This window comes from Phalacrocorax carbo (assembly GCF_963921805.1).
Source record: "Phalacrocorax carbo chromosome W unlocalized genomic scaffold, bPhaCar2.1 SUPER_W_unloc_6, whole genome shotgun sequence".
Classification (NCBI taxonomy): domain Eukaryota; kingdom Metazoa; phylum Chordata; class Aves; order Suliformes; family Phalacrocoracidae; genus Phalacrocorax; species Phalacrocorax carbo.
The window spans coordinates 30,711-295,033 of NW_026990257.1; the positions used below are offsets into that span (position 1 = coordinate 30,711).

Here is a 264,323-nt window from a genome sequence, read left to right on the forward strand (position 1 = left end):
ATATCCTGCTGGGAGTCTGTTATAGACCACCCAACCAGGATGAAGAGGTAGATGAAGCGTTCTGCAAGCAGCTGGCAGAACTATCACAATTGGTTGCCCTTGTTCTCGTGGGGGACTTCAATTTACCAGACATCTGCTGGAAATACAACACAGCAGAGAAGAAACATTCTAGGAGGTTCCTGGAGTGTGTGGAAGATAACTTCCTGACACAGCTGGTAAGTGAACCCACCAGGGGAGGTGCCTCGCTTGACTTCCTGTTCACAAACAGAGAAGGACTGGTGGGAGATGTGGCAGTCGGAGGCCGTCTTGGGCTTAGCGACCATGATATGACTGAGTTCTCAATTCTTGGTGAAGTAAGAAGGGGGGTCGGCAGAACCACTACCGTGGACTTCCAGAGAGCAGACTTTGGCCTGTTCAGGGCACTGGTTGGGACAGTCCCTTGGGAAGAAGTTCCAAAGGGCAAAGGAGTCCAGGAACACTGGGCATTCTTCAAGAAGGAAGTCTTGCAGGCGCAGGAGCAGGTTGTCCCCAAGTGCCGCAAGACGAACCGGCAGGGAAGACGATGGGACTGACTGAACAGAGAGCTTTTGCTGGCACTCAGGAAAAAAAGGAGAGTCTACCACTTTTGGAAGAAGGGGCAGGTGACTCGGGAAGAGTACAGAGATCTTGTTAGGTCTTGCAGAGAGAAAATTAGGCAAGCAAAAGCCCAGCTAGAACTCAACCTGGCCACTGTTGTAAGGGATAACAAAAAATGTTTTTACAAATACATTAACAGCAAAAAGAGAACCAAAGACAAACTCCATCCTCTATTGGATGCCATGGGGAACATTGCCACCGAGGATGAGGAGAAGGCTGAGATACTAAATGCCTTTGCCTCAGTCTTTAACCGTCAGACCAGTTATCCCCAGGGTATTCAGCCCCCTGAGCTGGAAGGCAGGGATAGATCATGGAATAAACCCCCCATAATCCAGGAGGAAGCAGTTTACAACCTCCTGCTGCTCCACCTGGATACTCACAAGTCTATGGGGCTGGATGGGATCCACCCGAGAGTACTGAGGGAGCTGGCAGAGGAGCTTGCCAAGCAACTCTCATCATTTATCAGCAGTCCTGGTTAACAGGGGAGGTCCCAGATGACTGGAGGCTTGCCATATACAAGAAGGGCCAGAAGAGGATCCAGGGAACTACAGGCCTGCCAGGATGACCTCAGTACCGGGGAAGATTATAGAGCAAAACATCTTGAGTGAGCTCACTAGGCAAGTGCAGGACAATCAGGGGATCAGGCCCAGCCAGCATGGGTTCATGAAAGGCAGGTCCTGCCTGACCAACTCGATCTCCTTCTATGACCACGTGACCCACCTAGTAGATGAGGGAAAGGCTGTGGATGTTACTTACCTGGACTTTAGCAAAGCCTTTGACACTGTCTCCCACGTCTTCCTCCTAGAGAAGCTGGCGGCTCATGGCTTGGATGGGTGTACTCTTCTCTGGGTAAAAAACTGGATGGATGGCTGAGTCCAGAGAGTTGCGGTAAAAGGAGCTAAATCCAGTTGGTGGCTGGCCATGAGCAGTGTTCCCCCAGGCTCAGTTTTGGGTCCAGTCTCGTTTAATATCTTTATCAGTCATCTGGGTGAGGGGATCGAGTGCACCCTCAGCAAGTTTGCAGATGACACCAAGTTGGGTGGGAGTGTCCATCTGCTTGAGGGTAGGAAGGCTCTACAGAGTGACCTGGACAAGCTGGATCGATGGGCTGAGGCCAATTGCATGAGGTTTAACAAGGCCAAGTATAGGGTCCTGCACTTTGGTCACAACAACCCCATGTAACACTACAAGCTTGGGGAAGAGTGGCTGGAAAGCTGCCCGGCGGAAAAGGACCTGGGGGTGTTGGTTGACAGCCAGTTGAATATAAGCCAGCAATGTGCCCAGGTGGCCAAGAAAGCCAACAGCATCCTGGCTTGTATAAGGAATAGTGTGGCCAGCAGGAGCAGGGAAGCGATGGTGCCTTTGTACTCAGCACTGGTGAGGCCACACCTTGAATATTGTGTTCAGTTTTGGGCCCTTCACTACGAGAGGGACTTTGATTTGTTGGTGCGTGTCCAGAGAAGGGCAATGAAGCTGGTGAAGGGTCTGGAGAACAAGTCTTATGAGGAGAGGTTGAGGGAACTGGGGTTGTTTAGTCTGGAGAAGAGGAGGCTGAGGGGAGACCTTATTGCTCTCTCCAACTACCTGAAAGGAGGTTGTAGTGAGGTGGGTGTTGGTCTCTTCTCCCTAGTAACAAGCAATAGGACGAGAGGAAATGGCCTCAAGCTGTGCCGGGGAAGTTTAGGTTGGATATTAGGAAAAACTTCTTCACCGAAAGGGTGGTCAGGCATTGGAAGAGGCTGCCCAGGGAGGTGGTAGAGTCACTATCCCTGGAGTTGTTCAAAAAACATATAAACATGGCACTTCAGGGCATGGTTTAGGAGGCATGGTGGTGTTGGACTTAATGATCCTAGAGGTCTTTTCCAACCTTAATGATTCTATGAGTCTATGACTGGTTTTCTCATGCATGGTACAGAACAGGGTGGTCTGGCCTCAACAGCTAGAAGGGTTGGATCTGTGCTCAGAACACTTTCCCTTCCCTGGTGTATATACATAGCCAGCCTTCTCTTCTCACCTTGCAGCAGCAGCTGCTAAAAGTATATTCCTGCACCTGCCATAACCTAACAGGCATTTGACTGCTTGGATTGTGTTTGCTGTAAACTGGATCGAAAAATATTCTACACAAGTTCTGCACCACAGGATATTGATTGGGCCACACCAAATAGGAAGCTGTGCTTGGAATATTTGAATTGTTGTCCTTCTCTCTCATACAGTGTCTGTAAGAAGAAATGGCCTAGAACTAAACCAAGAACATTAAGCAATCTTGGATCAGTTGAAAAACATTTCCATGTAAAAGAAGGAAACTATTTATTCCTAATTGTTCATTGACCTACTAGGTCCATAGGCAAAATAGTATCAACCCAAATCCTGAGACTGTTTTACACATTAAGAGCTCCCTATTGAGAAGGCATAGATGATGACATTCATAGAGGACACAGCTGTCCCATACATCTTATTCTCCTTCATCATGACAGAATTACCTAAATTAACCTTTGATTCAGCATTAGTTCCAGTGTGTCTGATAAGATACCTGCAGTTTCAACAAAATGCTGTATTGTGGAGGACAGCTCTAAGAGAGAAGCTCAGGTGGGGGGCTCAAGAACTGGCAGCAGGCTCTGTGTTCCCCAACTCCTAAAAATTACCATTCAAAGGTGGAAATGAGAAAACAGGGCCCCTTTGGAGTAAGTTGTGATAAAATTAAGCAGTGATATTTCTGTCTGTGAAATATGGGCTGAGAAACACTGGTGAATGCTGTCTATGTAAACAGGCTGCAGTTCTCAAAAGCTGCTTTTTTCTGCTACCGTGACTTGTCAGATAAATGGTAATACATACATAAATATATATATGTTTGAGCCCATAAGGGCCATCAACAGATCTTTCCTCTCCAAACAACTCATAGTCAGCTATTACCTGGTGTCATGGTTCTGGCTGGGATGGATAGAGTTAATTTTCTTCACTGTAGCTGGCATAGTGCTGTGCTTTGGACTTAGTATGAAAACGATGTTGATAACACACCGATATTTTAGTTGTTGCTAGGTAATGCTTATACTAGTCAAGGACTTTTCCAGATTCCCATGCTTTGCTGGGTGCACAAGAAGCCGGGAGGGGAGGGGGCACAGCTAAGAGAGCAGATCCAAACTGGCCAAAGGGATATTCCATATCATATGATGTCATGCCCAGTACATTAGCTGCGGGGAGATGGCCAGGGGCAGGCAGCAATCGCGGCTCGGGGACTGGCAGTGTTGGTTGGCGGGTGGTGAGCTGTTGCATTGCTTGTGTTTTCTTTTTCCTTTTATTTTTGGGCTTAATTTCGCTCTCTCATTATTTTCCTTTTTATTATATTATTATTATCATAATCATTATTATTATCATTGCCATTTTATTTTAATTATTAAACTGCTCTTATCTCAACCCACGAGTTTTCTTGCTTTTGCCCTTCTGATTCTCTCCCCCATCCCACAGGGGTGGGGGGAGTGAGCGAGTGGCTGCATGGTGTTTAGTTGCCAACTGGGGCTAAACCATGACACCTGCGAAGCCACAAATGAGGATAAAAAGAACTTTTATTCAGAAGCATTAAAGTAGCTATTAACAAGGGATGGTCAAAGGAAAATCTGGAAATCTCAGAGACTATAAACAGTTGCAAATCATAGGTAAAGTGTATCTTAGAATATCCAAGGAATTTAAATAATCCATTACTTCTGACAATTCTTTCTAGATGATTAAAGAGGTACAAACTGCAGTGCTGATTTTCAACGCACTTACAGTTATCTTCCCAGAAACCTAACATTCATTAATGAAAGTTAATACTGGCATTTACTGTAAAACCTAGTTAATCTGATTTCAGTCAGCATCTGGTATAAGAGCACTCAGTATGGACAAATAGTTCACTATGAACCAGAGCTATAAAAATAGCTATAAAAAAGACCAAGAGAAAGATAAATTTAAGGTGACAAGAAAGAGAATAGTTAAGAATAATAAAAGAAAATTAAGAAAAGAATAAAAATGCCCTAGACAAAGCACTAGAGAATTCAGATTCAAATCCTGATCCTTCTCCTTTATGATCTATGCATATGATGGTGCTGATGTATCAGGACAAGAATATGAAAATTGTGCATTAAACTGTAGATTAATTATTTATTTCAAATAAATAAGATCAATTCAGAACAAAGTTTGTTACTGCATCTTTACAAGAAAAAAATGCTAGATTTTTAATAATTCGATTGCGTACAATTTATTTTCTGAGAAAGTTGTAATTCTTTGTATTGTGTGCTTGTTTTTCTCAACAGTTCAGGACGGCAGCTAAGTGAAGTCTTCATTCAGCTCCCGTCTAGAAAAGAATTACCAGAGTATTATGAATTAATTAGGAAACCAGTGGACTTCAAAAAAATAAAGGTGAGAACTGTTTTTGGGTGTGGACATTTCTTTATTCCTTTTCACTATATAGAAATATGAACATTAAGTCATCATTAAAATTATGATCATGTGGATATTAAATTTGCTTATTGTTTTTGGTTATATTTTAAATTTTAATATACCCCTTGTTATGAATTTTTCTTAACGTATATTGCAGTACTTCACTACTAACCTAAGTCAAAGCAAAACACAGGATGATGTAAATCATACCTTCAGAGATGATACATTAATATTATTTTTTTTTTGTAAAGGAGAAAATTCTGAATCTGTAAGCAAAGCTTAAATAAGTGTAGTGCTTGCAAAAATTTTATGTTGTTGGGAGGGATATAATCATCTTTCAACTAGCATCACATCTTGGAACAGCCACAGTTGGATAGGTGAGGATTAGGCAACTTCTTGCACCTTAGAGGCCATGAGGAGTTCATGGCTATCTCTTTTACCTTCACTCACACTGTACCTCTTTTTGTCTCTGTACTAAGAAACTTGGAATTGAACTCCTTTCTTATGCACAACAATACAATTTCTGTTGCTTTTGGCCCTTCTAATTCACACAACAATTGCAAAATTTTTAGTCTGCCTTTGGCCATGATGCCTTTAGTCAGCATATTCCTCTCACACGGGCTTTAAATTTTGTTTGTTTGTTTTAATCGGATACTTGTCATTCTACTTAGGTAAAACGCTTAAAGAGAAGGTTTTAATGTATTGAAAAGCAATATTAATTGATTGTCATGTCTGTTATTTTTCTTTTTCTCTCCTCACTGCTGCCATCCATCCTTCTCCCCATCTTCTTAACAAATGCAACAGGAAAGAATTCGTAACCATAAATATCGGAACCTCAGTGATCTGGAGAAAGACGTCATGTTGTTGTGTCACAATGCTCAGACATTCAATTTGGAGGGATCACAGGTCTGACTGAACCAGTTTGTGTTAAATGTGTCTTCCCTACTCAGTGTTTTCAGTGCTTGTTTAATTATGACAATTCTGTATATAAAACTTCTTTTAAAATCTAATTTAATGAATAAAAAATCCCAGATTCTTTGAAGGATCCAGAATCCTTTGGTCACAACTAGAATTCAGACATTCAGTGAATTTAGTTTTGATTCCATAATCCTGAGATCAGTTTGTTCTGGTATACTTTAGGACAGTTTTCAGACTTTGAATCTATGCTAAATGGCTGTGCCCTGAAGAGCCATATGTTGGTTTGAGCTCACCAAAGTGCAGAATCACAGAATCGCAGAATGGTAGGGGTTGGAAGGGACCTCCAGAGATCATCTTGTCCAACCCTCCTGCTTGAGCAGGTACACCTAGAGCAGGGAGCACAGGAAAGCATCCAGGTGGGTTTTGAATGTCTCCAGGGAAGGAGACTCCACAACCTCTCTGGGCAGCCTGTTCCACTGCTTTGTCACCCTCACAGTAAAGAAGCTTTTTCTCATATTGAGGTGGAACTTCCTGTGTTCCAACTTGTGCCCATTGCCCCTTGTCCTGACATTGGGCACTACTGAAAAGAGCCTAGTCCCATCGTCCTGAAACCCACCCTTTAGATATTCATAGGTATTGATGAAATCCCCCCTCAGTCTTCTCTTCTCCAGGCTGAGCAAATCCAAGTCTCTCAGCCTTTCCTCATATGGGAGATGCTCCAGCCCCCTGATCATCTTGGTAGCTCTCCGCTGGACTTGCTCAAGCAGTTCCACATCCTTCTTAAACTGGGGGGGGGTCCCAAAACTGGAGACAGTACTCCAAATGTGGTCTCACCAAGGCAGAGTAGAGGGGGAGGATAACCTCTCTCGACCTGCTGGCCACACTCTTTTTAATGCAGCCCAGAATATTGTTGGCCTTCTTGGCCACAAGGGCACATTGCTGTCCACCAGCACTCCCAGGTCCTTCTCAACAGAGCTGCTTTCCAGCAGGTCAGCCCCCAGCCTGTACTGGTGCATGGGGTTGTTCCTCCTCAGGTGCAGGACCTTGCACTTGCTCTTGCTGAATTTCATCAGGTTCCCCTCGGCCCAGCTCTCCAGCCTGTCCAGGTCTCACTGGATGGCAGCACAGCCTTCTGGTGTATCAGCCACTCCTCCCAGCTTGGTATTGTCAGCGAACTTGCTGAGGTTACACTGCATCCCTTTGTCGAGGTCATTGATGAATATATTAAACAGGACTGGACCCAGCACAGACCCCTGGGGATCACCACTACTTACAGGCCTCCATCCAGACTCTGCCCCATTGATCACAACCCTCTGAGTTCTGTTGCTGAGCCAGTTCTCTGTCCACTCATCCAACCCACACTTCCTTAGCTTGCCTATGAGGATGCTATGGGCAATTACTAATACAAGTAATTGAGGGAATGGTCCAGCTTAGGGACAGTTGTTAAGTGTTTAGTGGTGAAATTTTCAGCTCTACTGATGGAAGATAATGTTTAAAGTTTGTCTGACACTAGAACTTTGTGTATGTAGTTCATATTCTCTGGATATTGTTGACTTTTTTTTCTTGTTGAAAGAACAGTATCCATTTTGAGAGACTGGAATAATGTACCCTCATTAATAAATAATGTACCCAAATCTCTCATCTTGGAGAGATACAGAGTTCAGGATTTTGCCTGGTTTACACACAAGGACGCACTCAGTCCTATGAATTCACAATAGATGAGGTAAACAGCAATACAAAAAAACCCACAAAAACCTGGAAGACAGATGAGAAAGTTGAAATATATGCTCTGGATTAGATATGAAAGGATAGGATCTAAATCTTGAATGGGACAGACACACTAGGCTAGTGAAGAAGGCATTAAACAAAGAAAGAGTTATGTGAAAAGGGGGAAAACACACATTCATCAAAATTAAGATCATTGGAACAAAATACATCTAAGCACTGCAGGATATGAAGAGAATAAACTCTGCTTTCCTATACACCAGTCTCAGGAACCTGGGCAAACAAGCATAATTAGAATTGTACATTATGAAAACAAATTCAGCCTACATGGTCCTGAAAGCTGGTGGGAAGATTGGAATGTTTAAATTTTTATCAGAAGATTGAGTTGGCAGTAGGAAAGAAGATAGGGAATAGCAACATATGTGGAAATTTATATTTATGTGGCAACATATGTAAAATAAAGTACTACCTGTATCAGAGTCTCTGACACAGTTTTAAATACACATTCTAGCAGATGAGGCCCAAATAGCATGATGCAACACACTATTAAACTGCAGTAGATAACATGATGACTGTTTCCGTAATGTTCAAGAAAAAAAAATGTCATGGGGGACTTCAGTAAAAATGTTATAAACTGGATGTCACATGCTGCCAATATTAATGCATTCTGCAAGTGTCTAAACACTATAGATGACCCTTTACTATACAGAGGAATTTTATATCATGCTATATTGACAAATAACAAAGATATTAAACATTCAATTAAAAATGAGGGGTTGTTTAGTACAAATGATCGTTACTTGATTATTTTTGTTGTGTACAAGCAGAATAAAATGTCTGTTGTACAGACATTTTTGATATCTTAACAACATTCAGTTAAATGAAAAAGTCAAAATCAGCTCAATTATTCAAGCAAAAAATATTAATGATTGGAAGTGTGGGAGAAAATTTTACTAACTGTTCAGAATATTTTGCTTAGTTATATAGATGTTTATAGCTATTTTACTGCTAATGAAAGTAAATTGAAAAAAATAAGGGAAGCTGATATCAAAAAACATGACTGATCAGTTTGCAATTGTTTGGAAGTTGATCAGGGAGGTAAAAATATGCAAGGAAAAAACAATAGTCACATGAGAAATCAATATAGATAATTATTCTTGTCAGAAAACTGGTTGCTATTCTCTTGGTAGGATTATCAATAATGATACTGAAATAGTAGAAGTGTTCAGTAGATATTTCTGTTCTTTGGAAATAATCAGATTCATATCACAGAATGATGCAGAAATATTTTCCATTCCAACATACTGATGTTATCTACCAAATTTAGTATTACTTTTTATAGCATGAAGTCCAAATAACTTGTACCTACAATTTTTTAAATTTCTGTCTGAGACACTCCCTGTACCATTAATTTTGATTTTCATTAAACCGTGGAACATTCCTGTAGTAGTTCTCAAATTTTTTAGGTTTTCTTTTATTCTGTGTAATAGTTTGGATCCACTTTTGCTCTGACAAATACTTATATAATTAAAATATAATATTTATGTGTGCACTACTTACATTAAAAGATACAAACCCATAAGTTTAGTTCAGACAGAGATATTTAAGTATACAATAAAGTAAAATTTAAGTTAAATACTTCACATTTGTTTTATTAGCATGATGCATGCTCCTCTTTTTTTTTTTTTTTTGAGCAAAGCATTTCCGTCTGTGCTGCATGCTTAAAAGGTGTTTTCAGGAAGAGACAGATCTTATATGGTGTCTTCAATTTAACCAATGCATTGCTTCCAAAGTTTTACAGAACAGCATGTGCAAGCTCATTTTGTTAAGATGATTATAGTGTCTCATTATTATTTCTAATTTTTTTTTCTGTTAAATTAATCTGGCAAATACATTACAAGCCAGATGTAGTCCTCTCATTCATAGATGTTCTTCCAATGAGGTTAATATAAAAGCTAATAGTACCAAAAAAAACTTAGCAGGCTCTAAAATATTAATAGAGTTTTGGATAAGCATTGATTTTCAGTCCTTTTGGATCTTAAAGGAAGGAGTCTTAAAGGCATCCCAAAGCTGCTTGAGATAAATTATTTTCTTTTTTACCCACTTTGGATTTTGGAATAACAATTTTAAAGGCTTTTATGATCTAATTGAAATATATCATAGTTCTAGTAGTAATAAAATAATAATAAAAGAAAAACAATTGCATTCCAGGATGGACTCTTTCTCTAATTGGATGTTTTAAATGTGATACATTTTAAGAGTTGTATTTTTGTGGCTCACTGTTGGCTGGATTCTTCATTTACAGCATGAAAATTCAATATTGGCATTTTTTTGTAAAATTCATGAAACAAGTGTTGTTACTTGTAATAAAAAGGCCATGTTCCATGAGTTTGTATAGGAAGAAAAATGAATTGTTGATGATGCTTCACTTGCAGTTCTGAAATCGGTTTGATTTCATACTGTAGATCTATGAGGATTCCATTGTTCTTCAGTCTGTATTCAAAAGTGCACGACAGAAGATTGCCAAAGTAGAGAGTGAAAATGAAAGCAAGAATAATGATGATGATGATGATGAGGAGGAGGAGGAGGAGGAGGAGTCCGAGTCAGAATGTAAGTTCCCTGCTGAATGCTGAGAAGGAAACACATTTAGGGAAGAGGGGGGAACTGATTTTTCCATTTGTTTACTGAGACTGGTTATTGACTTTAATTTTCCACTGGTGGAAGTAGTTTCTTATAAAGTTTACTGGTTTTGGCTGCTTCCATTCAGCTTAAGTCTCTTGGCTACTTTATTCTGGCTATATTTCTTAGAATTGTGCTGAAGACTTCAAGTGCTTTTAAGTACTGCTCAGATAGAAACAGATGACTTTTCCCTATCTGACTGACCATGAGTATATATGGACCCTTCTTTTCCTGATCATGTCGCTTGCAAATATAAGTGCCTAGAACTAGTGACTTCCTTAATCGATAGGTGAGCAACCTTTCTGATATTATGCAACATATGTAATTAAGAACCAGAAAAATGGTACTTCAGTGAGACAAACGGAAAACAGAACTCAGATTGTTTGGCAAGCAGGAGATGGCATTCATAATTTAAGAGGCCCAGCTAATCTGCTGTGAGATGGGTCCAGGCTGGGCCAAAAATTCATCTGGGATCTAGGGCATGCTGCAGGTTAAGTTGGAGCATCTCTTTTAAGAAGTGATACTTCATCTCTTATTAAATTATTCTGATATAATTTAACTCTGTTGGTAAAAATGTCTGTCTTTTATTTCCAATTTGAATTTTAATTTGCTGCATCTCTGCTATTCCACAGAATTGCCAGTAGGTTCACAACACACTGATGGCAAAAAAACGACTATAGAAAGAGCCAGATCTACATATTACCTTTCAGCTCCCCTGACCAATTAAAGTTTCCTCAATAGGTACCTTCTCACATAACCTCTGAACTAGAAGTCCCTGCAAATTTGGAAACATGATACTGTGGAAAAGGAAGGATCCCTTCATTCTGCTTTCTGCCACCCAAGTGCTTCTACCCCATACTTCCTAACTACCTAGAATTGTACTTTGAAAGTGTGTCTGGATAGAGAAAGTAGAGTACTTTTGCCTTGAACTACGCTGCAAGTATTACAAGCAGCTGTGCAGAGCATGTAACTTCAGCAGTTCAGCTAGAAATGAGTAGATACCCTGGGACTGGGTACTTGTGTTCTCTTTGGTAAGCTGCCAACTAAAAAATTTCCAGTCACCTCCACATGGAGTTTGTGTAGTTAAAAAACCCCCAAAATTGTCTGTTCCTACTGAAGATAGACATTTTTCTATGTGCAGGCAACAAAAACTACTTTATTTCCTAACATGCATCTTCTTGTACAAGGTTCCCTGAGTGTAGTTGCAACACTAAATTGTATCTGTAAGTGCCACGCATTCTAAAAGTGAAAGAAGGATGCACCTGATCAACTCGGATTTTCTTGATAGTTTAATGCAAATTAGCACTGCAACTATCAAGAACACAAGTAAAAGAAAATATCTATACTTAATTCCACAATCTAAAGAACAGAAAGAGGATTTTTTTTTCAGGCTACAAGGTGAGAATTTACATGAAGACAGACTGTTTCAAAGTTAATTGTTATTTAGTAGGAAAATGGTATACAATAAAGGCAGATGTTACATTCACATTCCACTTTTTACAGCAAAATCAGTGAAAGTCAAAATCAAGCTGAACAAGAAAGATGAAAAAAGCCAGGACAAAGACAAAGGCAAGAAGAGGCAAAGCCGAGTAAAAGCCAAGCCTGCTGTGAGTGACAATGACAGTGATGAGGGTCAAGATGAAAACGTAAGTTTTGTTCACTGATATTTTGGAAATGGTTGCAGTGATTTCATCTATACCCTGTCCTGTTTGCACTCAGAATTTTCACCTCTTCATGCTTAGAAACATTAACCATTGTTTTAAATCTGTGTCATCATCTTGGGAGGGTCAGGGAGCAAGTTCAAACTGTATTAGGGTTTGCTTGTGGGATCTGGTCTTGGTGCTGGAAGACAAGAAGTCTGACACTTTTGGCACTTATTTTTTGAAGATGTTCTTTCATTCTTCAAAACTTTAAAACTCATAGTTTGTTTGCTTTCATTCCCACCCTAGAAACACTTGGTTTTAATTTCTCATAGGTGTTTCTATTAATGCAACAAATGAAGACAGATCTTTCCAGGCATTTTTAAAATACCTAGGTAGACAGAAAGGAGCTAGTGTTTCCTGACTCCATGCTTTTTCTTCTCTAAAGAGGCCCACAGCAATTTAATTGGAATGAAATGTCATGAAAGGAGAATAGTAAATAACATATTACTTTTCTTACGGCTATCTTGATTTGTCAATTTAATTGCAATTTTTCTTTTTTTCTTTAACAAAATCCATAAAATACTTAGCAAAGAATTTCTGACTTTTCTTGTGTCTCTTACCTCTAGGACCAGTCAGAAGCAAACAGAAGTGATGATGAGTAATTCACAAAGTTTATTTCCTTGGCAGAACTGACCCCATCCCCTTCCCTTCTCTCATTTTACAATCACTGAATTCATTTTGTCAAACAGACACTGGGTTGTATTCTCATCCTCTATAAACTAGCTCTAGGATACTGCCCAACAAATATATTATATCATAGTGTAAAAAAGGAAAAAAGTAACATACTGTGACTGAATGGACCTCAAAGATTTTTTTTTAAATTCTCCAAAATAACAAAAAAAGCTTTTGATGAAAAAATGTGTATTGATAGTATATTTCTCTGGGTTGGGTTTCCTTGGTAATGGTTTCATCATGCCTGGTTTTATCATTTGATGTTTTCAGTGTCATCAGAAAGACAAAAAAAAAAAAGTCTTTTGTAGCATTGATAACCAGGAGAAGCCATCAAAAGCCATTGTGTATTTTATGTTTCATCAGGCAGTTTTTTGCTCTAATGTTTTTTTTTTCACTGTGGTGCATATATGCAACTTTGTTTAATAGCTTATACATATACAGTAGTTAGCCTTACCTCACCTTGTCCTGTATACATTTTTTCACTTTATGCTTGATGATCTTCAGAAAAATGCTTTTTTGAATTGTAGCAAATTTATGTGTACTGTAAACTCTGCTAAACTTTTCTCCTCCTGATTAAAAAAATGGGTTGAAAAACATTTTAGAATATTGCAATCTATATAGTGTAATGAATAGCTTCTTTCATCAAACTGATCTTCTATGATACCAGTGTGAATTCTCACCTTTTCACTAAAGTGTACTTAATCTTTGCTTTCTTTGCACAATGTCTTTGGTTGCAAGTCATAAGCCTGAGGCAAATAAAATTCCAATAATTTTGAAGAGCATTGTATTGGTGCTTGTCTGAATTCTATAGGAGCACTATACACCATGCAGCCGTGATTGCTGCCTCCCTCCCCCAGCCAGCTCCTCCCAGTTAGCATACTGGGCATGACGTTACATGATATGGAATATAATAAATTATATATAATATAAATAATATAAGTATAAACAATATAAATAATACATAAATTAGTTTATTTTCTCATTATGAAGAATCAGATCATGCTTTCCATGACAGAGATGTACCAAGACGTGATAAACAGACTATAAGTATGTAATATCTACACTTAATATTGCTGTTGCTTCCTGTAGAAACCCAAACTTCTCATATTCTAAATATAAAATCAATATAAAATTTTTACACATAGAACATTTCTTAAACTGAAGATTTCTAAGTTACATAAACCATTTGTTTCTCAGTATGTATCCTCACTGTGAAGGATGTTATGGGAGCTGTCAAACCTAGAGGACTCTGGGACCTGTGAATTCCCCCTTCCTGGCCACTGAAGTCCAGCTGGGTACACTCAGACCCAGTCTAAGATGCAGCTGCTGCTGTCCATATTTGCAGGTTTGGCCAGTAGTGAGGCTGAGCGTGTATTCCAGAGAGGCACATACACACACAGGATAGTAACACAGGTGGCCACACAAAGTATAATAGACAGAATCATAGACGATCTAAAGTTGAAAGGGACACATAAGGATCATCAAGTCCAACTCCCTGCTCCTCACAGGACTACCTAAAAGTAAACCATATGACTAAGAGCGTTGCCCAGATGCTCCTTGAACTTGGACAGGCTTGGTGCTGTGACCACTTCCCTGGGGAGCCTGTTCCAGTGACAAACCACCCTCTCAGTGAAGAACCTTTTCCTAAGGTCCAAACTGAACTTTCCCTGATGCATTTTCATTCCATTTCCTCATGCCCTATCGCTGGTCACCAGAGAGAGATCAGCACCTCCCCCTCTGCTGCACTCCTTGAGGAAAGTTGTAGACTGCGATGAGGTCAACTGTCTTGGTTTCAGCCAAGATAGAATTAATTTTCTTCGTAGTAGCCAGCATGGGGCTATGTTTTGGTTTTGTGCTGGAAACAATGGTGATAATGTGGTCAAGGACTTTTTCAGCTCCCCATGCTCTGCCAGGTGCACAAGAAACTGGGAGAGGACACAGACAGGACAGCTGACCCAAAATGACCAAAGGGTTATTCCATACCATATGACATCATGCTCAGTATATAAAGCTGGGGGAAGAAGAAGGAAGGCGGGGACATTCAGAGTTATGGCATTTGTCTTCCCGAGTAACCGTTACACATGATGGAGCCTTGCTTTCCTGGAGATGGCTGGACACCTGCCTGCCGATGTGAAGCAGTGAATGAATTCCTTGTTTTGCTTTACTTGTGCATGTGGCTTTTGCTTTACCTATTAACTGTCTTTATCTCAACCCAGGCATTTCCTCACTTTTACTCTTCTGATTCTCTCCCTCATCCTGCTGTGGGGGGCGGCTGTGTGGTGCTTGGTTGCTGACTGGGGCTAAACCACAGCATCACCCCTCTGCCTTCTCTTCTCCAAGCTGAACAAACCAAGTGATCTCAGCCGCTCCTCATAAGTCTCATGCTCAAGAGTTTTCACCATCTTGGTTGCCCTCCTCTGGACACTCTAATAGTGTTATAACACTCTTATATTGAGGCGCCCAAAAGTACACACAGTAGTCGAGATGAGGCCGCACCAGAGCAAAGTAGAGCACGACAATCACCTCCCTCGACCAGCTATCAATACAGTGCTTGATGCACCCCAGGACACGGTTGGCCCTCTTGGCTGCCAGGGCACACTGTTGACTCATGTTCAACTTGCCATCAACCCAAACCCCCAGATCTCTTTCCATGGGGCTGCTTTCCAGTCTCTCATCCCCCGGTTTGTATGTATAACCAGGATTACCCCGTCCCAGTAAGCAAGACTTTCCCCTCATGAACCCATGTTGGCTATGACCAATGACTGCATTGTCTCTCAAGTGTTTTTCAATAACTCCCAGAATAACCTTCTCCATAATTTTACAAGGCACTGAAGTGAGACTGACAGGCCTGTAATTACTAGGGTCTTCCTTCTTACCCTTCCTGAAAATTGGGAGAATAAGTTGAACACAAGTCAGTATCTGTACTGCTGAGAAAATAGAAAAACACTATACCATGATGTATAAACAACTTAGCAGTTATGTGAAAGAATTCTTCCCCTTTATTCAGGCTTTGACAAAAACATAAACAAGGTTGTTAATCACTTGGAGAGAGTTTAAGGCAGTTGAATGAAAATGATCAGAGGTCTAGAAAACAGGGCCTATGGGAAAAGATCAAATGAGCAGGGGTTGTTAACGCAAAGGCTTTTATGTCTTTTAAGACATAAAAAGATGTTGGGGGGAAAAAAGAAGTAAACAACCTGTTCTTCATGATCACAGCAGACAGAACAAGAAGTAATGTGCATAAAAATCAGCAAAGAAATTCAGATAAGGTATTAAGGAAAACTATATCAGAGCAATAGCTTCCCTCAGGGACTTCTAAATTTTCATGGTATCATAGAATCATAGAATGTCCTGAATTGGAAGGCACCTGCAAGGATCATCGAGTCCAACTCCTATCCCCGAATAGGAGAACCCTGAAATTCTCACCCTGTGTCTGAGGGCGTTCTCCAAGCGCTTCTTGATTATTGTCATAGAATCGTAAAATCATAGAATGGCTTAGGTTGGAAGGGACCTTTAGAGGTCATCTAGTCCAACACCCCTGCAGTGAGCAGGGACATCTTTAGCTAGATCAGGTTGCTCAGAGCGCCATTCCAACCTGACCTTGAATGTTTCTAGGGATGGGGCCTCCACTACCTCTCCCTGCAACCTGTTCCAGTATTTCACCACCCTCGCTGCAAAAAATTTTTTCCTTATATCCAGTCTAAATCTACACTCCTTTAGTTTAAAACCATTACCCCTTGTCCTGTCACAACAGGCCTTGCTAAAGAGATTGCCCCAATCTTTCCTTTAGTCCCCCTTTAAGTACTGGAAGGCGGCAATAAGGTCTCCCCACAGCCTTCTATTCTCCAGGCTCAACAACCCCAACTCTCTCAGCCTGTCCTCGTAGGAGAGGTGCTCCAGCCCTCAGATAATTTTTGTGGCCCTCCTCTGGACCCAGTCCAACAGCCCCATATGCTTCCTGTGCTGAGGACTCCAGAGCTGGATGCAGTACTCCAGGTGGGGTCTCACCAGAGTGGAGTAGAGGGGCAGAATCACCTCCCTCAGCCTGCTGGCCATTCTTCTTTTGATGCAGCCCAGGACACGGTTGGCTTTCTGGGCTGCAAGACCACATTGTTGGCTCATGTCCAGCTTTCCATCCACCAGTACCCCCAAGTCCTTCTCCACAGGGCTGCTCTCAATCCCTTTCATCCCCCAGCCTGTATTGATATTGGGGGTTGCCCCGACCCAGGTGCAGGACCTTGCACTTGGCCTTGTTGAACCTCATGAGGTTCTCACAGGCCCACCTCTCCAGCTTGTCCAGGTCTCTTTGGATGACATCCCGCTCTTTTGGTGTGTCAACTGCACCACTCAACTTGGTGTCATCTGCAAACTTGCTGAGGGTAGACACGATCCTGCTGTCTAAGTCACTGATGAAAATGTTAAACAGCACTGGTCCCAGTACGGACACCTGAGGGACACCACTCATCACCGGTCTCCATCTGGACATTGATCCATTGACCACTACCCTCTGGCTGTGACCATCCAGCCAGTTCCTTATCCACCGAACAGTCCACCCATCAAATCTGCATCTCTCCAGCTTAGAGAGAAGGATGCTGTGGGGGGACCATGTCAAAGGCCTTACAGAAGTCCAGATAGATGACAACCCTAGCTCTTCCCTTGTCCACTGATGTAGTCACTCCATCATAGAAGGCCACGAGGTTGGTCAGGCAGGACTTGCCCTTGGTGAAGCCATGCTGGCTGCCTCAGATCACCTCCCTGTCCTCCATGTGCCTTAGCATAGCTTCTCGGAGGATCTGTTCCATGATCTTCCCCGGCACAGAGGTGAGGCTGACAGGTCGGTAGTTCCCACGGTCCTCCTTTCTACCCTTTTTAAAGATGGCCACAATGTTTCCCTTTTTCCAGTCCCCAGGGACTTCACCTGACTGCCATGACTTTTCAAATATCATGGAGAGTGGCTTAGCGACTACATCAGCCAGTTCCCTCAGGCCTCTGGGATGTACCTCATCAGGTCCCATAGACTTGTGTATATCCAGGTTCCTCAGGCAGTCATGAACCTGATCTTCCCTTACAGTGGGAGGGTCTGCTCCCCCAGTCCCTGTCTTGCGGTCCATCCACTTGAGAGGTGTGGGAAGAGAGGTTACCAGTGAACACTGAGGCAAAACAGTTGTTGAGTACCTCAGCCTTCTCCTCCCTCGTCTGTTGATACTAGGCCACCATTCTTGTTCATCGGGGGGGGGGGGGGGGGGTACGCTTTCTTTAACCTTCCTTTCCTGGTTGATGTACCTGTAGAAGCCCTTCTTGTTATTCTTTGCATCCCTTGCCACATTCAGCTCCAGCTGTGCTTTGGCCCTCCTGACCCCATCCCCACACAACCAGGCAGCGTTCCTATACTCTTCCCAGGATACCTGTCCCTGCTTCCACTGCCTGTGCAGTTCCCTCTTGCTCTTTAGTTTGACCAGCATGTCTCGATTCAGCCATGCTGGTCTCTTCCCTTCCTTGCCTGATTTCTTACACCTGGGAACAGAGAGCTCTTGCACTCTATGGAACACGCCCTTAAAGATCTGCCAGCTCTCTTCTGTTCCCTTGCCCCTGAGGACCGTTTCCCAGGGGGTCCTTCTGACTAACTCCTTGAAGAGCTGGAAGTTTGCTTTCCTAAAATGTAGGGTCCTGACTATACTTCTCGCTTTTCCCGTATCCCTCAGGAGTGTGAACTCCACCAGTGCGTGATCACTGCAGCCCAGGCTGCCTCCAATCTTGACGTCACCGGTGAGCTCACTTGCATTGGTGACCATCAGGTCCAGTATTGCATCCCCTCGGGTAGGGCTGTCTACTACCTGTCTCAAGAAGTTATCCTCAAGGCATTCTAGGAATCTCCTGGATTGCCTACAGCTTGCCCTGCTACTTTTCCAGCAGATGTCAGGGTGGTTGAAGTCCCCCAGTAGGATGAGAGCCTGCGAGCGCGAAGCCTCCTGGAGTTGGAGGAAGAAGGCTTCGTCAGTAGGCACCCCTTGATCAGGCAGCCTGTAGTAGTCACCAACCACAAGGTTCCCTCTGTTGCCTCAGTCTCTGGTTCTTCCCATAAGCTTTCAACCTGCTTGTGGTTATTCTTCAGTCAGGAGCTCACTCCTTCCCGCTCTGAGTGGTGGAGGGGGGTGGGGACTGGGCTACTTTCTGTCTCCCTGCGCTTTTTCCTTCATGCGTTTGCTGCGGTTTTGCTGTGGTTTTGCCACTTTAGGAAGGATCCTCTGGCAGACCGTCTGCTCTGGAAAACTTTGCCTCGGTGGCTTCGCCACTTGCCACTTCGTCACTTTGCCGTTTGCCAGCTTCCAGTCGACTGGGACCTCTCCAGACTCCCAAGACCATCGAAAAATAATGGAGAGAGGTCCCACGATAACATCAGCCAGCTCTTTCAGTACCCTGGGATGAACCCCATCGGGCCCCATAGACCTATGTGCATCCAGCTGGAGCAGCAAGTCTCAAACAACTGCAGAGTCGATTGGGAGTTTATCACTCCCCCAGTCACGGTCTTCCAACACAGGGCTCTGGGGGCCCCAGGGACCATCATCAGCGTTGAAGACAGAGGCGAAGAAAGCATTAAATGTCTCCGCTTTCTCTACGTCCCTATTTGTGAGGTGACTGACCCCATCGAGCAATGGACCAATGTTATCTCTGATTCTCCTTTTGCTGTTAACATATTTTTAAAAAGCCCTTTTTGTTGTCCTTCACAGTACTGGCCAGCTTCAACTGCAGTTGAGCTTTGGCCGCACGAATTTTCTCCCTACAGTGGCAAACAGCATCTCTGTAGTCCTCCCGTGTCGCCTGTCCTTGCTTCCAATGTCCGTATGCTTTCCTTTTCCGCCTAAGTTCTAGAAGATGATCCCTGCTCAGCCAAGCCAGCCTTCTGCCCCGCTTGCTGGACTTCCGACTCTTTGGACTTGCCTGCTCCTGGCTCTTAAAAAGTGACCAGCATTCATGGACCCCAATACCTTCAAAAGCAGATTCCCTGGGGACCTTCCTAACTAGCTCCTCCAGCATCCCGAAGTCTGATCTCCCCATGTTCAGGGTCGAAGTTTTGCTGGCAGTTTTTCTCCTATTGCCAGCAATTTGAAACGCAACTTCTTCGTGGTCACTGTGACCAAGACAGCTACCAATCGTCACTTTGCCCATGAGTCTGTTTACAAACAACAAATCTAGGAGGGCACCTTTCCTAGTCAGCTCCCTTAGTACCTGCACCAAGAAGTTATCTTCAGCGTGCTTCAGGAATTTCCTGGACCTGTTTGTGTCTGCTGTATGGTATTCCCAGTTGACGTCTGGGAAGTTAAAATCACCCATAAGGACAAGGGCAGCTGATTGTCATGGTTCAGCCCCAGTCGGCAACTAAACACCATGCAGCCGCGATTGCTGCCTCCCTCCCCCGGCCAGCTCCTCCCAGTTAACATACTGTTAACATCCCTTTGGCCGGTTTGAAACCGCTCTCTTAGCTGTGCCCCCTCCCCTCCCGGCTTCTTGTGCAGCTGGCAGAGCATGGGAAGCTAGAAAAGTCCTTGACTAGTATAAACACTACCCAGCAACAACTAAAACATCAGTGTGTTATCAACATTATTTTCATACTAAGTCCAAAGCACAGCACTATGCCAGCTAGAGTGAAGAAAATTAACTCTATCCCAGCTAAAACCATGACATGATCTATAGATATCCCTTAATTCCTTAAAGAATAACTCATCGTCCTGGCTGGGTGGTCGATAGTAGACTCCCACAACAACATTGGCTTGATTTGTTTTCCCCTTAATCCTTACCTAGAGGCTCTCAACCGTGTCCTCGCCAACTGCGAGCACCATACAGTCCAACCCCTCCCTTACATACAGCACCGACTCCCTGCCTCGCCTGCCCTGCCTATCCCTCATGAAGAGCCTATAGCCGTCCATCACAGCACACCAGTCACAGGACTCATACCATCAGGTTTCACTTATGCCAATGATACTGTAGCTCTGGGACTGGGCCAAAGCTTCTAGCTCCTCTTGTTTATTCCTCATGCTGCGCACATTAGTATAGAGACATTTCAAATGTGCTCCAGTGTAATCAGCACATCGTGGAGCGGACCAAAGGACCTCGCTAGCACACTGTCCCGCAAACATTGGCATGCCATCCCATGGCTTATCACTAGCGAGCCTGGTTTTATCCCTTTCCCCTTCAAATCTAGTTTAAAGCTCTTTCAATGAGCCCTGCTAACTCCTGCGCAAAGATCCTTTTCCCCCTTTGAGAAAGGTGTACCCCGTCTGCTGCCAGCAGGCCTGGTGTCATGTAGACCGACCCATGATCAAAAAACCCAAAATTCTGCCAGTGACACCAGTCACAGAGCCAGGTATTGATCAGCTGGGTCTTCCTGTTTCTTCCAACAACATTCTCTGCAACTGGAAGGATAGAGGAAAACACTGCTTGTGCTCCTGATCCCTTAACCGGTCATCTGATAGTCACTTTTGATCGCTCTTGGACTTCTTATTGCAACTTCATCGCTGTCTACATGAAAAAGCAATAATGGATAATAATCCAAGGGCCGTACCAGGGTAGGAAGTTTTCTCATAACATCTTTAACCCGGGCCCCAGGGAGGCAGCAGACTTCCCAAAGAGTGTGTCTGGTGAAGATCCATCTTTTTGACAAAAAGCTATTTCATAAAATCAAAAACATTCATTGGCAAAATCAACCAAAACTCTAGGATTCAACTGAAAACGTAAATGTTGAAGAGCTATGGTGCCCATTTTTAACATGATCAGGCTCCATAATGCTCAGTTCCTCTCTCCAAATACAGCAACTATTTTGAAAGTACATGCCATTTTAAATTTCATAACAGGGCACTCAATCAAAGCTACAAACATTAGTTTGGTTCCCACATAAAAACCTTAAAACATTTACTGAATCTGTGTTACAGGATACTGTAAACCTACGGTTAAGGGTTTTACGTGACAATAAATGTTTCGTACTCGCTAAAATGGAGGTGGAGTAGAATGCAGTATATACTACCTCAAAATTGACTTTCTACAGTCTCTTATTTTCAAAATAATCCAAAGAAGCCCGCACCTATAACTATATATCCCGTTTTCCCTCCATTGGTAAGATTTCTACACTTCAGGAAAAAAGTATGATTACTGCTTCAGCTCTCACTAAATACTCATGTAATCTGTAATTCAAACATGAAATAAGTAAAGCAGTTGGAACAGTGATAGTGTTCTGACACAGTATTCTGGTGGCATAAGCTCTGGAACTGTTCGCTCCACACCCCACCAATATTTCATACATTCAATATTTGGAAAAAGCTAGCTGTTCTTTTTTTTAAAAAAAAAAACAAACAAACAACCACCTCATTACATATTTTGTGGGTGTGCATATACCTGAACGCATGTGTGTATGGGAAGACATGAAAATAAGAAGTGGAAGGGTATAGAAGAAATTTGAGAGTTTAAAAAAAACCCACCAACCCTAACAACAATGAAAAAAAATCACATTAATAAAAAGCCTTCTGCGCTGGTTTTGGCTGAGAAGGGGTTAATTCTCCTCACCGTGGAGGGTCGGCTACCTTTCCAGCTTCCCGCGCTCTGCCGGGTGGCGGGGGGGTGGGGTGGGGTGGGGCTGGGAGGGGCAGGGCCATGGCGGGGGCGGCTGACCCCGACTGGCCAATGGCATGTTCATTCCATACCATGTGACACCATGACTAGTATATTTCGGGGGGGGGGGGGGGCAGTTTTCAGCTCGGGGGAAGCGTGGTGTCGGGTGGTGACCAATTGTGTTGCGTGCGGTTTGTTTCGGCGGTTAATTCCTCACCTCCCCGGCTCCCCGGGGTTTTGCGCCTCTCGTTGTTCTCCTTTCCATTGCATTTCTGTTGTTGTTTCTTTTAATATGAGTTATTAAACTGTTCTTATCTCAACCCACGAGCATTACCCTTCTGATTCTCTCCCCCATCTACCGGTGGGGGAGTGAGCGAGCGGCTGTGTGGGGCTGAGCTGACGGCTAAACCACAGCACCTTCATTAAGCAAGCTATTAAAAATTGCCTCCAAAATCCTGCAAAAGAATACAAGAAGTCCAAAATATTTGGATTCTGAACTAGTGAAACGCTCTCTCTTCCTCTCAATGTGTGGGCATTTACTACCTTCTTGAATTACTCAATAATATTTTTTCCTTCAGTTTTATCATATTTTTCTCTAAACCCAGAAATGCGCAGAGCTAGAAGAGAAAGTATGTGTAATTTTTAATGTAGTCTAGTAAAAAACACAAGTGAATATTGTGAGACGTATACAACAAATAACACTGATGCAACATATCACATATTAAGCTAAGTTTTGACCGATGACATCTTCAGTGCCCTCTTTGGGAGCATTCCTAGAATGCATTTTCAGAGAAGTCCCAATCCTACAAAAAGGCATGTTTGTAACTGAATGACAGGGAGCAGCAACATTGCTTTTAATATATATCACACTGGAAAAAATTGTATGAACATGTGAAGTAATAGTATAAATCAAACCTGTATCACAGTGAATATAAAAAAATGTATTAGCTTTGTTATTTCACAGTTTTAACTGCTTTCAATACAAAAGGTTTAATGGCTACTGAAGGAATTTCTTTTAATATGGAAAGATTCTGGCAGATATTCACAAAGATTTTGCTTAAATTTTATTAAAAATAGTTAAGTATTTTGAAAGCCTAAAATAAAGAATTACAGATGACAAAACCTTTCAATAACCTAAGCCAGCTCATTAAGCCACAGAAATTATATCAGGATCTGACAGTTACTCTGTTTAAGCTGAGAGATACGTTAGGCATGCAGAAATACTGTTATTTTAATTAAGATAGTTAATTGTTTTGTTGAATTGTTTGGAGACAATATGAAAATTAGGCTCCTTTAAGGAATCACAGACTCACAGAATAGTTGAGGTTAGAAGGGACCTCTAGAGACTGTCTAGTCCAACACACACACCACACACACCACACACACACACCCCCCCCCGATACTTGGTATAGGCTCAGTTGACTCTGATGCCTCCCTTGACGGAGCTTGTTCCGCCTCAATTGTTCCCAGGGCACTATACCTGTTCTGTAATTGCAGATCTGCAGGCAGAGGAGTCGTCTTCATTCTGTTGCCAGAAGTCACAAGCTTCAGGTCCTCCCTGACATGGGAGTCTCCATCTACTGGTTATAGGGTCACATGATAATTTGGGTTGGAAGGGTCCTCAGTAGGTCATCTAGTCCAACCTCCTCAAAGCAGGGTCAGCTACAAGATTGGACCAGGTTGCTCAGGGCTTTATGCTCCTCTGAGCACAGCCTCTAAATGTACCTCCTTTGCATCATTTGCAAGCTTTTGCCTCTGCAGGGTCTCTGAAGACCATCTCCTGCCCATGCTACGCAGCTGTATTGGGAGCCTTATGGAAGACATTGTATTCGAGGAGTTAGGGATCTTGAACAGGCTGTCTACTCTATTGGGGCTTGTACTTAGGGCTTGAGAAGCCCATATGTTATTAATATAACCTGTAGCTTGCAATATCTCTTTGGTAAAGGTAAATTGTATGTGGATCAAGGGGTGGAATGTGGAGATCCTGACCGAGAAACCGTTGCACATTGAGGAGCTAGTGATCCACATAACAGTTAATGGGAGTAGGCCCAGGCCTGTGCTGCGCTGCACAAATTCCTTGGCCACAGGATAAACTCAGACAGCTCATTGTAACTGAGGAGCCTGCAGGCAGCTCCCACTTGGTACCGGTGACTACGCCACCTACATGGCCTCGCCTTTATCTAACAGTGCAGCAACAAGTTCTCATGAGAATATCCTTTAGGAATAGAGTTGTTTTCCTGTAAGGAAATTATATAATAGCTTGCAGTTTCAAGCAGTCCCAAGCTGCACGCAAACTGCACTCTCGCCTACCAGTTATATAGCTGCTTCCCAAGCACCAACTGAATCATCTTTGAATTTTTTTTTAACTGCCTTACCTCATTTTCTTCCTCATGTTCTAATATAGCCTGTAGAAAAGCCCTCCGCTCATGGCTTGAAGATTTCTGATCAAACATTCCAGCCTGAATAACTTTTTGATCTACATTCAGTTTATACTTTGCAGCAGCGAGTATCTTCTCCTCCACACTGTTCACAGTGCACAGTCGCAGGACTCGAACCTCATTCTGCTGACCAATTCGATGAGCTCGGTCTTGAGCCTGCAAGTCCTATTAGGCAACTGTAAAATGTGTTCGTCTGATTCGTGTCAATATGGAACAATGCTAGAGTCACACGGTGCAGTGTGACCCTCTAGCATTTGACCGTTCTGTTTGTGCTTGTGTAACGGAGAGGCCGTTCAGTGTTCAATTGAATTGTTAACTGTCTTAATGGTTGGGATGTTGATTGACAATTTGTGTAGTTAATTGTTAAGAAAGAATTTTAGTTAGGAGTAGAAACTAACATCTGAGAATTTTAACAAGATAATAAATAATGCTTAGGCCAGACAAGACGGCATTAGCAATGAATGCTTCACTGTCAAGAGGCCGCCTAAAAGGATACAACTCAGTAACTTCAAGGACTAACAGTGGAAACATCTTGCTACAAAGGAGAGAAAGAAGATAAGGGAAGGCCACAAATCAGCCAGCAGTGATAACAGGGAACTTCTTGGCTCAGGAGGCGCTGAAGCATGAAAACTGGGGGAAAGGTAATTCCGGCAGGGGGAGATTGCGACCACCGACCCAATTCAGGACCAAAAAGACTTGCCCCCCCACACCTGTAAAGAGCATGCGTGCTCATCTACATGGCAAGCGTGGCTAATTTAACTACGGCTGACCAACGGCAAGTGGAATGCTTATCACTGACCAAAGAGTGTAAACTTAGGCGTGTTTTTACTAATTGTTATTAATTAAGTAACTGAATATAAACCCTGTAGTATCGTATGACGGTATGCACGTTAGGCGGAAGGATCCCCCGTGCATCCAGCGCTGCTTGCTTGTCTCTATTCAATAAATTGTATACTTTGATTAAAATTCCTTTGAAGGCTAAATTAATCATAACAATTGGGGGCTCGTCCGGGATGGTCTTGGTTCCTGAATTCTGACTTGATCTAGGAGGGGCGCCCCACCATTCGGTGGCTCCTGGTCAGGTTGGGTCAGGGCTAACGCCATCCTGAACCCGAACAGGGACAAGCAAGGAATTTAATTTTTATAAGCTCCCTTGCCGGCTGCAGCAGTTTGTTTTGCCCGTAATTCTGCGCGCGAAGATCCAAACGAAGACGACGGAGTCGTAAGTATTTAGGCTGTATACCGTTTGGTTGGGTGGGATTCGGTTGCCTGTGTGTGTAAGAGTGTGACTGAGACAGAACCTAGTTCTGAAGTGATTGTGGAGGTCTTCTAACCGCGGTTCCAATCTCCCGCGAGGGACTTGGCCGGTGAAGGACCGAAGCGATTCCTATAGGATTCGTGGGTGGGTGATAGGTCCTAAACCCCCTGCAAGACACTCTTACCGGTAACCAAGGGCTGTAGGAATTGCCACAGTAAAATTCCTAGATGGGTCAGACAAATTCGAGGACCCAGGACCAGAAGAAAGGGAGCAAATTACCAGACATACCATCAGAAAGTCCATTGGGAATAATGATTAGAAATTGGAATGAAAGGGGCCCCAGAAAAGGAAAAAGTAAATTAAAATTGGCTCAATATTGTATGGTTGAATGGCCGAAGAAACCTTTAAGACCACTTGTCTTTTGGCCTGTTTTTGGATCTTTTGAAGACTGGATTTGCCAGGCCTTGAATATATATGTTAATTCAAAGGAACCTTTTAGTCAGGAGGAAAGTGAATACGCAGAATTATGGATCAGGACTTCACGTCCTTTTCCAGCCTCAATACTTACATTAAAGAAAAGAGATGAAAACTTTGAGGAAGAAGAAGGAGATAAAAATGAAAAAGGAAGGGAAAAAGATGATAAATGGGAACCACTGGATAACCTGCCGCCCCCATATCCTAATAATTCACCTCTGGCAGCGGCTTCCCCTCCAGTGGCCGTAGTATCTCCACCAGTCCCACTGTTATCCCTGCCTCCCCCACCAACAGCACCGGAATTAGATAAACCACCGGCTGCATGTACGAGAAGTAGGACTGCCGTATCTGAGGGGGCTTGTCTATATCCCTTACGAGAGGTCCCCCTCGGAGGCAATCAGGGAGGCATCGGGTTTGTGGCAGTCCCATTAAATACCACAGATGTAAGAAACTTTAAGAAAGAAATGGGGACCCTATTAGATGATCCCCTCGGAGTATCTGAAAAACTAGATCAATTCCTAGGCCCCAAATACTTATACCTGAGAAGAAATACAGTCCATTTTAGGAATCCTATTTACTGCTGAAGAAAGGGGAATGATTAGACAAGTTGGAATAAGGATTTGGGAAAGACAGAATCAGGCAGGGCTCCCGGGAGATCAGAAATGGCCAAATGTGGATCCCCACTGGGATCATCAACAACCTCAAGGAAGACAGAATATGAGGGATTTGAGAACGTTAATCATACAGGGAATAAGGGAAGCAGCCCTGAGGACTAGGGCCGCTAAAATTAATGTAGTACAAACACAGGAGGACATCAGCAAAAAAACACAGGAGGAGAAAGAGAAGAAGTTTGCCCCTGAAGAAAAGATAAAAATGGAAAAAATAGGGGCTAAGTTAGAACAAGGAAAATGGATATTGCCTGACCGGAGAGAAATTCTGCCGAAAGCCTATGCCAGACAAATATTGGAACGTTTGCATGCGCAAACACATTGGGGTACAAAGGCGTTAAGTGATCATTTCCTTAAACAATTTGGCTGTATTGGGATTTTTGAAATAGCAAAGCAGATTACACAAGGATGCTTAACTTGTCAAAAGGTAAATAAGAAAGTGTTTCGACAAGTAGCAATAGGAGGGAGAAAAACAGCTTACAGACCTTTCGAGAAAGTACAAATAGATTTTACTGAACTACCTAAAGTAGGGAGAATAAAATATTTATTGGTAATAGTAGATCATTTGACACAATGGGTAGAGGCTTACCCTGTAGCACGGGCTACAGCACAGATGGTGGTAAAAATTTTATTGGAACATTTGATACCTAGATATGGGATAATCCAGTACATTGATTCTGACCAGGGCACACACTTTACTTCCAGAATAATAAAACTATTATGTCAATCTTTAGGCATTCAGTGGGAATACCACACTCCATGGCACCCACAAAGTTCGGGGAAGGTAGAAAGAATGAATCAAACAATAAAACAACAATTGGCTAAATTAATGATTGAGACACAAATGCCTTGGACAAAATGCTTACCATTGGCACTGTTAAATATAAGAACTAAACCATACAGTGAGACTGGATTATCACCATATGAGATGTTATATGGCATGCCCTACTTTCAAGGGATGCCTTTGGGGAATAATATAATTGAAGACCATAGTATCCAAAAATATATAATTACCATTGGAAAAAGATTAAAAGAGTTAAGGGAGATTGGGATGGTGGCCCAGACACCACCTTTAGGATTTGCAATTCATCAGTTAGAACCAGGAGATAAGGTTCTAATAAAAACATGGAAAGAAAGAAACTTATCTCCCCTTTGGGAAGGACCTTTCCTTGTTTTATTAACTACAGAAACGGCTGTGAGAACTGCTGAAAAAGGGTGGACACGTGTCGCGAGTGAAAGGTCCAGTGAAGGAGTGGACAGTCACATCTGAACCCGGAGAAACTAAGCTAACCATCAGAAGAACCTGACGAGGACATCGTCAAGGAACATAAGCCAAGTTGCTGTGGGAATTTTATTGTGACTACTCCTGTAGAATTGGTAAACGGAGAAGCTCCTAAATGAATACCCATTAGGGGAGACAATATGTCAATAACAAGGATCAGTTAAATATTGGTTCCTGGGAATAGCAATAGGCTATCCATGGTATACCCTGGATTTCTTTCAGACATAGCATACGAATCCTTAAATACATTGAGGTAACTCAGGAAAGGACACCCCTTAAGATTATGGAAGAGGGCAAGACCGGATAGGGAACTGGTGCTGTGGTTTGAAAAAGTCTGCCAAGGGCTGCAATCCCTTTGGGCCGTGACTGCCAATCACTATGGCCCTTACCGGACCTCTTCTAGCCCTGCTTGGGGTGAGTTCCTTAACCCTGGCTGTGACAAACAACTGCAGTCAATGTGTGATAACCACTAGAAGGAGACGGATAAGTTCCCAAACTTTGGTATATCATACTGTCTACGACTGTAAAGGCCAGGAAATAGGAAGCTGCATTCATAATCTGACCCAGTATGCTTTATGCAGAGAAGGTAACAGGACCGTATGCTATGATCCAAAAGAACTCCCTTACCAATATTGGGTAGAAATGAAAACAAATTCGGAAGTAGAAAGACTAATTGGAACAAGTAAGGTTATAGCATTTTATCATGAAATAGAAACAGGGGTAAAATATGAAATTCCCACAGTTGCTAAAAATCTATTTGTAAATCTTGCTGAAAACATTGCGAAGTCACTGAATGTAACCAATTGTTATGTTTGTGGTGGGACAAACCAAGGTGAACGATGGCCATGGGAGGCTATGGAGAGCAACATAAGTAACCCCTATGTCTGGAAAACAATGGGAAAGAGTAATAGGAAACAACAATGGGTGCTTCAGACAAGTATAATTGGAAGGAGTTGCTGGCAGAATCTAAAAGACAATGGAAGACCAGTAGGTAATCTAGAGTGTGAGGGAGGTTACCTATGGAATGAAATTCAGAACAATTGGGATACGTGGGGAAACCCACTGGAGATGATCGATCCAAGAATTGGACCAATGGAACAAATATACCAAATGGTTGGCCAACTCCTGAAGGACAGTATTGGATTTGCGGCAAACTGGCTTATGCAAATTTACCGAAAAATTGGACAGGATCTTGTGTATTGGGAACTATAAGACCCAGTTTTTTCCTGTTACCCATAAGTCAGAAAGAGCGACTGGGAGTCCAAGGGTATGTTGAGGCTGATGAGTTAAAAAAAAAAAAAAAAACACAAACAAAAAAAACGTCATAAGCGGAGCTTACAAATTGGAAATTGGAAAGATAATGAATGGCCTCCGGAGAGGATTATTGCTTATTATGATCCAGCTACATGGGTAGAAGATGGATCTTGGGGCTACAAGACCCCAATATATATGTTAAATAGAATAATTAGATTACAGGCTGTGGTAGAAATAGTTGTAAATAAGACTGGAGATGCACTTGGATTAATTGCAAAACAGAACACCAAAATGAGAACTGCTTTGTATCAAAACCGCTTAGCTTTGGATTATTTGCTAGCACAAGAAGGAGGAGTGTGTGGAAAATTTAACCTTAGTAACTGTTGTCTAGAAATAGATGATGAAGGAAAAGCTGTAAATGAACTTGTAAAAGAAATTAAGAAAATCGCACACGTCCCAGTTCAAACTTGGAATGGAATCAATCTAGGAGAATTAGGGTGGAACTTTATGGATGGTAATTGGCTTACTAAAATTGGAATAGCTGTACTGGGGATATGTGGAGGACTGTTAGTAATTCCATGTTTAATACCCTGTTTTACTAGACTAATACACTCGGTTATACAAGGAATGCAGATAACTGCAATACCTGTTGATCCAGAAACAAGGAAAAAGAAAACTCATTCCTTGATGATAATAAAGACAAAAGAAGACCCAAAATTGATACCAATTCAGCAAGTATTGACTAGATTGGAAACAAAAACACGAATCAATGCCATAAAAAGAAAAGATGAGGGATTGTAAAATGTGTTCGTCTGATTCGTGTCAATATGGAACAATGCTAGAGTCACACGGTGCAGTGTGACCCTCTAGCATTTGACCGTTCTGTTTGTGCTTGTGTAACGGAGAGGCCGTTCAGTGTTCAATTGAATTGTTAACTGTCTTAATGGTTGGGATGTTGATTGACAATTTGTGTAGTTAATTGTTAAGAAAGAATTTTAGTTAGGAGTAGAAACTAACATCTGAGAATTTTAACAAGATAATAAATAATGCTTAGGCCAGACAAGACGGCATTAGCAATGAATGCTTCACTGTCAAGAGGCCGCCTAAAAGGATACAACTCAGTAACTTCAAGGACTAACAGTGGAAACATCTTGCTACAAAGGAGAGAAAGAAGATAAGGGAAGGCCACAAATCAGCCAGCAGTGATAACAGGGAACTTCTTGGCTCAGGAGGCGCTGAAGCATGAAAACTGGGGGAAAGGTAATTCCGGCAGGGGGAGATTGCAACCACCGACCCAATTCAGGACCAAAAAGACTTGCCCCCCCACACCTGTAAAGAGCATGCGTGCTCATCTACATGGCAAGCGTGGCTAATTTAACTACGGCTGACCAACGGCAAGTGGAATGCTTATCACTGACCAAAGAGTGTAAACTTAGGCGTGTTTTTACTAATTGTTATTAATTAAGTAACTGAATATAAACCCTGTAGTATCGTATGACGGTATGCACGTTAGGCGGAAGGATCCCCCGTGCATCCAGCGCTGCTTGCTTGTCTCTATTCAATAAATTGTATACTTTGATTAAAATTCCTTTGAAGGCTAAATTAATCATAACAGCAACGAATATGGAATGATGCATAACGTAACTGCTACACAAATCACTCCCTGCTTAAAGGACACTGTAACGTTGGGTTTTATTAGCATAACAAAAAGAAGTGCTCAAGCTACAGCCCACCACAATTCATCTAGCTCATTCCTGACTATCCTCCTTCTTGGGAGTTCATCAGACCCAGGCAGGCAAACTGGAGGGAAAAAAATATGTGCATGCTCTGTACAAGGTGAATGCAGTAAGTCTAACACTTCTTGAAAGCATGTGCAGTAAGTGACCATGATAGGCCACAGTGTGCAATTCTTCTCTGCCACTCAGAGTTCATGGCCTTTCAGGCCAGAAAGGAACCCTGACATAAAGCAACTCTCCAGCCCAGGTACAAGAACAGAGGCAACAATATAAATAGGTATACATTATAAAGTACAGATATAAACCTGTGTAGCTAAAGCAAACCACTATTTCTGAATATCTTAAATGCATTAGTAATTTTATGTATTGGGTCTGGCTAGAATGGAGTTAACTTTCTTCATACCAGCCTGTCAGGGGCTTTTGCTGGTTTTGTCTGGGATAGAGTTAATTTTCTTCATAGTAGCTAGTATGGGGCTATGTTTTGGATTTGTGCTGAAAACAGTGTTGATAATACAGAGATGAGTTTGTCATTGCTGAGCAGTGCTTACACAGAGTGTAAAATGTGTTCATCCGATTCGTGTCAATATGGAACAATGCTAGGGTCTCACGGTGAAGTGTGACCCTCTAACATTTGACCGTTCTGTTTGTGCTTGTGTAACCGAGGGCCGTTCAATTGACTTGTTAACTGTCTTAATGGTTGGAATGTTGACTGGCGATTTGTTAAGTTAATTGTTAAGAAATAATTTTAGTTAGGAGTAGAAACTAACACCTGAGAATTTTAACAAGATAATAAATAACGCTTAGGCCAGACAAGAGGGCATTAGCAGTGAATGCTTCATTGACAAGAAGCCTCCTAAAAGGATACAATTCAGTAGAACTTCAAGGACTAACAGTGGAAACATCTTGCTACAAAGGAGAGTGCCAAGATAAGGGAAGACCACAAATCAGCCAGTAGTGATAACAGGGAACTTCTTGGCTCAGGAGGCGCTGAAGCATGGAAACTGGGGAAAAGGTAATTCCGGCAGGGGGAGATTGCAACCACCGACCCAATTCAGGACCAAAAAGACTTGCCCCCCCCACCCGTAAAGAGCATGCGTGCTAATCTACATGGCAAGCGTGGCTAATTTAACTACGGCTGACCAACGGCAAGTGGAATGCTTATCACTGACCAATGAGTGTAAACTTAGGCGTGTTTTTACTAATTGTTATTAATTAAGTAACTGAATATAAACCCTGTAATTTTGTATGATGGGATGCACGTTAGGCGGAAGAATCCCCCGTGCATCCAGCGCTGCTTACTTGTCTCTATTCAATAAATTGTAAACTTTAATTGGAATGCCGTTTAAGGCTAAATTAATTATCACACAGAGTCAAGGCCTTTTCTGCTTCTCACACCACCCCACTAGTGAGTAGGCTGGGGGTGCACAAGAAGGTGGGGGGGGACACAGCTGGGACAGCTGACCCCAACCACCCAAAGGGATATTCCATACCGTATGATGTCATGCTCAGCATATAAAGTTGGGGGAAGAAGAAGAAGGAAGTGGAGGACGTTCAGAGTGATGGCGTTTGTCTTCCCAAGCAACTGTTACGCATGATGGAGCCCTGCTTTCCTGGAGATGGCTGAACACCTGCCTGCCGATGGGAAGGAGTGAATGAATTCCTCGTTTTGCTTGGCTTGCATGTGGGGCTTTTGCTTTACCTATTAAACTGTCTTTCTTTCAACCCACAAGTTTTCTCACTTTTACCCTTCCGATTCTCTCCCTCATCCTACCAGGGGGGAGTGAACGAGCAGCTGTGTGGTGCTTCATTGCCAGCTGAGATTAAACTGTGACAGGGCTTGTCCAGAATGGTGCTGTGTCATGGATTTGTCACCAAAAGAGTGTTGATAATGCAGCAGTGTTTTGGCTATTGTTGAACACTGCTTGCACAGCGTCAAGGCCTTCTCTGTTTCTCACTCTGCCCGCCCCCCGCCAGGGAGTAGACTGTGGGTGGGCAAGGAGTTGGGAGGGGACGCAGTCAAGACAGCTGACCTGAACTGGCAAAAGGGATATTCCATGCCATATAATGTCATGTTCAGCAATAAAAACTGGACAGAGTGTGTGCGGGGGGTGGGGTGGGGGTGTATATGTGCGTTCGCTTCCAAGGTAGAATAGAACAGAACGGAACGGAACAGAGTAGAACAGAATAGTTTAGTTCAGTTGAAAGGGGCCTACAATGATCATCCAGTCCAACTGCCTGACCACTTCAGGGCTGACCAAAAATTAAAGCGTCTTATTAAGGGCATTGTCCAAATGCCTCTTAAACACTGACAGGCATGGGGCATTGACCACCTCTCTAGGAAGCCTCTTCCAGTGTTTGACCACCCTCTCGGTAAAGAAATGTTTCCTAATGTCCAGTCTGAACCTCCCCTGCACAGTGCAGTTTTGAACCATCCCCACACATCCTGTCACTGTATCCCTCTTCACCAGGGAGAAGAAATCAGCACCTCCTTCTCCACTTCCCCTCCTCAGGAAGCTGTAGAGAGCAATGAGGTCACCCCTCAGCCTCCTTCTTTCCAAACTAGGCAAGCCCAAAGTCTTTAGCCACTCCTCATAGGACGGCCCTTTCACCAGCTTTGTTGCCTTCCTCTGGGCACATTCAAGGACCGTAACATCCTTCTTAAATTTTGGGGCCCAGAACTGCACACAATACTCAAGGTGAGGCTGCACCAACGCTGAGTACAGCGGGACAATCACCTCTTTTGACTGGCTGGTTATGCTGTGTTTAATGCACCCCAGGATGCGGTTTGCTCTCTTGGCTACCAGGACACGCTGCTGACTCATGTTGAGCCTACTATCAACCAGCACCCCCAGATCCCTTTCTGCAGGGCTGCTCTCCAGCCACTCCTCTCCTAGTCTATACTTGCGTCCAGCATTACTCCATCCCAGGTGCAGAATCCTGCATTTGTTCTTGCTAAATTTCATGGCATTAATCATTGCCCAATGCTCCAATTTATCCAGATCCCTCTGTAAGGCCTCTTTGTCTCTCAAGAGAGTCAACAGCACCTCCCAGCTTAGTATTGTCAGCAAGCTTGCTAAGGGTGCATTCAACGCCTGCATCCAGATCATTGGTAAAAATATTGATTGGAACCAGCCCTAGAATTAAGCCCTGAGGAACACTGCTGGTGACTGGTTGCCTGCCAGATGTAGCCCCATTCACTACAACCCCTTCAGCCAGTTCTTCACCCAGCGCCCTGTGTACCTGCTCATCTCACAGTTGGGCAACTTGCCCAGAAGGATGCTGTGAGGGACAGCATCAAAAGCCTTACTAAAACCCAGAAAGACTACCTCCACCGCCTTCCCTTCATCCACTAGGCGGGTGACCTTATCACAAAAGGATATCAAATTGGTTAAAGAGGCCTTTCCCTTTGTGAGCCCATGTTGGCCGTGCCTGATGATTGCACTGTCCTTTAAATGCCTTTCAGTAGCACCCAGTATGATCTTCTCCATAATTTTTCCAGGTACTGAGGTTAGACTTAACAGGTCTGTAGTTTCCTGGGTCTTCCGTCACACCCTTCTTATAAATTGGAGTAATGTTGGCTAGCTTCCAGTCATCGGGGACCTCCCCAAACGCCCAAGACCTTTGGTAGATGATCGAGAGGTAGCAAACGCTGTAACGTTTGCGAGCTCCTTCAGTACTCTGGGATGAATCCCTTCAGGCCCCATGGACTTATGAGCATTCAGCTGATACAACTGCTCCCTTACAATTTCAGTGTCCACAAATGGAAAGTCACTGTTCCTGCAGTCATGGTCCTCCAACTCATAGGACCGGGCAGCCCAAGGTCTATCACTGATATTAAAAACTGGGGCAAAAAAAGCATTGAATGCCTCTGCTTTTTCTTCATCCCTATTTGTCAGGTGACCACCTTCATCAAGTATCAGTCCAATGTTTTCCTTGGGCCTCCTCTTGCTATTAACGTACTTAAAAAAGCCTTTCTTGTTGTCCGACACGACGCTGGCCACTTTCAATTCTAGTTGAGCTTTAGCCTTTCATGTCTTCTCCCTGCATATGAGAACCATGGCTTTGTAATCTTCCTGCAAAGCCTGACCTCACTTCCAGAGATCATACAATTTCTTTTTCCACCCGAGTTCCAAGAGGAGTTCCCTGTTCAGCCAAGCTGTTCTTCTGCCCTGCTTGCTTGACTTGCGACACCATGGGATTGCCTGCGCCTGTGCTTTTAAAAGGCGATTCTTAAAAGCTGACCAGCACTCATGCACCCCTAAGCCCTCAAAAGCAGATTCCCAGGGGACACCGGTAACTAGCTCCCTGAGTAGCTTAAAGTTTGCTCTCTTGAAATCCAGGGTAGCAACTCTGCTGACCTTTTTTCTCATTACACTGAAAATTTTACACTCAACGGTTTCATGATGACTGTGGCCAAGGCAGCCACCTACCATCGCATCCCCCACGAGTCCGTCTCTAGTCACAAACAACAAGTCTAGGAGGGCATATTTCCTAGTTGGCTCACTGAGTACTTGTGACAAGAAATTATCGTCCACAAACTTCAGGAATTTCCTAGGCTTGTTTGTCACAGCGGTACGATATTCCCAGCTGATGCCTGGGAAGTTGAAATCTCCCATAAGGACAAGGGCTACCAATCTAGAGATTTCTCCTGATTGCCTATAGAATAAGTCATCAGTGCTATCATCCTGGCTGGACGATTGATAGTAGACACCCACGACGACATCTGCTTTGTTTTCCATCCCCCTAATCCTCACGCAGGGACTCTCAACCACATCATCCCTAACTGTGAGGGCTGTACAATCAAACCTCTCTCTCACATACAGTGCAACTACCTCCACTTCACCTGCCCTGACTATCCCTCCTGAACAGCCTCCATCCCTCCATCCCAGCACTCCAGTCTTGGGACTCATTCCACCAAGTCTCACTAATACCAGTGACAGCATGGCTCTGGGAACAGACCAACACTTCCAGTTCATCCTGTTTGTGTCTCATACTGCATGCATTGGTGTACAGGCATTTCAGATGTGCTCCTAGGCCCTGAGTGCTCTCTGGAGCAGAGTAAATGCTCCCATTAGTATTGCCAGCCTCAGGCGATGCCATGCCAACCCTTGGTTTACCTTCGGCAATCCTCTTGGTATCCCCTTCCCCCACTGATTCTAGTTTAAAGCCCTCTCAATCAGTCCTGCCAGCTTACGAGCAAAGATGCTTTTCCCCCATCGGGTCAGGTGGATCCCGTCAGGGCCCAGCATACCTTGTGTTTCAAAGACACTTCCATGGTTATAAAAACCAAAGTTCTGGCAGAGGCACCAGTCCCAGAGCCAGGTATTGGTGTCTTGGGCATGCCTGTTTCTTCCAGTGTCTCTTTTATATCTTTCCTTCACTTATTAAACTGTCTTTATCTCAACCCAGGACTTTTCATCCTTTTGGCCTTCTGATTCTCTCCCCCATTCCACTAAGGGGCTAGTAAGCAAGCGACTGTGTGGGTGCTTAGCTGATGACCAAGGTCAACCCACCACAATGTGGGGCACCAAAAAGGACTGTGGTGGGTTGACCCCGGACAACGGCCAAGCACCCACACAGCCACTCGCTCACTCTCCTCTCCCGTGGGATGGGGAGAAAATAGAAGGAAAGCGAGAAGAATGGTTGATCGAAATAAAGACAGTTTAATAGGTGAAGCAAAATCTGTGCGTGCAAGTAAAGCAAAAGAAGGAATTTATTTATTATTTCCTTTTGGCAGGCAGATGTCCGGCCACTTCCTGAAAAGCAGGACCTCAGCACACATAATGGTTGCTTGGGAAGAGAAATGCTGTGACCACAAATGTTCCCGCTTCCTCCTCCTTTCCTTGAGCTTTTATTGCTGAGCATGATGACATATGGTATGGAATATTCCTTTGGACAGTCTGGGCTGTGTCCCCTCCCAGCTGTCCCGGCTGTGTCCCCTCCCAGCTTCTTGCTCACCCCCAGTCTACTCGGTGGTGGGGCAGAGTAGGAAAAAGCAAAAGCTTTGCGGCTGTGCAAGCACTGTTCGGCAACAGCCAAAACACTGGTGCATGCACTATCAACACCGTTTTGGTCACAAATCCAAAATACAGCACCATATGGGCTGCTATGAAGAAAATTAACTCCATCCCAGCCAGACCCAGTATAGACTCTAGTCCAGCTACAAGAACAGAGGCAAAAATATAGCTGGAGAGAGATATATATATAATATAATCTAGCTATAGACCTGTGTATCTAAAGCAAATCACTATTCCTGAGAATCTTAAATGCATTAGTAATCTTAGAAATTATTTCATCTGCTGCATGAGCTTTTAACTTTGCATGGAGAGCCATTTATTAGTGCCTTATGATTAAAGGGTGAACAAAGTTATACCAATGAAACAGAAAATGTAGACTGTAAGACTCTAACTTTGAGGATTCCCTGACACTCAGAAAAACTGTATACACAGACACAGTATCACTTTACCAATTTAAAACAAAACACCACTTGACTGTAGAAGTTTGCCTTACCAATTCTTCTCAAAGCAGCATTTTATGATATACTTTCATTTCACTGTCAGTCTTCCCAAATTAAAACACAAAGCCTAAAAAAGCACAATTATTTCCATATTACAATAAAGATAATTAAATAAAAATAACCTGGTGAGGATTCCAATCACTATCAAAGATTATAACAGTGTCAGCAGCCTGGAGGTTCAAGCCCAGCCCTCCTGCCCTTGTACTCAGCAAGAAGATGAAGTACTGTGAGCCAGGTTCATTAAACTTCTTCAGCAGGGCAGCTCGATCCTCTGATTTTGTTGTACCTGAGAAGAAATTAAAAAAGAAATTAAAAGTAACCCCATGACAAAGAGCTGCTTCTGAAATAATTTAAAAGCAATCTTAGTTGTTTAAGGCACACGTGGAAGGGAAATTTTAGCTCACTTGTTCTTTGCCATCTCAGCTATATTTTCTATAATATAGACGCAAACACTAACCATGGATGTTTCAGCCAACTGTCTATAGCACTTGGGAGGAGGGTTCCCAAACTTTTATTTTAAGTAGGCTTGACATTTCAAAAGGGGACTTTGAAAAGATGCAACTATTTGACAACATTTTATGACCGACAGGTTTCAATAGATGATATACACACGCAATGTGGAGCTTCAGTTTTGATTAAGGCTTTATGAGCACTCGCAGAATCTAAATATTTTAAAAACTATATGTGTACACAAACACAGATTTATTAACGTTTCACTATTGGCATTAAACATCAAGATTAATATCAAGGGAACAAAAATTCTTAAAAGATCACATTCAAAACACAATGGTGACGATAGGGGAGGGAGAGAAAACAGAGGATTCGTCCATGGTAAAAGGCCTACACAAAGCTCTAAGTAACAACTAAGCACTGTACACATTGGCAACAAAGTGAATTTCCTGTACTTTGACAATCAGTTTTTACCGATCAACTTGGACTGACCCTCTGCTTGTTTTACCTTTTTACATCTCTGCCTGCAGCTGAAGACAGACAGAAGTTTGATATTTTTATTCGGATGTCCATATGCATATAGTACAACGGAGGAAGTTTTTCTACTACATAGTCAAATTGCTGAACCAGAAAAACACTGCCAAATTTATTTTCATTCAGCTTACCGTCAAGACGTAAGTAAAGGAAATTTCGAAATGCAAAATAGTCCTCCATAATGGTCATGAGTGATGTCATTTGACAGAAAAGAAGCACACGATGGTTAGTGGCTTGCAACTTAGGTAAAATACGATCAAGTAGTTCAAACTTCCCCGAAGCCCGATAAAGCTCAGCTCTGTTTAAGAGGAAAAAAAAACAATAAACGCCATGACAAACTTGCTTTTAGAAGAGTTTTTAATAATGCAGTCTAATTACAATTGTGTCATATGATGATTATAGATAGATTCCTTTACTCAGAGGAAAACAAAACTGATAGCACTTTTCTCTCTTTAAATCTGTTTATGATGTTGATTGAAATAAGAAAAAAAACCCACGTGAATTGCATCTATGTATTTATTTGTTAGGAAAGGGTTCCTTCCCCCAAATATAAGAATTCTGTGAACTCTCAAGCACATCAAATATCTTCCTTTATGAGCCCAGTATTTTTTTTTCCCCACGATTTCTCAAAATAAGCATTATTTCTGAAGTACATAAGCATTTTATTGGGTTAGATGCTCTCCCACAGGGTCTGCTTTCAATCAGCATCTACTGGAGCCACAAGTTACGTTCATTAAGTAAGTTAATGTTAGAATTGATTACTTTTCCACTCACTACTGTGCATGTGAAAGCAAAGGAGTCCAGACCAGACTGGTTTATATACAGAAACAATGTGAAAAGCTTGATAGTGGACATATTCTTTTATTGTATACAATTATAACTGTCCTGAACTATATTTGCTCTGATTACTAATCTTCTGTGCAAACAGACTGAGCACTAGGTTTGTATGCAAAGATGCTTAAGCCAAAAATCAGAAAGAGAATAACAAAGGTGGCTAAATGAGTAGGACAACCATATAGTTTAGAAAATCAAATTACACATAACTCTCCTCTAAGTCTAAATCTGTAGCCTTAAAATATAATCCATCATTAGGAACTGTATACTCAGTCCACAAGATACAAGGCCTTCTCAGATGTATAGATATATAATTGCTATGCAAAAGGCCAAACTATTTGAGAGACAGATGGTCTCGTATACTAATAAAGAAGAAAAGACACTGCTGACACTTAAACAGAAAGGGAGCCACGTGGAGGATACACACAACCTTGCTCAGAGCAAGACAGAAACCATTTCTAGCCAGTTGGACAGAAGTATTGAGAACAAATTTAAATCTATTTAATTTTTTAATCTAAGCAATGGAAAAAGTGCTAACATAACTTTAATTTGGAATAAATTAAAAAGGAAGAGTAGAAAAGAGAGAGAGTGAGAGAAATGAAACCCCCTGCTGAAATCCCTAAAGAATCTCCACAATAAATTTCAGACAGTAGAATCATAGAATCATTAAGACCGCTCCTTTGCCCTTCAGGACTTCCTCCCAAGGGACTCTCCCTGAACAGGCCAAAGTCTGCCCTCCGGAAGTCCACGGTAGTGGTAGTGCATAGTGTTTTTGTTGTTTGTAAATAAAAGGTTTATAAAGTTTTACCATATAAAGGTTTACCACGGCAGTGGTAGTGGATAGTGTCTTTGTTGTTTATAAAAAACTGAAGGGAGGGAGGGAGGCAGGGAGGGAGGCAGGAAGGATAGGCAGGAGGGAAGGCAGGCAAGTAGGCATTGATTTGTCTGCATGAAGACAGGATTTATTATTCAGTATATTGACATGCAGTGTGATAATCATCTTTCCCTATTTTCCTGAGACAGACAGAAGGGCAGAAAAGCTTCACATAACACTTAATACCAGCATATTTTGGTTTGGGTATGGATCCTGTGCCTCTCTGTCCTCCTATAAAAGGGCATGGAGGACAAAGGAACCAGGATTTTCCTTCAGGTCCCTCCCAAACTGAAGTCCATGCTAATGAAAAACTGATGAGAAGATGAGATATATCACAGGGTTGCTGTGGTTGCCTGCTGGGATATGCCCCTGATCGCCAAGTCATCTGGACATGAATAGTCTTCCGTGCTCTTAAATACCCTTCCATTACATCATGGCACTCTGAGAACTTTCTGATAGTGGGGAAGGTCCCTGGGCAAAGCGTCCTTGTTACCACCTAGGTTTCATTGAGAATCTGAAATATCTTTTTCAATGAGGGAAGGAGAGAGTCCTAATGTGAAAGTATGAATCCAACAGGTGGAAATCTGTAAACAGTCTTGAGCTTGAAGACATGGAATGATGGAGTCAAGTGTTATAAATAATTTAGGATGATATATGCACTTGGATTTTAGGATAGGGAAAAAACACACTGCCTTCTTGTACAGAATGAGAAAAAATATCAAAACTTTCTGTTAAGCCTGAAATATCTTCTGTAACTTCTAAATGAGATCATTGCCATGTGCAGACCCTAATGACTGATCCTTGAAATGGACATAGTAGATGTGGAATGAGGCAGTATCTCTCGTCCTTCCACTGGGTGTCACTAAGAACAGTCTGGCTCCATCTTCTTTATTCCTCCTACGAGGTATTTAGACATTTTGCTAAGGTTTCCCCCTAGCCATCTCTTCTCCAAGCTAAACAGTCCCAGCTCTAAGCTTCTCCTCATATGACAGATGCTCTTGTGGAATCAAAATAGTTAATGCCTCACAAGGCCTTTGCAGGCCTCACTACTTAAGAAACATTTGCAGCTAATGGTTTCAACAGTCAGCAAGATTCCATTAACATAAGAGTGAATTATTTGTAAAAGAATATACTGTCTAGACCCTCCTTATCTAAAGAATTCCCATCGCTGTTGATATTTACCATATCCTGCTTATCTGACAGTTTTGGTGAAGAACCTGGTTGTATAACCTATAAGGTATATAAACTCTGTAACTGCTCCATTTGCACAGGGTTCATATCAGCAGAGTCTCTCACTGCTGCTCTGTGTTCTCTCCTATAGCTATAGTAATAACCTGCTTCTGTTCTGACCTGATCTAAATAGTAATTCCAGTTATTCCATGATGCTCCAAACCCTTAGTTGTCTTTGTGGCCCTTTGCTGGACTCAATCCAGTATCCCTGTGTCTGTCTTGTACCAGGGAGCCCAGAACTGGATACAGTACTTGAGATGCAGCCTCAGCAGCGCTGAGTAGAGGAGAAGGATCTCCCACCTCGACCTGCTGGCAATGCTCTTCCTAGTGCAGCCCAGGATCCCTTTTTGCCATGAGAGTGCATTGGTGGCTCATGGTCAGATTCTTGTCTACCAGGACCCTCAGGTCCTTTTCTGCAGAGCTGCTTTCCAGCTGGTCAGCCCCCAACCTGTACTGGTGCATGGGTTTATTCCATACCAGGTGCAGGACATGGCATTTCCCTTTGTTGAACTGCCTATTTCTCCATCCTGTTGAGGTCCCTCTGAATGTCAGCACAACCACCTGGTGTATCAGCCACTCCTCCCAGTTCTCTATCATCTGCAGACTTGCTGAGAGTGCACTTTGTCCCAAGATCCAGGTCAGAAAATAAGAGGTTAAACAGTATGGGCCCCAGTATTGACCCCTGGGGGATACCACTAATGACTGGCCTCCAGCTGGACTTCATGCTTTTTGCTGTTGATGTACCTGCATGTCGTGGGTCAGCCTCAGCTGGTAACTAAACACCACGCAGCCGCTCGCTCACTCCCCCCCCACCCCTGTGGGATGGGGAAGAGAATCGGAAGAGCAAACGAACTTGTGGGTTGAGATAAGCACAGTTTATTGATTACAATAAAATAATTATTATAATAATGATTATGATAATAATGACAATGTTAATATAATACAATGGAAAAGGAAGGAAAAAAAGAAAAAAAAAAACACAGAAACACGAACGGTACAGCCGCTTACCACCCGCCGACTGACGCTGCTGGTCCCTGAGCCGCAATTGCTGCCTGCCTCTCCCAGCCACCTCCTCCCAGTTAACATACTGGGCATGACGTTACATGATATGGAATATCCCTTTGGCCGGTTTGAATCCGCTCTCTTAGCTGTGCCCCCTCCCCTCCCGGCTTCTTGTGCACCCAGCAGAGCATGGGAAGCTAGAAATGCCCTTGACTAGTACAAGTGCTACCCAGCAACAGCCCAAACATCTGTGTGTTATCTCAACATTGTTTTCATGCTAAGTCCAAAGCAGAGCACTATGCCAGCTAGAGTGAAGAAAATTAACTCTATCCCAGCTAAAACCATGACACTGCAGAAGCCTTTCTTGTTGCCCCTCCCATCCCTCTCCAGATTCAAATCTAGATGGGCTTTCCTAACTGCATCCCTGTATGCTCGGACAGCGTCTCTATATTCCTCCTGGGTCACCTGTTCCTGCTTCCACCTCCTGTATGTTTCCTTTTTATGTTTGAATTTACTCAGGAGCTCCTTGTGCACCCATACTTCCTGCCACCTGTGCTCGACTTGCTGCATGTTGGGATGGTCCATTCTTGAGCTGGGAGAAGGTAATCCCTGAATATCAACTGGCTCTTCTGGACCCCCTCTGCTTTCTAGGACTGTCTCCCATGGGATTCTTCCAAGCAGATCCCTGAAAAATCCAACGTCTGCTTTCCTGAAGCCTAGGGTTATGATCCTGCTACTTCCCTTGTTCCCTCCTTTCAGGATCCAAAACTCCACCATCTCATGGTCACTACAGTCAAGACTGCACCAACCAGTCCTTCCTTATTTGGAGGTATTCAAGTCCAGCAGAGTGCCTCCCCCCATTGGCTCCTTGATCACTTGTGTCAGGAAGTGATCACCAAAACACTCCATAAACCTCCTGGGTTGCTTATGCCCTACTGTCTTGTGCTTCCAGCAGATATCAGGGAGCTAAGATCCGAGACATCACTGAGAGGGTGCCACAACTTGTCAAGAGGACAGATTACTATCCGCTGTTACTCTTCCATGTTGGCACAAACGATGCTGAAAGCCAGAGCCTGGGCAGAAGACTATAAAGCCCTTGGGGAGCAAGTGAAAAATATTGGTGCCCAAGTTATCTTCTCCTCCATCTTACCCATTGGAGAAAAAAGGACAACTAGAACTAGGCGAATAATGCAAAACAACTCTTGACTACGTGACTGGTGCTGACTTAAGGGTTTTGGCTTTTATGACAATGGGACATTCTTCAGAAACCATAGCCTGCTAGGGAGGGATGGACTCCACCTGTCTAGAAGGGGCAAGGGAATCTTTGGCAGCAGGCTGGCAAACTTGGTGAGGAGGGCTTTAAACTGAGGGTCTCGGGGGGGTGGGGCAAAAATGGCAATGCTAATGCCATCACATCCAATGGGGGAATAAGCCAAGCCAAGCAGAGCAGTGACAAAGGTGCCTTAGCTACCTTACAAGATGACAACCAGGAGACCAACCACCTCAAGGGTGTGCATGGCTATAGTGGGTCCTCGTGCACCCCTCCGGGGAAACCTGCATGCTCAAGTACCTTTCTGAAATGCCTATACACCAACACACGCAGCATGGGGAATAAACAGGAGGAACTAGAGGTCTGTGTGCGATTGGAGAGCCATAATCTGACTGCAATTACAGAGACATGGTGGGATAGCTCACATGACTGGAATGTGGTCATGGATGGCTACAGGCTTTTCAGAAAAGACAGACCAGCAAGGCGAGGTGGGGGAGTTGCTCTTTATGCGAGGGAGCAGCTGGAATGCATTGAGCTCTGCCTAGGAGTAGAGGAAGAACAAGTCGAGAGCTTGTGGGTAAAAATTAAGGGACAGCCAAATATGGGCAACACTGTTGTGGGAGTTTCCTACAGGCCACCTGATCAGGAAGAGGAAGTTGATGAAGCCTTCTACAGACAGCTGGAAGTAGCCTCACAATCGCAGGCCCTGGTTCTTGTGGGGGACTTCAACCACCCTGATATTTGCTGGAAAAGCAACATGGTGAGCCATGCACGATCCAGAAGGTTCCTGCAGAGCATTGAGGATAACTTTTTGATGGAGGTGGTGGAGGGGCCAATGAGGCGAGATGTGCTGCTGGACCTTATACTAACGAAAAAGGAAGGGCTGGTTGAGGATGTGAGAGTTGGGGGTAGCCTTGGCTGTAGTGACCATGAGATGGTGGAGTTCAGCTTCCTGCATGGTAGAAGCAGGGCGACAAGTAGGATTATGACCCTGGACTTCAAGAGGGCCAACTTTGGCCTCTTCAAAGACCTGCTAGGAGGAATCCCATGGGCTAGGGCTCTGGAAGGCAGGGGGGTCCAAGAGAGATGGTCAGTATTCAAGGGCCACTTAATCCGAGCTCAAGATCGGTGCATCCCTAGGAGGAAGAGGTCAGGCAGAGGAGCCAGGAGACCCACATGGATGAGCAAAGAGCTTCTAGAGAAACTCAAATGGAAGAGGGAGATTCACAGTATGTGGAAAAAGGGACTGGCCACTTGGGAGGAATATAGGAATGTTGTCAGGGTGTGCAGAGATGTGATGAGGAAGGCCAAGGCCCACTTGGAACGAAATCTGGTAAGGGATGGCAAGGATAACAAGAAGGGCTTCTTTAAATACATCAGCAGTAAAAGGAAGACTGGGGATACAGCGGGCCCACTGCTGAACAAGGTAGGGGCCCTGGTGATGCAGGATGCAGAGAAGGCGGAGTTACTTAATGCCTTCTTTGCTACAGTCTTCACTGCTAAGGCTGGCCCTCAGGCATCTCAGCCCCTAGAGAAGAGAGAGAAAATCTGGAAAAAGGAGGACTTCCCCTTGGTTGAGGAGGACTGGGTCAGAGATCACCTAGGCAAACTGGATCCTCGCAAATCCATGGGCCCCGATGGGATGCACCCGCGAGTGCTGAGGGAGCTGGCGGATGTTCTTACTGAGCCACTCTCAATCATCTTTGAAAGGTCATGGAGGACAGGAGAGGTGCCCGAGGACTGGGGGACAGCAAATGTCACCCCAATCTTCAAAAAGGGCAAGAAGGAGGACCGGGGAAACTATAGGCCAGTCAGCCTCACCTCCATCCCCGGAAAGGTGATCACAGAATCACACAGAATCACAGGTTGGAAGGGACCTCAGGGATCATCTTGTCCAACCTTTCTAGGAAGAGCACAGTCTAGACAAGATGGCCCAGCACCCTGTCCAGATGACTCTTAAAGGTGTCCACTGTAGCGGAGTCAACCACTTCCCTGGGGAGATTATTCCAATGGTTGACTGTCCTCACTGTGAAAAATTTCCCTCTCGTGTCCAATCGGAATCTCCCCAAGAGCAATTTGTGCCCATTCCCCCTTGTCCTCTCCATGTGACTCCGTGTAAAAAGGGAGTCTCCATCTTCTTTGTAGCTACCCCTTAAGTACTGGTACATGGTGATGAGAGCCCCTTTAAGCCTCATTTTCTCAAGGCTGAACAAACCTAGTTCTCCCAGCCTATCCTCATATGACAGACTTCCCACAGTCCTTTGATCATCTTAGTGGCCCTTCTCTGGACCCCTTCCAGCCTGTCCACATCTTTTTTTGTATAGTAGGGACCAGAACTGTACACAGTACTCCAGGTGTGGCCTGACAAGCGCTGAGTAGAGTGGGATAATGACTTCTTTCTCTCTGCTGGTGATACCCTTTTTGATGCAAACCAGCATCCTATTGGCCTTCTTGGCCGCAGCAGCACACTGTTCGCTCATGTTGAGCTTCCTGTCCACCAGGACCCCCAGGTCCCTTTCCACAGAGCTGCTCCCCAGCCAGGTGGATCCCACTCTGTGCTGCACTCCCAGATTATGTTTTCCCAGGTGCAAGACCTTACACTTCTCCTTGTTGAACTTCATAAGGTTCTTGCTGGCCCACCCTTCCAGCCTATCCAGATCTCCCTGCAGAGCGGCTCTCCCTCCTGGAGTGTCTACTTCCCCACTTAACTTGGTGTCATCTGCAAACTTCATCAGGCTACACTTGATGCCATTATCCAGATCACTTATAAAGATATTGAATAACATTGGGCCCAATATCGATCCCTGGGGGACTCCACTAGTGACAGGTTGCCAGTTTGAGAAAGAGCTATTTACCACCACCCTTTGGGTGCGGCCTGTCAGCCAGTTCCCCACCCACTGCACAGACCATTTGTCTAGGCCATATCGCATTAATTTCTCCAGGAAGAAGCCGCGGGGGACCGTATCAAAGGCCTTGGAGAAGTCTAGGTAGACAATGTCCTCCGCCCGCCCCATGTCAACCAGGCAAGTCACTTTGTCATAGAAGGCCACCAGGTTTGTCAAGCACAATCTGCCTTTAGTGAAGCCATGTTGGCTTTTCCCAGTCATGTGCTTCATTTGACTTGTGATGGCCCCCAGGAGGATTCGTTCCATAACTTTCCCAGGGATTGAAGTAAGGCTGATGGGCCTATAGTTACCCGGATCCTCCCTCGAGCCCTTCTTGTAGATAGGGGTAAGATTTGCCTTTCCTCAAGTCCTCTGGGACATCCCCCATTCTCCATGACTTCTCAAAGATTATGGAGAGTGGACTCACAATGACATCAGCCATCTCTCTCAACACCCTCGGGTGGATGGCGTCAGGGCCCACCGATTTGTAGGGGTCAAGCTCCTGTAATAATTCACTGATGCTGGGTCTATGTTTGGATCAACCAGGAACTTCGTTCCTAAAGCCTGGGACCCAACAGTGTTGGCAAAGACAGAGGTGAAGAAGGTGTTGAGGACCTCTGCCTTTTCCGCATCGTTGGTGACTGACTCTCCTTTTCTGTTTAACAGTGGGCCTATGTTTCCCTTTTTCTGCTTGTGGTTGACATGTCTGAAGAACCCTTTCTTGTTATTTTTGACATCTACAGACAGTTTCAACTCAAGCTGGGCTTTTGCTTTTCTAATTGCATCTCTGCACTCTCTGGCAATGCCCTTGTATCTCTCAACAGATAATCCTCCACTTCTCCATCTCTGGTATGCTTCTCTTTTGGATATGAGTAGACCCAGGAGCTCACGGTTGAGCCAAGGGGGCCTCTTGCTCCACTTACTTCCCTTTACTTTATAGGGTGTAGGGGAATAGACAGGGATCGGCGACTGGAAAATCACGGGCTGTGACGGAAAGATAGACTCCTCCCCATAGGAGTGGCAGGAACAGGAAGTGCAAGAGCTATATAAGCGTGTGACGCAGTTAAATAAACGGACATTTTGTATCCATCATATTGATGTCTGTGCATCACTGTCCCCAGGGTGGGTAGAGCCCTGTGTCCCGGAGATATGCGGCCCAAGATAAGTTCTCCCATAGAAGTGTACAGCAACAAGTGGTGACCCCGACGTGATCGGCGGGGCGACATGGCAAGTTCGCCGGGGGAAATGATAGCTTGAGGCACGCAGGGGTGGGACGGGGAGCCGGAGGACGGCGGGCGCGCCATGGAATCAGTCATAAAGGTACTGAAGGGATTGGGGAAGGAATATGGAACTTCGATTTCGAAGGCGCCTACCTCAAAGGCCATCCAATGGATGATTACGCAGGGGCTCATACGGAGTCCCGCAGACATATTTAATAAAGATAATTGGGTGAGAATGAAGAAGGAGTTAGCCGAAAGGGCTATGATGGGAAAACCCCAGTACATACAGCTCTGGGGAAAGATACACCGATTACTATTGAAAGCTCGGGATGATCAGGACGCGTGGCGGCAGGCGCGGCTGTGCCTGCACGGTGCTACAGGTGACAGTAGCCCAGAAATAGACCCAGGATGGGCAGTGGGGACGCAGACAGGGGCAAGCATCGCGGGGGATGGGGAAGAAGCGGGGAGTTCGGACGGAGTAGCCTGGCCAGCTACTCAGTCTGAGGCTCCCAAAGAGGTGGATTGGGAAGCGGCGGTGTTGCCTGTTGAGCCAGCAGGACCTTTGGAATGCCCCCCTGCATACCCCTGGGACGATTTGGCACAGGCGCAGGTACTTGCGCACGGGGAGGGGGACATGGCGGCGGATGCAGCGGGAGTGATGGAGCGGAAGGAGGAGGATGATCAGCACCGGTGGCGGCACCGCCCTCTGCCTGACCCTCGAGACTGGCTCCCGGGGCAACCCTTGAGATGGGAGTCGGACGAGGAGGGGGATTGGGGTGCCTGGAGGAGAGGACAGGGTGGGTATAGATCAAGCTCGAGTAGCAGCGAATCAGAAGTTGGGGGAGAAACCGATGTCCACATGTGGGAAGATGGGGCCGATTGCCTGCAGTGCGCAAAAAAGAGGCATAAGGCAGCAGGGACTCGGAGGACCAGTCAGAGTGAGGGAAGAGAGAGACTGCCAAAAGGGGAGGTCCGGAGCGCTGCAGCTCCGGAGGGGTCCGCGGAGGACGTGCTGTGGCAGCTGCAGCAGGCTATGCGCACACTAGGGGAAGTAACTCGGGGGCAGACAGGACTCTTAACGAAGGGTGTGCCCCAGCGACAGTCAGTCGAGTTACCTAACTGGCGGCTGATAGCCAGAGATTGTAGCCTCGATGGAGTAAGGATAGAGATGCCCGGGATATTCCCTGTCCGGATAGCTCCTGGAGGAGGGGCAGGGAGCTGCAAGTGGTGATGGAGAGTTCCCGTAGAGCGTATAGCAAAGTGGGCAGGTATAAAAAAAAAAATAAAAAAATATAAAAAGCGCGGAACCTTGGCAAAAGATACAGCAAGGACTAGCAGAGCCATTTACAACGTTTTGTGACAGGTTGCAGAAGGCTATCATAGAATCAGAATTGCCACCAGCAGCCAAGGAGGCAGTCCTTATGGATTGCCTCCCAAGTCAAGCAAATCCGCAGACACAAGATGTCCTCCGCACCCTGGCAGCAGGGGCATCATTGGGTCAAACCATCAGGCATGTCTTGCGCCAGGAGGCGTTGAATCAGCATGATGGTGTGGGAGCGCACATCTGCCAGAACCCTGACTGTGGAAGCGAAGAAAGGGTGATGGTGCAAGCGGCCGGGACGGGGCCAAGATGTCATTTGTGTGGACAGCTAGGGCACTTTAAAGCTGGGTGCCCGCTAGGGGAAAGGGGAGGACGTAATGGAGGAGGAGCGCGCCCAGTAGGGAGGTGCTGGGCGTGTGGGAAGCCAGGACACCTGGCAAGAGATTGTCCAGCCACAAAGCCGGGAAACGGCCAAAGGAGGGCGAAGCGAGGGGGATTCGTGCCTCCTGTGAGTCAAATGGCCCCCATCATGGTGCCAGTGCCAGGAGCTTGGCCCACCGTAGCGGGCCAAGGGGGAGTGAACCTTCAGGCAGGGGAGCAGAACCAGCAAGATTTGCAGGTTACGGCCCCTGCGTGGCCTTGGTCATAGGCTGTAACAAGAGACCCATGGCGGCGGTGATGATTACCCCACAAGAGCCGAGTTGCCCGGCACGGATATGCCTGGGAATGCTAGTGGATACCGGGGCGGATGTCACAGTGATGCCACTCGAACGGTGGCCACCAACTTGGCCCCTCGCCATGGGAGAACGTATAATGGGGTAGGAGGAGAACAACAGACGAGGACTAGTACTTGCCCTGTAAAACTCGAAGTCCTGGACGAGGAGGCAGGGAAGCTCCTCACGGCCGTAGTGACCATACTAGTAGCAGATGGGGTAGCAAGCCCCTTGCTGGGATGGGACACCCTTGCCCAGATGGGGATCGGGTTGAAAAATTTAACATAAGGGCCACTGCCTCAGAGGGGCTTCGTCAGCGCAAGTTAGTGTGGAAAACCGAACAGCCCGTCTGGGTGGAGCAGTGGCCCCTGACAACAGAGGAAACAGAGGCTGTAAGAGCTAGAGTAAGACAAGAGCACGAAGCGGGGCACCTAGAGCCCTCAATGAGCCCCTGGAACACCCCTATATTTGCTGTAAAAAAGAAAGATAAAAACCAATGGAGGATGCTGCATGACCTTAGAGCAGTAAATCAGCAAATGGAGGACATGGGGCCTCTCCAACCCGGCCTACCAGATCTGAGTGCTGTCCCAAAAGGATGGCGAGTCATTGTTTTCGATATCAAAGACTGCTTCTTCAGCATTCCGCTACATCCAGATGATAGAAAGAGATTTGCCTTTGCTCTGCCCGCGGTGAACCGCGCAGAACCAGGTAGTAGATGGCAGTGGACAGTACTTCCGCAGGGGATGAAAAATTCTCCAGTGATCTGCTAGAGGTATGTGGCTTCTGCATTGCAGCAAGTAAGGCAGCAGTATCAGGAGAGAATCTACATGATCCACTACATGGATGACGGCCTCATAGCTGCGCCCACCGAGGTGTTATGTGAACAAGTCTTTTCAGACACCCAAAGGGGCCTTGAGGGACAGGGCCTCAAGGTAGCTGAGGCAAAGGTACAGCGAGGACCAGTGTGTGGATTTCTGGGTGCTAGAATAGAAGGGGATTGCATACAAGCTCAGCCTATTAAACTTACACCTAAGGTTAAAAATTTACACAATGTACAGAAGCTGGTAGGAGCACTGCAGTGGTTGCGGACATTCGTGCGCGTCACCAGTGAGGAGATGCAACCTTTCTATGTGTTGCTGAAAGGGACCGACCCATGGGAGCCCAGGAGTTTAGACGCTGAAGCAGTCGAGCAGTTGCAGATGATAGAACGTCGAATGCAAAAGGAAGGAGTATGGCGGTGGGACCCTCAGGAGGAATTAATTGCAGGTTGGATTCTGACCGCCGGTGGAGGATTAGGATTGCTATATCAAATATGAGCGGGGGAAGAAAAACCACTGCGATGGGTATATCAGAAGGTTCCCAAGGATGCATTCTCCACAAAAGTCAAGGTAGCCGGGGGAATGATTTGGCGTCTGTGACGGGAAAGCAAGGGAATCTTTGGGAAGGAGCCAGATAAGCTGACGGTGCCGTGGAATGGGGAGAAATGGCGGAAGGTGGTAGAGAGTGAAGAGGATATACAAGTGGCGGTATACTCGTACCCAGGAAAAATCGTCACAGGCACGGTACAGAGGTGGGCCAAGACAGCCCAAGTGGTGGATTTAAGTGTGGATAGTAGAGTTTTGGATACCCCTCACCCAGGACCAACATATTTCACAGACGCTTCCTCGAAGACGAACAGAGTGGCGGTAGTGTGGAAAGAAGAGAATAGTTGGATGCGCCAGATGTATGAGGAGCGGGGTAAAAGTGTGCAGTGGCTAGAAGTGAAAGCGCTAGAGATGGACCTGCGAAAGGATAGAGATCGATGTATAAATGTGTGCACGGACACTTTATACGTGTATAAATTAGTCACGTCCACGAAATGAGAGGGTGTACCACACATGGAAATTGCCTTGATGCTAGAGGTTGCTTTATCGCAGCGAGGAGCAACTGTGACAGTAATTCACATTCGCAGTCATCAGACGGGGCCTGGACCACTGATTGAGGGGAATCGCATGGCTGATGAGGCAGCCGCAGGAGTCTGGACGTTGACGGAGGCGAAGAAATTGCATGAACAACTGCACCTGGGTGCTAAAGCCTTGGCAAAGGAGTGTGGCATCTCAATAAGAGCAGCAAGAGAAGTAGTAGCCACCTGTCCTTACTGTGAGCACTCGCCATTGTGGGAGGCAGGAGTCAACCCTCGAGGACTGGAAGCAAATGCTATCTGGCAGACTGACTTTACTGAATGTCCACAGTTGGCCCCCGGACGGCACCTGGCAATTACAATTGATACATATAGTGGAGTCATCATGGCTACTCAACATCGGAAGCAGACCGCAACGCAGTTGGCTGCGCATTGGACCACGGTGATGGTGTGGCTTGGAAAGCCCACCGAGATAAAAACAGAAAATGGACCATGCTTTCGGGTTCGAAGTACCGAAGAATGGTGCAAAGCTTGGAATATTGTGTTAAAACACAGCATTGCTTACAATAGCACGGGGCAGGCAATTGTTGAACGCGCTCATTGCACCTTGAAAGCAAAGATAATGCAGCTTGGGGAGGGGGAGGGGTATAAGGGAGCTATACCCGTAGCAGCTCAGCAAACTATTTTAATGCGTGCACTATATTTGCTTAATCATTTTATACGCGGGCAGGAGCAAGTTACAGCAGTGGAGAAGCACTTTGGCAAAGCTCAAGCAGGCGAGTGCTATCCGCAGGTACGAGTAAGGTTCCCAGGCAGTGAGCGATGGGAGAGAGGATGGAAACTGAGATGCCTGGGGAGGGGCTACGCCACGGTTGAGAATGAAGGGCGCATAGAATGGGTGCCTGCAAAGTGTGTGAAAGCAGAACTGTGCAAGGATGTGCAGTGAATAATCCCTCTCTGAGTTGTCTCTTTGCAGGGTCTGCTGACATGGATCCTCATGCTAGCCGTACCATTGGGAAAAGAAATGAGCTCCTTGACAAGATTGCAAGCAATATTGCAACGAGAGCGACACTGGGAAAGGGCGGCAAAAGAGAGATATGAACTGGAATTGGATAGTAATAATTGGGGGGATCTTGTTGTGTGTAGTAACCATGGTTACTTGTGAGCTGCCATTGTTATGCTGTGTTATAAGACAAATCAGGGAGCGCCTTCAAGGGTCACATGAATATAGACCTGACCGCAATATGTATCTGCTTACGCAAGTAGCTTTGTAGAACTTTTAGCAGTATGGGGAGGGGGAGATGTAGGGGAATAGACAGGGATCGGCGACCGGAAGATCATGGGATGTGACGGAAAGATAGACTCCTCCCCATAGGAGTGGCAGGAACAGGAAGTGCAAGAGCTATATAAGCGTGTGACGCAGTTACATAAATGGACATTTTGTATCCATCATATTGATGTCTGTGCATCACTGTCCCCAGGGTGGGTAGAGCCCTGTGTCCCGGAGATAAGCGGCCCAAGATAAGTTCTCCCATAGAAGCGTACAGCAACAATAGGGGATAAACTGGTTTTGTGCTTCCAAGAGAGAGTTCTTGAAGAACTCCCAGCACTCACTAGCTCCTTTATCTTCCATGGAAATGTCCCACGGGATCCCTCCCAACTGAGCCTTGAGTGAACTGAAGTTTGCTCTTCTAAAATCCAGAACCCTTGTCTTAGTACTGACTTTTGGCATGCTCAGTAGGATCCTGAACTCCACAATATTGTGATCACTGCAGCCAAGGCTATCACTAACCGAGATATTACAAAGCAGGTTTTCTTGGTTTGTGAATAGCAAGTCCAGCAGTGCCTCCTTCCTGGTCGGCACATCTAACATTTGTATGAGGAAGCAGTTCTCTACACATTCCAGGAATTTGGTTGATGACATGCGAACTGCCGTATTGTTCTTCCGGGAGATGTCTGGGTAGTTAAAGTCACCCATCAGGACCAGGTTCTGTTGGCCAGAAGCTTGCTTTAGTGCCCCAAGTATCACTTCATTGGCATTGTCATCGTGGTTAGGAGGTTGGTAGCAGGTGCCCACTGTGAGGTCCTGCTTGGAAACGACCCCTCTGACTTTAACCCAGAGGCATTTGATAGAGCAGTTGCAATCACCATAGTTGACTTTGATACATTCAAGGTGTTCCTTGATGTAGTGTGTGACGACTCCCCCTCTTCTACCCTGCCTGTCTATAGAAAAGAGCCTATAACCGTGCATCGCGATCCCCCAGTTGTTTGAGCTGTCCCACCATGTTTCAGTTACTCCTGAGATGTCATAACCACCTGTGTGGACACAGAGCTCCAGTTCCTCCTGTCTGTTTCCTAGACTGCGTGCATTTCTATACATACACTTGAGGCAATTGCTCTTCTGTTTCACATCATCCTGGAGGTCATCTCCAGGCATGTAGAGGACAAGAAGGTTATCAGAAGTAGTCAGCATGGATTCACCAAGGGGAGATCATGCTTGGCCAACCTGGTAGCCTTCTATGATGGTGTGACTGGCTGGGTTGACGAAGGGAGAGCGGTGGATGTTCTTTACCTTGACTTCAGCAAGGCATTCAATACTGTCTCCCATAGCATCCTCACAGGCAAGCTAAGGAAGTGTGGGTTAGATGAGTAGACAGTGAGATGGATAGAGAACTGGCTCAACAACAGAACTCAGAGGGTCATGAACAATGGGGCAGAGTCTGGTTGGAAGCCTGTAACTAGTGGTGTTCCCCGGGGGTCTGTGCTGGGTCCAGTCCTGTTTAATATATTCATCAATGACCTCGACAAAGGGATGCAGTGTAACCTCAGCAAGTTTGCTGACAATACCAAGCTGGGAGGAGTGGCTGATACACCAGAAGGCTGTGCTGCCATCCAGTGAGACCTGGACAGGCTGGAGAGCTGGGCCGAGGGGAACCTGATGAAATTCAGCAAGAGCAAGTGCAAGGTCCTGCACCTGAGGAGGAACAACCCCATGCACCAGTTCAGGTTGGGGGCTGACCTGCTGGAAAGCAGCTCTGCTGAGAAGGACCTGGGAGTGCTGGTGGACAGCAAGCTGACCCTGAGTAAGCAATGTGCCCTTGTGGCCAAGGCCAACAGTATGCTGGGATGCATTAAAAGGAGTGTGACCAGCAGGGTGCTCCATCATGGACCTCCATGGGCTTCAGGGAGACAACTTGTGTCACCATGGCCTTCACCATGGTCTTCACCAGCCCCTGGAGCACCTCCTCCCCTTCCTTCTTCACTGACCTTGGTGTCTGTATAGTTATTTCTCTCACATATTCTCACTCCTCTCTCCCAGCTACTATTGCACAGCTTATTTACCCCTTCCTAAATATTTTATCACAGAGGCACTACCAATGTCGCTGATTGGCTCAGCTTTGGCCAGCAACGGGTCTGTCTTGGAGCCAGCTGGAACTGACTCTGTTAGACATGGGGGCAGCATCTTGTGTCTTCTCAAAGAAGCCACCCCTGCATCCCCCCGCTACCAAAACCTTACCACGGAAACACAATACACCAAGCTAATACACAAAGACTGTGAAAGGGAGGGCTTTTCCCTTCTGAGTAGATCAAGAAATGCAATTACAGGGCCCAGAAAGGATTTTCCTTCCTCCATTTCAGTAAAATAAAAATAATTGGCCAAGAGTCAATAAGGACACAAAAAACAAAACAATACCCTCTAACTAGGACATAGTATTAATAAGGTTAAAGTCCCTTAGAACAACACTTACCAAGTGTGAAAGTACTTGTTATTGTTCAAAAAATAGCAGGCACTTTAACATGTTTGCATTTTCTTCTTTGCTTCACAGAGAATTGTGAGCTGCTTTTTAGATGCTGTTTGGTTTTCATCATTTCAAGGTAGAATTTCATCCTTTCATACTACCAGACTGCATTGTCTGTTATGCATAAAATGATTTCCAAGTGACTAACCTTGGGTGCCTTATCACAGGTAAATGAATAGGGTTGTGCTCTGGACCACAGAAGGTAGCGCTAGCTGGGGACTCAGTGCTGCATCTGTCTTGCCTTATAATGGTGAGATTTTATCCCAAAAGAAGGCAGGAGGATCTATACCAAGTGTGACAGCTAATGGAAGGGACTGATATTATAGCAGTCCCTAAAATCCATTCAGACTGTCTTGGATAGACTATTTGTTGAGGTGCAAGGTCACAGGAAAAGTGGGAATGGAGAGCGATAAATAGCATTTTCTCATCCTTTGTTGAAGGGTCATGTACTTTTTTCCAGTAAAGAAGTATACATAATATTAATAGACTGAATACACAATACATGCAGACTATGAGTGACTTTTAAAAACATTGCTTTAAAATGCTTGCCTATAGGCATGTGCCATGGTTTTAGCTGGGATAGAGTTAATTTTCTTCAATGTAGTTGGTGTTCGTGGTTTAGCCGGCAGCTCAGCCCCACACAGTCGCTCGCTCACTCCCCCACCGGTAGATGGGGGAGAGAATCAGAAGGGTAACGCTCGTGGGTTGAGATAAGAACAGTTTAATAATTAAAATTAAAAGAAACAACAACAGAAATGCAATGTAAAGGAGAACAACAAGAGGCGCAAAGCCCCGGGGGAGGGGGGAAGGGAGGGGAGAGGGGGAACGAACCGCCAAAACAAACCGCACGCGCCGCAGCCACTCGCCGCCCGCCAACCCGACGCCGCGCCGCCTCCGCGCTGCCACTGTCCCCCCTCAATATATTGGTCATGGTGTCACATAGTATGGAATGAACCTGCCATTGGCCAGTCGGGGTCAGCCGCCCCCACCATGGCCCTGCCCCTCCCAGCCCCCCCCCCCCGCCACGCGGCAGAGCTCGGGAAGCTGGAAAGGTACCCAACCCCCACGGTGAGGAGAATTAACCCCTTCTCAGCCAAAACCAGCACATTGGTATACTGCTGTGTTTTGAATTTAGTATGAGAATAATGTTCATAACACACTAATGTTGCAGTTGTTGCTATGTAGTGCTTACACTAGTCAAGGACTTTTCCAACTTCCCATGCTCTGCCATGTGCACAAGAAGGTGGGAGGGGAGGGGGCACAGCCAACACAGCTGATCCAAACTGGCCGAAGGGATATTCCATATCATATGATGTCATGCCCAGTATATTAACTGGGGCGAGCTGGTCAGGGGAAGCAGTGATTGCGGTCGGTGGGTGGTGAGTGGTTGCATTACTTGTTGGTGTCGTCCACCCCGCCCCCCCCCCCCCCCCCCGGGTTTTGCCTCTCTCTCTCTTGTTATTTTCCTTTTAATTATATTATTATTGTTATTGTTGGTTTTGTTCTTATTATTATTATTACAATTTTATTTTTATTATTAAACTGTTCTTATCTCAACCCATGAGTTTTCTTGCTTTTGCTCTTCCAATTCTCTCCCCCATCCCCCTGGGGTAGGAGGAGTGAGCAAGTGGCTGTGTGGTGCTTAGTTGCTGACTGGGGCTAAACCATGACAGCATGTCATGCAACAAATCACAGAAGGTGGAAACTCCAGGCCTGCCCTAATATTGAAGATGGATGTATGTGGTGGCTTGACCCCAATCAGCAGCCAAGCACCCACACAGCCACTTGATCACTCCCCTCTCATGCAGGATGGGAAGAAAATATACGGAAGGCAAAAAGACTTCTTGATCAAGATGATGACAGTTTAATTAGGAAAGCAAAAGCTGCACATGCAAGCAAAGCAAAAAGAGGAATTCATTCACTATTTCCCATCAGCAGGCAGATGTCCAGACACTTTCTGAAAAGCAGGCATGCATCATAGTTGCTTGGGAAAACAAACATCATAACCACAATGTCCCCCCATCCTCCCCCTTTCCCCATAGCTTTTATTGCTGAACACAATGTCATACGGTATGGAATATCCTTTTGATTAGTTTGGGTCAGCTGTCTTGCCTATGTCCCCTCCCAACCTCTTTCCCACCCCCAGCCTACTCACTGGGGGTGGGGACAGGGGGAAAGAGAAAAAATCTTGACCCTGTGAAAGCACTGCTCAGCAATAGCCAGAATATTGGTGTGTTATCAACACTGTTTTGGCCACAAATGCAAAGCACAGAACCATACAGGCTACTATGAAGGAAGTTAACTCCATCCCAGCCAGACCAAATACAATCACCACCCCTTATTCCATACCATTTGTGTCATGCTCAGGTCCCACTTTCTCTGATGCATCTAAGTATCCTCTGGCTATCTCATTCTATCTATTTCTCATTCCTGAAGTCCCCTCTTACCAACACTTACAACTTATACTACATAGTTAAAATATCTTTACATTCAAAAGTGGCGTTTATACATCCTCATTAACTACCATTCCCCGGCCCTTAACATATACACAAATAATATTCCCCCATTCCATGATCTCTCTGCCAAATGTCCATAAGAACAGTTGATGACTTGGGCTCCATCTGTCAGTATGGTCACTCAGCATGTTCGATTATTGGGCGCCAACACCAACTTGGGTTGGGTCACTGCTGCACTTTCCTGGTTCCTTGTGAAGCTCATTCTCCATCAGTTCAGGTGGTTGCTGCTGCATTACCTCCTACAACATACAACTCACATAATGGATTATTTTCCTCCAAGGTTAAATCTCCTTGGGGCACACACTGGCTCTCCCCATCCTTCCACATTACCCACCAAGTACACCCAGGTCCTTGAGTGAAGACAATCCCACAAATGGGCCTGCCTTTCCCCATGGAAGGAGCAACCAGCACCACATTCCTCAGCCACTTCCTTGTGTGCACTATGGAGACTTTATCTCCTCCCACAGTATGGAGGCACTTTGTTTCAGCAGGACCAGGGTGGTTAGCTGATCCTCTGGTGTTAATCAGCCAAGTGGCTTCTGCCAAATTAATATTCCAGTACTTCCATTCCCAAGCGCCCAATTCTTTCAGCATAATCTTTAACAGTCTATTATATTTCTCAGTCAGAGGCTGATGGGTGATAGGGGATGCAATACCCCCAGTCCTGGCCCAGGAGTTTATGAGGATAATTTGGAAATGAGTCCCATTGTCCAACTCAATTCTTTCTGGGGTACTGTGTCACCATAAAAATTGCCTTTCAAGGCCCAAGATGATTTTTCAAGCAGTGGTATGGCTTACAGGATATGTTTCTAGCTACCTGATAGTTGCTTCCACCATGGCAAGTATATAGCACCTGCCTTGGTGGGTTCGTGGCAGTGGTCCAACATAGTTGTAAAGGGAATAAAAATTTGGAAGACTGGTGAGGAGACAGGAGTGTGTTGCTCAATTCACTCTGTTGCTTAGCATCTACTGAATTTTAGCTGAATTTTGGAATATCTTCAAAGATTCCTCAGTGTTTTCGGACCATGGCCAAATAAGTTGCAGGCTTGTGCTTATCAGGCCAGGACACCTGCTAAAGCAGATACACATCTTGTTGACTCCACATAGCTATATCATGTATCGGAGTTAATAGTGCGCACGTATGACCTACACCCCACCCCCCTGAAAAACCCTTTGAGACTGACCCCTTGCTGAAGCCTCAACCATGGACAGACAGTCTTCTGTGCCTGGCAATCCCCCTCTGCTTCCCTGCAAGGTTCCAGGGTTCCCCTTGCCAGAGGGATCCTGAATATAATCAATAAATGTGATTGAATACTCATGTATCTGTTTCTTCTTGAAAGTGGATCTGCAAACCTGGTTCCTATTTCATGTAACAATAGTAAATTTGCCAGGCCTCACCATATCAAAAACCCAGCCACCACCCTCTATTCCAGGGGCACTCATGTGGCTCACTTGATTGTGGTATGTGTTTCACATTCATGGGTGACCTGCGTGATGGCCTCCATGGTCAGGTCCACCCCTCTCTCATCTGTATGTTGCATCTCTCCCTAGATGTCCTGATGTTTCATGGGCCCATTGAGCAACAAATAGCTCACCCTTACACTCCCAGTCCAGGTCTGCCTGAGCCACTTCAATTTTGACAGCCTTGTCTACCTGTTTGTTGTTTCAGTGTTCTTCGGTGACATGGTTCTTGGGCATGTAAGCATCTATGTGCTGTACCTTCAGAGCGATGCCACAATGCAGCAGCCCAGATGGGTTTACCTCTGTGCTGCTGCCAATTGGTCTGCTTCCATTGCTGTAGCCACCCCTACAGGTCATTAGCCATCATCCATGAGTCAGTATAGAGTATTGGCCACTTTTCCCATTCAGCACTCTCTAGGGCCAGTTGGATGGCTTTCACTTCTGCAAACAGACTTGACTCACCTTGTCCTTCAGCAGCTTCAGTGACTTGTTGACGGAAAACCAGCGGGAGACAGGCACCATCCGATGATGATCATCAAGTCTCGTTTATTGGCAATTAGCAAATATCTTTTATACCGTTCGTAAATTAGCTCATACATATTGCAAAAGCATAGCTCATCCTTGGCTGGGAGGTAGATGCCAACTCCTCCCATGCTTATCTCCTGTGTTCAGCCTTGCAATTAGCAGTTACTTGTTTCTCACACTCCTTTACCGGTCAACAACAGCTGGGCCCAAGGTCGCTCCGACCCTGAGCCTGTCCTTCTACTTCAATGCCCGCTTTCTGCTAGCCGTTCCCGGGCTAGAGTTTCCCACAACTTGTCATGTGGGACTCCATACAGTAGCCTTTCACTTTCAATAGTTTCTTACAACATGATCAGATCCATCAGTAAACAGAGCATATTGCTTCTCATTTTCTGGTAATTTATTATACAGTGGGGCCTCTTGGGCACAAATCACCTCCTTCGGTGATGCTCCAAAATTTCTGCCTTGTGGCCAGTCCATGATCTAATCCAGGATTCCTGGGCATCCAAGGTTCACTATTCAAGTTTGTTGTATGATAAATGCTCCCCACTTACTCCACTTAGCATTGGTTGCATGATGGGTAAAGGAGACCTATCCATCATATGGGCTTCTATGAAGAAAGTTAACTCCATCTCAGCCAGACCCAGTACAGTATAATCATCAGAAATGACAAGCTCTGAAAGCAACTTCAGAAAGATAAAATTGTGGGAGTGAACTTTATTGCTCCAAATTACAGACTATTTCTTACCTTTCTTTTTATATCAGTGCAAAAATGTATTTTACATGTGAGCAACATATAAATAACAGACCCAACTGAGTCATTGTATTTTATATTTTTCTCTGATCCTTTTTCTCTACTTTTTTTTCTTGCCTAATTCTTAGAAGAGATGCATTGTTTCTACTAGACTTTTCTTACCCTACCTATTTTCATTCCAAAAGCCAAGACAAACAACAGTGACTATCTGCAGGGATGAATGTCACGGACTCCTGACAGATGTTCCGCAGAAGATCTTTATTGCCAGCTTTTCATTGCTTATATATCTTTTCGACACATTCTCCACGCGATCACGCGCACAAACAGTTTCTGTTAATCGTCAACTAGCTCTAAGCACGTGCCTTATGCTACATTCTAATAGGCTGTTCTGTTTGCGTTATCTCATTTTGTCGTGGTTTAGCCGGCAGCTCAGCCCCACACAGTCACTCGCTCACTCCCCCACCGGTAGATGGGGGAGAGAATCAGAAGGGTAATGCTCGTGGGTTGAGATAAGAACAGTTTAATAATTAAAATTAAAAGAAACAACGCTGTCTGCGCTGCCACTGCCCCCCCTCAATATACTGGTCATGGTGTCACATGGTATGGAACGAACATGCCATTGGCCAGTTGGGGTCAGCCACCCCCACCATGGCCCTGCCCCTCCCAGCCCCCACCACCACACGGCAGAGCGTGGGAAGCTGGAAAGGTAGCCGACCCCCACAGTGAGGAGAATTAACCCCTTCTCAGCCAAAACCAGCACATTCTCCACCCCTTAGTCCATACCATTTACACCATGCCCAGGTCCCATACGATGCAATACAACCGTACCAACCACCACCCCTCCCCTTCCCATCCTTTAACATAATACACAGGCATCATTCCCTTAGTTCATGGACCTTCCCTGTAAAACGTCCATTAAAATGTCCACTGAGTTCACCAAGTCCATGACTCTGGGCTACATCTGTTGTATCAGTCTTTCAGGGTGGGAGAGATGGTGTGTGGCATTGCATTGCTGCATACTGAGTCAGTCATTGTTCCATCACTGCTGTACTTTGCTTGTTTCACAGTTTCTCTTCCATGTGTTGGGAGGCTCGTACTCTGATATCATTGGTACAACACAGAGGTGACACACAGTATTATATAGCAGTTCACATTGTGCCATTCAGTTCATTGACTGTTTTCACCCAAAATCAAATCCCCTTGAGGCACACATTGGATTTCTCCATCCTCCCGCATCACCCACCAAGTGCACCCAGGTCCTCGAGCAAAAGCAATCCCACGAATGGGTTTGCCTTTGCCGGAGGCAGGAAGAACCCAGACTGTTTTCCCCAGCATACTTTTTGCATGCACTACAGGGACTCTATCCCCTTCCACAGTATGTAGGATTTCTGACTGGGCAGGGCCAGCTCGGTTGGCAGATCCCCTCGTGTTGACTAACCACGTGGCTTTTGCTAAATGTGTATCCCAGTGCTTGAATGTTCCACCCCCCATTGCTCTCAGTGTAGTTTTTAACAGTCCATTGTACCGTTCAATTTTCCCAGAGGCTGGTGCGTGATAGTTGATGTGATACACCCACTCAATGTCATGCTCTGTGGCCCAGGTGTCTATGAGGCTATTTCGGAAATGAGTCCCATTGTCTGACTCAATCCTCTCTGGGCTGCCATGTCGCCACAGGACTTGTTTCTCAAGACCCAGGATAGTGTTCCGGGCAGTGGTGTGGGGGACAGGATATGTTTCCAGCCAGCCAGTCGTTGTTTCTACCATTGTAAGCACATGGCGCTTGCCTTGGTGGGTTTGTGAGAGCGTGATATAGTCAATTTGCCAGGCCTCCCCATATTTATATTTCAGCCATCGTCCCCCATACCTCAGAGGCTTTACCTGCTTCGCTTGCTTGATTGCAGTGCATGTGTCACATTTGTGGATAACCTGTGCAATATCATCCATGGTCAAGTCCACCTGTATGTTGCATCTCTCCTTTGATGGCCTGAGGTGTCATGGGCCCACCGAGCTAGAAATAGTTCACCCTTATGTTGCCAGTCCAGATCCACCTCAGCCACTTCAATCTTGGCAGCCTGATCTACCTGCTGGTTGTTTCGATGTTCTTCAGTGGCCCGACTCTTGGGGACGTGAGCATCCACATGCCGTACCTTTACAACCAGGTTCTCTACCCGGGCAGCAATATCTTGCCACAATGTGGCAGCCCAGATGGGTTTGCCTCTACGCTGCCAGTTGCTTTGCTTCCACTGCTGCAGCCAGCCCCACAGGGCATTTGCCACCATCCAGGAGTCAGTATAGAGATAGAGCACTGGCCACTTTTCCTGTTCAGCAATGTCTAAGGCCAGCTGGATGGCCTTTACCTCTGCAAACTGGCTCGATTCACCTTCTCCTTCAGCAGTTTCTGCTACTTGTCGTGTAGGACTCCATACAGCAGCCTTCCATCTCTGGTGCTTTCTCACAAGGCGACAGGACCCATCAGTGAACAGGGCATATTGCTTCTCATCTTCTGGCAGTTTGTTATACAGTGGGGCTTCTTCAGCACGTGTCACCTCCTCCTCTGGTGATAATCCAAAATCTTTGCCTTCTGGCCAGTCCATGATCACTTCCAAGATCCCTGGGCGACTGGGGTTTCCTACTCGAGCCCGCTGGGTGATCAGTGCAACCCATTTACTCCACGTAGCATCAGTTGCATGGTGTGTAGAGGGGATGTTTCCTTTGAACATCCAGCCCAGCACTGGCAGTTGGGGTGCCAGGAGCAACTGTGCCTCAGTACCAACCACTTCTGAAGCAGCTCGAACCCCTTCATATGCTGCCAATATCTCTTTTTCAGTTGGAGTATAGCAGGCTTCGGACCCTCTGTACCCCCAACTCCAAAACCCTAGGGGTCGACCCCGGGTCTCCCCATGTGTTTTCTGCCAGAGGCTCCAGGTAGGGCCATTCTCCCCGACTGCAGTGTAGAGCACATTCTTTACATCTTGTCCTGCCCAGACTGGCCCAAGGCCTACTGCATGGACTATTTCTCGTTTAATCTGTTCAAAGGCTTGTCGTTGCTCAGGGCCCCATTTGAAATCATTCTTCTTACGGGTCACTCGATAGAGAGGGCTTACGATCAGACTGTAATTTGGAATATGCATTCTCCAAAAACCCACAACGCCCAAGAAAGCTTGTGTTTCCTTTTTGCTAGTTGGTGGAGACATGGCTGCTATTTTGTTGATCACATCCATTGGAATGTGACGACAACCATCTTGCCATTTGATTCCTAAGAACTGGATCTCTTGTGTGGGTCCCTTGACCTTACTTTGTTTTATGGCAAAACCAGCTTTCAGAAGAATTTGGACTATTTTCTCTCCTTTCTCAAAAACTTCTTCCGCTGTGTTGCCCCACACAATGATGTCATCAATGTATTGAAGGTGTTCTGGAGCTTCTCCCTGTTCCAGTACAGTCTGAATCAGTCCATGGCAAATGGTAGGACTGTGTTTCCACCCCTGGGGCAGTCGATTCCAGGTGTACTGGACGTCCCTCCAAGGGAAAGCAAACTGTGGCCTGCATTCTGCTGCCAGAGGGATTGAGAAGAATGCATCAGCAATATCAATTGTGGCATACCACTTGGCTGCCTTTGACTCCAGCTCGTACTGAAGTTCTAGCATGTCTGGCACAGCAGCACTCAACGGTGGAGTGACTTCATTCAGGCCACGATAGTCTACTGTTAGTCTCCACTCTCCATTAGACTTCCGGACTGGCCATATGGGACTGTTAAAGGGTGAGTGGGTCTTACTGATGACTCCTTGGCTCCTCAGTTGGTGAATGAGTTTATGGATGGCGATCAGAGAGTCTCTGTTGGTGCGATATTGCCGCCGGTGCACTGTTGTGGTGGCGATTGGCACCTGTTGTTCTTCGACCTTCAGCAACCCCACCACAGAAGGGTCCTCTGAGAGACGAGGCAAGGTAGACAGCTGTTTAATTTCCTCCGTCTCCAAGGCAGCTACACCAAAAGCCCACTTGTAACCTTTTGGGTCCTTGAAATACCCTCTCCTGAGGTAGTCTATGCCAAGGATGCACGGAGCCTCTGGGCCAGTCACAATGGGGTGCTTCTGCCACTCATTCCCAGTGAGGCTCACTTCGGCCTCCAATACAGTTAGCTCTTGGGATCCCCCTGTCACTCCAGCAATGCTGATGGGTTCTGCCCCTATATACTTTGATGGCATTAAGGTGCACTGTGCGCCGGTGTCCACTAAAGCTTTATACTCCTGTGGGTTGGACGTGCCAGGCCATCGGATCCACACAGTCCAGTAAGCCCGGTTATCCCTTTCCTCCACCCGGCTGGAGGCAGGGCCCCTCTCGTCCTGATCATGGCAGTCACAACTCACTTCCTGTAAACGTGAATCAGGAGTCCCTCTATTACACTTAGAAATAAAATCTGCGCTTCTACTCCTCTGTCTGGGGACTTGCTCGCTGGAAACTGGAGCAGCAGCTTTCCTGGAAGAGCCTCCCTGAGTGACTCTTCTTCCTTGCAGTTCATGCACTCGTGCCCGTAGGGTCGAAGTAGGCTTGCCATCCCACCTCATCATGTCCTCTCTGTGGTCACGCAGGTAGAACCATAGGGTGGCCCGTGGTGTGTATCCCCTTCTTTGAGCCAAAGGACGCTTATTCCTAACAGCTGAGACACTACTCTGTCGAGGTGGGGAGTAGGACAGATCTTCTTTGAGTTGCTGGACCTCTTGGGATAGTTTCTCCACAGCAGAGAAGAGCGAGGAAGAGATATTTGTGTCGTAATCCCGGAGTCTATCAATCACCTCTGCCACCGTTGGTGTCTCGTCGTCTTTCCAGGACATCACTGCCAATGAGTTTGCATGCGAAGATGGTGCGCTCCGTACAAACTTCCGCCACATGGGTTGTGTGCACTCGGCTTCATCTGGATCTTTGGATGACCGTTGATCGTCCAGGTCACCATAAATCACCTCAAACACAGCTAATTCCCTTAGATACTGGATGCCTTTCTCCATAGTTGTCCATTTTCCTAGGCGATATGTAACATCTTCTTTAAAGGGATACCTTTCCTTCACTCCAGACAGGAGTCAGCTCCAGAGGTTGAGGGCTTTTGTTTTTTTCCAATTGCTTTGTCAATGCCCCCTTCCCCAGAAAGGGATCCCAATTGTTTGGCTTCTTTTCCCTCTAGTTCCAGGCTACTGGCCCCATTATCCCAGCATGGGAGCAGCCAGGTGGCAATGTGCTCACCTGAAGGACTGCTATAATCTTTTTGCATATCTCACAACTCACTCAAGGACAGGGATCGGGTGGTCTCTATTTCATTTATGACTTCTCCCTCCTCTCCCTGCGATGGCCCTGGTTCTTCATCATCCTGTTCTAAACGAGTTGATGTCTGCTTCCAATATTTCGTCTTGTGTATGGGGGCAACTGATACTGGTACGGGTTTATTTTCTGAGCTAACTCTGGTATTTGTTGTGGGGGCTTGAGTGGCTGCAGTGCCTGTTGTCAGGGCTGGATTGTCTACAGTGCCAGTCACTTTGCATTTCAATCCAGAGACATTCTCTTCCCCCTGGGGGCACTGAATACTGTTGAGCAGGGATCGGTATGCATGGGCCAGACCCCAGCATGTTGCAGTGATCTGTGTCTCTCTGGAGTTCCCAGCATAACAACATACTTTCTCCAAATATTCTACTAGTTTTTTAGGATTCTGCACTTGTTCGGGGGTGAAACTCCAAAACACTGGGGGTGCCCACTGCCCTAGGTATTTGCCCATGCTATCCCACATGCCCTGCCACTCCTAACTATCAAGCCTCGGGGCAGATTTCTGGGTGATATTCTTAAGTTGCTTAGTCAAAACCAAAACAACCTGCCCAAAAACTAACAATAAGTGCACCTTAACCACCCAAGGATGTTCAAGATACAAAATCGTTGTTGTAACAAAGGCACAGACATCATAGAACAAAGTTGCACAGGTACTATTCTGTATTTCCTCCATATAAAGTCTCTCAGAGGAGGAGGTATAATTGCTAATTGCCTCAACAAGGTGGTATCCGAAGTACAGTAACGGTTTCAGCAAAAACCCCAAATACCAGATAAAGCTGAAAACGAGTGTTTGTATAACAAATCTTGTAGGCAAAACATTACTAATCACAGCAGAACACAGCAGACTCAACAAACCAACACCGATTTTTAACACCAACTGCAAAAAGGACAACATGGTGCTGTGACCAGCAGCTGTTGTTATCTCCAACCTTTGAGCCCCACGTTGGGCACCAAAAAGACTGTCGTGGTTTAGCCGGCAGCTCAGCCCCACACAGTCGCTCGCTCACTCCCCACCGGTAGATGGGGGAGAGAATCAGAAGGGTAACGCTCGTGGGTTGGGATAAGAACAGTTTAATAATTAAAATTAAAAGAAACAACAGTAGAAATGCAATGTAAAGGAGAACAATGAGAGGCGCAAAGCCCCGGGGGAGGGGGGAAGGGAGGGGAGAGGGGGAACGAACCGCCAAAACAAACCGCACGCGCCACAGCCGCTCGCCGCCCACCGACCCGACGCCGCGCCGCCTCCGCGCTGCCACTGCCCCCCCTCAATATATTGGTCATGGTGTCACATGGTATGGAATGAACCTGCCATTGGTCAGTCGGGGTCAGCTGTCCCCACCATGGCCCTGCCCCTCCCAGCCCCCTCCCCTGCCGCGGCAGAGCGTGGGAAGCTGGAAAGGTAGCCGACCCCCACAGTGAGGAGAATTAACCCCTTCTCGAGCCAAAACCAGCACACATTTGTTTTATTTTAATTCTTTCTTGACATTCCCATGCTCCTGTCTCTGTTTTTTACTGCTGCGCTGCTTCAGCTCAAGGATGTGACAAACAGCGCTAAGTTACTTGCAAAGTCATCTCCTACTTCTCCCCCATTTTTATTTTGTATTAGCCAGACATTTTTTACTGTTCTCTTTATTAATTGCTGCAAGCACTGACAAAAGAATGGCAAAATTAAAAGCAAAACAAGGAATTCATTCACTACTTCCCATCAGCAGGCAGGTGTTCAGCCATCTCCAGGAAAGCAGGGCCCCATCACACGTAACAGTTACTTGGGAAGACAAACGCCATCACTCCAAACGTCCCCCCCTTCCTCTTTCTTCCCCTAGCTTTATATACTGAGCATGATGTCATATGGTATGGAATATCCCGTTGGTCAGTTTGGGTTAGCTGTCCCGGCTGTGTCCCCTCCCAGCTTCTTGTGCACCCGGCAGAGCACGGGGAGCTGAAAAAGTCCTTGGCCAGTGTAAGTGCTACTTAGCAACAACTAAAACATCTCCACATTATCACCACTGTTTCCAGCAAAACTCCAAAACATAGCCCCATACTAGCTACTATGAAGAAATTTAACTCTATCCCAGCTGAAACCAGGACAATGGTTAAGAACTGCTGATGGACAGAGTAAAATTTTATCATTTTGATTTCATGGTAATATTTCACAAGTTCTAATGAATATCTTGCGTGCCCCTTTGAAGTGTACCTTGAGTTTTACTTCTGAAATAGAATTGTTACTGAATAAACTTCTGAAAGTCTTCAAAATATTTACATGGCCATAACTGGTAAGTTTAGGGAAGAATGTGAAGCAGTTTATAAAGCTGCACAAACTGTTGCAGGAGGATCACTTCAGACTGAAAGAGCATGGTTGCTACAGAAGCATTCCTTGTTTAGGTATAAATGATGAAGGAAAGACACAGCCAGGACAGCTGACCCAAACTGACCAATGGGATATCCCATACCATATGATGTCATGCTCAGTATATAAAGCTAGGGCAAGAAGGAGGAAAGGGAGGACGTTTGGAGTGATGGCGCTTGTCTTCACAAGTAGCCATTACGCTTGATGGAGCCCTGCTTTCCTGGAGATTTGCATGGTTGTTAGAGCCCCCGGTGCTGAGGAGGTGGCGCTGGGATTATCGCCGCTCTCAGGACAGGGCTCGGGACCATCTCTCGGCCATTTGCCCCGCTCCTTCCCATGTTTTAACATCGAACACTGCTGAGGCTGTTGATGGACCCCCATGCTTTTGCAGGAATTTCAGTAATAACTTTACTTTAAAAGCATCATATTTAATGCCTCGTTTGTTCAATAACTGAATCAGAAACTTAACAATCACCTCTTCTTCGGCAGAGAGATTAGCTCCCATGCTTACTGCCCCAGCCGCTCACCTGTAATATCAAGGTGATGTCCCAGGATTAAAGCTGCAGTCCCGCTGTCAGATTCGTCTGGCTGGGGTCCCTGCGGACGCTGCTCCTCAGTGTTGCACTCCCACGTCGGGTCATCATTTGCAGGGAGGAATGTCACGGACTCCTGACAGATGTTCCGCAGACGACCTTTATTGCCAGGTTTTCACTGCTTGTATATCTTTTCAACACATTCTCCATGCGATCACATGCAGAGTTTCTGTTATTCGTCAGCTACCTCTAAGCACGTGCCTTATGCTACATTCTAATAGGCTGTACTATTATCTCTAGCTCTAACTGCGCGCCTTATGCTACATTCTAATAGGCTGTTCTGTTTGCGTTACCTCATTTGTTTTAGCTTGCTTAATTCTTTCTTGGCATTCCCACGCTCCTGTCTCTGTTTTTTACTGCCACACTGCTTCAGCTCAAGGATGTGTCAAACAGCGCTAAGTTACTTGCAGATTCATCTCCTACAACTATCAGCTGATATTGTCCTTAATAATTTTTTTGTTGACATTTTCCTTAGCCTTTTCCTTATCTCTGTTACCCTAACAAATAAAAATAAGTAAATATTAGCCTATGAGGAGCGGCTAAGGACACTGGGTTTGTCTAGTTTGGAGAAAAGCTGGAAAAGTAAATGGCTCAATGTCCAGCTGGAGAAGAGTGGTGTCCCTCAGGGGTCCATACTGGGACCAGTGCTGTTTAACATTTTCATCAGTGACTTAGACAGCAGGATCGAGTGTACCCTCAGCAAGTTTGCAGATGACACCAAGTTGAGTGGTACAATTGACATGCCAGAAGAGCGGGATGTCATCCAAAGAGACCTGGACAAGCTGGAGAGGTGGGCCTGTGAGAACCTCATGAGGTTCAACAAGGCCAAGTGCAAGGTCCTGCACCTGGGTCGGGGCAACCCCCAATATCAATACAGGCTGGGGGATGAAAGGGATTGAGAGCAGCCCTGTGGAGAAGGACTTGGGGGTACTGGTGGATGGAAAGCTGGACATGAGCCAACAATGTGGTCTTGCAGCCCAGAAAGCCAACCGTGTCCTGGGCTGCATCAAAGGAAGAATGGCCAGCAGGCCGAGGGAGGTGATTCTGCCCATCTACTCCACTCTGGTGAGACCCCACCTGGAGTACTGCATCCAGCTCTGGAGTCCTCAGCACAGGAAGCATATGGGGCTGTTGGACTGGGTCCAGAGGAGGGCCACAAAAATTATCTGAGGGCTGGAGCACCTCTCCTACGAGGATAGGCTGAGAGAGTTGGGGTTGTTGAGCCTGGAGAATAGAAGGCTGTGGGAAGACCTTATTGCCGCCTTCCAGTACTTAAAGGGGGACTAAAGGAAAGATTGGGGCAATCTCTTTAGCAAGGCCTGTTGTGACAGGACAAGGGGTAATGGTTTTAAACTAAAGGAGTGTAGATTTAGACTGGATATAAGGAAAAAATTTTTTGCAGCGAGGGTGGTGAAATACTGGAACAGGTTGCAGGGAGAGGTAGTGGAGGCCCCATCCCTAGAAACATTCAAGGTCAGGTTGGAATGGCGCTCTGAGCAACCTGATCTAGCTAAAGCTGTCCCTGCTCACTGCAGGAGTGTTAGACTAGATGACCTCTACAGGTCCCTTCCAACCTAAGCCATTATATGGTTCTATGATTCTATGAAAAGGAGGGTGAGGGGCGACTCATTGCTCTCTACAGTTTCCTGAGGAATGGAAGTGGAGAGGGAGGTGCTGATCTCTTCTCCTTGGTATCCAGTGACAGGATACGTGGGAATGGTTCAAAGGTGCATCAGGGGAGGTTCAGACTTGACATTAGGAAACATTTCTTTACCAAGAGTTTGATCAAACACTGGAACGTGCTTCCTGGAGAGGTCATCAATGCTCCATGCCTGTCACTGTTTAAGAGACATTTGGACAATGGCCTTAATAACATGCTTTAACTTTTGACCAGCCGTGAATTGGTCAGACAGTTGGACTACATGATCATTGTAGATCCCTTCCAACTGAACTATTCTCTTCTCTTGTTCCTCTTCCCCCTTCTTCTGGGTTAGCCCTGAGTTAGACACAGCTGTAGCTAAGAACACCTGATTACGAGTCAGGGCACCTCAACAGTGACATTTAAGGCAGTGGTTCCACTTGTGTCCAGAAAATGTGCCAAAAGGTGCAGTAAAGCTCTCCCATGACTGTTTCTTCCTGTATCCTCCTTTATGCCAGTAAGAATGCTACAGCCGCTGTGCAGCACACTAATTAATGGGACTAATCCATGTGAAAACTACCCCATGTTTTTTTTAGTCAAGGAACTGATATGGCTTGATGAACAATCTCCCAAATTATAGTGTTGGTACGTGTGAGGTGATGGAAACAAGCCGCAGAGCGAGGAGAGAACCAAGCATCTTGGTAACAGACATACTAATGTCATATTAAATGGAGAATGTTGAACTACAATCAGAACTAACAAATTTTGCCTAATGATTATGACAGCCTATTGTGCTTTAACCCCAGCCAGCAACTAAGCACCACACAGCCACTCACTCACTCCCACCACAGCGGGATGGGAGAGAGAATAGGAAGAGTAAAAGTGAGAAAACTCATGGGTTGAGATAAGAACAGTTTAATAGGTACAGCAAAAGCCTCGCACAGAAGCAAAGCAAAACAAGGAATTCATTCACTACTTCCATTCGGCAGGTAGGTGTTCAGACATCTGAATAGTTAGAGATGATCAATGTAGTCAATATATTTCATTCAAAATGGTAATACTGATGGGTTCTGCCCCTATATAGTTTGATGGCATTAGGGTGCACTGTGCACTGGTGTCCACTAAAGCTTTATACTCCTGTGGGTCGAATGTGCCAGGCCATTGGATCCACACAGTCCAGTAAGCCCGGTTATCCCTTTCCTCCACCTGGCTGGAGGCAGGGCCACTCTATTCCTGATCATAGTATTTGTCACTCACTTCCTGTAAATATGAATCACAAGTGTCTCTATTAAGATCAGAAAGAAAATCAGCACTTCTACTCCTCTGTCTGGGGAATTGCTTACTGGAAACTGGAGCAGCAGCTTTCCTGGAGGAACACCCCTGAGTGACTGTTTTTCCTTGCAGCTCACGTACCCATGCTTCTAGGGTCAAGGCAGGTTTTCCATCCCACTTTTTCATGTCCTCTCTGTGGTCACGCAGGTAAAACCATAGGGTGCCCCGTCGTGTGTATCCTCTCTGCTGAGCAAAGGGACGCTTACTCCTAATGGCTGAGATACTGGTCCATGCTGGTGGGGAGTAGGACAGATCTTCTTTGAGTTGCTAGACCTCCCAGGACAGTTTCTCCACAGCGGAGATGAGGGAGGAAGAGATAGGTGCTTCGTAATCCCGGAGTCTATCAATCACCTCTGCCGCTGTTGGTGCCTCGTCATCTTTCCAGGACATTGCTGCCAATGAGTTCCCATGCGTTGATGGTGCGCTCCGTACAAACTTCTGCCACATGGGTCATGTGCACTCAGCATCATCTGGATCTTTGGGTGACTGTTGATCGTCTAGGTCACTGTAAATCACCTCAAGCACGGCTAGTTCCCTCAGGTACTGGATACCTTTCTCCATGGTTTTCCATTTTCCTAGGCGAAATACAATATATTCCTTGAAGGGGTACCTGTCTCTCACACCTGACAGGAGTCGCCTCCAGAGGCTGAGGGCTTGTTTCCCTTTTCCAATTGCTTTGTCAATGCCCCCTTCCCTAGAGAGGGATCCCAGTTGTTTGACTTCCTTCCCCTCTAATTCCAGACTGCTGGCCCCATTATCCCAGCATCAGAGCAGCCAGGTGACAATGTGCTCACCTGAATGACGGCTGAAATCTTTTTGCATATCTCACACCTCACTCAAGGATAGGGATCGGGTAGTTTCCGTTTCTTGTATGAGTTCTTCCTCTTCCTCCTTCTCTCCTTCTGATGGCCCTGCTTTTAACATCATCTCTTTCTGTCACGATCCACTGTTGGGTTGCACAATTTGGCAGAAGTTGAGCCCCCTTGCTTTCTAACCAACTTCAGATAATTCTGGGTGGCTGGGGTGGCTGGGCTTAACTTCTGAGCGATGTTCGATTGGATGTGTTATCGTGACCAGGTTTGTTGTATTCTCGGGAACAGAATTAAGACTCAGAACGGAGTCAAGTGCCAAGTCACTTTATTTGGCTGCCAACAAGTATGCAAGACAAAAGGAGAGAAAGAGGAAAAAAGGAAAAAGAGAGAGAGAGTTACAATAGCTACCACCACACATCTGTGGCATCCCATCAGTCCGATGTATCTTCAGTCCAGTGGGGGAACGTTCCAACTGGTCTCCGTTGGTTCCGCCTTTTATAGCATTGTCCTGTTGCATAGTCAATGCGCTGGTTTGCATAGCCACACCTCCCACTTGGCAGTGGGGTGCATGCGCAGTATCGTCACTAGAGGATGCTCGACGGTTCCAGAGGGTTCCAGGGGGTCCAAGCCCCTCTCCCATATGTTGTAAGATGACCCTGGGGCCAGGTGCATGTGCAGAGGCCTATGTGCTCTGAGACAACAAGATATATATATATATATGTTCCTGTTGGATAGAACCTCCTCAGTTGCCATCATGGTGAAGCCTTGGTAGTCAAGCCATTCTGCCAACAATGTTGAGACAAGTTTCTAGTCCCTTACACTTTCTAAATGTGTTGACTTTCCCTTCCAGGATTTCTTCTTGTGTATAGGGGCGACTGATACTGGCACGGATTGATCCTCTGATTCAGCTGCAACACTTGTCACCGGGGTTGGAGTAGCCGCAGTGTCTGTTGTGGGGGTTTGAGTGGCCGCAGTGCTTCTCGCTTTCCTTTTCCTTTTAGATCCAGAGGCCTTCTCTTCCCCTTGCGGGTACTGAATAGCGTTAAATAGGGCTCATTAGGCATGGGCCAGGCCCCAGCACGTCGCAGTGATTTGTATCTCTCTGGAATTGCCAGGGTGAAAACTTACTTCCTCCAAATATTCTACTAATTTTTCAGGATTCTGCTCTTGTTCAGGGGTGAGGTCCCACAACACTGGGGGTGCCTACCCTCTTAGGCATTTTCACATACTATCCCACATACCCTGCCACGCATAGCTATCGAGCCTTGGGGCAAATCTCTGGATGATATACTTAAATTGCTTTTTAACCTTAGACAGAGCTGAAATGGTCTGCCAAAGCAATACCAGCAGATATACCTTAACTACCCAAGGATGTTCAAGATACTGAAAAGTTGTTGCAATGAAAGAGGAGGCATTATAGAAGATGGTAGCTACGGTGCCATTCTGTATTTCCTCCATAAAAAACTCTCAGAGGAGGAGGAATACTTGCTAATTGTATCCATGAGATGGTAGCCAAAGTACAGTAACGACTTCAATGTAAACTTCAAATACCAAATAAAACTCAAGGCAAATGTTTTAAAAACAACCCTCCCAGGCAAAACATCACCAGTCACTGCAGAGCACAGCAGACCACAAGAACCAACACCAGTCTTGAACAGACACAACAAATACAAGAGCATGGTGCAGATCGGATAAACTAATACTGAGAACAGAGTCTATGCTGTGACCAGCAACTATTATTATCTCAAACCCTTCGTGCCCCAGGTTGGGCACCAAAAAGGACTGTCGTGGTTCAGCCACGCAAATAAACACCACGCAGCTGCTCACTCACTACCCCCACCCCTGTGGGATGGGAGAGAGAATCAGAAGGGCAAGAGCAAAAAAAGAAAACTTGTGGATTGAGATAAGAACAGTTTAATAATTAGAATAAAATAATAATGATAAAAATATTGATTATGATAATAATAATAACAATGATAATATAATAAAAAGGAAAAGGGAAAAAGGGAAAAAGGGGGAAAAACAGAAACACAAACTATACAACTGCTCACCACCTGCCGACTGACACTGCCGGTCCCAGAGCTGCAATTGCTGCTTCTCTCCCCCGGCAAGCTCCTCCCAGTTAACATACTGGGCATGACATTACATGATATGGAATATGCCTTTTGCCAGTTTGAAACCTCTCTCTTAGCTGTGCCTCCTCCTGTCCTGGCTTCTTGTGCACCTGGCAGACCATAGGAAGCTAGATAAGTTCTTGACTAGTATAAACACTACCTAGCAACAACTAAAACATTGGTATGTTATCAACATTATTTTCATACCAAGTCCAAAGCACATCACTATGCCAGCTGCAGTGAAGAAAATTAACTCTGTCCCAGCTAAAACCATGACAATATTCACCTCTTATTCCATTTCATTTACATCATGCTCAGGTCCCATACTATCCAATACAGCTTCAATAACCCCTACCTGCCTTCTCATCCTTTAATAGAATATACAGGTTTCATTTATTATTCCCCTAGTCTATGGACCACCCCTGTAAAACGTCTGTGAAACATCTGTTGAGTTCATTCAGTCCATGACTTTGGGTTCCATCTATTGTATGAGTCTTTCAGAGAGGTGGTGTGTGTGGTGTTCGATTGTTGCATGCTTAAGTCAGTCCTCATTCCATCACTGCTGCACTTTGCTTGGTTCAATGAAATTTCATTTTTTATTAATTTGGGAGATTCCCACCTTGATACTATTGATATGGCATATAGCAACCACAGTAGTGAACGACATACAATATTACATAGCAATTAACAGCATACTATGCAGTTCATTGGCTGTTTTCACCCAAAATCAAATCCCCTTCAGGCACACATCGGATTTCTCCATCCTCCCTGTCGTGGTTTAGCCGGCAGCTCAGCCCCACACAGTCTCTCGCTCACTCCCCCACCAGAAGATGGGGGAGAGAATCAGAAGGGTAACGCTCGTGGGCTGGGATAAGAACAGTTTAATAATTAAAATTAAAAGAAACAACAACAGAAATGCAATGTAAAGGAGAACAACGAGAGGCGCAAAGCCCCGGGGGAGGGGGGAAGGGAAGGGAGGGGGGAACAAACCGCCGAAACAAACCGCACGCAACGCAGCTGCTCACCGCCCGCCGACCCGACGCCGCGCCGCTCCCCAGCCGCAAACTGCCCCCCCTCAATATACTGGTCATGGTGTCACATGGTATGGAATGAACATGCCATTGGCCAGTCGGGGTCAGCCGCCCCCACTACGGCCCTGCCCCTCCCAGCCCCCCCGCCACGCAGCAGAGCGTGGGAAGCTGGAAAGGTAGCCGACCCCCACAGTGAGGAGAATTAATCCCTTCTCAGCCAAAACCAGCACATTCTCCACCCCTTATTCCATACCATTTACACTATGCCCAGGTCCCATACCATCCAATACAACCTCACCACCCACCACCCCTCCCCTTCCCATCCTTTAACATAATACACAGACATCAGTCCCTTAGTTCACGGACCTTTCCTGTAAAATGGCCATTAAAATGTCCATTGAGTTCACCCAGTCCATGACTCTGGGCTCCATCTGTTGTATCAGTCTTTCAGGGTGGGAGAGATGGCGCATGTGGCATTGCATTGCTGCATACTGAGTCAGTCATTGTTCCATCACTGCTGTACTTTGCTTGTTTCACAGTTTCTCTTCCATGTGTTGGGAGGCTTGTACTCTGATATCATTGATACAACAAAGAAGTGACACACAATATTATATAGCAGTTCGCATAGTGCCAATCAGTTCATAGGCTGTTTTTGCCCAAAATCAAATCCCCTTGAGGCACACATTGGATTTCTCCATCCTCCCGCATCACCCACCAAGTGCACCCAGGTCCTCGAGCAAAAGCAATCCCACGAATGGGTTTGATTTTGTCTGAGGCAGGAAGAACCCAGACTGTTTTCCCCAGCATACTTTTTGCGTGCACTACAGGGACTCTATCCCCTTCCACAGTATGTAGGATTTCTGACTGGGCAGGGCCAGCTCGATTGGCAGATCCCCTCATGTTGACTAACGAGCAGTCCCACAAATGGATTTTGCTAAATGTGTAGCCCAGTGCTATAAATAGTTCACCCTTGTGTTGCCAGTCCAGATCCACCTCAGCCACTTCAATATTGGCAGCCTGATCTACCTGCTGGTTGTTCCGATGTTCTTCAGTGGCCCAACCCTTGGGGATGTGAGCATTCACATGACGTACTTTCACAACCAGGTTCTCTACCCGGGCAGTGATATCTTGCCTCAGTGCAACACCCCAGATGGGTTTGCCTCTACGCTGCCAGTTGCTTTGCCTCCACTGCTGTAACCAGCCCCACAGGGCATTTGCCACCATCCAGGAGTCAGTATAAAGATAGAGCACTGGCCACTTTTCCCGTTCAGCAATGTCTAAGGCCAGCTGGATGGCCTTTACCTCTGCAAACTGGCTCAATTCACCTTCTCCTTCAGCAGTTTCTGCTACTTGTTGTGTAGGACTCCATACAGCAGCCTTCCATCTCTGGTGCTTTCCCACAAGGCGACAGGACCCATCAGTGAACAGGGCATACTGCTTCTCATCTTCTGGCAGTTTGTTATACAGTGGGGCTTCTTCAGCACGTGTCACCTCCTCCTCTGGTGATAATCCAAAATCTTTGCCTTCTGGCCAGTCCATGATCACTTCCAAGATTCCTGGGCGACTGGGGTTTCCTACTCAAGCCCGCTGGGTGATCAGTGCAACCCATTTACTCCACGTAGCATCAGTTGCATGGTGTGTAGAGGGGATGTTTCCTTTGAACATCCAGCCCAGCACTGGCAGTCGGGGTGCCAGGAGCAGCTGTGCCTCAGTACCAACCACTTCTGAAGCAGCTCAAACCCCTTCATATGCTGCCAATACCTCTTTTTCAGTTGGAGTAGAGCGGGCTTTGGACCCTCTGTACCCCCAACTCCAAAACCCTAGGGGTCAACCTCAGGTCTCCCCTGGTGCTTTCTGCCAGAGGCTCCAGGTAGGGCTATGTTCCCTGGCTGCCGTGTAGAGCACATTCTTTACATCTTGTCCTGCCCAGACTGGCCCAAGGCCTACTGCATGAACTATTTCCTCTTTAATCTGTTCAAAGGCTTGTCATTGCTCAGGGCCCCATTTGAAGTCATTCTTTTTCCAGGTCACTTGATAGAGAGGGCTTACAATCAGACTATAATCTGGAATATGCATTCTCCAAAAACCCACAATACCTACAAAAGCTTGTGTTTCCTTTTTGCTAGTTGGTGGAGACATGGCTGCTATTTTGTTGATCACATCCATTGGAAGCTGATGACAGCCATCTTGCCATTCTATTCCTAAGAACTGGATCTCTTGTGTGGGTCCCTTGACCTTACTTTGTTTTATCGCAAAACCAGCTTTCAGAAAGATTTGGACTATTTTCTTCCCTTTCTCAAAAACTTCTTCTGCTGTATTGCCCCACATGATGATGTCATCAATGTATTGTAGGTGTTCGGGAGCTCCACCTTGTTCCAAAGCATTATGGATCAGTCAATGGCAAATGGTAGGTCTGTGTTTCCACCCCTGGGGCAGTCGATTCCAGGTGTACTGGACCAACTAATATTGAGAACAGATGAATCAATGCTGTGACCAGCAACTGTTATTATCTCAAACCCTTTGTGCCCCACGTTTGGCACCAAAAAGGAGTGTCGTTGTTCAGCCCCAGTCGGCAAATTAACACCATCCAGCCGCTCGCTCACTCTCCCTACCCCTCTGGGATGTGGGAGAGAATCGGAAGAGCAAAAGGCAAAAAAAACCTTGTGGGTTGGGATAAGAACAGTTTAATGAAATCATTTTAATTAAAATAAAACAATAATAATAATAATTATTATAGTAATAACAATATTGATAACATAATAAAAAGGAAAGGGGAAAAAGGGAAAAAAAACATAAACAGAAATGATAGAACCACTCTACTTAACGACCGATGCTGCTGGTCCCCGAGCTGCGATTGCTGCCTCCCTCCCTGTGGAATAATCGCTGGGGGTGACTTTAGAAATTGAACTTTTGGTTTTAGAAAAGGTACAGCATGGAAGAAGCTTGCAGGGTAGTGTGTGGCTGACGGCTGAGAAATGCATTCCATGGAAGTTCCCTAGGCTTGTAACCTTAGATGACAGCAATGCCAGGGGAACTTGGTGTACTGACTCTAAGAGGATTTGTCTGGATGGTGGAATGGTGTGGAGACACCGTAGCCGGGCTCTGTGACCATGGAGCTGGTACACTGCACACTTGCTACCCTGAGCCAACAGTCTGTCATGTTTTTTACAAAATGCTGTCCTTTTTATCATTATATATTAAAACACACCTCCATCCTAGAAGCTACCTGCCTCTAAGGTGCAACCACCCCTCACTGGGCAAAGCAAGGAAATTTTACACCAATCATAATGAAGGTATGTATGACTAGAGTCACTCAAGCTCCACCTGAAAGGTAAGAAATATTATAAAATAGGTTAAGAGAAAAGGGGTGTTGAGGAAGATACCATCACGTACCACTCTGACTCCGGGGACCAGTCGATGGTTTGAGCCTCTCTTTTCCCCACATTGGGACGCCTTTGGGTAAGATTTGAGCATTTGGCTATACCAAGTGTTTCCCCAAGAAAACTTAGAAACGTCTCTATAGTTTCACTTTAAAACTCCAGTGCATTAGAGTCGCTTCATATTTGCTTAACGCACTTGTAGTCTAGCAGTGTTACTAATTTTTCTAGTATTTGTGTGTCTTGTAACCAGCAATTCTATCACTGTTAATCCAAAGGACCTGTGTATATGTTGCTTTAATAAATCGTACTATACATTAATCTAGCCGTGATCTTTCTTATTGAATGTGACCAGCCTGGGCAGCTGCCAAATTAGTTACTAACAACAAATACTCTGATGGGTGGTTACTTCTACAATCCTTAGAAAATAAACTGTTGACCAAGTCTAAGACTAAGACTGGACTTAGCAGTACCTAGACTCCTCTCTGAGGAGTTTAGAAAGCAAGGGGGTCCTGTCTGAACCTCGTGACTCAACAGTAGGGTCTCCCCCTAGCCACTCCACAGACTCCTACTATTAACGCAACAGAAAATTGCCATAGTCGGCAGGATTACCATGGATAATTTGCTGCAAAAACAGAAATGTGCCCCTTCCCAGGCTGGGAAGAAGTGGGCTCAAAAATTTTGGAGGGATGAAGAGAAAGTCACAGAACGCATTGAGCAGTGTCAGGCTGCGCAAAGGCTGGGAGCAAACAGTAAAGGTGTAATTCGTGCCATGTTAGGACCCTGTTTGTCTTGTGCTCAGCAAGAAGCAAAGGAATCCCCTGCCCCCCAACAAATTTCAAATGTGGAATATACAGCTTTAAAATCAGAAATTGAAGTATTAACATCATCATTGACCTTTGAGAGGGAGAAAGGCAAAAACCTAGGAACCCAAACTGATATACTTGTGAATGAAAATAATCAACTTGTGAGTGAGAATCATCATCTTAATTGCTGGAAAGGGTTAATCAGCTCAAACTTCTGCTCCAGTTAAACAGATTCATAGATTAATGCATAGTGCAGACCCTGGAATTTGGAATGGTGATGTTTGCTTTGACAATAATAATGATGATGTTGAGGGGATTGCTGATCCCGAGCCTCAATCTATTTCCTTAAGGCCTTTGATTAAAACTGAGACTGCTGTTGATGATGATGACAAAATCCGCACTACTGTGCGAATAATTCCGTGGTCACCCGCGGACTTATTGAAAATATAGGAGAAATTCTCAAGGTGACCAGGAGAATCAGAAGGTATGTGTGGCGAGTTTCTCTCCAAGGAGGAGATTGAATTATGTTAAGTGAGGAAGAAGCAGGAGGCTTTTGGGGACCAGGAGTATTTTTAACTACCACCCCAGGAGCCCATAATTACTCCTTAACTGCACGAGCTGCATACTGGGCAGGTGGTATAGATCCTCAGGAGAGAGGGGAACCACTGGAGATTAGAGCCACAGGCTATTCTGATCTAGCTGCAGCAGTACAGAAAGCAGCCTGCATACAAGCAATATATGAAAGACATGAGTTAACAAAATCTCCGATGCTAGCCCCTATCGATCTGGCACGATTGACTCCTCTTATTCTTGGCCGCCCTGATTGTCTTAAGATGTATGTGGCAAGTGCCCAAGATCATATACAAAATTATTGCAGAGATACTGATCGCAGTCATAGACAATGTCAACATGCCCCCATATCTACCTGGAATGAATTTTTACAAGACATAGATAGGTATGGATGCCGAATGGGTTGGGTTAGTTTGCCTAGTGTAAAGCCCCCAGATCACACGCAGCGGGTCTGCCAAGTCCACACTCAAACCCCTAAATTCCATGGGAGATTTTAGCCCAATGAGGAGCAGACCAAGCTGTGGCACAAGGCTCTAGTCTTGGGGGCACCCCGACCACTCTTGCGTGGCATGCCTATTGAGGATCTCCATGCATTGGTCCAAGTATTGAGTAAAAAGAGTAACCTATCTGGAGAGAGCTGCCTAGCTGCAAACCCCCCAACTCATAAGGAAAGTACTCCTCCTGCACCAAGCCAAACAGATGAGGTGGGATGTCAGCAAAAAAACTTCCACCCCAGGGGAGGGCAGTGAGCCACCCTGCTCGGCGGGTATTAGCAATTCAATGGCTCTCTAATGAATACTCTGACCCTATCATTGCCATTCCTGCTGCCCCTCGAAAAATATTGGTAAATTTTCTCATTGATACCGGGGCTCAAATGTCAGTAATTACACAAGAAACAGCACAAACCCTGGGCATAAGACCTGGCCGACGCAGAGTTAAATTCACTGGAATAGATGGTGTGGAAAAGGAATGCGCTATCGTGAAAGTTTCACTCTGGCTGCCAGGAGAACAAAGGCTAACTAGAGTAGAGGCTTTAGTCGGTGCTGCATATACCAACATCCCAGGATTTGATATACTGCATGGGCAGATGTGGAAACTCCCAGATGGAACTGTGTGGAGTTTTGCAAGAAATGAAAAGAAATCAGGTGTAGTGAAATTGAGTCTGTTACAAACATCTATACCCTTGCCCCCCTCTAAAATCACTAATGTTCGACAATACCCTTTGCCAGCAGCTGCGCAATTGGGTATTGACGGGGTGGTAACAGACCTGGAAAAAAGAGATATCATCACTCGCACACACTCTCCCTATGCTTCTCCTGTATGGCCTGTAAAAAAGTCGAATGGACAGTGGAGACTCACAATCGATTATAGACAATTGAACGCCAATACTACACCTTTAGTGGCAGCTGTACCAAACATCACAGAGTTCTGTTCCTCAGGATACCCTGGAAAAAATAGAACATGGACAGAGACCATCTAGTGTGAAGGAACTACAGGAAGTTTTGGGAGCTTTAGGTTATTGGCACAAACACATTCCTGCTTTTGCTATTATTGTGCATCCCTTATATGATTTGCTCAAAAAGGGAAAATAATGGTAATGGACTGAACAGCATACAAGTGCATTAGAGCTGCTAATAAAAGAATTGAGATTATTCCAGAAACTTGGTCCTATACACCCCACTGACCCTATCCATGTTGAATGGGGGTTCAGTGATGATGGTTCTCACTGCAACCTATGGCAAAGGGGGCTAGAAGGACCAGAAAGACCACTGGAATCTAGCTCTCACTCCTTCAGTGATACCAAAATGAGATACTCGCATCTTGAAAAGGGTTTGCTGTCCCTGGTGTGAGCAGTGAAACAAACAGAACAAATAAGGAGAAAACAGAATGTGATTATACGGGGACCTTTTCGTCTTTTGGATGTAGTCCATAAAGGAACGATAACACCTGCTGGTATCGCCCAGAAGCCCATGGTTCGTAAGTGGTATGCCTATCTAGAAGGCATTAATGAAATTATGCCAATTACCAAGGGCAATATAAAAGTATCTAAATTAAAAAAGGTCATAGATGGTCCAAAGCACAGCACTATGCCAGCTACAGCTAAAGCCATGACACCAATGATCAGCAGTGGGGGCATGAATATTAGCTGTTATTGACACATTTAAATGTATAAATATCTTGTAGTTTCTTGGTGTGGTGTGCTAGCTTTGTGGAGCTACCACCTAGCACCCATCTTTGTGTAAATATGAAATTAATAAAATACCTCAGCTCTGTATGTATTTTGGCATTTTGCACACAAATCAGCTTTTTGGGAAAACAGTGGGACCCTCAGAAGGAAATAACAGACCCTGTATTACCCTAACAATACATTGGAGCTATCATAACCAGCATCGGGTGATGACTCTAATTGGACACATGAGCTGAGGTCACTTTTAATCACAGGGACTGTTGTGTGTTAATCTCAACAGGCAGCTAAAACCCACACAGCTGCTTGCTCACTCACTCCCCCCCACAATCAAGCAGATTAAATTTTTACACAAGAAGTGCATGTTCCAGACCTTTACTTTATCATAGAAAATTTTCTCTTGTGCAAGGTTGCATTGTATGCTACATGGATACAATGACCTTCGACATAGGCTCCCATAATTCCTTTATTGTCAGATTGGTGAGATATGGATTGAATGAGTCGACAGTAAGGTGGGTGGAAAACTGGCTGTATCATCATGCTCAAAGGGTAGTGACCAGTGGTACCAAGGTCAAGTGACAGCTAGTTAGTAGCTGCATCCTCAAGGATTACTACTAGGGCAAATACTGCTTAACATCTTTATTAACAATGTGGATGATGAGACACTGAGTGCTTTCTCCAAGTTCATGGACAATACTAAATTGGGAGGGAACAGTTGAATCACTGGAGGGCAGGGTTGCTACTCAGAGGGATGGAGAACTGGGCAGCCAAACACTTCATGGAGTTAAGCAATGGGAAATGCCAAGTCCTGCTACTGAAGATGAATAACCCCATGCACCAGTACAGGCTGGGGACCGACCAGTTGGAAAGCAACTTTATAGAAAAAGACTTAAGGGTTCTTGTGGGCAAGCTGGACATAAGCCAACAGCATGCCTTTGCAATAAAGGCAACCAACCACATAGTGGGCTGTATTAGCAAGAACATCACCAGCAGATTGAGGGAACTCGGTCTCTGCAAGGTCACAGTTGGAATTCTGTGTCTAGTTTGGACTCCCCAGTACAAGAAAACAGAGGACCAAGTCCATCAAGATGACTGGGAGGTGTATTGATTGCAAAGCCAGAGACCATTATACAAACCAATATAGAATGAGTCAATGAGTTATAGTCAGAGCCTGTAAATGAAACATGGGGAGGGAAACTCAGTGTGCTCTGAACATATAAACCAAATCAACCAGTCAGGGATGGACACCATGGTTCAAATAAAATAATTGGGGGTAGAGTTGGTTCACACAGCCCTGATCAAACATATTTTAGGGAGAACACGCAAACATACAGTGGAACACTATTGGAAAAACTCTACACAGGGCTGACACCACACAGGGCCAGATAAGGAACAGCAGAAGCTATAACACTTTGTCTATGGCTGGATCCATTACACTCAGGGCAGCGAAAAACTTAAATGCTTGGACCAGCAAGAAACCATAAAGCCTGAAACAGCAAAACAACAGTAAGGCAGAGTACAGCTGGAACCAATGTGCTTACCACATCATCTGTCTCCTTATCAGAGGAGGATGGCCTGAGAATGTGCACCCAACAGCAGATGTGATTTTTATGCAAATAGTTGGGGGAAGGAGTAGTTAGTGATTCTATTAGTTATTTTTTGTCTTCCTTAAAGACAAAAGGACAATTCTATGGAAGGACAATGCTATGGAGGAAGCTCTCATAACTTTTCAGGAAAATCAGCATGTGCTGGTTTTGGCTGAGAAGGGGTTAATTCTCCTCCCTGTGGTGGGGGTCGGCTACCTTTCCAGCTTCCCGAGCTCTGCCACGTGGTGGGGGGCTGGGAGGGGCAGGGCTATGGTGGGGGCGGCTGACCCTGACTGGCCAATGGCATGTTCATTCCATACCATGTGACACCATGACCAGTATATTGAGGGGGGGCAGTTTGCGGCTGGGGAGTGGCCTGGTGTCAGGTCGGTGGGTGGTGAGTGGCTGTGGCACGTGTGGTTTTCGGCGGTTCGTTCCCCTTCCCCCGCCCCCTTCGGTCTTTGTGCCTCTCATTGTTCTTCTTTCCATTGCATTTCTGTTGTTGTTTCTTTTAATTTTCATTATTAAACATAGCCCTATACTAGCTACTATGAAGAAATTTAATTCTATCCCAGCTGAAACCAGGACAGCATGATCATTAATACCAGCTGCTGTGCATATATCAGTAAAGATAAGCAGATAAAAGCAGATCTGAATGCACTTTGGGAAAAAAAACAAATATTCCATAACATCTCTCTAGATGACACTTCTTTAGGGTTTCGAGATTTGTGGGGTAAATTGACTTCTTGGCTTCCTCATCTTAGATGGTTAAAGCAAGTATTCATTGTATTGGTTACTCTAATGGTTTTAGAAATGTCTGAGTGTCTCTTAGATGTTTTCTTTGGTGTTGTTGAAATCCAGATGAAACATACTGTAATTGGAAAAGAAATAAGATTAGACACCAAGTGGAAACAGGGAAATATTTTACCCAGGCCCTTGAAAAGGATGAATTATTATGAAATTTGTAAACAAACATAAAACACTTCTATAATAGTCTCTGTCTGAGACTTAGTAAATTCTTATATTGAGGACTGCAGCAGGTAAGCTACAAGTCCTCAAAAGAAAAGGAGGGCTTGATAGAGTTAGAGCTGTTGTGACTGAAACTTGTTGCTTTGGGGGAGTCAGAAAGGCTTCAAGACAAGAAGCTCCTAAACAAATTTACGATTACAACATTTGACCTTAGAAAAGCAGATGTACAGAACCCTAAAGATAAGGAACCACAGAGCAAAACACTAAACCAGAACAGACTGTCCCTCAAGGACAGTATATACGTGATCTCAGAACTGAGTTTGTGCAAAAGCAAAAGTTAACTAGTGGGCACAGTGAGGAAGAGTATATCCTTCATCCAGAGACCCCTGATGACCACCCGGAGACACCAACAGGCATGTGCAAAGTACATTTGCATATGATAATGACTTCTTGGAAAATTAATGAATATGTATATCTTTTATCGGGAAATGAATGAATATGTATGTAGAGCTTGTATAAATTATGCAACTAAACCTGTGTGGGCATGCACATTAGGAGGAGTGATCCCCTGTGCATCCAGCGCTGCAATAAATACCTGCCTAATAGTCGTTCAGACTATTGAGTCCTGAATCCGGCTTTTCACAGCATCACTGTCTTGCATAAAGGGCAACTTCCTCCCCTCACCTTCCTGTCTTGTTCCTCCTAAAGAATCTTTATCTGTTCATGGTAGCACTCCTGCTGTCCCACTACTGTTTTAAATGAGCTGATGCTATTAAGAATTATACAACCTAATACTGTGATCGGTCTCAAAAATATTAATAAATCTGAAATTGCTAACTAAAGCTGTGTAACAAATATTACCGATAATTTGGTGTAGTTGGCAGGATACACAAGGTTTTATTTGTGACAATTCGGTGTAGTCAGCCATATCCACAAACCTGTGTTTGCGACACCCACAAACCTATCCTTGAAGAAGAGCTGAGAGACTCATAAAAGGGAACATCCCAGCTGAGAAGACACTGAAAGCTGGGTGAAAATGTATATAGCTGTCATGGTTTTAGCTGGCATAGAGTTAATTTTCTTCACTGTAGCTGGCATAGTGCTGTGCTTTGGACTTAGTATGAAAATAATGTTGATAACACAACGATGTTTTAGTTGTTGCTAGGTAGTGCTTGTACTAGTCAAGGACTTTTCTAGCTTCCCATGCTCTGCCAGGTGCACAAGAAGCCGGGAGGGGAGGGGGGGCACAGCTAAGAGAGCGGTTTCAAACCGGCCAAAGGGATATTCCATATCATGTAACGTCATGCCCAGTATGTTAACTGGGAGGAGCTGGCCAGGGGAGGGAAGCAGCAATTGCGGCTCTGGGACCGGCAGCGTCAGTTGGCGGGTGGTGAGCAGTTGTATAGTTTGTGTTTCTGTTTTTTCCCTTTTTCCCTTTCCCTTTTTATTATATTATCATTATTATTATTATCATAATCAATATTATCATTACTATTTTATTCTAATTATTAAACTGTTCTTATCTCAACCCACAAGTTTTTTTTGTGCTTTTGCTCTTCCAGTTCTCTCCCCCATCCCAGAGGGGTGGGGGGAGTGAGCGAGTGGCTGCATGATGTTTATAGAATCATAGAATTGTTAAGGTTGGAAAAGACCCTTAAGATCATCGAGTCCAACCGCTAACCTATCACTGCCAAGTCCACCACTAAACCATATCCTCAAGCACCACATCTACCCTTTTAAATATCTCCAGGGATGGAGACTCCACCACCTCCCTGGGCAGCCTCTTCCAATCCCTAACACCCTTTCGGTGAAGAAGTTTTTCCTAATATCCAACCTAAACTTCCCCTGGCGCAGCTTGAGGCCATTTCCTCTCGTCCTATTGCTTGTTACTAGGGAGAAGAGACCAACCCCTGCCTCACTACAGCCTCCTTTCAGGTAGTTGTAGAGAGCGATGTCTCCCCTCAGCCTCCTCTTCTCCACACTAAACAACCCCAGCTCCCTCAGCCTCTCCTCATAAGACTTGTTCTCTAGACCCTTCACCAGCTTCGTTGCCCTTCTCTGGACACACTCCAGCACCTCGATGACCTTCTTGTAGTGAGGGGCCCAAAACTGAACACAGTACTCGAGGTGCGGCCTCACCAGTGCCGAGTACAGGGGCACGATCACTTCCCTGCTCCTGCTGGCCACGCTATTCCTGATACAAGCCAATATGCCATTGGCCTTCTTGGCCAATGTATTAGTTGCCAACTGGGGCTGAACCATGACAATAGTCAAGGAGGACAGCTAATTGGGATGTTGATAAGAACTAAAACTAAATGTCCTTTAGCTGAACTATCCTTATAGTACTTAAAATCACATCCATAGGCCAGGATTTGCCCTCCCCCCCATTCAAATAAGCCCCTTACTCTCTGAGAATGCGCGGTAAATTTAAAGGGAACTATGCCTTTAGGTTGAAGTGAGAAAGAAATTAACTAATTATTAGCTGAGGTGTGTGAATATTAGCTGTGACTGACATATTTAACTGTATAAATGCCTTGTGGTTTCTTTGTGTGGTGTGCTAGCTTTGTGGTGTTACCACCTAGCACCCATCTTTGTGCAAATATGAAACGAATAAAATACCTCCACTCTGCATGTATTTTGGTGTTTTGCACACCAGGCAAATTAACCTTTTTGGGACAATAGGACTGATAAATGAGTATTATGATTTAATAAGCACAGCCAATTATGCATTTCTTCCATTTGGATCTGCATATATTTGTGAGTTTTCTTTTCCATATATATTATATATATTTATATATTTATAAAATATTCCATATAACAAATCTAGTGAGAGCAAAAATTTGTTGCATAATTAGTAAAATAAATCTTAAAATTATTTTTAAAATATTGTTTATATCATCTTTACCTCTTTTTAATTTTTTTGTATTTTTATAACATATATACTGTATTAGCACAGTAGTATATATAAATAATTTATAAATAAATTGTCCTGGTTTCAGCTGGGATAGAGTTAAATTTCTTCATAGTAGCTAGTATGGGGCTGTGTTTTGGATTTTTGCTGGAAACAGTGGTGATAATGTGGAGATGTTTTAGTTGTTGCTAAGTAGCACTTACACTGGCCAAGGACATTTTCAGCTCCCCATGCTCTGCCGGTTGCACAAGAAACTGGGAGGGGACACAGCCAGGACAGCTGACCCAAACTGACCAATGGGATAGTCCATACCATATGACATCATGCTCAGTATATAAAGCTGGGGAAGAAGGAGGAAGGGGGGGATGTTTGGAGTGATGGTGTTTGTTTTCCCAAGTAACTGTTACGTGTGATGAAGCCCTGCTTTCCTGGAGATGGCTGAACACCTGCCTGCCCATGGGAAGTAGTGAATGAATTCCTTGTTTTGCTTTGCTTCCGCATGCAGCTTTTGCCTTACCTATTAAACTGTCTTTATCTCAAGCCATGAGTTGCCTCACTTTTACTCTTCCGATTCTCTCCCCTGTCCCACCAGGGGGGAGTGAGCGAGCGGCTGCGTGGTGCTTGGTTACTGATGGGCTAAACCACGACACATACACCCCCTTCTTTGGCAGTCAATAAATTTAATGCCATTTGATTTTGCAACACAGCTTTACCTAAGGGATGACACCTCTGTCTGCAAATACTTTGTAGTCTTGAATTTTGATTGCAGTGAAGGTGGTCAGCTACACCTTGTGAGGTCCATTCCACTTCTCTCCCAGCAGATTACCTGAAAAATTCTTAATATAAACCCAGTCTTCAGGGCTAAATGGGTGGATCAGGTGATCTAACGCTTTGGCCTTGGTTCCCAAAACACTTCTATTAATCTTTTCCAATTGTTTTCCTAAGGATATAACATAATTTCATAAGTAATGATCTCCTAACTGGTTCAAATCCTCCCCTTGGTACTTAGCCTGATATGGTCTACCATTTAGTATCTCAAAAGGGCTCAATTTTTCTTTAGCCCTCGGTTTTACATGTATTCGGAGTAGCACAATAGGTAGCACTTAGTACCAATAGAGGCTTGCTTCCTGGCATATCTTTGCTATTTCTTGTTTTATCATGTGATTCATTTTTTTCTATTCGTCCACTGGCTTGTGGTCTGTAAGATGTATGTAATTACCAATTGATTCCCAATAGCTTGCTGACTTGCTGCACTACTTGTGCACAAAAATGTGTACCCCTGTCTGATGAAATTATCATATGTACCCCAAATCGGGGTATTATTTAATTGAATAGTACCTTAGTAACCTCCCTCGCTTTATTTATTCTACAAGAAAATGCTTCTGGCCATCCGGAAAAGGTGTCTGTGAGTACCAATAGGTATCTATACCCTCCTTTTCTTGGAAGTTCCGAGAAATCAATTTGTCAGTGTTCTCCTGGTGTATTTCCTTTCCCAATATTCCCCAGTTGTACCCGGTTACCTGTATTAGGATTATTTTTCAAACATATTTCACATTGCTGAGTCACTTGCCGGAGTTTAGTATATAAATTTCTCCCTATTAATTTCTTATTTCAAAAGTTATACAGGGAGTCTGCACCTGATGTGTTCTACTGTGTTCCTCTTTAACAATTCCCCATATCTGTTTGGCAGGAATTATAATTCGGCCATCACTCAAATGGGCCCATCATCTGGAGGGAACCCGCCCTCCCATTCCTTCTATTAATTCTCTGTCGGCCTTAGAATATTCAATATTTTCTTGATCACCTACGCTCTTACTTCTATGTGGCGATTCACAACACGGACTCCACATTCATGCACAAGCAAAGCCAAAGCCGTTTATTCACAAAAGTGCAGCCTTAATATAGTCTGCCTCCTGAGCTAGTATTTTCCCCTTCTCTCTGCCTCTGAATGTGTTCTATCACACTAGCTCCACATATGGTATAAACATAGATAAGTGCGCTCTCCTGCTTTGGTGCTCCAGCTGTGCCCCTGACCTTCTGTCCCGCATATCAAGGCCTCAGTTCTGTGTTTTTCTGTGGGTTGTTTTTCTATCCCACAGCTTGCGTCCAATAAGGGCGATGAGATCACAGGAGGCAACATTCACTTATTCCACACTTCTATTATCTGGAATTATGGCTAAAATATCTTGCATTCTCTCCTCTGCCTGTTCAGCCAATCTATTACCTTTTTCCTGTTCAGTGTTACCCATCAGATGTCCTCGACAGTGCATGATGGTGACTTTTGTTTGTGTGCTGGTTTTGGCTGAGAAGGGGTTAATTCTCCTCCCTCTGGGGGGTCGGCTACCTTTCCAGCTTCCCACGCTCTGCCATGTGGCAGGGGCTGGGAGGGGCAGGGCCATGGTGGGGGTGGCTGACCCCAACTGGCCAATGGCATGTTCATTCCATACCATGTGACACCATGACCAGTATATTAAGGGGGGGGCAGTTTGCAGCTTGGGAGTGGCCGTGTCCGGTGCGGTTTGTTTCGGCGGTTCGTTCCCCCCTCCCCTCCCCTCCCTTCCCCCCCCCCCCCCGGGGTTTTGCGCCTCTCGTTGTTCTCCTTTCCATTGCATTTCTGTTGTTGTTTCTTTTAATTTTCATTATTAAACTGTTCTTATCCCAGCCCACGAGCATTACCCTTCTGATTCTATCCCCCATCTACCGGTGGGGGAGTGAGTGAGCGACTGTGTGTGGCTGAGCTGCCGGCTAAACCTTGACAGTGGGATATATCCCCAAAATCATATGGCAATGGTTTTGAAAGGAGGAAAATGTGGTGAGAATTTGAAAAAGTGTTGTTCTACTTGTGATATTGGATACCTTGCCTGATGAAACTGACAAGAAAATCATATGGAATACAGCCAGGAGGCAGGTGGTGGGAGCACATGCTAATGGGAATTTACAGGGGACAGTGGATCAGAATTTTCCATCTACAAATCCCGAGTGGAACCCTAATCAACTGGGACCCAGGGGAATGTTGACTAGATATCAGAGGCAGATTTTATTTGATGTAAGACATGCAATACCAAAAGCAATAAATTGGTCAAAAATTTATGAAGTGAGATAAGAATTAAATGAATCCCCTTCAGCCTTTATGGAAAGACTGAAGGTGACTGCCAGAAAATATACTAATTTGGACCCAGAAAAAAAACAGAAGCAGCAATACAATTGGCCTCTATATTCATGGGATAATCGGCCCCAGATACTAGAAAGAAACTTCAGAAATTGGAAGGACCTGAACCTAGAGATTTGGGTAAAATGCGTGAAGTAGCTTGGCATGAAGGAGACCGGGGGAATCAACCCTAGCTGAACCCCTAGTTACATTGAAGCTAGGGAATGAAGAAATAGAATTTTTGGTAGATGCGGGAGCCACTTATTCGGTATTGAATAAATGTAAAGGGAAATTTAGTCATAAATCAGTAGTGTTGTTGGTGCAACAGGGCAAAAAGAAAATTGGTCTTTCTTAGAGCTGTTAAAGTTTAAATTGGGAAAACAGTGGGTAACTCACCAGTTTCTGTATATGCCTGAATGTCCGCTACCTCTGTTAGGATGAGATCTATTAAGTAAATTAGATGCACAAATAACTTTTAAAGATGGAGAGATTAAATTACTAATACCAGAATCAAAAGCCATAGAGGCAAGCGTGTTTATGTTACAGGATTCCTCCAGGGAGGAGCAGATTCCTGAAGAAGTGGAAAATGCAGTAATTCCTTTGGTTTGGGTGAGTGGAGTTCCGGGACAATCTAAATTGGCAGATCTGGTAAAAGTAACGTTAAAACCTGGAGCTAAGCCGATAAGACAAAAACAATATCCTATTAAGTGGGAGGCTTGAAAAGGATTAGAGGGGTTAATTACAAAATTTTTAGAATATGGGCTTGTGGTGGAATGTGAATCAGAATATAATACTCCTATATTGCCAGTAAGGAAATCTGGAGGCAAGGAATATTGACTAGTTCAGGATTTAAGGGCTATAAATCAGATAGTCCAAGATATACACCCAGTAGCGGCTAATCCATACACTTTACTGACCTCTTTAAAAGAGGAACATAAATGGTTTACTGTACTAGATTTGAAGGATGCCTTCTTTTCCATACCTCTGGACATAAAAAGTCAAAGCATACTTTCTTTTGAATGGGAAAGCTCCGCCACAGGACAAAAGATGCAGCTAACATGGACTGTACTTCCACAAGGATTTAAAAATAGCCCTATGATATTTGGGAATCAGCTGGCAAAAGAATTAGAGATATGAAAAAACAGAACCAAGGGAGAGGCATATTGTTACAGTATGTGGATGACATTCTGATAGTGGCAGAAAGTAAAGAAAAATATTTTGAAATTACTATCAGCTTATTAAATTTTCTGGGCCAAGGAGGATACAGAGTTTCCAGAAAGAAAGTCCAAACAGGAAAAGAAGCAGTGATTTATTTGGGATTTGAAATATCTCAAGGACAAAGACAATTAGAAAATGAAAGGAAAGAAGCTATTTGTCAAATTCCCGAATCTAGTAGCCCAAAGGAACTGAGAGCTTTTCTGGGGATGATTGGATGGTGTCGACACTGGATTCTGAACTATGGACTGTATGTGAAGCCACTATATGAAGCTTTAAGAGAATTTGAAGATTGGTATTTGACTTGGACACCTGAATGTCAGAAATCTTTCAAAGAACTTAAAAAGGCACTAATGAGGGCCCCTGCATTGGGTTTACCTGATCTGACCAAACCTTTTGAGTTGTTTGTACATGAAAGGCAACATATGGCCCTTGGAGTGCTGGCACAATGGCTGGGATCCTGGAGCAGGCCGGTGGGATACTTTTCCAAACTACTTGATAATGTGAGTAAAGGATGGCCGGGATGTTTGCGTGCTGTGGCAGCAAAAGTACTGCTGATCCAAGAAGCTCAAAAACTGACCATGGGTCAAAAAATGGTGGTATATGTACCACACATGTGTCATGGTTTTAGCTGGGACAGAGTTAATTTTCTTCACTCTAGCTGGCATAGTGCTGTGCTTTGAACTTAGCATGAAAACAATGTTGAGATAACACACAGATGTTTGGGCTGTTGCTGGGTAGTGCTTGTACTAGTCAAGGGCATTTCTAGCTTCCCATGCTCTGCTGGGTGCACAAGAAGCCAGGAGGGGAGGGGGCACAGCTAAGAGAGCGAATTCAAACTGATCAAAGGGATATTCCATATCATGTAACGTCATGCCCAGTATGTTAACTGGGAGGAGCTGGCCAGAGGAGGGAGGCAGCAATTGTGGCTTGGGGATGGGCAGTTGGTTGGTTGTTGGCGGGTGGTGAGCAGCTGTATCGTTTGTGTTTCTGGGTTTTTCCCTTTTTTGCTTTTCCATTTTACTATATTATCATTATTGTTATTACTATTATTATCATTATCATTACTATTATAATTATTATATTTTTGTAATTATTAAACTGTTCTTATCTCAACCCAAGTTATTTTTTTGTGTTTTTGCTCTTCCGATTCTCTCCCCCGTCCCACAGGGGTGGGGGGAGTGAGAAAGCGGCTGTGTTGTGCTTGGTTGCCAACTGAGGCTGAACCACGACAGATTTCTTTGGCACCCAATGTGGGGCACGAAGGGTTTGAGATAATAACAGTTGCTGGTCACAGCATTGATTCATCTGTTCTTAATATTAGTTTGTCCAGTCTATACCATGCTGATTGTAAAGTACACGTTAAAAATTGCTGTTGGTTTTTGTAGTTCACTGTGCTCTGCAGTGATTAGAGATGTTTTGCCTAGGAGATTTGTTATTAAAACACTGGCCTTGAGCTTTATTGGTTATTTGGAACTTGCATGGAAGCCATTACCGTAATTCAGCTACCACCTCATGGAGAAAATAAGCAATTATACCTCCTCCGAGAGGTTTTTTATGGAGGAAATTCAGAATAGCACCTTATCTACCATCTTCTATAATGTCTCTTCCTTCATTACAACAACTTTTCAGTATCTTGAACATCCTTGGGTAGTTAACATACATCTGCTGGTATTGCTTTGGCAAACTGTTCCAGCTCTGTCTAAGGTTAAAAAGCAATTTAAGAATATCATCCAGAGATCTGCCCCAAGGCTTGATAGCTATGCGTGACAGGGCATGTGGGATAGCATGGGCAAATACCTAAGACAGTGGGCACCCCGAGTGTCATGGGACTTCACCCCTGAACAAGTGCAGAATCCTGAAAAATTAGTAGAATAGTTGGAGGAAGTATGTTGTCATCCTGGCAATTCCAGGGAGCTACAAATCACTGCAATGTGCTGGGGCCTGGCCCATGCCTATCGAGCCCTATTTAACACTATTCAGTACCCGCAAGGGGAAGAGAAGGCCTCTGGATCTAAAAAGACAAAGACAAGGAAAGCGACAAGCACTGCGGCCACTCAAACTCCCACAACAGACACTGCAGCTACTCCAACCCCGGTGACAAGCGTTGCAGCTAAATCAGAGGACCAACCTGTGCCAGTATCAGTCGCCCCTATATGCAAGAAGAAATCCTGGAAGAGAAAGTCAACTCGTTTAGAAAGAGATGATGAAGAAGAGGGCCATCACAAGAAGAGGAGGAGGAAGAGGAAGAATGTGTACAAGAAACGGAAACTACCCGATCCCTGTCTGTAGGGAATAGACAGGGATCGGCGACCAGAAGATCACGGGCTGTGACGGAAAGATAGACTCCTCCCCATAGGAGTGGCAGGAACAGGAAGCGCAAGAGCTATATAAGCGTGTGACGCAGTTACATAAATGGACATTTTGTATCCATCATATTGATGTCTGTGCATCACTGTCCCCAGGGTGGGTAGAGCCCTGTGTCCCGGAGATATGCGGCCCAAGATAAGTTCTCCCATAGAAGCGTATAGCAGCACCTGTCCTTGAGTGAGTTGTGAGATATGCGAAAAGATTTTGGGCATCATTCAGGTGAGCACATTGTCACCTGGCTGCTCTGATGCTGGGATAATGGGGCCAGCAGTCTGGAATTAGAGGGGAAGGAAGCCAAACAACTGGGATCCCTCTCTAGGGAAGGGGGCAGTGACAAAGCAATTGGAAAAGGAACACAAGCCCTCAGCCTCTGGAGGCGACCCCTGTCAGGTGTGAGAGGAAGGTACCCCTTCAAGGAAGATATTGTATTTTGCCTAGGAAAATGGAAAACCATGGAGAAAGGTATCCAGTACCTGAGGGAACTAGCCGTGCTTGAGGTGATTTACAGTGACCTAGACGATCAACAGTCACCCAAAGATCCAGATGATGCTGAGTGCACATGACCCATGTGGCAGAAGTTTGTACGGAGTGCACCAACAATGCGTGGGAACTGATTGGCAGTAATGTCCTGGAAAGATGACAAGACATCAACGGTGGCGGAGTTGATTGATAAACTCCGGGAGTACAAAGCAATTCTCTGTTCCTCACATGTCTCTGCTGTGGAGAAACTATCCCGAGAGGTCCAGCAACTCAAAGAAGACATGACCTACTCCCCACCAGTATGGACCAGTATCTCAGCCATTAGGAGTAAGTGTTCCTTTGCTCAAGAGAGAAAGGGTACACACGATGGGGCGTCCCATGGTTTTACCTGCATGACTACAGAGAGGACACAAAGTGGAATGGAAAACCTACCTTGATGTTAGAGGCACGGGTGCATGAACTGCAAGGAAAAATAGTCACTCAGGGAGGCTCTTCCAGGAAAGCTGCTGCTCCAGTTTCCAGTAAGCAATTCCCCAGACAGAGGAGTAGAAGTGCTGATTTTATTTCTGATCTTAATAGAGACGCTTGTGATTCGTATTTACAAGATGTGAGTAATGAATACTATGATCAGAAATAGAGGGGCCCTGCCTCCAGCCAGGTGGAGGAAAGGGATAACTGGGCTTACTGGACTGTGTGGATCCGATGGCCTGGCACGTCCGACCCACAGGAGTATAAAGCTTTAGTGGACACCGGCGCACAGTGCACCTTAATGCCATCAAACTATATAGGGGCAGAACCCATCAGTATTACTGGAGTGACAGGGGGATCCCAAGAGCTAACTGTATTGGAGGCCAAAGTGAGCCTAACCGGGAATGAGTGGCAGAAGCACCCCATTGTGACTGGCCCAGAGGCTCCGTGCATCCTTGGCATAGACTACCTCAGGAGAGGGTATTTCAAGGACCCAAAAGGGTACAGGTGGGCTTTTGGAGTAGCTGCCTTGGAGACGGAGGAAATTAAACAGCTGTCTACCTTGCCTGGCCTCTCGAAGGACCCTTCTGTTGTGGGGTTGCTGAAGGTCAAAGAACAACAGGTGCCGATCGCAACCACAACAGTGCACCGGCGGCAATATTGCACCAACAGAGACTCTCTGATCCCCATCCATGAGATCATTCGTTGACTGGAGAACCAAGGAGTCATCAGTAAGACCCACTCACCCTTTAACAGTCCCATATGGCCAGTGCAGAAGTCTAATGGAGAGTGGAGGCTAACAGTAGACTATCGTGGCCTGAATGAAGTCACTCCACCGTTGAGTGCTGCTGTGCCAGACATGCTAGAACTTCAGTACGAACTGGAGTCCAAGGCAGCCAAGTGCTATGCCACAATTGATATTGCTAATGCATTCTTCTCAATCCCTCTGGCAGCAGAGTGCAGGCCACAGTTTGCTTTCCCTTGGAGGGGCATCCAGTACACCTGGAATTGACTGCCCCAGGGGTGGAAACACAGTCCTACCATTTGCCATGGACTGATTCAGACTGTACTGGAACAGGGAGAAGCTCCAGAACGCCTTCAATACATTGATGACATCATCCTGTGGGGCAATACTTTTTTGAGAAAGGGAAGAAAATAGTCCAAATTCTTCTGAAAGCTGGTTTTGCTATAAAACAGAGTAAAGTTAAGGGTCCTGCAGAAGAGATCCAGTTCTTAGGAATCAAATGGCAAGATGGTCATCATCAGATTCCAATGGATGTGATCAACAAAATACCAGCCATGTCTCCACCAACTAGTAAAAAGGAAGTACAAGCTTTCTTGGGCGTTGTGGGTTTTTGCAGAATGCATATTCCAAATTACAGTCTGATCATAAGCCCTCTCTATCAAGTGACCTGGAAGAAGAATGATTTCAAATGGGGCCAAGAGCAACAACAAGCCTTTCAACGAATTAAATAGGCGATAGTTCATGCAGTAGCTCTTGGGCCAATCTCCCACCCTGAAAGATAGCCCAGAGTCATGGACTGGGTGAACTCAATGGATGTTTTAATGGACATTTTACAGGGAAGGTCCATAAACTAAGGGAATGATGCCTGTGTGTTATGTTAAAGGATGGGAAGGGGAGGGGTGGTGGGTGGTGAGGTTGTATTGGATGGTATGGGACCTGGGCATGGTGAAAATGGTATAGAATAATGGGTGGAGAATGTGCTGGTTTTGGCTGAGAAGGGGTTAATTCTCGTCCCTGTGGTGGGGGGTCGGCTGCATTTTCAGCTTCCCACACTCTGCCGCGTGGCGAGGGGGCTGGGAGGGGCAGGGCTATGGTGGGGGCGGCTGACCCCAACTGGCCAATGGCATGTTCATTCCATACCATGTGACACCATGACCAGTATATTAAGGGGGGGCAGTTTGCAGCTTGGGGGAGGCATGGCGTCAGGTCTGTGGATGCATGTCATGTGTGGTTTGTTTTGGCAGTTTGTTCCCCTCCCCCCTCCTTCCCCCCCCCCCCCCCGTGTTTAGTGGCTCTCATTGTTCTCCTTTACATTGCATTTCTGTTGTTGTTTCTTTTAATTTTAATTATTAAACTGTTCTTATCCCAACCCACGAGCATTACCCTTCTGATTCTCTCCTCCATGTATCTGTGGGGGAGTGAGTGAGCGACTGTGTGGGGCTGAGCTGATGGCTAAACCGTGAGAGTCTTTTTGGCTCTATAGGAAGATTGTCCCCCTTGCTTGTAAGTAAAAAGGACTTACAACATGAACCAATAAAGAAAAATGTATCCATCAGTTACCTAGCGACCGTGATTCACGAATAATTTTATAGAGTCCCAGTGAAATCACAGCAACTGTCACTCTTATCCCTGGAGCTGGACTAGCTATGAATTACCATGTTCTAAAAAGAGGTGTTTATGCACTGGTAAAAGATATAAATTTTACTTCACAGGCCTTAGCAGCCATTGGTATTGAAATGACCCAAATCCGAGAAGCCATCTTAGAAAACTGGGCAGCTATTGTCTATTGTTAAGGCACAACCATGGTTATGAGGAATTTAAAGGAATGTGTTGTTTCAATCTCTTAGATAATTCACAGCTGCTAGAAAAGAAAATACAACAATTGAGAAAATTAGCCTCTGGAGCTTATGGAAGGGAAGCATTGGATCTTTCTTGGTTAACCTCATGGCTTCCCAATGGCTAAAGCAACTGTTGGTAATTATCTTACTAATTGTATTAATAATCATAACCACTTGTTGTCTTATTCAGTGTACCCTGAGGAGGTATAAATGAATGGTTTGAGACTTAGAGGTGTTAAGACACCTCAAGCCTCAGAAAGGGTGGAGATGATGTAAGAGAACAACTCCTCCTTGGAAAGAACAGGTATTGTATATGTTTAATTAGCATGGATTTAGACTCCTTTAATATTTAACCTAAGCTTAGGGACAGGATATCTTGACCATCAGCAATTATCCATTTAATCAAGGACAAGCATTCCTTTTAGAAGAAAATTATGGAAAGTTGGCAAGAGAAAATAGCCATAAATTGTCCTTGCATAACACATGATCATATATGGATAAAAATGGTTAGGGTACTTCATCTGTAAAGACAACCAAGACCCCCAAAGAGAGGAAGGCATGTGCAGAAGATTCTGAAGCGGAGCCAAGAGGAGAGACTTAACGCCATTATGCAACCTATGTAGATTAGAATGAATATGTATTAGATCAGTAGAATATGTATGGACTTATTGTATAAATATAACGAGGTAGCCGGCTTCGGTGTGCTTGATTAGTGGCAAACCACCGAGCACCCAGGCTTGTGCAACCCTGAAATAAATTAGCAATGTGTCTCCCGAGTGTGTGATTATTGACTCATTGCACACCGGGCGACAAATCCGCTTTTTGGACAAAAGTTCTTGCCATACTAATTGGTCCTTCAGTACTCCAAGCTTTTTATCTGCCTTTATATCCCTATTCTTTTGCATTTTTTGCCTCCTTTCCTTCAGCAGGAAGAGTTTTGTCCAGACCCTCAAACTAGACAAGTAAAATTTAATTTGCTTATGTTTCTAAGAAGCCTTGGGTCCACTCTGTTGGCATTAGATACTTAAATTCTTACATTGCCATTTCAAGCTGTTATGGGTGAAAGGTCCATCACCTTACAGAGCTTAAAAATTATTTCATTCCTGTCTGGAAAGAGCAGGTTGATAAGCAGGCTTGGGTTTTTTTTATCTGAATAGGAGGAAGGAAAGAAAGAATAAGCATCTTTGCTTTTCAAACCAAGATCAGAATTCAGTAATCCAGAAACTTCATCATGAGATAATAGAAAAGTCCAAGGGATGGGGGAGAGAAAAAGAGAATTACATTTCACCAGCTTAACAAGTAAAATCTATGTAACAGATTGGGGCATAGTACCACTGGAAACAACTCAGAAATGTTTAAAAAGAGCAGATTGCAGAAAGTAATACAACACAGTACAGTACTGGATCAAAAATCATCGTGTTTGGCAGACACTGGCTGTTTTTCAAAAAGCACTTTGTTGACACCCCACTTTTGTGCTTGTATTCTCATAAACTGTTGTTGAAATGGTCTGTATACAATGATACAATATTCCAGCTCTTTACATTTGCCTACCAGCTTCATTTCAGAGCATCTGAATTACCATTTCAAGCACTGTCTGTAAAACTCCTGAGGAATTTACAGATAAAAGTAAGCAAAAGATCATCTGTCAAGTATAATAGAACTGAAGTACAACAAATTCAGTTGTATGGAAATTGCATTTCAGAAAGGACTTCAGATTTGGCTTTGAGTATTCAGAAAAATTCCATAAAGGAAAAAGAACCATTTAAAGATAATCAAAATATTGTGCTTGGTTTTGACTATAATAATGTAGAATTTCAACATCAGATAAAGGCAAAAACCTGAAAATGCCTGGAGTCTCTGTCCCATCCTGATGAACAGTGATCTGGCTTCAGGTATTTCATGTCACTTCTCAGTCAGTCTACAGCAATGTGATATTCCTGGGCATGATGCCTTCACTGTTTAGGAAAAGCCAATTAGTACAGAACACTGGAGAAAAATAACTGTCTCCATTGCATATGCTACTTTCCCCCTGGATAATAGGATTAAAGAGAAACAATATGTGACAGTACAGTCATGTTGCTTAATGCACTACTGGAAGAAACTCAGCTATTGTTGTGAACAGACTAGTCTAAAGCCTCTGAGGATGTTTTGCTCCAAAAGATGAGGGAAAGGGGCATGTGAAATCAGGATTTGTGTTTGGGTTTCTTGTTGTTGTTTGGTGAATTTATTTATTTTAGTGAAATTAAAATAATGTCATTAAATACTTTGCATGGAGGAGATTGCTAAATATCAATTCACATCACCAAGCAGATATAATGAGTAGGGTTTTTTTGTGAAATAAATTGAATCATCCAGTATAAAATTAGCCCTGGTTTTCTTCTTGACAGAAGTTGGTTCCAATTAGGATTTTTTGTGATAATTAGCGGTCTACAGTGGTTGTAGCTAGGGGGGTTGTGAGGGAAGCGAAAGTGAATTCTAAACCAAAAAAATGTAACTTAGTGCCATAAGCAAAAGCCCAAAAATTGAGTCCACTTTCCTGTGAAAAAGGAGTTATTCATGCATTTTATTCACTGGTCCTCACATGACACCTATCTTTAGCAGTGACCATTCACATTTTGAAGTAAAGTGTGTTCAGCCTGTTTCACAAGTATAATACTGGGAGTTAGTGTTTTTATAGCATATTATCTGGGGGGGATGGAAATAAAATAGAAGCTGTAGCCATGTGGTACAAAACTTTGAGCTGAGGAAACATCCACCCTCGCCCAGAATGGTTTTACTTCCTTTTCCATCTACAATATTCTATCTCCATCTTTAGTCCCACCCTAGCACTCCTCTCACTGTGAACACTGACATGGTTTAGTGGTGGACTTGGCATTGTTTGGTTTACAGTTGGACTCGATGATCTTAAAGGTCTTTTCCAACCTAAATGATTCTATGATTTCTATGATTCTATGTTTTGTACACAGAGTACACATACCTTGCGGTTTCAAGAGCCAGATTTGCGAATCAGGAGGTAAAAGAATCTGTGCAGTTCTGCCTTGCTGTAACATCTTTTCCTTTTCCACAGTCTCAGCAATGATTATACCTGTCCATATTCAATGGCAAAACTCCCATTCCCTTCATTTGATCAGGATCAGCAGCACTCCTTTATCCCTTAGGGGACTTAAAAGGAAAAAATCCTGCTGGACCAGTCTCAATCTTACAAAGTCTCTGCAAAACAGAAACTCCCTAACTAGGGAGCATGACTTCAAAGCTGTGTCATTTCGACATCATTACTTAGCCAGGGACAGGCTTGCAGTGACTGCTATTGATGAAAAGAGCAAAAGAGTTTCCTTTGCAGGCGATGGAAAGTAAGTGTAATTGAAAATTTCATCATGTTGAGATTTGGAAAGGAATATAGATTCAGTGCATCTTCTGGGCATCTCTCTGGGCAGCCTGTTCCAATGCATGATAACCCTTTCAGTGAAGAAATTTTTCCTAATATCCAATCTAAACCTCTCCTGGTGCAACTTGAGGCCATTTCCTCTCATCCTATCACTTGTTACTTGGGAAAAGAGACCAACACCCACCTCACCATAACCTCCTTTAAGGTAGTTGTAGAGAGGTGTTGCACCCAGGCAATCAATTAGCAAATAAATATTATTCTGAGCAGCATGATAATGCAGATGTGTTATTTCTGGGCCTGCTCAGCTCAATCAAGTACTGAGCTCTGCAGATCAGCTCCAGAGGCAATGACAAGCCTGGAGTATGCTTTGTCACCATCCACACTGCTCATTGTGGCCGTACTGTTAGCTACGAGCCTGGGCATGGGGGAAACGTAGTGAATTGGTTTGGCATTCAATTAGGAATGGTGAATTTGTGGCGTTTATTGCTAGGTGTAAAAATGGAGCTGTGCTAATACAAAGCCCCCGGAGGGAGGGAGAGTGAGTCAGCCCTTGCAGAGCGATGCAGCAGATGCTCAGTGCCATCTAGTGGGAAGAAGCATAGTGAGCATCAAGGAACCGGGGAGAGCTTTGCAAAAAGTGCCTAATCTCAGGTTGTTTCATGGATTTTCGCACCTGACCATTTATATTCTTCTGCAGGGAACAGAGCCATGTTCCTGTATGCATAAATGCATACTCATAACACACACGAGCTCTGGAAACTTTAGCACTGCAGCAGAGCTGTTTTTCTCACAGAGAGCATCTTATCCTCTTATCTTGCACCTCCAGCTCTAATGTATATGGTTATGCAACAGTGGGCATTGGTGAGCAGCAAGGATTTCTACCTATTATGCCTTTCCTGTTTTCTGGGAACTAAGATTAAAAAAGAAAAGAAAGAATAAAAGAGAATGAAATTGATCTTGTGGCTAAAGTAGTTGCAATGGCCTGAAATTTCTGGGAGACAATAATGTTAGTTGGTGTCTGACTAATAATTAACAAATCAAGGCCTCTTCTTGCTCTAAGTCTCTCTCTAATGAGCCCAGGCACTGTAGTTTACTCACATATAAAACACTGAGGAATCAGAGGCTCTTATTGTTGTATTGTTTTAAATGACAACAGATTAAAGCTGGAGGAAACCAGGAACACTGGTTGTTAAAGATCTGTGGAAGACTCAACATGTCTACTCATTATTTGGCTGGCCATCACATCACACTGAAGTTAGGTATGGCCCTTCCTGATTAGTTGCTGAAATTATTATAGAAGGTCACAGGTTTACTTAAGCAAAAGTAAAGAGGCAGAGTTAACAGGCCTTATTTCTAAAACTAAAGTGATTTTTTTACCATCGTTATCTTAACTTCACCTGGAAGAAACAGAACAAGTGTCATCTCCAGAAACGTCACCTGAGGGAAAAATATGACAAAATACCTCTTAAAACATTACACTTAGACCATGTTTTATGAATTTCATGTCCTGCTTTCCAGGTGTCTCATTATAATATTGTTCAGTAAGTTTTAGTATGATGTTTTTTCAGCAAAATTACATCAGACATTCTTATATAGGATTACAACTTCACTTTGTATTTCCTTAACAGCTAAAAACAACTCTAGGACCAAGCTAAAATAGTTGCACTTTATAAAATATTTTGCCATTCTTTTCCTTCTTAAATCAATAATAGGGTTACTATAAATTTTCCAATAAGAGAAAAGTTTGTCTACATTTCTAAACACAGAATCACAGAATGGTAGGGGTTGGAAGGGACCTCCAGAGATCATCTTGACCAGCCCCCCGCTTGAGCAGGTACACCTAGAGCAGGGAGCACAGGAACACATCCAGGCGGGTTTTGAATGTCTCCAGGGAAGGAGACTCCACAACCTCTATGGGCAGCCTGTTCCACTGCTTTGTCACCCTCACAGTAAAGAAGCTTTTTCTCATATTGAGGTGGAACTTCCTGTGTTCCAACTTGTGCCCATTGCCCCTTGTCCTGTCATTGGGCACTATTGAAAAGAGCCTAGTCCCATCGTCCTGACACCCACCCTTTAGATATTTATAGGTATTAATAAAATCCCCCCTCAGTCTTCTCTTCTCCGAGCTAAACAAACCCAAGTCTCTCAGCCTTTCCTCATATGGGAGATGCTCCAGCCCCCCGATCATCTTGGTAGCTCTCCACTGGACTTGCTCAAGGAGTTCCACATCCTTCTTAAACTGGAGGGGGGCCCAAACCTAGGCACAGTACTCCAAATGTGGTCTCCCTAGGGCAGAGTAGAGGGGGAGGATAATGTCTCTCGATCTGCTGGCCACACTCCTTTTAATGCATCCCAGGATACCATTGGCTGCCTTCACCACAAGGGCTCATGGTCAGCTTGTTGTCCACCAGCACTCCCAGGTCCTTCTCAACAGAGCCGCTTTTCAGTAGTTCAGCCCCCAGCCTTTACTGAACACAGTTCATTTCTATTCATATGGCTTGTTCCCAGTAGCATGACTGATCTAAAAGGAATAGTTCTGCTTCCTGCCATTGTACCTCTCTTACTCACTGCCTGCCTCTGCTGGAACCCCATTTCTGAGCGAATTCAGCTCAATCTAGCAGAAAACAATTTCAGCAAAAAGTACCAGCTAGACTTTTATTTAGGGGAAACATGCAAGTTTGACCAAGATGCTCAAAAAGCCACACAGAAGTGTGTTGTTTGGTTTTTTTTTCCCCCATTACCATTTCAAAAAAGCTGAACCACTTTGACCAGCTTGGCATAAAATTTCTGACACTTGCTGATCTTCTGCAAATAACCTATAGAATGTCTTTTCTGTACCTTAGAAATCTAAAGAGTTTGCTCATTCCTCAGAAGGAATTGCTCTCAAAAAAACCCACCTGTAGGACAAGGAACTGGAAGTCAGCCAAAAGCAATTTTAAAAATGCAGTCAGCTGCCAAAGTAAATGGAACTATGCTGGGGCTCAGAGTCTAGCAAGGTATTTAAAACCAGTAGCTATTCCTATTGAAAAAAAAAATTAAAAATTGCTCCAGTTGCCTGTGGTCAAATAGCTTAAAAGCCCAAATGTGGGTGTTGTTTCTCAAGCTGTGACCTCTGACTGAGGTGCTTATGCCTGAGCTGGCTGCCAGGTCTATGACTGATATAAAACTCTCTTTGTTCAGCAGCCTCTGCTCTGGGAATTTTGTTGCTGTGCATCTCACCTTTGCGTTCAGGGACTTAATTAAAGGGTCTAGTTCTATCTTAGCAAGAGTGATGAGGAGTGAGTGCATGTATCTTATCCAGAATAGCAGTGGGAGCACCAAGGTAGGAAGAGAGCGAGCTGGGTTCCAGTTTTTCACCCTGTCATCTTAATGAATTTTCTTTGACGACAGTTTAATCACTAAGTAAATACATAACCCAGGGACTCCTTTTATTGAATAAGTCAGTGAAATTTGAAGTCCCTTTATAGGTGTTGTGGTTTAGCCAGCAACTGAGCCCCACACAGTCGCTCGCTCACTCCCCCACCGGTAGATGGGGGAGAGAATCAGAAGGGTAATGCTCGTGGGCTGGGATAAGAACAGTTTAATAATTAAAATTGAAAGAAACAACAACAGAAATGCAATGTAAAAGAGAACAACGAGAGGCGCAAAACTCCGGGGGAGGGGAAGGAATGACCGCTGAAACAAACCGCATGCGACACAGCCGCTCACCACCCGCCGACCTGACACCGCGCCTCCCCTGAGCCGCAAACTGCCCCCCCTTAATATACTGGTCATGGTGTCACATGGTATGGAATGAACATGCCATTGGCCAGTCGGGGTCAGCCGCCCCAACCATAGCCCTGCCCCTCCCAGCCCCCCTCCACATGGCAGAGCCTGGGAAGCTGAAAATGCAGCCGACTCCCGCCACAGGCAGCACAGCAAAAAGAATTAACCCCTTCTCAGCCAAAACCAGCACATTCTCCACCCCTTATTCCATACCATTTACACCATGCCCAGGTGTCCCATAACATCCAATACAACCTCACCAACCACCACCCCTCCCCTTCCCATCCTTTAACATAATACACAGGCATCATTCCCTTAGTCTATGGACCTTCCCTGTAAAATGTCCATAAAAATGTCCATTGCATTCACCCAGTCCATGACTCTGGGCTACATCTGTCGTATCAGTCTTTCAGGGTGGGAGAGATGGTGTGTGTGTGGCGTTGGGTTGCTGCATATTGAGTCAGTCATTGTTCCATCACTGCTGTACTTTGCTTGTTTCACAGTTTCTCTTCCATGTGTTGGGAGGCTTGTAATCTGATATCATTGATACAACACAGAGGTAACACACAATATTATATAGCAGTTTGCATTGGGCCATTCAGTTCATTGACTGTTTTTGCCCAAAATCAAATCCCCTTGAGGCACACATTGGATTTCTCCATCCTCCCGCATCACCCACCAAGTGCACCCAGGTCCTCGAGCAAAAGCAATCCCACGAATGGGTTTGCCTTTGCCGGAGGCAGGAAGAACCCAGACTGTTTTGCTCAGCATAATTTTTGCATGCACTACAGGGACTCTATCCCCTTCCACAGTACGTAGGATTTCTGACTGGGCAGGGCCAGCTCGATTGGCAGATCCCCTCGTGTTGACTAACCACATGGCTTTTGCTAAATGTGTATCCCACTGCTGGAATGCTCGACCCCGCCATTGCCCTCAGTGTAGTTTTTAACAGTCCATTGTACTGTTCAATTTTCCCAGAGGCTGGTGCGTGATAGGGGATGTGATACACCCACTCAATGCCATGCTCTTTGGCCCAGGTGTCTATGAGGCTATTTCGGAAATGAGTCCCGTTGTCTGACTCAATTCTCTCTGGGGTGCCATGTCGCCACAGGACTTGTTTTTTGAGACTCGGGATAGTGTTCTGGGCAGTGGCGTGGGGTACGGGATATATTTCCAGCCAGCCGGTGGTTACTTCTACCATTGTAAGCACATGGTGCTTGCCTTGGTGGGTTTGTGGGAGTGTGATATAGTCAATTTGCCAGGCCTCCCCATATCTGTATTTCAGCCATTCTCCCCATACCACAGAGGCTTTACCTGCTTCGCTTGCTTGATTGCAGTGCATGTTTCACATTCATGGATAGCCTGTGCAATAACATCCACGGTCAAGTCCACCCCTCAATCACGAGCCCACCTGTATGTTGCATCTCTCCCTTGATGGCCTGAGGTGTCATGGGCCCACCGAGCTAGAAATAATTCACCCTTATGTTGCCAGTCCAGATCCACCTCAGCCACTTCAATCTTGGCAGCCTGATCCACCTGCTGGTTGTTCCGATGTTCTTCAGTGGCCCAACTCTTGGGGACGTGAGCATTCACATGACGTACTTTCACAACCAGGTTCTCTACCCGGGCAGTGATATCTTGCCTCAGTGCAACACCCCAGATGGGTTTGCCTCTACGCTGCCAGTTGCTTTGCCTCCACTGCTGTAACCAGCCCCACAGGGCTTTTGACACCATCCAGGAGTCAGTATAAAGATAGAGCACTGGCCTCTTTTCCCGTTCAGCAATGTCTAAGGCCAGCTGGATGGCCTTTACTTCTGCAAAATGGCTCGATTCACCTTCTCCTTCAGCAGTTTCTGCAACTTGTCGTGTAGGACTCCATACAGCAGCCTTCCATCTCCGGTGCTTCCCCACAAGGCGACAGGACCCATCAGTAAACAGGGCATACTGCTTCTCCTTTTCTGGCAGTTTGTTATAGAGTGGGGCTTCTTCAGTACGTGTCACCATCTCCTCTGGTGATAATCCAAAATCTTTGCCTTCTGGCCAGTCCATAATCACTTCCAAGATTCCTGGGCGACTGGGGTTTCCTACTCAAGCCCGCTGGGTGATCAGTGCAACCCATTTACTCCATGTAGCATCAGTTGCATGGTGTGTAGAGGGGATGTTTCCTTTGAACATCCAGCCCAGCACTGGCAGTCGGGGTGCCAGGAGCAACTGTGCTTCAGTACCAACCAATTCTGAAGGAGCTCGAACCCCTTCATATGCTGCCAATATCTCTTTTTCAGTTGGAGTAGAGCGGGCTTTGGACCCTCTGTACCCCCAACTCCAAAATCCTAGGGGTGAACCTCAGGTCTCCCCTGGTGCTTTCTGCCAGAGGCTCCAGGTAGGGCTATGTTCCCTGGCTGCCGTGTAGAGCACATTTTTTACATCTTGTCCTGCCCAGACTGGCCCAAGGCCTACTCCATGAACTATTTCCTGTTTAATCTATTCAAAGACTTGTCGTTGCTCAGGGCCCCATTTGAAATCATTCTTTTTCCGGGTCAATTGATAGAGAGGGCTTACGTTCAGACTGTCGTGTGGAATATGCATTCTGCAAAAACCCACAACGCCCAAGAAAGCTTGTGTTTCCTTTTTGCTGGTTGGTGGAGACATGGCTGTTATTTTGTTGATCACATCCATGGGGATCTGACGACGTCCATCTTGCCATTTCATTCCTAAGAACTGAATCTCTTGTGCGGGTCCCTTCACCTTAATTTTGTTTTATGGCAAAACCAGCTTTCAGAAGGATTTGGACTATTTTCTCTCATTCTGAAAAACTTCTTCCGCTGTGTTGCCCTACACGATGATGTCATCAATGTATTGAAGGTGTTCTGGAGCTTCTCCCTGTTCCAGTACAGTCTGAATCAGTCCATGGCAAATGGTAGGACTGTGTTTCCACCCCTGGGGCAGTCGATTCCAGGTGTATTGGACGCCCCTCCAAGGGAAAGCAAACTGTGGCCTGCACTCTGCTGCCAGAGGGATTGAGAAGAATGCATTAGCAACATCAATTGTGGCATACCACTTGGCTGCCTTGGACTCCAGTTCGTATTGAAGTTCTAGCATGTCTGGCACAGCAGCACTCAACGGTGGAGTGACTTCATTCAGGCCACGATAGTCTACTGTTAGCCTCCACTCTCCATTAGACTTCTGCACTGGCCATATGGGACTGTTAAAGGGTGAGTGGGTCTTACTGATGACTCCTTGGCTCCTCAGTTGGTGAATGAGTTCATGGATGGGGATCAGAGAGTCTCTGTTGGTGCGATATTGCCACTGGTGTACTGTTGTGGTGGCGATCGGCACCTGTTGTTCTTCGACCCTCAGCAACCCCACCACAGAAGGGTCCTTCGAGAGGCCAGGCAAGGTAGACAGCTGTTTAATTTCCTCCGTCTCCAAGGCAGCTACACCAAAAGCCTACCTGTACCCTTTTGGGTCCTTGAAATACCCTCTCCTGTGGTAGTCTATGCCAAGGATGCACGGAGCCTCTGGGCCAGTCACAATGGGGTGCTTCTGCCACTCATTCCCGGTTAGGCTCACTTTGGCCTCCAATACAGTTAGCTCTTGGGATCCCCCTGTCACTCCAGTAATACTGATGGGTTCTGCCCCTATATAGTTTGATGGCATTAAGGTGCACTGTGCGCCGGTGTCCACACAGCTTTATACTCCTGTGGGTCGGACGTGCCAGGCCATCGGATCCACACAGTCTAGTAAGCCCGGTTATCCCTTTCCTCCACCTTCTAGTCTTGATCATGGCAGTCACAACTCACTTCCTGTAAACGTGAATCAGGAGTCCCTCTATTACACTTAGAAATAAAATCTGCGCTTCTACTCCTCTGTCTGGGGAATTGCTTACTGGAAACTGGAGCAGCAGCTTTCCTGGAAGAGCCTCCCTTAGTGATTGTTCTTCCTTGCAGTTCACGTACTTGTGCCTCTAGGGTCGAGGTAGGCTTGCCATCCCACCTCATCATGTCCTCTCTGTGGTCACTCAGGTAGAACCATAGGGTGGCCCGTGGTGTGTATCCTCTCCTTTGAGCCAAAGGACGCTTGTTCCTAACAGCTGAGACACTACTCTGTACAGCTGGGGAGCAGGACATATCTTCTTTGAGTTGCTGGACCTCTTGGGATAGTTTCTCCACAGCAGAGACGAGCGAGGAAGAGATATTTGCTTCGTAATCCCGGAGTCTATCAATCATCTCCACCACCGTTGGTGTCTCGTCATCTTTCCAGGACATCACTGCCAATGAGTTTGCATGCAAAGATGGTGCGCTCCGTACAAACTTCCGCCACATGGGTCGTGTGCGCTTGGCCTCATCTGGATATTTGGGTGACCGTTGATCGTCCAGGTCACCATAAATCACCTCAAGCACGGCTAATTCCCTTAGATACTGGATGCCTTTCTCCATGGTCGTCCATTTTCCTAGGCGATATGGAACATCATCTTTAAAGGGATACCTTTCCTTCACTCCGGACAGGAGTCGCCTCCAGAGGTTGAGGGCTTTTGTTTTTTTCCAATTGCTTTGTCAACACCCCCTTCCCCAGAAAGGGATCCCAGTTGTTTGGCTTCTTTTCCCTCTAATTCCAGGCTACTGGCCCCATTATCCCAGCATTGGAGCAGCCAGGTGACAATGTGCTCACCTGAAGGACTGCTATAATCTTTTCGCATATCTCACAACTCACTCAAGGACAGGGATCGGGTGGTCTCTATTTCATTTATGACTTCTTCCTCCTCTCCCCATGACAGCCCTGCTTTTTCATCATCCCGTTCTAAACGAGTTGATGTCTGTTTCCAATATTTCGTCTTGTGTATGGGGGCAACTGATACTGGTACAGGTTGATTCTCTGAGTCAGCTCCAGTACTTGTCATGGGGGTTTGAATGGCTGCAGTGCCTGTCACTTTGCCTTTCAATCCAGAGACATTCTCTTCCCCTTGGGGGCACTGAATACTGTTGAGCAGGGCTCAGGATGCTTGGGCCAGGCCCCAGCATGTTGCAGTTATCTGTGTCTCTCTGGAGTTCCCAGCGTAACAACATACTTTTTCCAAATATTCTATTAGTTTTTCAGGATTCTGCACTTGTTCGGGGGTGAAACTCCAAAACATTGGGGGTGCCCACTGCCCTAGGTATTTGCCCATGCTATCCCACATGGCCTGCCACTCCTAACTATCAAGCCTTGGGGCAGATTTTTGGGTAATATTCTTAAGTTGCTTAGTCAAAACCAAAACAACATGCCCAAAAACTAACAATAAGGGCGCCTTAACCACCCAAGGGTGTTCAAGATACAAAAAGGTTGTTGTAATAGAGGCAGAGACATCATAGAACAAAGTTGCAAAGATACCATTCTGTATTTCCTCCATATAAAGTCTCTTAGAGGAGGAGGTATAACTGCTAGTTGCCTTAACATGGTAGTATCCAACGTACAGTAACAGTTTCAGCAAAAACCCCAAATACCAGATAAAGCTGAAAATGAGTGTTTGTATAACAGATCTCATAGGCAAAATGTTACTAATCACAGCAGAATACAGCAGACTAAACAAACCAACACCAATGTGTAACACCAACTGCAAAAAGGACAACATGGTGCTGTGACCAGCAGCTGTTATTATCTCCAACCCTTGAGCCCCACGTTGGGCGCCAAAAAGATTGTCGTGTTTTAGCCGGCAGCTCAGCCCCACACAGTCGCTTGCTCACTCCCCCACCGGTAGATGGGGGAGAGAATCAGAAGGGTAACGCTCGTGGGTTGGGATAAGAACAGTTTAATAATTAAAATTAAAACAAACAACAACAGAAATGCAATGTAAAGGAGAACAACGAGAGGCGCAAAACGCCAGGGGGGGGCGGAGGGAGGGGTGGAGGGGAATTACCTTCGAAACAAACCGCACACGACAGAGCCACTCACCGACCCGATGCCACACCACCCCCAAGCCACAAACTGCCCCCCCTTAATATACTGGTCATGGTGTCACATGGTATGGAATGAACCTGCCTTTGGCCAGTCAGAGTCAGCCACCCCCACCACGGCCCTGCCACTCCCAGCTCCCCCTCCACGCAGTAGAGCCCGGGAAGCTGGAAAGGTAGCCGACCCCCACAGTGAGGAGAATTAACCCCTTCTCGAGCCAAAACCAGCACACTTGGATCCTATTAACATCTTCAGGATGGAAGATTACTAGTCTATGCAATGAATTGAAGGGCAAGGAGGAATATTTACTTCTGTTCACATTGTTGAAGACAATGGCACGGACTACCACTAAGGCACATGCTTTCATCTCTGTACTTATAAATAAAGGAAAGTGCACATGAAAGATGAGGACAGCCAACATGGCAAAAGACACTGCAAAATATGCTGTGATTAAAAAAGGAAGTAAAAATCCTTCTTTGCATGTATCAGCTCTGTCTGCAGGTGGCTGCATGCCTCATCCAAGTCTGCAGGTGTTTCCCTCTAGAACTCTGACACCCACAGTCTTTCCTAAGGGCCTCTGCCTTAATCAGAGCAGGAGGAAAAAATCTAAGATGACTATTGCTACTTATTAAATGCTGCAAGAGAAGAAAATGAAAGCCAAGTCATTTAAAAGAGAGGTATAGAGCGCACATGAAATCCGCCATCTGTCCACAAAATGACAAAAGTTTTATGGCTGAAAGCAGGCACTTTTTGGTTTTGTCCAAAACATTATTACCAAAAAATAAAAACATAGAAATGCATATTTTAGTTGATCAAAATGTTTAGGAAATAAACATCTGTTCTTCTGAATTTTTAAGCAAAATTTTAAAAAGAACCTTAATTTTGCTTTGACATGTGTATTTAAGTAAAATATGCTAATTAACAGTTTAAATTATGTTGCCTTAGAAACTGCATTTCTATTTTTAATTTATTTCCATTAAGTTTGAAAATGGAATAAGATACACTGTTTGTAGATGAAATTAAACATTTTATTCAGACTAAAGCATAAAAAAAATAAATTTAGGTCACCTAGTAATTTAAAACTTTGTAACAACAAAAAAAAGAATTATTCAAAATTCCACTCTTACCTTCGTATCATTTCTGATTAAGTAATTTGCTATGCCTCATTATAATACACCTGCTTCCTCTTGCAGAAAAAAGGGAAATCACAATTCATTTTCAGAATTAACTGTGAGATGCATAATAAACTCCGAACATTTAAGTTCAGAGGCCACATGTATAAAGCACTTGACTTCTCACGTAATTCAAGCCATACATTTTCTCCTAGTGATTCCTATAATAAAGAGAATAAATTTCTTACCCACAGACATATTGAACAGTGCTCATTAGCATTACAGTTCATGGCACTCAGACATCCTTACTGACATAGCAGGAGAGCCAGTGAACCTCTAGATCACAGTAAACCTTTGCTTACAGCAGACTAAGATGGTGGATTGAATATTGGGGGGAAAAAAGTATGAACCTCTGCTAAACCCTGCTCTAAAAATTCAAATTAAAAACCTTGCTTATGGCTTCTAACAATGTACTGCTTGGAAAAAGACAGATGAAAGTTTGATTCTAGTGGTGGTAGATAGGGCCTTTCATATGTCCAAGATGTACACTATGACGAAAAACCTTAAAGATGTTAACAGCTAACTAGCAAAATGAAGAGGATACATTTCTAACATCTTGTACGCTGTTATGTATGGATGTCAGTGGAATACAGAATAATCGTTCCAGGATGATCATGGAGGAGGAGGTTTAGGAGACAGAACAAACTCTCAAAAAGTGTCTTTGAAAGACAGGGAAGGAATAAATCCCCACATATAAAAATATCTTTTTTTTTTCATCACTGGGTAGTAATGTTTACAAGAGTGAGCTCCAAGAGTAAACAACTGTTAAACTGTTTTCTTATAAAGCATCAGAGCTCCTGCGAGAAGCCATTGGCTCTAATTAATTAAAGCTTTCCATAGCTTCACAATATAGTACGTCAGACAAGTGTTGCTCGACCTATCCATAAAACCATTGAAGCTCCACATTCAAACTTTCAGACTGTGTGCTGTTTCAGCTCCTTTTAAAATAAAAATATAGAGAAAAAAACATCAGTGAGGGTTTGGAAAACATCTGGTTCTGTCCTGCCACCCACACAACTTCCCAGGCACAGAACATCTTTTCATCCTGCAAGTTCAAAAAAAAATGCAGGCATTTGCTAGGAACATTCAATCCTGCTCTAGCTGTTCCATATTTATCAGGGCTTCTGATACAGTGGGTTTTCATAACAATAAATTCATCCCATATGCTTCAAAAATCTCCATAACAGCGCAAAGTATAGACAGCTTCTGTAGCAGCTGCTGCCTTCAATTATGTTTCTACTTTTGGGGATTGAAGTCAAAGGAGGACTTTTTCACTTCTGCAAATTCCAGAGCATGCTCCTGGAAAAGCACTTTTATAAATATCTATCTCCTGTATGTGAAGAAGATATAACTGAAATATGTTGGTGGCAGCTTTAAACTTTCAGAAAATAGCCAATGCTAGATGTGTGTTTGCCATTTCCTTATGGTGGTCTAAGCTACAGGCTAAATGGAGAAAGGCTTTGTGTGGCACAAGAGAGTGGTACTGACATGAGCAAAAATGAGTCTTGAACAGTCTATTTAACTTTGCAGTTTCAACATAATGTTCCACACAGATTCCACACTGTCTTCATAACCAGTAAAAACTGAACTCTCACTTTCCAGAGCTGCAATACATTGTGTCTACTGGAGTTGCAGGTGAAATCCTCCAAGGAGGCCCTGAGAGAGAGAACACTGTGCTGGGTGGAAACTCTGTAGTCAATTGGCTATGACTACTTCAGAATAGCCAGGTTTGGCAGACTTTTTTCTCTTTTCCTGAGAACTTATTAATATATTTCTTTACTCACATATTTTATGAACTGCTTGAACTTTCTGCCAAGAGCAAGGACTAACACAGACAATCCTCTCTTCTCCCCCCTGCCCTTCCTTCTTCTGTGTGGCATTTGTCGTGGTTTAGCCCCAGTCAGCAACCAAGCACCACACAGCTGCTCACTCACTACCCCCTGGTGGGACAGGGGAGAGAATCGGAAGAGTAAAAGTGAGGAAACTCATGGCTTGAGATAAAGACAGTTTAATAGGTAAGGCAAAAGCTGCACGCGGAAGCAAAGCAAAGCAAGGAATTCATTCACTACTTCCCATCGGCAGGCAGGTGTTCAGCCATCTCCAGGAAAGCAGGGCTCCATCACACGTAACGGTTACTTGGGAAGACAAACGCCATTACTCCAAAAGTCCCCCCCTTCCTCTTTCTTCCCCAGCTTTATATACTGAGCATGATGTCATATGGTATGGAATATCCTTTTGGTCATTTTGTGTCAGCTGTCCTGGCTGTGTCCCCTCCCAGTTTCTTGTGCACCTGGCAGAGCATGGCGAGCTGAAAAAGTCCTTGACTTAGCAACAACTAAAACATCTCTAAGTTATCACCACTGTTTTCAGCACAAATCCAAAAGAGCCCCATACTAGCTACTACAAAGAAAATTAACTTTTTCCCAGCTGAAACCAGGACAAGCAGAAGGGAATCAGCTTTACAGAGCCCTTCTGAATTTGAGGAGTGACATGAAGTGGGGTGTGGGTTTGACCCCAGGAAAGTAATGGTTATGTGGGTTAAAGCGGTGGGAATGAAAAGGCTACTCCCATTTGAAATGAAAGTATCTGGTAATTTCCTTGTTTACTGTGTGCATCCCTGTTTCTGCTTTCATAGCAGAAGTGTGATCTTAACTCTTTAACACACTTAAAATAATTTTTAACAGACCACCAATAAAATTCTTTAGGAGCTGAGAAAGAGAGATAGGTGAGCTCAGTGTCCTCTGAGTTAAGTTGCTGAAGGGGAAAATGAAATGATTTGTCTGTGATAAAAGCTGTGATGCATCATTAACATCCAAGGATAAATAAGCTGAGATAATCTCCATGTGTCTTGGCTCTGTTTTTACTGAGGGTTTGTCACACAGATAAGCAAGGAGGTTGGGATCTTCAGGGAAATTCATAGTACAGGGAAACGTGAGACACTTAGAAATGTGCCATATTGCTATCTAAGTGTTCAGGGAATAGGTTATCCTAGGCCTTAGTTCAGAAATTGGTGCAGGTGAAAGAATCAAATCAAGATTCAGCTCAGGGATAAATAAAAGTTCCTTTTCCATTCTGACAACCTCAGAGAAAGTGGGAAGGACTGCTGTGATCCACAAACCAGAGGCTGACCGTGAAGCTAGAATCTGCATCCATCACTATGAAGAAACTGTCCTAATATTCACTCTGCTAAAATGTTGATATGATGATGGGTTAAGAAGACCACCTTATCAAAATGGCAATAACTCTTACCCTGGCAGAAGGTACACAAAGAAAAGACTATCTGCAAGCTGCTGTTTTGTTGAGAAGGAAAAAACCAAAGAAAAAATAAGAGATAACAAGTTTTTGGGTATGAAGGGTGGCTTTGATTTAGAGATTGGACAAAGGGTTGAGCCAGAGTTTGGGGATTTTTTTTCACAAACCGGAATCATGTGTTCACTCTTTCCATTTATGGTACACCAGTAGCACCAACCTCTCTTTGTAATTCATGGCCTCTCATTTTCCCTCATAATGTGCCTTCAATAGTAAATGCACAGACATCAGCCTGAACTCTTTATCCCTCTTATCTTTTGATTGCCTACATTACCCTGCCTTCTTTAAACCATTGCTCAGATATGATAAATAACAGTTCTCCATACCTATAAACTTCTGACTCTAAGGAGACTCCATCTGGGTCTGTTTAGCAACATTGCTTCTCTGGTTGTAATGTTTGCTAAGAATTTGGACCAGGAATGTAAGCAGATAGACAAGGGAGGTTATATTTTGTCTGTAAAGCTTACATACATAGGGTAAAACATTGAGAACATAGAACTTTGGGGAATAAAAAGAGTCTGAGGTATAAAACAAATGTTTTAGAGCTGTTGCTTCCTATGTGCTAGCTATCAGCTGTATTCACTAACTGTGGATTCAAAAGATGGATTAATGTTCGGACCACTTTGCAACTGGGCATTTACAGACCATTTAATCTGAAGTGTCTAAGAGTTCCAGTTGAAGAGATTTAAAACTTTGGAAATAAAAGTGTTATCACAGTCCATACAGCTTCAGTCTTCTCCCACTGCGTTTTATCCTGGGATTGAACCCTGGCCTCCCAAAATCTTCTCAAAGGTCAGAATATAGCAATCATTTTGTGGTGAGTTCTCTGAGATTATGAATACTGGCAATGCCAGTTAATTTCAGCTGTATTCATTCATACAGTGTCAATATAAGTCCCAAAACATCCATCAACAGAAAAGTCAGTTTTGTCAAGATCAAAAGTTATTTTTGTAACAAAATTCCTCAGAGCATTCTTATGGAGGAAAAAGATTGAGATTTAAGTCACTGCTTCTGATCAGAGGGAACCAAACTAGTTCAGGTAAGCATGAAATTTTTCTGTTCTCTTTGGTGAAGAGCAAAAGCAAATTCTGTAAACTTGAATCTCAGTTTCACAGAACAGAACTTTCCTTTCTTCTGGCAGACCTGCTAATAGTTTTCTGTCACATTGGACAGCTGGCAGTCATCAGTGGCAATCAAAACACAATTAGAACAGATACAATCACAGAATCCTACAAAATCTTTTAATTTTTTTTAAGATTCTCCTTAATCTCAGGAAAACAAAAAATAGAAGCAACAGCTCTCAGCTTTTAATATATTCTCTTCTCCAAAAGAGTAAAATAATTAGCACTGCCAGACAACAACCAATCACCTCTGAAAAATAATCACATAATAATTCAGTAAGGAAAAGAATTTGAAATGTGACCCAGAGATCACTGGTCTCTGATCTTTCCAAGACAATTTGGAAATAAACCAAAGCTTTTCTGTTTGTTTGTTTGTTTTCTAAATCAGTCTATTTGCAAGTCTGATGACACAAAATGTTGTGTGCTATGTTTCAGAATGATCGTATTTTGTTTTTTAAATTTGACAGCAAATAATTTTGATTTTTTTCATAGGAAACACAAAATGTCTTAGGACTTGATGAAATTTGAAGAAAAGTTCATGGCATTAGTCAAAGGCATATATCCAGCTCCAAGGCTATCTTTTTCCTTGTGTTCAAAGGAAAATAGCTTTAAAAGCAGAATGGAATATTGTTCTTCCATGGTATCAGTCCATAGACTGGGATAAACATCTAAACTGCATGCAACCATTAGCTCCCCTGTGAAAAAGTCTTCCTGGATTGTTCCACCTAGCCATGACATGAAGGTTGCTCTCTTCAAGCCGCAAATATCAAGCAGATCTTGAAATGTTTGAAACTCAGTATGGCAGAGCAGGAATTAAAAATTAACATGATTATTAAAATAATTAATAAGTAGTGTGTTTTTCTCTCTGTTGGTGATCTTGTTAAAGTTACCTTACCTGTTTTTCTTTTTGCCTCCTTTTTCCCACTTAAATTATGATCTCTATAAGGCACAGATGATCTTACTATCCATTTGTATAGGGCCAATTTCCGTGAGGAAACTACCAAAAACTACATAAATACTTAAACTATCAGGCAAGGAAGATATTTGCAAAGAGAACAAGAGAGCTTTAGCAATATTGAGAATGAGAAGAAAATATCTAGCCCTGAAATACTGTGGACAAGGGAACAACAGTATTTTGAAGATGGTTTTCTTATATCTACAAGACTGAAGGACCAAAACCAGATCATGTGTCACTGTAGAAGTGTTTAAGGCTGAATAGGAAATAAGTGTGACCATAAGAAGTAAAGGACCCTGCTAAACTAAAACATACCTGTACCTGTAGCCTCGTGATAGGTGAAGAGAACCTTTGACATTTGCCCAAGGCCCCACAAGTCTTGTGTGCGCTGGGTGACATCCCTTGGTGTTAATGGTTACTGAGGATGAAGATAAGTTAGGAGAAGATCAAAGAAGGTCATTGTGTACAATGTATTCTATTTAGGCTGAAATCAAAGAGAAGAGTCGATGTCCTAGATGTAAACAGACTCAGAATGGGAAAAATAACAAAAGTTATTGTCATAAAGATCACAAAAATCATGGTAGGATATAATATCACCTACAGGAAGATGCAAAAGTAAAAAAGAAGAGATATTTCCATACAGACTTAGGGGATATTTATGGAGAATGAGAGGAGGAATATCAAGGGAAAAAGATATTTTAGAGACTAAACAGACAAGGAAGGCATCACAATAAAGCAAGGGATGGCAAAACTCAGAGAGACTATAACTGCCAACATCAAAAGCAGCACTGAAACAGATAAAGGTGGAATGAAGAGTCTGAGGTCTGACCTGGGCTCCTGGAGAGTGTGCAAGTGTCATCTCTATAAGTATAAATAGCATCACAGTGAAAAGTCTGGAGTTTTGTTCAAGCCTCAAACACTACTGTTGCTCTGCAGTACATAACAACTGTGCATGACAAGATATCTTCCTAAAGACAAACTGATACTGAACCAAACAGAAGTTTCTGATGCCAATAGCTGGATTATCAATTAATATTTAGTTTGCTTCATCAGACCATGTTAATAATTATAAGCTGTTTAATGTGAAGTAAAATTTGTTTTTTGACAGACTGGCACCAAAATATGAAAAATATACAGTATACTTTGATATAGTAATACCCAGAAACCTATACATAAGGTATGTTTGTTTCGAGAAATAAAAGCTTGGCTAAAACCCTGAGCCAGCAGACAGGAATGTTGTATAAGAGCTGTTCAACAGCTTACAGCAGGATTGCTGTACAGCTGTGGTGTTTTTAAGAAATAAGGGGTATGAGGCTTTTGGAATGGGATAATAGCTTTTTATTAAACCAGCAGATGTACTTAGGGTAAAAAAAGGGGCAACTTTTAATTGTGCAAGATCTTCTTTATGCATAGGGAGTCTGTATGATAGTTTGCGTGTTTTAATAGTTAAATAAATAATTTTAAAAGGTTTAAACGTTTACCATAAAGACATTTAACAGGTTATGAGAAAAATATGAAATGTGCCAGGTGTTCAGGATTTCTACTCTTTGCCTATTTTCTCAGGAAAACCAAACCAAATATTTGTATTATGAGTTTTGTTTTCCCAAGTGCAATCTACACTTTTGCCAACAGATGGAAGTAGATTCAAAGAAATAGTGGACTGCTGGTGTTAGCATAGTTTTCAGGGCACTAAGACATATTTCACAGAACTACAAAAAGATTATAAAATAGTATCTTCAGGATGTGAGGGAGACATTTCCTTACCAAACTCATAACATCCTGTGTATATATAATTCAAAGTATGTGACTTCTTTATTTTTTTAATATTATTATAATTTTAAAATATGTTATTGCTTTGTGTGTCTAAGGACCCTACTGATTTTTGGGCCACATAGTAAAAAGCAGACCTTTTTCCTAAAAGTAATCAAATACAAACAATCAAGACAGGGGAAAAGGGAGAGCATTTCAGCCTTTTGATAACTGTGGGGAAGATAGGTCTCAGAGGAAACATGCAAAACAATACTTCATACATATCTTTAACATAGTCAGTTTGACCTAAGTTTCCTGACTTGTGTCCCATAAGCCATGATGTCACCCATTCCCCAATCATCAGATAGACCAGTGTTAAGGAGGAAGAAAGCTCAGAGGTCTACATCTCCAAATGAAAAGATCATTCACAGGCACATCAAGGTCATCCAGTCTGACTTCCTCTCACAATGACCAGAAAGGAAGTGACCTTGAGTTAAAAGCTTTTAATGATAGCAAAATAAACCATTTATCTTATTTTCAAGTCAATATACTTGCTGGTACATATCTTTGACTGTAATGATTACTGTTTAGTCCAAATGAAAGTTTGGGGAAATATATGTTTATAAATAGTTTCTATTATGAGAAGACTGGTCGTAAGCTCGGATGCATCTTTAAAGATAAATACATGTTTTGGCTAGGCGCAGAGCAGAGCGCTATAGCCTTCAATATAGTCACATAGCTTAATCTGTCCTACTTTTAAACTCTTGGGTCAATGTCTAGTCCCATTTCCAACACAGCTGTCCTAAAATTTGAAACACTCTCCTATGTTGCTTGTATTTATCCATTGACTACTGAGACAGAGCAGTAAGATGCACACCTAATTTAGGCATCTCAGATAAATGGTAGGATGTGCTTGGGCCACAAGGATGTAGTCTTGATTAGTGAATTGATAAAGAATATATCAGAAGTTACCTTAGGAATGATTTGAAATATTTTCTTTTCAGAAGCTGGAAAGCTTGAAGGTCACTTATATAGTTAATATAGTCTAAAACCTGGAATTTCTAAACATGAACAAAAGTAGAAATTTCAGGCCTGTGTGACGTGATACATTTTTAACTATTAAATTACTTTGTGAATTGATATACTTAAATAAATTCCTATCAAAATTATTGACAAATCCAACATATTCCCTCAAAACATTTTGATTTAAGTGAATCAACAATTTCTGGTGAAAATATTCCCCTGTCAGAAATTATTCAAGTGCCTTTTATATCTACATGAAAGGACTTATGCCAGTATCAGATTATGGTAATGCTTCAGAAACATATACCAACATTGACCAGTTTCCAATGCTAAACAATGAAATGTCATCTAACTGACACAACATGAAGCTGCGTAGTAGGTCAGTTGCCTCTTTAAAGAAGAGGCCAGCACATCAGTATGATCTCATTCATTCCTTCAGGAAAGCACTTGTGAAGCTAATGGCCACAAGCAGTGAGCTTTGTCTCCTTGCATGAGGTGATATTGATCGAACAAAGGGTAAAATGGAGGAAAATGGATGAACTGTCTAAAGGTAAGGTCACCATCCATCATGGACCACTACCCTTTTTTACTCTTGTCTTCGAGCAGGAATACCAGTGATTTGTGCTTTCTTCTCAGTATGGATACTCTGACTCTTAACTTTTGTTCCCAGAATAAAGCTCTGGAATCATTAATATGAAAATCAATTTGTATTAGCAACTACTGAAATAATATTTCTACTTTATTAGCATGTAATTTTATGAATACGTCAGAAAAAAACCCCTTCTTCTAGTTAATGATTTCTGTTCTGTGTGCCCTTAATATAAAACTTCCAAATCTCATTAGCAGAGCCAGCCATTAAAATAGACAATGTTAATAAAGCGCAGTGGAAAACTGCTGATATGGTTAGTTTGGGGTACAAATGTGGTAACATATAATCACAGTGGAAAACTGAATACTGACTGTGTATACTATTACCTTGAATAACATGGAAAATACCTTGGCAGATTAAATAGTATAGGAATACACTTTTTGTTCTGTGAGTTGAGGCAATCAAACAGCTTGGTGGATCCCACTTAGGTGCTGAGATTTTGATTAGACTTTTGCACAAACTCACAGCTCAGGTGTGGCCTTTGGGTTCACAGAGATGAACCTGTCAATCCTTTAAGTACGTTTTGTTTTTCCCAAGTATTTTACATAGGATCTTATGTATAAAATACTTTGTTCCACAGCCTGATTTATAAACCAAGATTTAACTGGTGATCAGGGGGATTTAACCTCTTTTCAAAAGCTGAAGGCCATGAGCAAAGCTAGTTAATCTGTTTATACAAACATATATTAGGTTCAACTAGATGATCCCTGAGGTCCCTTCCAACCTGTGATTCTGTGATATTAGGCATATGCATAGCTCTTTGGATTGCTTCCCATACTATTCCCTGGGTTCCCAGAATACAAAAGTAGGACACAAAAGTAGATCTTAACACCTAGATGTCTACATGTGAGTTTGATACCAAAGCTCATGCTCTAGTCAATGCAGACAGCCATACTTTCTCGACACTTAGAGTCTCAAGAGCTATTTAGCTGACCAGATACATTTGCCTGCCCTCAGTGGGGCTGAGTGGCTCTCAGAGTACCACTGAGTGTATTGACCCAGTTCGCTGACTGTAAAGGGGGTCTAGACACTGACATTCTGGTGTGCAAGTTTGCAGCTGAAGTCCACCATTGGTGCCCGGGCTCTCAGCCGAATTATCCCTGGCACTTCGCTAGCACAAAGCATTCACACCTTATCAGCTTTCTCCAAGCTAGACTCATTTAGGTTGGAAAAGACCCTTAAGATCATCAAACCCAACCATGAAACAAGCAGGCAGAGCCCATCATGGAGACAAAGATGGCTGAAATAAGGAAGAACACCAGACTCTTCCAGGTCTGAAAACAGATTTGGTTGAAGACAATCCTGTTTTCCTATCTGCTTATATTTTACCAAAGACATACTTGTCTTTTTGAATAATGAGTGCAAGAGAAGTTTTCTATGGCACTTTGTCAGCTGCAAAACAATAGGAAGCCATTCCACATAAGTGGTGACTCGTTGTAACATGTATGATGTTGATGGCTATTTGGAAATAACAATTATCATTGCTATACAACAGTTTACACTAAGCCTTCTGCAAACTGCAGTACAGCCAGCTGAGTGATGAGCCCATTTCCCTTTGAGATATTGCTGACGCAAGGCTAATAAATAGAGCCCAAAGAGAATCTTACACCTGATCCTTTTTTATTCCAGGGAGACTATATTTTATAATGCTGTGTGCGACAGTAGTTCAGTTGTAATTAAACAGGAGCTGATATATTATTTCCTTCAGTACAAAAGTACAAAACCACTTCTTACTAGGCCTGCTAATTAGGCAATAAGGAAGGTATCACGAAAAAATAATGACCACTTCACTAATCCCTAGAGTTTTCTGGGGTGGGGAGGCGGGGCAGGAGATTGCAAACACAGTTAAGATGTTTCACTCATTCCATATGGGCATTTTGAAACCAGGGTAAGAGAAATGCTGTTTGGGTGTAATGGCCCACCTTTTCAAAGGTATGGCATATCACTCACATGGATTTCACCTGAAATAGAGGGCTTCTGAATTTCAAAATAACTTTAGAAATCTACCTGATAATGTTTGCTTTTAAATCTGGCAAAGCAACTGATGCTGAGTTTCCTAAAAGGAAGGTGCCATAGTATCTAGACAAAACCTGTGAAAAACCTTTTTATACTGATTAAACTGCTATTACCTTCATAATCCTTATAGAAGGTTCATGCCGTGTAGCAGAGTCTTGGCTCAGAATATGAACACACCCCATCAGCTTTCCTGTCCTGCACCATACTTTGAACAGGCTTTTTCTGAATAATGGATTAAGAGAGTGTTGCCAGGTGAAATGACTGCATGCTTGCCCTGCTGACTCTGCTGGGGTAGGATTATCCCTGTGGGATGGCACAAGGGACAGCTGGAGGCAATGACATTTTAAACTGGCACCACAAAATTTTCTGAAGTTACCTGTCAGGGCCCTATATTTCAGCACATCTTCACCAGGACATGCCTGTGGATCTCCACCAGGTTTGGGAGCAAGTTCTGGAACCAGAAGGCTGATCATGGCAGCTAAACACACCAGGGTTACTAAGCCCACTGAGGTGGAAATGGTCTCAACTAAGAAATTAGGGTGTGGGCTATGTGTTTTGAAACCTTGGTCTACACAGCTACTGCAAACTCTCTTGCTTGGCCCAAGATTTCCCACATCTCTCTGTAAAATACTTCATGCACCCACCCAGCAAAGGGAAGCCCCAGTGGAACAAAGCATGGCAGCTATTTTAACATTGCAGCTGTACTGATAAGGAGTGAAGGGGGCAGGAATCAAATGAGTGTCATTTTCTCCCCTGGAAAATTCTGGGGCAATTCAGCTTTGCAAATATACTTCTTTACCCTACCCACTCCTGCAAAAACCACCTAGAGAATAAATGCATTCCTGTGAAAAAGGACAGGTCTTCCATGGTGACAAGTAGTTGAGACCCCAGTTTTGTGCTCCAGCTGCAAAAACATTTCTAACTATTATTAAATGCTTTTCCTTTTCTTCTTATTCTGCTTGCTTGCTTGCAGTTTTCCTTCCTCTGTGCCCTTGTATTCCCTTGAGGTTCCCGCATGCTATGAATCACTGTCCCTGATCAAATGAATGTTTTATTACCTTACTCCTTAGTCTTTTCCTTTGAAAACTTATTTGTCTTTTTTTTCCTTGTTTTGTTTTATTTGTTTCTATAAATGAATCTATACTAACTGGGCTCCTTCCAACAGAAGTCAACAACTGGTGTGGCAAGCACTAAGAGCTATTAAAGCTTTTCATCTGTTGGGAATTTTCCCTTTCATGCTTTCTGTTTTTAAATATACAATGATGAGGAAATTTATTATTTACAGTATGATTTGCTTTATCATCCTTCATTACTCCCAACAATGGTAGATAAAGGCTGCAATGCTGGGAAGCCCCAGCATCTGCCTTGAGTTCCTATCCTTTTACCATGCATTATAAATCAGATAATGAATTACTAAAGGAAGGACCAATTTGTATTTTTCTGAACAAGTTAGACACTGGATACTCTGCTAATGCTCCTAATGTTTTCTTTAAAGACTAAAATGCCGATAAGGCCAGAAAAGCTTTTCAATAATTCTGCAGTGTGAAAACTATACAAAGAGTGACCTCCAGGTCTTAGATAAGCGCAGCGTGGCTCCTGCAGAGTCAGACAGAAGACAAAACCTTTTTAGCTCATCTGTCTTCAAAATCCGCAAGATTCCCATTTTAATATTTACGTTTTATTTATAGAGCAGCTGCCTACAGGGTTAGCCCTGGGTATACTGGACACTTGGTATGAGAACCTCTTAATCTTTTTTTCTTTCACTTCAGCAGGCTTTTGATCTTCCTTTGCTTGCCCCCTCATTTTTTTTCCCTTAGGTCCCTGCCTCTCCATCATGTGTTTTACAGTCCAGCATCCCCACAGCCCTTTTCCTAATTTTAGGAAGGAACTCTTTTTTCAAAACAGGCTGTGCTGACTTTTAATACAACAGTGGTTATGATAAATGCTAAAACAGAGGAGGATGGATCTCTGTTCTCAAAGCATCTGCCTTTGAAGGAACAAACTCAGAACTCCAGCTCTCAGTGCCTGAAGTGCTCTTTGGCATGCACTGTGTCTTTTGGGGAAGTGTAATCTGTGGTATATATACAAGCCCTGGGCTCATCTCACTTCACTTTCCACACCTAACTGAAGCATGTGGATGCCCTAGGCTGCTTCTTTTATCAGCAGTGAAAAAGACAGATATCTGCACAGGACACTTTATTCAATCCTAAAGTCTGATTCACTTCCTGGAAATAACGTTTCAGTTTGTTAGTGGTAGAAATTGGCCAGAATACCCAAATTTCTTCCTGAGATTTCTTCTCTAGGAAGGATGAATTTGTTTCCCAGGGATCCTTTCTTAACACTCAGAACTGACTGAAATACACACCTCAGCCAGCTGGGGAGAACTTTCCTGCACTGCCCAGGAAACAAATAACACTACAGCTTTTCTTTTGCATCGAGTAGCTAGCAGCAACAGAAACCAGCAAGAAAAAAATATCTCCTGCTATATTTAGCTATTTTGGTTCCACAGTATTATTATTCATAAGACTTTCTTAAATGGGAAGTTAATAAGAAGATAATACATTGCACTCCTCCTGCAACAGAGATGTGTGAAGGGCTTGGTGGAACTCCTCCAGCATTCGCCTGAAAACCTCACTATTAAGTGCACTTCATTTTAGCACCAATTCTCTCAAGAAATTCTTGCTGCAATTAATTCAAGCCATCTAAATTTAAAGCATACTAATTAGGCAGCCATCAAAAGAGAAAATCTATGCTTCCAGGAAATTGGAGCCTTAAATATAACTTTCATAATTTAACTGCTTGGATTTTTAAAGAGAAGAAAGGTATTTGGGGGCAGAAGCTTCCTGAGCTAGATAGATATATGAGCTCAGACACTCACCTACAAACAGGATAAAGCTCTGTAGTGCTCTGGGTGAACAATGTGACTTCTGCTACATCTTTACCTTGTTTTTGCAGTTAAATGTTTAGGTAGTGTTGCAGAAGGTGCAGAACCAACAGAATGAACTGCCTTTCCTTGTACAGAGCTCATGAACTGTAAAGCAATGAGGTAGACTGGATGTCTTGAATTAAAAAAAAATAAGAGTTAAAGGATACATGCAGTATCTGTCAAGGACTCACAGGAGTCATGATGTGCTCCCAAACTAGCTAATAGTTGTTTGCATCACTTCATGTGTCCCACAAGCTCCAAGTGAATTTCAGAAAGCTGTGTGAGATCTCCTGTTTTTGTTCTTTCACCAAAAGAAGCTCGTTAAACTCAATTTAATTGCAAGTTTCCGCAAAAACTTTCTAGTTGCTGTTCTGATTATTTATTTTTATCCACTGATGGCCCCTGCACTTACAGTCCCTGAGTTTCCAGAGTAAATCTCTCACTACTTCCCCCATGACCACATAACATAAGCGTACATGAACAAGGTATTGCTTTGTCCCTAATTCATACTATTGTTTATACATACCGAAGTTCATCCTTCTTGCCCATCATAGGTTGATTCATGGTTGCAAGGCACATTAAGAAGTTAGCAAAGACTTGTTTCCATTGTAAAGTAGACAATCAGGAGGTTCTCCAAGACTACAGAAAGAAAAATATCAGAAATGTACTTAGGAAAACTTATCAAAGTCAATTATGAACTATTTATGTTTGTCTCACCTGCATAATTACACATATGATAGCCTGGAGAGGCCAGATTTGCTTTTCAGAGCTATGATAGTTTGTCTCTAATCAAATTATGTTCAGAAATATCCTTTCTAATTTGACTTTTAATGAACAACCCAAGGATGGACACAGAAATTCCTCTTTTGTAAACCTAGCTAGAGTAGCTTATGAAGATTTTGTCTAGTTTGTTCATTATTGCTGTAAAGCTGTTTGTTACCATTCCCAGAACTGCTGTGGTAACATAATGTATAAATACTCTCAGTTTGCTTCAGTGGAATGTCAGATAGATTGTTTTAAATCACCAGCCTCCCTGATTTAAAGGCCTGTTAAGCTCACTGACCACACTGAAATCGATTAGAAGCGATCATTTGATGTGTTACTGTGACTCAGCTAGGAAGATGGCGGTCAACAGCAGTCTTAAATCTCAACAGTTGTTTTTGCAAAGATCATGTATTTATGTCCTAATTTCCTGGGATTTAATACAGTATTAAAGTATCTCATGGTATGTTTATCTCTGTCTTTACAATCTATTTGTCATTATAAAGATCGCATCGATTAATATTTATGTGTGTCTTCATACACAGTGTTTTATAAAGACTCATAGTTTGACCAAAAGGAAAACCTCCCACACCTAGATTATTGGGATATGTTCCCTGTCTGCATAGTTTATAGAAAATAAACAACTTAAAATATATTAGTAAGCACTCATTAATTCTTCTATCAAAGGGCAGAACACTTCATTTTAAATTTCCTCACTATAAGCCAAAATTCAACTTTATCACTATAAAACTCGCAATATATCACAGAATCACAGAATGGTAGGGGTTGCAAGGGACCACTGGAGATCATCTTGTCCAACCCCACTGGTTGAGCAGGTACACCTAGAGCAAGGGGCACAGGAACACATCCAGGCGGGTTTTGAATGTCTCCAGGGAAGGAGACTCCACAACCTCCCTGGGCAGCCTGTTCCACTGCTTTGTCACCCTCACAGTAAAGAAGCTTTTTCTCATATTGAGGTGGCACTTCCTGTGTTCCAACTTGAGCCCATTTCCCCTTGTCCTATCATTGGGCACTAATGAAAAGAGCCTAGTCCCATCGTCCTGACACTGACCCTTTAGATATTTATAGGTATTGATGAAAACCCCCCTCAGTCTTCTCTTCTCCAGGCTAAACAAACCCAAGTCTCTCAGCCTTTCCTCATATGGGAGATGCTCCAGCCCCCTGATCATCTTGGTAGCTCTCCACTGAAATTGCTCAAGGAGTTCCACATCCTTAAACTGGGGGGGGGGCCAAACCTAGACACAGTACTCCAAATGTGGTCTCCCTAGGGCAGAGTAGAGGGGGAGGATAACCTCTCTCGATCTACTGGCCACACTCCTTTTAATGCATCCCAGGATACTGTTGGCCTTCTTGGCTGCAAGGGCAAATTGCTGGCTCATGGTCAACTTGCTGTCCACCAGCACTCCCAGGTCCTTCTCAACAGAGCTGCTTTCCAGTAGGTCAGCCCCCAGCCTATACTGGTGCATGGGGTTGTTCCTCCCCAGGTGCAGGACCTTGCACTTGCTCTTGCTGAATTTCATCAGGTTCCCCTTGGCCCAGCTCTCCAGCCTGTCCAGGTCTCGCTGTATGGCAGCACAGCTTCTGGTGTATCAGACACTCCTCCCAGCTTGGTATCATCAGCAAACTTGCTGAGGTTACACTCTATCCCATCATCCAGGTCATTGATGAATATGTTGAACAGGACTGAACCCAGCCCACACCTCTGGGGAACACCACTAGCGAAAGGCTTCCAACCAGACTCTGCTCTATTGATCATGACCCTCTGAGCTCTGTTGTTGAGCTAGTTCTCTGTCCACCCATCCAACCCACACTTCCTTAGCTTGCCTGTGAGGATGCTGTGGGAGACAGTGTCAAATGCCTTACTGAAGTCAAGATAGACAACATCCACTGCTAACCTTTCGTCGACCCAGCTAGTCATGCCATCATAGAAGGCTATCAGGTTGGTCAAGCATGATCTTCCCTTGGTGAATCCATGTTGACTACTTCTGATAACCTTCTTGTCCTCTACATGCCTGGAGATGACCTCCAGGATGAACTGCTCCATCACCTTTCTGGGAATGGAGGTGAGGCTGACTGGCCTATAGTCCGCCAGGTCCTCCTTCTTGCCCTTTTTGAAGATTGGAGTGACATTTGCTTTCCTCCAGTCCTCGTGCACCTGTCCTCCACGATGTTTCAAAGATGATGGAGAGCGGCTCAGGAAGAACACCCACCAGCTAACCGCTTAGCTTTACAATTTCTAACACCAGGGGATGTAAATGACATAATTGTCATTCTTATATTTTCAGGAACAGCTGTGCTGGGAGCTATTCCTACACTTGTGTTCAGCAGTATGAAGATCGAGGTTCATGCTAAGAAGGGATGGAAACCGGGATTGCTCTTACAGAGTCTTTTTGGGCAAGAGCCATATTTGTTCTGTATCTATACTGCCTACAGAAGTGTAGGATCATGGTCTACAAAATCCTAAATAAGAATCTGGGAGATATATTCTCAATGCAAACTGCAAGAGGGCAGTCAAGCAAGCATTTTAAAAACTGCAGATAGATTTGTCTGGTCAGAAGGAATGTTATAGATTAACTATAAAAATGATACAGCCAATATCAGCTTTTTGTTGAATAAATTAAGCTTCCTTTCTTAATGCTATATTCAGACAACTATCAAGAAAGCTGGGGTAAACTTTCTTCCTTTTTCTCACTGTGAAAGTGCTATGTTGTGTGAGGGCTTTTAGATGATGGTCTGTGTATGGCTACAACAGAAAAATTACAAGCTGAACACAGCTGTGAGAATGCGACCTTGAAGAAGGGAACTGGGAGGATTGCTATTGAACAATATGTTTTTGCAATCCGGAAGCTGCTGTTAGCTGGCAGAGAACGCACCTAGCAGGCCTTGCTGCATGTGCTGGCCACACGTGCAGCAATGTCTAGTCAGTACTTTTCCACTGAATCTGTTGAGGGTATAAAAAAGCACAGCTGAAAGCAGAGGGAGGAGAGAAGACACAGAGCATGCTCTGCGAACCACAGGGGATGCCCTGAAGGTGCCGCGTCTACCTCCCTTCTCTGTGACGACCCCGCTAATGGTCACCCTCCTGCTCAGCGGTGTCCCCGGCATAGTAGGGTTGGGAAGACTCGCATAAAGGGAAAACAATATGCTAGTAATTGATTATGCCAGGCTATAATAGAGCAATAAATACTGTTGTGCTTTTTAAATATCGTGTGTCGGGTGAAATTTGTGCATAGGAATCCTGCAAACCTGTTACATATGGACACTTCAGACTGGATTTTTATATTTACTCCCATCAGCTTCATATAGCAAATGAGTAATAGAGAGGAAACAACCGAGTTGTGTGTGTCGTGGTTTAGCCCCAGTCAGCAACTAAGCACCACACAGCCACTTGCTCACTCCCCCCACCCCAGTGGGATGGGGGAGAGTATTGGAAGACCAAAAGCAAGAAAACTCATGGGTTGAGAGAAGAACAGTTTAATAATTAAAATAAAATAGTAATAGCAATAATGGTAATAATAATAATAATAATGATAATATAATTAAAAGGAAAATAACGAGAGAGAGAAACGAAACCTGGAAAAAAAAGGACCTACCAAGCAAACAAACAAAAAATCCACAAGTGATGCAACCACTGACTTACGCTGCCGGTCCCCGAGCCATGATCGCTGCGTGCCCCGGACAACTCCCCCCTGTTAATATACTGGGCATGACATTACGTGATATGGAATATCCCTTTGGCCAGTTTGGATCAGCTGTCTTGGCTGTGCCCCCTCCCCTCCTGTTTTCTTGTGCACCTGGCAGAGCATGGGAAGCTAGAAAAGTCCTTGACTAGTATAAGCACTACCTAGCACCAACTAAACCATCAGTGTGTTATCAACATTATTTTCATACTAAGTCCAAAGCAGAGCACTATGCCAGCTACAGTGGAAAAAAAAAAATAACTCTATCCCAGCTAAAACCATGACATGTGAAAACATCCAAGGCATAGGCTTTGGGAATGGAGGGAAACAGCTGTTCTTCCACAGGAAAGGATGAAGGAATGTATCTCTGCACCTCCTTGGGTGATTTAGAGATGAATGAAGAGCAGGAGACCATAGGCAAAATTTTGTCTTCTGAAGATAAAACAGAGACCTTCCACTTCTGCACTTCTGTACATTTTTCTCCAGTCAAAGCAACAGAGGCTGTATCGGTGCTCTGTTAGATACGCTGTTGCATCTGTGCTGTTTTCAGAATATTTCCTCAGGAGAAAAAAAAAAGAAGAAAATTAAGGACAAATAATATCACTATAAAATTTTAAGTATCAACCTTGTTATTTACTGTGCTTCTGCATTTAACCTTCTCAGCCTTGATTACAATTTTAAATATTTTTTTCTCTGATACTTGTATCTTCACCGACCTCTAAAAATATGATATGCTAATCCACATTTAAAATAAGCTTCCAAGTATCTGGGGAGTACCGGGACATTATACCCCAGCACTTCTGCTGGGCTAGATTATGACTTTGATGGCATCAAGGTAATTAATAGTTTCAATATCTAGATACAAAATGCTCTTGCTTGCATATCAGTCCAGAAGATAATCACTGTAGGGACCCATAAAACCTTATTTTTGTAGAAGCTACATTAATGATGCAAAAGCTACTGGCACATGTGACTGCATCACTATTAGTACATTTCAGTAGAGTTGGACTAAGATCAAATCAAAGGCACCTCATATCTGCCTATTCTCACAAGACTGGATTTTTTATTAACATCTGTGTTTGTTTATATGAGGATTAAATATTTAAATGGCAGGGGCAGGATCTCAAAATTTTCTTCTTTTTCCCCCACTGTTTGAAACAAATGCACATCTTTCCTTTTTGCATAGATTATAATTTTGTGCAAGTTCCATGGGCTGGGTAGTAAGTAGATACTTATGGTCTACAAATGTAATCTACAAAATTACTTTGCCAGTTATAATCTGTTTTATGTATCTTTTTGATGCATAAAACTAGGCAGAAAACATTAAGAATTTTATCATTTGCTTATAAAATACAATGAAAAAGATATTTTTTTTATTGTTGCTATTTGCACTATTGTTATACCACTATAGAGGGTAGTGGTTAAAACTAGCTTCAGGATGGAGGTGTGTATCAGGTATGGCACAAGTCTAGAATGAGGCATAGTCCTTGTCTCAAAGGGATTTATGTCTAAAAAAAGAAGACAGGTGATGGAAACAGGAAGGTGCTTTTAATATTATTTTGCAGGTGTAGGGAGGAGGAACAAACTGCAATAAAAATGCGAGGTTACTATAGTAATGCATCCCTGATTTTATAATGACCTAAAAATTAATAATATTAATTTAAAATTAATTTTAAATGCCATGAGATTTTGATGATTTGATTATGCTCTTTTTTGTTTATTGTGTCTGTGTGCATGGGAATACTGGAAAAATCTGACAGACATTTTCAGTTCCTTAGGTATATCTGAATTAATCAGTGTTAAATCCCCACTGAATATAAACACTCACAAAAATATCAATTGTCTATTAGAAATTGTGGTCAAAGTTTGGTTTTAAATGGTTAGATCTTAATATTTTCATTTCTTCAGGAAACAAGGCTACTACTATTTTTGGTACCACAATTTTTGGTACATTTGGGCTTTTGCCATTTGCATTTTCAACCTACTACAGCCCTTCTTATCAGTTCTTCCTAATTGCATTTGCAATATTAACATGCCACAAAAGTTTGAAAATGTCATTTTGATACCTGCCAGGACTTCAGCACAGCACAATTAATTAATAGCAACCTAAGCAAATTTAAGAGTCCAGTCACTGAGCAATCTTAAGACATACATGCTCCCTACAGTGAAGAAAATTATACCAGCAGAGACTCTTGTTCTTATGACCATGAATTATGTAAAAGTCAAGAGTGCATTTGAGGCTAAGCTGGATGGTGCTTTGAATGCACCTAAATCAAAACAATAATGATTCACATGTTTGTAAAGGGAATAATAAAAGTAATTCACTTGCCTGCAATAACAGAAAGCAAGACTTGGTGATCCATGTCTCTTTCAGTCTGATACTGATATGATTTGGAAACAAGATTGAATTGAACCTGGGTCTCCTATGCTCCTGTGCTAGCCCTTGAGATGCCAGGTAAAAGATGAGACAAAACTTCCACCTCATCTTCTGTTTCACTAGCTCAGTCTTCACTTCAGGACAAACTCAAAAGACTATGTTTTTAGTCTGTGTGGGTGACAGCCAGGCCATACCTCCCACAGGAAGCATGCTTGTGGTTCTTGTTATGCCCATTCTTTCAGTCCCCAAACATAAACGGATGCTGTAGAATGGCCAATGGGCAGATAAATTTTCCTTAAGAGGGAACATATTCAAGTTGTTCTGATCAGTCAGGGTGGGGTGGTTAAAGGATCAAGAGGAATAAACGAGAGGCACATAAGCAAAACTTTGGGTAGCTGTCACATCAGTCAAACCCACATGAAAAGATGCTGAACTACGGTAGGCAGTAACTAGGACGTGGAGCTAATAAGGAGTATGTGTCTAAACCTAAAATTGATCTCCTAAAAGAGACAGATGCCAATGCAGGGTTGAAAACAATACTTCAAAACCAGGTAGGACAATCTGGGCTAATGTAGAAGCCATGGGAAGTGGAAGGATCCCACACAGCAGGAAAAGCTGTTTTCTTGTACTCTTCTATTATATACGTCATGCAATTTTATTTAGGGGTCTCTGTTTTCATGTGAACCTGTTATTGCCAGAGGTCCCACTCCCAGATGGGATAAGGCATTACTACCATGGAAAGAGTGATATTCACCTTCTCCACTATTATATTTCTACCCTGTTTATACCTGTATAGGGTGAGACTAAAAGCTCAGTCATGAAACTTTATATAACTTTAAAATTATGGAAATGAGAACACAACTTTTAGAGTAACAGAAAATCAAGACTTGAACATTTCTAACCTGATTTTATGATGCTTTTCAAATCAGAAAACAGCCATATACACATGGTGACTATTTCCTTGGCTACAAATCTGCTGTTGAATGAAGTTCAAAGTCTCTGTAAATTTCCTTTCCTCACTACATGTCTTAATTTCCAAATGAGAAAATAATAGGACTACTCCTCACCTCTCCTCTCTCTTCCAGTAAAGATGTATCTTTTAACAATTAAAGGAAAATAATAGGAAAGCTTGTATTCCAACTTTTTATCTACATGGCAGACTTTATCAGAGGATAGGAGGAAAGTGCTATCTGTAATATAATAACTGTGACCAACATGATGTAGCCTCAGAAGCTTGGCAACATATTCCTTCAAACTGATTTTTTCCCCTTTTTTTAAAAAGAAATGGCACTTACTGGTATTTACAGTCAGTGAATTTAGGCTGGTATAGGAAACAATTTAAATTTATGGAAAAAGAAATTAAAAATTAAAACTTTTGAAAAAATCAGGGAGAACTATACTTCAATTTACTATATTTGAAAAAAACCCTTTTGTTTTGAAATTGAAATGGAAGGGAAAACCTTTTTCAGGCAAAATGAAATATTCTGGTTAGTTGAGCACATTCTCATGCTTTTGCTTCCCTAAAATCAAGAGGCTTTAATTTAATTCATTTTTTAAATTCAGATAAATCACTATAACTAAGAATCTACATCTGTATGCTTTGAATAGAAGGTATTTACATATGTAATCACATCACATGACTATAAAAAATTATAGGCAATTTTGTGCCAAACTAGTCATTTTTAGGAACTGCACTGTTAGTTTTATAGTGTTTTCCTACAACTTAAAAGCATACTGGTTTATATTGCTATGTTGTCTGTAGAAGATCCCTGAAAATTAAGGTCTTATTTATGTCTAAGGTAGAGGATAAGAGATGTAAAAATGTCTTTATAGTTTTTCTGTGCTTAAACATTTTGAAGACACAATGTAATTTAAAACTTCAACCATGAAAACCTGAAAGTTCCTAAGAGATTCATTGTGATTCAGTCCAAATCTTGAGATACAGAATGGGGAATAACCATCTATTGAAAGCATAACTATCCATAAAGAAGAGATTGGTTCATTTTGAATACTATTGACTTTTAAAGCAAATTTCTAGAATATTGATTCCTTCTCTGGATAGGTTTTCTTTTTAAAATAAGAAGAGAGTGGCAGGCAGAAACAGACTCACAGAGGAAAATACTCTTAGAATAAATGCCGATTTCTATTATTTCAATAATTTCATTGATGCTCTGGATGAGGGGATTGAGTGCACCCTCAGTAAGTCTGCAGATGACACCAAGCTGGGTGGAAGTGTTGATCTGCTGAGGGGCAGGAAGGCCCTACAGAGGGACCTGGACAGGCTGGATCGTTGGGCCAGAGCCAACGGTATGAGATTCAACAAGGCTAAGTGCCAGGTCCCGCACTTGGGTCACAACAACCCCATGCAACGCTACAGGCTTGGGGAGGAGTGGCTGGAGAGCTGCCTGGAGGAAAAGGACCTGGGGGTGTTGGTGGACAGCCGGCTGAACATGAGCCAGCAGTGTGCTCAGGCAGCCAAGAAGGCCAATGGCATCCTGGCTTCTATCAGGAATAGTGTGGCCAGCAGGAGCAGGGAGGTGATCGTGCCCCTGTACTCGGCACTGGTGAGGCCCCACCTCGAATACTGTGTTCAGTTTTGGGCCCCTCACTACAAGAGGGACATCGAGTTGCCGGAGCGTGTCCAGAGAAGGGCAACGAAGCTGGTGAAGGGTCTGGAGAGCAGGTTTTATGAGGAGAGGTTGAGGGAACTGGGGTTGTTTAGTCTGGAGAAGAGGAGGCTGAGGGGAGACCTTATCGCTCTCTACAACTACCTAAAAGGAGGCTGTAGTGAGGTGGGTGTTGGTTTCTTCTCCCTAGTTACTAGCAATAGGACGAGAGGAAATGGCCTCAAGTTGCGTCAAGGCAGGTTTAGATTGGATATTAGGAAAGATTTCTTTACTGAAAGATTGGTCAGGCATTGGAACAGGCTGCCCAGAGAAGTGGTGGAGTCTCCATCCCTGGAGGTAGATGTGGTGCTTGAGGATATGGTTTAGTGGTGGACTTGGCAGTGATAGGTTAGCAGTTGGACTCGATGATCTTAAGGGTCTTTTCCAACCTTAATGATTCTATGATTCTATGATTCTATGGCTGGTTCCTCAGCAACTACTAGCTGATGTTACAGAATCTAAATAAATGGACCTATGCCAGTTTCCACCACCAAAAGAGCTGCTCCAACATGCCTTCACGTATTCACTCTTGTTGTGGTTTAGCCCCAGCCAGCAACTAGAGTCCCACAGAGCCACTTGCTCACTCCCCCACCAGCAGGATGGGGGAGAGAATCAGAAGGGTAAAAGTGAGGCAACTCATGGTTTGAGATAAAGACAGTTTAATAATTAAAATAAACAATAATGATAATAATAATAAAACCAAGAATAATATAATGAAAAGGAAGATAACAAAAGAGAGACGAAACCCAGGGGGCAGAGGGAGGGGAATAAACAACCAAAACAAACAGCATGTGATGCAGACACCACCCACTGACTCTACACTGGCAGTCCCTGAGCCGCAACCAAGCCCACCCACTCCCCATGCCGACTCCCCCAGTTAATATACTGGTCATGATGCCATATGATATGGAATATCCCATTGGCCAGTTGGGGTCAGTTGTCTTGGCTGTGGGCCCTCCCCTCCCAGGTTCTTGTGCATGTGGCAGAGCACGGGAAGCTGGAAAAGTCCCTAACTAGTATAGGTGCTACTTAGTGACACTTAGCCGCTACTTAAAAACTAAAACATCAATGTGCCATTGGCACTATACCGGCTACTGTGAAGAAAATTAACTCTATCCCAGCCACAACCAGCACAACTCTGTTCTCCTAAATTGTGAAACAATCTTTTAATAGCTGTAAAGCCACAGTGCTTTAACTGCTACAGGGTGCTGTTGTGTTAGAAGTTATCAGAGTTGCAGATTTCCACAGAAATACGGTCCCTGATGAGAAATACAGACGCGCTTACAAGAGAGTAATATTCTGTCTTGGTTTTGACTGGGATAGAGTTAATTTTCTTCACTGTAGCTGGTATAGTGCTGTGCTTTGGACTTGGTATGAAAATAATGTTGATTACACACCAATATTTTAGTTGTTGTTAAGTAGTGCTTAAAGTAGTCATGGACTTTTCCGGACTCACCTGCTCAGCCAGATGCACAAGAAGCCGGGAGGGGAGGGGGCACAGCCAAGACAGCTGATCCAAACTGGCCAAAGAGATATTCCATACCATATGATGTCATGCCCAGTATATTAACTGGGGGGAGTTGGCCACGGGAAGCAGTGATTGCAGCTCAGGGACTGGCAGCATTGTCCAGCAGGTGGTGAGCAGTTGCATCACCAGTTTTTCCTGTTTCGCTTCTCTCTCTCATTGCTTTCCTTTTCATTACATTATTAATATTATTGCTATTATTATTATTACTACTATTACTATTATACTTTAATTATTAAACTGTTCTTATCTCAACCCACGAGTTTTCTTACTTTGGCCCTTCCAATTCTCTCCCCCATCCCACTGGGGTGGGGGGAGTGAGCAAGAGGCTGTGTGGTGCTTGGTTGCTGACTGTGGCTAAACCATGACAGTCCTTTTTGGTGCCCAACACAGGGCACAAGGGGTTTGAGATAGTAACAGTTGCTGGTTGCAGCATTGACTCGTCTATTGTCAGTATTAGTTTATCCAATCGGCACTGTGCTCTTGTTTTTGCTGTAAATGTTAAAGAATGGTGTTGGGTTTTGTAGTTTGCTGTGCTCTGTGATGATTAGAGATGTTTTACCTAGGAGATTTGTTATTCAAACACTGGCCTTGAGCTTTATTGGGTGTTTGGGTCTTGCATGGAAGCCATTACTGTACTTCAGGTACCACCTCATGGAGACAATTAGCAATTATACCTCCTCCTCTGAGAGGTTTTTTATGGAATAAATACAGAATGGCACTTTCGCTACCTTCTTCTATGATGTCTTCTCCTTCATTACAATAACTTTTCAGTATCTTGAACATCCCTGGGTAGTTAAGATATACTTACTGGTATTTCTTGGGAATATTGTTTTGGTTTTGTCTAAACTTAGAAAGCAATTTAAGAATATCATGCAGAGATCTGCCCCAAGGCTCGATAGCTATGAGTGGCAGGGTATGTGGGATAGTATGGGCAAATACCTAGGGCAGTGGGCACCCCCAGTGTTTTGGAGCTTTACCCCTGAACAGGTGCAGAATCCTGAAAAACTAGTAGAATATTTGGAGAAAGTATGTTGTCACCCTGGCAGTTCCAGAGAGATACAAATTACTGCAGTGTGCTGGGGCTTCGCCCATTCCTACCGAGCCCTGTTCATAACTATTCAGTCCTTCCAAGGGGAAAAGGTCTCTGGATCTGAAGACAAAGTGACAGGCACTGCAGCTACTCCAACCCTGATGGCAGGCACTTCGGCTATTCCAACCCCAGCAACAAGCACTGTTGTTACTCCAACCCCGGTGACAAGCACTGTGGCCACTCAAACCCTCATGGCAGGTGCTGCAGCTGAATCAGAGAACCAACCCATACTGGTATCAGTCACCCCTATACACAAGAAGAAATCTTGGAAGCAAAAGTCAGCTCATTTAGAAAGAGATGATCGAAGAGCAGGGAGAGGAGGAAGAGAAAGAACTAGGGAAGGAGGCATTGACAAAGTAATTGGAAAAGGGACACGAGCCCTCAGCCTCTGGAGGTGAGTCATGTCACCTGTTATATATGTTGTAATATATCACCCAGGAAAATGGACCACTATAGAGAGAGGTATCCAGTACCTGAGGGTATTAGCCATGCTTGAGGTGATTTATAGTGACCTGGACAATGAACAGTCATCCAAAGATCCAGATGAATCCCAGTGCACACAATCCATGTAGCAGTTTGTACAGAGCTCACCATGGTCACATGTAAACTCATTGGTGGTATTGGCCTGGAAGAAGCACCAATGGTAGGGGATGTGTCTAAGACTGGGTATGTAGAATCATAGAATCGTAGAATTGTAGAATGTCCTGAAATGGAAGGGACCTGCAAGTATCATCAAGCCAACTTCTGTCTCTGCAGTGGACAACCCCAAAACTCACAGCGTGTGTCTGAGGGTGTTGTCCAAATGCTTCTTGAATATTGTCAGGCTTGGCACTGTGACTACCTCCCTGGGGAACCTGTTCCAGTGCTCCAACACCCTCTGGGGAAGAGTGGCTGGAAAGCTGCCTAGCGGAGAAGGACCTGGGGGAGTTGGTTGAGAGCCAGCTGAACATGAGCCGACAGTGTGCCCAGGTGGCCAAGAGAGCCAACAGCATCCTGGCCTGTATCAGGAATAGTGTGGCCAGCAGGAGTGGGGAAGTGATTGTCCCCCTGTACTCAGCACTGGTGAGGCCACACCTCGAGTACTGTGTTCAGTTTTGGGCCCCTCACTACAAGAGGGACATTGAGTTGCTGGAGTGTGTCCAGAGAAGGGCAACGAAGCTGGTGAAGGGTCTAGAGAACAAGTCGTATGAGGAGCGGCTGAGGGAACTGGGGTTGTTTAGTCTGGAGAAGAGGAGGCTGAGGGGAGACCTTATTGCTCTCTACAACTACCTGAAAGGAGGCTGTAGTGAGGTGGGTGTTGGTTTCTTCTCCCTAGTTACTAGCGATAGGACGAGAGGAAATGGCCTCAAGTTGCGTCAAGGCAGGTTTAGATTGGCTATTAGGAAATATTTCTTTACTGAAAGAGTGGTCAGGCATTGGAACAGGCTGCCCAGAGAAGTGGGGAGTCACTATCCCTGGAGGTGTTCAAAGAACGTGTAGATGCGACAATTTCAGTATATGGTTTAGGAGGCATGGTGGTTTTGGGCTGATGGTTGGACTTGATCCTAGAGGTCTTTTCCAACCTTAATGATTCTATGATTCTATAATTCTATGATCTTCCCGCCATTCCCTTGGTTTCTGTCATTGGTCATCAGAGAGAAGAGATCAGCACCTGCCCCTCCAATTTCCCTTGTGAGGAAGCTGTAGACGGTAATGAGGTATCCTCTCAGTCTCTTGTTCTTTAGGCTGAACAAACCAAGTGACTTCAGCTGCTCCTCATACGGCTTCCCCTCTAAACCCTTCACCAACCTCGTGGACCTCCTCTGGACACTCTCTAGTAACTTTGTATACTTAATAGCCTGTGATGCCCAAACCTTGTTAAACTTCATACGGCCGGTGATTGCCCTGCTCTTTAATTTGTCTAGATCTCCCTGCAGGGCCTCTCTGCCCTTGAGAGTGTCAACAGCTCCTCCCAATTTTGTGTCATCAGCAAACTTAATTAGAATTCCTTCCAGTTCTGCATCCAAGTCATTTATGAAGACATTAAAAAGTACTGGCCCTAAGATGGATCCTTGCAGAACCCTGCTAGTGACCTGCCACCAGCCCGATGTAACCCCATTTACTGTGACCCTTTGAGCCCGACCCATCAGCCAATTGCTCACCCATTGCATTAAGTGTTTATCCAGCTGTATGCTGGACATTTTGTCCAGGAGGATACTGTGAGAGACAGTATCAAAAGCTTTACTGAAACCCAAAAAGATTACATCGACTGGCTTTCCTTGGTGTTCTTGGTGAGTAACCTTGTCATAGAAGGAAATTAAGTTTGTTAAGCAGGATTTTCCCCTCATGAACCTGTGCTAGCTGGAGCAGCAAGTCTCACACTAGTTCGATGTTGACTGAGATTTTATCGTTCTCACAGATATGTTTCTCTAGCCCAGGGCTCTAGAGGGTCCCAGAACCTATCATCAGTGTTGAAGACCGTGGCAAAGAAAACAATAAATATCTCTGCTTTGTCTATGTCACTGTTTGTGAAAAGAGACTCTAGGACTGCACAGCACATACCTCATCCTCCTTCATCTTGGCTGTGGAGAAACTGTACGGGGAGGTTTAGCTACTCGAAGAGGATATGTCCCACTCCCCACCTGTATGGATCAGTATCACATCCGTTAGGAGTAAGTATCCCTTTACTCCGGAGAGAAGATATACACCACGGGCCACCCTATGGTTTTACTTGCATGACCAAGGAAGTGGGATGGAAAAGCTACCTCGTCCCTAAAGGCAGGGCTATGTGAGTTGCAAGGATACACGAAAAGATTTTGGCCATCGTTCAGGTGAGCACATTGTCACCTGGCTGCTCCGATGCTGGGATAATGGGGCCAGTAGTCTGGAATTAGAGGGGAAGGAAGCCAAACAACTGGGATCCCTTTCTGGGGAAGGGGGCATTGATAAAGCAATTGGAAAAGGAACACAAGCCCTCAGCCTCTGGAGGCGACTCCTGTCACGTGTGAGAGAAAGGTACCCCTTCAAGGAAGATATTGTATTTTGCCTAGGAAAATGGATGACCATGGAGAAAGGCATCCAGTACCTGAGGGAACTAGCTGTGCTTCAGATGATTTATGGTGACCTGGACGATCAACGGTCATCCAAAGATCCAGCTGAGGCCGAGCGCACACGACCCATGTGGTGGAAGTTTGTACGGAGCGCACCATCCTCGTATGCAACCTCATTGGCAGTAATGTCCTGGAAAGATGACGAGACACCAACGGTGGCTGAGTTGATTGATAAACTCCAGGAATATGAAGCGAATCTCTCTTCCTCGCTCGTCTCTGCTGTTGAGAAACTGTCCCGAGAGGTCCAGCAACTCAAAGAAGATAGGTCCTACTCCCCACCAGTACGGACCAGTATCTCAGCCATTAGGCGTAATCATCCCTTGGCTCAAGAGAAGGGATACACATGATGGGGCACCCTATGGTTTTACCTGCGTGATCATGGAGAGGACATGAAGAAGTGGGATGGAAAACCTACCTCAGCCTTAGAGGCACGGGTACGTGAGCTGCAAGGAAAAACAATCACTCAGGGGAGTTTCTCCAGGAGAGCTGCTGCTCCAGTTTCCCGTAAGCAATTCTCCAGACAGAGGAGCAGAAGTGCTGATGTCCTGACTGATCTTAACAGAGACACCCGTGATTCATATTTACCGGAAATGAGTGATGAATACTATGATCAGGACTACGGGGGCCCTGCCTCCAGCCAGGTGGAGGAAAGGGATAACCGTGTTTACTGGACTGTGTGGATCCGATGGCCTGGCACATCTGACCCACAGGAATATAGAACTTTAGTGGACACCAGCACACAGTGTACCTTAATGCCATCAAACTATATAGGGGCAAAACCCATCAGCATTGCTGGAGTGACAGGGGGATCCCAAGAGCTAACTGTATTGGAGGCTGAAGTGAGCCTAACTGGGGATGAGTGGCAAAAGCACCCCATTGTGACTGGCCCAGAGGCTCCGTGCATCCTTGGCATAGACTACCTCAGGAGAGGGTATTTCAAGGACTCAAAAGGTTACAAGTGGGCTTTTGGTGTAGCTGCCTTGGAGACAGAGGAAACTGAACAGCTGTCTACCTTGCCTCGTCTCTCAAAGGACCCTTCTGTTGTGGGGTTGCTGAAGGTCGAAGAACAACAGGTGCCGATCGCCACCACAACAGTGCACCGGCGGCAATATCGCACCAACCGAGACTCTCTGATCCCCATCCATAAACTCATTCACCAACTGAGGAGCCAAGGAGTCATCAGTAAGACCCACTCACCCTTTAACAGTCCCATATGGCCAGTCCGGAAGTCTAATGGAGAGTGGAGACTAACAGTAGACTACCGTGGCCTGAATGAAGTAACTCCACCGTTGAGTGCTGCTGTGCCAGACATGCTAGAACTTCTATACAAACTGGAGTCCAAGGCAGCCAAGTGGTATGCCACAACTGATATCGCTAATGCATTCTTCTCAATCCCTCTGGCAGCAGAGTGCAGGCCACAGTTTGCTTTTACTTGGAGGGGGGTCCAGTACACCTGGAATCGACTGCCCCAGGGGTGGAAACACAGCCCTACCATTTGCCATGGACTGATCCATAATGCTCTGGAACAAGGTGGAGCTCCTGAACACCTACAATACATTGATGACATCATTGTGTGGGGCAATACAGGAGAAGTATTTTTTGAGAAAGGAAAGGAAATAGTTCAAATCCTCCTGAAAGCTGGATTCGCCATAAAACAAAGTAAAGTTAAGGGACCTGCACGAGAAATCCAGTTCTTAGGAATAAAATGGCAAGATGGTCGTCGTCAGATCCCCATGGATGTGATCAACAAAATAGCAGCCATGTCTCCACCAACCAGCAAAAAGGAAACACAAGCTTTCTTGGGCATTGTGGGTTTTTGGAGGATGCATATTCCACACTACAGTCTGATCGTAAGCCCTCTCTATCAAGTGACCCGTAGGAAGAATGATTTCAAATGGGGCCCTGAGCAACGACAAGCCTTTGAACAGATTAAACGAGAAATAGTTCATGCAGTAGCTCTTGGGCCAGTCCGGGCAGGACAAGATATAAAAAATGTGCTCTACACCGCAGCCGGGGAGAATGGCCCTACCTGGAGCCTCTGGCAGAAGGCACCAGGGGAGACCCGAGGTCGACCCCTAGGGTTTTGGAGTCGGAGATACAGAGGGTCCGAAGCCCGCTATACTCTAACTGAAAAAGAGATATTGGCAGCATATGAAGGGGTTTGAGCTGCTTCAGAATTGGTTGGTACTGAGGCACAGTTGCTCCTGGCACCCCGACTGCCAGTGCTGGGCTGGATGTTCAAAGGAAACATCCCCTCTACACACCATGCAACTGATGCTACGTGGAGTAAATGGGTTGCACTGATCACCCAGCAGGCTCGAGTAGGAAACCCCAGTGGCCCAGGAATCTTGGAAGTGATCATGGACTGGCCAGACAGCAAAGAATTCGGATTATCACCAAAGGAGATGGTGACATGTGCTGGAGAACCCCACCGTATAACACACTGCCAGAAAAGGAGAAGCAGTATGCCCTGTTCACTGATGGGTCCTGTCGCCTTGTGGGGAAGCACCGGAGATGGAAGGCTGCTGTGTGGAGTCCTACACGACAAGTTGCAGAAACTGCTGAAGGAGAAGGTGAATCGAGCCATTTTGCAGAGGTAAAGGCCATCCGGCTGGCCTTAGACATTGCTGAATGGGAAAAGTGGCCAGTGCTCTATCTCTAGACTGACTCCTGGATGGTGGCAAATGCCCTGTGGGGCTGGTTACAGCAGTGGAAGCAAAGCAACTGGCAGCGCAGAGGCAAACCCATCTGGGCTGCCACATTGTGGCATGATATTGCTGCCTGGGTAGAGAACCTTGTTGTGAAAGTACGTCATGTGGATGCTCACATCCCCAAGAGTCAGGCCACTGAAGAACATCGGAACAACCATCAGGTAGATCAGGCTGCTAAGATTGAAGTGGCTGAGGTAGATCTGGACTAGCCACATAAGGGTGAACTATTTCTAGCTCGGTGGGCCCGTGAAACCTCAGGCCATCAAGGGAGAGATGCAACATACAGGTGGGCTCGTGATTGAGGGGTGGACTTGACCGTGGATGCTATTGCATAGGGTATCCATGAATGTGAAACGTGAGCTGCAATCAAGCAAGTGAAGTGGGTAAAGCCTCTGTGGTATGGGGGATGATGGTTGAAATATAAATATGGGGAGGCCTGGCAAATTGACTATATCACACTCCCACAAACCCGCCAAGGCAAGCGCCATGTGTTTACAATGGTGGAAGCAACCGCTGGCTGGAAAGATATCCCGTGCCCCATGCCACTGCCCGGAACACCATCCTGGGTCTCAAAAAGCAAGACCTGTGGTGACATGGCACCCCAGAGAGAATTGAGTCAGACAATGGGACTCATTTCCAAAATAACCTCATATACACCTGGGCCAAAGAGCATGGCATTGAGTGGGTGTATCACATCCCCTATTACACACCAACTTCTGGGAAAATCGAAAGATACAATGGACTATTAAAGACTGCGCTGAGAGCAATGGGGGGTGGAACATTTAAACACTGGGATACACATTTAGCAAAGGCCACCTGGTTAGTCAACACAACGGGATCTGCCAATTGAGCTGGCCCTGCCCAATCAGAACCCTTACATACTGTGGAAGGGGATAGAGTCCCTGTAGTGCACGTAAAAAATATGTTGGGGAAAACAGGCTGGGTTCTTCCTGCTTCAGGCAGAGGCAAACCCATTCGTGGCATTGTGTTTGCTCGAGGACCTGGGTGTACTTGGTGGGTGATGCAGGGGGATGGAGGATTCTGGTATGTACCTCAAGGGGATTTTATTTTGGGTGAAAACAGCCAATGAACCTAATAGTATGCTGTTAATTGCTATATGATGTTGTATGTCATCACTACTATGGTTGCTATATGACATATCAATGGTATCACGGTAGGAATCTTCCAAATTATTTCAAAATATACTTTCAGTTGAACCAAGCAATGTGCAGCAGTGAGAGAACAAGGACTAACAGTGCAGCGGTGATGGAACGAGGACTGACTTCAGCATGCAACAATCTAACAACATATACCACCTCTCTGAAAGAATTGTACACTAAATGGAACCCAAAGTCATGGACTAAATGAACTCAGTGGACATTTCACGGACATTTTACAGAGGTGGTCCATAGACTAGGGGAATGATAAATGAAATCTGTATATTCTGTTAAAGGATGAGAAGGCAGGTAGGGGTTATTGAAATTCCATTGGATACTATGGGACCTGAGCATGATGGAAATCATATGGAATATGGGGTGAATACTGTCATGGTTTTAGCTGGGATAGAGTTAATCTTCTTCACTGCAACTGGCATAGTGCTGTGCTTTGAAATTAGCGTGAAAACAATGTTGAGATAACACACAGATGTTTTGGTTGTTGCTGGGTAGTGCTTGTAATAGTCAAGGACTTTTCTAGCTTCCCATGCTCTGCTGGGTGCACAAGAATCTGGGAGGGGAGGGAGCACAGCTAAGAGAGTGGATCCAAACTGACCAGTGGGATATTCCATATCATGTAATGTAATTCCCTGTATGTTAACTGGGAGGAGCTGGCTGGGGGAGGAAGGAAGTAATCGTGGCTCGGGGACCGGCAGCGTCGGTGGGTGGGTGGTGAGCAGCTGTATCATTTATGTTTCTGGTTTGTTTTTCCTTTTCCATTTTATTATATTATAATTTTGTCATTATTATCATTATCATTATTATTATTATTGTAATTATTAAACTGTGCTTATCTCAACCCACAAGTTCTTTTGCTCTTCTGATTCTCTTCCCCATCCCACAAGGGTGGGGGTGAGTGAGCAAGCGGCTGCATGGTGTTTACTTGCTGACTGAGGCTGAACCACGACAATGCAGAATAAAGCCACTGCAATATTGTGAAGGACTGCTTAGTTACTGTGAGTTATAGGGTAGCTAGAATGCACCTATCAAATATTATCTCATATAATGGAATTTAAAATTATGCCATTTATTTATCCATATTGTTGTATATGAGCAGAAGATAAGTGTTATTTGCTCTGCAAAACTCCATGGTGGGATATCCAAGGTAATAATTTGGAGAGCCAGTGTTCTTCTGGGAGTTATTTCTGTGAACCAAAGTGCAGATCATGTAAGTTAAGTTGTTCCTCTTCACTTTGTGCTTAGTTAGAAAGTTGTGACTTCTGGAAGACAGTGTCATAAAATTTAAATATCATGGGCTTCTTTGACTTTGTGATTCATGAGGCAAATAACGGAACCATTAAAAGAGTGTGTATCCCAGTGTTTAAATATTCCACCCTTCATTGCTCTCAGTGTAGTCTTTAATAATCCATTGTATCTTTTGATATATACAGTTTGAGTATAACTTTTATTAAGCATTAAAAAGTTAAAAGGAAGGGGGGAAGCCTAGAGGTCATCAACTGCTTCATACAATTTAGAATGCAGTAAGGAGGTATTGCTGCACTAGCACCTCTTAATGTATCTGAAATTTTCTATGGAGTTAACTTTTTTGTCACAGGAATTGCCTCATAACTAGTTACCACCAAATACTATATCACTATGGTACAACCTAATACAAAGATAGTTTGAGATGTAATTCATGAACCTAGGAATGGATGTTGTCTAGCAATATTCTGCAAAGCCCCAAATAGTACTGAAGCTAGTGCAGTATTTCATGAGCCACGGGAACACCTTACAGCACCTTAACAATGTCATGTCCTTAACACTTCTTTAAGCATGTTAGTATTTCCTGGGAAGTCAAAGGCTGAGCAGTCACCTACCACATTTCCTCCTGCTCTTAAAAAAAAAAAAAAAGACCTAACAAATAGAGCACTACTATGAACAGCAAACAGCTAAAGTGTGAAACTGTTAAAGCCTTCGTGGTACTGATTTGTATTATGCAAATTATCCTGTGAACCCTCAGGTTGGCAATGAACCGCTTTCTTTCACCATCTTCTCTCCATTATAGAAATAGAAACACACATCCCACAAGAACAGTTCTTTGGGAATAAATGCCAGATGTGGAGATTTTAAGACCAGGAGGAACTATTATGACTTCTGCGTAACAAGCCACTGAATTTTTACAAAGTGTCAAGCCCTTAACTTGACTGTGCTAAAAACACACATTATGCGTGTAATTCATCTTCCAGTGCAGAGCGTGTGAACTGTTTCAGTGCTTTTATCACTTCTATTGCTCTTCCTAGGAACATACCAAGGGATCCATCCTCACTCTTAGGTTCATCTACCACATTCCTCCTGGAGGCTTGAGTATCATGTGGCTATCATCTTTCACTCAAGATCTCAGTGATGGCATTGCTTCTTGAATGTACATTATTGCATCAACAGCTTCTCTGAGTTTCTCTCATTTTAGTTACAGCAAGATTCTTCATGTGCTTTCATGAATAAATTAGAGTTCCTCATGTATTTTGCACACAAAAAGTGCAAAACAATTAAAAGCATTCTTTAGCTTTAGGCCCTACAAACAGTGCCTTTGAAATCCCTGACGTGTTCAAATAGGTAATGTTTCCTGCACTCACAGAGACAGTAGTAAAGAGTGGCATTCCTATGACTTTGTAAAGACATCCATTAGGTGAAGTACTGCATAACTCTTAGTGGGATGGAGATTGTAATGATGCATGTGTAGCTAACAATTTGTTTAAATGACTCCTTCTATTCCAGTTCCACTCTACATGAGTGCACTTCTCGTGTATTGTACAATGTCTACCTCCACATATTGTACAATATCTACTGTGCCATGATAGGTGTTTCCAGAACTGGCAAATTCACTTTTAGTAAGATTAAGTCAGTAGCCTTGTAATGAAGGCTCTAAATCTTTAATAGGTAGCACTACATACTAATTTAGACAATATAATTAATACATAGATGTATTGTCAATGTACATACTACCATATTTTTAAAGGCAACTTGAACATAATGAACCAATTTGTTGTGGAAAATAGAATATAAACTTATAAACTCATAAACACATATAAAGTCACATGCCACTTCCATATTGCTAAGATGTAAAATATGATACAGAAAAATCATCCGATAGATAAGTCTCTTATGAACACTCAAAGCCAAGGGACAGAAGATTCATTCAGGTCTAGTTAATCAGCATCTTGCTATAAGAGAAGTCTGTCTCCTCTGTTGGTTTTCAAGAACAGGAAGTTTTTGACCCATCTGTCACACAATTCCTCCCATTTCTATTTGGAGAAATATGCAATCTGTTCCATTAATAAAATGTCGAAGTAGTTTCCTCCTTCCATGCAGCTCTAAACCCATTTGACAGGTGGATATTTTGACTTTTACATGGTACAAATAATTGAGTCATTATGCCTCCACAAAGAAAAGAAAGATAGACACTAATTAAAACCTGGGTAAGTCATATGGAAGACTGGTAGCACAATCTGTCATTTGTTAACACAGTACAAAAGTCACTAACTATAGTAGTACTGTTAGTGCCATTGAAGTTATAACAGCCTGTCAGAGGAGCCATTTGTCGTGGTTTAGCCCCAGTCAGCAACCAAGCACCACACAGCCGCTCACTCACTCCCCCCGGTGGGGCGGGGGAGAGAATCGGAAGAGTAAAAGTGAGGAAACTCATGGCTTGAGATAAGGAGTTTACTAGGTAAAGCAAAAGCCGGACGTGCAAGCAAAGCAAAACAAGGAATTCATTCACTACTTCCCATGGGCAGGCAGGTGCTCAGCCATCTCCAGGTAAGCAGGGCTCCATCAAGAGTAACGGTTACTTGGGAAGACAAACGCCATCACTCCAAACATCCCCCCCTTCCTTCTTCTTCCCCCAGCTTTATATACTGAGCATGACGTCATATGGTATGGAATATCCCTTTGGTCATTTTGTGTCAGCTGTCCTGGCTGTGTCCCCTCCCAGTTTCTTGTGCACCCGGCAGAGCATGGGGAGCTGAAAATGTCCTTGGCCAGTGTAAGTGCTACTTAGCAACAACTAAAACAACTCCACATTATCACCACTGTTTCCAGCAAAAATCCAAAGCATAGTCTCATACTAGCTACTACGAATAAATTTAACTCTGTCCCAGCTGAAACCAGGACATGATTATAAACCACTATATTCACGTGTTCATAACAACCATAATAATTTAAATAAAACTGAAATTTGGCATACATGATCTTGGTTTGGAGCACTTTTTTCCTTTAACAAACTGGGTGGGAGTGCTTGTGCCTAACACTTATATCTAACTTCAGTGTTTTAAAAACCTTACTTTGAAAACCACTTATAAAACAAGTGGTTATTTTATTCATAAAATAAATACTTTGGGATTAAAAAAATGTCAGTTTATATCCTGGTTCATCTGTTTACTGTGGTCCAAGCCACATGTCTTCTGTTTTGGCCAGGTACTTAAATATGTCTGCACCTGTATAGCAGTTGAGGAATTTAATAGAAATAGTCAACTGGGAAAGGTAGCAGTTTAAATACTTTTGTGCATCTGTTTATTAATTTCATAGTTCTTCAAAACACCACTTATAAGAATGAGGAAGAAAATAATGTCTCCTTTTCCTGGATCCCTTTTGTCCTTATACACTCTCAGTTCCTTGGCATAGAAGTTGTTCTCTGCTGGGGTTTGCACAGTGCTTCTCCCAGTGGAATTTCAAGCCTCAGTCTGATAAAGCACAATGGGAATGCAAATACCATATAATGGAATGTTTGCATATTCGGTCACGTTCCCGCAGAGATCTTCTGTGAAATGAAACAAAACATCGACTTGCCCTGCTTGGGCTTTGTCTACATGGTAAAAATGAGGGAACAACCCAGGGAGTGTTAATTTTGTGCTCTTTTCCCCAGGCATCTTTAGCCTTTAGTATCTTTAGCCTTCCAGGCATATTTAGTAAGGGGTTCAGTGAGTACGAGGGGGACGGCCCCAATGGTTGGCATTTCTACCAACAGTGGCTGTCCAGGAGAGAAAGTTGGTTCTCCAGGAACGCTAGGAGCTTGAGGTTTTGGAATAGAAGCTGGGGTTTTAGGACAAAAGGCATTTAGTCAGGGGCATCCATTTATTCCCCAGTGATCATTGACTCACGTAACTGTGTCCCAGAGACACTCCGCCCAATGCGTCTTATGAGGATTCAGAAATCATTTTAGAAGCCCATCAGTTTGTTCCACTATCCCATTGGCTTGAGGGTAACATGGGGTGTGGAATACCCACTTGATTCCTTCTTCCCATGCCCACTCCCGTACTCTGGCAGTGGTAAAATGATTGCCATTGTCTGACTGAATAGAACTAGGCTTTGGGAGGGAGCTAAACCAAATTTTCAGGACCAGCACTGTATTTTCCCCAGTTGCTTGTGGAAATGCTTTGGCTTGGGCTAGGCCAGAAATTACTTCCACGCCTACTAATAAATATTGTTTCTCTTCTGACTTTCGGAAAGGCCCAATATAATCGATTTGCCAAACTTCCCAGAGGGTCTTTTTATCTCTCAAATGGAGTAGGAATTCTTCCATGGGGTGTCCCTCTAGCTGGAGTTGGCATTGTTCACAAGCTGAAATACAGGTCCTGCAAGCTTCCCCAGTAACAGGCCAGCCTCTGGCATGTGCCTCCTTGTATAAGTCATTAGACCCTGTGTGGCCACGTTCAACATGTAGCCATTCTAACAGCCTATCCCAATTCTCCTCTTTGATTCTCCTTCTGCAGAGGGGCAATTCTGGCCAACTCGTCCACCCTATTTTTGCAATCACTCGCCAGAGTACTCCCTTCCTGGTGGGAGGGCACCCATGCTATTGCAAAATCCCAATTTTTGGCAACATCTAAGATTTCTTACCACCTCTCCTTTTGCGACACTTGCACCCTATCCACCTCCCAGTTGTTCCGTTCCCAAAAAGGGAGACATTTTGTGCACCCTTTAAATACTGCAAATGAGTCAGTGTATATATACACAAGAGTTCCTGCTTTTCCCTCACTATTAAACACACTCCATACTGCCACTACCTCTCCCACTTGGGCACTGCCTTCCCCTTCGGTAATTATTTCCCTCTTAGTATCCACACTAATAGCTACAACCTGATACTTCCACTGTTTGCCCTCTCGCCTGATGGAGGCATCTGTGAACCATACCTTTCGCAGCTCCTCCAAAAACGGTGGGGCAATTTTAACAACAGAAGGAGAGGGGGTATCCTCCTCCAGAAGGTTTGTCACTTCTTCCTGTATGTTTAACACTTTTGGGGTACCTTCAGTTGTCACCGAAATCAGGAATGAACCTCATAACACCAATGTAGTGTTAAAAGGAAGGCATTCTTTATTTGCAGTGCCAGATGCACGGATGCATGGGGGATCGCTCCTCCTAACGTGCATACCATCAGATCTCTTTGTGTCAGTTAAGTACATGCTTCATATACATATTCATTAGCTTTCTGATAAAAGATATACATATTCAGACGTTATTTGCACATGCCTATTGGTGTCTCTGGGTGGTCGTCAGGGGTCTCTGGATGAAGGACATACTCTTCCTCCCTGTGTCCACTAGTTAGCCCTTGTGTTCATGCAAACTCAGTTCTGAGATTATACATGTACTGCCCTTGAGGGGTGGTCTGTTCTGGTTTAGCGTTTGCTCTGCAGTTCCTTATCTTTATGGCTCTGTATGTCTGCTTTTCTTAAGGCCAAATGTCATCGTGACTTTGTTTAGGTACTTCGAATCTTGAGGCCTCTTTGACTCCCTAAAGCAACAAGGTTTTATCATCGTGCAGGCTGTTCTTGTTTCGGCTACCTCCTTATTCTATCGTGCAGGCTGTTCTTGTTTTGGCTATCTCCTTATCCTGGCTAAGTTTCGGCTCCAGGTCCCAGCCTTAGTTGAGCTACACTAGATTGTATTAGTAACTCCCAACCATTTATACCCTGAATCATTACTACCTAAAAGTGAGGCTTTAATTTAATCCTTAAAACAGGTTTGGACCCTAAGCACTAGGAGTGAGGGTTTTGGAATCCAAAAATTAGGCTTTGAGTCTGAAAGGAGAGGGGTTCTGACAGAAACACATTATCTATTGCATTAATGATTAAAGAATACACTGATTGTCCCCAGACTTGATGTTCAGTTGGGTGGTATAGCAGCATCCATGTTTGGTTAACTTCATCACCCTGGTTACACAGTGACTGCAAAAACACTACAATAATGTTAGATTTTAGTGTACCATTTCCTCACAGTATCGCTTTGGGCCACCCCGTCAGGGGGAGGGGTCCCTGCTAACACAGGCTTATTTACCTTAAAGGGTCCCCATAAAACTATAGGTTGTTGGTGTATGGTTCGCTCTGCTTCTCTAAGAGCTAAGCTCACTACAAACAAACCCTTTTCCCAACTGGAGTATCGCTTTTCAGCATCCATAAAACTCCTAGAATAAAACCCAATCTCTTTGTCGTGGTTTAGCCGGCAGCCCAGCCCCACACAGTCCCCCTCACTCCCCCACCGGCAGATGGGGGAGAGAATCAGAGGGGTAACGCTCGTGGGTTGGGATAAGAACAGTTTAATAATTAAAATTAAAAGAAACAACAACAGAAATGCAATGTAAAGGAGAACAACGAGAGGCGCAAAACCCCGGGGGGGGGGGGGAAGGGCATGGGGGGGTAGGGGAATTAACCACCGAAACAAAACTGCACATGAAGCAGCCACCCACTGACCCAACACCACACCTCCCCTGAGCTGCAAACTGCCCCCCCTTAATATACTGGTCATGGTGTCACATGGTATGGAATGAACATGCCATTGGCCAGTCGGGGTCAGGTGCCTCCGCCATAGCCCTGCCCCTCCCAGCCCCCCGCCACGTGGCAGAGCACAGGAAGCTGGAAAGGTAGCCGACCCCCCACGGTGAGGAGAATTAACCCCTTCTCAGCCAAAACCAGCACACCGTTGAATAGGACATTCTGTTCCCTTCTGCCAAAAAATGAATTGACAATCCCGAGTGTGCAAACCCCGGTTCAATCTGAAGCAGGTCGGTGGGGCGGATAGGGCCCAAAGCTTGATGGGTGCTTACTTCAAACACCAAAAGTTGCAGTGCCTCATCATGGGCTGGAGTCCACTCCCAAATCGCCTTCTTTTGCAACAGGTCATATAAGGAAGGTGCAATCATTGTGAAGTCCTGGATATGTTTTCTCCAAAAGACCAATAATCCCAAGGCGTGTTGCAGCTCTTCTTTACTTTCTGGGATTTTTACCTGATCCAATGCCAAGAGGGTGTCCCGAGGAATACAGAATGACCCTTCTTTCCACCAGATGCCCAAAAACTTAACTTCACTGGCAGGAGTTTGTATTTTTTCTTTGGGTATTTGAAGGCCTATTCCTTCCAGATAATTAATAATTCTGTCCTGCATAGTCTGCACCAAAACTATGGTACGTCCCCCTATTAGTATGTCATCAGTATACTGATAGACTTTGACCTCTCTTTCTGATGGGATTATTGTCAATTCCTGTGCCAGGGTAGGTGAGTGTTTATACCCCCGAGGCAAATGGGTAAAAGTATATTGTTGTCCTTCCCAGGTAAAAGCAAATTGATGTCTGTCACACTCCTGGAGTGGAACCATAAAAAACATGTCCTTCACATCAATGGTTGCTAAGATAGGGTGGGCCTGTTCTTGAATGGTTGCAATTAATTTGGCGATGTTGGGTACAGCCGCAGTCAGGGGACCAGTGTTTGCCGTTTTCCATTAGGTTTGTGTACTGGCAAATTGTATGGGGAGTGGGTAAACACTTAAATTCCCCATTACTGGGGCTATCCCTTCTCTGGTTCCTAATGGCAATGGATAGGTTTTTACATTGGTAGTCTTGGAGGGGGGAAGGGCAGGTGCCGTTTGCAATAGGCACACCTCCGCCCAAGATGTTTCAGTTAATTGCCTGATCTGGGGGGATGCCAAAAGACCATGAGTTCCCCTGGGTGTCATGCCACTGCCTTCCCTTCAACACATCTATGCCTAAAAGGTTCATCTGAAAAGGTCCTATGGCTACCACGGTATTGATGGGGGCTTCCTCTCCTGGTAACCATAGTGTCACTGAAGTAATAGGCATTGACTGTGTTTTTCCCAGAGCATTTAAGATAATTAGATTTCTAGATGGGATCGCAATCCCGCACTATTCTTCTTCGGTCTGCATCAATGCAGTGATTTGTGCCCCAGTATCAATTAGAAAAATTACCTTGGTCCTACGGCAACTGTGATTAATGAATCCCCCCTTACATTCAAGGTGAGTTGTCTTACAAACATATGTGTTCCTGTCAGATCAAACTGTCCTGGTTGCAGTGGTGATCAGGTTTTGGTGGTTAAACTGTCCTGCTCGGTCGTCGTGGTGGTTAAACTGTTCTGGTTGCCATGGTGGCTAAAACTGTCCTGCCAGCAATGTTGAGACAAGTTTCTAGTCCCTTACACAGGGGTGGTCCCAGATGACTGTAGGCTTGCCAGTGTGACGCCCATCTACAAGAAGGTCCGGAGGGAGGATCCGGAGAACTACAGGCCTGTCAGCCTGACCTTCGTACAGGGGAAGATTATGGAGTGATACATCTTGAGTGAGCTCACCAGGCAAGTGCAGGACAACCAGGGGATCAGGCATGGATTCATGAAAGGCAGGTCCTCCCTGACCAACCTGATCTCCTTCTATGACCAGGTGACCCAACTAGTGGATGACGGAGAAGCTGTGGATGTTGTCTAATTGGACTTTAGTAAAGCCTTTGACACTGTCTCCCACAGCATCCTCCTAGAGAAGCTGAAGGCTCATGGCTAGGATGGGTGTATTCCTCATTGGGTAAAAAACTGGGTGGCTGGCTGAGCCCAGAGAGTTGTGGTGAATGGAGCTAAATCCAGTTGGTGGCTGGTCACAAGTGGGGTTCCCGAAGGCTTAGTTTTGGGTCCAGTCTTGTTTAATATATCTTGTTTAATATATCAATAATCTGGATGAGGGGATCAAGTGCACCCTCGATGCAGTTTGCAGATGACACCAAGTTCGTTGGGAGTGTTTATGTTCTTGAGGATAGGAAGGCTCTAGAGGGACCTGGACAGGCTGGATTGATGGGCTGAGGCCAACTGTATGAGGTTTAACAAGGCCAAGTGCCAGGTCCTGCACTTGGGGCACAACAACCCCATGCAACGCTACAGGCTTGGGGAAGAGTGGCTGGAGAGCTGCCTGGAGGAAAAGGATCTGGGGGTGTTGGTTGACAGCCGGCTGAACACGAGCCAGCAGTGTGCTCAGGCAGCCAAGAAGGCCAACGGCATCCTGGCCTGTATCAGGAATAGCGTGGCCAGCAGGAGTGGGGAAGTGATTGTCCCCCTGTACTCAGCACTGGTGAGGCCACACCTCGAGTACTGTGTTCAGTTTTGGGCCTCTCACTACAAGAAGGACATTGAGATGCTGGAGTGTGTCCAGAGAAGGGCAGTGAAGTTGGTGATGGGTCTGGAGCACAAGTCTTATGAGGAGCGGCTGAGGGAGCTGGGGTGGTTTAGTCTGGAGAAGAGGAGGCTGAGGGGAGACCTTATTGCTTTCTACAACTACCTGAAAGGAGGTTGTAGTGAGGTGGGTGTTGGTTTCTTCTCCCTAGTTACTCTCTGATGTGTCTCCAGCTTTGCCTTCTGACTTTCTGTCTGTGCACATGTAAGTTATTCAGTGAGGAGTATTGTAGACATGCCTCCTTTATTAACATCAGTGGGACTTGTGAGGCTGAAGGAAAATATACCCTCCCTATAGGCATTTCATGTTGGAAATTCACACTTTATGTCTACTTAGTAGGACCTTATATCACCATACTCTTCATAACTGTTATTCATTCTCCAGAAGGAAAAGAAAAAAGAAAAAAGAAAAAAGAAAAAAGAAAAAAGAAAAAAGAAAAAAGAAAAAAGAAGAAAAAAAGAAAAAAGAAAAAAAGAAAAAAGAAAAAAGAAAAAAAGGAAAGCTCTGGTGTTCTTTGCATTATACAGATTCCTTGCCACATTAAAAAAAAAAAAAAATGTTTCTGCTAGTGTTTACCACTCAGTACTGTCAAAACATGAAAGGCAAAGAAGTGCCCAAAAGTGGGTGTCATTTGTCATGCTGTAATTGATCACACATAATTGCTTACAGTCTGCGTAGTACCTACTAAGTGATTTTTTAAAACATGGGTAAACCACAGATGTGATCCAGTTGGTACTTTGTACCCTTCCCTAGATTTCACTGCTGAATGGATTGTTAGTTAAGATGCAGATGGCCCACCACCAGTATATCGCGTGATCCATATCAAAGTGTTATTTGGCTCACGGGCAGTATAGTATCATTATTGCAAAGCACAGAATAAGGCAGACACATATACCAAGGGTTTAGGATAGCCAGATTCATCTGATTCATTTTAATGAATAACTAAGCCAGAAACATAAACCCCACCATCTGTGCTGAAAAGACACTGAACGCTGGAATTTTTTTCCCTTCATCATCATATTGCTATATCAGCACATGTGCTAACTTCAAACCTTTCCCATAACACATGTGCTCCTATTGCAATCATTTCAATGCAATTTAGTTTATGCTTTCATTTCCCCTCTGTTGATATGAGTGGGGTGGTGGTTGTTGCACAAGAAGCTGGGAGGTGGCACAGCCAGGACAGCTGACCCAGACTGACCAAAGGGATATTCCATACCATGTGACGTCATGCTCGGTATATAAAGCTGGGGGAAGAGGAAGGAAGGGGAGGACGCTGGGAGTTATGGTGTTTGTCTTTCCAAGTAAACCGTTACGCTTGATGAAGCCTTGCTTTCCTGGAGATGGCTAAACACCTGCCTACTGATGGGAAGTAGTGAATTAATACCTTGTTTTGCTTTGCTTGCACATGCGGCTTTTGCTTTACCTATTAAACTCTTTATCTCGACCCATGAGTTTTCTCACTTTTACTCTTCCAATTATATCTCACATCCCACTGTGGAGGGGGAAATGGGTGAGCACCTGTGTGGTGCTTGGTTGCTAACTTGGGCTAAACAACAACAGAACAGTGCTGGATGCACTGATTCATGCTAATTGCAATAGCTCCATTTCTTTTTGCTGAGACGGGGCATTTGGAAGCTGATATCTGTTCCATTAATAAACAAGGACATTACAGTGCCACAGGTTGAAAGTACATACAGGTGTTAAATGGATGGGCTGAGTGAATGCAAAACAGTGTCAATAGTTGAATAATTTTGATTATTAGCTTTTTCAGTTGAAGGTGGCAGGATGCAAAGCCTGCATGTGGGGATTGCATGGGGGGTGGTGGGGGAAAGGAAAGCTAGGTAACAGACAAAATGTGGTCATGGTTAAAAATAATGGTAAAATTACATCTTTGTGCTCCTTCTGTGGTGAGAGGATATGGCAAAGCTGTGTGAGAAGTTTTAGGGAATATCCACTGTTGCTGTACGCTTCTATGGGAGAACTTATCTTGGGCCACATATCTCCGGGACACAGGGCTCTACCCACCCTGGGGACAGCGATGCATAGACATCAATATGATAGATACAAAATGTCCATTTATTTAACTGCGTCACACGCTTATATAGCTCTTGCGCTTCCTGTTCCTGCCACTCCTATGGGGAGGAGTCTATCTTTCCGTCACAGCCCGTGATCTTCCGGTCGCCGATCCCTGTCTATTCCCCTACAATCCACAGTGTAATGCATGTTTCCAGAAGTCTTTCCACACTTATTCTGACATGAATATTTGTGCTTACTTACTAACCTACTGCCTCAGTGCTTGTTGGGTAAAGCAGAGCTGTTTTCTGCATTTGTTGAACACCAGTTTTGGTCTCACATGCTTTCTAGAGAAGAATCTTTTTCTTAATTTCTGTAAGTTCTTGTATTCTGACCACTCTGGGATTTTAGCTGATGAGTAATTGTTGCTGGGTTTCGTTTTTACGGAAAAGTATTGTTAAAATTATTGTGGTTAATAGATGTTAAGATTTAAAGAGACCATAGCAATTTTCTAATCTGTCCTGTGTGTCGTCAGCCTGGTAAGTTCTGTATCTATCCTGTCACTTACTTTTGGACAGTAGTATACTTTTTAGACAGAGACATCTGAAATGAGGCACTACAGGAGAATGTGTTGTTCTCACAGCTGTAGCTACATGAAACCTCAGGGATGAACTCCCCACCAAGCCCTCAAAAAAAGGCATATTTGGATCATCTGAAAAGTCTCAGTAAAAACCAAGAATTCTTAAAGAAATCCACAGTATGTTGTTTTACTGAGAGAGTTGAAATGTTTCATTTCATCACAACAGTTTAGATACCTGAACACAGACGTCTAAATCCATTTAAATACTTTGGAGTATCTGAGACATCTACATGGGCCTGAGAGATGCAGCCCAGGAGCCACTGAAGAAATTTTTAAGAAGGAAATTTTTTTATGACAAGGGTGGTGAAAGACTGGAACAGGTTGACCAGAGAGGTTGTAGATGCCCCATCCCTGGAAACATTCAAGGTCAGGTTGGACGGGGCTCTGAGCAACCTGATCTAGTTGAAGATGTCCCTGCTCACTGCAAGGGGGTTGGACTAGATGACCTCGAAAGGTCCCTTCCAACCCAAACTATTATGTGATTCTATGAAGACCTGCACCTTTGCAAAGTGACAGCTGGAGGTCAGGTGGACAGAAGACACCCAAGGTTAAGCAGCATAATCGCACCCAGAGTCTCTCAGTTTTTGGTTTCAGAATCACAGAATGGTAGGGGTTGCAAGGGACCTCTCAAGATCATCTTGTCCAACCCCACTGGTTGAGCAGACACACTTGCTTGAGCAGGGGGCACAGGAACACATCCAGGTGGGTTTTGAATGCCTCCAGGGAAGGAGACTCCACAACCTCCCTGGGCACCTTGTTCCACTGCTCTGTCACCCTCACAGTAAAGAAGTTTTTTCTCATATTGAGGTGGAACTTCCTGTGTTCCAACTTGAGCCCATTGCCCCTTATCCTGGCATTGGGCACTATTGAAAAGAGCCTAGTCCCATCATCCTGTCACCCTCCCTTCAGATATTTATGGGTGCTGGGGTTTAGCCGGCAACTCAGCTCCACACAGCCACTCACTCCCTCCCACACCGGTGGGATGGGGAAGAGAATCAGAAGGGTAAAACTCATGGGCTGAGATAAGAACAGTTTAATAATTAAAATAGAAACAATAACAGCAACAATAATGCAATGGAAAGGAAAACAATGAGAGGCACAAAACCCAGGGGCTGGGGTGGAAGGGGAAAAAAACAACCAAAACAAACCATACGTGACCCAGCCGCTCACTGCCTGCTGACCTGACACCACCAGTCAGACACAGCCACCACCCCCCACACATCAACTGCCCTGGTTAATATACTGGTCATGGTGTCACATGGTATGAAATGAATATCCCATTGGCCACTTTGGGTCAGCTGTCTTGGCTGTGGCCCTGCCCCTCCTGGCCTCTTGCTCACATGGCAGAGCATGGGAGGCTAGAAAGGTCCCTGACTACTACAGGTGCTACAGTGAATGTGGAGTAAGTGAATGTGGACTCCTGTGACAGCACCAGAGATCTCATCGCCCTTGTTGGGCGCAAGCTGTGGGATAAACAACCCACAAATCAGGAGAGCGCGCTTATCTATGTTTATACCATGCACAGCTTTTGCTTTACCTATTAAACTGTCTTTATCTCAAACCATGAGTTGCCTCACTTTTACTCTTCCGATTCTCTCCCCTGTCCCACCAGGGGGGAGTGAGCGAGTGGCTGCGTGGTGCTTGGTTGCTGACTGGGGCTAAACCACGACACTGAACCTGAGGCAGAAGTTTCTAATACATCTCCCTTTGTCATGTTGGACAAGTTAGTTGCTAACTCTCTGTACCTCAGATTGGCATTTGCAAATACAGATTGTATCATTTCCCTCTCAGTGTGGTAAAAAAATGTATATATAGGAATGGAGGAGAGGCTTTGCAAGCAGGCTACATAACTGCAAAGGCAAGATGCATCAAAGGACCTGCAGATCTTGTAGGTAGATCCTATAACTGCAATAAAAGCTAGAATCATTTGTCAGGTACTTAGGCTCCCTGCACAGTGCATTTGGATCATCATCATGTCAAAAGCATCCAACATGCTTGATTGAGAACTACCTTGTAAGAAGCATGAAAGAGAGGAATATATATTCCAGATCTTATCCTTTTCTGAATCTTAGACACTTTGCTCAGTCTCTGGGATGTACCATAACACATCAGGATTACAGCCCCAGAATGTTCTCTGGAACATATTAATTTATGACTTTTTTTTTCCCCAAAGGCATGAGGTGTCTTTTTTGACATTCATATGAGAGTTTGGTGATCAGAGCAAGCCTTAAAAAGTGGGTGGCCCAATTTTAATTTCCTCTTTTTCTTATAATGATTCAAATGTAATCTCCAGCTTCCTGGGATAAACTTGAATTTTTTAACAGCTGGATGAGACAGAGAATCAAGAGCAAGCACTAGAGTACTAGAGTCCATTTCTAGCTGGACATCCTAGGACATACCTACCCATTCAGTTTTATTCCTTTTTCTTGGGGCCAGTTTATTAATCTTTAATTTCTTCCTATAAAATTAAAATGATTGCAGAGCAGAGAACGCTTCTACCCTAATTTCATTTGTAACATAACGGATAAGATACTTTCCTATTATGAACTGAGGAGAGCAGGAGTACCTTCCTGGTGCCCTGCTGAAGCTTTGCCATTTAGCACAAAAAACCTTTCAAGATTCTTCAGTTGTATGAAGGGAAAAGAGACTCAATTCCTGCAGGAAGGAATTGAACATAGCTTTCCCAGTCTTGGAGGGCTGCTATAACCACAGAGTTACTGTTATAAAGACAGATTCTATCATTAGCTTTTCAATCTTGTTCTCTGGAGGGAAGCTAGATGAGAGACTTACAGAATGTAACTTGGATTCTCTGTATGTACTCCTCGGAAATGCAGCCATGAGAACCAGGGTTTTTATTTTGTTCTTATTTATTTTGTTTCAGGCAGTGAGTCTACCCACAGATTAAATATCTTTTATCAATTTTGTCTTGGGGTGATGTAATGAGAATTAATTTTTATTTGTTATTTCTTAATTACTGTGTGATCTTTGATATAAATTCCATTGAATATGAAAACAGGAGCCACCTTTCTCAAAGGGGAAAGAGGCTCATTGACAGGGCTTTAAACTAGAGGAAACGGGAGGGGGAACATATCAGGCTTGCTTGTGATAAGCTGTGGGATGATACACAATGGTTAGAGGAACAGGCTGCTAGTATGAGCCCTTAATCTGTTGCCCAGAGGAGTGCTGGGGACACTGCAGCACAGTCAAAGTCTTGTGGAGATGAGCTGGGGGCTCCTGAGGTAGTAGGAGTCAACAAGGAAACTTCCATGAAACACCTCAAGGGAAACAAGGGGTGTTCCACTAAGGCGGTGACACAGCCCACAGCCCAGATGAAATGCCTCTACACGAATGCACACAGCATAGGAAACAAACAGGAGGAGTTGGAAGCTACCATGCTGCTTGAAAGCTATGCCGTTACTGAAACTTGGTGGGACAAATCCCATGAATGGAATGTGGCTATCAATGGCTACATGCTGTTCAGAAGGGACAGGTGAGGAAGGAGGGGAGGAGGCATTGCCCTTGTGCTGGTTTTGGCTGGGATAGAGTTAATTCTCTTCACTTTAGCTGGTATAGTGCTGATGACACATTGATGCTTTAGTTATTGTTAAGTAGCAGCTAAGTGTCACTAAGTAGCGCCTATACTAGTCAGGGACCTTTCCAGCTTCCCATGCTCTGACATGTGGGCAAGAAGCTGGGAGGGGCGGGGCCACAGCCAAGAATGCTGACCCAAACTGAGCAATGGGATATTCCATACCACATGACGCCATGACCAGTATATTACCCGGGGGAGTTGGCGTGTGGGGGAGGCGGTTGTGGCTCAGGGACTGGCGGCATCAGGTCGGCGGGTGGTGAGTGGCTGCTTCACATTTTGTTTGTTTTGGTTGTTCATTCCCCCTTCCCCTCGCCCCGGGTTTCGCCTCTCTCTCGTTATTTTCCTTTTCATTGCATTATTCCTGTTGTTGTTATTATTGCTTTATTTTATTTATTAAACTGTCCTTATCTCAACCCATGAGCTTTCTCACTTTACCCTTCTGATTCTCTCCCCCATCCTGTAACCAGGGTGATGGAATTAACCAACCATGGATGTTGCTATACTCCTTGTACAGCCCTATCCAACTGGACATTAAGTCTGGGGACATGGAGCATAAAAATCAGTGTATTCCCTGAGCTGTATTTTAGTCTCTAGGTAATCATTAATGCAAACAAAACAATAGACAATGTGTTTCTGTCAGAAGAGGATGACAAAATGTGGTTTCATGTAAGTAAAGGGTAATTCTGGCATGGGGAGATCGCGACCACCGACTTATGGACCACCTACCCAAGTAATACCACCTACTCAAAAGAGAACAATGGGAAAGGACAACTGAGTCTGCACAATAATTTACATGTGAAGTGAGCAAGTTTGTTCCAGTCACCAAAGAGAATAATATTCAATATGTCTGGATAAAATGATTATGTATATTTTTGGTCTATATAAATCACATTGGAAAGGTGTGTAAGGTATGCATGTTAGGAGGAGCGATCCCCCGAGCATCCGGTGCTGTGAATAAAGAATGCCTGCCTTTTAACACTACGTTGGTGTTACGAGGTTTATTCCCCATTTTGGTGAAAATCCCGCTGGTGGGGGACTGAGCGAGCAGCTGTGTGGGGCTGAGTTGCCAATTGGGGCTAAACCACAATAACTACATGAAGAAATTGATACAGTATGAAGAGCTATCCCTGAACAATAACCACGAGCAGGTAGAAAGCTTATGGATAAGAACCAGAGACAGAGGCAACAAAGGGAACCTTGTGGTCAGTGTCTACTACAGGCCGCCTGATCAAGGGGAGCCTATTGACGAAGCCTTCTTCCTCCAACTCCAGGAGGCTTTGCGCTCGCAGGCTCTCATCCTACTGGGGGACTTCAACCACCCGACATCTGCTGGAAAAGTAGCAGGGCGAGCTGTAGGCAATCCAGGAAATTCCTAGAATGCATTGAGGATAACTTCTTGAGGCAGGTAATAGACAGCCCTAACTGAGGGGATGTAATACTGGACCTAATGGTCACCAATGCAAGTAAGCTCATCGGTGACAGCAAGACTGGAGGCAGACTGGGATGCAGTGATCACGCATTGGTGGAGTTCACACTCCTGAGGGATATGAGAAAAGTGAGGTGTATAGTCAGGACAATTTTAGGAAAGCAGACTTCCAGCTCTTCAAGGGGTTAGTTGGCAGGACCCTCTGGGAAACAGTCTTCAGGGACAAGGGAACAGAAGAGAGCTGGCAGATCTTTAAGGACATGTTCCATAGAGTGCAAGAGCTCTCAGTTCCCAGGTGTAAGAAATCAGGCAAGGAAGGCAAGAGACCAGCATGTCTGAGTTGAGACATGCTGGTCAAACTAAAGAGCAAGAGGGAACTGCACAGGCAGTGGAAGCAGGGACAGGTATCCTGGGAAGAGTATAGGAACGCTGCCTGGTTGTGCAGGGATGGGGTCAGGAGGGCCAAGGTGCAGCTGGAGCTGAATTTGTCAAGGGATGCAAAGAATAACAAGAAGGGCTTCTACAGGTACATCAACCAGGAAAGGAAAGCCAAAGAAAGCATACCCACTGTGATGAACAAGAATGGTGAACTGGTATCAACAGACGAGGAGAAGGCTGAGGTACTCAACAACTCTTTTGCCTCAGTGTTCACTGGTAACATCTCTCCTCACCCCTCCTGACTTGATGGACCGCAAGATGGGAACCAGGGGAGTAAAGCCCCTCCCACTGTAAGGGAAGATCAGGTTCATGACTGCCTGAGGAACCTGGAGATACACAAGTCTATGGGACCTGATGAGTTGCATCCCAGAGTCCTGAGGGAATTGGCTGATGCAGTTGCCAAGCCACTCTCCATGATATTTGAAAAGTCATGGCAGTCAGGTGAAGCCCCTGGGGACTGAAAGAAGGGAAACATTGTGGCCATCTTTAAAAAGGGTAGAAAGGAGGACCTGGGGAACTACTGACCTGTCAGCCTCACCTCTGTGCCTAGGAAGATCATGGAACAGATCCTCCTAGAAGCTATGCTAAAGCATATGGAGGACAGGGAGCTGACTCGATACAGCCAGCATGGTCCTGCCTGACCAACCTAGTGGCCTTCTGTGATGGAGTGACTACATCAGTGGACAAGGGAAGAGGTAAGGACATCATCTATCTGGACTTCTGTAAGGTCTTTGACATGGTCCCCCACAGCATCCTTCTCTCTAAACGAGAAATATGGATTTGATGGGTGGACTGTTCGGTGGATAAGGAACTGGCTGGATGGTTGCATCCAGAGGGTAGTGGTCAATGGCTCAATGTCCAGATGGAGACCAGTGATGAGTGGTGTCCCTCTGGGGTCCATACTGGGACCAGTGCTGTTTAATATTTTTATCAATGACATAGATAGCAAGATCATGTTGTACCCTGAGCAAGTTTGCAGGTGACACCAAACTGAGTGATGCAGTTGGCATGCCAGAAGGAGAGGATGTCATCTGAAGAGACCTGGACAATCTGGAGAGGTGGGCCTGTGGGAACATCATGAGGTTCAACAAGGCTAAGTGCAAGGTCCTGCACCTGGGTCAGGGCAACCCCTGATATCAATACAGGCTTGGGGATGAAGAGATTGAGAGCAGCCCTGCAGAGAAGGGTTTGGGGGTACTGGTGGATGAAAAGCTGGGCATGAGCCAACAATGTGCACTTGCAGCCCTGAAGGCCAACCGTATCCTGGGCTGCATCAAAAGAAGCGTGGCCAGCAGGCTGAGGGAAGTGATTCTGCCCCTCTACTCCGCTCTGGTGAGACCATACTTGGAGTACTGCATCCAGCTCTGGAGCCCTCAATACAAGAAGGACATGGATCTGTTGGAGCAGGTCCAGAGGAGGCCCACAAAAATGATCCGAGGGCTGGAGCACCTCTCCTATGAGGACAGGCTGAGAGGGTTGGGGTTGTTCAGCCTGGAGAAGAGAAGGCTGCGGGGAGACCTTATTGTGGCCTTCCAGTACTTAAAGGGGGACTATAGGAAGGATGGGGGCAACCTCTTTAGCAAGGCCTGTTGTGACAGGACAAGGGGTAATGGTTTAAAACTAAAGGAGGGTAGATTTAGACTGGATATAATGAAGAAATTTTTTACAATGAGGGTGGTGAAGTGCTGGAACGTTTTTCCCAGAGAAGTTAAAGATGTCCCTGCTCACTGCAAGGGGGTTGAACTAGATGACCTCTAAAGTTCCCTTCCAACCCAAAGCATTCTATGATTCTATGAGAGGTCTTTTATTGATGCAACTTGTTTGACCATTTTCAAGTATTGCATGGAGTAAATTGCAAGTTAACTCCCATGGGAGTTAATTTACCTTTCCACTATCCAATGTACCCTGCGTTCAGAAAAGTATCTATCCGTGCACCACTTTTTCATATAATTTCTCCTCTTAAAATTGAGTGTGAATTTATGCACAGAATTGCTCAAGTTTCCTTACAAGCCAGAGACAAAGCTTACAATAATAAAGCTGATCATAGTGAAACCCTGCATTTTTCATTGACTCAATTATTTCTCCTTTTTCACTCCATACATATTTAAAGAATAAGTTTAAAGTATGGTTGCAGAGATGTATGACACCTTTTGCCTTGTCCTCATCATATATAAGTAAATTAATGCAATGAAAGGAATTAAGTTACCCTGACTGTTACACGCCATCAAAGGACTAATTTTTTCTATCTGTCCTCCTCTGGTATTGTGTTCTAAGCTTTGACCTTCTTCATGATGACTCACCCTGATTGAATGTTTTCCCAAGGGATGTTTGTCTAGTAGGTAAGTGATTTTATTTCAGATCTCAGTTAGAAAATCACCTTTTATCTGTTTATATTGCTTTGGAGAGATATATTCATCTTTCTGTTAAAAAACCCTTTTCAGCATCCATTCCATCATCTGAATTACCAAAATAAGTTGACTTGCAGTGTAGCATTAATTACACCTAATTTTGAATATCCAACTTGTAGATGTTTCCATCTGAGCTGTTATTATAGGTTCTTTTTAAAGACTATAGAAAGAAATGGGCAGTTTTAGAGTGAAATTAATCTCATCTTGCATTAGACAGTTTAATGTAGGACAGAACAGTCCTGCTTTAAAGCACCTATTTCTTTTCATAGACCATAAAGAGAGCCAGCGATGAGCATCTCAGATGGAGACATCTGTACTGTAACTGTCTAAAGTTAAAGATGAATCCCATCCAGAAATGAGAAATAATGGTAGCATATCTAAGTCCACAAGAATATGTTTCATCTTTCCCCAGTCAGAGGGGAATACAGTAGATCTGGCCACACATCACAAATAAGATAAAAGACACAGCCAAAGTGAATAGATTAGCACAAACCCATATGTAGAGCTGCTCAAATCTGCTGACAAATAACATTGAACTTCTAACAAAATGCTGAAAATCAAAGCCTATTAAAAAAAAACATTTCAAGAATGGGGGTGGGGAGATGGAGGAGATGGGGGTGGGGGAAGACAAGTTGCATTCATTTAGTAAATTGTTCAGTGAGAAGGCAAGTATAATCTCAGGCCTATAGCTCATCCCTTGAGGTTGTTAAGTGTTCTGTATTCAGCAGAACAGGAAAGGTTTACATCACCCTTCCAACAAAGCGATATTTAGACCGCCTTCTCTCCCATCTACTTAACATCCTCATTTAAATTCTACCTTTCTGACTTCTATTAAAATCAGGCTCCTTTTCCACAGTCCTGCTAAATGCTGCTATTCTACTGTCCATCATTAAATTATAGGCTTTTCTTCTGTTCCTCCTTCTCCCTTCCTTTCTTTTCTGCTCCACCCTGCATCTCCCAGAGGTATTTGCAATAGTGTGGCAAATACACTGATTCTTTTTGCATGGTTTCCTCCAGCATGACATTAACTATTTAATTGTAAATTATTGACATCTGTACTTTCCTATAATGATTCACAGTGGAATGACAGGAAATTATTGCTAGTGGAATGACAGGATATGATATGATGAAATCATGATTCACATGTAAATTGAATGTCTGCTGATAGAAATCCGAAGTCCACTGAGAATTCACAAAAAGAAAATGCATAGCCCCTGTATTAAGTCTGTCCACTCTTAGTTGTTAAAACCCCAGGGGGCTTTTTTTTTCTTTAGCTGTAGTTTGATGAGAAGGTTTTAGACAAACAGCAACATTTCTAGTCTTCCCATATATATATTCTCCTCAGCTATCTAATTTGTCAGTCACACACACAAGCACACACACACACATATATAAGGTCTGACCTCTAGCTGGCATAATTCACTGTAGTTTTATTGCTTGAATTGAATTGTGCCAGTTTACCCATGCTGATGTTCTGTAGACCACAGATTAAAGTCTACACAGCTACACAGAAATTGTCATGCTTCTTTATTTTTGTTCCTTCTACAAAGCTGTCTGCACAAATTATCTCTTTGGCTTCCTCTGATTTACTTTAAAAGCATTACATTAATTTTAAATGCAAATTGCAATAATTAAATTTGACCTTATAAACTATCAGATGTGATGGGAATTTCCCTTCCTGAATTTTTTATCTTGGAAAAGAACCAGATCAAACAAGCAGGGAATTTCAAAGTCAAAACAAATATCATTCATGGCTAGGGAATCTGCTACAATAACAAAAAAGAAAACATATGTACGCATATATGTGTGTGTGTATAATATATATGTTAATCACAAACTATCCAAAATCTTTACATTTGTATGTGAAACTGGCAGTAGCTCATCTTTTGTTGTTAAGAATTAAAAAAACACAGTGACCCACATAGATTATTTTTTTTTTTTAATAGTGGATACTTTCTGATACCTCCTAAGGTTCTATTCGTCCTGTCACGTTTAAAGGGTTTATTGTTTCCAGAAAAGCTTTTGCTTCTCCCTCTGGAGACTAAGATGATCTAAGGTAATATTAATTCTGTGCCTCTCTCTAGTTGGAACTCGACTTCGAATGGAATAAATGAGATGAGAGCTGAAAAAGAGGTTATGCAAGCTGTCATCCTCCATTGTGTTGGAGGCATCAATGACTCTCAGAACAAATTAGGTGTCACTCTACTAAATCGCAGTCAGAAAGGCAAATCAGTTTGTAGAAGACTTATTTGGTCTCCTGGAAAGCTCTTGCATTCAGAGCACAGTTAATCGTCCTTTTCTTTTGGTAATTTAAAAAATCCTCATTTTTTATTTCTTTTTAAACAAAGATGAAGCAGAATTTCCTCCTGATGACTCATAACATTCCCCATGCAATTCATGCTGATTAGTTCAGTCTAATTTCTCTCTCTCCAAAAAAAAAAAAAAGAAACCTCCCACAGAGGTTTGTTTCACTCCTAAAAGAGAAAAGAGAAATGACTACATATGTTTTATTAGACTTCTTAATTTTGGGATTGTGGCTTGGGAAAAAGGTCTGTGATAAAAAGAGTATCTGAAGAAAAAAGAATATTTATGAAGCTTGTCAAGTATGAATGCTTCCAACTTTGCAAATCTTAGTGAGTCTATTCATTCTTTATTAAGTGACTCTCAACCTATAGAAAGGGAACTAGCATTAGTTAACTACCTAGTTAATAGTTCACCTCTGGCACTTGATTTAACACTCTCTTATTCCCCCCAGTAAAGAGGCTAAATGGATTTTTGCATTCTAGGCTGCACAAGGAACTTTTTTCTTTTCCAATAAAAAGTAATGTGCAATCAGGTTTTCACTGAGAAAGACATGCTCATACACTTCTTGAAAGAAGAAAATTGCCATACTTGAGCAAGATCAGGACAAAGATGGACTACACCTCACATAAACTGAGGCACCTATTCTAATTCAAGGTTATGTCTATACAAGCAAAGAGTATGGTGCAACAGGAGTAGATCTGCAGAGTCAAACAGCTGCTTTTGAGGACTATTTTACATATAAAATGAATTTTTTTTCAGATTAGTTTTACTCTAGACCTATGAAATCGGACCCAACAGGTGTTTTTGAAGAACATCTCTTAGTTTTGCTTCATTTGAGAGATTTTGAGACCCCTCTGTGATGAGAAACAATGTGTAATAACTGGGGCAATCAGGAGATTTGTTTCAAAAGTACACTCACAGCCAAAACTGAATGGAGATATACCATTAGTTTCTCATGAAGTCCAAGATAAGAGATAAGCACAGATGCCTAAAACTAAAGTGGCTCTCTGAAGTCACTATATTACTCTGTGATTGAAGCTGTGACTTGGGAACCCAGTGCTAAGTTTCCAAAGACAAATCACATTTAATTTCCTGAATTTTAGAGAAACCTTTATACTTCATCAGGCTTAGAGTGCTTACGTTCCTTATAGAAGACATAGAGAGGGTTAAATGACTAAAACTAGGTTCAGGGAAGCCACCAGGCTTATATAGGAGTCCCCTAAACTTTCTAGTGGGAAATACCAAGGAAAAATCGGAACTTAAACCCCACTATCAATAGTTAGCTAAACAGCTAACCTTCTCATTGAGCTGAACACCTAAAAGAAATCAACCCAAATAGAAAGGAACCAGAGATACTCCTTCCCCAGTGCAAATGACAGAAAAACTGTCCGTGAACTCAGATGAGTGAGGAGATCTGTTACTGAAAGCTCATCCTGCCTACTTTGAAGTAGCGATTTAAAATCAGTTCTCCCATTTTTTAGCAACATGCCAACCCCACAGACATATTGGGTATTTGAAAATGACACTTTCTGAATCACTGCTCTTGACATTTTTCTGCTTCAGGAGGTAAGCAGTGTACTTTTGAACCTCCTCAGGCACAGGAGGGAGCTGAACTCAGATCCCCTACCTGCTGGAAGGTAAATCAATATTAGTCACAAAATCACAGTTAAATCCCTTCATTCCAGCTTTAGAAAATAAAGACTTTTGCCTGAGCTCGTTTGTTTTCATTAAAGAGACAGAGGGATTATGACTGAACATCCCAACTGGAAGTAAATTCCTCGTTACGGTCAAAGTTAAGATGGCAAAATCCTAAAATGACAGGGATATTCCTCAGCATTGCCCTAATTAACTTACCAATCCTCCTTCTCCCAGCTACAAAGCCTATTCTGTGGATGCTGCCACAGCGACTAGGAACCTAAAAATTAAGTTCTGTGTTAACGAACAGTACAGAGTCAAAGCGTCATTGTATGTGAAGCCACATTCCCAGGGAACATCAGAGGAGCTCATCCAGTGCCTTAATGTTCATGGAACATAAAATGCTACTGTAAAATAAGACGTCCAAGATAAAATAAGGAAGTAAGATCAGTCTGAGTGTCAGCACTTTGACACTCAAGTGATAACATCTCCCTTTTTTCTCAGCATATTGCAAAGGCTCCTCATCAGAGATGCTTGAATGTAACTATGACCGCAATGTTTCTATGAGCATTCCTTCCAAGTAATAAATGCATTTCATTTGACCATGTTCATACATCATTTATACTCAATTTCTCTTGATATTATGGCAAATTAGTTAAATGGAAAGATTATTTGCAGTACCATCTCATTTTTAAGCTCATATTAAAAACTATTTGAAAAAAAAAGTTTCATATTCATTATCCACAGTGTAGGAGACTTGTTTTTATGAGCTTGATTTACACAGTAAAGTGGTGGAAGGAGCCTTCAGACAGTGCAGCAGCACAGAGCATCACAGAAGATAATGACAGGCCTGAAAGGGTGGGACATAGGCCCCATCTCCATTATTTTCACCAGGTTCCACAATCCAGCTGCTCTGTGTCACCAAAGCCAGGACCCTCACCCTTTGACTGCTGAGCTTGATCCAGTTATTTTGCACAGAAGTATGGACAGCAGGTATCTGAAAAATGCAAGGAACAAGCTCAGAAAGAGTCCTCCTGCTAAGCAGGTGCATGACGTGGGACCTCAGGGCTCAATATAAAGTTGTCTCCCCTAGCTAGCAGTCATCACATCAGTATCAGCACTCACAGCATGAACATCAGCAGTGACCATGCTGCACAGATGGAAAGGGCACCCTTTCTAGCTGAAAGCAACCTGGAAAGCTGCAAAATTCTCTTATATCCTTCTCCTAAGATGGGGCCAATGTCAAGGTTACTATTTTTGCAGAAATGGGCTGGTTTCTCATGTGCTGCTGTTTCTAGAGATAGTAGTGATGTCCTCACAAAAAGAAATGGTGAAAAATATTTGCATGTAGTCCCCTCATCCTTAACTACTCAAAGAGAAAAATGACACAGTCCCTCCATAAGTAGAAATCTGACAATTTCTGACATACTGACCTATATACATAACTGTAAACATGTTTCTTTCTCAGACATTTCCAAAGTCTAGGGCTACCAAAGGGATTTCTAGAGCTGTTAAAAAATAATAAAAAAATAAAAGGGGATTTCTTACAGAAAGGAACAGAAACACACTGTATTTACCACACAAATTGTATTCAAAGCAGTGGAAAAAACGGAGCATGCTGATGCTTAACTGCACTTATGGTTTCACTTTGATGTGCTCATGGAGTACATCAAAATCAGTGAAAGATGGGAAATAAAGGGAAGGAATAAATGGTCAGTGGCACAAGGTGAACAGTGATATGCCTCACTTCATTGTTCTGCATTAGATCTCGTGTTTCAAATCTGTATTAATGATCTTGAAAGAGGGTAATACTGAGGTTAGCAAAACTTGCAGATGACACAAAGTTATTTAGCTAGCACAGACAAGAGAGATCTGTGAGGAACTTCAAAGAGACTTAGCTAAACTACGTGAGGGCAAATGAAGTTCAATGCCAATAAATGCAAAGTAAGGCATACTGAAGGGAAAATCTAAATTAAACTGCTTGCACATCTGACAGGGGTTTATATTCACTGTCTCAACCCAGGAAAAGGATATGGGTATCAATGAAAACAGATTTCTACACCATATGCAGCTGTAGTTTTAAGAAAAATTTCAAAAAAGATGTGAGGATTCATAAGAACTGAGATGGGGAATGATGCAGTAAATGCTACACAGCCAATCTATAAATCAAAATGTGGTCTCATATGGAGAATTTTGTGACGTACTATTACACTACTATAAAAGCAAAATAATAAAAAGTTAAGAAAAAAGTTTATCAAAATTAGAAAGGGCTCACCTCTGACAAATGAAAGTAATCCATGCCTTAAAAAAGAAAAAAATGCGTCATGTAGAATGATTGAAAAGATTGGGAAGAGTATACCTTAGAAATGACAAAAGGACGTAATGAAAGGATAAAAGTAAATTATTTAGAGAAGATAGATCAGGTGCTTCTCCTCAGCTTGTGGCAGGACAAAAGAACGTGCAATAAAATAAAGGAGGGTAGCAAGTTCACAACAGATAAAAGGCAACGGTGCTCTTTTTTTTTCTACAGTGAGTGATTAAGCCAGGGAACCTTTTGACACACTGAACGTGAAAACTAAAGGACACTTCAAATAAACATTTAAATAGATCACAAGAATTGCTGGAGATGAAATAAAAAAGCCAAATATTTGTTGGGAAGTATTTGAAAGCTCTTTTTTTATAGCCAGATTTCTTGAACTTTCCTTTGAAGAGCTCTCCTAGGCCTGTGCACAAATCTCACAACCTTTGGACGAAAAAAGCCCCGAGGTCCTAGAGGCTCATGTTGAGGTTAGTTCATATAATGTGCTCTCTATTTTAGAGAGCTGTGCATGCTGAGCACCAGTCTTCATGTTCTGCACACAAAACAGTACTTTATCTATGCACCAAATAGTTGTTTCCAGACACTCAGCATCCTGGGCTGCCATGTACCTGGAGAGATGTATACATACAGGTAAATGTGCTCATGAAATGCAGTTCAGACACTGATTCTGCAGTACAGGCTCTACAGAGTTTCTTGGCATAAGCATGACAATTTAGTAGGGACACTTAAAGATCCATGTGACATCCTAGGTTTACTGTCCCAAATTCTTTAAGGCATGGTGCTGGCAAGTCATGGAGACAAGACACTGGGCTAGATGGATTAAAGATCTGACCCAGCATAGCAACATGTGCATTCCTCTAAACTATGTACAGAACCAGCCTGTCTATATTGACAAAACCTGATAATACTTGTCCTCCCTCTCTCCTGGACTTCCTGTTTCCACAAATTATCAATATTTATCTTTCAGACTACGGGTCTGTGGAGTGGAGGTATGATGAATGCCTTTGTGTTTGTAGGCTCTCAAACACAACATTGCTTCCACCTCATTGAAGACTTAGGTTGTGCTAGTGTGCTGGTTTTGGCTGGGATAGAATTAATTTTCTCCACTACAGCTGGCATAGTGCTGATGGCACATTGATGCTTTAGTTAACTAGTGGCTAAGTGTTGCTAAATTGTGCCTATAGTAGTTACGGACCTTTCCAAGTTCTCATGTTCCACCACATGTGCTATACACCCCAGGCAGGGAGAATGCTCCTGCCTCTGGAAGAACACACCAGGGGAGACCAGAAGACAACCCCTAGGGTTTTGGAGTCGTGGATACAGAGGGTCTGAAGCCTGCTATACTCTAACTGAAAAAGAGATATCGGCAGCATATGAAGGGGTTCGAGCTGCTTCAGAATTGGTTGGTACTGAGGCACAGTTGCTCCTGGCACCCCAACTGCCAGTGCTGGGCTGGATGTTCAAAGGAAACGTCCCTTCTACACACCATGCAACTGATGCTACATGGAGTAAATGGGTTGCACTGATCACCCAGCGGGCTCGAGTAGGAAACCCCAGTCGCCCAGGAATCTTGGAAGTGAGCGTGGACTGGCCAGACAGCAAAGATTTTGGATTATCACCAAAGGAGATGGTGACACATGCTGGAGAACCCCACCGTATAACACACTGCCAGAAAAGGAGAAGCAGTATGCCCTGTTCACTGATGGGTCCTGTCGCCTTGTGGGGAAGCACCAGAGATGGAATGCTGCTGTGTGGAGTCCTACACGACAAGTTGCAGAAACCGCTGAAGGAGAAGGTGAATCGAGCCAGTTTGCAGAGGTAAAGGCCATCCAGCTGGCCTTAGACATTGCTGAATGGGAAAAGTGGCCAGTGCTCTATCTTTAGACTGACTCCTGGATGGTGGCAAATGCCCTGTGGGGCTGGCTGCAGCAGTGGAAGCAAAGCAACTGGCAGCGTAGAGGCAAACCCATCTGGGCTGTCACATTGTGGCAAGATATTGCTGCCCGGGTAGAGAACCTGGTTGTAAAGGTATGTCATGTGGATGCTCACATCCCCAAGAGTCGGGCCACTGAAGAACATCGGAACAACCAGCAGGTGGATCAGGCTGCCAAGATTGAAGTGGCTGAGGTGGATCTGGACTGGCAATGTAAGGGTGTATTATTTCTAGCTCGGTGGGCCCATGATACCTCAGGCCATCAAGGGAGAGATGCAACACGCAGTTGGGCTCGTGATCGAGGGGTGGGCTTGACCATGGACGCTATTGCACAGGCTATCCATGAATGTGAAACGTGTGCTGCAAGCGAAGCGGGTAAAGCCTCTGTGGTATGGGGGACGATGGCTGAAATATAAATACGGGCAGGCTTGGCAGATCGACTATATCACACTCCCACAAACCCGCCAAGGCAAGCGCCGTGTGCTCACCATGGTAGAAGCAACCACCGGCTGGCTGGAAACATATCCTGTGCCCCATGCCACTGCCCAGAACACTATCCTGGGTCTTGAGAAACAAGTCCCGTGGCAACATGGCACCCCAGAGAGAATTGAGTCAGACAATGGGACTCATTTCCGTAACAACCTCATAGATAGCTGGGCCAAAGAGCATGGCATTGAGTGGGTGTATCACATCCCCTGTCATGCACCAGCCTCCAGAAAAATGGAACGGTACAATGTACTGTTAAAAACTGCACTGAGAGCAATGAGGGGTGGAACATTTAAACACTGGGATACACACTAGGCAAGAGCCACCTGGTTAGTCAACACGAGGGGATCTGCCAATCAAGCTGGCCCTGCCCAGTCAGAGTTCCTACATACTGTGGAAGGGGATAAAGTCCCTGTAGTGCATGCAAAAATTATGCTGGGCAAAACAGTCTGGGTTCTTCCTGCCTCAGGCAAAGGCAAACCCATTCGTGGGATTGCTTTTGCTCGAGGACCTGGGTGCACCTGGTGGGTGATGTGGGAGGATGGAGAAATCCGATGTGTACCACAAGGGGATTTGATTTTGCGCAAAAACAGCCAATGAACTGAATGGCATAATGCAAACTGCTATATAATATTGTATGTCATCTCTTCTGTGGTTGCCATATGCCATGTCAGTGATATCACAGTACAGACCTCCCAATTAATGGAAGATGAACTTAGATGAAGCAAAGTGAAGCAGTGATGGAATGAAGACTGACATTGGTATGCAACAATCCAGCACCACACACCATCTCTCCTCCCTGAATGACTGTGGACATCTCTGGATATTTTAAAGACATTTTACAGTGATGGTCCATAGACTAAGGGAATGATGTCTGTGTATTATGTTAAAGGATGGGAAGTGGAGGGGTGGTGGTTGGTGAGGTTGTATTGAATAGTATGGGACTTTGCATGGTGTAAATGGTATGGAATAAGGGGTAGGGAATGTGCTGGTTTTGGCTGGGATAGAGTTAATTTTCTTCACTGTAGCTGGTATAGTGCTGATGGCACATTGATGCTTTAGTTATTGTTAAGTTGTAGCTAAGTGTCGCTAAGTAGCACCTATACTAGTTAAGGACTTTTCCAGCTTCCCATGCTCTGCCATGTGGGCAAGAAGCCGGGAGGGGAGGGGCCACAGCCAAGACAGCTGACCCAAACTGGCCAATGGGATATTCCATACCATGTTTTGCCATGACCGGTATATTAACCAGGGGACTTGGCACGTGGGGGAGGCAGTTGTGGCTCAGGGACTGGCCAGCGTTGAGTTGACGGGTGAGGAGTGGCTGCGTCATGTGTTGTTTGTTTTGGTTGTTCATTCCCCCTTTCCCCCGCCCTGGGTTTTGCCTCTCTCTTGTTATTTTCCTTTTCATTACATTATTGTTGCTATTATTGTTTTATTTTATTTTTTAGACTGTTCTTATCTCAACCTATGAGCCTTTACCCTTCTGATTCTCTTGTTGGGGGAGCAAGCAAGTGGCTGTGTGGGGCTGATTTGCCGGCTGGGGCTAAACCACAACAGCTAATCAGAAAATTGTGAAACATCAAAAACTTGGAGAATTGGAGCAGTATCAGTCCATCCCAGAGAAGAAGCAAAGAAGACATATTCCTTCCTTCAAATCATGAATGCCAACCCAGAGTACCCCAGTATCTGACACTGCAAGTGGTCACCCAAAACTCTGCTGTCTGGCCACTCTCTGAGACTCCTCTTTACAGTCATTAAAATGGAAATGGTATCTGACAGCCATGAACATAATTTCACTTCCAGCTTCCTCAGTTATCTCCTCCTTTCCACTGCCTTCCCACTCTCTGTGTGGTGAGAGAAATATTTTTTCAAAACTGTCATTTTTGGGAATAAATACTTGAACCATCAATAACTGTGTGCACTTTGCCTCAGCTGAATGAAAACTTCCTTTGTGAGCATAGAAGCAAATGTTACACAGTTTATTAGAAAGAAGTTACCTGAATGTACTTATTTCAGCCAACTATTTCTACCTTATGATAGCCTGTTTCCAGTAGATCAGAGAAACCTGCCAATGTTGTTTTTTCACACCGTGAGAAGCACAAACATCATTTAAATGCCCCCTCAAAATATTCATGCATCAAAAATCCATCGAAGGCTCAGCCTGTTCTCAGGCTGGCTTTCATCCAACATTGTTATGTTGTTGCTGCATCACGATGGAAATAGCAGACAGTGGAAAAAAACAAACAGCAAAGAACTCACACCTTTAAAAACAAATCTAAACAACAAAAAAAACCCCACTTTAATGCTATTTAAAATTTCAGGAATAGTAAAACTCATTGATAGTTGATCATTTATTGATTTAGTTCCAAAAAATGACATTTTAAATGCTGACTTCTAGGATTTTGTTTGTAGGGGTCATCCTTTTGGTTTTTGTTTTGTTCTAAAAGATATATATTTTGCATGGATGGATTTCTCAGTTGATGAAAGTAATGTAGTTTCACTGAAGCTGACAATTAGCGCTTTCATATTTAAGGTCAAGTATGTAATCAGATTAAAAGTAAATAGAATTATTCTCAGTATCTGCTGAGCTTTTTACATGACAAATGGTGAAGAATCTTGCATCAAGCCATTAATGTCTTCATGAGCTCATCTCTCAGAATGCTATTGAGTTTCTACTTAGAAACTCTAGTAGATAGAGAACCTAGGTAGTTATTCCAGTACTTAGTTGTCCTTAATTTTATAATTTAAAAATTCTCATGGTAAATGGAGAAGACTTTTTACGGAACACAAAGAGGGAATCTATGTCACTAAATGTGACATAACTTAGCTAAAATGCTAATATGCCATTTGGCCTTCTGGGTACCTGATCCTGGATGGCTATGATCCAGTGTATCTACCTGACATGATTGCCCATATCCCCTGTACAGTCAGGATGCAGACTGACATCTGTGAAGATAAACAACAGGCAAACTTGTCTATCTTTCTCTTTCTGTTCAGAGACATAGACTCCCTCAAACACAATCATGTCATCATCCCAGAAAGCAGCCAATACAGCTTCTAGGCTCTACTGAACCTGCACTGCCTCAGAAACCTCTTTAACCACAAAGGCATTGGCAACCCCTGTCCACCGTGATGAAGTCTAAGCCACTGTGCGTCCAGAACTGCAGCAGTACTGAGACCCATGGAAGTACAGCCAAGAAAAAGACTGACTGCAACTTGATAGTAAGAGCATTAATCTGGAAAGAGGTAAAGCAGGATTTCAGTTTCAACTCTATGAATCTCATATCTGTATTTTCTTTTCAACCTTCATTTAATAATATATATATGAAAGTCTATCTCTATGGTATATCTCTATGCACATGTATAAGCATAACTCCTGGAGCAATAAATAACATTCAGAATTCACTCAGCCTCAGACAGACCATCAGCCTAGGATCAAGTCCAACATGAATGGCAGAAACCACACCCCCCCATCAGAGAACTCTTGGTGGGAGGCAGGCATTTATTTCTCCAGGACAGGCCCTTATGATAGTGTATATAGAAGTATATATGGAAATGTGTTTTTAGGCTCGGTAGGAAAATGCCTAGTGAGTTTAGGAGCCCATAAGTTTTGGTAATTCTGAAAAACATATGAAGTGATTTATATTTATGCAGACTAGATTTCATCAAGACTTTGACAGATCTCTTTGGAATTCCTTATTTCTCAGCTTTAGTTCTCCAGTGCATGTTCTGCTCTGGTGATTCCCAGCCTCAGTCTCTAACTCACCTCCACTTTGTGCAAGTATGGTGCCATGGTGTTGTGGATTAGTCCTAGTCTGCAACTAAATACTACACAGCCACTCACTCACTCCCCCCACCCCAGTGAGATGGGGAAAGAATTGGAAGAGCAAAAGTAAGAAAACTCGTGGGTTTGGATAAGAACAGTTTAATAATTAAAATAAAATAGTAAAAGTAATAGTAATAATAATGATGATAATTATTAATAATAATATAATGAAAAGGAAAATAATGAGAGAGAGAGGCAAACCCAAGGGAAATAAAAACAACAAGTGATGCAAACACTCACCACCCACTGACCAACGCTGCCAGTCCCTGAGCCGTGATGGCTGCTTCCCCCAGCCAACTCCCCCCAGTTAATATACTGGGCATGACATCATATGATATGGAATATCCCTTTGGCTAGTTTGGATCAGCTGTCTTGGCTGTGCCCCCTCCCCTCCCAGCTTCTTGTGCACCTGGCAGAGCATGGGAAGCTGGAAAAGTCCTTGACTAGTACAAGCACTACCCAGCAACAGCCAAAACATCTGTGTGTTATCTCAACATTGTTTTCATGCTAAGTTCAAAGCACAGCACTATGCCAGCTGCAGTGAAGAAAATTAACTCTATCCCAGCTAAAACCATGACAGTATCCACCCCTTATTCCATATCATTTACATCATGCTCAGGTCCCATACTATCCAATACAATTTCAATAATCCCTACCGCCTTCTCATCCTTTAATAGAATATACAGATTTTCATTTATCATTCCCCTAGTCTATGGACCACCCCTGTACAATGCCTGTGAAATGTCCATTGAGTTAATTTAGTCCATGACTTTGGGTCTCATCTATTATAAGAGTCTTTCAGAGAGGTGCTGTGTGTGGTGTTGGATTGTTGCATGCTGAAGTCAGTCCTCGTTCCATGACCCCTGCATTGTTAGTACTTGTTCTATCACCGCTGAACTTTGCTTGGTTCAACTGCAAGTTAATGTTTTTTTATTATTAATTGGGAGATTCCCACCATGATACCATTGATATGTCATATAGCAACCATAGTAGTGATGACATACAATATTATATAGCAATTAACAGCATACCATTCAGTTCATTGGCTGTTTTCACCCAAAATCAAATCCCCTTGAGGTACACACCAAAATCCTCAATCCTTCCACATCACCCACGAGGTGCACCCACGTCCTCAAGAAAACGCAATCCCACGGTCCTGGTTTAGCTGGCAGCTCAGCCCCACACAGTCGCTCGCTCACTCCCCCACCGGTAGATGGGGGAGAGAATCAGAAGGGTAACGCTCGTGGGTTGGGATAAGAACAGTTTAATAATTAAAATTAAAAGAAACAACAACAGAAATGCAATGGAAAGGAGAACAACGAGAGGTGTAAAACCCTGGGGGGGAACGAACCATGGAAAACGAACCACGGAAAACAAACCGCCCGAGATGCAGCCGCTCAACACCTGCCGACCCGACACCGCGCCTCCCCCGAGCCGCAAACTGCCCCCCCTTAATATACTGGTCATGGTGTCACATGGTATGGAATGAACATGCCATTGGCTAGTCGGGGTCAGCCGCCCCAACCATAGCCCTGCCCCTCCCAGCCCCACTCCACATGGCAGAGCGCAGGAAGCTGGAAAGGTAGCCGACCCCCATTCCATTCCCCCCATGTCCATTGAGTTCACCCAGTCCATGACTCTGGGCTACATCTGTCGTATGAGTCTTTCAGGGTGGGAGAGATGGTGTGTGTGGCATTGGGTTGCTGCATACCAAGTCAGTCATCGTTCCATCACTGCTGTACTTTGCTTGTTTCACAGTTTATCTTCCATGGGTTGGGACGCTCGTACTCTGATATCATTGATACAACACAGAGGTGACACACAATATTATAGAGCAGTTTGCATTGTGCCATTCACTTCATTGACTGTTTTTGCCCAAAATCAGATCCCCTTGTGGTACACATCGGATTTCTCCATCCTCCCACATCACCCACCAAGTGCACCCAGGTCCTCGAGCAAAAGCAATCCCACGAATGGGTTTGCCTTTGCCGGAGGCAGGAAGAACCCAGACTGTATTCCCTAGCATAATTTTCACGTCTACTACAGGGACTCTATCCCCTTCCACAGTATGTAGGATTTCTGACTGGGCAGGGCCAGCTCAATTGGCAGACCCCGTTGTGGTGACTAACCAGGTGGCCTTTGCTAAATGTGTATCCCAGTGTTTAAATGTTCCACCCCCCATTGCTCTCAGTGTAGTCTTTAATAGTCCATTGTACCATTCAATTTTCCCAGAGGCTAGTGCGTGATAGGGGATATGATACACCCACTCAATGCCATGCTCTTTGGCCCAAGTATCTATGAGGTTGTTTCGGAAATGAGTGCCGTTGTCTGACTCAATTCTCTCTGGGGTGCCATGGTGCCACAGGACTTGTTTCTCAAGACCCAGGATAGTGTTCCGGGCAGTGGCATGGGGGAAAGGATATGTTTCCAGCCAGCCGGTGGTTGCTTCTACCATGGTGAGCACACGGCGCTTGCCTTGGCGGGTTTGTGGGAGTGTGATATAGTCAATTTGCCAGGCCTCCCCATATTTATATTTCATCTACCGTCCCCCATACCACAGAGGCTTTACCCGCTTCGCTTGCTTGATTGCAGCGCACGTTTCACATTCATGGATAGCCTGTGCAATAGCGTCCATGGTCAAGCCCACCCATCGATCACGAGCCCACCTGTATGTTGCATCTCTCCCTTGATGACCTGAGGTATCATGGGCCCACCGAGCTAGAAATAGTTCACCCTTATGTTGCCAGTCCAGATCCACCTCAGCCACTTCAATCTTGGCAGCCTGATCCACCTGCTGGTTGTTTCAATGTTCTTCAGTGGCCCGACTCTTGGGGATGTGAGCATCCACATGCTGTACCTTTACAACCAGGTTCTCTACCCGGGCAGCAATATCTTGCCACAATGTGACAGCCCAGATGGGTTTGCCTCTGCGCTGCCAGTTGCTTTGCTTCCACTGCTGCAGCCAGCCCCACAGGGCATTTGCCACCATCCAGGAGCCAGTATAAAGATAGAGCACTGGCCACTTTTCCCATTCAGCAATGTCTAAGGCCAGCTGGATGGCCTTTACCTCTGCAAAATGGCTCGATTCACCTTCTCCTTCAGCGGTTTCTGCAACTTGTCGTGTAGGACTCCACACAGCAGCCTTCCATCTCCGGTGCTTCCCCACAAGGCGACAGGACCCATCAGTGAACAGGGCATACTGCTTCTCATTTTCTGACAGTTTGTTATAGAGTGGGGCTTCTTCAGCACGTGTCACCTTCTCCTCTGGTGATAATCCAAAATCTTTGCCTTCTGGCCAGTCCACGCTCACTTCCAAGATTCCTGGACGACTGGGGTTTCCTACTCAAGCCCGCTGGGTGATCAGTGCAACCCATTTACTCCATGTAGCATCAGTTGCATGGTGTGTAGAGGGGATGTTTCCTTTGAACATCCAGCCCAGCACTGGCAGTCGGGGTGCCAGGAGCAACTGTGCCTCAGTACCAGCCACTTCTGAAGCAGCTCGAACCCCTTCATATGCTGCCAATACCTCTTTTTCAGTTGGAGTATAGCAGGCTTCGGACCCTCTGTATCTCCGACTCCAAAACCCTAGGGGTCGACCTTGGGTCTCCCCTGGTGCTTTCTGCCAGAGGCTCCAGGTAGGGCCATTCTCCCCAGCTGCAGTGTAGAGCACATATTTTGTATCTTGTCCTGCCCGGACTGGCCCAAGGCCTACTGCATGAACTATTTCTTGTTTAATCTGTTCAAAGGCTTGTTGTTGCTCAGGGCCCCATTTGAAATCATTCTTCCTACGGGTCACTTGATAGAGAGGGCTTATGATCAGACTGTAGTGTGGAATATGCATTCCGCAAAAACCCACAACGCCCAAGAAAGCTTGTGCTTCCTTTTTGCTAGTTGGTGGAGACATGGCTGCTATTTTGTTGATCGCATCCATGGGGATCTGACGACGTCCATCTTGCCATTTGATTCCTAAGAACTGGATCTCTTGTGTGGGTCCCTTTACCTTACTTTGTTTTATGGCAAAACCAGCTTTCAGAAGGATTTGGACTCTTTTCTCTCCTTTCTCAATAACTTCTTCTGCTGTTCTGCCTCACACGTTGATGTCATCGATGTATTGAAGGTGTTCTGGAGCTTCTCCCTGTTCCAGAGCATTATGGATCAGTCCATGGCACATGGTAGGGCTGCGTTTCCACCCCCGGGGCAGTCGATTCCATGTGTACTGGACGCCCCTCCATGTGAAGGCAAACTGTGGCCTGCACTCTGCTGCCAGAGGGATTGAGAAGAATGCATTAGCAGTATCAATTGCAGCACATCACTTGGCTGCCTTGGACTCCAGTTTGTATTGAAGTTCTAGCATGTCTGGCTCAGCAGCACTCAACGGTGGAGTTACTTCATTCAGGCCACGATAGTCTACTGTTAGCCTCCACTCTCCATTAGACTTCCGGACTGGCCATATGGGACTGTTAAAGGGTGAGTGGGTCTTACTGATGACTCCTTGGCTCCTCAGTTGGTGAATGAGTTCATGGATGGGAATCAGGGAGTCTCGGTTGTTGCGATATTGCCGCCGGTGCACTGTTGTGGTGGCGATCGGCACCTGTTGTTCTTTGACCTTCAGCAACCCCACAACAGAAGGGTCCTTCGAGGGGCCTGGCAAGGTAGACAGCTGTTTAATTTCCTCCGTCTACAAGGCAGCTACACCAAAAGCCCACCTGTACCCTTTTGAGTCCTTGAAATACCCTCTCCTGAGGTAGTCTATGCCAAGGATGCTCGGAGCCTCTGGGCCAGCCACGATGGGGTGCTTTTGCCACTCATTCCTGGTTAGGCTCACTTCGGCGTCCAATACAGTTAGCTCTCGGGATCCCCCTGTCACTCCAGCAATATCTGCCCTTATATAGTTTGATGGCATTAGGGTGCACCGTGCACCAGTGTCCATTAAAGCTTTATACTCCTGTGGGTCTGATGTGGCAGGCCATCAGATCCACACAGTCCAGTAAACACGGTTATCCCTTTCCTCCACCTGGCTGGAGGCAGGGCCCCTCTATTCCTGATCATAGTTTTCATCACTCACTTCCTGTAAATATGAATCTAAAGTGTCTCTATTAAGATCAGAAATAAAATCAGCGCTTCTGCTCCTCTGTCTGGGGAATCGCTTACTGGAAACTGGAGCAGCAGCTCTCCTGGAGGAACTCCCCTGAGTGATTGTTTTTCCTTGCAGCTCACGTACCCGTGCCTCTAGGGTCGAGGCAGGTTTTCCATCCCACTTCTTCATGTCCTCTCCGTGGTCACACAGGTAAAACCATAGGGTGCCCCATCGTGCGTATCCCTTCTCTTGAGCAAAGGGACTCCTAATGGCTGAGATACTGGTCCGTACTGGTGGGGAGTAGGACCATCTTTGAGTTGCTGGACCTCTCGGGATAGTTTCTCCACAGCAGAGATGAGCGAGGAAGAGAGATTTGTTTCATAATCCCGGAGTCTATCAATCACCTCCGCCACCGTTGGTGTCTCATCTTTCCAGGACATTACTGCCAATGAGTTTGCATGCGAAGATGGTGCACTCTGTACAAACTTCCGCCATGTGGGTCATGTGCACTCGGCTTCATCCGGATCTTTGGATGACCGTTGATCGTCCAGGTCACCATAAATCACCTCAAGCATGGCTAGTTCCCTCAGATACTGGATACCTTTCTCCATGGTCATCCATTTTCCCGGGTGATATATAACTTCTTCCTTGAAGGGATACCTCTCTCTCACTCTGGACAGGAGTCGCCTCCAGAGGCTGAGGCCTTGTGTTCCTTTTCCAATTACTTTATGAATGCCCCCTTCCCTAGAGAGGGATCCCAGTTGTTTGGCTTCCTTCCCCTCTAATTCCAGACTACTGGCCCCATCATCGGAGCAGCCAGGTGATTATGTGCTTACCTGACCCACGACCAAAATCTTTCCGTATATCCCATACCTCACTCAAGGATAGGGATCGGGTAGTTTCCATTTCTTGTACACATTCTTCCTCTTCCTCCTCCTCTTCTTGTGATGGCCCTGGTTCCTCATAATCTCTTTCTAAACGAGTTGACTTTCTCTTCCAAGATTTCTTCTTGTGTATAGGTGCAACTGATACTGGCATGCGTTGTTCCTCTGATTTAGCTGCAACGCTTGTCACTCGGGTCTAAGTAGCTGCAGTGTCTGTTGTGGGGGTTTGAGTGGCCACAGTGCTTGTTGCTTTCCTTGTCTTTGTCCTTTTAGATCCAGAGGCATTCTCTTCCCTTTGTGGGTACCGAATAGTGTTAAATAGGGCTTGATAGACATGGGCCAGGCCCCAGCACATTGCAGTGATTTGTATCTCTCTGGAATTGCCAGGGTGACAACATACTTCCTCCAACTATTCTACTAATTTTTCAGGATTCTGCACTTGTTCAGGGGTGAAGCCCCAAAACACTGGGGGTGCCCACCGTCTCAGGCATTTGCCCATACTATCCCACATGCTCTGCCACGCATAGCTATCAAGCCTTGGGACAGATCTCTGGATTACAGTCTTAACTTGCTTATTAACCTTAGACAGAACCGAAACTGTCTGCCAAAGCAATAGCAACAGATGTATCTTAACTACTCAAGGATGTTCAAGATACTGAAAAGTTGTTGTAATGAAGGAGGAGACATTATAGAAGATGGTAGCTAAGGTGCCATTCTGAATTTCTTCCACAAAAAACTCTCAGAGGAGGAGGTATAATTGCTAATTGTCTCCATGAGGTGGTAGCCAAAGTACAGTAACGGCTTCCATGCAAGACCTAAATAACCGATAACGGTCAAGGCCAGTGTTTTAATAACAAATCTCCTAGGCAAAACATCTCTAATCACTGCAGAGCACAGCAAACTGCAAAAACCAAGCGCAATTTTTAACATGTACTTTACAATCAGCATGGTGTAGACTGGAAAAACTAATACTGAGAGCAGATGAATCAATGCTGTGACCAGCAACTGTTATTATCTCAAACCCTTCGTGCCCCATGTTGGCCGCCAAAAATGGACTGTCGTGGTTCAGCCTCAGCTGGCAACTGAACACCACGCAGCCGCTCACTCACTCCCCCCCACCCCTGTGGGATGGGGAAGAGAATCAGAAGAGCAAAAGAACTTGTGGGTTGAGATAAGCACAGTTCAATAATTAGAATAAAATAATAATTATAATAATGATTATGATAATGACAATAATGATAATATAATAAAATGGAAATGGAAAAAAACCAAAACCACAAATGATACAGCCGCTCACCACCCGCCAACCGACACTGCCTGTCCCCGAGCCGCAATTGCTGCCTCCCTCCCCCGGCTCACCCCTCGCAGTTAACATACTGGGCATGACGTTACATGATATGGAATATCCCTTTGGTCAGTTTGAATACGCTCTCTTAGCTGTGCCCCCTCCCCTCCCGGCTTCTTGTGCACCTGGCAGAGCATGGGAAGCTAAAAAAGACCTTGACTTGTATAAGCACTACCCAGCAACAGCCCAAAACATCTGTGTGTTATCTCAACATTGTTTTCATGCTAAGTTCAAAGCACAACACTATGCCAGCTGCAGTGAAGAAAATTAACTCTATCCCAGCTAAAACCATTACACCTCCCCATAACTACTGTTTGCCCCTTTCTTTCCCGACTACATCTGTGCACACTTTCATTTGGGCCCTGCTTTCAGCTCCATCCTGTCCAACTTCCCTGTGAAGTGGAGACTCTGAGATAACATGAACAAGAATGCCAGAAACACATGAGCAGGTTTCCCTCTGGATCACCTCATTCAAATATTTCCTTTCCCAGAATATACTCAAGCTGTTCAGTCTCTTGTCTTCACAGTTAAATGAAGAACAATTTGTTCCAGCCAGAGCTGAGAAAAGTGGAGGTGATGCTTCTTTTGCAGTGGTATTCCCACTCCATTGAAGATTACTGCTATTATTCACATGTCTAAAGAGAAGGTGCTTCCTCATACTCTCTGTGGGCACCCGAAGTGGCCTGCATGTCTCGGACTCAACCAGGGTACTATTGCACTTCATCTTGTGAGCTCTGAATGCAGCTTCAAAGAGTGACACATCTGCTTACCCATCCCCACACCTCCTGGCTTTGGTGACTATATCAAACTGTAGATAGGCAAGCAACTGTCAAGCTTAAAAAAACCAAAACAAAACAAAACACTCCCTTCAGCTGATGGAGAGCACAACAGTCCATCTGCTGAACAAGCAACTGCTGAAAGCAAACCAGCATTTGAGCTGACGCTGATGACTTCTTACATGAAATCAAGAATTTGCTCCTCAGTTTGATTTATTGGTCTTATTGGAGAGATCTCACAGGGGAGCTCCACTCCTCATGAATCATGGCTAGAAGGAAACTTGTGAAAGCAGGAGACTGAGGTTTCTTGGCTACTAGTCCACATTGTGATAGTTGCTTCTGGAACACATCAGAGTGACAGCACTTTCAGAACAATGTATGTATGTAAAGCATTCTTCCATTGACCTCACTTTCCCACAATAACACCACATAAAATAACAGAGCAAGGAAAAAAATAGAGAGCTTTATGAGTGTACTTTAATAAATCAATAGTGGTTTTGAGATATCACAGTGATAGCTGCTATATAAATACCCAGACAGGAAGATCCTGTTCTGGAAATTTAGAATAGGCAATTCCTGAACCTGTTATTGTCCAGTTTCACTCAAAGTAGGAGAAAGTCAGTATTAATTTTTCCTCACTGGCAGAGAAAAGCCTGCTGTCTAATTCTCAACTGGTATAAATAAATATCTCTGTGTCACTGGTGCTAGCTTGATCTATACCACCTGAGACGTTGCCTGTGTGATCCAGCCAAAAGAAAAACCACAAGTTGCTTATATTTCTGATTATAATCAGATACAGAAAGAGCACAGTAGAGTTGAAAATATCTTTCATGTCTGCATATAAGTAAAGAAAACAGAGGAAAATAGGCAAATGGTGTGAAATATAGTCAAGTATTATTTCTGAGTTTCACAGAAACACTCAGAGATATTTTACACTCTTGATTATTTCTCTTCTTTTACTGGTGCTTTTAAGATGTTACAGTAATATTCTTCATTATCGTCTTCTGAGAGAATATTGTGCATATAGCTAAATTAAATGGTTATGGGCTAAGATCTAAGGATTGATTATCACATAAGGTCTACAAAACCCATCTCTTAGAGCACAGGAAATACTGTATTTCTAATGCATCTCTTCATTACTGTATGATTCCTTCATTTAAACTTTGCAAAGGAGAGGTGAAATGAATGCCATCTACATATGCAGACTCAGAAAAAAAGCCTTTCCTTCAAAAGAAGGGGTAATAAAATCACACTTGATTAAGCTGAGGAGCAGGGATTCCAGGAAGGCAATATGTTAAAGAAGACAGCAAGTGAAGAGGGAGAAATGCAGAATGTGAAACCTGGAGTGTAGAATAGTGTGGAGAAGATCAAGGTTACAAAGATGCAGGGCAGAGCAATATGGGAAGGTCAAAAGCATGGTGGAGTAAGGAGACCAGGTTTCTTGCAACAAAGTGGGTGATAACATCAGGAAGGCACTAGGAGGATCACATTGGGAAATAGAAGAGTAATAATAGTATATGTCCAGGAAAGGAAGCTGTGAAGAACTGAATGTAACTGAAAGCAGAAATAGAGCTGCAATGTATGAAAGGAGGAAAGACAAATGAAAATTAGACAGAAGATCTCTAGCAATGGATAAGCCAAAGTCCATCTTTATAGGCTAAAAGATGAAAGGACAGAAAAAGCTAGTCTGGGGCTTAATTGCTACTGTCATAGCTAATGAATTGTTAACAAGTAAATTAAGAAATTGTGTAAATCCTTTCTCAGCCAGCTCCCACTTCTGACAGTCACCAGTGAAATGTAAAACTCTTTTTACAGTTCCTTTCCTTTCCCTTATGCAATGGCTAGTAGCACCCTGTGGTTTGATGGTTTTCTTTAGATTTGTTAGAAACTCTCCCATGGCCCTTTTTGGGTGAAATTCTCCCACCATAAACTTCTACACTATGAAGGACTTATGATAAAGCTGTGCTGATAACATATCCACAGCAGTTGCTCCAGTCCTTCCACAGGCCACCCCAGGCTTAAAGGTCATCATCGTCACCATGAATTTATTTGAAGCTAGTGCCCTAAAGCCAAGCTTAATGATGTCAAGAAGTGGGTGCTATCCACAGACCACAATGCTGAATTTTGTTTTCTTGCTCAAGAACTTCCCATCCAGATGATTCTGGAGCAAGGAAGGGATAGACAGCTAGGAGCCTGCTTTTAAAACAGGGAAAAAAGGGAAAAAAAGCCAGAAAACATCCCCCTCAATCTTTTTTGAAGTTTCCAAAAAGAGAACTTTTTTATCTAAACACAGAAAATGCTCAAACAAAATGAACATCTGCCTACAGTTAATTTTGTTCATTTTAGTCAAAACCACTTTCCATTAATAAGTGTTTTCAACAAACATTTACTGATTTTTTTTGGCTTAGCTGTAGGGTTGTATATCCCTGCTGCCATGACCCTGGTATATACATTATGTGTGCTTGGCAAACATTTTGCTCTGAAAGAATGCACAGATGATGTCATTCAACTGGTCCTTGAGGTAATACAGGCAGAAAAGAGAAATCTGCAGTCTACTATACAAAGGCGACCAGAATAGACCACAAAAAAGATGCACAGCCAAATTTAGAGAACATGTTAAACATGAGGAGCTTCTGGTAGATGCATAAATATGGGCATAATTAACTCAGAGTAAGATCAGCACTCATGGATCAGCAAACACCAAAGAGAACAATCAGAGGATCTGCTGCTGCTCTCTTTAGCCTGCTGGGATCTGTTGCAGCTTGTGAATGCTATGTTTTCTTCAAAAGGGGAGAACAGAGCCCTGAAGCTGTTGCTATCCAATTATGCTGACCAGAAACAAAGCATTGCTGTTGTCAGCTCCAACTGTTTTGTATTTTGCTTTTCTCCTTATCAGCTTTGCAAGGAGCTGTTTGTTCTCTTCCCTGGTGTAAATCAGGAATAGCTTCAGTCAACACAGTGCCATTTCTCTCTCCATCATGTGGTAAAGTTCTAATTCATTCTTCCTCCTGGAAGAGCAAAATGCAGCCAAGAGTATATGTTGGCCTTGTTTTCCTTGCTCTTTACACTAGTGTGTGACTGTTACAATAAGAGAATTTTTCTTTTTATGAGTAGCAATGCTTGTGTAGATGAAAATAAGGAAGAATCAGCCCCATGCAATGCATCTTTTATGTAAGCACAGTAATATAAAAGTAATGTGAGAAATAGAGTGGGCAGACATAGATTTAGAAATTCAGGATCTAGGTGTACACTTCTTGGGTATCAATGAGACTACTGATTGTAGCTATGAGGGTTAGCTTACACTGGGATTGAGGAGCCTTCTGTGCTGAATGCCAAGTGGGGTTTTGCTGACTGTGCTCTCAGGCCCTCCTGCTAAGGAGCTAATCAGTGGCATCTGCTCATAGTCAACTCAGGTGCCCACATCCTGCAGCCCAGGTAAAGCTCCCTTAGATAACTGACAGTAGTATGCAGCTCTTGTATGAAATTAACACCATATTAAGCACCTCTACATACTGCCATAATGCATGAAAATGTGTCTTATGGCTGGAAGACTTGAAAAATCTGAAGCTTGAAATTAATCCTTGCTTAACTGATTTCATGTCAAGGTATCAAGTCCAACCTGCTCTTTATCAATTGGAAAAACATCACAGCTTCAGAAACTTTTCAGGGGCAACTGGCAACTAATTTCTGTCCAATTTCAACACTTATTTACAATTATGTGAGGGAGCTCATCTCATCTCCCATGCATTAGCTAATATACATATCTACACAACTAATGATAACACGATGGGATGAAAAGACAACTGTTGACCAGCTCAGCTAATCTGTCCACCATCCCTCCTAACTCAGGGGCAACAGAAGTCTTAGTGTGCACCAGCAGACCTAACCGTGAGTGATGCAAACTGTCTCCTGCTCTGTCACAAATATTATATACTTGCACCTGCCTCTTTGCTGACCCCTTCTCAGAGGATGGGCGCCGGTGCCCTGCCGTTTCCATCGCAGGTGGATTAGCAGCTCGCTGTGCAGAGCAGACACGAGAGGGCAGCGCTGCCCCAGGCATGGGCACTCCTGCACAACGGGCCGCTGTGGGCAGCAGATGCTGGTGGAGACCTCAGTTCTCCCTGTACTGGGGATACTTGCTGCTCTCCCCAGGCATGACCATGCGATGAAGAAATGTACTGCTCCACAGAGCAACACAATAATTCCCTGGTGGATCTAAAAGCTGCTCCTGAAAGAAGAACATTGTCATGGTCTGACTGGTGCAGAAAAGTTCTCATCTTAGGGGTGGTTAAGAGATAAAGAAACAAGTAGTGGGAACACATCATTTATTTTTGCAGTGGGTGGAAGTTAGCAGACGGTTTCCCCGTGAGCCACATTGTGACCATTGTTATTCACGGTATCCACATGTAAGCTGAAAAGGGAACAACATTTGCAGGTGCTAAAAATTATTCAGGGTAGTCAAATCTAATACTGACTGCAGAAAGTCACAGGATTATCTTGCAGTACTGTCTGACTGGGTAATAAAATGGCTCAGAAACATTTAACTTCTATTAATGCAAAGTAATGCATATGTGGAAAAATAACTCTAACTATACATAATCAGTGATGGCTCCAAATGAGCTTTGTATCACTGTACTTCATTCACGTAGTCTGAATAGTATGTTCAATTCTGATCACACTGTCTCAGAAAGGATATAGTAGAACTGAAGGAGGTAGAGAGGTGACAAAGATGATCAAAGGCATAAAACACCCTCTAGAAAATGAAAAGGAATGGTTATAGTGGATATAACAGAGATCTATGGAATCACGAATGGTGTGAAGAAAGCAAAGAGAGGAAATAATTCACTTTTTTCACAGTACAATATCTGCAAGACACCCAAGGAAATGATCAGACAGGAAATTTAAAAGGATTTTGTATTGTTTTATTTGGGTTTTTTGGGTTATTTGGTTGGTGGTTTGTTTTTTGGTTTTTTTTTCTGTGCTGCAGATTGAACCGTGAAGCTCTGCCACAGAATTTTTCAGCAATCAAAAATTATACACGAGTTCAAAGAAGAGATTAGACATCCAATGGAAGTCCACAGAGCCAGCAGCTATTAAACACAGTAGCCCATCTGCGGACACCAGCTCAGCAGTCCCTTATAATACTTACTGCTGGAAAGTGGAAAGTTGTCCCAGGGGATAACGATGCCCTTTTCTCACACCCCTAGGCTGTTCTTACACTCTTATAGGCATCTGCTGTAGCTACTATTGCAAACAATGTCCTGATAAATGCTTGTACTGATCCAGTATGCTGGTTTTGGCTGAGAAAGAGTTAATTCTCTTCACTGTAGTGCCTGTAGTAGTCAGGGACCTTTCTGGCTTCACATGCTCTGCCACTGGGCAAGAGGCCGGGAGGGGTGGGGCCACTGCCAAGACAGCTGACCCCAACTGGCCAATGGGATATAGAAAATAGTGTTTTGCTTATATTTAATAAGTTTGGGATAAAAGGTTTTGTGAGCCTTTGCTCTTTTTATCTTGTATTGCTTTTCTTCTGGAGAATATACAGATACAGATACGCATGTATTTAAGCAGCCCTACTTAAGTAATTGCGAACTGGGAAGTTCAGTTTGGGAAGCAATCAAGATAATGATTTATTTAATGCTCATTGTCGTGGTTCAGCCCCAGTCAGGAACCAAACACCATGCAGCCGCTTGCTCACTCCCCCCACCCCTGTGTGATGGGGGAAAGAATCAGAAGGGCCAAAGTAAGAAAACTTGTGGGTTGAGATAACAACAGTTTAATAATAAAAATAAAACAGTAATAGTAATAGCAATAATAATAATATAATGAAGAGGAAAATAACAAGAGAGAGAGAGAGGTGTGAAACCTCGGGAGGAGGGAAAAAAACCAAAGTGATACAACCACTCAACACCCGCTGACCAAAGCTGCTGGTCCCTGAGCCACAATCACTGCTTCCCCCAGCCAACTCCCCCCAGTTAATATACTGGGCATGACATCATATGATATGGAATATCCCTTTGGTCAATTTGGATCAGTTGTGTTGGCTGTGCCCCCTCCCCTCTCGGCTTCTTGTGCACCTGGCAGAGCATGGGAAGCTGGAAAAGTCTTTGACTGGTATAAGCACTACTTAGCAACAACTAAAACATCTGTGTGTTATCAATATTATTCTCATACTAAGTCCAAAACACAGCACTATGCCAGCTACAGTGAAAAAAATTAACTCTATCCCAGCTAAAACCATGACACTCACTCACTTTGAAAACATGGGGGAGTCTTAAAAAAAAAACAATAATAAAAAAGCCTGAAAACTACTAAAGGACATTTTTGATTGACCTAAAGTTATTTTTAGGCCTGTCTTATGTATAAGTGGAAAAAAAATCACACCTGGTTACTTGTAGACCTCAAACTCTGAATGGACCTGTCAGGATAAATTTCATAAGCAGAAAAAGACCCATTGCTTTGAGTAGTCACCTTGTAGGACGTTAGTGCATAAATCATTGTGGATCAGGTTGGCATCAAAGGTTTTCTTACCTATGGTTTTGTCTTCTAGATCTAGAACATTTTTCTTTTTTAAAAAAATCTCCCCCTGACTCTCCTGTGTGTCAGGGAGTTCATGCAATGCAAGTGGATAATCTGAAAAAGGAAATTTCCTTCTCTCTGTTATTTTCACTTTAAAAATACTATGGCATTCATAAAGCTGGTTTGGTTCTGGCAGTGGACCTGAGATGAGTTTCCTATTTGTTTCTAACAATCTGTACATAACCTTGACTGCATGAGACAGGCAGATGTTTTATAATGAAGGCCATGAGCCTGTTATTTTTATATAAATAGCATATTGAGTTAAATATGTATATAAGTCTTTCTAGGTTCATGGTATGAATCAATGTTATGCACAATTATTGGGTGATTTCTAAGTTAATGTGAAAGAAAAAAATGTATCTTGCAAGGCCCCCAATAAAACACTGGTAACACTTTATATGATTCAAAAATGCAAACAAATCATTAAAAATAACCATTTACAATTTTTTTAATTGCTTAAATCAGACCAGTTTCCTTATGTGTTTTAGCTTCTCAGCTGCCTTTCTGAGCTTTACATAGAAGACCTATCTATCTATCTATCTATCTATCTATCTATCTATCTATCTATCTATCTATCTATCTATCTATCTATCCATCTATCCATCCATCCATCCATCCATCCATCCATCCATATACACACATATAAACTCTTAGACATACAGTAGTTAGCAATTCATTGTATCCCACTACAACGTAAGCGATATTCCAAGCGATATTCCAAGACAGTTGAAAATGGGTGAAATGTGAATGTATTTCAATCCTCCCCTTTTTTTTGCTCAAGAATTATAAATCCAACTGTTTGAACAATTGGCCCCAATATAGAAATAACAGTGATTTTTAAACTTGCCCTTTTATTTTGTAAATCCCTCAAACGTGGTATCAAGTTTCAACACTGTTGTGTGAACAGTGGCAGGCAAGAATCAAAATTCAGGGCCAAGGGATTGGAAACCAAGTGCAAAACTCATTTTAGAAAACATAAACCCCCCTCTTTTGGTTGATTTTCCATGGGTTTAGGATATTTATACCCCCAGCATCCCCAAACCATTTCTCTTGCACATTATTCTGATAACTGAGTTCTGTTATCCCTATCTCAGCATCTTCTTGATACTGACAAAGACAGTGCCATGCTCACTACTGTCCAAAAACAAAAGAAAAAGATTTTGTCTCCAATTTCTCAACCAGGACAATTAGAAGAAAATCTTGGTAGCTTAGCAACATTGTATCACAGTGTGGGAGATGACCACATGAGAGGCTCAGGTTCAGGTCCACACTTTCTTACTTATCAGATCTTTCCACAGCCACCTTCCCCCTACAGAGCCAGTGACTAAACATTTCTCTGTAATCAGACAGCATACAAAAGTTGTAGGGCTCAATGATGCAGTGCTTGCTGGCACACCAGTAGAAGACCAGGACCTGCCCTTTGCTCAGGCTGCTCAGACATGTGAGTCTTTTTGAAAACCTTTGTATGCTTGCCTCCTGTAGCTCTTTCAACATCCATCAGTTTGTTACTGCTCTTACAGTTGTGGTTATATTTCATAGTCTTTCCTGAGCAAACAAGTAACTCTGATCTCTTAAGCTCACGAAATTCTTTCCCTCATAAATAACTTCAAAGAAACCAATTACTAATAAGCATCAAAACCTATCCTGGATTCTCATGTGCATTGCTGATCTATGATGGTGTGGATTTCAATCACAGTTTTCATACATATATATATAGCCTTGAATATATGTACTTATATATATTTAAAGCTTTATAAACTAATATAGAAGCAGTATCATGAATAAAAAGCACAACACATTAGCAGAAATATAACATCAGTCAATGAAGCACAGGACTGGCAGGAGGTAATTTAAAGATACATAATTTAGGATGGGGAGTGAATGGAAATACTGGATCTGCTTGGGAATTCCAGGTATAAAGAATTGTTTAATCTAGCTAGGAAAGTAATAAAAAGGAATTGATAACTAGAAGTTGAATTCAGAGAAAAGATCATGTTGCCATGAAGATATATGTGGTTCATAGTGATTAATCATTCCAGAAACTTAATAGGAAGATTGGTAAAACTCACCATCCCATTACATTTTTCAGGTTGGAGACTGGATGACTTCTAGAAGATATGCTTTAGCCAAGCAAAAGTAATTGTGTTTGGGACAAGAGCAGACATGAAACGAGTTAAGAACTGCCTAACTGCCAGATCTCTGAAAGTAATTTTCAGTACAGAATTATTGTCAAAGAGGAGTGTTACTAGAGTTTTCCCTTCCAGTGATCTGGAAGCAAATATAAAACTACTGATGACATTTGTAGATAACAGTATGGTTGGTGAAATAGCAAAGAACGAGAGTCCAAGGCAGCCTGATGCAACAACAAACAACAAACTGCACTGCCTGGCTTGAGCAAACAAAATGCATTTTAATGCAGTAAGATGCTTCTTGCAAACACAGACAAAAACCTGGACAAGCACTGCAGTGCCGGTTTCGAGTTGCACCCTCAAATCTGGAAGTGCTGATGTGATCCTTGGCTCTGCAGCCAGGTCACTTGTGGCGTATGGCAATAGTAAGGTTGAACTCAAGAGGCTGTTGATGGGTCTGACAGCCACATTCTAAAACATATGGTGACAAAATTGGAGAGGGTACAGAAAAGAGCCATAAAAAAACAATTGAGGGCTGGAGAAAATTATTTTCAGGGCAAGCGTTGAAGAATTATGTTTAGCTATCAGAAATAGATTTGATTCCGGGGGAAAATGCCTTGTGAGTGAGGAAATTACATGATACCAAGGGACTGGAGTTAGGTACCTAATTTCTCAAAGGATCAGGGCTGGGACCATTCCTCCCTTCAGCATTTCCTATATAACAGTTTAAGTGACCCCTACCCACTGTAAATCCAACTAATTTTTAACTCTGTCCACATATTGTAATTGAAAGACCTCAGTTAAAGCTTGGGGTCCACTTTGGGGCTAGGTGTTATATTGCCCTGGTGCAATTCTGGATTTGGACTGGGATTCCTTTCTGGGAACAAAGTTTAACTGAATAAAATAAAATTATTCTTTAGCCTAAGCCAAGCTGAAGCACTAATGACCCTGACAGGCTGGAGACAGACTAGATGGCCTAGATGGTCCTTTCTGACTTCATAATCTTTGAAAAAGAATTTGCAGAAGAATCAAATCTCTTGAGCTTTGACTGACAGTGATGTATACACAGTGCAGTTCCGATGAAAGGTGCCGTATAGTACCAAGCAAAATCTTACTACTCCTTGTTGAAAGTAGCCATCCAATGGCTGAAGAAACACTGCCATAAGGTGAGGACAAATCATGACTTTTCCTAAGAAATTGTTGAATCACTAAAACTGGAGGGCTTTGCTTTGACTGAGTTTGTCTCAGAAAATTTCTCCAGCCCAAGATGGACTTCTTGGCATAGAAAGGGACAGAGCCTCACCTTCATGGTAAAATCCCACTGGTGATGTGTGATATCATCACTTCCATTTGCAACCTGTCCAAATCAGAGCAGATACCTGAACCTCATCTTCCAGATCAGTGCTCCAAGTATGACACAGTTGGCTGTTCTTGGATAGGTCTACCATTGTATTTTATTGGGCTGCTCTGTTAGGCACAGATAACATTAATTGGATCAGAAATACTTGATTTCTCTTGTCCAAATATGTTCTCAGTCCCATGGAGAGAAGTTATTTGGAGAAAAAAAATGAGCATGCTCACATGCTATTAGTAACGTGCAAAATCCTTCAGATGGCAATGGATAATATGGACACATGAAACTTTTGACAATGGAAACATGAGGAACAAGGTGTATCGTATTTCAGCATGAATCTCTATCTGAATAATAGCTTGTAAAAATACTTCGGGGTGTTTGGCATTGTGTGTGTGAATGAATTTCTGCCAGCCCATGAACAGTAAGAATGAGACCCCCACAAGGCCAGGGTGCAGTATTCAGCAAGAATCACTGTTGGTATTAAGCCTCTGTCATCTGTGTTGGGTCTCATCTAAGGGACAGCACCTTTCCCAGCCAGGCAGTTGATGGCATCAGGTTGGTCAATGTGCTTGTGGGATACTTGAGCCTCTACCATGGTAAGCAGTAGCACACCCAGTAGAAAGCAGATTATATTTATCAGCACCAGATCTACAGCAGAGCCTCAGGATATCTAATTCTGCCTTTTCTCCCTTTTCCCTGTTCATTATCATTCCCTGACACCCCTGTGGTGATAGCCAGCCTTGACATCAGGTGGTGCATAGAATCCCTCGAGTCACAGGGAGCAGCATCAGGCATCAGCCCAAGCAACCCTCGCTCCCCAACCCGAGGGAAAACCAGGCAAGAAACACTAGGTCTACAAAACCGACGGCAGATTGATTCCCCATGCTCTGGGGAATGCGCAGCACAACTTTTAAATTCACACTTCAGTCATTTATCAATGTTTCCTTATCACAGAGTTTCTTTATCAGCAAGGTAAATTTGGAAAAAAATCAAAACTATGTGGGTGCCTGGGGCTGACACGGGTGAGTTTTGCCACACGGCTATAGTACTCCTTTGCTTCTTGCACCACAGCATCTTTTTCTGCCCTCGTCCCCATCAACCTCTTCCTTTTTTTTAAGTTTTCAATGGTTTTGCTTGAATAGCCATGAAACATTGCCCCCTGCCGGCAGGTCCCACACCTGGCTGCGAGCGCGGGGATGTCCGTGCGTCTGTCTGCAACGGCTCTTGCAGCGCTTAGGCTAGGGAGAGGATTGAAAGCGTAAAGATTTGCAGCTCGATAGCTAGATTTTGGAAAAGAAAGGAGAGGAAAGTCAGAAAGAAACCATCAGCACCAAAAGCGTTGCTTGTGTCCATAGAATTTAATACACAAATACGGTTTCATGGTTTTTTTTATTTTTTTGTGTGTTTTGCTTTAACATATTAACTGACAAAGTGTTTCTTGCTTCAGCTGCACAACATTGTGCTCCTGCAGTGTTGCTGTACGCTTCTGTGGGAGAACTTATCTTGGGCCGCATATCTCCGGGACACAGGGCTCTACCCACCCTGGGGACAGTGATGCACAGACATCAATATGATGGATACAAAAGGTCCGTTTATTTAACTGCGTCACACGCTTATATAGCTCTTGTGCTTCCTGTTCCTGCCACTCCTATGGGGAGGAGTCTATCTTTCCGTCACATCCCATGATCTTCCGGTCGCCGATCCCTGTCTGTTTCCCTACATCTCCCCCTCCCCATGCCGTTAAAAGTTCTACAAAGCTACTTGCATAAGCGGATACATATTGCGGTCAGGCCTATGTTCATGTAAATCTTGCAGGCGCTCCCTGATTTGTCTTATAACACAGCATAACAATGGCAGCCCACAAATAACCATGATTACTACACACAACAAGATCCCCCCAATTATTACTCTCCAATTCCAGTTCATATCCCTCTTTTGCCGCCCTCTCCCAGTGTCGCTCTCGTTGCAATATTGCTTGCAATCTTGTCAAGGAGCTCATTTCTTTTCCCAATGGTACGGCTAGCATGAGGATCTATGTCAGCAGACCCTGCAAAGAGACAACTCAGAGAGGGATTATTCATTGTACATCCTTGCACAGTTCTGCTTTCACACACTTTGCAGGCACCCATTCTATGCGCCCTTCATTCTCAACCGCGGCGTAGCCCCTCCCCAGGCATCTCAGTTTCCATCCTCTCTCCCATTGCTCACTGCCTGGGAACCTTACTCGTACCTGCGGATAGCGCTCGCCTGCTTGAGCTTTGCCAAAGTGCTTCTCCACTGCTGTAACTTGCTCCTGCCCGCATATAAAAAATGATTAAGCGAATATAGCGCATGCATTAAAATAGTTTGCTGAGCTGCTACGGGTATAGCTCCCTTATACCCCTCCCCCTCCCCAAGCTGTATTAATTTTGCTTTCAAGGTGCGATGAGCGTGTTCAACAATTGCCTGCCCCGTGCTATTGTAAGCAATTCTGTGTTTTAATACAATATTCCAAGCTTTGCACCATTCCTCAGTACTTTGAGCCCGAAAGCATGGTCCATTTTCTGTTTTTATCTCGGTGGGCTTTCCAAGCCACGCCATCACCGTGGTCCAATGCGCAGCCAACTGCGCTGCGGTCTGCTTCCGATGTTGCGTAGCCATGATGACTCCACTATATGTATCAATTGTAATTGCCGGGTGCCTTCCGGGGGCCAACTGTGGACATTCAGTAAAGTCAGTCTGCCAGATAGCATTTGCTTCCAGTCCTCGAGGGTTGACTCCTGCCTCCCACAATGGCGAGTGCTCACAGTAAGGACAGGTGGCTACTACTTCTCTTGCTGCTCTTATTGAGATGCCACACTCCTTTGCCAAGGCTTTAGCACCCAGGTGCAGTTGTTCATGCAGTTTCTTTGCCTCCGTCAATGTCCAGACTCCCACGGCTGCCTCATCAGCCATGCGATTCCCCTCAATAAGTGGTCCGGGCCCCATCTGATGACTGCAAATGTGAATTACTGTCACAGTTGCTCCTTGCTGCGATAAAGCAACCTCTAGCATCAAGGCAATTTCTGTGTGTGGTACACCCTCTTGTTTCATGGACGTGACGAATTTATACACGTATAGAGAGTCCGTGCACACATTTATATGCCGATCTCTATCCTTTCGCAGGTCCATCTCTAGTGCTTTCGCTTCTAGCCACTGCACACTTCTACCCTGCTCCTCATACGTCTGGCACATCCAACTATTCTCTTCTTTCCACACTACTGCCGCTCTGTTCGTCTTCGAGGAAGCGGCTGTGAAATATGTTGGTCCTGGGTGAGGGGTATCCAAAACTCTACTATCCACACTGAAATCCACCACTTTGGCTGTCTTGGCCCACCTCTGTACCATGCCCGTGACGATTTTTCCTGGGTACGAGTATACCGCCAATTGTATATCCTCTTCACTCTCTACCACCTTCTGCCATTTCTCCCCATTCCACGGCACCGTCAGCTTACCTGGCTCCTTCCCAAAGATTTCCTTGCTTTCCCTTCGCAGACGCCAAATCATTCCCCCGGCTACCTTGACTTTTGTGGAGAATGCATCCTTGGGAACCTTCTGATATACCCATCGCAGTGGTTTTTCTTCCCCCACCCGTAATTTGATATAGTAGTCCTAATCCTCCACCAGCAGTTAGAATCCATCCTGCGATTAATTCCTCCTGAGGGTCCCACCGCCATACTCCTTCCTTTTGCATTCGACGTTCTATCATCTGCAACTGCTGGGCTGCCTCAGCGTCTAAACTCCTGGGCTCCCATGGGTCGGTCCCTTTCAGCAACACATAGAAAGGTTGCATCTCCTCACCGGTGACACGCACGAATGTCCGCAACCACTGCAGTGCTCCTACCAGCTTCTGGCTGTAAATTTTTAACCTTAGGTGTAAGTTTAATAGGCTGAGCTTGTATGCAATCCCCTTCTATTCTAGCACCCAGAAATCCACACACTGGTCCTCGTTGTACCTTTGCCTCAGCTATCTTGAGGCCCTGTCCTCAAGGACCCTTTGGGTGTCTGAAAAGACTTGTTCACATAACCCCTCGGTGGGTGCAGCTATGAGGACATCATCCATGTAGTGGATCATGTAGATTCTCTCCCGATACTGTCAACTTACTTGCTGCAATGCGGAAGCCACATACCTCTGGCAGATCACTGGAGAGTTTTTCATCCCCTGCGGAAGTACTGTCCACTGCCATCTACTACCTGGTTCTGCGCAGTTCACCGCGGGCAGAGCAAAGGCAAATCTCTTCCTATCATCTGGATGTAGCGGAATGCTGAAGAAGCAGTCTTTGATATCGAAAACAATGACTCGCCATCCTTTTGGGACAGCACTCAGATCTGGTAGGCCGGGTTGGAGAGGCCCCATGTCCTCCATTTGCTGATTTACTGCTCTAAGGTCATGCAGCATCCTCCATTGGTTTTTATCTTTCTTTTCCATAGCAAATATAGGGGTGTTCCAGGGGCTCATCGAGGGCTCTAGGTGCCCCGCTTCGTGCTCTTGTCTTACTCTAGCTCTTACAGCCTCTATTTTTTTCTGTTGTCAGGGGCCACTGCTCCACCCAGACGGGCTGTTCGGTTTTCCACACCAACTTGTGCTGACGAAGCCCCTCTGAGGCAGTGGCCCCTATGCTGGGCAACGGCGTCCCGCCCCAGCAAGGGGCTTTCTACCCCATCTGCTACTAGTATGGTCACTACGGCCGTGAGGAGCTTCCCTGCCTCCTCGTCCAGGACTTCGAGTTTTACAGGGCAAGTACTAGTCCTTGTCTGTTGTTCTCCTCCCACCCCTATTATACTTTTTCCCATGGCGAGGGGCCAAGTTGGTGGCCACTGTTCGAGTGGCATCACTGTGACATCCGCCCTGGTATCCACTAACATTCCCAGGCATATCCGTGCTGGACAACTCGGCTCTTGTGGGGTAATCATCACCGCCGCCATGGGTCTCTTGTTACAGCCTATGACCAAGGCCACGCAGGGGCCGTAACCTGCAAGTCTTGCTGGTTCTGCTCCCCTGCCTGAAGGTTCACTCCCCCTTGGCCCACTACGGTGGGCCAAGCTCCTGGCACTGGCACCATGATGGGGGCCATTTGACTCACAGGAGGCGCGAATCCCCCTCGCTTTGCCCTCCTTTGGCCGTTTCCCGGCTTTGTGGCTGGACAATCTCTTGCCAGGTGTCCTGGCTTCCCACACGCCCAGCACCTCCCTACTGGGCGCGCTCCTCCTCCATTATGTCCTCCCCTTTCCCCTAGCGGGCACCCAGCTTTAAAGTGCCCTAGCTGTCCACACAAATGACATCTCAGCCCCGCCCCTGCCGCTTGCACCAGCATCCTTTCTTTGCTTCCACAGTCAGGGTTCTGGCAGATGTGTGCTCCCACACCGCCATGCTGATTCAACACCTCCTGGCGCAAGACATGCCTGATGGTTTGACCCAATGATGCCCCTGCTGCCAGGGTGCGGAGGACATCTTGTGTCTGCGGATTTGCTTGACTTCGGAGGCAATCAATAAGGACTGCATCCTCGGCCGCTGGTGGCAATTCTGATTCTCTGATAGCCTTCTGCAACCTGTCACAAAACACTGTAAATGGCTCTCCTAGTCCTCGCTGTATCTTTTGCCAAGGTCCTCTTTTTTTTTTCTTTCTTTTTTGATACCTGCCCACTTCACTATACGCTCTACGGGAACTCTCCATCACCACTTGCAGCTCCCTGCCCCTCCTCCAGGAGCTATCCGGACAGTGAATATCCCGGGCATCTCTATCCTTACCCCATCTAGGCTACAATCTCTGGCTATCAGCCACCAGTTAGGTAACTCGACTGACTGTCGCTGGGGCGCACCCTTCGTTAAGAGTCCTGTCTGCCCCCGAGTTACTTCCCCTAGGCTGCGCATAGCCTGCTGCAGCTGCCACAGCACGTCCTCCGCGGACCCCTCCGGAGCTGCAGCGCTTCGGACCTCCCCTTTTGGCAATCTCTCTCTTCCCTCCTTCTGACTGGTCCTCCGAGTCCCTGCTGCCTTATGCCTCTTTTTTGCGCGCTGCAGGCAATCTGCCCCATCTTCCCACATGTGGACATCGGTTTTTCCCCCAACTTCTGATTCGCTGCTACTCGAGGTTGATCTATACCCACCCTGTCCTCCCCTCCAGGCACCCCAATCCTCCTCCTCGTCCGACTCCCATCTCAAGGGTTGCCCCGGGAGCCAGTCTCGAGGGTCGGGCAGAGGGCGGCGCTGCCGCCGGCGCTGATCATCCTCCTCCTTCCGCTCCGTCACTCCCGCTGCGTCCGCCGCTACGTCCCCCTCCCCGCGCGCAAGTACCCGCGCCTGTGCCAAATCGTCCCAGGGGTATGCAGGGGGGCATTCCAAAGGTCCTGCTGGCTCAACAGGGAACACCGCCGCTTCCCGATCCGCCTCTTCGGGAGCCTCAGACTGAGTAGCTGGCCAGGCTACTCCGTCCGAACTCCCCGCTTCTTCCCCATCCCCCGCGATGCTTGCCCCTGCCTGTGTCCCCACTGCCCATCCTGGGTCTATTTCTGGGCTGCTGTTGACTGTGGCACCGTGCAGGCACAGCCGCGCCTGCCGCCACGTCTCCCGAGCTTTCAATAGCAATCGGTGTATTTTTCCCCAGAGCTGTATGTACTGGGGTTTTCCCATCATAGCCCTTTCGGCTAACTCCTCTTTAATTCTCACCCAATTATCTTTATTAAATATGTCTGCGGGACTCCGTATGAGCCCCTGCGTAATCATCCATTGGATGGCCTTTGAGGTAGGCGCCTTCGAAATCGAAGTTCCGTATGTTATAATTAATTTAGCCTTCAACGGAATTTCAATCAAAGTTTACAATTTATTGAATAGAGACAAGCAAGCAGCACTGGATGCACGGGGGATCCTTCCGCCTAACGTGCATACCGTCATACAAAATTACAGGGTTTATATTCAGTTACTTAATTAATAACAATTAGTAAAAACACGCCTAAGTTTACACTCATTGGTCAGTGATAAGCATCCCACTTGCCGTTGGTCAGCCGTAGTTAAATTAGCCACGCTTGCCATGTAGATTAGCCCGCATGCTCTTTACGGGTGTGGGGGGCAAGTCTTTTTGGTCACTCCCCTTTGCAGCAGGATGCCTCCACTGTTAGTCCCTGAAGGTCAACTGAATTGTATCTTTTTTAGGAGGACGCCCTCCCGACTGGCCCAAGCACCATCTCAGGTGCCAGCCCCCCCAGTTATCTGATCAATTTTGGGTCACGCTTTTGTCTTCACCATCAACCCAAATCGCCAATCAACATTCCAACCATTAAGACAGTTAACAAGTCAATTGAACGGCCCTCGGTTACACAAGCACAAACAGAACGGTCAAATGCTAGAAGGTCACACTTCACCGTGTGACTCTAGCATTGTTCCATATTGACACGAATCAGATGAACACATTTTACAATCCCTCATCTTTTCTTTTTATGACATTGATTCGTGTTTTTGTTTCCAGTCTAGTCAATACTTGCTGCATTCCTTGTATAACCGAGTGTATGAGTCTAGTAAAACAGGGTATTAAACATGGTATTATTAACAGTCCTCCACATATCCCCAGTACAGCTATTCCAATTTTAGTAAGCCAGTTACCGCCCATAAAGTCCTCCCCTAATTCTCACCTTGGTTTGTTCTACCACAAACATAACAATTGGTTACATTCAATGCACAAACATAACAATTGGTTACAAATAGATTTAGCAACTGTGGGAATTTCATATTCTACTCCTGTTTATATTTCATGAACAGTCTATGCTGCCAATTAGTCTTCCTACTTCCGAATTTGTGAGTTCTTTTGGATCATAGCATACGGTCCTGTTACCTTCTCTGCATAAAGCATAATGCAGCTTCCTATTTCCTGGCCTTTACAGTCATATTACACATTGACTGCAGTTGTTTGTCATAGCCAGGGTTAAGGAACTCACCCCAAGTAGGACTAGAAGAGGTCCGGTAAGGGCCATAGTGATTGGCGGTCACGGCCCAAAGGGGTTGCAGCCCTTGGCAGACCTTTTCAAACCATAGCACCGGTTCCCTACCCGGTCTTGCCCTCTTCCTTAATCTTAAGGGGTGTCCTTTCCTGAGTATTTAAATGTATTTAAGGAGTGGCTTTTTCCAATTCATATGCTATGTCTCAAAAAAACCCCAGTGTATACCGTGGATAGCCTATTGCTATTCCCAGGAACTAATATTTAACTGATCCATGTTATTGTGTAATTGTTTCCCCCAATAGGTATTCATTTAGGAGCTTCTCCGTTTACAAATTCTACAGGAGTAATCACATCAAAATTCCCACAGCAACTTAGCTTATGTTCTTTGATGATGGCCTCTTCAGGTTCGTCTGATGGTTAGCTTAGTTTCTCCGGGTTCAGATGTGACTCTCCACTCCTTCACTGGACCTTTCACTCGCGACACATGTGTCCACCCTTTTTCAGCAGTTCTCACAGCTGTTTCTGTAGTTAGTAAAACAAGGAAAGGTCCTTCCCAAAGGGGAGATAGGTTTCTTTCTTTCCATGTTTTTATTAGGACCTTATCTCCTGGTTCTAACTGATGGATTGCAAATCCTAAAGGTGGTGTCTGGGCCACCATCCCAATCTCTCTTAACTCTTTTAATCTTTTTCCAATGGTAATTATATATTTTTGGATAGTATGATCTTCAATTACATTATTCCCCAAAGGCATCCCTTGAAAGTAGGGCATGCCATATAACATCTCATATGGTGATAATCCAGTCTCACTGTATGGTTTAGTTCTTATATTTAACAGTGCCAATGGTAAGCATTTTGTCCAAGGCATTTGTGTCTCAATCATCAGTTTAGCCAATTGTTGTTTTATTGTTTGATTCATTCTTTCTACCTTCCCCGAACTTTGTGGGTGCCATGGAGTGTGGTATTCCCACTGAATGCCCAATGATTGACATAATAGTTTTATTATTTTGGAAGTAAAGTGTGTGCCCTGGTCTGAATCAATGTACTGGATTATCCCATATCTAGGTATCAAATGTTCCAATAAAATTTTTACCACCATCTGTGCTGTAGCCCGTGCTACAGGGTAAGCTTCTAACCATTGTGTCAAATGATCTACTACTACTAATAAATATTTTATTCTCCCTACTTTAGGCAGTTCAGTAAAATCTATTTGTACTTTCTCGAAAGGTCTGTAAGCTGTTTTTCTCCCTCCTATTGCCACTTGTCGAAACACCTTTTTATTTACCTTTTGACAAGTTAAGCATCCTTGTGTAATTTGCTTTGCTATTTCAAAAATGCCAATACAGCCAAATTGTTTAAGGAAATGATCACTTAACGCCTTTGTACCCCAATGTGTTTGCGCATGCAAACGCTCCAATATTTGTCTGGCATAGGCTTTCGGCAGCATTTCTCGCCGGTCGGGCAATGTCCATTTTCCTTGTTCTAACTTAGCCCCTATTTTTTCTAATTTTATCTTTTCTTCAGGGGTAAACTTCTTCTCTTTCTCCTCCTGTGTTTTTTTGCTGATGTCCTCCTGCGTTTGTACTACATTAATTTTAGCGACTTGAGTCCTCAGGGCTGCTTCCTGGGCCTCTTTATCCGCTAAATTATTTCCTCGAGTTCGGTAGTCTAATCCCTTTTGGTGTCCTCTCACATGTACCACTGCTATTTCTTTTGGTTCTCTTAATGCTTTTAAAATTTTTACTATTAATTCTTGATGTATCAGATTTCTCCCTTGAGTATTAATTAAACCTCTTTCTTCCCAAATTTTCCCAAAAGTATGGACCACACCATACACGTATTTAGAATCCGTAAATATAGTCCCTCTTTTGCCTCTTAATAATTCCAGGGCCCTACAGAGGGCATACAGCTCACAAGCTTGAGCTGACCATGATGGACTCAGAGGTCCTGACTCTACAAGTTCTAGGTCCTCATTAATTATTGCATATCCTGATTTTCTTTTCCCTTCCACCACTCGGGAGGAACCATCTATAAACAGCACCTTCCCATCTTCCAACTCAGTATCCCTTAAATCTGGCCTCACTTTAGTCTGGGCTTCAATTACCTCTAAACAATTATGATGTAATTCTTCCTCTGATGGCTCTCCAAACAAAAATTGTGCTGGATTCTGGGCAGAAGTCACCCTCAATTCTAAGTCAGGGGAGTCTATTAGTATTGCTTCATACTTTAAGATCCGGCTGTCTGTTAACCATTTTTCTGCCTTCTGCTGTAAAACATTTCTGACATTGTGTGGGATATACACCTTTAAAGGAGCACTAAAAGTGATTTTTCAAACTTCCTCTATTAATAAGGCTGTAGCAACCAGAGCTTGGAGGCACGCAGGCCATCCTCTGCTCACTGGATCAAGTAACTTAGAGCAATACCCTACAGGTTTTTTGATTCCTGCCCATTCTTGAGTAAGAACTCCATGTGCTGTCTGGTTTGATGTATTTACAAAAAGATAGAAAGGTTTTTCTAAATCTGGGAGGCTCAATACAGGTGCTTGTATTAATGCCCTTTTTATTTCCTTGAATCTCTGGTCATCTTCTATAAACCACTTGAGTTGGTTATTAGTTAATTTCTCATATAAGAATTTTACATTTTCAGTATAATTTTCAAGCCACGGTCTACAGTATCCTAATAATCCCAATATTTGTCGAATTTCCTTTTTGGTTTGTGGCGGTCTCAAGGATAGAATCCCAGATATCCTATCAGGATCTAGCTTCTTCCTTCCTTTACTCAACCAATGTCCTAAGTATTTTACTTCCTGTTCTACAAACTGTAGCTTTGATCGGGACACCTTCAATCCCTTCTCCCCCAGAAAATTTAACAATTTAATGGTGGCCTCTTGGGTCCCCTCTTCAGTTTCTCCTGCTATTAATAAATCATCCACATATTGTAATAATTTTACCTCCTTGGGTAATGTAAAATCTTGTAAGATTTTCTCTAAAGCTTGTCCAAATAGATTTGGTGACTCTGTAAACCCCTGTGGTAGTACAGTCCATCTTAATTGTTGTTTTCGCCCTGTTTCAGGGTCCTCCCACTCAAAGGCAAAATAACTTCTGGATTCCTCATCCAGAGGACAGGCCCAAAAAGCATCCTTCAAATCTATTACACTATACCAAGCATATCTAGGAGAAATATGACTCAGTAAAGTGTAAGGATTTGCCACCACAGGGAACTTGGTGATCGTTCGCTGATTTACAGCTCTTAAATCCTGTACCATCCTGTAAGACCCATCCGGTTTCTGTACAGGGAGGATGGGTGTATTATGGGGAGACATACATGGTTCCAAAGTTCCTTTTTCCAAAAGTCTGTCAACTATAGGTTTTAATCCTTTTCGGCCCTCCCTGGGTATAGGATATTGCTTGATTCTAATTGGGCGATAAGGGTCTATCATTTGAACACTTATGGGGTCCATTTCTATTTTTCCAATTTCCCCTTCTTTATACCATACTGAGGGGTTAATAGCTTCTTCGTCTTTTTGTGTTAAAGTGTATAATTTAATCTGCAATTTATCCCCTTTACTCTGAATGTTCAAATTTAACTTCAAAATCAGATCCCTTCCTAATAAATTGTACTCTGCTTCAGGGAGCAAAAGTAAATCATTAAGGCAACTTTTCTTTTCTGTCTCTACTTCTACATCTTTCAAAATAGGTACTTTAAAAGGTTCTCCTTTTGCCCCAACTACTGACATATAGCTCTTCCCTTTTTCTATTCCTTTTGGAAGTTTTTGAATGGTTGATTTCTCAGCTCCTGTATCTACTAAAAATAAAACTTCCTCTTTATGGGGACCAATTAATAATGTTATCAAGGGCTCTGTTGATGTTGAAGTCCCCAGAAGATATAGCCCCTGACACCCCTCTTCTTTAAACATTCTCTCATCTTGTTCCCGTTTACGGCAGTTCTTCTGAACATGTCCCCTCTTGTTACAGTAGTAACAGACGGGAGTTGTGAATCTCTCTCGGTGAGGTTGTCCCCGGGGTGTCTGCTCTATTCTTTTTTCTCCTTTCTCTCCAGATGGAGTCTTATTTTTCTGACTTTCTCTTACTGCTGTTACAAAAATTTTTGCTTCTGCTTTCTGCTTTTCTTCATCCCTCCTAACATAGACTTTCTGGGCTTCCCTAAGTAACTCCTCCTTATTCCAGCTTGTCTAATCATTCCCCTTTCTTCAGCAGTAAATAAGATTCCTAAAATAGACTGTATTTCTTCCCAGGTATAAGTATTGGGGCCTAGGAATTGATCTAGTTTTTCAGCTACTCCGAGGGGATCATCCAATAGGGTCCCCATTTCTTTCTTAAAGTTCCTTACATCTGTGGTATTTAATGGGACTGCCACAAACCCGATGCCTCCCTGATTGCCTCCGAGGGGTACTTCTCGTAAAGGATATAGAGAAGCCCTCTCAGATATAGCAGTCCTACTTCTCGTACATGCAGCCGGCGGTTGATCTAATTCCGGTGCTGTTGGTGGGGGGGGCAGGGATAACGATGGGACTGGTGGAGGTACTACGGCCACTGGAGGGGAAGCCGCTACCGGAGGTGGATTATTAAGATATGGGGGCGGCAGGTTATCCAGTGGTTCCCATTTATCATCTTTTTTCCTTTCTTTTTCATCTTCATCTCCTTCTTCTTCCTCAAAGTTTTCATCTCTTTTCTTTAATGTAAGTATTGAGGCTGGAAAAGGACATGAAGTCCTGAGCCACAATTCTGCATAATCGCTTTCCTCCTGACTAAAAGGTTCCTTTGAATTAACATATATATTCAAGGCCTGGCAAATTCAGGCTTCAAAAGATCCAAAAACAGGCCAAAAGACAAATGGTCTTAAAGGTTTCTTCGGCCATTCAACCATACAATATTGAACCAATTTTAATTTACTTTTTCCTTTTCTGGGGCCCCTTTCATTCCAATTTCTAATCATTATTCCTAATGGACTTTCTGATGGTATGTCTGGTAATTTGCTCCCTTTCTCCTGGTCCTGGGTCCTCGAATTTGTCTGACCCATCTAGGAATTTTGCTGTGGCAATTCCTACAGCCCTTGGTTACCGGTAAGAGTGTCTTGCAGGGGGTTTAGGACCTATCACCCACCCACGAATCCTATAGGAATCACTTCGGTCCTTCACCGGCCAAGTCCCTCGCGGGAGATTGGAACCGCGGTTAGAAGACCTCCACAATCACTTCAGAACTAGGTTCTGTCTCAGTCACACTCTTACACACACAGGCAACCGAATCCCACCCAACCAAACGGTATACAGCCTAAATACTTACGACTCCGTCGTCTTCGTTTGGATCTTCGCGCGCAGAATTACGGGCAAAACAAACTGCTGCAGCCGGCAAGGGAGCTTATAAAAATTAAATTCCTTGCTTGTCCCTGTTCGGGTTCAGGATGGCGTTAGCCCTGACCCAACCTGACCAGGAGCCACCAAATGGTGGGGCGCCACTCCTAGATCAAGTCAGAATTCAGGAACCAAGACCCTCCCAGACGAGCCCCCAATTGTTATAATTAATTTAGCCTTCAACGGAATTTCAATCAAAGTTTACAATTTATTGAATAGAGACAAGCAAGCAGCACTGGATGCACGGGGGATCCTTCCGCCTAACGTGCATACCGTCATACAAAATTACAGGGTTTATATTCAGTTACTTAATTAATAACAATTAGTAAAAACACGCCTAAGTTTACACTCATTGGTCAGTGATAAGCATCCCACTTGCCGTTGGTCAGCCGTAGTTAAATTAGCCACGCTTGCCATGTAGATTAGCCCGCATGCTCTTTACGGGTGTGGGGGGCAAGTCTTTTTGGTCACTCCCCTTTGCAGCAGGATGCCTCCACTGTTAGTCCCTGAAGGTCAACTGAATTGTATCTTTTTTAGGAGGACGCCCTCCCGACTGGCCCAAGCACCATCTCAGGTGCCAGCCCCCCCAGTTATCTGATCAATTTTGGGTCACGCTTTTGTCTTCACCATCAACCCAAATCGCCAATCAACATTCCAACCATTAAGACAGTTAACAAGTCAATTGAACGGCCCTCGGTTACACAAGCACAAACAGAACGGTCAAATGCTAGAAGGTCACACTTCACCGTGTGACTCTAGCATTGTTCCATATTGACACGAATCAGATGAACACATTTTACACATATTCCTTCCCCAATCCCTTCAGTACCTTTACGACTGATTCCATGGCGCGCCCGCCGTCCTGCGGCTCCCCGTCCCACCCCTGCGTGCCTCAAGCTATCATTTACCCCGGCGAACTTGCCATGTCGCCCCGCCGATCACGTCGGGGTCACCACTTGTTGCTGTACGCTTCTGTGGGAGAACTTATCTTGGGCCGCATATCTTCGGGACACAGGGCTCTACCCACCCTGGGGACAGTGATACACAGACATCAATATGATGGATACAAAAGGTCCGTTTATTTAACTGCGTCACACGCTCATATAGCTCTTGCACTTCCTGTTCCTGCCGCTCCTATGGGGAGGAGTCTATCTTTCCGTCACAGCGCGTGATCTTCCGGTCGCTGATCCCTGTCTATTTCCCTACATCGCAGCAGTGTGTGCGATTGAGACTCGAGCTGTCCCATTGTTCATTAGGAGTGAAATGCAGGCTAACGGCATGGGTGGTAAAAAGTCACTGACACTGTTTGAGAACAGAATGCAGCTACCTTAGGTGCTAATTTGGCCCTTGATTATAGCAGGTTCTGAGCAGCTCATAGTCACATAGAAAAACATTTATACTCACAATCTGCAGGACTTGAGGGCACTCCAGTGCTCCTATTTTACAGACAAGGAGGTGAGGCATAAAAAAAAATTAAAATTATTTACATCACATCACAATGGAAGCCTTGGGCAGGAAGGCTTGAATACACATTTCTCTTGCCTTAGACTCTTCTCGCCCAGCTCACAGATGAGTTTTCCTCACTCTGAAATTTACACGAGCTCTGTCCAGCTGAAGCTGCAAGGAGTTTAGCAGGATACATTTTTAACTTTGTCCACTTTGACAAAACTCTGCATCTCAAATTATAGAATATAGAGCAGAAGACTTCTAGTGAAAGCAAGCTAAAAATACAAGATTTTCTCTCTTTTTTTCTCTCTCTCCCCATCACAGCTCCTGTTCCCAAATTACACTTGTCTTGCTCAGAGTCTCAGAAAGCTGACACAGAACAAATTGTCCTATGTAAATTGCAAGTTTTCCTTCTGATTGACAGAAATCCACAAAGATGGACTAGTTCCAGAGGAAGTCAAGAAAAGACTGTGTCATAACTATTAACCCAATTTTAAAGATGTTCCAAATCGCTGCTGGGTTGCCAGCATGTCCTTCATATAATGGCACACGTAAATCCAAAGTACAGGAGCCAGACAGAGTACACGTGAGTGGGATATAGTGGGCTACAGGTTGTATATGTGCAGTTTTGCTCCCCTGGCTATTGCAGCCTGTGTTGGGGAGGGACAATCATGTACCTTTCGCTCCCTCCTGGAGACTTTCATCTTGAAGACATGCAATGGGCAGTCAAGCATACAACAAGTTACATTCTTTCTGCCTGTTTTGGTTGCTGTTGTCCTTAAACCAAAAGAAGTCATTAAGGGAGCAAGGACAATTATTTTTTTAAGATTTGTGTAAGGGAAAGGGAGAGGGAATATGGGCTGCTGTAAAATTGGTATTGTCATAAGGCTGATTTGATTGTGCCACTCCTTACTGCAGAGCTGTGACTGAGTTTATCGAGGTCTTCCTTTGCAAGTAAACCTAATAGCTGCCCACAGCTTAATTTTTTTTTTCTTGCACTACATATGTTCATTTTTGGCCCTTAGATTATTTTTTTCTCCAGTCTCCATCTGTTCTTTTGTCTTTGAGGTACTTTAGTTACCATGGAAATGACAACATCATCTGGATGGGTGGAGCTTCATGCAGTGTAAAGTTGGTTTCCTGTATAAAGTGGTTTGCAAGGTATAGGGATGGCTGACAAAAATACAGCATTTTATGTGATAGCTTTTCATATTTTAGGTGTGCAACAGAGAGATACCTATGCGTGCTCATGAGTGCATGAGCCATGATGTGCCTGTTCCAGGAAGGGGCACGTGCTTCATTTTTGCTCTGCCAGATGAAATCTTTCACTTGAGTTTTTCATGCCTGATTTCTTACAACCTCTAGTTGCAAGTTGGCTTTTATCTGTGAAGGCCCTATTGTAAGACATTTTCTGAGTCCTGTGATTGTCAGATGGGTCAGGCAAGGTGGAGAGTGTTGTGTTAATAGGTGAAGAAATTTGGCAGAAAATAAACCCCCTTGCAATCCAGCTGGTCCTCAGATGTCAGAGGGGCTGGGGGTGGCTGGACTTAGATTCTGAGTGATACCCAATTCAGCGTGGGATGCACTAACAGTACGATCACTATTAGTCTAGTCGTGCCCAATAACGCTTCACGGCCAGATTCACTAATAGTGCAGTTTATTGAAGCAACAGAAATACAGGTTCTTATCAGATTGCCAGTGATAAATGCACTGTCTGCAAAGCATGTGCAAGTATAAAGTGCTAAAACACAAAACAAAATAACAAGCTTGTTGTCTACACTTCCCAGGGAATCACTTGGTATAACCAAGTGTTCAAGTCTTACCCAATAGGCATCCCTACAGGGAGAAGAGAGGTTCAGCCTGTTGACTGATCCCAGTAGTCTGCAATGGTATCTTCTCTAATGGCCTTCTCTCTTGGGGTCATATTTATACTATTTTATGTTTAGGTGGAGCTTGAGTGACTCTAGTCATACATACTTTCATTATTGTCAGAGCGCACACTTAGTGAGGGGTGGTCATACCTTGGAGGCAGGTCCACAGGAGAGCTCATTCCCTGGACGTGTGCATCTTGTGTCATCACTGCATGAAAAAGAGTAAGAGTAGTTAATTTAGTGGGAGTTTGCACATGGGCTTTGTTGTCTGGTTGTGTGTGGCATTGCCTCCTCGGTCTCCGGGAGGTGTCTTGTGCCTTCAACAAGTCCACATGACAAATGATCCATGATCAATACAATCCAGAGATCACTCAAAACAATTGTACACAGACATCACACTTTTAATCTCAACAAACCTGGCAAATCTAGGGGAGCGCCCTTGTTTATACCAAATCAGACCTTATTTCAATAGTGACCCTATGGACCTTAGCACAGTCCTAGAAGCTATTATCCACTCTTAGCCCCTGTAACACCTGGCAATATTGATTATACAGCCTCATGGAGATGAAGGTATTTTAGATGAATAATAATTTTTGGCAAACAATATTAAGAGAAGGGCCAGATACATCAAAAAGATGAGAACTTAGCCCATGAAACTTAATATTAAGGCCTGTACAGTCTCCAAAATGCTTTTAGGCTAGTTCATATGTTCAGTGGATGTCTCTTAAAGAACCTGAAGTGATCTCTGCTTGTCTAATCAGGTATGTGGATGAGGCCAGGGGATATGTCACAGAAAAGGTTTTAATGCAGTTCCCACCAAGACCAAAGGAACAGGAAAGTGCTAATTCATCAGAGCATATGCAAACATGGGTTCCTGACAGAGAGCCTCTCAAAATAGGCATGTTTGGCTGGATGGGATGGCATTCAGTTCTTAGAATGTTTGGTGGGGAGAAGGTGAGGATCCCACAAAACAACAGGGAGCGCCATGCAAAGGCCATGGGGATGACTTTGGTCAGTGCTTAGAGACTGCTGAAGAGAGGAGTCTAAGGTCAAATCCTTGGATCTTCTAACCTAAGCTTATTTTGTCACATGGCTAGAGTGACAGTATTTGTTTATTTTTATTATGGTTTTTTTAGGTGCTCTAACTCCAGCTGAGGCCATTTCTTACCACAGCAATCCTTCTAAGAAACAACCTCCCCAGGAACACTGTAAATCTTTCCCATGTGTTGTGGTTTAGCCGGTGCTGCCAATATCTCTTTTTCTGTTGGAGTATAGCGGGCTTTGGACCCTCTTTACCCCAACTCCAAAACCCTAGGGGTCGACCTCGGGTCTCCCCTGGCTCCAGGTAGGACCAGTCTACCCAGCCATGGTGTAGAGCACATTCTTTACATCTTGTCCTACCTGGACTGGCCCAAGAGCTACTGCATGAACTATCTCCTGTTTAATCTGTTCAAAGGCCTGTTGTTGCTCAGGGCCCTATTTGAAATCATTCTTCTTCCAGGTCACTTGATAGAGAGGGCTTACGATCAGACTGTAATTTGGAATAGGCATTCTCCAAAACCCCACAATGCACAAAAAGGCTTGTGTTTCCTTTTTGCTAGTTGGTGGAGACATGGCTGCTATTTTGTTGATCACATCCATTGGAATCTGAAGACGTCCATCTTGCCATTTGATTCCTAAGAACTGGATCTCTTGTGCGGGTCCCTTGACCTTACTTTGGTTTATGGCAAAACCAGCTTTCAGGAGGATTTGGACTATTTCCTTCCCTTTCTGAAAAACTTCTTCCGCTGTGTTGCCCCACACAATGATGTCATCATTGTAGCTGTTCCAGAGCTCCAGCCTGTTCCAGTACAGTCTGAATCAGTCCATGGCACATGGTAGGACTGTGTTTCCACCCCTGGGGCAGTCGATTCCAGGTGTATTGGATGCCCCTCCATGTGAAAGCAAACTGTGGCCTGCACTCTGCTGCCAGAGGGATTGAGAAGAATGCATTAGCAATATCAGTTGTGGCATACCACTTGGCTGCCTTGGACTCCAGTTCATATTGAAGTTCTAGCATGTCTGGCACAGCAGCACTCAGTGGCGACGTGACTTCGTTCCAGCCACGATAGTCTTCTGTTACTCTCCACTCTCCAATAGACTTCTGCACTGGCCATATGGGACTGTTAAAGGGTGAGTGGGTCCTCAGTTGGTGAATGCGTTCATGGATGGGTATCAGAGAGTCTCTGTTGGTGCAATATTGCTGCCGGTGCACTGTTGTGGTAGCAATCGGCACCTGTTGTTCTTTGACCTTCAGCAACCCCACAACAGAAGGGTCTTCCGAGAGACCAGGCAAGGTAGACAGCTGTTTAATTTCCTCCGTCTCCAAGGCAGCTATACCAAAAGCCCACTTGTACCCTTTTGGATCCTTGAAATACCCTCTCCTGAGGTAGTCTATGCCAAGGATGCACGGAGCCTCTGGGCCAGTCACAATGCGGTGCTTCTGCCACTCATTCCCAGTGAGGCTCCCTTCGGCCTCCAATACAGTTATCTCTTGGGATACCCCTGTCACTCCAGCAATACTGATGGGTTCTGCCCCTATATAGTTTGATGGCATTAAGGCGCAATATGCACCGGTGTCCACTAAAGCTTTATACTCCTGTGGGTCTGATATGCTAGTCCATTGGATCCACACAGTCCAGTAAGCCCGGTTATCCCTTTCCTACACCTGGCTGGAGGCAGGGCCCCTCCCGATCATGGCATTAGCAACTCACTTCCTGTAAATGTGAATCAAGAGTCTCTCTATTAAGCTCAGAAATAAAATCAGTGCTTCTACTCCTCTGTCTGGGGAACTGCTCACTGGGAACTGGAGCAACAACTTTCCTGGAAAAACGTCCTTGAGTAACTGTTCTTCCTTGCAGCTCATGTACCCGTGCCTGTAGGGTCGACGTAGATTTTTCCATCCCAGTTCCTCATGTCCTCTGCATGGTCATGTAGGTAAAACCATAGGGTGGCCCATGGTGTGTATCCTGTCTCTTGAGCCAAGGGATGCTTTTTCCTAATGGCTGAGACACTAGTCCATAGAGGTGGGGAGTCGGACATATCCTCCTTGAGTTGCTGCTCCTCTCGGTATAGTTTCTCCACAGCAGAGATGAGAGAGGAAGAGACGTGCTTCCAAAATCTCTTGTCAGTTCCGCAGTGGCAGCTGTGGGTCCCCCCTGTGCCACGCATGGCAGAAGCCAGAATCCTGGCTTCCAGGATTTCTTCTTGTGTATGGGGGTGACTGATACTGGAATGGGTGCATGTTGTGGGGGTTTGAGTAGCCACATTCATTGCTCTGGGAGTTTGAGTGGCTTCTGTGGCTGTCACTGGGGTTGGAGTGGCCACAATGCCTGTCGCTTTGTCTTTCAATCCAGGAACCTCTTCCCCTTCGGAGCTCTGAATACTGTTGAACAGGGCTCAGTAGGCATGGGACAGGCCTCAGCAGGTTGCAGTTATCTGTGTCTCTCTGGATTTCCCAGGGTAACTACATACTTTCTCTAGTTTTTCAGGATTCTGCACTTGTTCAGGGGTGAAACTCCAGAACACTGGGGGTGCCCACTGTCCTAGGTATTTGCCCATACTATCCCACATGCCCTGCCACTCATAACTATCAAGCCTGGGGCACATCCCTGGATGATATTCTTAAATTTCTTTCTAACCTTAGCCAAAACCAAAACAATATGCCCAAAAACTACCAATAAGTATATTTTAATTATCCAAGGATTTTCAAGATACAAAAAGGTTGTTGCAGTGAAGGTGGAGACATCATAGAAGGTGTCAAAGATGCCATTCTGTATTTCCTCCATATAAACCCTCTCAGAGGAGGGGGTATAATTGCTAATTCCCTTAGTGAGGTGGTATCCAATGTACAGTAACAGTTCCAGTACAAAACCCAATTACGAGATAAAGCTGAAGACCAGTGTTTGAATAACAAATCTCTTGGGCAAAACACCACTAATCAGGGCAGAGCACAGCAGACTAAACAAACCAACACCAATCTTTAACACAAACTTCAAAAATGAGAACATGGTGCTGTGACCAGCAGCTGTTATTATCTCAAACACTTCGAGCCCCATGTTGGGCGCCAAAAGAGACTGCTGTGTTGGCAACTCATCCCCACACAGCTGCTTGCTCACTCCCCCACTGGCAGGTTGGGGGAGAAAATCAGAAGGGTAAAAGTGGGTTGAGACAAGAACAGTTTCATAATTAAAATAAAACAATAATAATGTAATGAAAAGGAAAATAATGAGAGAGAGGTGAAACCCGGGGCAGGGGGAAGGGGGAATGAATAACCAAAATAAACAGCACACAATGCAGACACACCACCACCAGTCCCTGAGCTGCAACCACTCTGCCCCACACATGCCAACTCCCCATGTTAATATACTGGTCATGATGTCACATGATATGGAATATCCCATTGGCCAGTTGGGCTCAGGTGTCTTGGTTGTGGCCCCTCCCCTCCCAGCTTCTTGCCCATGTGTCAGAGCATGGTAAGCTGGAAAGGTTCCTAACTAGTATAGGCGCTACTTAGTGACACTTCACCGCTAATTAACCATTAAAACATCAATGTACCATCGGCATTTTACCAGCTACAGTGAAGAGAATTAACTGTATCCCAGCCAAAATCAGCAGACTGGCTCTCCCAGGATAGTGACCAATGGACCAGTATTTCAAGGTTTTTTACCATTTAATTAGTCTTCTCTAGTAATTTGGATTTGGACTGTGGTAAGAATCATTCCCACATACGAAAGACTAGCATTTTTTTATCCTTAATTTACTCATTAGGTATTTGCTGCACCTGTTACTTGTACCCTTCTTTCTCACAATCCTTTATCTGTCAGAATATACTCTGACCTTTAGCCACAGAAAAAAATAATCTTACAACAGGTTTTACAGTGAAAATTTGTACTTGTTTGATGAAAGCTGTTGGAATGGCAGCCATCCTCTTAAGGGTAGGATTAAGGTTACAAAGGCAGAAGGAACATTATTATTTCCTGATCTGGTGAGTGTTGGACAGTCCAGCCTCCAGGTTATCTAACATCCTATATGATTTATCCAGAACTATGAATCAAACGCAAAAAATTATTTGCTAGAGTTCTTCAACAGATGTTCATAGTCCAGAGAAGTTGGGAGATTTCCACGTCATGTGCAAATATCTCCTCTCCTTCCTCACACCCCTTTTCAACATCCAAGGCAAAGACATTTGAAGTAGAAGCAGAGCTGTACCCATCACCTCTGAGATCCTGCTCATGAACACAGTTATGAAAACTGAGATAGCTGTGTATTTGTTGCTGCGCATCAACACATAGTCACATGCAATTACACCGGTCCATGGGTGTTTAATGATGTGCTGTCGCTAAATTCACATCTGGGGAAAACCCTGCTAAAATTGGTTTTGCCCCCCCTGAGTTGCTTGTGAGGTTAAAGGAGTCCTTGGTTGCCTTGGTTACATTATGGCTGTGGAATCTGTGATGCAGCTAACCTTGTATCTCCTCCTGATGTTTGGCTGATGTGCTTTGGGCATCATCTTTCAACACATGGACAGTGCCAAGGCTTTTCTTATGGGGATGGAAAGCGTCTACTGCATAAAACAGAAATGTGTTTCACCCAGACTACTGCTAACCCACTGTGCAACTGCAACACCAGCTCATCCCCTTTCAGGAGAGAAACTGGTGCTGGTCACAGCAGTATTTACCCCAGGCTTAGGCAGGGATGTAGCTTCATGAGAAGCAGAAAAGAACAGTGCAAACTGCAAAGATTTACAAAGCTTGGCTTTTACATCACCCTGGGGACTGGTTTGCCATGAGCACTGCATCCTTTGGTTTAAATTCTGGATACTCTTTCTGGTTCATCTTTTTCTCCAGGTGCCTTGCATCCAAATCTAGCATTCCTTTATTTGTTCTTCCTCTTCTTTTAAACTTACTCTTGCTCTCACAGGAGCACCTGTGGTATATAAAAACACAACAAAAGCACTTAATCTTGTCTGACATTTTCACTCTGGAACTTTGGTTGTTTTTCTTGAGTGAAGTACCTTGTTTCCTACACCCATCAGTAGCTTTATACTCAATAGAGCTGGTAAGAAAACATATTTCCTGTCCAGGAAGAAATTTTTTTTTTTTTTTCAAATTTGTTCTGATTCAAAATTGAGCTTGTAGAAAAATACCTTTTCAGAATTTCCCATGGAATGAAATTCTGGTTAAGAAACCTCACCCACCACACATTAAAAAGCCCCAAACAATGAAAGGATTTGCATAGATAGAGTTCAGACTGTGCATTTATTATTGTAAAAGTAGTATGACAGTGATCCTGATTCAGTTATCCACATATGGCTTTTTAATGCTCTTTGATATGTCAAGGAGTGCCTTTGGTATCTCCAGGGGCCTGAAGCATATAGCACAGGACTTCTGCCCTTCTGGAACAGCCCATAAAAACCTGGTGGGATACTCCAGGACATCTCAGATGCCAACGAACATCTATGTTTGGGTAATGAGACTGAGCTCTGAAATTGTGCACACCTCATTTTGGGGGCTTATTCTGTGAGTTCAGTCCTACCTCTGCCTCTGCTGAAGTTTGAGCTAGTGAATCTCACTCAGTATCGGCACTGTGCTGATTTCAGCACGTGTGCCCATGTCTGAGAGACAGTCCACTAAATCTTCTGCATGCCAGTGTTTCCAAAGCAGAGTGTAGACCTGTGAAGCTTGTCTGAGTGCTTAATGCAAGTCCTGGAGTGTGTGTTTGAGTGTCGACCTTGACTTAAATTTGACATGTTTATCCCTGTAACACTGCTACCACTGACAGCTCTTGTGTCACACCAGAAAAATTCAATTTATACCATATTACTCAAAACCTTGCAAAGCCTGGGCCAGAGAGACATTCTAAATGATGGATATACACACCCTAGTATCAGTTCAAATAACTAGGAAAAAAAGAGGCATATAAATAAAAAGAACAGAGCCGATTAAAATAAAACGGGTTACAGATGCTGGACTCACTTTCATTCAGAGTCCAGCTCATCATTAGCACTGCCTTGATAGTGCTCCCCTTCTCCCTCTTGACCTTTTCTTTTAGGCCAAGCCTGTGACCTTGGGTGATCCATCTCACTTTACACCTTGACCTAATTACAGCCAGAGGAGCAGAAGGTGGAATCAGAGGAGCAGAGGGTGGAATATGATAACCGTCCACATCTTTATCATAGGTGAAAACAGGCAGAGTAATCATTTAGGGTGACTGAAATAGGTAAGGCTGGGAGTAATGAGATGGAAAGTTTAGATTGAATATCAAGATAAAATTACCCACAATACATTCTTTTAGGCAAGGGGATGTATTAAGTCTCAATTAGCGGCAGTATGATCTAATAGCACCACAGCTACTGACAGAATTATGGTCCCTTGGCCTATTAAATCATCTTTCAAAGAAACTGATGGAAGGCTGAACTGGACAAACCACCGGTAACTGTAATATAAGGACTAATCCCATGATGGAGCCAGGGTGGAATAAATAGGTAATTTCCATGTCACTCATGAGAAGATATTGTACCAGGTAATGATATCCACCAAGCTTTGTGTCTGTGCAAAGATCCTTGATGGCATTTTCAAAACTGCCTAAAGTGACTCAGGAGTCCTAATCCTCCCTTGAAAACCAGTATGGTAATTTAGGCATCTAAAACCTATTGTATCACCTAGTGAGAATGAGATTCATGAAGCTCCCTCTCTTAAAAGTGCTTGGGTTTGAAATGCCCATTTAGATGCATAGAATCATATTTATGTGGATTACTGAAGGCAGACACAAGCTTGCTCTGCCTGTTCTCTACAGCGAAGGACTAACAGAAAGCTTGGTACATGATATATTAGGCCCCTGTGCTTTTATTTTTTTTTGGTACACAGCAGGGGCTTACCTGCAATTTGCAGTGCAAGCAAACCCTAAATCATTACAACACTAGGATGAAATCTCCCAAAGTGGCATTTTGGGGAATGTTTCTTTCTGAATGCATGTTCTGATGACACACGTACTACATGAATCAATGTATGTCACTGCTAAATGTAATACATCTTTGATGCAGAAACAAGTTAGTGGCAGACAAGCATCCAGCTCTGAATCTTCATGTCACTGCCACAAGCCTGAATGCTACAGAAAACCAGAGCATCAAGGGTATTATTGCAATTTGCATAAGTAGAAAACACAGTGATTAAAAGTTATCAAAGAAAGCTATCACTCAGTTGTCAGCTACACAAGCAGATTCCAGTGATGTCTTTCCAGCTCCTTCATAATAATCTCCATAAGTTCTAAGAGCTGCATTGAAGTAACCTGTCATTTACTCTCTTTCACCAATTCAGCTCAAAGATGTGCACCAGCTGTGATCACCTGGAGTCAGAGCTGCCACATTGCAAAGCATTGCTACAGCTGCAGGCAAAATGTACAATTCGGAGATCTGACAAACCCAAAAGTCATGGAAAAAGCAAAGCTGTGCCACCCATAGCACCCTACCATCACAGCAGGAGAAGTACCACCCTGGGGGAGGAGAGCTCAGTCTCCGGCATGCTTTACATGTGATGAACAGGGGCACCACGTAGGAAGGTATTCTTTGTCTGAATGGTGTCCTGTATTCTCTTTTCATGGTTTCTGCTGGCCTCTGGTGTGGAAGCAGGGTGAACAAAAGGCTGTGGAAAACACCACAGATCACACCTCCTGGTGGATCTGGAAGACCTGATGTTTTGTTGATGATGGGCAAGTCTTCATCTGATTCAGTTTTCCCAATGCATACTGCTGAGTGCCACAAAACCAAGGAGATGTTATAAAGCTCCCTCAGACAAGTTGATGTAATTTCCAGCCTACATGCACTTTGGAAGGATAAAAAATGCCATTAACAGTCAAACATGACCTTTCAAGGTAGAAAATGAGATTGAAACGTAGTCTGTTCTTCCCATGGCCATGTTTCTCTACCCTAGAAAGCATCTCCTGATACACATGCTCTCAGGTGGCTGGACTTCCATCTCCCACACTCAAGACTTCTCTTTTTTTTTTTTTCTTTTCTTTCCCTAATCTCTGAGTGCAAGTGTTTAATGTGAACCAGTTTAGCACAACTGTAAGTCGGTGCAATTTTACTGACAGTTCTAGAACTGACACCAATCTTGCATCCCTTTTTCTGCCAAGCAAAACTCATTTGCTGAGGCTAAAAGTGAGACCAGCTCTCCTGCTGTCACGCAGGAGAGGGGGCAGCCAGAATGCTTCTGTGGGCTGCAAGTCCTGCTGTTATGCTTCACTCAGACATTTGTCCCCACTCTCCATTTCATTATCCTTTGTCTAATGACCAATGTCTCTGGGTGTAAAACACAAACACCCCTGTGACAAGGTTGTCTCAAACATTTGGGCTTCTTGGAAACCTCAGCTTATCAACAGCTAGTAGGTTCTTGGGGCTAAGTGGGATAATTACATTTTCTTCTATGGAGCTAATTAGAGGCTGATAACATTATCACAATTATCTGATTAAACTTTTGCTCGCTGTCATTTAGAATTACTTCCAGTCCTCTTCAGACACAAAAAACCCCACATGAGGCTATGAAACAATGGTAGTGATGCCGAGGGCTTCCTTGGTGCTGTTATTGCCAAGAGACCGGGTGCCAAATGGTTCGGGTCTTCTTCAGCCGGGAAATCTGGATTAGTCTGAAACCAAACAGGTATATGAAAAAGGCATGGGGCATAAGCAGGACAAATTAAAAAAAGACTTGTGGACTACTCTCCAGTGTCATGGTGGCTGGTGGTCCAGGTTACGTTTCAGGCCACCTTTATCATGGCACACCAGAGTCAAACCTCATCCTCAGGACAGCTTGATTAGACTAAGGATCTGTCTCAGTATAGTTAGCCTCCTGAATGCAATTTAGTTTGTTATATTGCTAATCTCTAAGTTCATTACATCCAGAAGCATTTAAGACTTAATTTACTATGTGAATTGTGTGAGAGAGAAAAACAACAAAGGAAGGAGAAAAAAATGAAATAAAAAGGAAATTCTGAGTTATTAAAACATGCTTTTTGGGACCAGAGATATGTGAGACCTCTCAGCGTAAATTAATCTGAGTGGTTTTCTCCATATAACTGTGATGGGACATAAATCTCTTGAAGCTTGGAAAAGCATGTGGTCAGACTTGCATCCAGGATAAGCCTGAGTGACTTATCTGGGCTCTATGATGGCAATACCTGAGAACCTCAGCTTTTATATTTAAACAGATGCAGATAACTGTATTACTTCCAGGTGAAACATGGAGACACAGAGAGCTAGGTAATCTCTATTGGATTTACTCATATCTGATAACATCTGTGACGACAGAGACATAAAATAAGCCTGAAGCCTACCTGGTCCACAGAGGCCTTCTCATCTGTAATTTATCTTTCTGCTCTCAGTCCAGGATTTTGAAGGTTCAAGCAATGCATGCAAAGAACTGCCTCTTTTTCCAATGAATGAAATACTGTTGCCCTGAGTTCTTCCAGAGCAGGGCTAAAGCCCGTGGTTTGTTGAACCCAGTTTTTCAGTGCCTCCTGTTTTGGGTTGGAGCTTCAAGACTGAACAAGCTTCACAATTCAGCTTGGCTGCTTGCACAGCTACATCATGTGGAACTGCACACCAGCCCAGCATGAGACCCTGACAAGCTCCCCAGTGAACCTGGCCCTGAGATGGGTTTGCAGTCAAGCCCAAATGAACCTGGCTTCTGCTCTCATTCTCAACTGCTTCCCACACCTCCCATGTTTACTCTGGCAGCATGTATCTTCAGTGCCTAAATTTCATAAAACCTAAAGGCGGTCCCAAACCACATCACTTGGTTTTGGATCAAGATTTGAATTTCCAAGCATGTCCAAGTCCAGTATTTCTATTATTTGGCCTGTCATAGACATGAAGTCACCCTAGAAATGTGTATCTGGAAACCAGACAATTTCCGATCATTCAAGAGAGGTTTTGGATTCATGGGTACATCCATTTCTGCATCTAGCACAAACACCGGTATTGCAATATTTCACTAATGTCTATAAACGCAATGAGGTTTCTAAGTCCTACTAGAACACTAATAGGAATGAGGCTCTTTTTTGCTCTGAGTTGATATGGTGTTCAACCCCAAAAAAAGAAAAAAAATGCTCCTATATTACAGGCAAGTTTACTAACATTTTCAAGGTTATAAGACAATCTGTTACAAAACTGAGAGCAGGACCTGTAAATGCAATGTTTCATTAAGAGGGTGGAACATGTTAATAGAATAGAGGATATTGTCTGTTGGTAAATGCTATGAATCAATTAATTTTATTCCTGGGTACATGGTCATGTGAAATTGGGCTAACTTTCCTCTGTCAAATGCAGTACATATGGTTCTGGCAACATCTGTTTTGTTTCACTTGCCAGAGCTGTGGAACTCCAGACTCAATAAGGTCTTTCTAATTCAAAGAATAAAAGCTCCCAGGAAAGCTAACCAGGAGCCCCTGTTTTTACAATAGATTGCTTAGCATGTTGCAATCCATTCTCCCAAGCATCTTTTTTTTTAACAGAGTTTGAAAGCACTGTGTGAATACCAAGTACATGAATTGTGATTAGCAGCTTCCCTTAAAAGTCTCCTTCTAGGAGCTCTTATTTGATTTGGTCTTGTCTCAGGTAAATAAAAGGAACAAAGTGGAAATGGCCTTTGACCCACTAATTAATCACTTGCTTCTGTTAACTATTCCTCTGTCAATGTTATTAAGTGGCAGCATCCAAAGGTAAATAGGCAACCGTGTAAAGAGGCTTAAGTGCCATCTATCCTTACCTACTAAGGTTCTTTTGCCCTTTGGAGTTGATCCCTTGGTCATATTGCTTTTTTTTTTTTAATCTTAGGAAGAGATTTGTGTGCAATATGATTAAAATACACAGCTGGCCAATTCAGCCCTAGCTCCACGGCTGTTTGAAGGCACTCAGCAATTGCAAGCAAGTGTGGTTACAGATGCACTGTTTATCTCTCAGTGAGTAATGAAGACAGCAGTTGCCATCACATGCAGAGCAATGGTGATTAGCAATAGTTAATGTGTGTGTTGAATATTAGCAAGGAAATATTTACTCATACAGCCCTGATGAGGATTTGCAGTGGATGAAAAATACTCCTTCCAAGAACAAGCCTGGAAGATCACTATCTGATACTACTTTTTCTGTTGGACCAGCTAGAAGCATGGCTTTAAGTCTTATTCATCACTCCTTCCTTATGGCATACATTTTGTCCTATACAAGCAATCAGATATGTTTTGCACCTAGATGTTATTTAAGTGGAAGAAAACAACCCAGGAAGATAGATTTCATTGATCCATCTCTGGGATGTGGGTGGATTGCTCCTGCAGGTGCAGTTGAAGGATGGAGAATCTAGACACTGATGCTTACAAATGCTTGTGCAAAATGATTGTACCCTCATTCACACATCTAGTTGCATCTTACTCCCTATTATGTGATCTTTCTACGCCTGGATGGATGCTCATTTCTATCAGGTGGCCTGACACCAGCCTTATTCTTCAGGTTTCTAGTCAATGTGCAAGGTCAGCTTTTAGGCAACCTGTTAAGTTATAACAAGCATGCTCTGTACTTTTGCAGAAAGAAAGGCTAAATTAGGTTGTGTGCAAGACTACACAGCATAAATCTCAGAGTTCAGAGAGACCAGTAGGACTTCTTCATGTTTTGCAATGCTCACAACTTCATCTCCACAAAAAAAAGCAGAGCTGAACAAGATTGTGATAATTTTCATGTCTGCTGATGGAGGTGGGAGTTGTGGCACTTCTCAATTTTCAGGATTATGGGCCCTTATCTTTTGAGATTAAACTGGACCCATTTATTGTAAGGGTCCAGTCATAAGCCTTGATTTTTATATCAGTGATTTTTATTTCCTTTAGGCTGGTTTTGTTGTTGAGCAGATCAATACTATTTATTCAAAATCCTTGCAAAAGTACAATCATTGTTGCTTTTTTGACATGAGCTATCCACAAATGTGGGTGGGCTGTTCGAAAACTGTATTCTTGTAGTGCAGAAGCACAAAGTAGTATGATTGGTGGAGGTTCACAGATGGGTAAAATGACCCTTGAATAAAAAGTAGCTGAGCCAGGGGAGTTGCACTAATATAATTGAGATTACAGCCAGGCTGGGTCCTTCCCTCTACCTTGATGCATCAGAGAGCAAAACCTGGCCCAGAGCCTGTAATCACTTTGAACAATCTGTCAGGTGCGTTGGGATTTGGAGGTGAAAGGTGCTATGTAAATGTCAGTCATTTTCTGGAGTACTACATCCAGGCTGAGAAGCACAACCTGCCAGAGACACTTCAACAGGGTGTTAGGAGTAATCTTGCAAAACATATTGTATTAGGTGTACGGATATTTGTTGAGCAGAATCGTGTAATTCTGGTTGCTATAAATCACCTGATGTACTTTCCTTTATCTCCCTATTTTATCTAATTTTCTCCCAAGTTTTCATTATTATTTAAATAAATAAAATGAAATAGCCATGTACTAAGATATTTATTTATACAAAAGAGGTGTGATCCCAGTTCCCTAAAGCTTTTTACAGAAAATAAGAGAGTAGAGTAAATAATTTAAGCTGGATGGTTTATTTGGTTGTGGGTTGCTCTTTTTGGTTCATGAAATGTTTATGAGCCAATCACAACATTATCTCGTGCATTCATTATTGAAAACAACCTGTGAAGTAATGAATAGCTCACATGGGCTAGGGAGGACATTCATTGCTGAGACTTCAAAACACACAGAGCATCTATTACTAACATTAGTCACCTAGCTGTCTTGCTTCTTCCTGATTGCATTACTTTATTTTTTAATTATTTTATAATTATGTGGTTAATTAATTAACCAACAGAGTGTGAATTTTGAGTACTGCACCCGCATATGCAGCTGGATGGTTACTCTGAGGGATATTCAGTACCTTGGAAGACTTGAACCTAGGCCCAGATAAACAAGTCAGCTCCAGGAGAGAGGATGGACTATATACAGCCTCTTACGTGGATGTGATTTTCCCTTCAGTGAGTATTTGTGACTTTATGTTCCAGGTTTGCTTTTTCAAGAGGCTAAGGCTTCCTAAAAGTGAGTGGAAAAACAAAGGGACTATTCTGCTATTTGGGTCTTCTATGACACAAAGCATCTTTCTAGGGGAGAAACTCAACACAAGTTCATTTCCCTGAATACCTGCAGAATATTTTTCATGCTGTATGACTCCCCTTTCCTTCTCAGGGGGGAGGGGAGAATAGGTGGTAGAAGAGGGAGATGTTGAGTGGCTGTGCAGAAAGAGGGTAGCAAGGCTCAGGAGGGGTGAGAAGGAGCTTTTCTGCTTCAAGTCACAAGATGTGGGGAGACCATGGGGAATGTGAATGTAGATCAGGTGAGGTTGCTCTCCCAGGCTCTCTCTGCATGCTGTGCTTGACACAGTTCCTTTCAGAGGGTAATTTGGAGCTCTCCTGACACCGTCTTCATGAGGGGTTGGGGAAAACCAGGTTCAAGAGAGCCTCTGTGAAGACTTTTTCACCTCTCACTATTCTTTCAGTGATCTATTCAGTTCCTGATTTCCATTTTCCTCTTTTAGATTCTACTTATCATAGAAAAATTAAAGTTAGGAGCTGTTTGGGTTTTTCACTTCAGTTTTGAAGGTAGAACATGCAAAATCTCTTCACCTGTGATATACAAATCCAAGTTTTCCTTAGCTAATAGCATGTTCTCAGTATAACTTAATTTCAATATCTCTAAAGTGAAGGACTTTTTTTCTCATCTAGATTTTTTAGGTTTGCACATATAAACAGTATCCAGTACCTAAGAATTGCAGAGGTACAGTTCTCAGCAAAATTATCTGGGAATAGACCAACCTGTAAGTATCACTCTAAATCTTGTATGTTCTTTGTTTTGTGTGTGTTTGCATGCTGATGGAGCATGGTTGTCTTCTATAAGCAAAGGAAAAAAAAACCTCAAACAAACAACATGAAAGTGCCTACAAGAAAGAAAAAGGGAGATACAGGAAACAGCAGCTATTTTGGGAGTGATCTTTTTGGAGCAGAGTTGTTTTGATTTGATCTATTAGGTCAAGAAAGGCAAGAGAAAAAAGTAAAATTCTTGTATAAGATAGTCTTGTTGGAAGTGCAATACTAAAAAGTTATTGTTAAGAAAGGAGCTGCTTTAGTTTTGCATGTACCATGGTTTTTAAGAAAGATATTATCCCCATTTGAGGATAGCTTTCTTGGGCACCAGTAATTTTCCCTCTTTCTCCCCCTAATCTTTGGTTTGAGCGTTTATCATCTACTGGCAAATTTAGGGATTGAACCTGGCAGTAGATACCTTCATGAAATGATGGTGATATTTATAAGATCTACTTGTGGCTTCAACCCCTTGGAAGGAGTGGGGAAAAAGGCACCAGCTTTTCTTGGGTCACCTTCTTTTCATGATCTCAGCTGAGACCTTAGCACTAGCCTGAGCAATTTTTCCTCATCAGCAGGCTTAAGTCTCCCTAGGAGATGTTGAAGAGTGATCACTTTGAGAAAGTATATGTGAATATAATAGGAAGGTGAAAGAAAAAAAAAAATCTAAGTAGTAGCTTTTGCTAAATACAATGCAAAATGCTCAAAGGGTACATTTAAAGGAAATAGGACATAAATTCTTAAGTAGTTTCAAAGTTTGGATGCAGCCATATGTTAGCAAAAAGAGTCCAAAGTAAAGTGAAACTTTTAAAATGTCTTTAAAGTTCCCTTTTAGCACAAACATAAACTAATAAACTAACCATGGATTTAGCTGAATATCCCACCCACATCAGTATGATCTTGTGTCACATCTAAGTGGTGTGAATTTGTATTATCCATATTAGAAGGATGAAGCTAAATGCCAGCTTTTTAAGTGAAAGGTATTCACCAATAAACCCTAATGTATATGCAGCACAGTGTTCTGCTTCAAAAATGCATTATCATGTAGAGATAAAATAACTTTCAAAACACATACTTACACAAACTTGTAAAAAAAAATATGAACTTGCAGGAATTTGGCCCAGCCTCTCCAGTGTGACTTTCTCTCCAGAATGACTTTCCAGTTTCATTCACAATGCCTGTCACTAGCATCTTGCTTAAAACACTTGATTCTCTGAACCTCCCATCCCATCAGAAGTAGGGGAGGGTGGCACAGCATATATTTCAAAGTGACCATGATGCTGGCAAACCAAAGCAACATCCATTCTATCTCCCTCTACCATTTGCTGTAGTTCACAAATTGGCACCAACCTCAGTTCCAGGCTCTGCTCCTTCCATCATGAAAGAGGCTACTAGGAGGCTTAAGGCAATGTTTTTGTCCCTACTGTTGCCTCCAGAAAAACCAGCCCTAAAGGGGAAGATAACAAGGCTCCTAGTCTCAGCCATATGATTATCCTCTGCTAATGTCCACTTCCCCTGGAGTGCAGATCTATTATATGACTTTCATTTTTATGAATGTAAGGAAAATGCCTTGATCCCCACAAGCTGTCAGTTAATGGTAGGATGCTTAACTGAGAGGTTGCAAGCATCACCCACTCCTTAAAATCTTAATGATCTGCCTCAGGTGTGGGATCACAGAAGCTCACAAGCTGAGCTGTTTTCACAGAATCACAGAATGGTTGGGGATGGAAGGGACCTCTGGAGATCATCTTGTCCAACCCCACTGGTTGAGCAGGCACACCTAGAGCAAGGGGCAAAGGACTGCATCCAGGCAGGTTTTGAATATTTCCAGGGAATGAGACTCCATAACCTCCCTGGGCAGCCTCTTCCAGTGCTCTGTTACCCTAACTGTAAAGAATTTTTTCTCATATTGAGGTGGAACTTCCTGTGTTAAAACTTGTGCCCGTTGCCCCTTGTCCTGTCACTGGGCAGTATTGAAAAGAGTCTGACCCCATCCTCTTGACACTCACCCTTCAGATGTATTGTAGGTATTGACAAGATCCTCTCTCTATTCTCTTCTCCAGGCTGAACAGACCCAGGTCTCAACCTTTCCTCATAAGGGAGATGCTCCAGTCCCCTGATCATCTTCATAGCTCTCCGCTTGACTTGCTCAAGCAGTTCCCTGTCCTTCCTAAACTGGGGGGCCCAAAACTGGAACAGTACTCCAGATGTGGCTGCCTCACTAGGGTGGAATAGAGGGGGAAGATAAACTCCCTTGACCTGCTGGCCACATTTTTTTATGCAGCCCAGGACACTGTTGGCCTTCTTGGCCACAAGGGCACATTTCTGGCTCATGATCAAGTTGTTGTTTTGTAGTCCCCAAGTATTTTTAGCTTATAGCAATGATCTTGTGCTGTGTACTTCTGGATTTATGGGTTGTTTGGGGTCTTTGTTTGGCTTTCATCTCTTTTATAAGCCTCCCATGTGCGCATGAGATCAACTGAAAAAAAAAAAAACCAAACCAAAAGAACAAAAAAAAGGAAGCATTTGCCACCATCCAGGAGTCAGTATAAAGATAGAGCACTGGCCACTTTTCCTGTTCAGCAATGTCTAAGGCCAGCTGGATGGCATTCAGCAAACTGACTTGATTTACCTTCTTCAGCAGTTTCTGCGACTTGTCTTATAGGACTCCATACAGCAGCCTTCCACCTCCAGTGCTTTCCCACAAGCCGACAGGACCCATCAGTGAGAAGCAGTACGCCCTGTTCATTTGCTGGCAGTTGTTATACAGTGGGTCTTCTTCAGCACGTGTCACCTCCTCCTCTGGTGATAGTCCAAAATCTTTGCCTTCTGGCCAGTCCATGATCACTTCCAAGATTCCTGGGCCACTGGGGTTTCCTACTCGAGCCTGCTGGGTGATCAGTGCAACCCATTTACTCCATGTAGCATCAGTTGCATGGTGTGTAGAGGGGATGTTTCCTTTGAACATCCAGCCCAGCACTGGCAGTCAGGGTGCCAGGAGCAACTGTGCCTCAGTACCAACCACTTCCAAAGCAGCTCGAACGCCTTCATATGCTGCCAATATCTCTTTTTCAGTTGGAGTATAGTGGGCTTCGGACCCTCTGTATCCCCGACTCCAAAACCCTAGGGGTCGACCTCGGTTCTCCCCATGTGCTTTCTGCCAGAGGCTCCAGGTAGGACCATTCTCCCCGGCTGCGGTGTAGAGCACATTATTTACATCTTGTCCTGCCCAGACTGGCCCAAGGGCTACTGCATGAACTAGTTCCTGTTTAATCTGTTCAAAGGCCTTTTCTTGCTCAGGGCCCCATGTGAAATCATTCTTCCGGGTCACTTGATAGAGAGGTCTTACGATCAGACTGTAATCTGGGATATGCATCCTCCAAAAACCCACAACACCCAAAAAAGGCTTGTGTTTCCTTTTTGCTAGTTGGTGGAGACATGGCTGCTATTTTGTTGATCACATCCACTAGGATCTGACAATGTCCTTGCCATTTGATTTCAAAAAATTGGATCTCTTGTGCGGGTCCCTTCACCTTACTTTTTTTAATGGCAAAACCAGCTTTCAGATGGATTTGGACAATTTTCTTCCCTTTCTCGAAATCTTCTGCTGTGTTGCCCTACACGATGATATCATCGATGTACTGAAGGTCTTCCGGAACAACTCCCTGTTCCAGTGCAGTATGGATCAGTTCATGATAAATGGTAGGGCTGTGTTTCCCCCCCCCCGGGGCAGTCGATTCCAGGTGTACTGAACTCCACTCTGTTGCTGGACCTCTTGGGATAGTTTCTCCACAGCAGAGACTAGCGAGGAAGAGAGATTTGTTTAGTAATCCTAGAGTCTATCAATCACCTCCGCCACTGTTGGTGCCTCATCCTCCCTCCAAGACATTACTGCCAATGAGTTTGCATGCGAAGATGGTGCACTCTGTACAAACTTCCGCCACATGGGTCGTGTGCACTGGGCTTCATCTGGATCTTTGGATGACCATTGATCGTCCAGGTCACCATAAATCACCTCAAACACAGCTAATTACCTTAGATACTGGATGCCTTTCTCCATAGTTGTCCATTTTCCTAGGTGATATATAACATCATCTTTAAAGGGATATCTTTCTTTCGCACCAGACAGGAGTCACCTCCAGAGGCTGAGGGCTTGTGTCCCTTTTCCAATTGCTTTGTCAATGTCCCTTTCCCTAGAAAGGGATCCCGGTTGTTTGGCTTCTTTTCCCTCTAATTGCATGCTACCGGCCCCATTATCCCAGCATCAGAGCAGCCAGGTGACAATGTGCTCATCTAGACGACAGCCAAAATCTTTTCGAATATCTCACACCTTATTCAAGGACAGGGATCGGGTAGTCTCTTTTTCATTTATAACTTCTTCCTCATCTTCTCCTCGTGATGGCCCTGCTTCATCATCATCCCATTCTAAACGAGTTGACTTCCGTTTCCAATATTTCCTCTTGTGTATGGGGGCGATTGATACTGGCATGGGTTGATTCTTTAAAGCGGCCCCAGTGCCCACCGTCGGGAAGCCAGTGGCCCCAGTGCCCACCACTTTTTCTTTCAATCCAGAGACCTCTTCCCCTTGGGAGCTCTGAATACTGTTGAGGAGGGCTTGGTACACACGGGCAGGACCCTGCACGTTACAGTGATTTGTGTCTCTCTGGATTTCCCAGCCTAACAACATACTTTTTCCAAATATTCTAGTAGTTTTTCAGGATTCTGCACTTGTTCAGGGGTGAAACTCCAAAACACTGGGGGTGCCCACTGCCCTAGGTATTTGCCCATGCCATCCCACGTGTCCTGCCACTCATAACTATCAAGCCTTGTGGCACATCCCTGGATGATATTTTTAGAAAGCAATTTAACCTGAGCCAAAACCAAAACAACATGCCCAAAAACTAACAATAAGTATATCTTAACTACCCAAGGATGTTTAAGATACAAAAAGGTGGTTGTAATGAAGGTGGAGACATCATAGAAGAAATTAGCAAAGATACCATTCTGTATTTCCTCCATATAAAATCTGTCAGAGGAGGAGGTATAATTGCTAATTGCCTCAACAAGGTGGCATCCAAAGTACAGTAACAGTTCCAGCAAAAACCCCAAATACCAGATAAAGCTGAAAACCAGTGTTTGCATAACAAATCTTTTAGGTAAAACATCACTAATCAGGGCAGAACACAGCAGACTAAAGAAACCAACATCAATCTTTAACACAAACTTCAAAAATGAGAGCATGGTGCTGTGACCAGCAGCTGTTATTATCTCAAACCCTCTCAGCCCCACATTGGGTGCCAAAAGAGAGTGCTGTGGTTTAGCTGGCAACTCATCCCCACACAGCTGCTTGCTCACTCCCCCACTGGTGGGATGGGGGAGAGAATCAGAAGGGTAACGCTCGTGGGCTGAGATAAGAACAGTTTCATAATTAAAATAAAACAATAATAATGTAATGAAAAGGAAAATAATGAGAGAGAGGTGAAACCCGGGGCAGGAGGAAGGCAGAATGAATAACCAAAATAAACAGCACGCGATGCAGCCACTCACCACCCGCAGACACGCCACCGCCACCAGTCCCTGAGCCTCAACCGCTCTGCCCCACGCATGCCAACTCCCCTGGTTAATATACTGGTCATGACATCATATGGTATGGAATATCCATTAGCTCATCAATACCCCACTGTTGGTTCCTCTTCATTTTTCCAGGACATTACTGCCAATGAGTTTCCATGTGTCAATGGTGCGCTCTGTACAAACTTCTGCCCATCGGTCATGTGCACTGGGCTTCACCTGGATCTCTGGGAGACTGTTCATTGTCCAGGTCACCATAAACCACCTCAGGCATGGGTAACTCCCTCAGGTACTGGATACCTTTCTCCATGGTGGACCATTGTCCTGGGCGATATATAACATCTTCCTTGAAGGGATACCTTTCTCTCACACTGGATAGGAGTTGCCTCCAGAGGCTAAGGGCTTGTGTTCCTTTTCCAATTGTTTTGGTCAATGCCCCCTTCCTTAGAGAGGGTTCACAGTTGTTTGGCTTCCCTCCCCTCTAGTTCCAGGCTACTGGCCCCCATTATCCAGCATCGTAGCTGCAAGGTGGCAATTTGCTCACCTGAACAATGGCTGAAATCTTTTCGCATATTTCGCAACTCACTCAAGGATAGGGATCGGGTGGTTTCCATCTTTTCCTCCTTCCTCTCCTCACGATGACCCTACTCTTCATCATCTCTTTTTAAACAAGTTGAGTTTCTCTTCTAAGATTTATTCTTGTGTATAGGGGCGACTGATACTGGCACAGGTTGATCCTGTGGTTCATCTGCAACATTTGTTGTGGGGGTTTGAGTGACCAGTGTTTGTCACTTTTTTTTTTCTTTGTCTTTTTAGATCCAAAAGGCTTCTCTTCCCCTTGGGAGCACTGAATACTGTTGAACAGGGCTCAGTACGCATGGGCCTGGCCCCAGCACATTGCAGTGATTTGTATCTCTCTGGGATTGCTAGGGTGACAACATACTTTCTCCAAATACTCTACTTATTTTTCAGGCTTCTGCACTTGTTCAGGGGTGAAGTCCCACATCATGAGGGGTGCCCATTGTCTTAGGCATTTGCTCATACTATCCTAAATACCCTGCCACGCATAGCTATCGAGCCTTGGAGCAGATCTCTCAATGATATTCTTAAATTGCTTATTAACCTGAGACAGAACTGAAACCGTCTGCCAAAGCAATACCAGCAGATGTATCTTAACTACCCAAAGGATGTTCAAGATACTAAAAGTTGTAATGAAGGAGGAGACATTATATAAGATGTTAGCTAAGGTGCCATTCTGTATTTCCTCCATAAAAAACTTCTCAGTGGAGGAGGTATAATTGCTAATTGCCTCCATGAGGTGGTACCCAAAGTACAGTAACAGCTTCAGTGCAAGACCCAAATGCCTGATAAAGCTCAAGGGTAGTTTTAATATCAAATCTCTTAGGCAGAGCACAGCAAACTACAAAAGCCAATACCAATCTTTAACATGTACTTCAAAATCAGCATGGTGTAGATCAGATAAACTAATATTGAGAACAGATGAATCAATGCTGTGACCAGCAACTGTTATTATCTCAAACCCTTCGTGCCCCATGTTGGGCACCAAAAAGGACTGTTGTGGTTTAGCCTCAGTCAGCAACTAAGCACCACAGAGCCGCTTGCTCACTCCCCCTACCCCTGTGTGATGGGGGAGAGAATTGGAAGGGCCAACGTAAGAAAACTTGTGGGTTGAGATAAGCACAGTTTAATAATTAAAATAAATCAGTAGTAATATAATGAAAAGGAAAATAGTGAGAGAGAGAGAGGCGAAACCTTGGGAGGAGGGAAAAGACCCAAATAAGAGATGTAACCACTCACCGACTGTTGATGCCGGTCCCCGAGCTGCGATTGCTGTTTACCCCAACCAGCTCCCCCCAGTTAACATACTGGGCATGATGTCACATGATATGGAATATCCCTTTGGCCAGTTTGAATCTGCTCTCTTAGCTGTGCTCCCTGTCCTCCCGGCTTCTTGTGCACCCGGCAGAGCATGGGAAGCTAGAAAAGTCCTTGACTGGTACCAGCACTACCTAGCAACGACTAAAACATCAGTGTGTTATCAACATTATTCTCATACTAAGTCCAAAACACAGCGCTATACCAGCTACAGTGAAGAAAACTAACTCTGTCCCAGCTAAAACCATGATAGAAGCTCACCTCTGAACATTTCTGAGTCATAAATAGAGGGAAAAGCAGAATGGAATATACTGCAAAGATATGAAATATCAGCTTTATTCAATCTTCCACTTGCAGTGGCTAGCCCCACAGAGCACTCTGATCAGTGTGTGAAGCTATCTGTCTTACTGTGTTATTGAGAGGCAAAAAGCTGCAATTCTGGAATTTCCAAGTCAGTTTTTGAGATTCAAGTTCATCGTGCAACACTCAAGATTATGTCTACTCTTGGTATGGGAATTCCAGTTTGGTGATGGGGCTGAGGTTACAGAATGCAAGAGAACATGCCCACCCACTTCCTTTTTCTCCAGACCTTCCTCCCCTAGATATAACTCCCTCTTGGTAAAAATGAAGTATCTGCTTGTCACCTTAGTAAGGGCTAGGTGCTGAGCAGCATGGTCCCACAGACTTTCAGGAATTAAATGAAAATTAGTTTCAGTACAAGCCTCAGTACATTTGCAACCCAGACTAAGGTCAGTGTTTGGACACCTATTTAGAGAAGGTGAAAAGTAAAATAAAATGTTGACTTGCTTTTCAGTAAAAGGCAATAATGAAATCAATAATCATGTTCTAGGATGCTGCTGGAGGGTTTTGAATGGCCCTTATGTGTATCATCCTTCAGATGAGTTGTACTTACGAAGCACAACACACATTTTGGTTGCTGTACCTGTCAGAACTTTTATTTATTAGGGAGTTGGTTGCTGTTGGCATTTTAATTTTAAATCCAAAAAAATCAAAATAATAATATTACTCTGTGCAAAGTACTAATATTATTTTGTGTAGCTGTACGCTTCTGCGGGAGAACTTATCTTGGGCCGCATACCTCCGGGACACAGGGCTCTACCCACCCTGGGGACAATGATGCACAGACATCAATATGATGGATACAAAATGTCCGTCTATTTAGCTGCGTCACACGCTTATATAGCTCTTGCGCTTCCTGTTCCTGCCACTCCTATGGGGAGGAGTCTATCTTTCCGTCACATCCCGTAATCTTCCGGTCGCCGATCCCTGTCTATTCCCCTACATCTCCCCCTCCCCATGCTACTAAAATTCTGCAAAGCTACTTGCGGAAGCGGATACATATTGCGGTCAGGTCGATATTCATGTAACGCTCGCAGGCGCTCTTTGATTTGTCTTATAACACAGCATAACAATGGTAGCCCACAAGTAACCATGATTACTACACACAACAAGATCCCCCCAATTATTACTATCCAGTTCCAGTTTATATCTCTCTTTTGCCGCCCTTTCCCAGTGTCGCTCTCGTTGCAATATTGCTTGCGATCTTGTCAAGGAGCTCATTTCTTTTCCCAATGGTACGGCTAGCATGAGGATCCATGTCAGCAGACCCTGCAAAGAGACAACTCAGAAAGGGATTATTCACTGCACATCCTTGCACAGTTCTGCTTTCACACACTTTGCAGGCACCCATTCTATGCGCCCTTCATTCTCAACCGCGGCGTAGCCCCTCCCCAGGCATCTCAGTTTCCATCCTCTCTCCCATTGCTCACTGCCTGGGAACCTTACTCGTACCTGCGGATAGCGGTTGCCTGCTTGAGCTTTGCCAAAGCGCTTCTCCACTGCTGTAACTTGCTCCTGCCCGCGTATAAAATGATTAAGCGAATATAATGCACGCATTAAAATAGTTTGCTGAGCTGCTATGGGTATAGTTCCCTTATACCCCTCCCCCTCCCCAAGCTGTATTATTTTTGCTTTCAAGGTGCGATGAGCGCGTTCTACTATTGCCTGCCCTGTGCTATTGTAAGCAATGCCGTGTTTTAATACAATATTCCAAGCTTTACACCATTCTTGGGTACTTCGAGCCCCTTTTCTCTAATTTCTCGCCATAAACTTCGCACTAGCTTGGCATCTATCGGCGTCCACTCCACTCCTCCTCCTGGAGCTAATCGGACAGGGAAGATCCCGGGCATCTCTATCCTTACTCCATCGAGGCTACAATCTCTGGCTATCAGCCGCCAGTTAGGTAACTCAACTGACTGTCGCTGGGGCGCCCCCTTCGTTAAGAGTCTTGTCTGCTGCCGAGTTACTTCCCCTAGTGCGCGCATAGCCTGCTGCAGCTGCCGCAGCACGTCCTCCGGAGCTGCAGCGCCCCGGACCTCCCCTTTTGACGGTCCCTTTCCTCCCTCCTTCTGATTGGTCCTCCGAGTCTCTGCTGTTTTGTGCCTCTTTTTTGCGCGCCGCAGGCAAGCTGCTCTCTCTTCCCACATATGGGCATCGGTTTCTCCCCCAATTTCTGATTCGCTGCTACTCGAAGTTGTTCGATACTCCCCCTGCCCTCCCCTCCAGGCACCCCAATCCCCCTCCTCGTCCGACTCCCATCTCAAGGGTTGCCCCGGGAGCCAGTCTCGAGGGTCGGGCAGAGGGCTGTGCCGCTGCCGGCGCTGCTTCCGGCGCCGGTCATCTTCCTCCTTCCGCTTCGTCACTCCCGCTGCGTCCGCTGCCACGTCACCCTCCCCGCGCGCGGCCTCCCGCGCCCGTACCAAATCATCCCAGGGGTATACGGGGGGGAGGACTCTAAAGGCCCCGCTGGCTCAACAGGGAACACCGCCGCTTCCCGATCCACCTCCTTGGGAGCCTCAGACTGAGTCGCTGGCCAGGCTACTCCGTCCGAACTCTCCCCTTCTTTCCCATCCCCCGCGATGCTTGCCCCTGTCTGCGTCCCCACCGCCCCTCCTGGGTCTCTTTCCGGGCTGCTGTCGCCCGTAACACCGTGCAGGCACCGCCGCGCCTGCCGCCACGTCTCCTGATCATCCCGAGCTTTCAATAGTAATCCGTGTATTTTTCCCCAGACCTGTATGTACTGGGGTTTTCCCATCATAGCCCTTTCGGCTAACTCCTCTTTAATCCTCACCCACTTATCCTTATTAAATATGTCTGCGGGACTTCGTATGAGCCCCTGCGTAATCATCCATTGGATGGCCTTTGAGGTAGGCGTCTTCGATATCGAAGTACCATATTCCTTCCCCAATCCCTTCAGTACCTTTACGACTGAATCCATGGCGCGCCCGCCGACCTGCGGCTCCCCGTCCCGCCCCTGCGTGCCCCAAGCTCTCTTTCCCCCCGGCGAACCTGCCAAGCCTCCCCGCTAATCACGTCGGGGTCACCACTTGTAGCTGTACGCTTCTACGGGAGAACTTATCTTGGGCCGCATACCTCCGGGACACAGGGCTCTACCCACCCTGGGGACAATGATGCACAGACATCAATATGATGGATACAAAATGTCCGTCTATTTAGCTGCGTCACACGCTTATATAGCTCTTGCGGTTCCTGTTCCTGCCACTCCTATGGGGAGGAGTCTATCTTTCCGTCACATCCCGTAATCTTCCGGTCGCCGATCCCTGTCTATTCCCCTACAATTTTGAGATGGGTATCTTTCCCTCTTCCCAGTGACTGACTTAACTGGTCTAAATGGCCACTATCCCATTCTCTCTGTGCCAATGAATTTTTTTTGTAATTTTGAATCTTTTTTCTATTTTATTATTTTTTTTCTTCATGGCTATGCAACTTCAAATAAAAGGATACTTGAAGTTTCAGAGCCTCCCCACCCCTGAAATTTTGTTTGAGGTTCAGTACAGACTGTCCCCTTGATGAAATACTTTCAAGACGACCTCCTTTAAAAATCCTGCCAGGGTAGTGTTGAATGGTGGTGTGATCTTAGTGGTTTGAGATGTGGAAACCTGGCTGAGGTCTCGGCTGAGGCTTTGAGATGATAGGTACACAGGGAATTGGACTCCCTTCTTTTGGGTCTCATCCTTAGGCTAGAAAATAGTGTTCAGGTTGTCTCTCTTTCCTGGAGCAAGTAATTGAGCATCCAGCGTATTTCACCTTTATTGGTTAGGAAAAGAGGTGATAAAAGAATGTAGTCTATTCTTTAAGATTTTATGGTGTCATTTCAATGAAGTTAGATGTTAACTACTTGAATGAAACACTTTTTAATGGAACAGACTTTTGCCAGATGGGATAAAATATGCTGCTTGCTGCTATTTTATTTTTTGGCATTTCCCTCAGGCTCCATCTATATTATAGCCATAACCCAATCACAACAAGGTTGCCATCTTACCCCGTTGCAGAATGGTTAACAGTTCCTGAGCTGAAGGGGTCTAACCATGAAACAAGGTAGGATGTTAGAGGGTACCTTAATACCACTTACAGTTCAAAGGTTTAGCAAGATCAAAAGGAATTGGTTAGTGCTTCATCAGCCTTCCTGGTTCAATCATGTTGAACCATGTTTTCTGGCTGAGGTTAGTTGTATTTTAATCCAGGTTTTAGTTCACATCTCTCAGCATGCAGCTGTGTGAGCAATCATATTCAAGTGAATGCTATTCCTTGTGATACTAAATGCTGCAGGATCAAGGGCCCAACAACAATGCTAGCTCTTGTCACTCTTTTGCCTTCACAGGAGACACAGCTGGGATGTAAGCCTGACTTAACCCTGACCAGCTCCAAACTTTGACAAAGGTGACGGCATGGGGGTTCGTGCAATTTTTCCCTTGAGGCAACAGAACCACCTGAGACCACACAGGTGTTTGCCTCAAACTGACTGGTGGATCCTGGGATATGGGAAAGGTTTAATGAAGGGGTCATGTATTTAATGCTGTATTTTCAGCCCATTTGTGGCTGTAGCTTGCAGTGCTATCAAGGCTATGGTTGCAAAGACTTAACCCAAGGTATGACTATCACTAGTTATGAGCATCCACTTCTCCCTGTAGTTAAAACTGTAGAAATATGTTCCGAGTGCTTAGGAGTGAGCCCTAAAAGGATTTTAGGTTTCCTAGCTTTTCATTGCCCAAGGCAACACAGTTGCCTAGAAATAGTTAATGGCACCCCATGCAAAGCCTCACTGTCGTGGTTTAGCCGGCAGCTCAGCCCCACACAGTTGCTCGCTCACTCACTCCCCCACCGGTAGATGGGGGAGAGAATCAGAAGGGTAGCGCTCGTGGGTTGGGATAAGAACAGTTTAATAATTAAAATTAAAAGAAACAACAATAGAAATGCAATGTAAAGGAGAACAACGAGAGGCGCAAAGCCCCGGGGGAGGGAGGGGAAGAAGGGAGGGGAACAGACCGCCGGAACAAGCCACATGCAATGCAACGACCGGAAACCGCACCGCTCCCGAGCTGCAAACTGCCCCCCCTCAATATACTGGTCATGGTGTCACATGGTATGGAATGAACATGCCATTGGCCAGTTGGGGTCAGCCGCCCCCACCATGGCCCTGCCCCTTCCATCCCCCCGCCATGTGGCAGACCAGGGGAAGCTGGAAAGGTAGCTGACCCCCCCACGGTGAGAATTAACCCCTTTTCAGCCAAAACCAGCACATTCTCCACCTCTTATTCCATACCATTTACACCATGACCAGGTCCCATACGATCCAATTACAACCTTACCAACCACCACCCCTCCCCTTCCCATCCTTTAACATAATACACAGACATCATTCCCTTAGTTTATGGACCTTACCTGTAAAATGTCCATTTTCCTGGGCGATATGTAACATCTTCTTTAAAGGGATACCTTTCCTTCACTCCAGACAGGAGTCGCCTCCAGAGGCTGAGGGCTTTTGTCCCTTTGCCAATTGCTTTGTCAATGCCCCCTTCCCCAGAAAGGGATCCCAGTTGTTTGGCTTCTTTTCCCTCTAATTCCAGGCTACTGGCCCCGTTACCCCAGCATTAGAGCAGCCAGGTGACAATGTGCTCACCTGAAGGATGGCCGAAATCTTTTCGCATATCTTGCAACTCGCTCAAGTACAGGGATCGGGTGGTCTCTATTTCATTTATGACTTTTTCCTCCTCTCCTCATGACGGCCCTGCTTTTTCATCATCCCGTTCTAAATGAGTTGACTTCCGCTTCCAATATTTCGTCTTGTGTATGGGGGCAACTGATACCGGTATGGGTTGATTCTCTGAGCCAGCTCCAGTACTTGTCACGGGGGTTTGAGTGGCCACAGTGCCTGTCACTTTGCCTTTCAATCCAGAGACATGGCAAGAGGCTGGGAGAGGCAGGGCCACAGCCAAGACACCTGACCCAAATAGGCCAATGGGATGTTCATTCCATACCATGTGACCCCTTGACAAGTATATTAACCAGGGCAGTTGGCATGTGGGGGGTGTTGTGCCTTGAGGACTGGTGGTGTCAGGTCATGAGTAGCTGTGTCATGTGCAGTTTTTATGGTGGTTCATTCCCCCTCTCCCCCCACCCTAGGTTTCGTGACCCTCATTGTTTTCCTTTCCATTTCTTGTGGTTTAGCTGGCAGCTCAGCCCCACACAGCTGCTTGCTCACTCCCCCACTGGTAGATGGGGGAGAGAATCAGAAGGGTAATGCTTATGGGTTGAGATAAGAAGAGTTTTATTTAAATTATTCAACAACAACAAAAATGCAGCGGAAAGGAAAACAACAAGAGGTGTGAAACCCGGGGGGGGTGGGGGGGTGAGGGAGGGGGGAGGGGAATGAATGGCTGACACAAACCACATGCGACACAGCTGCTCACCGCCCACCAACTCAATGCCACGCCTTTCTGAGCCGCAAACTGCCCCCTCTTAATATACTGGTCATGGTGTCACATGGTATGGAATGAATGTGCCACTGGCCAGTCGGGGTCAGCTGTCCCCACCATGGCCCTGCCCCTTCCAGTCTCCAGCTGACACGGCAGAGCTCAGGAAGCTGGAAAGGTAGCCGACCCCCACAGTGAGGAGAATTAACCCCTTCTCAGCCAAAACCAGCACATTATCCACCCCTTATTCCATACCATTTACACCATGCCCAGGTCCCATACCATCCAATACAACCTTACCAACCACCACCCCTCCCCTTCCCATCCTTTAACATAATACACAGACATCATTCCCTTAGTCTATGGACCTTCCCTGTAAAATGTCCATTAAAAAGTCCACTGAGTTCACCCAGTCTGTGACTCTGGGCTACATCTGTCATATCAGTCTTTCAGGGTGGTAGAGATGGTGTGTGTGGCATTGGGTTGCTGCATACCAAGTCAGTCATCATTCCATCACTGCTGCACTTTGCTTGTTTCAAAGTTTATCTTCCATGGGTTGGGAGGCTTGTACTATGATATCATTGATACAACACAGAGGTGACACACAATATTATAGAGCAGTTCGCATTGGGCCATTCAGTTCATTGACTGTTTTCATGCAAAATCAAATCCCCTTGAGGCACACATCAGATTTCTCCATCCTCCCACATCACCCACCAAGTGCACCCAGGTCCTCGAGCAAAAGCAGTCCCACGAATGGGTTTGCCTTTGCCTGAGGCAGGAAGAACCCAGACTGTTTTGCCCAGCATATTTTTTATGTGCACTACAGGGACTCTATCCCCTTCCACAGTATGTAGGATTTCTGACTGGGCAGGGCCAGCTCAATTGGCAGATCCCGTTGTGTTAATTAACCAGGTGGCTTTTGCTAAATGTGTATCCCACTGCTGGAATGCTCCACCCCCCCATTGCCCTCAGTGTAGTTTTTCACAGTCCAATGTACCATTCAGTTTTCCCAGAGGCTGGTGCGTGATGTGGGTGCATCACATCCCCTTCAATACTCTGCTCTTTGGCCCAACTGTCAATGACATTATTTTGGAAATGAGTCCCATTTTGTGACTCAATTCTCTCTGGGGTGCCATGTTGCCACAGGACTTGGTTTTTGAGACCCAGGATAGTGTTCCGGGCAGTGGCGTGGGGGACAGAATATGTTTGCAGCCAGCCAGTTGTTGTTTCTACCATTGTAAGCACATGGCGCTTGCCTTGACGGGTTTGTGGGAGTGTGATATAGTCAATCTGCCAGGCCTCCCCATATTTATATTTCAGCCATCATCCCCCATACCACAGAGGCTTTACCCACTTCGCTTGATTGATTGCAACGCACGTTTCACATTCATGGATAGCCTGTGCAATAGCGTCCATGTTCAAGTCCACCCCTCGATCACGAGCCCACCTGTATGTTGCATCTCTCCCTTGATGGCCTGAGGTATCATGGGCCCACCGAGCTAGAAATAGTTCACCCTTATGCTGCCAGTCCAGATCCACCTCAGCCACTTCAATCTTGGCAGCCTGATCTACCTGCTGGTTGTTCCGATGTTCTTCAGTGGCCCGACTCTTGGGGATGTGAGCATCCACATGACGTACCTTTACAACCAGGTTCTCTACCCGGGCAGCAATATCTTGCCACGCTGTGACAGCCCAGATGGGTTTACCTCTATGCTGCCAGTTGCTTTGCTTCCACTGTTGTAACCAGCCCCACAGGACATTTGCCACCATCCAGGAGTCAGTCTAAAGATAGAGCACTGGCCTCATTTCCCGTTCAGCAATGTCTAAGGCCAGCTGGATGGCCTTTACCTCTGCAAACTGGCTCGATTCACCTTCTCCTTCAGCAGTTTCTGCTACTTGTCGTGTAGGACTCCATACAGAAGCCTTCCATCTCCGATGCTTTCCCACAAGACGACAGGACCCATCAGTGAACAGGGCGTACTGCTTCTCATTTTCTACACAGTTTGTTATAGAGTGGGGCTTCTTCAGCACGTGTCACCTCCTCCTCTGGTGATAATCCAAAATCTTTGCCTTCTGGCCAGTCCATAATCACTTTCAAGATTCCTGGGCGACTAGGGTTTCCTACTCGAGCCCGCTGGGTGATCAGTGCAACCCATTTACTCCACGTAGCATCAGTTGCATGGTGTGTAGAGGGGATGTTTCCTTTGAACATCCAGCCCAGCACTGGCAGTCGGGGTGCCAGGAGCAACTGTGCCTCAGTACCAACCAATTCTGAAGCAGCTCGAACCCCTTCATATGCTGCCAATATCTCTTTTTCAGTTGGAGTATAGTGGGCTTCGGACCCTCTGTATCCCCAACTCCAAAACCCTAGGGGTCGACCTCGGGTCTCCCTTGGCGCTTTCTACCAGAAGCTCCAGGTAGGGCCATTCTCCCCGGCTGCAGTGTAGAGCACATTTTTTACATCTTTTCCTGCCCGGACTGGCCCAAGGCCTACTGCATGAACTATTTCTCGTTTAATCTGTTCAAAGGCGTGTCGTTGATCAGGGCCCCATTTGAAATCATTCTTCCTACGGGTCACTTGATAGAGAGGGCTTACGATCATACTGTAATTTGGAATATGCATTCTCCAAAACCCCACAACGCCCAAGAAAGCTTGTGCTTCCTTTTTGCTAGTTGGTGGAGACATGGCTGCTATTTTGTTGATCACATCCATGGGGATCTGACGACATCCATCTTGCCATTTGATTCCTAAGAACTGGATCTCTTGTGCGGGTCCCTTCACCTTACTTTGGTTTATGGCAAAACCAGCTTTCAGAAGGATTTGGACTATTTTCTCTCTTTTCTCAAAAACTTCTTCTGCTGTGTTGCCCCACACGATGATGTCATCAATGTATTGAAGGTGTTCTGGAGCTTCTCCCTGTTCAAGTAAAGTCTGAATCAGTCCATGGCAAATGGTAGGGCTGTGTTTCCACCCCTGGGGCAGTCGATTCCAGGTGTACTGGACGCCCCTCCATGTGAAAGCAAACTGTGGCCTGCACTCTGCTGCCAGAGGGATTGAGAAGAATGCATTAGCAATATCAGTTGTGGCATACCACTTGGCTGCCTTGGACTCCAGTTCGTATTGAAGTTCTGGCACGTCCAGCACGGCAGCACTCAGTGGCAGAGTGAATTCATTCAGACTATAATTGTCTTCTGTTAGTCCCCACTATGCATTAGGCTCCTTCAATGGCCATATGGGACTGTTAAAGGGTGAGTGGGTCTTACTGATGACTCCTTGGCTCCTCAGTTGGTGAATGAGGTCATGGATGGGGATCAGGGAGTCTCTGTTGGTGCAGTATTGCCACTGGTGCACTGTTGTGGTGGCGATTGGCACCTGTTGTTCTTTGACCCTCAGCAACCCCACAACAGAAGGGTCCTTCGAGAGGCCAGGCAAGGTAGACAGCTGTTTAATTTCCTCCTTCTCCAAGGCAGCTACACCAAAAGCCCACCTGTACCCTTTTTGGTCCTTGAAATACCCTCTCCTGAGGTAGTCTATGCCAAGGATGCACGGAGCCTCGGGGCCAGTCACAATGGGGTGCTTCTGCCACTCATTCCCAGTGAGGCTCACTTTGGCCTCCAATACAGTTAGCTCTTGGGATCCCCCTGTCACTCCAGCAATGCTAATGGTTTCTGCCCCTATATAGTTTGATGGCATTAAGGTGCACTGTGCACCAGTGTCCACTAAAGCTTTATACACCTGTTGGTCAGATGTGCCAGGCCATCGGATCCACACAGTCCAGTAAGCCCGGCTATCCCTTTCCTCCACCTGGCTGGAGGCAGGGCCCCTCTCGTCCTGATCATGGCATTCACAACTCACTTCCTGTAAATGTGAATCAGGAGTCCCTCTATTACACTTAGAAATAAAATCAGTGCTTCTACTCCTCTGTCAGGGGATTTGCTCACTGGAAATTGGAGCAGCAGCTTTCCTGGAATGTAGGGGAATAGACAGGGATCGGCGACCGGAAGATCACAAGATGTGACGGAAAGATAGACTCCTCCCCATAGGAGTGGCAGGAACAGGAAGCGCAAGAGCTATATAAGTGTGTGACGCAGTTAAATAAACGGACCTTTTGTATCCATCATATTGATGTCTGTGCATCACTGTCCCCAGGGTGGGTAGAGCCCTGTGTCCCGGAGATATGCGGCCCAAGATAAGTTCTCCCATAGAAGCGTACAGCAACACTGGAAGAGCCTCCCTAAGTAACTGTTCTTTCTTGCAGTTCATGCACTCGTGACTGTAGGGTTGAGGTAGCCTTGCCATCCCACCTCATCATGTCCTCTCCGTGGTCACACAGGTAGAACCATAGGGTGGCCCGTGGTGTGTATCCCCTCCTTTCAGCCAAAGGATGCTTATTCCTAACAGCTGAGACACTACTCTGTACAGCTGGGGAGCAAGACCTATCTTCTCTGAGTTGCTGGACCTCTTGGGATAGTTTCTCCGCAGCAGAGACGAGCGAGGAAGAGATATTTATTTCATAATCCTGGAGTCTATCAATCACCACTGTTGTTGTCTCATCATCTTTCCAGGACATTACTGCCAATGAGTTTGCATGCGAAGATGGTGCAATGGCTGAAATCTTTTCGCATATCTCGCAACTCGCTCAAGGACAGGGATCGGGTGGTCTCTATTTCATTTATGACTTCTTCCTCCTCTCTCCGTGACAGCCTTGCTTTTTCATCATCCCGTTCTAAATGAGTTGACGTCCGCTTCCAGTATTTCATCTTGTGTATGGGGGCAACTGATAGTGGTACGGGTTTATTTTCTGAGCCAGCTCCAGTATTTGTTGTGGGCACGTGAGTGGCTGCAGTGCCTGTCCTCAGGGCTGGAGTGACTACAGTGCCAGTGTACTTTGCATTTCAAACCAGAGACATTCTCTTCCCCTTGGGAGCACTGAATACTGTTGAGCAGGGCTCAGTATGCATGGGCCAGGCCCCAGCAAGTTGCAGTGATCTGTGTCTCTCTGGAGTTCCCAGTGTAACAACATACATTCCCCAAATATTCTACTAGTTTTTCAGGAATCTGCACTTGTTCGGGGGTGAAGCTCCAAAACACTGGGGGTGCCCACTGCCCTAGGTATTTGCCCATGCCATCCCACATGCCCTGCCACTCGTAACTATCAAGCCTTGGGGCAGATTTCTGGGTAATATTCTTAAGTTGCTTAGTCAAAACCAAAACAACATGCCCAAAAACTAACAATAAGTGCACCTTAACCACCCAAGGATGTTCAAGATACAAAAAGGTTGTTGTAATAGAGGCAGAGACATCATAGAACAAAGTTGCAAAGGTACTATTCTGTATTTCCTCCAGATAAAATCTTTTAGAGGAGGAGGTATAATTGCTAATTGCCTCAACAGGGTGGTATCCAAAGTACAGTAACAGTTTCAGCAAAAACCCCAAATACCAGATAAAGCTGAAAAGAAGTGTTTGTATAACAAATCTTTTAGGTAAAACATCACTAATCAGGGCAGAACACAGCAGACTAAAGAAACCAACATCAATCTTTAACACCAACTGCAGAAAGGACATCATGGTGCTGTGACCAGCAGCTGTTATTATCTCCAACCCTCGTGCCCCACGTTGGGCGCCAAAAAGACTGTCGTGTTTTAGCCGGCAGCTCAGCCCCACACAGTCGCTCGCTCACTCCCCCACCGGTAGATGGGGGAGAGAATCAGAAGGGTAACGCTCGTGGGTTGGGATAAGAACAGTTTAATAATTAAAATTAAAAGAAAAAACAACAGAAATGCAATGTAAAGGAGAACAACGAGAGGCGCAAAACCCCCGGGGTGGGGGTGGAAAGGAAGGGGGAGGGGAACGAATTACCTAAACAAACTGCACGCGATGCAACTGCTCACCGCCCGCCGACCCAACACCGTGCCCTCCCGAGTTGCAAACTGCCCCCCCTTAATATACTGGTCATGGTGTCACATGGTATGGAATGAACATGCCATTGGCCAGTCGGGGTCAGCCACCCCCACCATGGCCGTGCCCCTCCCAGCCCCCCCGCCACGCAGCAGAGTGCAGGAAGCTGGAAAGGTAGCTGACCCCCCCCACGGTGAGGAGAATTAACCCCTTCTCAGCCAAAACCAACACACATGGCACCCCAGAGAGAATGGAGTCAGACAACGGGACTCATTTCCGAAATAACCTCATAGACACCTGGGCCAAAGAGCATGGCATTGAGTGGGTGTATCACATCCCCTATCACGCACCAGCCTCTGGGAAAATTGAACGGTACAAAGGACTGTTAAAAACTACACTGAGAGCAATGGGGGGTGGGACATTCAAGCACTGGGATACACATTTAGCAAAAGCCCCCTGGTTAGTCAACACGAGGGGATCTGCCAATCAAGCTGGCCCTGCCCAGCCACAAATCCTACATACTGTGGAAGGGGTTAGAGTCCCTGTAGTGCATATAAAAAATATGCTGGGCAAAACAGTCTGGGTTCTTCCTGCCACAGGGAAAGGCAAACCCATTCGTGGAATTGCTTGAGGATCTGGGTGTACTTGGTGGGTGATGCGGGAGGATGGAGAAGTCCGGTGTGTGCCTCAAGGGGATTTGATTTTTGGTGAAAACAGCCAATGAACTGACTGGTACGCTGTTAATTGCTATATAATATGTCATCACTAGTATGGTTACTATATGCCATATCAATTTTATCATATTAGGAATCTCCCAAATTAATGAAGAATGAACTTTGATGAAACCAAGCAAAGTGATGGAACAAGGACTGACTTCACCCTGCAACAATCCAGCACCACACACACCATCTCTCCATCCCTGAAAGACTGTTATGATTGAGGCCAAAGTCATGGTCTAAATGAACTCAATCGTCATTTTTTTGACATTTGTGGGTATTTTTCAGATATTTTACAGGGGTGGTCCATAGACTAAGGGAATCATAAATGATACCTGTGTATTTTATCAAAGGATGGGATGGGGGTGGTGGTTCTTGAGGTTTTATTGGATAGTATGGGACCTGAGCATGACGTAAATGATATGGAATAAGGGGTGGATACTGTCATGTTTTTAGCTGGGATAGAGTTAATTTTCTTCACTGTAGCTGGTATAGGGCTCTGTTTTGGACTTAGTGTGAGAATAATATTGATAACACATTGATGTTTTAGTTGCTTCTAGGTAGTGCTTATACTAGTCAGGGACTTTTCCAGCTTCCCATGCTCTGCCAGGTGCACAATAAGACATGAGGGGAGGGGGCACAGCTAAAAGAGCAGATCCAAACTGGATAAAGGGATATTCCATATCATATGATGTCATGCCCAGTATATTAACTGGGGGGAGTTGCCTGGGGGAAGCAACTCAGGAAGCAACTGGTGGCGTTGGTCAGCAGTTGGTAAGCTTTTGCATCACTTGTTTTTTTTCCCTGGGTTTCATTTCTCTTTCTCGTTATTTTCCTTTTCATTATATTATCATTCTTATTCGTCTTATTATTATAATCTTTATTATTCGCATTACCATTATTGCTATTACTATTTTATTTTAATTATTAAACTGCTCTTATCTGTTGTGGTTTAGGCGGCAACTCAGCCCCACACAGACACACACTCACTCCCCCACCAGCGGGATGGGGGAGAGAATCAGAAGGGTAAAGCTTGTGGGTTGACCAAAACCAGCACATTATCTCAACCCACAAGTTTTCTTGTTTTTGCTCTTCCAATTCTCTTCCCCATCCCACTGGGGTGTGGGGAGTGAGCGAGTGGCTGCATGGTGCTTAGTTGCTGCCTGGGGCTAAACCATGACAGTGATAGTATCCGCAATGCTCAGCAAACCGAAATAAGGTAGAGCAAAACAAACATGTTTTGTCAGTGCCTCTAAAAAGAGATCATTGACACACATGCACATGCACACGCAGGTACACAGGCAAAGAAGGAAGAAGCACTGAATCCTTTCCTCTTTCAGTTTGAAGATGCCCAACTGCACCACTCACCTGGCTGTCAGGAGGAGGCTTTGCCTCTTGCCGCCTCAGTTCTCTTCTGGGTTTCACTAATAATATGTTATTAGCTGTAAAGGTTATAGTAAGTGGAACTGTTTAACATCCTATTAGCGTATCTTCTAATATAAATTCCTTCATTTTCTTCTCACCTCTCTGATGTATGGAGCACATACTGTAGCTCAAGGATGGTGGAGACTGCTTTCCTAATAGCTGAGATGAATCCCAGAAAAGCTATAGATTACAGTAAATTTAAGATGTCAGTGTAGCCTGGACTGGAGTGGGGTGTTGCGGCGAGCGAGGAAAGCAAGCAGCCAACTCAATGTGAGTGATAGAGCAAGCTTCAACTTTATTTTTAAGTCACTGCGCTTTTATATGCTCTTGTAAACAAGCTTCAATAACTGCTTAGTTAATGTCACGGGTTACGATTCTTCCTTAGCAAGCAGTCTAGTTCTGCATTTCATACCAAAGTTCCTTGTTCTTGTTTTATCATTTGCTCTCAAAGTAGAAATGTCTTTCACCTTTCTTCCTCCTCTTTAGTGACTTGCAGATTCTCTGTAATTTTCCATCAGCGGGTCTGTAGTCAAGCTAATTCCATCGCATACCCATAATCCTCCACCCCGCTTTCTATCTCAAACAACTTATCATGAAACACACATACTGATTCAATCCTATAGTTCCCCACATATCCCCCTTTTTCTTTTGTTCCTTGGGAAAGGAACACGGCATTCATACTTCTTTCCATCATTCGTTGCATACATTGCGATATACAAGGGACACACATTAATATAATGATAAACATTACAAATATTATTAATCCCATCTGCAAAATACTCTTGATCCAATTGCCAATGCCCCATCCATTAAACAAGCTGTTAAACCAATGCCATGGATCATCCTCCCTAAGTTCTGAGACCCTCCTTTTTAAGCTCTCAATACTTGCATGTATTGATTCCGAGTGATCTGATAGATTCATGCAACACATCCCTTCAAATTCAGCACATCCATGTCCTTGGGCTAAAAGCAAAAAATCTATGGCTGCGCGGTTTTGCAGCGTAGCGTGTCTTACAGAGCCTACATCTAGTAATAAACCAGATAATGCCTTTGATGTGGCATTTGTTTGCTTAGCTAGCCAACACCCTAGCTTGTTTAATGTCGTGAGGCTTTGAGCAACACCAACGCCAGGAGCCAAGAAGGAAACAGCTACGAGTTTTTGTAGGATTCCAAAATTCAGCTGTAGAGTCACAGTTATCCTCAAACTTATGAGTGCTCCTTTTGCTTCTCATCTTTCTGTAATGTTGATAAATCATTGAAGTGTTAGGGGTAAAAAACGTTAGGCGACCTATAGAGCAAGGCCCTCCCTTTATATGTGACGGGATGCCAGGCCAAGCTCGATCTCCACAAATTAAAAACAAGCCTGTAGGTAGCGCAACAGGCATATTGTTAGAGCGTGATATATTAACAGAGGTATAGTTACACCAAGCAGTAGCATTTTTATATATATTTAGGGTGGCATTCACAGACCAAGAAAGGGACTGGTTTTGTCCCGTATAACTGAAGTATAAACAAGCATCCATTGACAAAGAACCCAATAGCTCAAGCTCTTGTGGCTCAAAATTAGTTTGAGGGCGATGGACTGCCCATCTGTCCCAATTATTCACACAATTCTGGGGAGTATCACAAAGGCTTCCTAAGTGTGGTGTATTTTGTGGTATCACTAGTGTCCAATTATCAACTGGCACTCCAACCAAACAGGTGGAGAGGGGATTTCCTGGTGATGACAATGATAGGCAGATAGAATCTTGGCCTGTTAGATTCGCCAGGGTAACCCATACATTCTGTTTTGGCTGGGGCGGTATGTATATGCCCTCGGTGATTCTTATCACGATACTTATGATAACTAATGGGAGTACTCTTGTGTACATTTTTTCTTTGTCTTTTCCCAGTGCTTCGGGGCTACTTCCCATATTTCAGGTACCTGGTTCTTTACAGCACACTCCTGGCGCAGCACTAGCAAAGGAGCACTATTGATTTGTCTGACCCAGTCAAGGGTGTGCAATTCATATCGTCTAGAACCCTCTACTTCGTGGCCTGTGATGATTAAAACCTTATGTGTCTGTAATTGGTGATAGTAACAACTGTCACACCACCTCCTAGCTCGATGGGTTTTTACCCACCTGCGCTGTTGACAGCTATGACACTCTCTTAGTACCCAGGGTCGGCACTTATTGCATTGGGGACATTCTATCCGTATCCTGTCTACCTCTACCGGTGTAGTCATACGTTTTCACCGTCTCCTGTCACTTCGCAGATTTCGTCCTTCTGTTCACTAGGCATAGCCTTTACCCACTTACTGGGTATCCACCTCGGACCTGTGAGGGTAAGCACACACATGTAACCTCGACCAAAATATTTGACTTCTACGGGCCCTTGCCATAGACCAGTGGAAGGGTCTCAATACTTCACCATTATTGCCTGTCCTGACTCTTTCCCATCGTCATTTCCATGCACCCACACAGGAGGGTTATCGTGTTCTGCAAATATGCATAAGTGATTTAATACAAACAAAACTTTTGCACAAACAAAACTTTTGCACAAGCAAAACTTTTGCCATTCCAACACCCTTATCTTCTCCCCCTTTTTCTTTTTGCACTAAGTAAGTGCACCCAAAATGTGAGTAGAACCATAGAGTACGGTGAGATCGATGGGGAGATCGGGGTCCAGCCGGTCTACTGCTCCCTGGACGATCTCGGAGCTAAGACGTTGTATCATAGAGGTTTGTTCAGCAGTCGGTCGGACCGGCGTGGCAGGGTCAGTGCCTTTCAACATTGGGCGAAGAACTTCCAAGTCATCATTAGTGATTCCGGCTACTGGCCGTAGCCATTGCAGGTCTCCTAACAGCCGTTGAGCATCATTAAGGGTTTTAATTGCTGTGTGCAATGTAAGTTTCTGTGGACTTACTTAAGAGTCACTGATGTGCCAGCCGAGGTATTTCCATACTGGTGAACGTTGGACCTTTTCTGTTGCTATTACTAGGCCGTGTAGCTGGAGCTGTTGCTGTAAATATAATTCTTGCTGTGCTGAGAAAGGTTGTTCTTGCGCAAACAAGATGTCATCCATGTAATGGTAAATTACAGTGTCCGGCCATTGCTGCCTTACGTCTTTTAATGCAGCATCTACAAAAAGTTGACACAGAGTAGGGCTATTCTTCATGCCTTGTGGCAATACTGTCCATTTGAAGCGTAAGTCAGGACCCTCTCTGTTGATTGCTGGTAAAGTAAATGCAAATCGCCGGGTATCCTGAGGATGCAGCTTTATAGTAAAAAAGCAGTCCTTTAAGTCGATAATTAGTAAATGCCAGCCAGTTGGTAGCATGGCTGGATTTGGAAGGCCAGGCTGTAAAGCCCCCATCGGTTGCATTTGCTGATTTACTGCCCGTAAATCATGTAACAGTCTGTACTTCCCTGACTTTTTCTTGATAACAAAAATAGGGGTGTTCCAGGGGCTTGTCGACAGTCGGAGATGTCCTTGATCTAATTGTTCTTTTATTAATATATGGGCTTGTTGTAGACTTTCCCATTTGAGCGGCTACTGTCCGACCCATACTGGCTCTTCCGTGAGCCATGTCAGTGGGATTGGGAAAGTCCATGCGGCAGTGACCCTCTTTGGTTACTGTTAAGAGTTTTTAGCTGGACCCAATGGGGCGAGAGCGGCACAAACTTGTTGCTGTACGCGTACCATTCCCTGCCCAACTTCCCTCAATGCTTCAACTAACATAGCTCGGGGGCCGGTAGGTATTGACGCAGCAATGGGCCCTTCATAAGAATTTTCCAATCAAGAGGATTATGGTGTGCAAATAAATTTTGATTGTTAGCAGGGTCCGGCTGATAGATGACAGGGAAAGCCTGAGCCAAGAAATCGGCGGTCTCTAGGTCCCCGTTCTGTAATGCCTCTAACCCGATTTTCCGCCAGTCAACCTGGCCGCGCGCAGCAGGCACAGAACGGTGAGTAGACGGCATGCTCGGCTTATTTTCCTCCACCGGAGAGACTATATCACATAAATTTTTAATATCTTCACCTCCGTTCCCCAAGCTAGTTCCTCCTCTGCCAGTTTCTACAGATGTAGATTTATCAGGGGCGGGAGGGTGGGGGGGGGCGGGGGGGGGGGGAATAAGGGGCTTTCGAGGTACGACAACTGGGATCCCCGAGAAGGGAGGTGAGATATTGTCTAAGCCAATTCCAATCTTTCCAGCATTGGGGTCACAGTTGTCTAGCCAATCAGAGGCGGCTGTTGCTAATCTTTTTTCAGTTTTATATTTTTTCATACAGTTAATCACTTCCCACCAAGGTTTCATTAGCTTTTTCGCTGTCTTATTGTCATCTATCACCAAATCCCACAAACAATCACCATAGGCTCTCCACTCCTCTACCTCAAAAATCGACTCCGGTTCTTTAAAAAACCCTTTCGCTTTACCTACTGCAACTAATCCTGACAAGTCTTTTAACTGACTTACTCCCCGCTTTTCTAAAAAGCGCTTTAATAATTCGAAAGCTACCTCGACCTCCATCGCCCGATGTGAGGAAAATCAGCGTCTTTGTACGGCTCTCGCTCCCGGGTTAGCTTCAGTTGCGGAAAGCGGATCCCCTCTTGAATTCCGAGGTTGAATCCAGGCCGGAGGGTCGGGACGTATCAAAATTGATGCATAAATTGACTCCTTTTTGCCCCCTGGCTGCCGTCTGCCAGTGCATCTCCGTCTCTCGCTGCCGTATCAGAAATAGTCCTTTTCAGGTCCCTGTTCGGGCGCCATTTGCGGCGAGCGAGGAAAGCAAGCAGCCAACTCAATGTGAGTGATAGAGCAAGCTTCAACTTTATTTTTAAGTCACTGCACTTTTATATGCTCTTGTAAACAAGCTTCAATAACTGCTTAGTTAATGTCACGGGTTACGATTCTTCCTTAGCAAGCAGTCTAGTTCTGCATTTCATACCAAAGTTCCTTGTTCTTGTTTTATCGTTTGCTCTCAAAGTAGAAATGTCTTTCGCCTTTCTTCCTCCTCTTTAGTGACTTGCAGATTCTCTGTAATTTTCCATCAGCGGGTCTGTAGTCAAGCTAATTCCATCGCATACCCATAATCCTCCACCCCGCTTTCTATCTCAAACAACTTATCATGAAACACACATACTGATTCAGTCCTATAGTTCCCCACAGGGTGTACTTCTGGTTATCACCAAGGGAGGTTATTCGTGTCCAAAAGTGTTGCAGAGGAGGGCTTCAGGACTAGCAAAGGCCTGGAGGAGCTCTCAAAAAGAGGAACTACTGAACGAGCAGAGATGAAATCTCTTGGGATTGCTCAGCCCAGTGAAAACAAAGGTGGCAGGGAAATGACTGCAGTGTCTAAGGAGCAAAGAAAGAGAACTTAAAGTACAACAGTTACACAGGAAATGTGTATGAGCTGACCACATATAAATTTTAGCTGGAAACAACAAGAACTACAGATGAGTAGTTCAGGAGTACCCTCTAACAGGAGAAGGATGGACAGAAAAGATCTTTGTTTTAAGTGGGACCCTCACAACCTTAGAAAGGAATTGCTGAGGTAATTGCTGGTGATACAAGAATCATGGCCTTTGGGACCAAGAATATCTGATCTGGTCTTCTGATCCACAGAGGACGTCTTCTAGCACTTCAGCAATGTGGGCACTGTGCATCTACTTAAACCAGTTTCACTGCTGGCATCTTGCTTCCTCTTCAGTCCTTCTGACTATCTGTCCCAGCTTGTAAAGGTCTTTGGAATTGAGACTGTCCCCTTAGATGCTTAGCCAGCACCTAGTCCATTAGTTACTCTTGCTTTAAGTACTACATTAAAAGACTACTGTTAATACTGTAATGATCATTATTCTGAACTTAGTAGAGAACCAGAGCTTAAGTTTTCCATGTGGTCCTAATCCTGAGCTGTGCAAATGACTTGTAAGTTTTAAATTATAAGCCCTCATGTTCTTTTTTTTTTTTTTTTTACTTCAATTCACTAAAACAGTGAGTTGCTCCATATTATACATGGACTTGGCAGATGCCAATAATCATGTTTCTTCTCTGAACTTGGGAAAACTTGGTTTCCTGCGCTGAGATGCAATTTGTATCTTCTTTGCTCTATGTACACATTTGTGTTCAAACAGAGAATATGAGCAGCCCACAAGGCCAGCCCTCCACTCATTTTCAAGGAGCCTTATGACCTTCTTGCTGCAGGTTCTTCCTTGTTTAGGTGATAGCAGGATAGGGAGCACCACAAGGCAGCCTCACTGGACAAATATTCACTGCTCGTGTGCCTGCAGTTACAGAGACACCTTCATTGACTATATATAATGAGCATTATAGCTTATTACACCCAGGAGGTTCCTAGGGGAATATACCTCTGCCCTAGGAGGAACTCCTCCACGCACTCTTCATTCACAGGCAGTTGTTCTCATGCTGAGCCTGTAACAGAATGAGAACACAAAAGTTATTTAGTTTCCCTCAAAACCAGATCATATGACAAAACATGTACAGAAATAGGTCTGTAAACAATGTGCAATTCTAAGCAGCCAGCCCTAGTGAGACCACATTTGGAGTACTGTTCCGGTTTTGGCCCCCCAGTTTAAGAAGGACAGGGAACTGCTTGAGCAAGTCCAGCGGAGAGCTACCAAGATTATCAGGGGACTGAAGCATCTCCCATATGAGGAAAGGCTGAGAGACTTGGGTTTGTTTAGCCTGGAGAAGAGAAGACTGAGGGGGGATTTCATTAATACCTATAAATATCTAAAGGGTGGGTGTCAGTGTTACCGAAAAATGCGGTAAAATCAGAAACAACTCTTTAACACCAATATAGTATTAAAGAGCAGGCATTCTTTATTCACGGTGCCAGATGCATGGGGGATCGCTCCTCCTAACATGCATACCTTACACACTTTTCCCATACAATTTATAGATCAAAAATTGACATATTAATACATATTCATTGTCTTTTCTACTGATTGGTATAAACTTGCTCGTTCCATATGTAAATTACTGCGCAGGCTCAGTTATCTTCTTCCATTGTTCTCTTTTAAGTAGGTGGTACTACTTGGGTCGGTGGTCCGTGAGTCGGTGGTCGCGATCTCCCCCTGCCGGAATTACCTTTTACCTACTTGGCTCCTAATCTTGGCAGTCCTGGCCAGTTTTCTCAGTCCACTACACGAAACCACATTTTGTCATCCTTTTTGACAGAAGCACATTGTCTATTGTTTTGTTCACATTAATGATTACCTAGGGACTAAAATACAGATCAACAGATACACTGATTCGTACACTCCATGTTCCCATAATATAACAACATCCCTGGTTGATTAATTTCATCACTTTGGTTACATCAGGACAATGGGACTAGGCTCTTTTCATTAGTGCCCAATGACAGGACAAGGGGCAATGGGCACAAGTTGGAACATAGGAAGTTCCACCTCAATATGAGAAAAAAATACTTTACTGTGAGGGTGGCAGAGCAGTGGAACAGGCTGCCCAGGGAGGTTGTGGAGTCTCCTTCCCTGGAGACATTCAAAACCCACCTGGATGCGTTCCTGTGTCCCCTGCTCTAGGTGTGCCTGCTCAAGCAGGGGGGGGCAAACAAGATGATCTCCAGAGGTCCCTTCCAACCCCTACCATTCTGTGATTCTGTGATAAAAACTAATTAAAGAGGTAGTCTAAATCACAACAAAGTGCACAGAATTTTAAATAGCCTGTCTATGTATATTCATGTCCTTTAGCTAAGTCATTCACAATCACTTGTTGGTTCTTTTAACTACATATTAAAACTTGCCTTTTCTACAGAGTAAACATTCCTATAAACACAGAGGTCAAATCCCTTCTCCCAAAACTCTTCACTTTAAACTTTCTGAGAAGATGGGAGAAGACTGCAAATAACTGAGCTGCTGATTGACTTTCCATCCCAGCAAGTGTATTGCCAGGCACTAGGTCTTCAGGTTCCACAGGGATGAAGGATAATAATTTTCTGCTCTGAAAGAGTAGCCTCTGAAATGGTCTCTAAGTACTCCAAGCTCTGCCTCTCATCCATCTCCTAGCCATACAGATAACCTGCAGAATAAGTAATGAAGTCAGCCAGTGGTGTACTGTACTTCTTGGTGAGCATGGGTGCTGCTTGCTGGGGCTCTTCTGTTAGCAATAGAGGTGAGTCTTACCTTGAGAATTGCCCCAGTGCCATGCACAGATGGTAGCTGGACTACCAGCAGGGGTAGGTTCAAACAATAAATTTTCCCTTTCATTTAGCAATGCCACACTGTCCCATGCCCTCACAAGCAGATAACTCATAAGTTGGATCCAGCTACTGTGATTAACAAAGCAGTAAGACAGCGAACCTCCAAGAGAATCCATCTCTGCATAGCCTGATGACTGACTAACTGTCCTTAGAGTTAGTTGAGCTGTTGGAAGAAGAGGCTAGTACATAGGCAAGTAAATAGCATCACTGAGGGAAAAGAGTAAAATGAGGAGGAAAGAAAAAAAAGATGTGGAAAAGCCACTGACTGTAATCCTTGACGATAATATTAACTGAAAATGAGAGGTCATTATCCATTTGGAGGTTAAAGTAGCTGACTTCAGAGATTCACAGTCTAGGTTTCCTACCTACAAGCGTTAACTGGCAAAAATACTTTCTAAAACAATACCTTTAAAGTAAAAGATGTAAAATATTCACAAGATACAGAAAATTCCAGGAGGTACTGTCTCTGTAAAGGAAGTGTAGACAAAAAAGTCACACCATTCTGATATGTGGGGACAGAACTAAAACATGCATTAGAGATACATATTAAAGCACAACTTCTCTGAGAATGGATGATCTTAGCAATGAGTTTTTGTGAATAAATTACAAGACCAACATTATTCAATAGAATATATTCTGTGTCTTAATCCAGAATGCATTGATTTCCTTCCATTAACTACAGAGAGCTTTGGCTTAGGTCCTGGATGGAATAATTTGACTCCCTTTACAAGTAACTTCTGAACAAAGAAAGGAGATAAAATTTATGAGATGATTTGTCACAAATTATTCATCCAAACTGACCTAAACTCTAATAAGACACTCTTCAATCAACACTAGATGTGTTTAGCTTGAGACCTGAATTTGGATGGCTTCCAAGTTTCTCTAGTGTTCAGCTTCATTAGAAACCAGGGGTGAAAACAAAAATGAACTGACAATGCTAATGCCATCACACACAATGGGGGAAAAAGACAAGACAACCTGAGCAGTGATAAAGGTGCCGTGGTGGCCTCATGCGATGGCAACCAGGAGACCAACCACCCCAAGGGTTTGCATATCTGTAGTGGGTCCTCGTGCACCCGTCCAGGGAAACCTGTGTGCTCAAGCACCTTTCTGAAATGCCTGTACACCAATTCGTGCAGCATGGGGAATAAACAGGAGGAACTAGAGGTCTGTGTGCGGTCGCAGGTCCATGATCTCATTGCAGTCACAGAGACATGGTGGGATAGCTCACATGACTGGAATGTGGTCACAGATGGCTACAGGCTTTTCAGGAAAGACAGACCAGCAAGGCGAGGTGGGGGAGTTGTTCTTTATGTGAGGGAGCAACTGGAATGTATTGAGTTCTGCCTTGGAGTGGAAGGAGAACAAGTTGAGAGCTTGGGGGTAAAAATTAAGGGACAGCCAAATATGGGTGACACTGTTGTGGGCATTTGCTACAGGCCACCTGATCAGGAAGATGAAGTTGATGAAGCCTTCTACAGACAGCTGGAAGTAGCCTCGCAATCGCAGGCCCTGGTCCTCATGGGGGACTTCAACCACCCTCGTATTTGCTGGAAAAGCAACACAGCGAGCCATGCACGATCCAGAAGGTTCCTGCAGAGCACTGAGGATAACTTTTTGATGGAGGTGGTGGAGGGGCCAATGAGGCAAGATGTGCTGCTCGACCTTATCCTAACAAACAAGGAAGGGCTGGTTGAGGATATGAGAGTTGGGGGTAGCCTTGGCTGCAGTGACCATGAGATGGTTGAGTTTAGGATACTGTGAGGTAGAAGCAGGGCTGTGATTTGGGTTACAACCTTGGACTTCAAGAGGGCCAACTTTGGCCTCTTCAAAGACCTGCTTGGAGGAATCGCATGGGCTAGGGCTCTGGAAGGCAGGGGGGTCCAAGAAAGCTGGACAGTATTTAAGGACCACTTCCTCTGAGCTCAAGATCAGTGCATCCCCACAAGGAAGAAGTCAGGCAGAGGAGCCAGGAGACCTGCATGGATGACCAAAGAGCTTCTAGGAAAACTCAAATGGAAGAGGGAGGTTCACAGTATGTGGGAAAAGGGACTGGCCACTTGGGAGGAATATAGGAATGTTGTCAGGGTGTGCAGAGATGCAACGAGGAAGGCCAAGGCCCACTTGGAATTAAATCTGGCAATGCATGTAAAAGATAACAAGAAGGGCTTCTTTAAATACATCATTACTAAAAGGAAGACTGGGGAAACTGTGGGCCCACTGCTGAACAAGGTAGGGGCCCTGGTGACACAGGATTCAAAGGAGGCAGAGTTACTGAATGCCTTCTTTGCTTCAGTCTTTACTGCTAAGGCTGGCCCTCAAGCATCCCGGCCCCTAGAGGAGAGAGAGAAAATCTGGAAAAAGGAGGACTTCCCCTTGTTTGAGGAGGATTGTGTTAGAGATCACCTAGGCAAACTGGATCCTCGCAAATCCATGGGCCCCGATGGGATGCACCCACGAGTGCTGAGGGAGCTGGCGGATGTTCTTGCTGAGCCACTCTCCATCATCTTTGAAATTTCATGGAGGACAGGAGAGGTGCCCGAGGACTGGAGGATAGCAAATGTCACTCCAATCTTCAAAAAGGGCAAGAAGGAGGACCTGGGAAACTATAGGCCAGTCAGCCTCACCTCCATTCCCAGAAAGGTGATGGAGCAGTTCATCCTGGAGGTCATCTCCAGGCATGTAGAGGACAAGAAGGTTATCAGAAGTAGTCAACATGGATTCACCAAGGGAAGACCATGCTTGACCAACCTGATAGCCTTCTATGATGGTGTGACTGGCTGGGTAGATGAAGGGAGACCAGTGTTGTTTACCTTGACTTCAGTAAGACGTTTGACACTGTCTCCCATAGCATCCTCATGGACAATATAAGGAAGTGTGTGTTAGATGAGTGGACAGTGAGGTGGATTGAGAACTGGCTCAACAACAGAGCTCAGAGAGTCATGATCAATGGGGCAGAATCTGGTTGGAGGCCTGTAAATAGTGGTGTTCCCCAGGGGTCTGTACAGGGTCCAGTCTTGTTCAACATAGTCATCAATGACCTGGACAAAGCAAGTTTGCCAATGGTACCAAACTCGGAGGAATGGATGATATGCTGGAAGGCTGTGCTACCATCCAACAAGACCTGGACAGGCTGGAGAGCTGGGCCGAGGAGAACCTGATGAAATTCAACAAGAGCAAGTGCAAGGTCCTGCACCTGGGGAGGAACAACCCCATGAAGCAGTACAGGTCGGGGGCTGACCTTTTAGAAAGTAGCAGTGCGGAGGACTGTGGCGTCCTGTTGGACAGCAAGTTGATCATGAGCCAGTGTGCTGGTTTTGGCTGAGAAGGGGTTAATTCTCCTCACTGTGGGGGTTGGCTACCTTTCCAGCTTCCCGCACTCTGCCACATGGCGGGGGGGTTGGGAGGGGCAGGGCCGTGGTGGGGGCAGCATGTTCATTCCATACCATGTGACACAAAGCCCCATATGTTAAGGGGGGGCAGGTTGCGGCTTGGGAGAGGCACGGTGTCGGGTCAGCGGGCGGTGAGTGGCCGCATCGTGTGCGGTTTGTTTCGGCAGTTCGTCCCCCCTCTCCCCTCCCTTCCCCCCTCCCCCGGGGCTTTGTCCTCTCGTTGTTCTCCTTTACATTGCATTTCTATTGTTGTTTCTTTTAATTTTAATTATGAAACTGTTCTTATCCCAACCCACGAGCGTTACCCTTCTGATTCTCTCCCCCATCTACCGGTGGGGGAGTGAGCGAGCGACTGTGTGGGGCTGAGCTGCCGGCTAAACCACGACAGCCAGCAATGTGCCCTTGTGGCCAAGAAGGCCAATGGTATCCTGGGATGCATTAAACGGAGTGTGGCCAGCAAGTTAAGGGAGGTTATCCTCCCCCTCTACTCTGCCTTAGTGATACCACATTTGGAGTACTGTGTCCGGTTCTGGGCCCCCCGGTTTAAGAAGGACAGGGAACTGCTTGAGCAAGTCCAGCAGAGAGCTACCAAGGTGATCAGGGGACTGGAGCATCTCCCTTATGAGGAAAGGCTGAGACACTCGGGTTTGTTCAACCTGGAGAAGAGAAGACTGAGGGGAGACCTTGTCAGTACTTATAAATATCTGAAGGGAGGGTGGGTGACAAGAGGATTGGACTGTACTCTTTTCAGTGGTGCTAATGACAGGACAAGGGGCAATGGGCACAAGTTGAAACACAGGAAGTTCCACCTGAACATGAGAAAAAGCTTCTTTACTGTGAGGGTTTAGCCAGCAACTCAGGCCCACAGAGCCGCTGTAAATCCTGTAATTCCAAATATAAACAATAAGGCTACTACTTGAAAGCATTGACTCATATTACTCACTAATATTGCTCCTGAGAGATTAGTAGGGTCTTTAACAAAACACAGTCATCACATCTATGGTCCTCTATG

General features: G+C 44.3%; 1 protein-coding gene and 3 long non-coding RNA genes across 4 annotated transcripts in view; 1 reads left to right on the top strand and 3 right to left on the bottom strand.

Annotated features, from left to right (window-relative positions):
• The first annotated feature begins 1,197 nt into the window (after positions 1 to 1,197).
• LOC135310891 (probable global transcription activator SNF2L2) lies at positions 1,198 to 13,523 on the top strand. The gene is made up of 6 exons (XM_064440006.1): positions 1,198 to 1,469; positions 4,923 to 5,028; positions 5,854 to 5,955; positions 10,158 to 10,302; positions 11,875 to 12,017; positions 12,641 to 13,523. Exons 1-6 carry the CDS (start codon positions 1,198 to 1,200, stop codon positions 12,674 to 12,676), a joined length of 804 nt encoding a protein of 267 aa, XP_064296076.1. The 3' UTR covers positions 12,677 to 13,523.
• Positions 13,524 to 24,490: 10,967 nt separating this feature from the next.
• Positions 24,491 to 39,264, bottom strand: LOC135310894 (uncharacterized). Its single transcript, XR_010370845.1, has 3 exons — positions 39,089 to 39,264; positions 38,096 to 38,259; positions 24,491 to 24,949 (listed from the first exon to the last, which is right to left on the bottom strand). It is a non-coding gene; the product is annotated as an uncharacterized LOC135310894 (long non-coding RNA).
• A 22,499-nt stretch (positions 39,265 to 61,763) lies between these two features.
• On the bottom strand, positions 61,764 to 243,582 carry LOC135310897 (uncharacterized). The gene is made up of 2 exons (XR_010370848.1): positions 243,530 to 243,582; positions 61,764 to 61,811 (listed from the first exon to the last, which is right to left on the bottom strand). It is a non-coding gene; the product is annotated as an uncharacterized LOC135310897 (long non-coding RNA).
• Positions 243,583 to 256,854: 13,272 nt separating this feature from the next.
• LOC135310898 (uncharacterized) overlaps positions 256,855 to 264,323 on the bottom strand; it is a 14,234-nt gene continuing 6,765 nt past the window's right edge. The window contains exons 2-3 of the long non-coding RNA XR_010370849.1: positions 258,046 to 258,109; positions 256,855 to 257,961 (exon numbers count right to left, since the gene is read on the bottom strand). This is a non-coding gene — a long non-coding RNA (uncharacterized LOC135310898). The remainder of the gene's footprint in view (positions 257,962 to 258,045; positions 258,110 to 264,323) is intronic.

Bases quoted from the DNA above. Each gene is read 5' to 3' on its own strand.
- LOC135310891 (XM_064440006.1), top strand. From the start codon at position 1,198: ATGACCTCAGTACCGGGGAAGATTATAGAGCAAAACATCTTGAGTGAG. The intron at 1,470-4,922 runs GTGTACTCTTCT...TTTTCTCAACAG, and splicing joins GCGGCTCATGGCTTGGATGG to TTCAGGACGGCAGCTAAGTG. The intron at 5,029-5,853 runs GTGAGAACTGTT...CAAATGCAACAG, and splicing joins TGGACTTCAAAAAAATAAAG to GAAAGAATTCGTAACCATAA.